At 40.8% G+C, this 267,000-nt stretch overlaps 6 protein-coding genes across 22 annotated transcripts; 4 read left to right on the plus strand and 2 right to left on the minus strand.

The window, feature by feature from the left end:
* Positions 1–67,734: 67,734 nt before the first annotated feature.
* On the plus strand, positions 67,735–105,039 carry RANBP3L (RAN binding protein 3 like). 2 transcript variants are annotated; one of them, XM_065662939.1, is made up of 15 exons: positions 67,735–68,190; positions 76,860–76,918; positions 77,183–77,219; positions 78,045–78,122; positions 79,212–79,286; positions 80,441–80,515; positions 81,145–81,269; positions 81,672–81,775; positions 88,497–88,581; positions 89,640–89,739; positions 90,186–90,316; positions 91,331–91,451; positions 92,051–92,193; positions 92,872–93,058; positions 102,483–105,039. In XM_065662939.1, the coding sequence occupies exons 1-15, from the start codon at positions 67,947–67,949 to the stop codon at positions 102,524–102,526; spliced, it is 1,608 nt and encodes a 535-aa protein (XP_065519011.1). In that variant the 5' UTR covers positions 67,735–67,946; the 3' UTR covers positions 102,527–105,039. The 2 variants fall into 2 exon arrangements, with proteins under 2 accessions (XP_065519011.1, XP_065519012.1); XM_065662940.1 differs by lacking the exon at positions 102,483–105,039 and adding an exon at positions 98,184–98,239.
* Positions 105,040–108,580: 3,541 nt separating this feature from the next.
* Positions 108,581–136,458, plus strand: NADK2 (NAD kinase 2, mitochondrial). 3 transcript variants are annotated; one of them, XM_065663618.1, is made up of 12 exons: positions 108,581–109,019; positions 117,966–118,054; positions 118,146–118,234; positions 120,842–120,923; positions 122,258–122,341; positions 124,756–124,892; positions 125,919–125,997; positions 128,293–128,436; positions 130,560–130,615; positions 130,700–130,753; positions 131,198–131,321; positions 133,602–136,458. In XM_065663618.1, exons 1-12 carry the CDS (start codon positions 108,723–108,725, stop codon positions 133,738–133,740), a joined length of 1,374 nt encoding a protein of 457 aa, XP_065519690.1. In that variant the 5' UTR covers positions 108,581–108,722; the 3' UTR covers positions 133,741–136,458. The 3 variants fall into 3 exon arrangements, with proteins under 3 accessions (XP_065519690.1, XP_065519692.1, XP_065519691.1); XM_065663619.1 differs by having other exon boundaries at positions 108,582–109,019; positions 128,341–128,436; XM_065663620.1 differs by lacking the exon at positions 130,700–130,753.
* Positions 136,459–136,991: 533 nt separating this feature from the next.
* Positions 136,992–149,522, minus strand: SKP2 (S-phase kinase associated protein 2). 6 transcript variants are annotated; one of them, XM_065663627.1, is made up of 10 exons: positions 149,104–149,522; positions 148,364–148,617; positions 146,721–146,832; positions 146,306–146,449; positions 145,571–145,705; positions 143,935–144,033; positions 142,247–142,374; positions 141,151–141,202; positions 140,356–140,463; positions 136,992–139,176 (listed from the first exon to the last, which is right to left on the minus strand). In XM_065663627.1, exons 1-10 carry the CDS (start codon positions 149,277–149,279, stop codon positions 138,963–138,965), a joined length of 1,422 nt encoding a protein of 473 aa, XP_065519699.1. In that variant the 5' UTR covers positions 149,280–149,522; the 3' UTR covers positions 136,992–138,962. The 6 variants fall into 6 exon arrangements, with proteins under 6 accessions (XP_065519699.1, XP_065519698.1, XP_065519696.1 ...); XM_065663626.1 differs by having other exon boundaries at positions 148,364–148,584; positions 149,272–149,377; XM_065663624.1 differs by having other exon boundaries at positions 149,272–149,377.
* A 58-nt stretch (positions 149,523–149,580) lies between these two features.
* Positions 149,581–189,745, plus strand: LMBRD2 (LMBR1 domain containing 2). Of its 5 annotated transcripts, none has more exons than XM_065663615.1 (19): positions 149,581–149,819; positions 157,124–157,187; positions 157,295–157,524; positions 157,984–158,063; positions 159,959–160,054; positions 161,337–161,504; positions 162,425–162,635; positions 165,426–165,500; positions 165,826–165,939; positions 167,097–167,280; positions 172,266–172,447; positions 173,221–173,354; positions 173,842–173,947; positions 174,663–174,760; positions 176,478–176,581; positions 177,447–177,493; positions 179,298–179,400; positions 181,464–181,593; positions 183,663–189,745. In XM_065663615.1, the coding sequence occupies exons 3-19, from the start codon at positions 157,351–157,353 to the stop codon at positions 183,721–183,723; spliced, it is 2,067 nt and encodes a 688-aa protein (XP_065519687.1). In that variant the 5' UTR covers positions 149,581–149,819; positions 157,124–157,187; positions 157,295–157,350; the 3' UTR covers positions 183,724–189,745. The 5 variants fall into 5 exon arrangements, with proteins under 5 accessions (XP_065519687.1, XP_065519688.1, XP_065519686.1 ...); XM_065663616.1 differs by having other exon boundaries at positions 149,581–149,770; XM_065663614.1 differs by lacking the exon at positions 157,124–157,187.
* Positions 189,746–206,961: 17,216 nt separating this feature from the next.
* On the plus strand, positions 206,962–223,132 carry CAPSL (calcyphosine like). Of its 4 annotated transcripts, none has more exons than XM_065663387.1 (6): positions 206,962–207,129; positions 208,546–208,579; positions 212,067–212,203; positions 213,825–214,002; positions 214,887–215,096; positions 222,863–223,132. In XM_065663387.1, exons 3-6 carry the CDS (start codon positions 212,067–212,069, stop codon positions 223,064–223,066), a joined length of 729 nt encoding a protein of 242 aa, XP_065519459.1. In that variant the 5' UTR covers positions 206,962–207,129; positions 208,546–208,579; the 3' UTR covers positions 223,067–223,132. The 4 variants fall into 4 exon arrangements, with proteins under 4 accessions (XP_065519459.1, XP_065519458.1, XP_065519460.1 ...); XM_065663388.1 differs by lacking the exons at positions 208,546–208,579; positions 222,863–223,132 and adding exons at positions 217,315–217,455; positions 219,162–219,335 and having other exon boundaries at positions 206,964–207,129; XM_065663386.1 differs by lacking the exon at positions 208,546–208,579 and having other exon boundaries at positions 222,863–223,130.
* Positions 223,133–224,024: 892 nt separating this feature from the next.
* IL7R (interleukin 7 receptor) lies at positions 224,025–245,195 on the minus strand. Of its 2 annotated transcripts, XM_065662859.1 has the most exons (8): positions 244,988–245,195; positions 237,566–237,704; positions 234,547–234,701; positions 232,761–232,915; positions 231,545–231,722; positions 230,594–230,684; positions 228,668–228,743; positions 224,025–227,198 (listed from the first exon to the last, which is right to left on the minus strand). In XM_065662859.1, the coding sequence occupies exons 1-8, from the start codon at positions 245,076–245,078 to the stop codon at positions 226,695–226,697; spliced, it is 1,389 nt and encodes a 462-aa protein (XP_065518931.1). In that variant the 5' UTR covers positions 245,079–245,195; the 3' UTR covers positions 224,025–226,694. The 2 variants fall into 2 exon arrangements, with proteins under 2 accessions (XP_065518931.1, XP_065518932.1); XM_065662860.1 differs by lacking the exon at positions 237,566–237,704 and having other exon boundaries at positions 244,988–245,059.
* Between the last annotated feature and the right edge of the window lie 21,805 nt (positions 245,196–267,000).

The following is a 267,000-nucleotide window of genomic DNA, read 5'->3' on the forward strand; positions in this document are numbered from 1 at the left end:
AATTGGATTCAGTCTACTTATGTCTCTTCTGCTGGCAATTTACAAAAGATTTTTGCAGATCCTGGAATAAGGGGGAGTGGTGTCTACTTTCCTCCTACAGATTTTGCTATGGACTACTGCAAGCTGTCTGCAGATTAAGAAGTTCTGTGCATGTATGAAATCTATAATTCCCCATCTTTTCCTGAGTTATAGGAAACTGTGCAGTTAGTTGTTGTTAAATAAGATTCATATTCAACAGGTTAGCTGTTCAGTTTCAAGCTGTAAACAACTTCGGCCAAGCACCTGTGTAAGATTTCTTCCCTCTAAGGCAGGTCTGTGACTAAGCCTAGGACTTGAAAAGCTCAAGGGGAATTACCATTTTCATCTGGCTCTTCCTAGAAGATAGGCTGAGTGTTCAAATGCATTGGTAATTTCTTGGTCTGAATGACCAAAGGAATGGAAGGGCTTTTTTGGTTACTAGTCTCATAACTTAAGCATAGATTCTCTGTATGACATCTCCTCAAGACTTCTACATTTCACCATTAATATTTGCCATGCAGTTTTGAACACCCTGAAAATCCCCTTAAAAAACAAACCCTGTTCATGATGCAGCTTTGGTGTGTTCTGGTTTTAGTATAAGTTGGACCAAGCATAAGACAGTAGTAGAGGGTGAGTATGTGGGAACTCACTGGGTGCAGGCTCTGTTCTTCAATGTTTGTTCTGTTCTTATATGCTTCCCTAAGGATCCTCTTTTTGGCCACTACTGGAAACAAAACATTGTGCTAGGGTGATCTTCAGTCTGACCCAGTACAGCCATTATTATATTCTAACAATGAATTTGCATTAGAGGACATAGCTATTTTACAGCTGTCTTGTGAACGGCTAAGGAAATTGTCCAATGTATATATACAGTTTTCGGTTTCTGTTTCCTCACCATTTTGAATATTTGGGAAAACATTCATTCAGTGGTTAATATTCACTAAGACTTCACCCCTTGCTTCAGGGTTCTTCATTAGATTATAGTGTTTTGTTACTTGTGCATATTTCCTTTCACTGTCAATTTCCTTTTTTTTTTCAGATCTCATGTCCCTGCGGTTCTCAAAGTCTTAGATGTCAGTTTTTAAAACTACTATGAACATCCTAGTTCTTCGCTGTTCTTCATGTTAGACACATCTGTCAGGTCATAACTATTAAATGCTATCAACTTCTTTGGTTGATTGGTAACTTCTTTCTGCATGTTAAGTGGCTGTGTCCTTTTCAGCCATTTGTGCATGAAGGTTTGTAGTACATTGTTAAGGCTGCAGTTCTTTTCCTGTAACCATGCTTAGAATCATGAGGGATAAAAAAAGAAAACAAGGCATACTTTTAATTAATGTTTGAAATGTACTCTTACTCTGCTTCTTCTTCTGAAGAGGTAAAATGACAAATCATAGAAGCTGTGACTTTGGTATCTGCATAACATGATTAGCAATGACTACACACTGTAATTTTATTCACACATAAATTGTTTCAGTTGAGGGATGTGTGTGAAAATGCAGGAAATGCCATTACTAGAACTCAATTACTAGAACCTATGTTCTCAAAGAATCTTGAACACATATTTCCTTTCCTTCTTTTTCTTGTGTCTGAAGTTTTCCTCTGGCAACATGAAAAACAGGTTATTTTGCATTTATTAGCACTTGGATGTCTATGAAGACTCCTAACAGTAAGTAGGCAATGTGCTGAATGCCTTAAAACCTGGAGAAACATTTTTAAGGCTAACTAATGTTGCATATTAAGTTGCAAAACCAAAGGAAAGTGGAAAAAAAACAGGATGTTATTTTATACTCACTATCCATGGATTTATATATCGAAACTAAAGAAAAAGCCCAAAGAACAGGGCGGTAAGGTCATAGCACAGTGCAAAGTCAATTCATTTTATAAAGGGAGCTTTGTTCTTTACAGAATTAACTGCATATACATTAAAAAATCTCTTTTCTAGTTCCCACAGATACCTCATTTACCTTCTGATGAATAGTAGGATGCTTTACTCAGATATCTTTACTGACTCTATGAAGACCAAAATACTCAAAAATAAACATTTCATGTGCTCTTGTTTCACATTTGTCTTTTATGTGTGATGTAAGTGCAAAATAAAAATTAAAAAAAACCCCACAATCACTGGGCAGACTTAATGTGACCAACATCTTCCAATGACAAGGAAAATGCTCAAATCACATGACTGGTATGTTAAAGGTAAAACTACCAGACCCTATTTACACTCTTTTATGTTGTTAGGAGAAAACAGTGATCCATGTGGCAGTACTCAAATGCATGACTTCGATTTTTGCTGTTAACAGCAAATCCAACATCTACATCGAACAGTTGCAACTGCTCTAGCAGTTAAGTCCAGCCTGTGTCCACTTCGCTCTCTGCGTTTCCTGCCCTCACCTCACCTTTCTGAGCCCCACTGCACTTTTCATTGTTTTGCCTTATATCTCAGTGAATGTGGAGATACTGCTGAAATCTAATGTGAATGCAGCTTTCCCCCTCCCCATAATGTTAATGTAAGACAGTTTAGCTTCCTGACCCAGACCACTTAAATGTCAAAAAAGCACCATTGCTAATGTAAGAGAAGGAGTAGAAATATACCAACAAGAACAGGAGAGAGAGCTATCCTGCCCATTAGCAGTATTCAACTTTTAAAAGCACATAACCGTACCATTATACCATATCCTTAAGCTGCAGTTTCTTGATTTCATTAAGCCTTTGCTCAAGCTGCTGCCCAAAGTCTTATTTGCCAGAATGAATTCTAGCCAAGCTAAACAGTTGGCCAGTTTTAGGGACTGATCTGGTTGTGAATTAACTTTGTGGCATCAGTAACAAAATTTCAAGATTTCAGCTAAATCACCTCCTTGATTTGAATGTGGTTCCCCAAGCAAATGCATAAGTGCCTTGTATTTTTACTTTGAGGCAGTGAAGCATTAAGCATCTTGGTGCCAAACACTTTTTTTTTTTTTTTATCTCACCTAATGAATGAGATTAGAGGACAGGTCAAGGAAGATTACAGAAAGTATTCCAAAGCTCTAGTTACTCATTTATTGGGGAACAGCAGTGGAGAAAAGGAATTGAATATTTCTGTGTTTTATATTACTTTTGTCTATAAAGAAGCTCAGGTAATTTCTATCATGTCAGATCACACCTGACACCACTTAAAGATGTTTTTCAAAAAATAATTCTTGAAATAAACCTATGGTTTGGAACAATGCCAACTGATACCAGTATGTGGCATCATTTGATACAATACAGTAATTACATATCATATATAACACCTCCAGCATACTCTGAATTTCCTTACTCAATATATTATTTTCTCAACTAGGTTTTGGTTGGTTTGTTTGCTAACAGCATATTATAAAGGCATACGGAGTCAGACATAAATCCTCAGTTTAGACTCCTTTTTACAAAGATACTAATATAAAAATTACCTTATATTCACAATGCTTTGGAAAAAAAAAAAAAAAAAGGGTGAATTCTATATAATTAACTTGCACCTGTATGGTATGTAAATTAAGCATTCTGAAAACCTATGGATAGAGAGCTGGATTTTCCCTTGGAAAGATCTCTTTTTGATATGAAGATGAAAGATTTGCCATTGTATTTGCCAAAGATATTTAGTGATATGAAACTATATAGATATAACAGCTGTTCAAAGGCAGAAGGTGGAGAATAACAACTGTCTTTTCTGTCTGCCTCTTACACTGCCTTGGAGTCTATGCTGCCCCAGGTACTTTCCCAGCTTCAAGTTATTGTTTTGCCCTCTGATGTGCAGTCTTCCTGAGGTAAATGTCAAATATTATCTAACAACATGTCCTTTTATGCTATGAGAGCTTCTAAAAAGTGGAAAGTACCTGGCAATATGCTGAAAAGACACAAGCTTTCCTCTGAGAATGCCAGAGTGAATGTGTTTAGTGGTGGTGGTTATTCTACTAATGCATCTAGGAGGTGTGTGAGTAGTAAGCTTTTATTTAAGAAAAGTGATGGAACATAAAGCATCTAAAGAATCCGAATGAGTTAGCTATGAATGAGGCACAATGTGCAAGCTCAGAAGAACAGTTAGAAATAACTTTAAAAGATGAGATGCAGGAGAGAGATTTTTTTGCCTAAATGATCTCCTTTTACAAAAGAAGGTGTCAGGATAGGAGAGTCTGGGCATGGATGCACATAAGTTAACCATAGGGATGCTCCCTAGTACTAAAAGCTGAGAACGGTGCTTATTCCTCAAACATGGCAGATATACAAGGACAGACAGAAGACTTAGTGGAGATTGCATGACTCTGTGCCCCCCACACCTCCAGCTGAGTTCCACAGAGCACAACAGGCACAGGAGTCATTCTAGATGATAAGCTTGCCCCACAAAGGACCTCAATTTTTGGTGTCCGAGCAACAGACACAACCTGCTAAGAACTACTGATATTTTAGATCAGAATTGTCTTTTCTACCCTTTGAGCTGGAGTTTAATTTGAAACTTAAATTTTAAATTGAAACTTAGAACTTACAAATATGGTAATGCAGGTAACTATTTTATGAACAAAAATAACATATACATATTGTTTAAAGCTTCTGGGTCTGAGCACAGTAGTGATGAAGTATTGCTGTAACAGATTTGGGTTCCACGTCTTTTATCTTCAGCTTTAAGACACCATGACGTCTCTAATACAGCATTTCTGAACTATGAGGTGATGCATGTAATCCATGTTTGCCACTGCTTGGAACATCCATAAAATGCTACTGTGCTTTTGATGTCAACTGCAGTCCAAGCCTGTATGCACTCAGCCAAGCGTCTGATACTTCACTCTTCCTTTATCTGTCTCAGTCTTTCCTCTGCAAAATGCATGCCTGGATCACTGGAGTGCTTGTACAGGAGTTTTATGAAATTAAATACACCAAGAATTTTCTGGTGTGTACTTGCATGATACATGTAACTTGTAAAAAAAGTAATGCTGACTGATTTTAACCTAAGGTCTATTAAGTTTCTTCAGTCAGCAATATAGTGAGAGTTGAAAAGTGCTCTGCAGAAGTGGAAAACTTAAGCTTACGAAATAAATTCAAGACAGTCTGATTCTTCCTGCTAGCTTTTTGCTCCACAATCAGTCCTATGCCTTAAGTCACTGAGTGAGAAAGGGGGACAGAATCTGTTCCTGCAGCACATGAGCTGAAGATAAAAATGCTTTATCTTCCTGCAGTTTATTGCAAAATGTGTTTTCTTCTAACTTCCCTTCCCTTCCCTTTTCTCCTGGCAGTTTATCAAGAGTTGCCATAGCAGTCATTGTTGCTATAGTAGTTGTAAACAAATTAATTATGTGACCAAAAGTTGGAAGTGGTAGAAGAGCCCTGTGGGCAGTTCCTTTCACTACCAAAGAGTGCAGGAAGCTTATTTTTAAAACAAATGAGTACTTCCCATTCTTAAGTGGCATATAAAAATGAACAGAGGTTCCCTGGGGCACTGGGAGTAGCAGGATTCAGTTACAGGTGATGGGCTTCATTTTATGGCAATGTATATTAAAAAGTGCAGCCATTGTATAAAAAAACAACACTTTATGCTGTTGCATTTTTTTGGAATTACCATTCAGGCCTGTTTGTGATGTGCCAGCACAAAGAAAAATACTAGATATTATACCCTCCTTCATAATTTCACTCTTCATTTTCACTGTGTTACATGGTAGCATAGGACCATACGGTTCAATGAATGATTCTTCCATTTTTTCCTCCTCCTAGGGACTCTGAAGTTCACATCCAGGGGCTGCAATTTTTATCAGTATGAAAACCAAGTGAAAAGGTCTATCATTTTCTTGAGAATTTATCTGCATTTTGGTTTTAACATACCATGCGGCATAATTGCCTAGTAGCCTTCAGTATGAAACAACCAGTGTTCAGCTGCGTCTGAAAAAAAAAAAAATAAAAATGATGGTGGGCCACAACTGTACCTGAAAACTTTCAGTCATAAAATGAATCCTCCTGCAGCATTCAACTTGCTCGATTGGAAGACAGCTGTGTAACTGCTCAGTGAAATAGAAGAGACGTCTGAACAGGCATCTTAATTCCTCTTTCTGTATTCTTGTGTTCACTTTACCATCAAAATGCAGACAAGTATGTCTGCACGGCACTGTATTTTAAAAGGAACAACAAATCATTATAGTACGACAGAACAAGAGCTACCACTTTTAGAATTAAACTTCCTTGAAAACAGAGAAGCTGACCCTATCTTTTCCACTAATCTGAATATTAATATGAAGTGCTAGTCCTACATATAGAGATTGGTTCTGTTCCAGTTTTCCTCCTGCTGTGGAAATGAAAACCTTACGTAAAAAAATTACTTAAAAAATCAATCATAAAGCTAACACTGCATGGAAATTTGCAGAATACTGCTATGAAATTACAGTTGAAAAAGAACATAAATGGAAGACATGCTCCGAATTGCTAATACTAATGGTTTTATAAAGAGAAATCTGGAAGATTCAAATATAAGCAACACCTCCCACATGTCTTTTTCTACCTGAGAGATTTTGGAACCTTAATAAATTTAATTTGAAACCAAGATCTCAGAAAAAACGCCCAGGCACTTAAAAGAGAAACTGCAAGGGTAAAAGCATTTCCTAGCATGAAACTGTCATAGTTCTATAAAAATAATTTCAAAATAAGTAAAACCAAAGTAACTTGCATTTTTCTAACTTTGTTAGTCTAATAAAGACCAATTTCCTTTTCTTATATACTTTGCTTGCCCATTTTTGCATCCATTTATATCCACGGTTTTAAGGCCTCCTGCAAGAATTTAAAGTTCTGAAAAAACTTTTCCATCAGAGAAGTGCCCAAAACCCATACGTGTGATGTACTTACACCTAATTTAACACATAAAAATGCAATCTCCCAACTACTTCAATAGCTAATGGCCAGTAGCTGTAAATTACTGATTTTGTATCGCTGAAGGACACAAACTCTGCTAACACTTGTCACTATTGTTCATTTACTAAAATGTTAGTGCAGCAAAGTTTACTGGAGGACATCCCCGCCCTTCTGCTGGTATTTGTTGCACTTCAGAGCACATACGGAAGTTACATACCTGTCTAATTTTCCTATCTGATTCTGCCTACCTTTTGTAAGTTTTCAGTCATGTTTAGAAGCTGTAGGCAACCCAGCATCAGTGGTTAAATTTCTGCAGTGATTTTATATAATGTGTGGGTCTGCCAAAGGGCAGCTTTCACCAGTAAGTCGCTGTGTTCTGTATAGGTTTGTTTCCATCTTTTACTATCAGTCTGCTAGTAAGCTAGATGGCAGGGACATACTGTATTTCTGGGAAGCCTAGCATGAAGTAAATGCCACAAAATATGCAGCACAAAATATATTGAAGGTCGTTTTGATGTCTGTCATGAAGGACTCCACGGTACTGCCACTAATCTTGAGTGGGGAATGTGCTGACCAGCTGTACTCAAGGGGTGGTGGTGCATAGCTCCTTTTCCAGTTGGCAACCTGTCACAAGTGGGGTAACTGTACTGGGCCCAACACTATTTGAAATTCAACATCTTCAGAAGTGATGTGGAAGATGGGATCAAGTGTACCCTGCTGAAGTTTGTCGGCATTACCAAACTGAGTGGGCAAGTGGACACTTTAGAAGGTAGAGCCTGCAGGGAGACCTAGATAGGCTGGGAAAGTGGGCTAACAAGAATCTTCTAAAGTTCAGCAGGGACAAGTATAAGGTGTTACACCTGGGTAAACACACTCCAAGACTGAAGCACAGGCTGGGATCTACTCAGCCAGGGAGCAGCTCTGTGGATATGGACCTCAAGGTCCTGCTGGACAACAAGATCAACAGGAGTAAATAATGTGATGCAGCTGCAGCAAAGAAAGCCAACAGGATAATGGGCTACACCAACAAGGGCATCACCAACAGAAATAAAGAAGTCATCATCCCCCTCTACTCATCACTTGTGAGGCCACACCTGGATTATTGTGATCAGTTTTAGTCGCAAATACACAAAACAGATGTGGACAGGCTGGAAAGTGTTGAGAGAAAGGCCACAAAGATGACCAAATGACTGGGCAGCCTGTGGTACGAGGAAAGGCTGAGAGAGCTGGGCTTGTTCAGCACTGGGAAAAGAAAGCTCAGGGAGACCTTACCACCATGATCCAGTATTTAAAGGGTGGATACAAACAGGATGGAGACTCCCTTTTTATAATAAGTCACATGGAAAAGATAAGGGTAACAGGTACAAGTTACTCCTGGGGAGAATCCAATTAGACACAACAGGAAAGTTTTTCACAATGAGAACAATCAGCCACTGGAATAATCTCTACAGGGAAGTGGTGGACTCCTCAATGCTGGACACTTTAAAGATTCAGCTGGACAGGGTGCTGGGGCATACTGTCTCTGTCATGCTTTGCATAGAAAGATTGGACCAGATGATGCTTGAGGTCCATTCCAACCAGGTGTTCTGTGATTCTATGATACTGTCTGCTTGGACGGGCACTTGAAATATATTTTTGCTTTGCTTACCAGAAAAATTCTGCAGAAAAAAAAAAAGGAAAAAGAAGAAGGCAGCTAACGAGAAAATTCATGTCACTTTAACTTTTCCCCAGTATATGTCCCAGAATATTCTTGAAGCTTGCCCAAATCATTTCTGTAGAATAGATATGTATCCACAAGTGATTCAATGTCAGTTTGTGTACCAGCCAATAATAAAAATAATTCTAGTAGAGAAGTATCAGCAGCATCTTGAAAATCAGTTTGAAATCCATAATTTTATGAATAACTGAGCAATTAAAATCAACAAAAAAAATCTGTTAGAATAATTCACAGATAATTCTTAGCAGGAGATGCTGGAATTGCATTGTGGTTTTTTGCTATAGGTTCTTCACCTACACAGTCAGAAATATTGCCTTCTCAAATTCAAAAAATTCCTGCTGATCTGTTGACTCCTTCTAATTCCTTCTAATTCCTAAATTCCTTCTAATCTGAACTGTTAATCAAAAGCATCTCATGAAATAAACCTAACTGCAATCCCAATCTGCAATTAAATATGAATCTGGAATCTTTACAGTTTCCCATTTAACTTAGACAGAGTTTATACGCATTCAGAAAAAAAGTATGGTCAGCAAATTTACAGTATGGTACAAAAAATGCTTAAGATCAAGGGTAGTGGTTTTGACATCTTTAAAGACATGGAACTGAGGAAACTTAGTGATTGAATTGCAGTACAGTGATTTATATTTTGGTTTCAGATGTGATCCTGAGGCAGCATACCTGCATAGTAGCCAACTATTTAAAACCTGTAAAAGCCATAGTCGAGTCTTCACAGAATTTACAGTTTCCAGTTCCAGTAAAGGTTATGGGTTGGTTTCAGTTTTACTCACCAGATTGCTAGGCTACACTTTCATCTGCATTGTCCATGGATTAGTGCCAGCCTGGTGGAAAGAATTATGCAAAAGAATGTACTGCAAATTGCTTATGACGCTAGTGATAACTCCATTTCTTTTGTCCAAACATGTAAAAGCAATATACCAAAGCAAAACCCCCCAAATTCCTAGGAATATGTATTACGGAAGATGTTCACAACTTGAAGAATGGCAATATAAATAAATATAAATTACCATTTATATGGAGAGATACTGCAGTTTTGCTTTATATTCTGCTGTAAAGGTCAGTATTGCTCATTTCACTGCTACAGCATGTAGTATTTTACTCTATAGAGCAAAAGATTAAAACATTGTTCTAGCAAAATGCAGGTTGTCTTAAATAAAGAGGTTTGATATCTGAACAAGGGAAAAAGAAATTGAGAGTTTTCCTGGAATATTGTAACTACAGTTAAGGCTGTATCTATGGGAAGGCAGCATGTATGTGGAAATCTGGAAACTTCTGTTGTGCCTTAGTTTTCAATTCTTAGGCAAATAGTGACATCAGAGGACACATAAATGTTTATGTGCATTGCATGTATTATCCAGATTATTGTAAACATTTTCCTAAGGTTTCTAATTTTCAGGCATGTCTCTTCAGACTGTCAAATGCCCTTCATCACACATCCAGAATCCTGTCTCCTCTTTGACAGGATTCTGCCTAATAGAAGAATGCTCCTGTAAACTCGTTTGTCAAATCCTCACTTATTGTATAGCTGTTTTGACAGGGTATGATGTGAGATGACATATTAAAGTAAACATATATTTACATTTAACTTTATTTCCGTAGAGTGACGAAACCAGCAAAACTTCTGTATGCAATCTAACCTCCCAAAACACAGATTTAAGTCCATACTACTAAATCAATGATAATAAAAACAATAGCTAGTTATCATTTACTGCCTTCCCCTCTGCAGATTTGAAAATATTTCACAAAGCCCCTCAGTATATTTTGTTCATTTTACAGCTGAAGAAACCAAAGTAAAGGGAAGAGAAAGGACCTGGCATTGATTATTTCTCAGCATTTCTTTATGTTCTCTAGCCCAAGTGGCTTCATTTATTTTATATCACAAAGACTGCTTTTGCTGTGTGAATGGAAGAACAAGTTTCGGCTTAACAAACAATCACAAACAGTATTTACACAGAGGGAAAAATTATTGAAATAAGTCATTCCCCTTTTAAAATTACAACTTAAGTAGAAAGTAACAGGGAGTGCATGCTTACAGTGCTGGTAAGCTAACTTCAGTGGTAAACTGAGTAAAAATTTAGATGTATTGATAGGGCAGTGAATGGGCGGGACTGAAACAGATGTCTCTAGAGAGCTCAGGCACTTCACTCCATTCTGCTTCCCTTCTAAACTGTATTTATCCAAGTTACACTTAAAATATTTTGGAAATCTCTGAACTAATAATGAACAGAAGTTAAATGCCATGACAGCAAATATTCTGAATATGTGTTCTAACTAAAATGAAAAAAAAATAGATTTTTGCTAAATAAAGATGGTTTGTTTGAGTTGCAGCTATTTAAACAGAATAACCAAAGAACAACCCAGATGCAGAAGAGACTGGATACCAGTGGCACTTTTAGCACCTGCAGTTGTTGCAACCCAGACCTTAGTGGACTTTTTTCAACAACTCTTCTTGAAATGTTCCCTCTGAGAAAAGACACTCCTACAGAATTTCAGAGTTCTAGTGATACAGGACAACACTGGAACAGGTTGCCCTGTTGTGGGCGTCCAGAAGTTGTGGATGCCCCATCCCTGGAAGTGTTCAAGGCCAGGCTGGATGGGGCTTTGAGTAACATGGTCTAGTGGAAGGTGTCCCCACCTATGGCAGGGGGCTAGGAACTAGATGATCTTTAACATCTCTTCAAACCCAAACCATTCTGTGATTTTATGAAATAAACTGAGTATTTTCATTGCTTTTAAAATATAATGCTTTTACACATCTGTAAGCAGATGTGTGATTCCCACTGAAATCTATCAGTGTTGGCTGGGTAAACTAGACAGTAAATTTTCCATTGTAAAAATGTTGTTATGCAACGTGAATCTTATTATTTCTTTCTAAGATATGGACCAACCCCAACCACGTAAATCACTTGGGGCATACATATGGGTCTTACTAATATAAATAGGAGCCAGATGCTTTCCAGTTATACCTATTTCATACCACTTTCAAATATGCTATGGATATACCATATTACAGACCTAGCTATATTGCTGGGCATGAAAAAGGAGATGTGAAAGATTATCCTTCAATAAATGACTGGTAAGAACGAGAAGTTCAAAAGTCTATTTACAGATTCAGGAAAACATACTTTCTGTTCGTCTGACTCCTTAAACTAAATAGCTTTCCATGAAAAGGCCCTTCAACCTGTTCAGCAGTAAAATGCCGAACTCAATGGAAAGGAGTGACTCCTACTAAAGTTTAGCGCTTGTGCATTGTCCCTTTTGCTGACCACCACAGAGCAAAATTTAAACACTGAGAGCAATAAACAGGCAGTATAGAGAAGTCAGGGGCTGGTATCATATTCAGAAGTGTTATGTTCTGATCCTGAATATTTAAAAAAACTACTATGTATTTTTTTATACACCATGTAGTTCAAAAACATTTTTATAGATAATTTAAGAGAGCTGTTTCATTGGTTTTCAAAAGGACTGAGTGTCTACAGTTACCACTCAAACAAACCAATGAGATAGAGACTCAGCATCAGGTTCTCATTATAAATATCTCAACCTTTCTGTGCCTTATCCTTTAACAAAGGAAATATGAGAAGTCTCCCTCACCTCAGCTCACAAATTTTGAAATGCACTTACTTCTCCTCCAATGGGAAGTGCCACATAAACATGTATTATTCTAGATTATAAAACCAGAAATATCTTCAACGTAACTTAGACATATGAATTATTAGCAAGTAATACACACACTATATGAACTACCTCGAAGGTTTTCAGAGTGAAGGCAAGAAACACAGAACAGGTAATGTGAGAACACTGATAAAATACAAACGTGTATGTGTATCTGCCAGAGTGATCATCTAACCTTTCTTTCCCAAATCTGTAGAACAGCCTGACAAAGGGTACAACTCTTGATACATGATCTACAGATACAATATATTACCTTTAAAATGTAGCATTCATAAAATAAATGCATTTTTCAATCTTAGCAGCTTGAAACACTGCATCCCTGTTCCAGGATTATTTTTTTTTTTCTTCATTTCTGTTTACACACAACACACTTTAAGCATATAAGAAAGAATCACAGGTTGGTGTTTATAACTCAGTTCAGCTCTAGATACTGATAAGAGAAGGACTGTGCACAAAGCAGAGCTAAACCCCTATCACATGACAGTATCAATCTTCTAAAGACAAATAACCAGGAATCTGGAAAACTTAAAAGTTTCAGTACTCTGATTACATTTGTCAGTTTAGAAATAATGATGGTTTAATTCTTCTCTCCTTGAAAGTGGAGTAGCAGCAAGAATGATTAACAACCTTTTTCAAGCCTGACGCTGATTTTCCAGCAACGCAGTTTAAAGCGTCATTGTGCAGCTGCTCAACCCTTTCTCACTGTAGAAAACGCTGCAGGTGTTATACAGACTAACCAAATCCTATGTCGGTCTCTAATCTAAACAGGTCTCACAAATTATCCTAATAGGTTCAAAAGCTGTATGTCATAGCTAGGAAAAAGTGTTCCTGCTGTTGCTACCACATTAGCATCTCAGCTTGTAGTAGTTTCTCTGTGCTAGATACTATCTTACATACTGTCTCAGAAAATGTTATAGCACACTAGATGCTGGTGCCAACTGAAAGAAATACGAAATCAAGACTTTCCCTCATATGAATAGTGAAAATATTTACAGCACTTTCTTAAGAGTATGGTATTACCTTTGTGTCTCTGCCAAGGTTAAAATGAAAAAAAAAGAAAACCCATCCTGGTTACTATCTACTGATGTAACACTATCATTTTTTCCCCACTCTTCATGGAATCCTGCATGGCATTAAACAGCTAATCATGCCTCTTCACAGTGCGAGGGGATGAGGAGGGAGGTCTACATTTCAGCAGTGGGTATGTTAATTTAAGTAAATTACAGAGATCCCAATGCGTCTGAGGAGGATTTCAGTTATGGGAATTAAGAGGCAGAGTACATCTGAGCTTATATATTCCCTAGATAATTTTAAATCTACTGCTTATCATATACTAAAACCCATCAAATGTTTACAGATTTCAACCCAGGATTAATCTCTTAAGAATTTCATTAAAGCATCTTTCTAAAGTATTTTGTAATGAAATTACAATTTTGTAAGTGGTACTTGCAACCAGGATTTTGTTTTTATGATGTGAATTTGAGATAAAATTTGGGTTTAGCCTTTTTTTTTCCCCCTTGGCATTAATTTTTATGTTTAGATTTTAATTTTGTTCATTCTTTAATTCCAAGCACTTTATTGAGTTATTCATTTTGCCAGCTATTACGTGACTGGCAACAGGAGGACCATATTCCACAGGATGGGAAACAACTGTTTTGACATTCTGATAGCAAAAGGGCTCAAGCTTGCTTGGCAAGGTGGAGTACAGAGCAAATAACTACCCACATATAACCAAGAGTTGACTGTATGGCTGCCGTGGTTCTCACTACATTTTTATGACCTTGCAGTCCTGTAACATTAGAAATTATACTCTCACCATGGGCAACTGCACATCTGGTAAACATGCGAGAAATACAAAACCTCCATATCTTTAAGAAGAAAAATGAAGGCAGGCCCTGGAAGAGTAGGCATGCAGTCTTGCATTCTGTAGAGTAGATCTTATTTCTGAGTTATATGCCAACCCCTGTTATTTTTTCTAGGTCGAGATGACCCTCAGTTTTCACTGAAAAATGGTCTTCTTGTGGGAGCACAGGATAGAAATGAGAGGTAGAATGTCTGCTTCCAACTCTGGAAGGGTGCTTAGTATCACCCAGGATAAGTTACTCATAATCTTTAAACCCGAGAGCTTTTTCATCTACAAAAATGGGCTAATATGAGACATACCTTTCTAGATGTTTAAAATGCTCTGAGCTCCAGGGAATGAACCTAACTCTTATTACTTCACAGCGTCTTTCAGCAAGACAGATCACAAGGTACTTGGCAAGCCATTTAGTTTAAATTCACACGCCAAGTGGAGACTACTTCTTGGAAGACATGGACTAGTCTGAATCAGAGTAACATTCAGATCTGCAGTCAGCTATGGGGGACTCCATGCTCCCTGCCAGGACTCAGCTCTGTCCCATGGCCACCTGGATAAGATACACTTTAAACTACAAACTGAAGCCATGTGGTGACTTTTGACAAATAACAGGTTTTCCAAAATGGAATCTGTTGGAACACTTGGGCCTGTTTTTGCAGGAAGTGCTAAGAGAGGAGATTCTCACATGCCCTAGACTTCATCATGCAATGACACAGCTGCACCTGCAATTAATTATTGCAACTTTTAAAAACTTCTTCTTATACCACCATCTCTTATCTTGTACATACTATAAAGCTTTCTTGAGAAAATAATAATACGCGTAAGCCATTAACGTAACAAAAATACCACAAGGTAATTTTCTGTGAGAAAGCATGAAAGCTCTGAGCATAAATCTAATTATCTGATAAAATAGTCTTTAAAGAAATGTACTTCATGGAAGTGCGTATTTAGAGTACAAAGTGCCGTTTAATTTTGTACTAGCAATTTACAATATAAGTAGCAACAAAATAGCCGTTGTTAAGGCCATCAATAAATTAAAACTAGGAGACAATGGTGACTTGTGCTTAGTATGCAGGTCATATAAACGCCAACTGCAGAGCCCTGCATTAGGATTCTGGACACCTGCTCTAGTGGTCAATAAAGAGCAGAGCTGAACGTTGGGCTTCAGCCGTACACTTCTAGTAGTTAATCCTCTTTGTAATGGTCGATTTACATGTTAGAAAATCTAAAAGACAGGAAGTACAGTGTCTGGCTTTGAGTTTTGGTCCAAATGCTTTCTGTTCACCTTCCTATGGCAGTAATAGCCATTTACTACCGTCTAATTTGTAGCTTGCTTTGAAAGATTTCCTTCAGCTACAAAGTAATATAGCAGTTGACAAGCATGAATACAGTTCAGACTGTTTGTATGCTGTACTTCCTACAGCTGAAAGTAAGGCTGTTTGTAATGTACAATTAAACACTTAGAATTACGTAAAGAGTGGAGCAGCATTAGTGAACGTGACTCAAATACGGGGAAAAATGTTCAGGAGTAACAGCTTTAATGCAGTTACTCTGGTCTTCAAATTGTGGTAAATATTAATAAAACAGCTGAAAAAACTGGAAATGTAATGGTCAGTCACCACGGGCCAGGAAATGGGCAGTTATTCGCTGAGAAAACCTAAACCCATGACTGTACCCTCCGTGTAACACAGAGTCCACACTCCTAACATGAAGCCTGTCAGCAGGTCACAAACGACATCGCCCTCCATAGGCCACTTCACACGCCCAACCCAACCCTCGGCCCTTGACAGGCCCTTCCTGCCGTCTGGAGAACCTTCCGGAACGGCAGGCTGCGAACGCGCAGCAGCCAATCAGCAGGCCATGCAGGAATTTGAGCCAATCAGAACCAGCCATTCTGCATCTTGTCTACAGTTGCCGGGTAGGCTCAGGAGGGGCACTGGGAGGCTTCCGGAGCACCTGAGGGGTTATGGTGGTAGGGGGACCTTGCAGTTCCGTGCAAGTTGTGTCCATCGGCGGGCGGGAGCACTGTGCTGCCCTTCCTGGGCTTTCCTTCTGCATCATACTGTATCTAGCTGAAGCTGCGGTGGTGTCCATGTAGTCTCCACGATGTCAGTTGAGTCTCAAACAGCAGTTTGTTCTCAGGCTGGAAGACTCGCTCTCTTTCAGTGGTCTCTTATTTTCTCCGCTGATGTTTTCTACCCCTCTGAATCTGTTACTTTGCAAGTTACTTTGGCTGGGCAAGCAGTTTGATTTCTTTGATCAGCTGGAGCTGTGTTCGTGTCATGTATTTTTTGTGAATTTTATTTCTTCGAACACAAATGTGCAGACGGGATTCTGCTTTTAGTTCATTAGTGGAAAAATTAAATGCATTATGTTGGCTGTTGAATGGTTGCTAGGAAGTGTATCTTTGATCTAGGGAGGTTTCAGACTTCACTCAAGCTGTAAGTTACGTTGCTGCCACCTGGGCAGTCAAAATGCAGAAACACGGATATGTGCCGTTCTTTGACTGGTAGCTAAAACAAGAGTGATACATCATCCAAATACAAAACCTGAGGAATTACTTGGATTTATCTGCAAACAAGGCCACTCTGGTTTCCCCAGTTAGGAAAGGAATGTTTGCCAGTAACTTTTCAGTTATAAATGCTGCTAACCTGATACAGACTCCAACTTCCCTTGTTGTTCCTCAGTGGTGCTGAGCTTTGCCATGAGAGGTATTTACTGGGCAGATGGAGGATAACGACTGAGTGTCCTTTCAGTATCTAGAGGCTAAGTTGTTTATAGATCACTGTCTGAGGGTTTGGGTACTTGCGTCTTGTACAAGATTTATGAAAGGGAAGGGGAGGACAAAAGTATGTGTATGCATTAAAAGTATTGAAAGAGCAGGGGGTTGGTGGAAACACACATACTGTGATGTAAGCAGGGAATGGAAGAAATTTTTTTCTGTATGCTAGTTGGAAAGACAGTCTTGGGTTTCTGAGCAAGGAATTGCATGATGTAGTTCGATCTTCCCACATTCACCAAAATTAGACTTCCTATAAGTTGTCTTTAAAAAAATGGAAAAAAAATTAAATTAAAACCTAGCAATGCTCAAAGTATCTAATTATTTTTTCTTCTCCCCCCTGCCCCGGTAGGCATTCAGTCTGGCCGCAATGGTGTTTTCTCTGTTAATAGTAGTACATGTGAGTATGTCTGTTACTTTCACAGGAAAAATACTGGACTAGCTTAGATGACATTTTTTGATAAAGTTCATGCTTTTGATCGAATATTTCATAGATACAGGTTTTGTTTTGTAACTAGAAGAATCTGGTTTAGCCATATAGTGCTGGCTACTTTTCAGAACCAGTCCCTGCTGCTGTTGATCTTTATTAGCTTTTTTCATTCGTCATGCATTTGTTTAGAGATATGCAGAGCTAAAGTAATGTAGAAAAAGTTGTAACAGCAGTTTGGTATATTTGGAGATTTTTTTGCCATCTCTTTCTGGTTTGGACTGCATTTATTACATTTATTGTTTCTTACAGGTGAATTCTTACAGCTGCAGAAGAAATTATTCCTTAAAATTTTTCCAAAGAAAATGAATTTTAATGTGTCAATTTTCAGATCAGCTTAACCAGGACTTAAAGTGATCAAATGGACAGAGGTGGGGAAGGTTTAGAAAATAAACTCTCATCTGAAAAAGTAACCTTAGGTGAAACTTGCCCAACCCAAGAAGTAATTTCAAAGCAAAATACAGATTTTTAAAAGCGTATTTCCTATTTCTCTTGCTGTTTTGAAATGCCTCTCCCACATTTAGCTGAGAAAAGTTGAACACCTGTCAGAAAGGGGTAGCATTTTATTTTAGCCAACAGGAAATTCTGATCCATCCAAAATGGTGTCTTTTCTATTTGCCAGTGAACCAAAGGATCAGTTGTTCACTTGATTGCAAAGGTTGACTTTATGCAATGCTGGTGTAAAGCTCTGCTGTAAAGGAAAAAAAATCCAGGGGTGAAACTATTTGGCAAAGTTTTGCAAAATCAGTCAGTATTGGCCTTACTTTACATCTACTCGTGATCCAAAGCTTCAGAGATCAGTGAGTGGAATTGTTCTTTTATTGCTATTAAAAATAATTACTCTCTAGTTTCTATAATTATTTTTATAGTTGCTGTAAACTCAAATTATAAGGATGAACAAACCTTACTAGCAACACAGTCAGAAGAGAGGTAACCTTTCGCATAGCTAGGTTGGTTTTCCAGATCATGCCAAAGGTCAGCTAAAAAAATGGAGGAAGGTCTGTTTTTAAGGAGGTCTAAATATAAAGCTCTTGCTGTCCTAGTATGCCATGTAAATTGCTTTAAGCTGTATTTCTGTAGTATTAGAACAAGCCTTTTGACTACCTGCACTATAACCTTTTACAGTTTTCAGAGTAATGAAATCTTTTTAGTTCATGGACTGCATTAGTTATGACTTGGAATAATGCCATTACCCAACATTCTTATATTTCAAGCCCTTCGTAATTTTGTAGTTATGAAAACTTCCTGTTTGTCTGCGCAGGTGTAGTATTGCCTCGTTAGAAATGGTATTAATCTTAATTTCTTTGTATTTGACAGTTTCTTGAAACATCATGGTTTTTTAGGTGTTTAGTTTTTTGAATTTGTCTGGATGCGCTTCTTAGACTAATTCCTGTGGAATTTTCTCCTATCAGATAATTGAGACCCACTTCCTTAGACTTGCAAGAAGTAGGCTGTAACTTGTATAAGCTTGCAGGAAAACTCACAACCCTGCAGCTGTTATGTATACAACTGTAATTATAGGTAGGGCTTGTAGCCTTTTCCATTATGAAAGTTGACTGACATTTTTATTAAGAATCTACCTTTGGTTGCATGTAGCATTGTCAAGCTTTTGCTCACATTTCAGGCTGAATGTGTGTTATAAATTGAATGTTTGGAGGAATGTGTTTGTATTTAATGCTTTTATTCAGGTGGAGAAAGCCTTTTCTCTTTCAAATTAAAAAAATACATGTATCAAGCTTTTCTTTGAAAAGCTTGCTATTTCTTTACTATGGTATTTGCAATTTGGGAGAGCATGCTTATAGCTATTCCCTTGGAGCTTCACCCACATACACCAAGTTATACTGTGAATTTTTTCACTTGGAATATGTCCCAAGATTTATTAAGAGTTCAGCACCTTAATCTGAAGATTGATGGAGTTGTCCTCTCTCAGTTCTTGATGCTGGCCAGCCTGTACACGTCACTCTGAAAACACGGCTGTGCATGCTGTGTGGTAGCTAAGGTACAGAACCTCTCCCAGCATAGTTGCTGCTAGCTGAGTTCAGGCAAGCAAATACTGGGAGCAGCAGGGTCTGTCATGAGCTCAGTTGTGCAGGCAGTGCAGGGGCAGGAGAATACCTGGCTGGAGTGCAGCGGAGACAAGGACTTGAACTATGGTTGTATGGGGGGAGCTGGGTCAACACCTGTGAGGGACAGATGAGTAAGGGGAATGGACTACTGAACTGGGCTGGGGGGGAGGCAGAGGGAGTGTGGAGACACATGCACACACACACACACACACACACAAACGGCACAACATAGTGGTCAGGGAACGATAAGAAATGAGGCTGGAAAATGCAGAGGTAGACAGATACAAGGTTTAGGTGGCTGTTCTTTACAACGGTGAGCAAACAAAAATGGAGATCATCTTTGCCACGTCCCTTAATCCCCACTACCTTCCTGCTCTTTCCCCCTTCTGCATAGGGTACATTATTCTGTATCTTGCCTTGTCACTGATAACACTACTCTTAGCTGCCGTAATGCACTGTGCTCAGCAGAAACCTGACCAACTTGAGGAATATTGGCAGACAAAAGTGAAAGTGAGGCATGCAACAAGGGCCAATTCCAGCATGAAGTAAGTGGAAGGAGGATGTAGCCCACAGCACAGAAGGAAGGTGAAAAAAGTGTAGTCGTTGAGAAAGTACCCCTTACTGGCAGCAGTTTGTTCAGTGTATTTCACTTATTATTTAGTGAATCAGCTGATTTTATGGGTAATGTCAAAGGGAAGAAATCAAGATTTATCTGACAAGATGGATTTGACTGCAACAAAACAGCAAGTGACAGGGTCTAAAACGGCAGTAGGAGTTGACTGATACTTAGCAATTAAGTAAAGTGAATGATAAACCTAGAGAGTGAATTTGCTTACTTTTTGGTTTTATCACTGTATACTTAGGGACCATAAGTCAAAACATAGAGAAAAGGAATAGAGGAGAACAAAAGATAAAACCCAGTCAATTTGTGGTAGACTGGGTAGGCAAGGGGAGTGGGATTGAAATTAAGGTATCAGCATATCTTTAGAACTGTTCCCTTCCCCCCTCCCCCGCCCCCCCCCCCCCCAGCATGGATCCAGTATAGTTTGATTAACAATTTGGGCATACTCATGAGTGTCAATATGTGACACATTTTCCACAGCATTAAGTTAGCACCCTTTAGCATAATGCAGTATGCAGAAAACAGGAGATGTGAAAAAGAATGTATTGAAAACATTAACTTGTATCCAGGTTTTCTGTGTTTCAGTGTTCTCCTAACAAGTATCTGTGCGTCTGGCTAAGTAGTAGTTTGTCTTGGTACCTCTCAGGGCCTTCTGAAGGACAGCAGCTGCTGATGATGTGAGTTACCCCTTTAGCACAGTTGCTGTGCCATAAGTCTAAAATTCTTGTTGTCTTGGTTTAAGAACAAGCAAGAACAAACTAAAAAAAAAAAAAGGAGAAGAAAGGGAAAACCTATTATAAAAGCTGGGGGCTTTTTGTTGTTTTTTATTTGCTTTGAGGGAAAGTGGGAAATAGTGCACACCTCAGAGTAATTGCCTACAATTAGTATCTACTCCATCACTTTATTGTATCTGTAAAGTGGTACATCTCCCCTTCATTTCATGAGTGTCTTAAAAGATTAGCAAGAGAGAGCAACTTAGATAATATATTAATAAATGCCAGAGAAAAACACACAAGGAAAGTAAGGCAGGACTTTATAAATGTGCTAAATTCCTGGGACTGCTACTGTGAGCAACGTTCCCATTACTTGGGCATAAGCAATTCAAAAATTACTAGGTTTTTAGCCATATCATTGCACACTCACAGCTTGTTTCTTGCCTGTTTCCTCACTTGGCTGTATTGCTATTTTTCTTTATTCTTCATTAGGCGCATGCTGCATTTATACTTCGTGTGTATAGGACTGTGTTTACACTTGTTTCTGTGTGTTTGTATAGAAGGTATATAATCATGTATGTGTGAGAGATGCTGAATCACTTCCATATTGGATTAGTTTTATTTTTCCTGAATAGAAGTTTTGTTATTTAGGTTTGCTCTTCTGTTTTGTCAGTGTCCCACTCCTTTGTTTTCTTTCTGCCTTTGATATTTGGGTTTCTTGCAAAATATGCTATCCCAGGTGGGTCTCTTCTCTGTAGGTGAGGGGATCTTGCTCCCTCCTATATGAGTCTGGGTGGCGCATTTAAGCTTCAGTATACTAGCTCTGTAGTACAGGGATTGCATTCTATTCTCGCTTTGGACACAAATAGCCACATTGCCATTTTTCAGTAAAATCACTAATAAAGATGTGCATTAGAAAGTAATGGGATGAGTATATTGTAAAGGAAAATGCACAATTAATGAGATACTTGTTTTCTGATCAGTTATTGGCACTATTTGACAAATACACATATTCAGGTATATATTTATGCAAATATTGCACAGATCAGATTGGCAGAACTTCTGTTGTCTAAATAAAGAGGTTATTTGATTATATTACTTCAGTCTCATGTTAATATTGGACAGAAAGTACACATCAGTAACCAAAATCCCCTCAAAAATGAACTTGAAACTCTGGTATTTATTCTTCATGGTTTATATGAGCATTTTTCACTGTCCAGTGTTGTAGAAGTCAAGTGCTTTCATTACTATAGCAACCACAGGAATGTGATACTGTACATATGGAACATCTTTTAAGAAACTACACAGTACCATGGGAACTGAGCTGTCGACTCTTGGGGGCAGCAAATGCTTGCAATGAAAGCAGTTTAAATACACCATTCAGACAAATGATGAAAGTCTTAACACTAGTATGCAAGACAAAGACAGGATCTGTGCTACTGTAGGACCCTTCAGTTATTTCCTCTTATGGCTTATGGTGGTGTTCAAGTTTCAGGGATGCTAATCAGGAGATGGAACAATGCGCTCCTTTTGCACTGGAAAATGTTTTCTAAACCCACCAGTAATCCAGGCATTGTGACTATATTCCTTTCACAATACTTAACCTTTCTAAAGCTTCTAGTAATCTTCTGTTTCCCATGTTATGCTCTTTAATTTACTTTTATTAAACATCCTTGATTTGGGCAGTGTCTAACATTTATTGCAGGTAACTGTACACCTGCAGATGCATCTTAGCTTTACTCCAATTACTATGTAGATGAATGGAGTAAATAACTTCAGAGGTCTCTTTAGAAAAAGGTGAGTATGTAAGCCATGCGTTTGGGAACTTTCCAGATCTTTTTATTTAGGATTAATTTGTAATTTCTCCTATCTTTATTTGTAGCTATTTTTCTACTTTATTCTCAGTTGTGCACAAGTACATTGCTAGGATGACGCCACAAGAAGCAAATAAAATAAATCAACACTTCTCTTAAGACAGAAGACTTTTTTGCTTAGAAGTTATGTAGACAGGCTCTCATGTTCCCATAGCAAGTTAGGTTTGACATGTGGAATTACAGTAGAAGCAACAACTAGCTGGACACCTATGGTACTGCCACAAACTGATTTAAGCGTCCGAGACATATAATCTGCATTTTTGCAGATCAGGGTTTGAGAGTAGTGTAACTTAACACAGCTAAGGCAACATTGCCTGTCTGAGTGGAACAAAAGATTAACATACTGCAGTGCAGTTTCCTTCTGCTAAGGTGCACCTAATCACATCAGTCATTCCTGAATAGGAAGGATCACCACATCAGAATATAAGAATGACCATCTGCACCACACCAAAAGTGTCCATCAGACTCTTGTCTCTAGCAGTGGTCATAAATGGAAGGCTGGAGAATGGAAAAGGCAAGCAAATGTTACATTTACCAACACTCAGTTCTTTTCAGCTCAGAGACTTGCTATGCTTATTACAGTGGTACAAGTACAGTTGAAAAGAAGCACTTATATGTGAGAATTCTGTTGATAAAATGAAGTGTTTCTTTTCCTCAAAAATGTGCTTAGTGGGTAAAGTAAGACTTGTGTCCTAAAGCAATAGTGTGTGTATTCATTCACCAAAATAGGAAAAATGCTAAATAATAGTACAACTCAAGTTTATATCCTTACTCAGACTTTACAAACACCAGAGAGGTCTTTACAAACACCAGAGCGACCTTTACAAACAAATGAAGTTATCTTTTTGGAGTGAAAAGCTGGTGTCACTGAATCGGTTGATTTCACAGGAACATTGTTTTCGCCTCAAAAAACTGTTCCCTACCTTTTTAGCTGAATTACTTACATTGTCTCCTTTCATTGTCAGCTTTATCATCTGGTGTTTTGTAAGACCTTTTGAACCATGTGGCCCAGAAATGTAACACTGCAGCATCCTAGTTGTTTGTAAATAAATATTACATCATTATTTAATTCCTCTAACGTCCTGAAGGTAGATTAGGGAGTGTCCATCCTCAGGGGACTGCCTGCATTGATGCTGAGACAGGAGATAGGAGTCCTGCAGGGTCACTTTGAGGACAGAAACATGACCAGCACACTGCAAGTGGTACTGTTACTGTGATCCTCCTGGATTAAACTTCAGATTCCTGCTATTCTCTTAAATTACCCTTGACTAGAAATCGCTACAGCTTTTTTCTCATGTCTGAGGGAGGAGAGCAAGATCCTACTTAGTAGCAGGTAGGTGATTTTACCTTTTCCTTAGGCAAATCAGTAAATGTGTCCTTAAAAAAATCAATTGAGCATACAGTAACTGCCATCCCATTTGCACCAAATGCAAATTAGAGACCCCCAGAACAAGGAAGAGAGAAAAACCCTTCATTTGGTTGCAAGATGTAGCATTGCCAGGGTACTTGCAAGTGATTCACCAGGAGAGAACAGCCCTCTGAGAAAGGAAGCACATTGAAATGAGAAGAAAAGACAGTAAAATCCCTCACAAAAAAATGTGAACACTGCATTACCCAGATCACTGCATCATAAAAGCACTGCTGGTCTAAATTGAAAAAAAACATTATGCTGTATGCAGTCACAATTTAAGTGTCACCACAGAAATTTAGCTGCCTACTTGCTACCTACAGAACAAATTTATGTTAGGGATACATCCTTATTTTTAAAATTACAAATGATACTTCTCTCTATTTCAGTAGTACTGTAACTCCCAAAATGGCACAAAGTTTCTCTACTGTTTTTGCCAATCGGAAGAAATTGTGCATGTCTGTCTGTGCCTGTGTCTGTGTTAGTAACATAATTGTTACTAATAAATTTACCTCACATTTATGTTCAAACTGTATAAAATCATCTTTTCCAGTATTCAAGAGTTTTTCCTAACTTCACGTGTCTTGGGCCATAGTTTCTTGTAGCAGTGGTAGCTTACCTGTTGCCAAAATGACACTAGAAGAAGCTAGCTTTTTCTCAATACTACAAGAACTTAAAAACTGTCTGAATCAGGAACATGCCACTAATTCTTCAGTGACTGATTTTTGCATCCTTAGTCAAGTTTTCATAGCTATGTCCTAAATACGGAACTACCGCATCTCACTCCTTAGCTTGTTACGTAGGTGTTGTCTGTAAGTATTTAAAGCCCCTTGTCCTCAAGAACACAGTATGCACTCATGTGGTAAATAGGGCTCTATTATGCTTTAGTAACTATACAATTGCACTCATGTACGTGCCCTTAAATGTGCTCTTGCAGTTATATGTTGTGAAAAGCTGAATTTTTACAATCTGCTGGTGACAGCTGAAAAAGTAGTAGCTTATATACTATTTGAAATCTCAAAATCTTCTGTAGCACCTGGTTGGGTATCTGTTAACTAACCATTCAAAATGTAGTAGCAGAGGAGATCTGAGAATCTCAGCTTCTTATGAGGACAGTAAATTGAGTACAATAAAAAAAAAATAACTCTTCTGAACAGCTTCCAAATCCGTTTGAAATTCTAGGATTGGCATTTCAGGGAGGAAAGACATTAGTCTGAATGGGCAAAACAGTGTGTGAGTTACTTTGTATCAACTCTCTTGCTGACTTCCTGAAATATGAACCCTTTCTGACTATAGGATTTTGAAGCAGTAGTGAATCTCTTTCTTTTCAAAACCTCTTTCTCTGTATCCACTGTGTAGCATATCAATGACTGTGTCTTTTTTAGCCCAGCTGTTCAGGAAACTAAACCAGCTCTCATGGTTGAAAGTGATGTTTCTTGGATCTGGATTTCTCTCTCATTCCCATGTCAGGAAAAAAGACCATAACACCACCAAGAACTGTTCTTGAAAAGAGATTTGAGGAGATTTGCACACTGAGATACAAAATGGGAGGCACAGCCTTCAACCATGACATGGTTTGCCTTGCAGAGGTGAGCTACTTGACTAGGTGTTCCATTTGAGCTGTTTTAATGCCTTGTAAAACAACTTGAGAAGAAGTAAAGAAAAATACATGGTAAAAGCAGCTCATCTGGTACTTCTAAAGTGCTTTATATTTGCATGATATCTGATTACTCAGTGTCTTTGGTCAGTGGATAAACTTGATTTCAAAAAGCTGTGAATTGAGGTAGCCACAAATTTTCCATTATCACATTCCAGAGTAAAATTTTAAGCATAAGGGTTTTCATAGTTGGTCTGCTGTGAATTTTCCCAATTTTTTGCTTCTGTTTTAGATGCACCAGCTTTTTTTTGAAAGCAGGTCTTGCAGAGTGATCAGGAAATCAACAGTCTTATTTTTTTCAGAGACATTTCAAGAGAGCTTTCCAAGTATGTGTAAGAGTGGTTACTGTAGGTAAAAGCTGATATTTTAGAGTCTGCTGTATAGGGGAATATGAAAGGAAGCTGGAAAGATTACTAAGTTTTGGGTGATGTGTTGCCTTAAAATGAAAGTGAAGAAGCATTAAATAAATATTAATCTGAGAGCAGTATTCATGTGTGTATTACACTTTCCTTCAGCTGAGGAACGTGACCATTGAGTTGGTGCCAACTATGAAGATAAAAGTGGTATATAGTATGATATTTTCATTATGGGAATGAAAGCATGAACACTGCTCTAGACAAACTTTAGTTTCTCTGCTACAACACTTTTAATGTCTAATGGGAAAAATAGGAATGTGTCTTAAGATTTGGGAATTATAGTGCATAGGGTCAGCTGATAGCACTTGCATGCACTTACAGAGAAAAACATTCTCTTTACAGTAATGTTTATATTCATGGTTATTATCACATTTCAGTCTTCTTTTGGTTGTTTTATTTAGTTTCTGCTTTCTAGCTGTCTGAATATCCTGGTGCTCTGTTAAGTTTGCCCAGTGGATCTAAGTGAAGAGCAATGCCCCAAACTGGATACAGTATCCTGCATGCCCTGCGCTTTTATCAGTGGTAATTGGACTAGACAGTTTACTTCACTTGTTCCAAGGTAGATGGGCTATTTATGTAACTCAGTCTAAGCTTTGCTGCTTCTGGAACAGCAAGCCAGTCCTGGGCCATGTGCAGCTTTTGATTTACCCCTGCTTCCTCCTTAGCCAGCTGTTCTGTGTGCAGTATTTGTACAGGTGATTGGTTACTGCTTCTGCTTTCACATAGTAATTTTATTCATGCCTGCTGAGCTTTATGCAGATCATGTCATCACTCAATACTTACTTCTATTTTGACACCTAAACATAAATAGGTATACTCTGGGTATGATTTTCCAACAAATTATGCATCCACTCTGTGTTAGGAAAGTCAAGACATAGCTTCCATAAGTTGTTCATGAGGCTGTCACTTGGGATAGTTATCCTTGCTCTTCTTAATAATATAATTATTACTTACATATTTCTTTCTTGTTACTCTTAGTTTACCTTCTAATTACAGCTGTTTGTACCTTGGCCTGAGTTCTGTGTCCTCTGAAAAATACTTCCCTAGCACTCTAACCTAATTTCCACTTTCTCTGTGTTCTCTTCCTGTGTTTAGGGCTAATAACAAGCTCATGACTTAGCCAGATTGGTCTCTTTCTACCTTTTCCATCCTTCCTCTGCATTGGGCCAGCTTGTACTTGTTTGTCAATACCATTTCTTTGAGGAACTGCCAGGTCTCCTTAACTCCTTTTCCCTATGAACTTGCCTCCCATAAATTCTTAACTAGTGTTTCCCTGAGTTTGTTGGAATCTACCATCCTGAAGTGTGTTGTTTTTATTTTCCCTTCCTCTCTTTTTTTCACCACTCTTCGCTGTTACTCTTGTAAGAGATTTCTCTGTGTAAGTAGTTCTGATACTCTAGGGAAGCACTTGATGTTTAAAAGTGCACAAAATTACATCCAGCATCCAAGATTTGGCAAAGAACACTCACAGTTCTCTTAGAGCACTGCATGATCACTTCAGTTTTGTTTGCTGAGACCATGTCATGGGAAGGCATTTAATACATCTTCTAGTGTTTTTTATTTCTGTTTACAAGGTTACAGCCAGCACCATGTGACAAGCCAGCTCTCTGTGGATGACTGCAAACAATAGTTTGAGAACTACTGATTTAGAGTACAGCAGTTGCTCTATTGGAACAAGTCCTTGGTCCATTCAAAACAAGGTGGGAAAAAAACCCTTAATGATTTAAGAAGCAGTGCACTCATGTGAAAATCACACAGGATAAAAGTTCAAGAAAGAATTATAGGGAAAGCATAATTGCAGAAAATATTCTGAAGATTGACTCAGTCCTTAAAATGCAAGCACTTCATTTTCCAGTCTGATCCAAGTTTTATTGTCAAAAGAAACTTAACATTCCCAATGACAGCACTTTAGACAGCATTATTAGGGTAGGCAGGCCTTCTTTTCTCAGCTTTCAAACTTAATTTAGAATTAGCTTTGGTTATTTTTATACATGACTTCATGAACTTCACTGAAAATCCTTTTCTCTTCAAAGTCTCCTGCATCAAATCTTTTGTTTATTTTTAAAACAATAAGCCATTCTGTCTGTGCTCTTTGTAATTTTGGAAAAACCTGAAACTTTTCCTGTCCTTAACTAGTCCTTTCTCTCTTTTTTATTTTTATTTATTTATTTTTATTTTTATTTATCTTTGTTACCTCTTTATTTTTGTTACCTCTGAAGAAAATACGTATTAGGTTGGAGAATAAACGTGTTCTTCAATATGCAGTACTTTTCAGTACTGAAGTATTGTATAAAAGATGATGCACACACAACAATGAACTTTTAAAAGCATATGTTGACAGAGCTTCATAAGTATGAGGCTTTCTTTATAATTCCTGTAACTCTTTTGCAGTGACAGCCTTTTCTCAAAGACTCTTTCCGTTATTTTGTATGTAGTAAGAAAGTCTTAGTAGCAACTCTTCAGTGCAGTCCTTAACATTTTGGGGTGGTAGTGGGAATAATAAGAAGTAATGAAGTGATTAATTAAGAGGATTACATTAGTTAATGCATGCAGAGTGCTTGAAGATCAGAAATAATTGTTAAGATTACTAGGCAAATGTAGTGTTACCAGGAGTTAAAAGTCAGTCAAAATTCATAGAATCATTGAATAGTTAGGCTTGGAAAGGACCTTAAGATTATCTAGTTGCAACCCTCCTGCCATGGGCAGGGACACCTCACACTAAACCATGTCACCCAAGGCTCTGTCCCGGCTGGCATTGAACACTGCAAGTATGAAGCATTCACAGCTTCTTTGGGCAACCCATTCCAGTGTGTCACCACCCTTACAGTAAAGCAGGTCTTATATCCACTCCTTACATCCAATCTAAACTTCCCCTGTTTAGCTTGTTACCCCTTGACCTGTCACTACAGTCCTTAATGAAGAATCCCTCCCCAGCATCCTTATAGGCCCCCTTCAGATACTGGAAGGCTACTGTGAGTTCTCCACGCAGCCTTCTCTTCTCCAGGCTGAACAGCCCCAACTTTCTCAGCCTGTCTTCATATGGGAGGTGCTCCAGTCCCCTGATCATCCTCGTGGCCTTCCTCTGGACTTGTTCCAACAGTTCCATGTCCTTTTTATGTTGAGGACACCAGAACTGCGCACAATACTCCAAATGAGGTCTCACAAGAACAGCACTGAGGGGCAGGATCACCTCCTTCGACCTGCTGGTCATGCTCCTTTTGATGCAGCCTAGGATACAGTTGGCTTTCTGGGCTACAGGCGCACACTGCCAGCTCATGTTCGTTTTCTCACTGACCAGCACCCCCAAGTCCTTCTCCACAGGGCTGCTCTGAATCTCTTCTCTGCCCAACCTGTAGCTGTGCCTGGGATTGCTCTGACCCAGGTGTAGGACCTTGCACTTGGCATGGTTAAACTTCATAAGGTTCTTCATAAACTTCATCAGCCCACCTCACAAGCGTGTCAAGGTCCTTCTGGATGGCATTTGTCCAGCATATCAACAGAATCACACAGCTTGGTGTCATCGGCAAACCTGTTGAGGGTTCACTCAATCCCACTGTCCATGTCACTGACAAAGATGTTGAGCAAGCCCAGTCCCAACACCAATCCCTGAGGGATACCACTCGTTACTGGGTCTCCAGCTGGACATGGAGCCATTCACTACAACTCTTTGTGTGCGGCCGTCCAGCCAGTCCTTTATCCACCGAGTGGTCCATCCATCAAATTGATGTCTCTCCAATTTAGAGACAAGGATGTTGTGTGGGACAGTGTCAAACGCTTTGCACAGGGTCAGGTAGATGACATCAACTGCTCTACCCCTGTCCATCAGTTCTGTAGGCCCATCATAGAAGGCCACCAAATTGGTCAGGCAGGACTTCCCCTTAGTGAAGCCATGCTGGCTGTCACCAAGCACCTTGTTATTTTTCATGTGCCTTAGCATGCCTTCCAGGAATATCTGCTCCAGGATTTTGCCAGGCACAGAGGTGAGACTGACTGGTCTGTAGTTCCCTGTGTCATCCATTTTCCCCTTCTTGAAAATGGGGCTTACATTTCCCTTTTCCAGTTGTTGGGAGCTTCACCTGACTGCCATGATTTTTCAAATATGATGGCCAGTGGCTTAACAACTCCATTTGCCAGCTCCTTCAGGATCCGTAGATGGATTTCATCAGGTCCCATGGACTTGTGTATGTTCAGGTTCTTAAGAGGGTCTCAAACCAGATCCTCTCCTACAGTGGGCCTAAGGTCTTCATTCTCACATTCCCTGTGTCTGCCTTTCAAGACTGTGTGGTGTGGTCAGAGCATTTGCCAGTGAAGACCAAGGCAAAGAATTCATTGAGAACCTCAGCCTCCTCCAAATCGAAGGTAGCCAGTTCTCCCGATAGCTTCTGGAGACAGCCCACACTGTCCCTAATCTGTCTTTTATTCGCTATAGAATCCCTTCCTGTTATCTTTCACATCCCTAGCCAAGTTTAATTCTAACTGGGCCTTAGCTATCCTAACCTGGTCCCTAGCTTCCCGGACAACATCCCTGTATTCTTCCATGGCCGCCTGTCCTTGCTTCCACCCTTTATAAGCCTCTTTTTTCCTTTGAATTTTCCTCAGGAGCTCCTTATCCATCCAAGGAGGTCTCCTGGCCCTGCTGCTGCACTTCCTTCCATTTGGGACGCAACACTCCTGAGCTTGTAGTAGGTGATCCTTGAATATCAGCCAACAGTCTTGGCCCCCCGTGCCCTCTTGGGCTATATCCCATGGAACCTTACCAAGCAGGTTCCTGAAGAGGCCAAAGTCTGCTCTCTTGAAGTCCAGGGCAGTGAGCTTGCTGCACGCTCTTCTCACTGTCCTGAGGATCTTGAATTCATCCATCTAATGATCACTACAACCAAGGCTGCCCTGGAGCATCACATTTCCAACCAGCCCTTCCATGTTGGTGAGCACGAGGTCAAGCACAGCACCTCTCCTTGCCGCCTCCTCTGTTACTTGCAGAAGGAAGCTGTCTTCTTACACAATCGAGGAGCCTCCCGGATGGCTTGTACCAGGCTGTACCGTCGCTCCAACAGATACTAGGGTGGTTGAAGGCCCCCGTGAGGATAAGGGCCTGTGAGAGTGAGGCTGATCCTATTTGTCTGTTGAGAGCTTCATCCACAGAGTCTTCTTGATCAGGTGGTCTGTAACAGATGCCCACAGTAATGTCCCCTATAGCTGTTCTCCCTTTAACCCTGACCCACAAACTCTTCGTTAACTGATCACCTGTCCCCAGACAGAGTTCCATACTCTCCATCCTATCACTAACATAAATAGCAAGTGGCCTTCCCCATCTGCTGGGCCTGTCTTTTCTGAAGATCCTGTAACCTTCCATTCCAACAGTCCAGTCATAGGAGCCAACCCACCATGTTTCTGTGATACCTGTTGTATCACAACCCCATAGATATGCACACATCTCTAATTCCTCTTGTTTGTTCCCCATACTATGGGTGTTTGTATAAAGGCAAATATATATAGGGACAAATCATATAAAACTCCATTTAAACATATGAATTAGGTGTTTGGCAAACAGAGGAAGTTTAGATTAAAGAAGAAGTTCTTTACTGTGAGGGTGGTGAGGCATTGGAATGGGTTGCCCAGGGGAGCTGTGAATGCTCCATCCCTGGTGGTGTTCAAGGCCAGGTTGGACAGAGCCTTGGGTGACATGGTTTAGTGTGAGGTGTCCCTGCCCATGGCAGGGGTTTGGAACTAGGTGATCTTAAGGTCCTTTCTGACTCTTTAACTATTCTATGATTCTATGAAACTGGGATGCAGAACTGTCCAATCCAGGGTAGTCTGTATGTAGCTACATCCAGTAGCTGCTGCATGTGTGTATACCACTGTCAAGGCTCTCAGAACTACTGACAGAAGAATCCTGCAGAATATTTAAAGTTAAAGAAAGGACAGGATGTGTATTAGTGCTTTAAGTTATTTTGTCTACTGGTATACATTAGGATAGAAAAGACCTGATTTTGTAGAATACTGTATTTAATATACAAGGGAAGTTGGGATTTTGGTTTAGCAAGCAGTCTGTGTAGTTTGGTTTTTTGGGGGGTTTTTGGGGGTTTTTTTGCAAAAATTTTGCAAATTTGCAAAAAAATTTTGCAAAAATCAAGGTCTGTCGTTCACAACTTTCCTTAGGAAGGACTGCAGTATGTCCCCACATGTGAGGCAGCAAGTTGTCAGCTCTATGTGGGCTGAGTAACTCCACATCCAGTATACACACACGTTTGCTCTTGTTGTATTTAACAATTCTGCAACAGCCATCCAACAATGCCTCATGCCAGCCTCTTGGCCACGGATTTCAGCTATACTGGCAGAGGCTGAGTATAAGCTTCCATTAGAGCATTTCACTGAAAAGTGCATTTCTGCCAGTTCAGGTTTTAAAGAGGAACAAATGCTACAGTCCTGTTATATTGGTAGATCAAGTAACTGTGAGGAAAGAGTGACCAGGCCACATACTGGGAAGCTCTGTGGAAGAAATGCTTACAGTCTGTTATTCAAGGACGTCCAGGTGGAATGGGCAGGATGAGAGGCAGTGCCACTACATCCTTGCCAGGGATACTGGAGTGACTCCATGGAACAAGAAGTATATAAGTGAATGCTGGACTTAGTGAAGCCTGGTTTCTTGTATGCACTGGATGAGCAGCTGTTTAAGTGAATCATGCTGAGGTTATGCTTTCAGCTCAGCCCTTATAAGACACCAGAAAATGAGAGAAAAATACTGGAAACGTATTTGCTGTGTGAAAAGGTTCAGTTGACCCTTGTATTGTCTGAGATGCTGGAAAGCCTGACAGGAGAATCCTTGGCTCACAAATACTTGGATAAAGAAAGTGTGATCTTTTATAAGCCTTTTTTCCTCAAGAAGTCAGGCAAAAAAATTTGGAACAGCTGTTGAGACTGGCTCCTTCTGTAGGGAGCCTCATGTCATTCTTTCAAGGAGGACAAACACTGCACCACTGCAACTACGCAAGATAGGTGTTTCTAAGCTCCATAGAGAACAGGTGAAAGAAAAGAACCTCCCAACAAGGAAGGGCAAGGTCTCGGTAGATGCAGTTCACATGTTAAGTCATTTAAGCTCTACCAAAAGAGGTAGAGTTGATTTTGCAAACAAAGTGAAGATAACTCTGGTAAGATGTGATTTTCCTTTCTCATGCAGCATATTCCTTTTGTACTTCACCTTCTACCAAACCAGGTTAGAAAATAACTCCCTGCATTGCTCATGCATATACAACAAATAATATAGGGCTGGAAGTGCTGTTTATTTTGCAGACACTCTGAGATTCTCTTTTATTTTTTAAGCTTTTGATTAATTCAGGTTCACAGAATAATTGTCACATCATGGAGCAAAAGAAGCAGGCAAACATTACCCTGCCAAGACTGCAGAGTTGTCTGCTTGATTCATGACAAAGTTACCATCCTGTCTATAAACTCAACTTAATGGTCTTACTCAGCAAAGAATTTGAACAAGACACTGAGGTCTGTAGTGAATGCTGCATGCTTATGGAGCAAGATCCAGGCATAAGTCTTAAACTGTGGTGACTGCAGCACTGCCATGCGTCATGCCATTTTAGATACCACAATAGTTTGCTTCTGGAGAAGCTGGGCTCTGGGCTAGCAGTGAATCTCTGTAGGCACAGACATAACAAAGAGCAACTACTATCTCATGTGCCTTTTTAGTCATGTGCTTCAAACCAGTGAATGAGACCATTTATTTAAGGAAGTCTAAGCAAAGTTTCAGACCAAGACAGGTTATTTTCAAGACCTTACAGGCAACTGGTAGCAGGACAGGATGCAATCCTCACACCTCCAAATCAGCTTTCTAAATAGAACTTCTGAAATTCTAAATGTTAGATACCAAAGCCTCTAAAATAATTTTTGTGTTCCTGTGGGGTAAAAGATATTGTGTAAATGGAAATGTTGTTTAAAAGAAATGTTGTTTCTTTGTAGATCCTTATTACAGTCACACACCTCACAGTTTAATTTCAAAGAACCCCTTCTAAGCTAATTTTTGAGAATGTATATTTGTCTTCACTTTTTGGCTTTAAAAAACATTCTCTTAGTCCAGAGTAGTAAAAATGAGTTATTGAAACTGCAGCTTCTCATCAGGTGTTTACTAATGCAAATATAAATAATCCATTCTTACAACACCTTACAATTCTGTTCTTGTAGAAAAACTATAAATTATTTCTCATTGTTTTGTGCATTGACTAGTACTTGACAAGACTAAAAAAGTATTTCAGTGAATGCCCAGTTTAAAAAACTTGGAGAATTCATCTCATGTGAAAGAAAGATACTGTTTCCTTATCTTGACAGTTCATTTAATCTTTTCAAAATGAAAAACAATAATAATGAATTATTGTTTTATTTTCTGTTCTACCGTGTGGGAAACTTGCCTGAAATTGGACGACTCTGTTGTGTTTAGTGGCACATAAGCACCATCTTCTGGAAAAAACTAGTATTTCTCAGTGATTATAGGCATAGAGGACATCCCATTTGCTTATTACTGAAAGTCTGCATTTGAATTTATTACTGTATGATATTGTCAGGTTTTATACTTTAGCAAGATGAATAGCTTAAAGAAATATCTCAATAGTATTAATCATTGTTTAGTAACTATTATTACCTAATTACATTTTAACTCACAAAGTAAAAATAGCATTATTTTAATGCCAGTAAGCCTCATTAATGACCAGGTGTCCACTGCATGAATTATTGTTAAAAATCTAACAATATAAAACAAGTGACAGTAGTTACTATCGCACAAGTACAAGGAGACATTGAGATACTGTTGGTCTGTATGATGAGCAAAGTACAAACTGAATTACCATGTTTTTTATATAGCCTAGTGAAGACTAGAGTGTGATTTTATAAGCATCAAGGGTATTTCAGGAGAAGGTAGTTGATGGAATACTGAAGCAGTATCTCAGTAAAAACAGGAAAGAGTAGCTAGAGCCGTGAGCCCAAAAGAGTCTTGGAGAAGGATAAAGAGTACAATGGCTTGTATTTTCTAGAGAAGAAGAAAAAAATGTCAATGAAAAACTGCCCAGAAGATTGTTTCTGATTCAAAATAACAAGCTGGAAAAGGTTTTCTTCTTCATACATATGAGCAAGACAACATACCATCTGTCAAAGGTAAAAAAACCCTAATAAAAATGTGATAATAAAGCTTGAAGAATTTTGCTATGCAAGTGAATAGGGATCTTTGTATCTCAGAAAAGAATAAGCATCAATCAAGTATAGCCTCAGTGTGAGACTGTGGAACCTTCTTGAACAAAGTGTGATAGTCTGGAGCAATGCCTAAGATACACACTAATTCAGGTGTGCTGAACTTGCCACCAGCCAGGGCCTAGGGAGACAGGAATGAATGGGCTTTTCAACCTGTTCTGTGGTTCCGTCCCAGGGAAGGAGCGAAACAACTGTGCATTGTATTGCTCCAGCTGGTACTTCTGTGTGCAGATGGCAATTGCTTATGGGAGAAGGCTGTACTGGGCCTGATTTCTAGATGATAAGGGAAGCAATTTCATGAACAGAAGAAGCTGCTATTTCTGTACCACCAAATAACCAACAGGGGGAAAAAGAAATGAGCTGTATTAGTTATGAAGACTATTGGGTAAAGGCAGGCCCATGCGTTCCTGTAATTCATTTTCTGAGAAGCATCTGTCACAGGGCAAGAAAAAATAATAAACTGATAATTATTAATATCATAAAAATGCTATGCTTTGTATGTCATGTCTTTGAACACTGGGAAGACAAAACAGACTTCAGAAATTTCAACAAACGTCTGTACAACAGGGAGTAGTTTTTAAAGGCACCAGCCATGAGAGAACTGGGTAACTTGTCAGACTTCAGATTATAATGATAGACAGCATTTTATTAGAAAGCTTTCAGTTTATTTTTTCAGATTTTCTCACAGAAAGCAGTTTTTTCAGTTAATGTTTTGCAGGTGGTAACAATTCTACAGCCTTTGAAAAAAACATATCAGAGAAAGTAGACCCTCTTTTCCAAGTGTTCCAGTAGGGAAACATGACAGAAAGCCTCTGCATCAGGTCAGAGTGCAAACGAATCAATCATTGGAATTTTCTGTACATTGTCACAGTATGCTTTATTAATATACAAGCCTGTTTTGAGGAATTTATGACATGAACTAAATGATTGAATCATTGAATAGTTGAGGTTGGAAAGGACCTCTAGAAGTTGCCTAGTCCTACCTCCCTGCTCAGAGGGTAGCTAGAGCAGGCTGCCCGGGGCAGGGTCCATTTGGGATTTGAATATTGCTAAGGATGGAGACTCTGTAACTTCTCTGGGTTGTTCTGGTGTCCAATCACCCTTACAATAGAAGGTTTATTTTCTGTTTAAAGAGCATTTATTGTATTTCAGTTTCTTCCTATTGGGTCTTGTCCTGTCAGTAGGCACATATCTGACTCCATCTACTTTAGTCTGTCATCACCACCCCCTGATAATTAGACCCATTGATAACAGCCCCCTGAGTTTCTCTTCTCCAACTGGGCTGAACAGTCCCAGCTCTCTCAGCCTGTCGTTGCGTTCAGACAGTCTAGTCTGTTAGTTGTCTTCATGGCTCCTCAGTGGACTAACTGCAGTAGTGGTACCCTTTACCTGCTGCTTTATTTTTTCCTTATGACAATTTATTCCTTACCGCATGGCTAACCAAATACTACCAATTGTGTTAGAGAATGGAAATATGTTCCTCTGTCTCCTACTAACAGAACTAAAGCCAGGCATAAGATTAAATTTTTCAAGTTTGATAGTTACCTATTTCGCTTCAAAATTTGATTAAGAGCTCATTTGGTCTGTTTATGTCCTGATTGTGTGTCTTGGGTGTAATTGTTGCATAATTCTAATTTCTTTAAGGCTAAATTACAGGCATGTTGTGTCTTACTTTGCGCTTCTTCACATACAGATGTATGTCACCTGGAATGACAAGTTATGTCAGGGACACATGAGACCACAAAAGGAACACCACCACTCTTTGTGTACCATTTTGATTTCTTCCCCAGAAGCATGATCTTTTTTTCATTCAGTGATGGCAGCTTCATGGGATTTTGTATACTTTTGAACCCTGCTTTGATTATAGTAAGTTTTCTGGTTTTTAGGCTTCATTTAAACTGTAAGCTGACAAACCAGGTTTCATTAGTGCTGTCCTTGATTTAACAATACTAAGGATGGATAAGGTCTGACTCTTCATCATTAATGAATAGACTATTTATCGGTTTAATATTGTTTTCATTGGCCATCAGTGGCTTCAGTATATCTGCATAAATGGCATTGAAAGTCATAGAACCATAGAATGGTTTGGGTTAGAAGGGGCCTTAAGATCATCTCATTCCAGCCCCCTGCCATGGGCAGGGACACCTTCCACTAGACCAGGTTGCACAAAGCCCTGTCCAGCTGGACTTGAAAACTGCCAGAGATGGAGCAGCCACAACATCTCTGTTGAGCAAGCTGTGCCAGTGGCTCACCACCCTCACAGGAAAGAACTTCTTCTTAATATTTGATATAAATCTGTTCTCTTTCACTTTAAAGCAATTCTCCTTTGTCCTGTCACTGCTTGCTCTTATAAAAGCCATGTAAAAGTAATTTGGATTGAAATTTGAACAAGTTGTTTAAGTGCGTATCCAGGAGCTTTTTGTTAGATACCAGATCTAGGATATAACATAAAACATTTCTCACCATACCATTAGATCTTTAAAATCTAAAAATAATGAGATTTTTAGCTCCATTTAACATATTAGGCATCTTTATGTAACATAGGGCATGACTAATGTCTATAACATAATTCCACAAGAAATAGTATCTCCCTTTCAAACACATTTTAAAGCCTTATGCACTTGATATTACCAGACTGCCTGAGTTACTGCTTCAGCTGTCACAGTCCATGCTGCTTCTATGACCAAACTGGATTTTTATCCAGATAGTACCTTCTAGTTGTAGACTTTGGTTCTCTATATTTTTGCAGAATAAAGATATTCTCTCCAGTTTTGCAACATTAGTAATGGTTGGGCCTGAGTTCCACACCTTGCTTTAGCCAAGGTGGAACATCTGTGCTGGAAGATAAAAGGTCTATGGCATAGTAGATTTGAAACCTGTGAATCCTGTCTCAAGTTAGTGTTCTAAAGATACCAGCTGTTGTGAAGCATGGTTATAGCTGTAGTTCCGTGTTCAATTAGAAGGCTGTCTGAAAGTTCAGGTATTCTTGACCTGATTTCTGGCAATTTGCAGAATTGTTTTGACAAGTTTGACAGTTAGTTTCAGCTGTGTTTAAAGTTACTGCGTGAATTTCATTTTTTAGAAATATTTTCAGATTTTTTTTTTCCAAATTCTGTAAAGGTAGATGTAAAAATAGTTACAATACATTTGGGCCAAGTTAAAAATTTCCTGTGGAACAGAGTTTCTGAGCTCAATGTGGCTTTGGCTAAATGATCTCTGTATTCTATAAAGATGAGTTCATAAAACAGCAAAATAAAATCTAGGTAGGAACTGGCTGAAACAGATAGTAACCAAACTTTATTTTTTCTTTATATCCTGTCCTGAAAATAGTTGATTGTCATAAAAATAATTAGAATTCCTTTTTATGTGTGCATAGTAATGTGTACAATAACAACAGTTTCACACTTACCATAATAACTTTGTAGCACAGTTCCTTACAGTTGCAAATCTGAAGAGATGTCCAAACCAAAGCAGTGCATATCAACCACTGTTTCCCTTCCTGAAGGATAGCTGTGACACATAAACTTTGTAAATCAATAATAGAAAACTTAGAATTTAAGATAGGCAATAATGGATTGGTGATTGATCTTAAGGAGGGGTGCAGCTGTCTTTGGAACAGATGTTGATTAATTCGCAGCAGGCTTACTACAGACTGCCAGCAAATGTATTTAAAATGCCTTATTTCATTTCAGAACACTTTTATTCAAAACACGTCCCAAGATACGAAAAGCCACAAAAAATATAATTCTGAAGTTGGAGACACTTGTTATTTATTTATCATAAGTTATTAAACATGGAAGGAATTCTGACATTGATGAAGAAACCAAAAGGAAATGTTGCATGTATTACTTCTTTCTGCTTGACTTATCTCCCTAAAAAAAGCAAAAAACGTTTTCATTGACAAACACAGAAATCTCAAATTTAAGGAATATTGAATAGCTTCATAAGAAAAAATCAAACCTTATTTTTTAAAGCAAGCCATGTTGCCTGCTTCTGTTTTGTAATTTGTCTAAAATTATTAAAATGTATAATTACATATATACTGAGAGCTAATTGGAGATGCATGTATGATTAAAGCTATTTTTGTTTTTCCTCTTTCATCTTGAGACATGAGCTTCACTCATATTGATGTTCATTCTGCAAACTGCATGATGACATGTATGAAAATCTGAAAGTATTACTTTTGTATTGTACTAGATCAGTCAATACTTGAGCCCGGAATCCTGTCCTTGCCAATGTCCAAAAGTAGCTGCTTAGGGAAGAGTTCGCAAGCAAGGCAGGAACACAGTGGTGTTTCCTTTAATGTGTCCTTCTAGCTTCAGGCAATATGTGACTTATGAATGGAATTTATAAATGTGTCTTTGTGTTTATAGGCTTTTACTTGACCTTTTCTTCTTCCATTATTTTGTCTAATTGCTATTTAAATTCCATTTATACTGTTTATGTTCAGAGAATCCTGTAGCAGTCATAATTTAATTATTCACTGTATGGAAAATCTTGTCTTTGTAAAGACTTCTGCCTGATAATTTAATTTGATCTCTTCATTATTTTTTCTTTTTAATACAAGAAAAATTGAGCAGTCATTTGTGTCAATTTTCCATGCACCACCCATAATTTCATAGCCCTTAATCATACCCCTCTTCTTTTAGCTGTCATTTTGCCAAGTTGCGTCACCTATTTAATCTCTAATTCTGTGGTAGCTGTCTCATCTGTGTTGAAAGTGCCAAAGTTGTCTAGTTCTATTATGGCATTTACAGGTGGAGAAACAAGAACATCAGTTTGCATAATGGTCACTATATTCATAAATTGCACAATTTTGTTATACAAGCTGCCCTATTGCCATTTGGCCATTCAGCATGGAATCAAAATCAGTGTAATACCATTTTATTTTTTTTTCATAGGTGCAAGATCTTGGTTTTCAAACAGCTTTTGAAAGCATCCTAGCAGTAACAAGAAACAATTTACAGCAGTAACATGAAACAATTTACAGAAGTAGTTGAACTTTTGAATTTTATGCCACATGTTTATGTGGCCTGTGACCCCACCAGGCTAATTTCTTGGATTCTCAATCCTTTAGACAGATTTTCCTAAATCTAAGTACCTAAACATTATGTGAAATGAAATACTACAAATAGAAAACCAAATTTTCAAAAAATACAAGTGTATTAACATTTGGTAGTCTCAGCCTACTTCATAATTTACACTCTGATCTGTAATGACACTTTAATTCATGTTTCCTCTCAGAATAGTTCTGTATACACGCCTGTAAAGCTGGTTAGACATAGAAGCCACCAAAGATAATTATTAACCATTACTAACCATAAAGTGATACAGACAGCTCAGATGGGAGTCTTAAAATGAATCACTCAGCATTCATTTGACTGTGCTATTGCTGATACTATTGGTAAAATCCTTTTGTTGCAAGATGAATAGTGCTAGATTAATATTAAAAGTTTTCTAAATCTCTCTCCTTTGCATGTTTTACACTATTAGCATATCTTAGGGAATTCTCAGTATGTGACAAATAGAATAGAATAGTTCAGATTGGAAGGGACCTACAATGATCATCTAGTCCAATGGCCTCACCACTTAAGGGCTGACCAAAAGTTAAAGCGTGTTGTTAAGGGCATTGTCCATATGTCTCTTAAACACTGACAGGCTTGAGGCATCAACCACATCTCTAAGAAGCCAGATCCAGTATTTGACCTCCCTCTTGGAAAAAAAAAGCTTCCTAGTGTCCAGTTTAAACCTCCCCTGGTGCAACTTTGAACTATTCCCTTATATCCTGTTGCTGGGTACCAGGGAGCAGGGCTCAGCACCTCCCTCTCCACTTCCCCTCCTCAAGAAGCTGTAGGAGATCAAGGAGGTCACCTATCAGCCTCCTTCTCTCCAAACTAGGCAAGCCCAGAGGCCTCTGCCACTCCTCACAGGACCTTCCTTCCAGCCTTGTCACCAGCTCTGTTACCTCCTCTGGACATGTTCAAGGACCTTTACATCCTTCTTAAATGGTGGGTCCCAGCACTGCCCACAGTGCTCCAGGTGAGGCTGCATCAATGCTGAATACAGTGGGAGAATCACCCCTGCTGACCGGCTGGTGATGCTGTGTCAGATGTACCCCAGGATGGGGTTTGCCCTCTTTGGGCACGCTGCTCATTCAACACAGAGCCTGCTGCCGAACAGCACCCCCAGATCCCTTCCTGCACGGCTGCTCTCCAGCCGCTCCTCTTCCAGTCTATACTTGTGGCTGGCATTAGTCAGTCGTATGTGCAGAATCTTGTAGACTTGCTAAATTTCACTGCATTAATGGTTGCCCAATGCTCAATCTATGTAGATCTCTCTGCAAGGCCTCCCGTCCCTTGAGAGAGTAAGCAACACTTGCAATCTTCAGCAAACATGCTAATGGTGCATTTGACTTCTGCATCCACATCAGTGATAGGTATATTGAACAGAACTGACCCTTCAGTGATAGGTATATTAAACAGAACTGACCCTTAGAACTGAAGCCTGAGGATCACCACTGGTGACAGGTCACCAGTCAGATGTAGCCCCATTCACTACAATCCTTTGAGCTCTGCTGTTCGGCCACTTACGTTAAAAATGTCTTGGTTTCACAGTTTTTACGTGTTGATAGCAGGTTATTGTTAAATGTGGTGTTGTATGCTTAGTGTCAGGAACATTTATTTATTAAGCTAGGACATCCCAAAGGTTTGTCTCATCTCAGAGTCTGCCTCCTACTGTCACTCCCAAGCAGTTGCTTAGGAAAGACCCAATGAGAGAAAGCATAACTTGCCTAGGCATCGTCTGTCTAAATGTTTTCTGAGTCAAAAGCTGCAGAGCTTCACCACTCCCTATTGGATTCATTGCATTTTGTAAATTTTCTTTTGAATTCCTTAAAATATGGACCGCCACAATACATTACAGCAAGAAATACCTCAGTGAATTACATCTGAAATACCTCAGCGAAGCTGAAAATATACCTTCTCTTGCTATTACCAAATCTGCTGATGGGTGATATCATTGGTGCCCTCTAGTGTTTAAAGGGAGATAATTAAGCCAGGTCATAGACTACCCTGCCAATGTGAGTGTCATATTGGATCTTGCCAAAGCAAGTGAGGAAATCAGAGGCATCGAGATTGGTGACAGCCTGGGCTGAGTGATCATGCTCTAGTGGAGTGTGCAGTCCTGAGGGACATGGGAGAGACAAAAGAGCAAAATCTGGACCCTGAATTTTAGGAAAGCAATCTTCCAGCTGTTGAAGGAGCTAGTCAACAGAACCCTGTGGGAAACTGACTTCAGAACGGGCAAAGCTGACAGATCTTCAGGGGTGCATACAGCACACGAGCTCTTGATCCCCACGTATAAGAATCGGGAAAGGAAGGCAAGGGACTGGCAGGGCTGAGTCAAGCCTTGACGGTCAAACTCAAGGGCAGGAAGGAGATGCACAGGCAGTGGAAGCAGGGACAGGTCTCCTAAGAAAGAGTATAGGGATGCAGCCTGCTTGTGACATGATGGGATCAAGAAGGCCAAAGCACGGTTGGAGCAGCACTGGACAAGGGATGCAAAGAGTAATAAGAAGGACTTCTGCAGGCATGTGAACCAGAAAAGGAAGATAAAAGAAAGTGAACCCCCCTTGATGAGCACACCTGGCAAACTGATAATAACGGATGAGGAGAAGGCTGAGAAAACCAACAGTGGTTTTGCCTGAGTCTTCACTGGCAGCCTCTCCTCCCACATCTCTTGAGTGGATGGACCTCAAGGCAGAGACAAGGGATGCAAAGTCCCTACCAATATAATGGGAAATGGACTTGGGGGTGTTGGTTGATGAGAAACTTAACATGAGCCAGCAGTGTGCACTTGCAACCCAGAAACCAACTGTATCAAGGGCTGCATCAAAAGGAGCGTGACCAGCAGGTCGAAGGAGGTGATCCTGCCCCTCTACTCTGCTCTCGTGAGACCTCATTTGGAGTATTGTGTGCAGTTCTGGTGTCCTCAACATAAAAAGGAAATGGAGCTCTCTGGAGGAGGGCCACGAGGATGATCAGGGGACTGGAGCACCTCCCGTATGAAAATAGGCTGAGGAAGTTGGGGCTGTTCAGCCTGGAGAAGAGAAGGCTGCTTAAGACCTCGTAGCAGCTTTCCAGTACCTGAAAGGGGCCTACAAAAACGCTGGAGAGGGACTCTTCATCAGAGACTGTAGTGAGAGGACAAGGGGTAATGGTTTCAAATTCAGACAGGGGGAAGTTTAGGTTAGATATAAGGACGAGGTTCTTCACTGTGAGGGTGGTGAGGCACTGGAATGGGCTGCCCAAGGAAGATGTGAATGTTCCATCCCTGTCAGTGTTAAGGCCAGGTTAGACGGAGCCTTGGGTGACAAGGATTATTGTGTGGTGTCCCGGTTCATGGCAGGGGGGTTTGAACTAGATGATCTTAAGGTCTTTTCCAACCATAATTATTCTGTTATTTTATTCTATGATTCTAAGATGAGATTCAAAATCTCATGAGGAAACTGGATGTACACAAGTCTGAGACCTGATAAGATGCATGCCAGAGTCCTGAGGGAACTGGCAGCTGTATTTGCCAAGCCATTATCCACCACATCTGAAAAGTGATGACAGTCAGCTGAAGTCCATGGAAATTGAGAAACAGGGGATGTTGCACCCATGTTTTATAAAGAGTAGAAAGTAGGTCCATGTGAACAAGTCCTTTAATTTACTGAATAATAATTATACCAACAACAATAACATTAACAATAATAGGGCCAGATCACAGATCTGTTGGGGACTGGCCCGAGTCCCAGCTGCCAGCCTGTGTGTTGTCCAGCCTCTGAGGCCCCCTCCCAGTGTCACTGACGGCAGGGTGGCTGCATGGGGGGCTTTGTGGTGTCCCGGTTGCCTGAACCAGACAGGGCGGGTAAAATCCTCCAGTGGCTCTGGGGTCGGGCACTGAGAGTTGCAGTGAAGAACTCCCTTAGCACGGCCTCAGCTCCAGCAACAGCCTTGCTCAACACTCCAACCTCACGGATTCAGCTGGAGTGCGGGCACAGCCGATGGCTGAGACATGGCCCCCTCCTATAAGCCATGAGGGGCACGAGGTCGCAATGCGTCATTCAGGGACATCGTGTTCCGTTGCTTGGAGTGCCACAGTCCATCCTTTGGTGACATCAGAACCTGTCACTCAGTAACACCAGTGTGCATCGCTTGGTTGGGTGTTCACACATGCGGCTGGCATCACTGCAACACCCCTGTGTGCCAGTCTCCCATCTCTTTTTTGTGCCTGGCATCAGACTTGACTAGATTCCTCCCTGATTCCTGAGGTAACTGGTTGCTGTAGTTGCTGAACCACTAGCTATCACATTTCAAAAGTCACACAGTCAGGTGAAGTCCCTGGAGATTTGGTAAAGGGAAGCATTGCTCTCATTTTTACAAATGGTATAAAGGAGGTTCCTGGTAGCTGCTGACCTCTCAGCAACACCTCTGTGGCTAAGCAGATCATGGAATAGATCCTCCTAGAACAGAAGTTTTGCCAAGGCACATGCAGGACAGGGAGGTGATTCAAAACAGCCAGCTTGCTTCACCAGGAGCAAATCCTACCTGATCAAAGTAGTAGCCTTCTCTGAAGGGGCGACTTCATCAGTGTACATGAGAAAAGCTACAGTTGTCATCTAACTGGACTTCTGTAAGGCCTTTAACGTCATCCTCCACAACATTTTCCTCTCTAAATTGGAGATACCTGGATGTGATGGTTGGATGGTTGTGTCCATAGAGTAGCAGTCACAGCTCAATGTCTGGATGGAGATGAGTGACACATGTCACTCAGAGGTCTGTACTGGGACCAGTACTGTTTAGTAACTTCATCAATGACAGTGTAATTGAGTGCACCCTCAGCAAGTCTGCAGGTGACACCAAGCTGAGTGGTGTGTTGACGTGCCCAGAGTATGGGATGACATTCAGAGGGACCTGGGCAGGCTTGAGAAGTAGGCCCATGCGAGCATCATGAGGTTCAGCAAGGCCAATGCAAGATCCTACATCTGGGTCAGGGCAATCCCAAGCACAAACAGGCTGGGTGGAGAATGGATTGAGAGGAGCCCTAAGGAGAAGACTTGGGGTTGTTGGTTTACCAGAAACGGAACATGAGCTGGCAGTGTGTACTTGCAGCCCAGAAACCAACAATATGCTGGGCTGCATCAGAAGAACCATGGCAAACAGGTTCAGTAAAGTGATTCTGTTTCTCTGCTCTGATGAGACCCCACCTGTAGTACTGCATTCAGCTCTGGGGCTCTTAACATAAGAAGGACATAGATCTGTTGGAGCAAGCCCAGAGGAGGGCCACAAAGATGATCAGAGGGCTGGAGCATGTCTCCTCTGAGGACAGGCTGAGAGAAGTTGGGGTTGTTCAGCCTGGAGAAGAGAAGGCTCTGGGGAAATCTTAGGGCAGCTTCCACTGCCAAAAGGGGGCTTATAAGAAAGAATGGGACAGACTTTTTAGCATGGCCTGTTGTGACAGAACAGGGAGTAACGGTTTTAAACAAAAAGAGGGTAGATACAGACTACATAGAAGAAACTTTTACAATGAGAGTGGTGAAGCACTGGAACAGGTTGCCCAAGAGGTGGTAGGTACCCCATCCCTGGAAACATTCAAGGTCAGTTTGGTCAGAACTCTGAGCAGCCTCATCTAGTTCAAGATGTTCCTGGTTATTGCGGGGGATTTGACTAGATGGCCTTTAAAGTGTCCCTTCCACCCCAAACCATTCTATGATTCTGTTTTCTATTTACTTTCAGTCAAATCATGGTTGAGTCTCCTCTGAGATATTTCTCTTTTACAATGAATAGTCGTAGTCTGCTCAGCTCTGCTTCATGTGGAAACTATCTCCTGCCATCTTTGTCAGTCATTTCTTTTCATCTTTTCTGTTTCTAGAATATTCTCTTTAGCACTGAAAAAGAAACTGTGAGCAGTATTCAGGATTCATTAATAAAACAGATTTATAAAGAGGCATAACCATCTATGTTTTCTTTACAGCTTTCCTAGTAATTAAGAGCATTGTGTAATGTTCTGATTCCCACTGAATTAATGCTTTCAGACATTGACTAAGATTTTATTCCCCGAGTGACAAAAGCTCAAGTAAGCCCATTTTTGTACACATACTTAGTGACTTCTTTTCCTGTTAACCCTTCCCTATCTTGCGGTTGTCCTTTCACCACCCGAACATGCACTTTTGTGGGTCCTTCACAGACAGCTTTGCTCAACTGTTCTGAGTAACAGTGCTGCTCATGTTGCCACTTCACTGTGCAAGAGTTCTTCCAAATCACTAACAAATAAACTGGACACGTCAGATTTCAGTACTGAGTACGTCTAGCTAATTTCTTTCCAAGTATTCCTAACTTTCCTCTCGTATCCTCTACCCAGTTACTAGTTTTGAAGCAGAGGAATTGCTGTTTTAGAGAGAACAACAGTTCTTGTCCACAGATCTTACGTTTTTTTCCCATGTATATAATTAAGTGCTGGCTGTACAGAATTAAAAAAAAAAGGCAAACAGTTACATTCAACAATAAAAAAAGATGACTGAGTCTGTGGGTGACAAAGGCTGGAGAATACTGGTGTACAATGTGTCAGTATGAGAAAACTATGCAACATTCTAAAATATGATCATGCAGTTTGTTCTTAGGCAAAATTCCCTTGGGTTTTAGTGGATCTCTGTGCATTGTGACCCCAGAAAACTCAGGGAGACCAAAACCAAAAACTGGACAGAAGGTTGAAAGGAGAAATAATGTCACACAGCATTCCAATGTGTTTATGAAGGGACCACACACACACACCCCTTACCATGGGTATGCCTCATTCTTCTGCCAATAAAGCACGCAGTGGAAATTTCCACTGCAGGTTACAGCACATTTCCACCCTTTAACCCTACACATACTGAAGTTTTGCAATTCTTTATGGTAGTTGAAATGTATAACCTTTACTACTAAAGATAACTAATCTGCTTTTTTTTTCTTTTAACATAATCTAATCTAATCTTTCTTGTTTAATCCAAAAAATGTTCTAGTGAGAAATATGTAGAAACATGTATGGCAAATATGAATATTTTTATATTTTAATATTTAATATTTGTTAATGTGTAATAAGGTGTTTGCTTTATTCATAGCAAATTATTTCCATTATAACCATGCTGATCAGCAGAACATTTTGAGAACAGAAGCCAGCTCCATTGCTGCAGTTGGTGGGCAAACAGATGCTAGTACTGCCACCTAAATGCATGCCCATAAGCCTAAATAATAAATGATAAATTTCTTATCTTAAAAGGGTTGTTATTTAAAACAGATAGAATTAAAAGAACATAGTAGATAAGTACAGAAGAGGTAAAGACAGGTAATCAGGAAGAGAAAAGAACAGAAAGAATTCTAGGAAAATGAGAAAGACGAGAATAGAAGAACTAGAAATTAAAATGGTAAGGAAAATAAGGAGGTCCAGGAGTTGTTAAAAAGTAATAAAAAATGATATATAGGTTGGACGTGCAAGACAAGGGAAAAGGAAGGAGTACTTGTTTTCAAGCTACCGTGGACAGAATGATAAAACATCCCATGATTCCTACACATTTGTTTGGGATTTTTTCCCCCTGTTTTGCTAGGAAAACTTCTGGGCCAGATAAACTCATGTCATACCCCATTCTGAGGAGCTTTCATGTGATGGTTTTGACTGCACTGTGACTTCCCTTGCTGCCTTCCTTTACAATGCTGCATGAACACAAAACATGGTAAGGGAGAAAGGAGAAGATAGCAAGGGTGGTAGTGCAGGCAGGGCCTTACTGTTCCCAGACGAGTTTTTTCCTGCAAGTCTTAGATAGCAGGGTTAATTCAGTTCAGATCTGAGGTATGACTAACAAACATTTGTAAGATGCCTGTTCCACAGAAGTAACTAATTTGTCTTCATCTGGACACTAGTGGTAGTATTACATACATCTCTGTCCAGTGTTACACATTCAGTGCTTCGTATTTGAGAACATCTGCAGTTTTGCTGGAGGTATGCTCGCAATTTTGATTGATCTTTGTAAACCTTCCACATTTCAGCTTTTCTGTTTTTGTGCAAACTCAGACTGATATTCTTCCCAGTCTCACGTTTTTAAGCCATTCATTGCTGATTCTACTCCTTTAGCATACCTTTTCTCTACCATTCGCAGTTGCATACCTTTAGAGTAAACCTCAGTTACACTGTGCATTACATACTGCAACATCTTCAGCTGATCCTTTAAAAATGCTGTCAGTGAAAGCCGTGTTCCTGTCCTTCTATTTGACCGTGGTCTTCCCATATTTGCAAACTGTCCATTGGCTGTCTCATTAGATTCAAGATTCTTGTCCTTCATAACTTTTTATAATTAATATTTTTTTCTGGCATGCAGAGATTGCACTATTTCCTCATGTCAGGAACAACTTTGAAGCACAAGGATGATTTTCATTAGATGGTTTGATTTATAGGTTATAAGATGAGAAGGTGCCCATTTTGGTAATGTAGTTTGTCTTACGATGCATGCTGTTAGAGTATATCCATTTTAGTAAGTGACCCCATTCTGTACCAGTGACCCATCTCTGCCATTGCTTACCAGTCCTCCAGACTGTGTCATCTACAGGTTTTAGCAATGATAATGTAACCTTTTCTTCCATGTAAACTGATAATAGCAGTAAACAGTTATCAGGGAAAGGAATTCTCCATATTAAACATCCCATTGTTCAAATGAAACAGTTCTTAACCTTTGCAATACTCCTATTTTTCTGTTCGTCAAAATGCTGTGCAGTACACAGTCAGCTGTTATAGAGAGATATCAGAAAGAGTACTCCAGTCTTGGAGTCTTAGCCAAAAAAAGGCCAGTTGGATTTTCACACTGTATTTTCATAATGTTTCTGTTGACGGACCATTCTGTATTAAGTTGTATCACTGATTGACTGTTATAATCTGTCTCAAGCTGATAGATACGAAATTATCTGGACTGCTTACCTTTTAAGTACATGTTCTACATAAGCTTTTTTTACAGTTTTCTGGAATTTCTCCAAGTGTTCCAACAGTTACAGAAAATCAGCAGTCACTCTTCAGGTAACTCTGAACTCTCCAGCACTGTAAAACTTTTAAATGCAAATTACATTGACCTGCTGATACAATTTTTTGTTTCCTTAGTATTTGTATGATATCCTTGCTTAGTTTTCACATGGAAGTCATATAATTATGTTCCTGGAGTATGTAATAATATGCTTTTTTACTCTGCAGATACAGACCAGAAATAAGTAATAACTGTATGCTGCCTTTTACTAACATTCTACCATACCTCTGTGGCCATACTCTATATGCAATATTAGGAACCTATTCATTACTCCTCATGTATGAAAAATCTCGTTATTATCCTTACCCTTATGGACGGTACTTTTCTCCTTAAAGCTTCTTTACCAGTTACCTGAAGTTTCCAGATTTTAATTTATTTTTCCTGCTGACAATTTCCTACTTCTTCCATTCACATATATATTTTTATGTATAGATACAGATGTACATACAGATCTTTGCTGCTGTCATTTTTATCTGAAAATGTCTTTGTTTTCCAGATTTATCTTGATAGCCTTAAAATCTTTTCTACTTCCATTCACATTTTTCTCCCAGGCAGCTGATTCACTGAATTTTAACACTATAAAATTAGCCTGTGAAAAAATGCTGATAGATGTATAAATACATGCATGTGTATTAGTAGCTTCACTTTTCTTCTGTTCACCTGTGAAAATCTGATAAAATCAGCATTCCTTGCACTTAGCTACTGATACTTTTTGTTTAAATGGCCAGGTCTTCTTTATTTGTGCACACTGCCCGTATTAGATTTACAAAATTGTTACTGATAATTATTGTTACTAATAATTAGTGTTATCACTATTTCATCAGTGATAATTAGAAATTAAAAAGTTGGAAAAATAAACATGGATAAATTCTGTTCACACTAGGAGTGGGTATACCCCATTACCTGCATTTATACTTCATTATGGTTTTTATATGTTTCTCAGGTTGAAGTCACCTGTGATAATACATCTTTCTAGCCTTCACATTACAGTCTAGTTCTTACAATGATGAACATCATGTTCACTGGTGTGATAGGTATCAAGCCCTACACAGTATACTTCTTTCTTTATCCTTTAGGACATCGATTTGTAAGCATTCAAGAACTTTTCTCCTAACTTCTCAGTGACTTGGAAACACATAATGTCATTTTTTTACATAGACTGAGACTCTCTTTCCATTTTTTGCCCTCTCGGGTCTTCCTAAATAGTTGAGACTGAGTGTGAAGTGGAAAGTTACAGGTATGCCTGAGAGTAAACCTTCCAAATTACAGGCTGAGGTCAGGCAAACTGTGAGCAGTATCCTAACAGTTCTTTCAAATGAGAGCAAACAAAGCTTCAGACCTTGTAAAATATTTAAAGCTGTGTGAAACTCAGCAGTTTTTGTTGGCAAGAGTTCTGACTTTGTTCTGGCTGCAGTTTGCATAACGTTTGCATGTACTGAGAATTCAAACAAAAATGTAAGAGGAAACTCAGCTAAAAGCATCATAGTTCTGATAGAAACCTCAAAGCAAATATTCTTGATGACTTTCACTAAAAATCCGGTTGCGGCATGAAAATTATTCACACCTTGATCTGGGTTTTCCCTCTCACAGACGTAAGGCCAGAATTGAAGTGGTGAGGAAAACAGATGAATCCTATTGAATTGCATTAATTTAAAAATTTTGAGAGCTCTAAAAAATAGTGTTGGCATTTCCTTTGAAAACTGGGGCTCCCCAGTCACCCTCACAGTATCATTGTGGAGATTCTTCAGTCTCATACTAGCTCTTGGTTTCATCTGTAGGAAACATACATAGCATTAAATTTTTCTAAGAGTGAATTCATCTGGCTGTGCAACAGAATAGAGAAGGGATTACCAGCTTCCTTCCTGGATGTACTAAATCCTCAGTACATCAGCTTTAAATTGGTGAAGAGGTTAAGTTGGAGTACGTGTCCAGATTTCAGTCCAGAGTGTTTCATTTATTACAGTAAACATGGAAGAGATAAGATCACTGAATTCAGAAATCTCTGAAAAAAATTAATTTCAGCTTTTTGTCAGCTCTTGGAACATTATAAGGCTCTTTGTCATATGCTTTCTAGCATTTCCAAATACAAATTGACACCTGCTGGGGATGAAACAATATGAAAGTCTGTAGGCACATACCGCATACAGCTGCTTCTTTATACATATACAAATCCACATTATTCAGAGTCAAGCTTCTTTAGGTTCATAAACCAGAGCCTTAAAAAGGCAGTATGTTTCAGAATGTCAGAATAATCATAATCACCTTCATGATGACAGGTGTAGGAGCAATACAAAATACCTATCCTGTCTGCTCCAATTGATGTTACAGTCAAAAGTGACACTGACTTCAGTGGGAGCATAATATATATTTTCAAACTAAAAAATTAGTATATTATCTTTGCATCTTTCAGCACAACTTTCCACTGCTCAGACTTTTTATAACATGTTCCTCTCAATGCAGTTGGGGCAATTATCAGAATGTTCTCTTCTTCCCCTTCCAGCAGCAGAAGGAAACTTTTTAAGGCATGCAAGTAGCAGTCACAAAGTGGTTGTGGTGCCTTTCAACCCAGGGCGGAAGTCTCTGGGTGTGGAGCGGGATAGCAATCTCTTTCGGGTTTTGTAATTAAATTGTTGTTAAGGCTGATCAGAAAAGCTCCAATGTGGCAATATAGTAGGAAAATGTCCCCTGCAATGTAGCAGATATATTGTTCACTACTCAGAATGATTTCATGTGAATTAGTAAAATGTCCATAAATTAGTGATTAAAACAGCGTTCCACTTCTAAATCACTGCACCTTCAACTTCCTGAAGGAAAATTGCATGGGAAAGCCAGGATGTTTTTCATACAAGAGCATGCTACTTCTTAATGTCAAGTCAGAGATGTATGACGCTGTGTTTCAGTGAAGCCCAGAAATATTTGTCCTTTATGGAGACTGTTAACATTGAAATAAACCAGTTAAAAATGCAGTCAGTTCCTGTGCTCACTCACAATTTCCCTGCTCAGTTTACATCCTCTAACTGATCTGGACTTTGTCTGTAAATTTGAAAGGATGTATGTGGAAGTTAGAACAACACCTGGTTAAATGAATACTGTGGAAACCCATCATTTTGTACAGAGAGAAGTTTACAGTTGTCTGGCAGCTTGTTACTTGATTTTTTAAATATTTTCAGATTTTAAGAGACAAGATTATGGTGAGATGAACAAGGAAAATCAGATGAAGTAAATGCTTATAATTAGTAAGGCTGTTAAGAATCCTGCAGTAATTAGGAGAGAATCTAGTATTTTTAAGGCTTTAAATCACTTATGAAGGAAATGTTCTACACCTGGTATCTAACTTTATAATTTTTAAGCCTTTCAAAACAAAATTGATAATTACGGATGGATGTATTTTATTGTATATATTAAAATTATATATAATTCATTACCTCATTGGAATGTTTATATTGATAGATTCATCTTTTAATGGAACAAAAGAATGAAAAAGTGACAGAAGCAGAAGTTTTTTATAAATAGATATTATGTTCAATAAAAACTTCCTTCTTGCAAAGGAATTTAAAAGGCATATCTTCTCAACATGTTAATTAAAACAAAATGAAGTAGAATTACTAATTACATGCAATTGTATAAAGATAGTGAACCAAAAGCTGTTTAAAAAGTTTTAAGTCATCAGGAAAAAACTTCACACAAGCATTGTAAAACTCTTGTAATATTTGCATCATTTTCAGGTGAAAAATCTGTAAACTGGCACAATATTCAGTGTGCCAGATTTTCAGAAAATATGGCTTCATATGGAGGTGCTAAATTAAAAAGTATTTACTTAAAAACTGATTCTGTTTCATTATTTATTATTTATTTTTGTTGCTTCTTACTTTACATTTATTAGAAATTGTCCTTACAGATATCAGGTGATGGTTGTCTTGTGAATATTGGCTGTATATTGTCTGAGCTTTAAAGGACAAAGGCAATTAAAAAAAACCATGTTTTTTACAATGTCATATTGAGATTTCAGTGTTTATAATTACTGTAGAAAGTTTCTCCCTTCCCTTCTCCATAAGTAAGTGTGCAGCTGATCTTCATCACTTTCCTCTTGCTTCTGGCATCATCTCCCAGTCAGATCTGTTGCCCCCCTTCGTTGTGTGCTCAGTTCTGCCCTCTCACTGTACCTATCTGTGGTTCAGGAGTTCTAAAAAACATGAATAATCTTGAAGTTTTTTGCTTCCCCCGTTGTAATTCTCTGTTCTGATGCTCACTTACCTCAGACTTCTCTAGTCAGGGGCTCTTGGTTACATTGCCGTTGTCTTCTGTTTGTTTCATTACCTACATTGTGATGGTTGTCCAAATGCTGGGTTTTTTTTCTCCTTTCCAGTCCTTCAGTCTATCCAAAAAACACCTTACCCCATCTAGAGTATCCAAGTCCTTTCTCTTCTCCTGATATCAGAGGATGGTTTGTTTTCCATACCACTTAGCTGATTTAAGCTGTTTTTCAAATTCAAAGTCATCTTTCTGCTCACTTATGTACAGTATACAACTTGTATAAGTAAGTACAGGTGGAATCAATCCAAGCAGTTAATCTGATATTCTTCATCAGAGTTAGGAAAGAAGCTGACTTTCACCTAGGCAGGGATCAAACTGTTCAAATCTCATTTCAGTCTAAGTGAGACTTTAAGTCAAATACTCAAAACAACTAACTATAGAGCTGTTATTTTAAATTGTGTAGACAATTACTTCACAACTGTTGTTGGAGTCAATAGTGTGTTTTGAAATTTGTGTAAAGGACAAACTGTACAAAAAAGAAACCTGAACGTAGTTTTTGACAGCTGACAGTGTTAGTCATGGGCTGAAGCTTAAACTTCTAATATAGGTATACTGGAAATGGAGAAACCTATTTCAGGATTGAAAGATTGAAGATTATCTGCTTCTCTAGAGATCTTTATGAATATTTTACCAGGAAAAAAATTCACCAACAATCAAAACCTGGCAGTTAAGCTTTTTTATTTGTGTTAAAGATTATTAATATATAGTAGTACTTCTGACAATTGATGTTTCTTTGTAGTGTATCTTGCACATTTTGACCTGGAAAAGTCAGACATAATTGTACTTCAGAGTCAAAGCAAGTTCCTGAACATGTGCATTAAACACAGAAAAGAGTTAAACTGAATCAAAAAAGTAATATCTAAAGCTAATATAGTTGAAGCCCCATAAAAGCATTATATGTTTATGGTGAACTACATTTTATATAAAGGGAGGATGGATCCAGAAGTGATGCTGTTCCAGAAGTATCATCTGGGCTGAAAGAAAGCCCTTATTATTATGGGAATCCAGTAGGGCCTCACATTCTCAGGCAGGTTTTAAGCTATTATTTGTGATTTTAAGAGATGGCACTTCCAAACTGGACTGACTTACGTACCAACGTACTTCTGGTGCAAAAACTGCATTCAAGAGTGAATACTTCACCGTAGCAGTCTGAATATTCATATGATTTTTTTAAACCCATTTAAAATGGATCTAATTAAATATCAGACAGGAAATATCCAACTTAATAAATACAGCTTTACTTTTAAATTTTAAACATTAAACACAACAGGCTGTAGAAGCACACAAAAATATAAAATATATAATAATATAGAAAAACAATTGTGGCATTAGATTTTTAGCAAGGAAATTTTTGGAAAATTTTTCTTAACTTTTCCATGTGAATGTGATGATGTAAATTTTTCCCTATTTCATATTCTTCCATGTTTAAGGGGATGATGTAGGTCTTGAATCTTGTCTTCTTTCTATCCTTTACTTTCAGATCCCCTCATGAAAGAACTTAGGTGGATTGAAGCAATGGAATGAAACGCCTTTAAAAAGTGTTGAAATAAAATCAAACTCCTGAAAAAAACAAAGTAGAAAAAAATGCACCTAACAGTTACACATAAAGAAGACATTTAGCAAAGAAGTATGCATATGTATCTTTGAACTTTCTACATATGTTAATTTCTCTGGTTGTAATAAACATGAAACTCAGTTTCTAGCTGGACAAATGGATGTGACTTCAGTAATTTCTAGAGGAATTCTCCTGTCAATATACAGCACATGTGAGGTATGAAAACTTGAAAAAGTAGCTGGATCAAAAAAACCCTGCAAACCATTAATCTCTGTCTTGCACATTGTAGCAGAAAATGAGTAGTACTCCAAAGAAATTTTGTTTTAAAATTCTCAGCTAATACTGTGGATTTGAAAAAAGAAATTAGCTTTCTACCCAGTTACTCAGGATCTCACGTTTTGCTATTCTATGAAGCCTTTTAATCAGTCAGAGATGTTACCTTTTTTCCCCTTGTGCCATTATTCTCTATATTGCTCTTAGCAATAAACCCTGTTACAATTTAGTCACAAATGTCAACAGAAGATTAGAGGTTCCTGAGCCACCTTTTAAAGCTTAAATTGATGCAGAAATCTGACATTATAATGTCAATTACTCAATATCATCCTAGATTTTCAGCAAAGAACTTCAGCATATGCTTAGGTCTTATTCACATAAATGAAATTTAATAGTGAGCTTATGCTGTGTGTATAGATACATATGTGTTTAAAAGGTTTGTCAAATAAGGAGGATTTGTTGAACTAGAACTAAATCACCATTCTTTTCTAGTGTTGTCCAAGTTTTCTTGAAATTATATTTGTTCTGACTTACATTTTAAAAATTATATTTAGGATGGGTAATTATTTTTTCTAGCAGTCTGCTAACAACAAGAATTAAAATCTGATATCTTTATTTGCACTGAATAGTATCTTTAGTGTTTGATAGTGTTTAGTTTTGATATGTAAAATAAAAATTCTGGCTAGGCTAGAAATATTTTTGTATGGTTTAAAACTGCTGCATACTTATCCAAATGCATTCTATGATTGTTTTTCAAGAAAACAAGTACAACTTAGGCAAAGTTATATGTAATATAAACCCGTTGCATACAGAGTAAATATTTCTTTTTATTAGATAAAAAATGGGAATGCCCATAAAAGCATAAATATTTGGCAACTGAACTGCAGTAATCTAGTAATGGAGACTAGTTTTATCTTTAATTTATGTGATCTGCGGCATTTAATGAGGGCATGGATACCTTGTTTAGAGCTATTACTTTTGATAATGTCAACAGATCATAAGTTACATATTTGAGGGTGAGAAGGGGAGTAAGCCTCATATATTTGCTCCTATAAGATGCCCTGTGTTTAGTATTATTTGTTAGAAAAATTTTTGATCCCGTATACCCTAAACCTGGATGTAAAAGAGAGAATACAGCCCAAATAAATGAGAAAAATATTTTAATTCCACAATGAGATTATATTTTTAATTCAAAATATTAGAAACTACACTTTTAACTTATCAAACTACATTTTTATATTGTGTAAATAAAATGCATGTATAAATAAAATATTTTCATCAAGTTTACATTTGACTACATGGCAGATGTGCTGATTATTCTGAACTTGTATGGAAAAAAACTTCATAAAGTTGATATGCAGCCAAAATATGCATGGAGACAAGTAAATTGCCAATTGTAACATTTTTTGCCAGCAGCTTCCTTAGTCAAGCAAATCAAGTACCATTCTATCAGCACTAAAATCAGACAGTTTGAGACTCTGCTGCCATGTTAAAACTTTCCCTAAGCAAAGACATTGTAGTGGAAAATCCCCAGCTCAGATGTGGGGATAGAGAAAAAGTAATCATTTACCTGTCACCATGTGTACCTGTAACCAGCACCAGCTTTCCAGGTACTCCAGCTCCCTGTAACAGAATTCAAGTGTGGAAAAGGATCAGAAATATGTGAAACAAATTAGAAATTAGACTGTTTTTCAGCTCACATTTACAGCATAACATTGTAGCTCTCAACAAACTAGGCTTTGTTAATTTTTGTGCAAGGAGGGAAATCATAAGGTTACGGTGCTTTCACCTTTCATTCCTCTCTGTGATGCAGTCTTTGGGCTATCTGAAACAGTTGAGACATAGAGAAAAAACTTTCGGACAAATATCACAGGGTAAGGTCAGGGCATGGCTGACCTCTGTGGTACATTACTTGGCTACGTAGTCTAAATACTTGAAAGACCCATATGCCACATAGATACCTGCCCCATGTTCGCAAATGTGTAGTTTCCACCTGGTGAGGTACCTCAGGTCTGTTGGTCTCTGTGCTCTACTACAATAGACTCTATTGAACAAAAGGAGATCCTCAGGGGAAAATGTTTCATACCATCATGGTCTCCATTGTTTCCAGAATTAAATCCCAGTATATGTTTTCGTCAGTGACATTTTGCCTCACTGCAGAGTTTAGTGTCCCTCCCTCATATTCATTCAGCCAGAAATCCTAACTCTCAACTCAGGTTGGCTGTTTTTGTGGTGTGAACTGGCTAAGAGCTCAAGCCAGCACCTAGCTAATGACCAGTGAATTTGAGTGTTTTTTTCCAGACTGGAAGCCTGCAGTTGTTCCACATTTCCATTGACAGTGTATGTATGGCATAACAGTTTTGAAGTGGGCTGTCTAGATGGCTTTTTAACTCAGGCCTGTTTAAAAAAGAATGCTTTCATCTGGCAAAATATAAAGTTAAAAGTCTAGCAGTGGGAATATATGCATTTGCAGAGAGTGGGGAAATGTATTGTGAACAGCTGTTAACTGGGAGGGCTAGAGGTCGTACAGGGTGCACTTGAAATGTGTTAAAGCAGTGCCTTCCATGTGCAGAGGATGTTGAAAGGCAGCTGCAGGTCTGCCTCTGCTTAAATTTTCTTTGTATGAAAATGGAGCATATAGAAGGTAGAGAGTGGGAAGAAAGGCATTTAAAGAACAAGGCAACCATCAGGCACAGTCAACATGGGTTCACAGAGGGAAAAGTCCTGTTTGACTAGTTTGATACCCTTCTACAATAAGGTCACCTGCTTAGTCGATGAAAGAAAAGCAGTAGGTGTAGTTCATCTGGATTTTAGTAAGGCTTTTGATACTGTCCCTCACAGCGTCCTTTTGGTTAAGTTGCCCAACTATTGCCTGGGCAGCTGAGTTCCTCAGGGCTCAATTCTAGAGCCAGTTCTATCCAATATTTTACCAATCTGGATGCAGGAGTTGAGTACATCAGTAACAGGTTTGCTAATGACCCACTCATTGAGACGTCCTTGCTTTCTGCAGCTTCCTGAGGAGGGGAAATCAAGAGGGAGGCGCTGAGCTCTGCTCCCTGCTACCCAGTGACAGGACATAAGGGAATGGCTCAAAGCTGCACCAAGGGAGGTTTAGACTGGACACTAGGAAGCATTTCTTTACTAAGAGGGAGGTCAAACACTGGGACAAGCTTCCTAGAGAGGTGATTGATGCCCCAAGCCTGTCAGTGTTTAAGAGGCATTTGGTCAATGCCCTTAACAACATGCTTTAAGGTCAGCCCTTAAGTGGTCAGGCAGTTGGACTAGATGATCACTGCAGGTCCCCTCCAACTGAACTATTTATCCTGTCCTATCCTATCCTATGAAAAAGTATGGGGGCCACAGTGATTTTCCAGCTTTTATCAAGACAGGACATCAGTATGCAGCCAGAACATACACATGGCAACTCAAGAGCTGTGAAATGCTCTTAGTAGCATGACATAAATGCAACAGAACTTCTCAGGAAACAGATTGTAAACTTGCAGGTTGTTTTACAAGACACTGTAAAACGAGCTAATAGGTGTTACAGCCTAAAGAAGTAATTTTATTTCTTTACAAAATATGGATGACCAAGCACTGGATAGTACATATTATTTCCTACTGCATTATTTTATATATTCATAGCGCATGAAGAAGGTGGTGTTTGGCATAGGCAGTCTTAAGTGATTACTGCCCCTTACTCTGTAGTTGTTAGACTGCATGTAGAATACTGCATTCAGTTTGGGGCCCCACAATATAAGAAAGATGCTGATAAACTGGAGCAAGTTCAGCACAACGCTTACAAGTGCCTGGAGCCTTGCCCTTTGATGAGGGGCTGAGGGAACTGGGCTTGTTCAGCCTGGAGAAACAGCGTCAAGGGGATCTTGTAGCAGCCTTACAAAACCTTAGAGGAGCTTATTAAGAAGATGGAAACAGACTCTTTTCTGAGGTGCACAGCAAGAGAACAAAACAGAGTGGTCATAAATTGAAAGAGGGAAGATCTTACTGAACATAAAGAAAAAAGAACAAGTTGTCCAAAGAAGTTTTGGAATCTCTATTCACAGAGGGTTTTCAAGACTCCACTGAATAAACGCCTGAGCTATCTGGTCTGATCCCAGTAATTCCAGCATCCCCCCTGATTTGAGCAGGGCTGGACTAAATGATTCCCTGAGGTCCTATCTAATCTGAATCATTCTGTTATTCCATGATTTTGATGTGTAATTTTTGACACAGGAAAAAAAAGAAATTAAGAAATCCAAGCCAATGATCTAAAATCTGAGAAAAACCCAAACTGGTATTGACACATGTATATAGTTCCAGTTTTTTAGTGCAAAATATGTTCTATAAATAGATGCCTCTATTGCTTTCACAAAGAAGTACACAGGAAGCACTGCACATACATATTCACACAGATGTACATCTGTTGAAGATGTACTCTTTTAATAAAGTACTTTCCCCAAATCTTATCTAGTACTAATAGTAATAATACGCTTTATTTTTACAATGTCTTCCATTTGTGGACTTCAAAGTATTTGGGGGATACTATAACAAATAGAGTTAATTCTGAACTGGCTGGTGTCTTTCAGTCTTTAATAAGTTTGATTTGGCAGCTCTGGGGATAAAAAATGAATGCATATGTCCTAAATGAGCAGCATGCCTGGGAAGTCAGTTAATTTTCCTGAGCTGTTGGTTGGTAGAAGACCACATGGCCCCAGACTGTTAAAAATACCCTAGTTTTGCACTGCATGTTTGCTCTGGAATACTATATGGAAACTTACGTAGCAATTTACTGCCAAATACATCCCTCTCTATTTTCAACAGTCTTCACCAATCTTTGTACCTCCTCCTAATCCCTTGTCAGGCAGCTGCGCTGAATGCAGCAGGGCTCAGTGCCTTTTCCTTTTTTGCTTTTCCTTCTGTGTGATTCTGTCAAAGTTAAGAGCTAGATCTCACTTACCAGCCCTGAGGCTGCTGTAAACACCCAGCCAGTACCTCTCTTTATGTAAGCAGTGACTAGAGGTGGCAGGCACATGAGCTCCATCACCATTTTCATGTCTCCTTCCCATTCCCATTCCCTAGCTCTAGCTGTCTTTGCCTTTGGGGCAGGTGAAAAGAGAACATGCTGTGAGTACTCTCAGCATAACAGGCATGTACTCAGTTACCTCACTGAGCTCCCCTTTGTTCAGCTGCTTTACTGAACAGACAGGCCAGAAATTCTGGCACACAGGCCCCTCTCAACTACAACACTGGAACTGGTCTGAGAAAAGAAGGGGTTAAAAATCAACAAAATGCACTGCTGCATTAGGCCAGACTGAGACTGTAAATTCTCTGTTAGGGGAAATTAGTAAAGGACAATGACTAAAGTACTAAGAAAACTGCTTTTTAATAATTTATTGCTTGAAACTAGATGTCAGCTGTTACGGAAATCTCATATCCATTCTTCTGTTGCTAGCTGTGAGAACAGAAATGTCGCAGCTGCAGGTGCCATTATAGACAGTATCTATTCAGGGTGGGGGCAAGGCGACCGATAGTGCGGTAAGAATGATACCCCCTCCTAAAACTGTAGTAAGTGGAGACTGCTCAGAGCATGGGGTAGGTGCCTTTTGGTCAAGTGATTAATACATCTGAAAATTAACATGAATGTATTATGCTTGCTTTATTCATGTTAAACAAGGAAATCTCAGAGGGTATCTTTGGAGAAGTAGGAGTCATGTGAGGGTACCATGCTGAAATCCACAAAATCTGTGCTATCCTTGGCCGTTCTGTTTAATGAGAGAAACAGCTCTGCAGGGGAGAGTGCCAGACTTGCCAATGACAGCAGGACACATGCGGGCATTTTCAGGACTTTGACTGAATGCTAATTGCAAACACTTGGTTTTGTTTGTTACAACTGAGTGTTCAAAAAAAAAAATTCAGCCGTATAATTAGATTATAATGTCTTTGGTCTACAATACATAGTTACTTTGTCTATAAAAGGACTTTGCACCATTTGGAAGCTTGAAGAAATGAGGAATTTATCTTGTGACTTAGCTAAGACTGTAACACAGCTCACTTCTCTGCTTTTCACTTTTACCTCTCTTAATCCAAACTGAATTTCATGATGATGTGATAAAAAACTACTTATGGAGAAGCTACCTGTTGGTTAACTTAAATTTTCATAGATGAATTGTCAAAAGAGCAGGATATGTGCGCTTTACGGTTTACAAACAGATTATTTTCCCTTTTATTTACTTTTAGTTGACAGTTTCAGATGACGTTCTGCACTCATGGTGTATTAAAGATTTTATTATTTGAATGAGTTCTACAAGAAAATTGAATACAGTGTTAACACAATGATATGAGAAGGGAGATGCTGGGTTAGACCACAGTATCCTGTCTTCAGCACTGGCCAGGAATGGATGCTGAAGCTGAGGACAAGTCGATATGATGCTTCCCCATAATACTCTCTGCTTTGTCAGCAGTTGTATTTAGGGACATTTAATGATCCCAAAGATTTCTATTAAATTTGTCATAGGGAGTCATAGGGATTAATTTCAAACATCTATATCTGTTGACTGTCAGCCAGTGCAGATGGTTTCACTACAGACTTTCTGTTGCTGCCAAGGCTGGTGCTTTCTGCAGGCTGACCTCAGTGTGCTCAACAGTCACACAGCTGAGGCATAAAATATGTAAGTTTTATTTCAAAGGCATCCATAGATAGTAATAATTCATAACACAGATTAAGAATCATGTGTTCTTTGTGACCATCCAAACCCACTGATTTTGGAACAACTTCCACCACTGACACAAAATTGGCTGCAGGTTCCATGTCAGTCCAATAGGCAATGCCAGAGAAGGTGTAGCAGTGATGCGCTGCCTCCTTTTCTCTACCTCTGCTATTACATTTGGCAGGTAGAAGGACCCTGGCCCTCAGCAATATTTTTTCTGACAAAAATAAGTAGAAGAAATAAAGCATTCTTCTGCTATGGTGAAATGAGACATTCAGAATCAGAGTGTGAAACAAACAGGGAGATAGATAACGGCTGCATTTTCAAACAAAATGTATGTGTTTGAAAGACTTGGCCAAATCGAGTATTACTTAGTAAAGAAGAAAAGCTACGGTATGAGGAAAAATTAGTTACAACTCTTCACATTGTGAAAAGCATCAAAGCATAATTCACATCAAAACAATGGAAACAATTCACAAATAAAACCAACATGAAACTGAAATACTCAGAGCTTGTTTAGCTTGTTTTGGGAGGAACTGGAATATTTCTCATCACATTAGTTCTTATAATTTTATGGTTGCATGTTTGTAATTTTTGTGATTCTAAGAAAGAAACTTAAAACATTAAATTTGTTGGGCATTTTTTTAAACTACTACAGAGTTTGTGATATTTTACATTTTGAAATAAGCTGGGCTTTTGGGGTCACTACCTGGAGATATATAAACCAAAATTCTGACAATGAAATGTAATGCTATGTAAATCTTGCCTCTTGTGCAGTTTTACAACATTTCAAACTCACCTAAGTTCAACTAATGCATTCTAATATTTGCAATTGTTTTGAACAAGTGAGGGCCAAAAGTTCAGCCAAGCTGCAGCAAGGCATAATTTCTAAATTAAGCTGGTGAAATGGAAGTTAGAAAAATGTCTGTAAATTCAGCCACTAAATTGTTCAGCTTTTTCAGAACTAAATATAAAAAATTAATGTGATCCAACATATAGCATATATAAAGAAAACATTCTCTCGACTTGGAATGGGAATCTGAGACCATGATCCACCTCATCCAAGTTTTCCAAATGTTCTCGTATACTAGGGCTTTAGATGACAGATCAAGCTCATGTTTGATATAAACAATCACATTTAATGTCACACATGTCTAAACTCAGACTTCCATTTTACTTGGCACAGTCAGTGTTTAAATACACTTTTACAGTATTTTACATGGGGTTTACAATAATAAGTTGCAGTGGGGAAGGTTGATTACATGCTGATCGCAAGAGAACTGAAAACAAGCCTAAGAGGAACAGAATGTTCAGAGCTTTCGGTTAGTGTCAGTACCACTCCTGCAAATTGTTGCTGTCCTCTCATGACCTTGATAGATCTTTGAATGTGAAGGGTATCAGTCCCCTATTTTAAAAGTAAAAATAGTTTTCCACACTATTTTTTTAAAAGACAATAATTTTGATGTCAAATTACAAGGTCCTAATTGTAAACAACTGCAACTCAAGCTCAATTCAGAAGCTTGATCAAAACTAGGAAAGATGCCCTTAAAATAACTGCACTGAAGGTAAATTAGTTGACCAGTCTTTACCAGAATTGATCTTCTAAAACTGGACCGTAGAATTAAGATTTTCAATTCCACCAAGTTAGCAATTCAACATGTAACACCTTTCTTTTTAAGCTGTGTTAGCCACATCAGACAAGAACAGAAAGTGCTCAGCATCTTCTGACTTGCAAATGGGCTATTGATTTATGTCTTTACTCACCACATTATTCAGATTTTTCACCAGAAGCGTAAGAATCTTGATCCAGTAGTAGACAGTGTACACAGTAAGTTTATATAGTACAGTATGCATATATGCAAAACACAACTAAAACCTCTAAGTACCTAGAAATCTGTAGATCACTGTGTATGAATACATAAAAGAAAATGTATTATCAGACTTACAGAATGGTTTAGGTTGGAAAAGTCCTTAAAGCTCATCCAGTTCCAACCCCCTGCCACAGGCACGGACACATTCCACTAGATCAGGTTGCTCAAAGCCCCGTCCAACCTGGCCTTGCACTGCCAGGGATGGAGCAGCCACAGCTTCTCTGGGAAACCTGTGCATGTCTCATCACCCTCACAGTGCAGAATTTCTTCCTAATGTCTAACCTAAATCTTCCCTCTTTCAGCTGAAAACCATTCCCCCTTGTCCTATCCCTACAGGCCCTTGTCCTATCCCTACAGGCCCTTGTAAAATGTCCCTCTCTTGATGTCCTGTAGCCCCACTTTAGGTATTGGAAGGCTGTTACAAGGTCTCCCTAGAGAGGAGACCTTCTCTTCTCCAGCCTGAACTAGCCCAACTCTCTCATGATGATCATAGAGCTCATGCTCTCTGATCATCTTTGTGGCATTCCTCTAAGACTCACTTCATGGCCCCCCCCTCTTATGCTGGGGCCCCAGAGCTGGGTGCAGTACTGCAGGTGGAGTCTCACAAAAGCAGAGCAGTGGTGCAGAATCACCTCCCTCGATCTGCTTGTTACACTTCTTTTGATGCAGCCCAGCAAATGGCTGGTTTCTGGGCTATGGGTGCACGCTGAAGCTGGCTCATGCTGAGCTTCTCGTCTACCAACACCCCAAAGTCCTTCTCCTCAGGGCTGCTCTCAATCCAGTCTCCTCCCAGCCTGTAATTGTGCTCTGGCTTGCCCTAACCCAGCTGTAGGACCATGTGCTTAGTCTTGTGAAACGTCATGAGGTTCTCACTGGCCCACCTCTCAAGGGTATCAAGGTCCCTCTGGGTAGCCTCCCTTCTCTCCAGTGTCAGCCACACCACACAGCTTGGTGTCATCGGCAAACTTGCTGAGGGCACATCAACCCCACTGTCCATGTTGCTGACAAAGTTGTTAAATCATGCAGATCCCAATACTGACCCCTGAAAAACACCAGTTGTCACTGATCTCCAGTTGGACATCAAGCCTTTGACCACAACTCTTCGAGAGTGACCATCCGTCCAGTTGGATGTCATGTGGGACAGTGTCAAATGCTTTTTACAAGCCCTGGCAGACAACATTAGTTGGTCTTCCCTTACCCACCAGTGCTGCAACCCTTCTGCAGAAGGCCACTAAATTTATCAGGCATGATTTTCTCTTAATGAAGCCATGATTGCTGTCACCAAACAGATGTTTTCAAGTCTAAAGTTAGCCCACAACTAGATATTCTTGGGATCAGACCACATGTTAACATGACTCAAAGTTACCTAAGAAACAGGGAAAGGAAGTAGAAAGAAATCATTAGTTTTATTGAGCAGAGATGAAAAACAGACTTCATATTAAGGCCTCCAATGTAGATGAATTGGAAAGGGGCCAACAATCCAGCTGCAGCATTTGCAAATTAATTATTTAAGTCATTACATTGAGAGAAGGAATTAAAGAAGTTGAGAAGTCTTACACTCTACTGAATGAATACTCACTAAAACGGCAAATACTATAACTAATGACATAATACTATGGCAAATCACAGTCTTGCAGAAAAAAAAGGAAAAAAATCCTTTATAAATACATGTTATGGGATTCTAAATTAACTCTCTGGTAATGTCAAAAATGGAATTGGGCATTACCCCAGCCAGTGGGCAATATGACTGAAAATGACTGAGGTTTTAGGAAATACGTGGAAGAGAATGAAAACCAATTCTGAAGAAATCAGGCATAGCTCTGGGCCACTGCATTCCCCACAATCTTGACTGTGGGCTTCCTCAGTCCAAAGAAGGCTGTTCTGGAATTTGAGGCTCAAGAGCTTCAACAAAGCAGGAGCAATTCTCAGGGGAATAATGAATGAAAAGTTTTGAACAGTTTGCCTCAGAAGATTAAGAGAATATGCGATAAAACAATGAAATGGTGTTCGGCAGTCTGAATAGGACTGTTGCCCGTACCAGTAACAAGACATTATTCAACTTTAACAGAAAATTTGCAAAATCACAAATGGCAAACAGTTCTTCATGTAGTAGTGACCGTGGAACTTGCTGACATAATGTACCCATGAAGTCAAGGGTTTAGAAAGGTTTAGACAGAGGCTGCACATTTAATTGGAGTTCACAAAAATACCTGGTACTAACAGTTAAGGCTGAGGGTACCACACTTTGAATACCATGTTCAGTTTTGGGCCATCACTACAAGAAAGACATTCAGATGTTGCAGCATGTCCAGAGAAGGGCAACAAAGCTGGTCTAAAGAACAAGCTTTACAGTGAATGGCTGAGGGAACTGGGGTTGTTTAGCCTGAAGATAAGGAGGCTCAGGGGAGACCATATCGCTGTCTACAGCTACCTGAAAGGAGGTTCTTCTTCCCAGTAACAAGTGATAGGATAAGAGGTAATGGCCTCAAGCTGCACTATGGGAGGTTTAGATAGGATATTAGGAAAAAGTCATCCATGGTAAAGGTTGTCAAGCACTGGAACAGGCTGCCCAGCGCAGTGGTGAATTTGCCATCCCTCGAGGTGTTTAAAGATGTGTAGATGTGGCACTTAGGGACATGGTGGACTTGGCAGTGTTAACTGTTGGACTCAATGATCTTAAGGGCCTTTTCCAACCAAAATGATTTTATGGTCCTTCTGTAGCAGGGGGAAAACAGCACACTTCACGGTTTATGCTACAACTGACTGGGGCTCTAATGAGTGAAAATTGCTGCCTCCTCTTGGACTTTTTGCACCTTTTTTTTCTGTGAAAACATCTGATATTGGCCGTGTGAAGAAACTAGATTAGACTAGACATATGGTTCTGATGAAGTTTTAATAAAATCCCACCCTTTTGTCATGAACTGTTAGGGTTAGAGGCACTTTAGCGCCAGGCCTGCAATGTAATGGCCTGCCATTGCTCCCACTTGAACTGAGGAATTTAGGACTGTCATAATGTAAGTGAACAGCAGGAGGCACGGGCTGGGCCGTACAAACTCGCGGCTCAGTGCATCTGGAAGGACGGGATGTTAACACCTTTTTCTTTCTTTTTTTTTTTTTTTTGCTGACACTGCGTTTGTTTCATGTCAGCTCGGGAATGATGTTAGCGTTCGGCTGCCTCCCTTTTGTCTGTTTGGTCTGCTTTGGAAAACAAAAAGCCCGAAGAATCAGCACCGAGCCCAGTATCAAAGGAGATCCCTGCCAAGCGAAATGTACATTTCCCTCAGAGGGGAAGGCCCCGGTCCCTCATGGAGAAACCCCGGTCAGGGAGCAGCACACTGGGGCCAAGGGGCTGTCCCTCCAGGACCGCCCGTCAGAGGCCACGGCCCCCGCTGCCGGCGCCCGCGGCGTGGCCCCTCGGCCCCGCCGCGCTCCCTCGGGCGGTAACACCGCTCCCGCCCCCTGATGTCAGTCCGCGGGCTCCGCGAGTCCCCTCCCCGCGGCCGCCCCGGCTGGGGCTCGCCCGGCGCTGCCAGCGCAGCCCCGGCGGCACGGCCCGGCGCGGCCTCAGCCACCCTCCGGCGGCGGCTGAGCGGGGCCGCTCGAGGCGGGGCCCGGGCCTGGGCGCGGGGGCTGAGGGGGCGGCGAGTAAGGCTAAATCCGGCTCTAGCCCCAGCTACGGCCGTTATACCTGCACACATGATTGCGCATCTATACAGATAAAGGTGCTTCTAAGGAGCCATCCCACAATGAGAAATCAGCCGGTTCCCGCCCGCAAAGGGAGTGTTGTACGCACAGACCCGCCGCACGCCTCTGCCGGCTGTGACTTCGCGGTCGAATCCAGGCAGGGCGCGAAGGCAGACCCTGACTTCTCCAAAAGAAGAGACCTGCCCCGTAACCCCTGGGCTCTGCGCCAAGCTGCACCCCGACAAGGACAGCCCGGCCCCAGGCTCTGCGCCGGCGAGATGGAGCGCAAGGGGGAGTGCTGTACAGGTAGGTTTTGGGGGCGAGTATCTTACACGTGTCCTGCCTCTTTGCAAGGAGGTTTCTGGGGAAGGGGATAAACACAAAGAGTGTGCCCGGTTGGTGACAGCATTGGCTGGCTGCTGCTTCTTTATTGCAAGTTTTTAGTGGTAATCTATCAGGAATATCCAGTTTGTATTTTAGTTGAGGAAAAGACACTACCAGATAGTGTATGTTTGGGGTTTTACTTGTAGAGCACCCCAAGGTGGTCTGTCTGTGTTTCAGAGAGTGTTAACTCCTCTGCCCTTCAAACTTCCTGCAGCTTTCCAAACTGCTGACAAGGGGTGGGAGCAGCACTCACTTTCTCGGCCGTACCTGGGATCAGTGCTCCCTTTCCTGGCCATTCCTGCTCTGTACACATGGGCGCTGAAAGCAGTCTAGCTCCTCAGAGAGGTGCCTGATGAGAGAGGTGGACAGCAAGATCCTTTATCATCTTGGTAGTGATGAGGAACAGGAATTGAGAATTACATGAATTTGCAATAGCAACATTTTGAAAGAGGATGTAAAAAGAAACAAATGCTAATTTTAAAGACATTTTGCAGATGATGCCATTATTTACCACACAGGTTGATGAATGAACCCGAAACAGCAGGAGTATGTATGTGCTTTCAAGGTCTAAACTTGATGCTGTGGCTGATACAGCTTAATTAGCTTGGGCTAATTTACCAGTTAACCAGCCTTTCAGTTTGTGCTTAGTGTTGAGCACCCATAATCCCATTTATTTACATGCCTAAAATTTAAGGATGTTGGAGTGTTGTTGGATCACAGTTCAGTTTCTGCACAAAAATCCTGAGTGTTACTTCTATGCTACTTTATAGGGATTTATTAAATTTTGCGTTGGTACAGTGCCCTGAAAAGGGAAAAGCTTTATATGCCCGTGAGTTCTGTTGCCCTTGCATTGGGTGTTGGGTATTACAAGCTTTTACAATAGATTAAAAATGCTGAGCACTGCAGTGTTGGAAGTTTCAGTGTTTATAAAACAATTTTTGGTTACATACTTTGGCACAGTCCCACTAGTCTAGTGACACAGTTACTTCTGGCATTGCTTCACTGCTAGAATTACATTGTAGTGATGAGACTCCCCAAAATATTTCCTTCACTTTCATGTTTAAAATAAAGCCAGCTGGGTTTCATTTCTGTTAGAAATGCTGTGATAGGTTTTTTTTGTTGTTGTTTCAATACTTGTTTATGTGTTACCCATATAAAGACAAGGGCTGTGCTCTGCACAGATGAATAGATGTGACATGCTGTATTTATAAATGCTTTTGCAGCCTGTCAGCTGAGTTTCCATATCTGAAAAAAAAAGTGTATTAATTTATAAATCTCATATGGCATGCTCTAAACCCACAGTGGGAGCCATGTAGATGGAATTGCTCGGGTAAAAGAATCCTTTCCACACTGGTGGAAAAACTGTATTTGGAATCTATAGCATTGAGAAGAGTAATTGATGCCTTGAAAAGTTAGGGCCTGATTCTGCACAACTGTGCCTGGATGAAGAATCCTTGCTGTCATAACTGGTGTCACTGATGACAGTGAAATTATTTATGTGGGTTATGAACTATATATAAAACAAAGAATGTGCAAGATAGGAGTCTTAACCCAGGTTCTCAGCTGCTCAGCACTTCTACAGACCTCTTACTGAGGATCAGCAGTGCAAAATATTAGAAGCTTTTTCTGTACATCTTAAAGTTGGTCAATTTTATTAAGTTGGGTGCCTAAAGTACTGTTCTGGGACATCCTCATTTTGCTTGAGTCATTTTACTTAAGTTTTGGCAGAGGAAAGCCTGGCTTATATCAGGAGGTCACTGGGGACCTGAGATGTTGGCTGGCAGCCTCACTGCTCTCTTGCTTGACTGTGAACTGCCTCTACTTCATGTTGCAAAGTTCAGTGAGTATTTATAAAACAGAAACCATGGTTCTACTGCAGGTTTAGCAAATCCTGTTCTAAGCCAGGAGGGTTTTACTGGTTTTTTTGCTTCCTTATAGATGAAAATGGTCCATCTCTGGAAATACTGACAGCTGTATTCTTGTATCAAAAGCCAGAAATAATATTTAAACATGAGGCCGAGCTTGGATAGCAAAGTATTTTTGTTAATTTACTGTGTTTTTTCACTATTTCTATTTCTCTTCTTACTGCAGTTTTATTGTCTGAAATGTAAGTAGTTTTGTATGGTTTTGCAGCATAACAAAAATTGGTTTTATTCCTACATAATTAAACTCTGATGCTCTTTGAGGTAACATGTTAATGGACAGATCTTCAGCTAGCATATTCAGAATGATTCCTTTTTATTTTAATAGAACTATCCGAATTTCTGGATCCATGTCTTCCACTTACGTGGTAGTTCATTGGTGCTTTCTTTTTCTTCATGTACACTGCCACAAAATTCCAGGTACAATATTTTGTCTTAGTGTGGTGTTTTTGGTTTTTTTTTTTTTGTAAGTAATAGCTGTAAACAACATATATTCATAAATGGCAGAGGCAAAGCTCTCCTTTTTTTTCTCAGTATTTCAGTAATGCAAAACTACCTGTGGGGATGTAGCAACTAAAGTAACAGTAAATCTACTTCTCAGCATCTTCCCCAGTTACATGTTCCCATTAAGCTAATTTGCATGTGAAATAAACAAAATGGCAATGTTTGTTATGTGCAAGATTTTGTTGTTATTACTTAACTTTATTTGGGTTGAGTTCTATGACCTGTGAAACAACAATTGTAATTTGTAAGAAACAACAATTGTAAGTTGTAATATCAAAATGCAGAAGTGTTTCTGCAAATTATAGCAGTAATATATAACGCTAGTGAAATTCATGCTATAGCACATCAAAGTGACCCAGAATAGGGGTTGTGGTTAGTTCATCACACCTTGTTTCTGCCGCTCCTTCTTCTTCAGGGGAGGACGCCTCATACTCTTCCCCTGCTGCAGTGTGGGGTCCTTCCCTCAGGAGACAGTATTCCATGGACGTCTCCAGTGTGAGTCCTTCCCACAAACTGCTCCAGTGTGGGTCCCTTCCATGGGGTGCATCCTTCAGGAACAGGCTGCTCCAATGTGGGCCCCCCTTGAGGTCACAGGTCCCACACCCAACCTGCTCCAGTGCGGTCTCCTCTTTCCATGGGGCCACAGCTGCTGCTAGCAGCCTGCTCCAGCAGAGGCTGCCCAGAGGGTCACAGCCTTCTTCGGGCATCCCCCTGCTCCACCATGGAGCAACGTGGGCTGCAGGTGGAGAACTGCTTCACCATGGACCTCTATGGGCTGCAGGGGCACAGCCTGCCTCACCATGGTCTACACTATGGGCTGCAGGGGAATCTCTGCTCTGGCGCCTGGAGCGCCTCCTGCCCTCCTTCTGCTCTGACTTTGGTGAATGCAGAGCTGTTTCTCTCACATATTCCCACGCCTCTCTCCAGCTGCAATTGCTGTTTTTAGGGTTTTTTTGGTGTCACACCCCCCCCCACACACCTTTATAAACATGTTCTCCCAGAGGTGCTACCACTGTCGCTCATAGGCTCGGTCTTGGCCAGTGGCATGTCCATCTTGGAGCTGGCTGGTGCTGGCTCTGTTGGATGTAGGGGAAGCTTCTGGCACCTTCTCACAGAAGCCACACCTCTAGCCCCTCACTACCAGAACCTTGCCATGCAAACCCAGTACAACTGTGGAAAGTAAAAATTGTCGTTTCTGTGTTAGAATTAAGTTTTCTGATGAGGTGCAAATGGGATTGCTACAAAACCCCAAAACGTACAAGTTGATATTTTAATATAAGGAATTTTGAGAAAAATGTGTTTTTTACAACAGATTTTGTTATCAGGGTTACATCTTTTCACTTATGTACTACTGGGTGGGGGGTTTTTTCCATGTTTGTGTGAAGGGTCCAGTTTTCTAGGTAAGCCAATTTGAAAAAACTGACTGCAGGATTGGTAGTTACTTGTGAAGAGCTATACAAATAATACACGAAGTTGTTGGAATAGTAGAAGCTCAGGCAAGATCCATTGGGTTGGCATTAGGCCTTCAAAGAAATTCTCAGTATGCGATTGTTGAAAGAAACAACAGACATGAGAGTGCTGCCACCTCACTGTTCAACAGCACTCAATTGAAAAGTAGAATAAAACACACCTATTGCCAGCTCTGTGGTGAAATATTTGAAAACACAGTTTTTCATATGGCTTTCAGTTAAGCCTAATTTTAAATCTAGTACAAAGCCGAAAGGAGAACACCATGTAACATGTTTAACTTTTATAATGTACTAGGTTAATTTACTGGAAAAGTATTTACAGCTTTCCTCAACACTGAGTGGCTAGTTCCTGAGCAAGGTATTGTCAAGCCACTGAACAGGAATTAGAAGATCTGGGTGATGTTGCATACCTCTGACACCACAGAGAGCCTAATTCCATAAATATCCACTCAGTTTTGTGATTGGCTAAAGGGGATCACTAACCAATGAAAGTGATCTGAACAGGACACAAATTTTAATGAGAAAATTTGTTTCTGTAATTCCTTTCTATGATGGAACCCATTGCTAAGACTGGAGGAAAAAAATATGATTCATGTAAAAAAACTGTAATTGCTGTCAAATTCTGGTGCCTGCATTTTAGCACTTTAATGCATATATAAAGTCAGTTTGATTCTTAGATTTGATGCACATCCAGAACTTTCACTGGAGCCAGTCACCCTGAGTGATACAAAACCTCCTACTGTTATTTTTTACAGATGTAGGTTCCTAACTTTAGGTGCAAAAATGTTAAAGTATTTGGCATGAATAGCAATTAAAATGTTTTCAGACTTCTGGCAAGTTTGGTAATAGTGAAGATGCAATGGAATTTATTTGCTGTTGAATCTGAAAATGCAAAAATTAACTGTGTAAAATTCAGAATTAAAAAAAAAACTTGTTGAGATCACAGATTCCTATATTAACTTCTTAAAGATTTGAGGGGGTTTTGCTTCGCTCTATGAGTAATAGAGCCACAGCACTGTCAGCCACATTTGGCACAGGACTTCAGGCATAAGACTGCTTGAAAATCTGGAGGGAGATTTGGGCTCATACTCTCTCTACTGTGTCCTTAGCCCTCAGAGATTAAAGATCATTTACGTTTCCTCTGGGCAACATGGAGCAATAATACTAATAGGAACCCTAAAATTTTCAAAACCACCAGTGTTCTGCTTATTTTTTAATGTTTGTGAAGCTTGTACGACTTTAAAAAAAGCAATAGCCATGAAGAGTGGGATATCACAGCAAAGGCTGAAGGACCCATGCACCTCATGGACAGTCCTGGCTTTTGGGACACCAACAGAGCTGGTAAAAACCATTTTATTCACTCTGGCTTGTCATTCGGGCTAGTGCTTTCTGTGCTTAGGCAGCAGCAAGCAATTGCTTTTCCCAAAACCCATCTCTTATTTTCTTTCAGAAAGAGCTTTGTAAATGCAGTTTGCATCTGGCGTACGAACAACTGTAACTTACCAGTAGCCTGCATATACGGTGCTAGGCAGAGTGGTGAGGCAGGGATGCCTGCTCCGGGTGAGCAGAGCAGGCAGCAGGCCTGAGACCCAGGTGCCTTCCATGTTGTGGTTTGGTTGCACTTCTGCACAGGATAGGAGGCTGTGCAGATAAGGTCTCAAACAAGGGGACTGAACCTTTCTCATGTGTCTTCTGGGCAAGGGCTTATTTTGAACTCCAGATGCAGCAGACTTTAGGCAAAGACCTTTCTAACTCAGCAGCTTCAGAGGGAACTGTAGCATGGAAAAGCCCAATCTGTGGTGATTATTCATGGTCAGGCAGGCAGGTTCTGAGCCTGGAGTCTTGGCTGAGGCTGGTGAATTATTCCAGTCCCTGCAGCCCAACGCAGCCCATTTGGCAGGTTTTTCTGGTAACTTTTCCAACAGCCTCTTTCATCCACAAGTACCAAGCTGCTGAGGGCTGGAGCAGCCCAGTCCTAACCAGGAACTAGCCAGCCTGTGTCTGTCTGTGTCCTGTTGGCAGTGAGCAGGAGGGGTGGCTTCAGCACCCAGCCTTGGCTACTGCTGCCCCTTCCCTGGGACAGACAGGCTCTGCCTGGGTGCCCCCTGCTTTTCCCTGTGCACAACCATCCACCCTGGCAGCCACAGCCTTAGTGCAGAAACCAAAGGAGAGAAATGCAAAGTTGCTCGTCAGTGTTAAAATCAGCGCATAAACATGACTGTGGTAACTCCTTGATGGCCTTGTTCCACTCACAAGTAATTCTGAATTGCGTTTTCTGCAGGGATCAGCTGCAGATATTTTGTTGAATAGCTGAGAAGTTTAAAATGTAATTGGAAATTGGCACACAGGAAACATAATATATTAACACAAATATATTTGTAAAACTCTGTTATGAATGGGCTGATTGAGGAGTGAAGGTCTTGCTAATGAGCTGCATGGAATACTTTTCAGGAGTTACAAAAAGGGTTTCATGATTTGTGTAGAAGCAATAGATAACCATAACAACTATAAATAACCATGGCACCATCAATGACCTCTTGTAATCTAGAGACAGCTTTGGCTCAAAAGCAGTTGATGTGATATATCTTTTATATTTACTGCAATATCAAAATACTCATCTTTTTAAGGTACCGTTATGCCCTAGCTTTACATCTTTCTGTTGGTAATCAGCCAGTTATATATTTTTTTCATCAACTTTTGGGGTTTAAACTATTATTGGAATTTTGTTGTTTAAATTGTAGCAAACTTTCCTAATTCTGTCAAATTCCCTACAGCCTTTCAGCTCCAGCAAAAGTTAACTGTATGATAGAAAGTCAGTTCCTTTTTCACAGCAATTCAGTCATTGCTAATTCCTGCTTTGGAGCAGTAAATGTACCTCTAAAAGTATTGCTAACTTCTGAGTTTGGAGAGGTACTGTGGAGACCATGAAGCTTTCTGTAGTCATGCTTTAATTCTTGTATTTTTCCTTCATTCAATAAGAATACAAGTCGGTGGTGGTTTTCTTTTTTGGTTTTTTTGGGGGTTTTTATTTTTGGGAGACAGGAAAAAGAAACCCATTATATTGAATAAATCACACTGCAGTGAAATGCTATTGTTTATGTGTGCCAGTTCCCCCTAGTGAATAGAAGTGGAATTGCTCCATCTCATGCCATGCCATGGACCCCAGCTTCAACCGGATTATGGAAACTTTCTTCAATTTTCAGTGACAGAGAAGTATCTTTCTTTGCAGTTAAACCATGTGAACTTTTTTCTGCTTTTTCTATTGAGGACAAACCAGACCTTCATTGCAAAGCATGCCAGGTTTGCTAAATTCAGTCCTTTGCCACACATAATGCCCAAGTAAATACACGATTACTTCAACAACAGCAAAACTACTGCTGTCTGTATATCACTGTGATTGAGAAATGCTTCATTCTCCTGTTTACATAAGTGCAGTATTTATTTTAACAATATTTGCCTTTTTCTTGATTGTTTCATATATATTTATTTAGTAACTTTAACTCCTCCATGATAGGTTTATGTTTATTTTATCAAGCCTTTATGTAATTGATACCAGTGCTAAAGTGGTTTGGTCATAAATAGCTGTGCAAACCAAGATAAAAATGTCGATCCATATATTTTCACTTAGATGGTTTGTTACCTGAGATGGTAACAGGAAGCCAGTGTTATAAAAATGGTGTGCACATGATATATGCTCTGTCAAATGTCAGTTAACAAGATATCAAATGTGGGATTTCTCTGGCGAAAAGCCACTCATATAGCTCAGTAGTCACCCTAGTCTGCCCTTATCACCCATGGAGATCAAGCTAGCATGAGGTGAATACTCTATGTAGTAGTCTAAAAAAATCTATTTGTATCTGCTTCTTTGCTTTTTAATTGTGTCATTTATTGGTGTAATGAATGTGTCATTAATTGCTGGTATTGGTGAAAACAACTTCTTTTACACTGACAACCAAGGTTGTCCATTATAGTTGTACAGGCTTGTGAAGGTCACATTCTTAGCAAAGTAAGTTTTCCAAAGAAGCAGTGTAAGATGTAGAAGTAGTGAACCCTAAATCAGCATAAAATCTGATGTCAGGAAACTGTGTGCTGAAATATGTTTCATAAAAAACCCCACAAACAAAACATGGATCCAAAGCTGGTTTTAGTCATAGCTAAGAAATGCAAAAGTATCCCTGAAGATAGGATTTGTTCTGTAGAACTTGGTATGTTAATATATCATGCTCACACTTTTTAACTGACATGAGGCATTCACCTACCTGAAGCCTAAAGGATGGGAAGTATAAATGCATCTGAGAGGCTGAATGTAACACATTTCCTTGCTTTCCTTTTGGGATAATTTTGCATTTCATGTCCTTGCACTTTTCTGAGAACTAAAGCTGCAGGTCACCCCTATTCTTAGAGGATAGCAGACATTGTTTATAAAGGTTAAAAGTACTTTTTTTTTCTTTTTAACTAAAAGTAGTGTAAAAAACATGAGGCCAGATCCTGTGGCATCTAGTTAGGCAAAAATCACATTGGGATTTGAAGACTGTAGCTTTTCTTGTGTTTATGGACTGTGCTGTACATCACTGCAAGTTTATATTTTCGTCCTTTGTAACAAAAGGATAAAGTCCTGTTTGTTTTTGCTCAGCACTTAGAGAACTGTGGTTGAGAAATGCTATTACAGAATTGCTAACAATGATCTCTTTTCCAGAGAGATTGGTGCTTGCCCAGCCGACATTTGTTTTTGGAAGGAAGGACTGTCCTTTGAAGGTAAAAACCATTTTTTTTTCATAATTGATAAAAAATGCTGAGAAATGAGTATTCTATAGACAACGATCCTCGCAGTAATAAAAGATTTTAGCCTAGGTTAAGACTTGTAATAAATGGTTTCAGAATGGAGTAAGGAAGAGTCAAAATTAGAAACAAGACTGCTTTTAATGCATATACGCTGGATTGATATACTTTGTGTCCTGGTCTAGAAAATGGCTGTTCTGTTCTCCTTGACCCTTCCACACTTATTTTTGTTTTTTCCAGCGGCCTGCAGAAGACCCAGTTTGCAAAGCTGAAAATGGTAATAACCACCTTATTGAAACAGTATAGTACACTGGGTTATTCATAGGTCTGACTGTGGCTGGTGAAATGTGTGTTTGGACCCTTACGTTGTATGAGCAAGGACAAATCCCTGCTAGTAGATGAAGACTATGTGGGTTCTAGAGCCATCTACTACGTCCCAATATACATGGTTAGATATAAGGAAGAAGTTTTTTTACTGTGAGGGTGGTGAGGCACTGGAAAGGGTTGCCTAAGGAAGCTGTGAATGCTTCGTCCCTGGCAATGTTCCAGGCCAGGCTGAACAGAGTCTTGAGTGACATGGTTTAGCATGTGGTGTCAGTGCCCATGGCGGGGGGGTTGGAATTTGATGATCTTTCCGACCCTAACTGTTCTATGATTCTATGGTTCTATGTCCCTGTCTTACCTCAAGAATTCTTCCATTTTAACCCTTATCGTTACAAGAAAGCCAAACTCCAGAAGCCCTGAAAAGTGGCCAGGTATATTAATTCAGCTGTATAAGCTCCTAGATGCCCTTTTCTAATTGTTTAGGCTACATTATAATGTAACTTCTCATTCCTATGTCTTCTGAGCCTATGGGCTACGAGCTGATTCTGAGTGCTTGATTTAGGTTCCCTGAACTTAAGAAAAAAGAAAAGTCCCTGGGGCTTTGTGCCTGGTGTTGACAGATTCCAAAGCCCTCTTGCTCTTAGGTACTGCCTTAAAGCTGTTCCTATAAGTCATTCCTAGAATTTAGTGTGTTCAGGTTTTAATTCTGTATCATAACATTATGCTGAAATCTCCTGCCAATCTGTCCCTGCAGAACATTGTATTTATTTTTCTCTAGATTTCATTAGTTGTTCCAGAAAACGCGCAAGGTCATCATCTTTTACTCACCAGAAGTCTGACTCTCAGTTTAACACAGGTATGATGTTTAGCTTCAGTCATGTTCTAATTACTGTAGTTTGTTCTAATTACTGTAGTTTGTATTCTCATCTGGTAAAGAAGGTAAGTAATTTTACTGTCAAAGAAGCATTTCTGTACTGTAGAATACCGCAAGTCATGAAAACTTAAAACACTGATGCTAATTTTCTGGTAATTTCAAATAAATTCCCTTTTAAATAAAAATATATTAATTTTCTGTGCTTACATATTACATAAAGGAGTGAAAAACCTGTATATTTTATATTGTATCTTTGGATTACTAACACAGTCAAGGGAGGAGGAGGGCTGGAAAGAAATGAGATTTCCTGGTTTATGGAAGAAATCAGTGTTCCCTAGGCAACTCCTGAAAATGTGAAGCAGTTTCCAGAAGGGCCTCTCCTTCCATCCACCCAACAGCTGACCTGAAAGGCCTTTTAAGGACTGTGTATTACTTCTGTATGAAATGCACACAGGTCATTGAGGCTACTAAGCAGAAGGACTCATTTGGTATTTACACTGTTTATTTAACATATGGATGGAACCAGAAAGTTATTTCTGAATTTAGGCATTAATATGTGTACACTGTGTTTTGTTTTATCTAGTCCTGTGACACATCTGATTGTAAGTACAAAAATTTAAGATAAGTTAAGTCTGGTGTACTCTGAAAATTATACCAAGATTGTAAATAAAAAATCACAGATATGGTAGAAGTTTTAGGGTATGCCTATACCAGAAAATAAAACAGGGTGCAGGAGGAAACATGAGTGTTTACCTCTTGGTTGTCCACACTGCTTAACTGATAGCTCACTTCCGGGTTCTGTTTTTAACCTCTCCAACTGGTGGTCTCCAACTGTTAGAGGGTGGACTAGCCATGAACAGAGTGCCTGGGCCAGGCTGTGCCACTTGGCCTCAGGGACCTCTCCAATTCTGCAGTATGCACACAGCCTAACAGTCCACTTCAGAAAGCTGGTAGCTAGCAGTAATGATTTATTCTACTGCCAGTGACGGCATAATATCAAATTGGCTAACCTTACAATTAATATATTTATTTCTCCAGACAAATGATAATTTCAGTCTCTCACCCTTTCAGATCCAACTTGCACTCAGAAAAGAGGGAGATCGTGTTCCTTCACCATACTTCCTACCTTTCCTCCCTCCCATCCAGGTAATTAAAAATAAAAAAAAAGTAAAAAAAATAAACTAACTAACTAACTAACTAAATAAATAAACCAGGTAAAATAATGAGCCGTACAGAAGTGCTTTTTCTGCAGGACAGAGTTGAAATGCATTGTACCAGGCTGGTATTTTGACAGGAGAAAGAAATGCAAGTTTCACAAAAGGGACTGGCAGTTCAATAGAATAAATGTTTTTTCATTTGGTGTTAAGGAATCTCGCAGTGTTAGGGAGGAATCTTTGAATAATTTGCAAATATGCATTTATACAGTGTACAAATTCAAGTACAAATTATACTTGAAAAATACAGAATGGAGTTGAAGTAATTACATGAGTTAGTTTGCTTGCAACTTGATAGTGATGGTTCCTATAGGAATATAATTTTCTGTCCTAGGAGCCTGTCTTCTACCTAGCCAGTAACCCTGGGAGTATTCTCCTACTTAACAGGAATAATGGAGTGCTCTTGAATCCTTGTTTCTTGCCAGAGACAGGTGCTTGACAGACAGTGACATAAAGAATTTCTAAATAATCTTAAGGGGACACAACATTGTTATAGGAACAAACCATAATCTTTCTGCAATGAAAAAGTAGTAATTGTATGTGGAGTATTAGTTCTGTTGTTTTACAGGACATGGTACATGATTACCATCACTTTCTGGCTGGTGTTTGGTATCTTTATTAAAACAGTGAAAGTACCAGTAGTGCACTGCCATCATTACAGCAAATTATGAAAGCCTTTTTACCAGAACAGGGCAGTACACTTATTTATTCCCATGTTCTTGAGCCTCATGTACACAACTAAAAAATGGCTAAAATTGGACCAGATAGGATGGCGATTTCAATGGATTTTGCAAACCAGCAACATCTGGTTTTCAAAGCTGAAGAAGGATTTTATGAGTTTAAAACATCCATTAGTATCCAAAAGATTTCTGTCTCTGACATAGCCAGAAAATCCATGGTGCTTTCAGTGCTGAAGTATACCCACCTGTAAAATGAAGACAGTAACAGTTATCTCAGTGATTGTGTTTAGATGGATGGAATATTGCTCAGGTACTACCAAAATAGGGAGGGGTTTTACAGAAACATGAACTATTAATAGAAGTTTATTGTTACTCTTTATTAAAGTTTAAATTCTTTGTTCTGTAGTAAAGAAGAATAACATATTCATGACCTCCACTCTTCTTCAAAGAAACACTGATCTGATCAGCAGTACAGAACAAGGTAACCATCATTGCAGTATTTTTTCACTGTAGTTCCACAAAGACATTCTTAACAGATATAAAAAACCATAAAAATGACAACTTTTCTCTCTATGGGGTTCAGAAGTTACTTGTTTGACAGCATAGATACCCTGTAAGCTCTGTTATGAGCTTCTGCTCTGACCAGTTAATTACTGAGTAGACTGAACATAACTTTGAATAATGAAATTCCACATTTCTACCTGAATAACTGCTCTCCAGGAGAAGGCAATAAAGAACTCTCTTGGCATCTGCAGGTGCAGGGCTAAATTTGAAGTATCAGAAGACAGATCTAACACAGAGCAGTAAATATAAATGTAAAGAAATATTTAAATAAATAAAGTACAACTTATAAATACAAGTAAGTATATTTATGTATATAACAAAATACCTTTTATTCTGATAGAATAAAGGGGTTGCTGTCACTTCAGAGTTGCGTATTTTAGACAGGATTGCAATTTTACAAATTTTCAGAATATGTAGCAAGTAAACAACAATAAATGTTATTTAAATATGCTTTGATTCTTTTAGTTAAAGAGGCAAAACACATAGGTATGAATTAAGTGTGAAAAAAAGTCTTTGTTTAAATATTTTGTCTTCGTGTTTTGCAAGGATCCTTGTCACAAAGTCAGTTGCAGAATGTCATTAGACCTGCCATTTTACAACCCCCACAAGCCCTGACCTGTCCTGGAAGTCCTGTAGTATCTCTTGTGACTGAGAAGGAAGCACTTATTAAGGTAAAAAGTAATTATTCCACTGCATAATTTTCAAGAAAGTTCCTGTATCGATTGCAGTGGAATTGCTGGATCACTGACGTGGTGTGAACTGTTAAACTCATTCTCACTGTGTTTGAAAAAAACATCTCTTCTCTGTGGGCTGTCTCGACTTTCAGATACCAGAGTTCTGTGGGCAAATCAGCTTTGGGGGTCTTTTGGATTTTGTTTATTTAGAACATAGTATTTTAGCATTTTGATTAAGGGTACTGGCTTAGTACACAGCTGGAGGCAGCTCTGCCAACTACCACATGTATATACATACGAACATCATGTACACCTCAGTAACTGTGGACTTCTAGCAGATATGTTTATAGCAGAAAATAACCTTGGTCTAATTAATTCATGTAGTTTTATTATTCCTAGGTATCTGAAGACAGCTCCTACTCTTCAGATGAGAATTCAGGAAGTTCTGAAACAGCAGCAGGATCATCTATTACTGTGAACCTTTCTAGCTCTACAACAACACCGTAAGCTTTTATTTATTATATTTCTACACCATTTCATCACTTGGTCTATGGCATGCCTTTTCTGTCCAAAGTATCTAACATGGTACTAAGCCCATGAAATCTACACCCACACAGTGCTCACCAGTGCTTGTGTGTGGTGTCAGGATTTGTAGGTGCTGACATGAGCTCCATAAGCCGTAAGAAATGGACTCTGCCAGGAGTTAATCTCTGGGATAATTTGTTTCTCACTAGCAACCTCGATGCCAGAAACTATTTTCGTCTGCCATCTCGTGCAGCTTTGGTGGTTTAAAATCTGTTATGGTTTTGAATGTTTACAGTCATATTTTTGTCCTTTTGGAGAACTCCCTTCTGACTGTGTAGCTGCTGCATCTCATAAACAGATGCAGAGAGACTCAGGAATTAGCACAATATATTGGACATACTAGGAGATAGGAGATTAGGACATAGCAGACGTGAAGAAAACCATACAGGACTGATTTGGAAGACAAGGTGAATGCTAAACCTGATGCTCTGCTTGTGCCCACACCAGACTGTCTGGCATGAAGCAGCTTGCTAGAGTGATTGTGGTAGGGTGCAGTCTTTGTGCAGACATGGGTTCACCAGCATGGACTTCAGAATTTCTGCATGAGGAAGCTGACTTCCTTGGACTTGCCTCTGTATATGACTGAAAGAGCTTATACTAGTGCAAAAGTGGGCCATTACCTCTTGCTGGAGACCTGCTTATGAGAATGTTATGTCTGTGGTTAGCCAGCTTAGTGTTGGCAGGTTATTGTGTGGATATTAATACTGCTTGCTGATGGTTGACAAGGGTTGCTTACCTGTAAATTGTGAGCATCAGGAATATACCTGATGCATCAGTTATGATGAGGGAATGACATTTCAAAACTGCTAGGGCCACATATAACACATTTGCCATTCTCACAAGAGAACACATTAACTGCGGAGGAGTCTGCTTCAGCCTTCTTCATCTATGGTCTATCTTCTGCACCCACCATTTAGGATTCACAGTGCTGGGGTTCTGAGGAGGTAAGGGATTTTTAGATTCATAACTTGGATTCTTCAGAATATTAGAGGGCAGATGCTCACTGTGATTTCAGAAGAGCCAGCCTGTCCTTCTCTATCACAACTAATGCTGTAATGATGCCTTGTGAGAATAACATGGAGCCACAAACATGCTGGATTTTTAGCTGATTCAGAATGATGGCAATGCACATTGAAAAAGTGAGGGAAGATGGTACTGACCGCAGAATCAATTGGTATCAACACTTCAAGTCTATTTACCATCTCTCACTTGTATAATGTCTAGGAAAAGATAGCTGAGAGGCTTTTTGCTGTGGAGTAGATGGACAGAGACGTGCAATTCAGTGTTCTGGTGTCAACAAGTTACAAGACTTTAAAGTGCTTATGGTATTTCTTTTCCTTTAAAAGATATTGCTAATCTGGAATTGTGGTAAATGCTGGTTTATTTGAGAGGCTGAAATCTAATTTAAATGCAAGTAGGTGCTTATGGCTCTGTTGGGATTGCAGGGGGGTCGTCTTCTACAGATCAGATTCTTCTGATCTGTACTAAGTGCCTGAGGCTTTAAAATACTTAAGTAAAATATTTTTGGCATAGACGTTTTCTTACAGATAACCTGACAGCAAGTATTCAAACACACAACTTTGCTAAATTCCATGTACCTGCTAAATAGTATTGAACATTGCAGCCAGACCTGCTTATTGCTAAGAAAAGAACTTTTAGGTGTGCTTTTAATTATTAATCAAGGTGTAACTATTGATGTTTGTTTACAAAATAAAATGCAGAGAGACTCAACAGCAAGATTGCTGCTGCATGCAAATGTCGCTCTTACTTTCCTTCCTCTTCCACGTCTTCTCCTCTATGTGATACAGTTCTACAGAGAGATGAATGGAAGTGGTTTGTTATGCCTCTGCAGTTGCTGCAGCTGTTTGTGTCCCAGGAAACCACCAGTAGTTCCATTTCCTGAACAGACTGTAGTAAACCGAAAATGAGAAATTTGCCGTTTCTTGATTCTGATTAAAAGCAAGGAGTTTGTGTTGTAAGTGACAGAAATGTAATGCTGTGAAAGTGCAGGCTTCTGGCCATGTATTCAGCTTTGCACAAGGATTTGCTTGGAAAACTGCAAGGGTTCAAGGCCAGCATTGGACCTAGGAGCTACTCAGACCCTTCTGGACACTCTGAGAAGGACAGTACGTGTCTCCCTTTCCTTAGAACCTTTCCGGTATCTTACACAAATTTCTCCTACTCCCATTCTTCCTTGTTAGTGGTCATTCCCTGAATTCAGTGCCTCTGTTTTTCATCTCCATGGCAATGTCATCACTCGCACATTTTGTTCTTACCCTGCAGCAACACAAGGGTATTGAGGTTTTAGTAACATTCTAAGGCTGGCACTTCCAGTTAGCCCTCTTAAAAGAAAGATCCTGCACTGATTACTTTTTTTTTACATTTCTGAAAATACTAAATCCATTTCCCATGTTACTCATTTCAAAAAAGGTTCTAGTTCCTGGTTTTTATCTCTTCTGGATTGTTGTCCTTACTGAGGTGCTACTGGAGTGGCCTAGATGTAGCAGATGAAATTTTAGGATGGAAAACAATCACAGTTCTCTGATAAGAAAGTCATTAGTTTAAACACACATTTCCTGTCCATAGCCCCAGACACGTATGGAAGTCTTCAAGATTGAAAAGAGACGGATTCTCTGATTTCTCTTTCTTATTTGTTCTTAGTTTTAGCAACACATCAAGCATGATAATGTTAAGGAATATTTTTTTTCCTTATGTGTAAAATGGACATACCTTGTACTTGGAAAATCCTTCATCCTCTATGAAGAGGTGTAGTTGTGAACACAGAAACTAAGTTTTAGAATCAATCATCAAAAGTTCTGGCTACAAACCCAGCTTATTAGTAGGAGCATGTTCTGCATGACATATGTGCTGGTAAGCCTTCCGAAGGGTGATAAATGATATGGAAGAGCAGGTAAGTGGTGCTGAATTATGCAGTTTGTGACAAAACATCAAATCAGCCTCCTGCCAAGTCATCCTTCTGGAAACAGAAATAGACAAGAACTTAGATGGTTTTGCCTTTGCCAGCAAGAGATGCATTAATTAAGCTCTATAGAAAGTACGAACAACCTCTAAGCCTTTTGTTAAAGAAAAAAAAACCAAACCAGCAGCAGGAACAACTTCCAGACAGAGAAGTTTACGTTCTAGTGATTTTCATGAAAAATAGGTCCTGTTAATTTAAGTGGCTGTGTAATTAACAGGTCAGATCACAGCTGTACTTAGAACATTCTTGAATATAATCCACAATTAATAACTTTCTACAAGTTGTGACTGTCACTATTTAAAAACTCATTCACCACCTCTTAAAATCTCCTGAGGAGTAAGAGGCTAACTGAGAGTAATTAAACTCAGGGTGGAAATGCAAAAAAACACTTAATGCTTTTTATCCAGGAAGGAAAAAGGGACAGAAGTGAAGCGGGACAAGTGTTGTTTTAATGTAGTTTTTGCCAAAACCAGTCACACTCCAGATCCTAAATGTGAAATGATTTATCTAGTATATGATTTTTTCTCCCCAAATCGTATCCCTGAGCTTAATTGGCCAGTAGCAAAAGATTGCAAGTATTTAGTTTTCTTCACTTCTCATTTTAAGGGTATTTATGGAACAGGTGATTGAAAAGTGGAAGGAAGGTGTTTCTTTTCTGTTTCGGTTGTACCTCATCATAAATCGTCTGCTGTCATGCTTTCACATTTTTGCACTATTTAAGTGAATTGAAATTGTGTGCACTAGAATACACTGCCTGACTGGCTTTCCAAGATGTTAGGTGGATGACCAAGGATGACCTGTAGGGCTCTGGGAAGTACAGTCCTCTGAAGGGTACCAGAGCTGCATCAACATGAAGGGATAACTGTTAATAACTCATTAAAGTTTCTGGAGTAAGACACTTCCCTGAGGAGGAGGAAGAGGTGGCATGTTGTTTGCCTATTTCTTTGCTTTTAAGGAACATCCTCAATAATCTTCATTAAATACAGTGTGATACTCTATGTTCCTTTTTCTGAAATGTTATATGGAGAATATCCTCAGATTTTACAATCGTAGAATCATAGAATAGTTTGGGTTGGAAAGGACCTTAAGATCATCTAGTTCAACCCCCCCTGCCATGGCAGGGACACCTCACACTAAACCATCCCACACAAGGCTCTGTCCAACCTGGCCTTGAACACTGCCAGGGATGGAGCATTCACAACTTCCCTGGGCAACCCATTGCAGTGCCTCACCACCCTTACAGTAAAGAATTTCCTCCTTATATCCAGTCTAAACTTCCCCTGTATAAGTTTTAACCCATTACCCCTTGTCCTATCATTACAGTCCCTAATGAAGAGCCCATCCCCAGCATCCCTATAGCCCTCCTTCAGATACTGGAAGGCTGCTATGAGCTCCCCACGCAGCCTTCTCTTCTCCAGGGTGAACAGCCCCAACTTTCTCAGCCTATGTTCATACGGGAGGTGCTCCAGTCCCCTGATCATCCTCGTGGCCTCCTCTGGACTTGTTCCAGCAGTTCCATGTCCTTTTTATGTTGAGGACACCAGAACTGCACACAATACTCCAGGTGAGGTCTCACAAGAGCAGAGTAGAGGGGCAGGATCACCTCCTTTGACCTGCTGGTCACACTCCTTTTGATGCAGCCCAGGATTCGGTTGGCTTTCTGGGCTGCGAGCGCACACTGAAGCGGGCTCATGTTCATTTTCTCATTGACCAGCACCCCCAAGTCCTTCTCCACAGGGCTGCTCTGAATCTCTTCTCTGCCCAACCTGTAGCTGAGCCTGGGATTGCTCCGACCCAGGTGTAGGTGTCTGGCTAGGGATGTTAAGGATACAAGAAGGGATTCTATAAGTACGTAGCAAATAAAAGACAGACTAGGGACAACGTAGGCCCCCTCCTTGACTGCGTGGAAGAGAACTTCCTTCTGCAAGTGACAGACAAGCTGACAAGGAGAGGTGCCATGCTTGACCTCGTGCTCACCAACAGGGAAGGGCTGGTTGGAAATGTGATGCTCCAGGGCAGCCTTGGTTGTAGCGATCATGAGATGGTCGAGTCTGAGATCCTCAGGACAGTGAGAAGAGAGTGCAGCAAGCTCACTGCCCTGGACTTCAAAAGAGCAGACTTTGGCTTCTTCAGGAGCCTGCTTAGTAAGGTTCCATGGGATATAGCCCTGGAGGGCAGGGGGACTCAATACTGTTGGTTGATATTCAAGGATCACCTGCTGCAAGCTCAGGAGTGCTGCATCCTGACTAGAAAGAAGTGCAGCAGCAGGGCCAGGAGACCTCCTTGGATGGATAAGGAGCTGCTGAGGAAATTTAGCGGGGAAAAAAGTAACTTAAAAGATGGGAACAAGGATAGGCAGCCTGGGTAGAGTACAGGGATGTTGTCTGGGAAGCTAGGGACCAGGTTAGGAAAGCTAAGGCCCAGTTAGAATTAAACTTGACCAGGGATGTGAAAGATAACAGGAAGGGATTCTATAGGTACATTGCAAATAAAAGACAAACTAGGGACAATGTGGGCCCTCTCCGGAAGCTCTCGGGAGAACTGGCTACCCTGGAGTTGGAGAAGGCTGAGGTTCTCAATGAATTCTTTGCCTTGGTCTTCACTGGCAAATGCTCTGACCACACCACCCACGTCTTGGAAGGCAGACACAGGGACTATGAGAATGAAGACCTTGGGGCCACTGTAGGAGAGGATCTGGTTCGAGACCATCTTAAGAACCTGAATATGCACAAGTCCATGGGACCTGATGAAATCCATTCACAGGTCCTGAAGGAGCTGGCGAATGAAGTTGCTAAGCCACTGGCCATCGTATTTGAAAAATCATGGCAGTCAGGTGAAGTTCCCGACGCCTGGAAAAAGGGAAATATAACCCCCATTTTCAAGAAGGGGAAAATGGAAGACCTGGGGAATTACAGACCAGTCCGTCCTGCCATGAAGGAATCCTGTAAGGTTAGCATCAGCCCACCTCACAAGCGTGTCAAGGTCCCTCTGGATGGCATTCCTTCCCTCCAGCGTATCAACCGGACCACACAGCTTGGTGTCATCGGCAAACTTGCTGAGGGTGCACTCTATCCCACTGTCCATGTCGCTGACAAAGATGTTGAACAAGACCAGTTCCAACACTGATCCCTGAGGAACACCACTCATTACTGGTCTCCAGCTGGACATTGAGCCATTGACCACAACTCTTTGAGTGCGTCCATCCAGCCAGTTCTTTATGCACTGAGAGTTCCATCCATCAAATTGATGTCTCTCCAATTTAGAGACAAGGATGTGGTGTGGGACAGTGTCAAACGCTTTGCACAAGTCCAGGTAGATGACATCAACTGCTCTAACCCTGTCCATCAGTTCCATAGCCTCATAGAAGGCCGGATTTCCCCTTAGTGAAGCCATGCTGGCTGTCACCAAGCACCTTGTTGTTTTTCATGTGCCTTAGCATGCCTTCCAGGAGAATGTGCTCCAAGATTTTGCCCGGCACAGAGGTGAGACTGACGGGTCTGAAGAATTTGTTGAAGAACTAAATTTCTGATTATTTAAGTGGTCATTTTTTGTTTGTCTTTAATGCAAGGTGTGCTAAGGCAAATGCATGAACTTATTTACACATTTTACAAATTTTTAAACACTTCTATATCACATTCTTACATTATTTTTTTCCACAGAATTCAATTGTTTGAAGACAGAAATGTACAAATGATCAGCAATTCTGATTTTGTGTTTGGAGAAAACATGGTTGAGAGAGTTTTGGTAAGATCTGTAATTGCTGGCAGATGTTTTATGAAGGTTAATGTATTTATGAGTATAATTATTTTCAGATAGCAATTCTTTTTAGCTTCTCATGTTCTTTTAGAGATGTGGGTAATTATGATTCAAATGACTGTTGAGGAGAAAGTCTCTAAATATTTCCTGTAGGAGGGTTAGGCATCCATATCTTCCCCATCCAAGTATATCTTCCCCATCCAAGTACTCTAACTACTAGCTCATACTAGTATGCGCTTTTTCTCTTTTGCCCATTTTTTGATCTGAAAAAGTTGGGTTTTCCACTTAAAGTGAGACAGCCGCAAGATAAAAGAATGTGGTCCCCATCACTCTAATGGTTTTCATTGTAACCATTAAGAGGTGGGAGAAATAAGTATGCTGGATAGTGTCTATGTTGAACTAAATTGTGCATGCTGTGAGACAGCTTAATGGATCGAGTCCTGAAGGAAATTTGGACAAAAAGGTAGCTGACAAGCTGAGGAGGACTGCACCACTCAAAATGGAACTGATACTCATTTTCTAGAAGGAGAATGAAAACCGTATGCATATCTGCCAGTGAAAAAGCTTGGCCACCATAGGTCTGGGTTATGACTTATGACCAGGATTTAGCTACAAGGTAGGTGTTGAGCCACTGAGCATTGTAGGGAACCAGAAGCATTTCCTTAGACATGCCTAAGAAATTTTATGTGCAAAAACTGAAGGTCATGGAAATTTTTAATTCCTCTGCTTTGAAGTTTGCATGTTTAAACTATTCTTCTAGGGCTTAAGTGGTTAAACCAGAAATTAGCTGGTACATAAATATCTAAATCCTTCAGTGGATTTAAATCTTAATCCAGGATCCATACAAAGAGGTCATTCTTCTCAGTGGAAAAATTATATACTCATGATAATAAAATTACTTCCAGTAGAGACTGAAGTTGTATCATCTGGGTCAGTTTTTACTCTGAAGATACTGCAATTGCTGAATGATTCAGTGTTCTGTTTGGTATGAAGTAACATTGCCATTTTATTTAAATTGGAATTCTTATTTCCCCGGGGTTTTTTAGAGTCCTGAGAAGCATCCCAAGGCGTATAACAAAGCCAGTTCATACAAAGGGGAAATAACATCCACGCACATAGAACCTTGTCACATCAGTCCACAAACAAGTAAGCAAACAAGTACAGTTAGCTTTATTATTATATTTCACTGCATTTTAGAGGATATAAAATAAGTGCTGGTAAATAATTTTAATCTACTCTCAAGTTGCCAGGTCAATAGCATGCTTGCAGTCTGTGCCAAAACCTGTGTTCAGAAAGCAGCTACAGTTTGGTTTATGACATTTAAACTGGACTAACTTAAGGATGAATCATCTAAATTACTCAGGAAAGGTTAGGGTTTTACAGATTGTTACTATTTATTACAGATTGTTATTGTTTATTATTTCAAAATGCAGTGAACTTTGCAAATGCCTTTTGGACTGCATTTTTAACTACGATTTTAAGCTGCTTGTTTTTTGTGACTGCTCAGGTAGATAAATTAGACACAACTGAAGTGACAGGCCATCAGGTATGCTAGTTTTATTGTCCTGGATTTCCTTTCTTTTTCCCTACAGAAACATCTCTGTTGAAGAATGCAACACTAATTGAATCAGCAGCTGCTTGTATTTCCAAGCCAGTGGAGAAAATTCTATTAGATAAAATTGAAGTTATAACTGGAGAAGAAGCAGAACACAATGTATTACAGGTGTGTATTTCATAAAGACTAGATGGTGAGCAGTTTTGTTGTTGAAAAGAACGTTGAGATCCATTACAGATCGCAGCAAGCCGTAAATAACTTCCGTTTATATTCTGAATTTTCACTTTTTAAAGATACGCCTCTGCTAACCAATTATTCTGTAAGTTGATATTTTCTTTTTCGAATTATATCTGTTCATTTTGTAGTCCTTTTCAGTGACTGCTTCAGGATTTCATTCTGCAGTTGCATTTTATAAGCAACTATACAGCAGTAACTAAACCCTCAAAATTGAAAATAATTTGGGTAAAGACTTTTTTATCACCAGAGTATCCTGGTTAAACCATGACACAAAGTAATTAGTTTTATAGTTCATCTAAAATATTAGTTATTTTTCTGGCCCAGCATGACACACTTTACTACTCTTCACCTTAAAAACATAATGTTCTTAGGAAACAGCAATGACATATGATTTTAAAAATCTTAACATCGAACATTGCATTATTTTATCATAGAATCATAGAGTGGTTTGGGTTGGAAAGGACCTTAAGATCATGTAGTTCCAACACCTCTGCCATGGGCAGGGAAATTTTATCGTTGATTAAATCTTCTGTCTTGTCAGAACATGGAAGTTTTACTCCCTTTCTAGTAGTACTCTCTTAGTAGTGGTACTGGTATCCTGGTCTCTATAATGTTTCTAATAGGTGGGGGAATAAGACTATAGAACAGTTGCAACAAATTCAGCTGTGTTAGTGGGTATCACAGATGAAGAGTTAAGACAGATGAAATAATCGAAAAAGTAAACTGGGATTCATGCTGAATGTTTTCCATGACTAGCAGAATGTTTAGCACAGATCTGGGAGTCATTTTATTTCAAGTAATTGTGGTGATCTACCTATGTTTCTGTCTTTGTATACATGCATATGGACATGTTAAAAGCTGTATTAAAAGTTTTAAAAACATAAAGTTTTAGAACCAATAAAATTGACATTGGCTGGCAATTTTCACCATGTATTTCTTTTTCAGATCAACTGCAAGCTCTTTAAATTTAATAAGCTTTCTTTAACTTGGATTGAAAGAGGCAGAGGCTCCCTGAGGCTTAATGACACTTCTAGCAATAAACATGGAATGCTGCAGTCAAGGCTAAGTAGGAATTAAATACCAAAATTACACATACACACAAAACAGTAAATAACTTGTACTGTTGCTGGCCAGAATAAGTTTATTTCAGAATATTAACACCGAGCAGCCAGCTTTATTTAAGTCAAGTTGCTGAGAATCTTTTTAACATTGCCTTATAGAAGTTAGCTGTATTACAGACTAAGACATTGGAAATTTTTCACTCAGTTTGTACACTCATGCTTACATATGTTATTAGCTTCTGTGTATTTTTACTGCAGTGTATCATAAGCTCAGTCAACAGCCTGACAGTTTGCTCTTTGTTGATTCTGCTTTTGCAGGAGCTCCGTTTCAAGTCACTTCTGGAATGCTGTTTTTACTGTGCTGTCATTTTTTTGTACTGCATTGCATAGTTTCAGCAGATTATTTGCTTTGTATGTACTGAAAGAAGCTAACATCTTTGGGTATTTAAAAATAATAAAAAAAAATAAAAATCACCATGTCAGGCTTTAGACCAAATTAAAAATATTTATGAAAATATTAGTTGTATATAAGTGCTAGAGAAAATTGCTGCAGTAAAAATGGAGATTTCTCCAACAACTTATCATATAAACCTTTTTATTTTAGTTATGCGAAATCAAGGCAGTTTGAAACTTATTCTCAACACCCGACTCTGGGAGCAAATGGTTATAAAAAGAGCAAACAGAAAGAACCTGTGCTTCACTGCAACAGCCCAAGAGGACCACTCTGTTCAAGTATTTCTAATTCAGGTAAGCAAGAGGTAAAAGTGCCACACACATACACATTTCTTTTAGGATTCTGAAGACCTATCTGAGGCTTTGCTTTTAGCAAATGGCCTTCTGTGCTCTGTTGTGCTGTGCTTAGCTTAGCTGTTACATAGCTTTTATTATGAAATGAGCTATCCCTTGGTATTAAAAAAAAAGAAGGTGTGAAGATGGAACAGACATTTCCAGACTGTGGTTCACATACCATTAATGGAATGGATATCAGTGCCCAATTTAATGATGCTCATGTGCTCAACAACAGCAGCAGAATTCATGGTATCCTTAAATTTTATAATCACAAATATTTTTCTTTATAGTTAGGTTTTAAAATTCTTATTTATTCTGCAAAACAAAGTGCAAGTTTATTCTTACTTCTAGAAACATATTCAGGAAACGGAGGCATTCTTCAGGGGAAATAATTTTCAAGCTTTCTCTTGTAACTATAGAGAAAATAATCAACAGCTGCATATTGCAAAACACAACCAAAGTTGACATTATTTGTATTTAATTTTATTTTCTTAAGCGTGAATCTTAAATTGATTGTTTTGATTTAAAAGGACAAAATACAGCTCTTTCATTACTTTTGAAAATTTCTCAGTCTGCTTCTCTGAAAAAATGAGATTTTTTTACTGGTTTGGACTGTGTGCCTTTTATGTTCTGCAGGCAAGCTCAAAAGACATTGGATACCTGTATGCAGCAATTCATCACCGCCTTGTGGCACTGCGAAGCTTTGCTGAGCCAGAGCCAGATGCTTATCAAATAGACACAGAGTCAGAAATTGCCTTTCAGCCATTTACAAGTGATGATGAAGATGATGAAAAAATAACTCAAGTGAGCAGCAGTGCATCTGGTAAGCAGAATTTTTTCCCAGGAACACTGTAATCCTTTCAGGATATTTTCTTGTGAGCAATGAAAATTGGTTTGGTTTGGTTTGGTTTGATTTGGTTTTTTTCATGCTGAATGTAACTTTCATCTGTTACAGATACCCCTTTTCAGGTAGAAGAGGGTAATTCCTTTTCGTATTTTGACTTACTACTGTTAAAATGCGAAGCTTTGCCAGATCAGTTATCCACACATCTTTACAGCAGTGCAATACTCTTAAAGGATGAGGGTTAAGAAATTTCAATATTGTTAAGCTTTACTTAAAGTATCCTAGAGGACTGGATTCTTCAATATATTTCAGGAGAAATTACTAGAGGTATTGAGATATTGGTTGTTCCTTGAGTAAGTGAAAGCTGAGACCATTCACAACATCACTAACGGCTTGAAGCATAATAAGTTTACTAAAGTATTTATTATTAAGGTCCTTTCCAACCCTAACTATTCTATGATTCTGTTATTCTATTATGCAATGGTTAACTTCATTTAAAAAACAGGTTCTTAATCAGCTGGAACAACTACCTCACTAGGAAATTTGAAAGTCAAGATTTACACACCGGTTTTGTAAGCTTTCTTCAACATAATAAAAATGTAGGTTCCTCAAGTGGAAAATTGCGACTAAAACAAGAGATAAGGGGCAAGCTGCTAACTTCATCCTTCTCTAGAAGCTGTTAATACAGCTCACAAGGCTTGGGGCACATTTGCAGAAAGCAAGGCAGAAACATCTGTCAGACTTAAAAGCTCCTCTATCTTAACAAAGGACATTTCTGAGGCAGATTGACTTGCTTGTGCCAGGCTGCCACAGTGAATACAGGAGCTGCCTATTATGCTTGATTTTGTAATAGAAGGACTACAGCAGGCATGTTTGAGTTGTTGCTCATAGCATTAGTTTCCCTCTGCAAGTGAGAAACATACTGTCCTAGTATCATAAATCCTTCCTTTTAACAACTCTTCAACAAGAATCAAGTCATGTACAAGTAATAGCTACAAGTAACTGTTTCCTTAAGTAAACAAGTGATTTCTTTTTCCTCCACAGGCAAGTAGGTTGCAGTTTACAGTGCTTGTTCTCATTATTAGTTGTTGTTTAGCTCCATTTCAGTAGCATCCACTGCTCTAAACAAAGAACAATGGTCTTTTACAACATTTTCTCACAAATACCTTTTTCCAGTTTAGGAAATGAGAAAATTGCCAGTGCTGAGAACTCACTGGATTGCTCCCAGAAAATCAAACATTACCTTTGTAATTCCTAAATAGTGTCTGTTGACTTTATGAAGAGTTTCTGGTAACTTGAAAACTGAATAGAGCTTGATATCTTTCCAGAACTAGTGAAGATAAAAACTTTTTCGTTTTTTTAGAGAGGGAAAAAAAAAGGGGGTGGGGAAAGGGGGAAAGGTGATTTCAAAGCAGTGTAGGAGCACATATTTGCAAGTTAAAATATTTATTTTGATTTGCAGAGACTCTGATACAAATATTCAGATGGCAGCGAGCAAACAGATTCTGAGATAGGAGTGTCAGATGCTGTTTGATCTTGACCTTTTAGTTTGAGCATCTGTCCTTCATTTATGTCCATTACTGACAGCAGCTGTAACAATCTCTTTCAAGTGTGTTTTCGATGACTTCTCACATTTCCTGCTTATCTTAATCTTGTCGGTTATTCTCAGAGCCAGAAGGTTGTAATTTTACATACATTTCAGTTACTCATATCCAACTCTCACCCGCAGACATTAACATCTTACACATGCTTGTCCCTGGAACTCCAATTTCCAAAACAGGAAGGAAAATAAACCCAAGGTTTATTTACACAGGTTTTGAACAGGGTGAAGTCAATTTTAAATACCAGCACAGAAACATCCACTTGGATGCAAGAGATCAAATACTGTTTCATTTTCATGCTTCAATTTTCATTGAAGGATGTGTGTGAATAAGTCATCTTCTTTTTATCAATGTAACTCAGTTTCAGAGATTTCTTCTCCTTAACACTACATAGATGCTAAGAAGTGTAAATTCTCAGTGACTTACACTTGTTTCATTACAAGAAATACAAGATACTATGTCTGCCTTTTCTTTCATTCCATTCTGTTTTGTATAAAAAAAAAAAAAGCGCTCTTTCTTTTGTTAATATCATAAATTTCCTTCTTGTTAAACTGAACTAACACAGTCATAGATTCATAGAATAGTTAGGATTGGAAAGGACCTTAGGATCATCTAGTTCCAACCCCCCTGCCAGGGTCAGGGACACCTCACACTAAACCATGTCACCCAAGGCTCCGTCCTACCTGGCCTTGAACACCGCCAGGGATGGAGCATTCACAACTTCCCTGGGCAACCGATTCCAGTGACTCACCACCCTCACAGTAAAAAACTTCCTCCTTATATCCAGTCTAAACTTCCCCTGCTTAAGTTTTAACCCGTTACCCCTTGTCCTATCACTACAGTCCCTAGTGAACAGTCCAACCCCAGCATCCCTATAGCCCCCCTTCAGATAATGGAAGGCTGCTATGAGGTCCCCACGCAGCCTTCTCTTCTCCAGGCTGAACAGCCCCAACTTCCTCAGCCTGTCTTCATACGGGAGGTGCTCCAGTCCCCTGATCATCCTCGTGGGCCTCCTCTGGACTTGTTCCAACAGTTCCATGTCCTTTTTATGTTGAGGACACCAGAACTGCACACAATACTCCAGTTGGGGTCTCCTTCTCTGCAGGGCTGCTCTGAATCTCTTTGCCCACCCTGTACGTGTGCCTGGTATTGCTCCAACCCAGATGTAGGACCTTGCACTTGGCATGGTTGAACTTCATGAGGTTGGCATCAGCCCACCTCACAAGCGTGTCAAGGTCCCTCTGGATGGCATTCCTTCCCTCCAGCGTATCAACCAAACCACACAGATTGGTGTCATTGGCAAATTTGCTGAGGGCACACTCAATCCCACTGTCCTTGTCACTGACAATGGTGTTGAACAAGACCAGTCCCAACACCGATCCCTGAGGGACACCACTCGTTACCGGTCTCCAGCTGGACATTGAGCCATTGACCACAACTCTTTGAGTGTGGCCATCCAGCCAGTTCTTATCTACTGAGTGGTCCATCTATCAAATTGATGTCTCTCCAATTTAGAGACAAGGATATCGTGTGGGACAGTGTTGAACACTTCACACAAGTCCAGCTAGATGACATCAACTGCTCTAACCCTGTCCATCAGTTCTGTAGCCCCATCATAGAAGGCCACCAAATTGGTCACCCCTTAGTGAAGCCATGCTGGCTGTCACCAAGCACCTTGTTGTTTTTCATGTGCCTTAGCATGCCTTCCAGGAGAATGTGCTCCAAGATTTTGCGAGGCACAGAGGTGAGACTGACTGGTCTGTAGTTCCCTGGGTCACCATTTTCCCCTTCTTGAAAATGGGGGTTATATTTCCCTTTTTCCAGGCGTCGGGAACTTCACCTGACTGCCATGATCTTTCAAATATGATAGACAGTGGTTAACAACTTCATTTGCCAGCTCCTTCAGGATCCGCAGATGGATTTCGTCAGGTCCCATGGACCTGTGTATGTTCAGGTTCCTAAGATGGTCTCGAACCAGATCCTCTCCTACAGTGGCCCCAAGGTCTTCATTCTCACAGTCCCTGTGTCTGCCTTCCAAGACTTGGGTGGTGTGGTCAGAGCATTTGCCAGTGAAGACCAAGGCAAAGAATTCATTGAGAACCTCAGCCTTCTCCAACTCCAGGGTAGCCAGTTCTCCCAAGAGCTTCCGGAGAGGGCCCACACTGTCCCTAGTCTGTCTTTTATTTGCAATGTACCTATAGAATCCCTTCCTGTTACCTTTCACATCCCTAGCCAAGTTTAATTCTAACTGGGCCTTAGCTTTCCTAACCTGGTCCCTAGCTTCCCAGACAACATCCCTGTATTCTTCCCAGGCTGCCTATCCTTGTTCCCATCTTTTATAAGTTACTTTTTTTCCCACTAAGTTTCCTCAGCAGCTCCTTATCCATCCAAGGAGGTCTCCTGGCCCTGCTGCTGCACTTCTTTCTAGTCAGGATGCAGCACTCCTGAGCTTGCAGCAGGTGATCCTTGAATATCAACCAACAGTATTGAGTCCCCCTGCCCTCCAGGGCTATGTCCCATGGAACCTTACTAAGTAGGTTTCTGAAGAGGCCAAAATCTGCTCTCTTCAAGTCCATGGCAGTGAGCTTGCTGCATTCTCTTCTCACTGTCCTGACAATGTCAGACTCGACCATCTCATGATCGCTACAACCAAGGCTGCCCTGGAGCATCATATTTCCAACCAGCCCTTCCCTGTTGGTGAGCACGAGGTCAAGCATGGCACCTCTCCTTGTCAGCTTGTCTGTTACTTGCAGAAAGAAGTTTTCTTCCATGCAATCAAGGAACCTCCTGGATTGTTTGTGCTGGGCCGTACCATCCCTCCAAATGATATCAGAGTTATTGAAGTCCCCCATGAGGACAAGGGCCTGTGAACGTGAGGCTGTTCCTATCTGTCTATAGAGCGCTTCATCCAGAGAGTCCTCTTGATCAGGAGGTCTGTAACAGATCCCCACAGTAATGTCCCCTGTAGCTGTTCTCCCTTTAAGTCTGACCCACTGACTCTCTGTTAACTGATCACCTGTCCTCAGACCGAGTTCCATATTTTCCAGCCTATCCCTAACATAAATAGCAACTGGCCCTCCCTGTCTGCTGGGCCTGTCTTTTCTAAAGAGCCTGTAACCTTCCATTATAGATTCATAGAATCATAGAATAGTTAGGATAGGAAAGGACCTTAAGATCATCAACTTCAAACCCCCCTGCCATGGGCAGGGACACCTCACACTAAACCATGCCACCCAAGGCTCTGTCCTACCTGGCCTTAACACCGCCAGGGATGGAGCATTCACAGCTTCCATGGGCAACCCATTCCAGTGCCTCACCATCCTCACAGTAAAGAACTTCTTCCTTATATCCAATCTAAACTTCCCCTGTTTAAGTTTGAACCTGTTACCCCTTGTCCTATCATTACAGTCCCTAATGAAGAGTCCATCTCCAGCATCCTTGTAGGCCCCCTTCAGATACTGGAAGGTTGCTATGAAGTCTCCACTCAGCCTTCTCTTCTCCAGGGTGAAGAGCCCCAACTTCCTCAGCCTATCTTCATACGGGAGGTGCTCCAGTCCCCTGATCATCCTCGTGGCCCTCCTCTGGACTTGTTCCAACAGTTCCATGTCCTTTTTATGTTAAGGACACCAGAACTGCACACAATACTCCAGGTGAGGTCTCACAAGAGCAGAGTAGAGGGGCAGGATCACCTCCTTCGACCTGGTGGTCACGCTCCTTTTGATGCAGCCCAGGATACGGTTGGCTTTCTGGGCTGCAAGTGCACACTGCTGGCTCATGTTCATTTTCTCATCGACCAACACCCCCAAGTCCTTCTCTGCAGGGCTGCTCTGAATCTCTTCTCTGCCCAACCTGTAGCTGTGCCTGGGATTGCTCTGACCCAAGTGTAGGACCTTGCAGTTGGCATGGTTGAACTTCATAAGGTTGGCATCAGCCCACCTCATAAGTGTGTCAAGGTCCCTCTGGATGGCATCCCTTCCCTCCAGCGTATTAACTGAACCACACAGCTTGGTGTCATTGGCAAACTTGCTGAGGGTGCACTCAATCCCACTGTCTGTGTCACTGACAAAGATGTTGAACAAGACAGGTCCCAACACCGATCCCTGAGGGACACCACTCATTACTGGTCTCCAGCCAGACACTCCAGTTATAGGAGCCATCCCGCCATGTTTCTGTGATACCTATTATATCATATCCCGATAGATGTGCACACATCTGTAATTCCTCGTTTGTTCCCCATACTATGGGCGTTTGTTTAGAGGCATCTGAGCCGAGCTTCAGATAAAGCTGGCTCATTGTCTGGAGCGGCTGGAATATCTCTGCATTGCTCAGAGCATTTATTATAGGTAGTGGCAACTGATGGGGTTTGTTGGGATAGAATGATGCCACCCTCCCCCAACACATCTAGTTTAAAGCTTTCTTGACCAGCCTGGCAAGCCTTCTACCAAAACTGCTGCTTCCATTCGTTGTCATACCAGCTCCACCAGCCTCTAGTAGACCTGTCCTCCCAAATCGAGTTCCCTAGATTATGCTGTGCATTTCATAGCAGTGTAACAGACATGAAAAATTACGTAAGAATTATCTTTAGTGCTAGAGGCTGAAGAAAAAAGCAAATATGGTATATACAATAAGTGAAGCATTACAAACATTAAAGAGATCCTATATGTTTGCAAGACATTTTGGTAAGATTTTTTACACAGACGTCTTCACTATAGCATGCACAGGATGTTAGTCCTGTATATGGACAGTATAGAAGGTAGTAGAGATACTTCTGCCATTTTACAAATTCACTATAGATATTTATTCCCTTAAATTTTTAATTGAATTGCTTTACTTTGAAGTAGATTATTAATTTCACAAAGTCCACAGAGAGTAAGTTGCTGTACCTGGTATTTTTATCAGATCATATTTTACCAGTTACAGCTTGGGTATTTTCACCCAGAAATGGCTCTGTAAATCTGAGTGGCGAGAAATAGAACAGTTCATCTTCAAAGCGATTTTGAGAGTGGGTGGGATGCATAACTCTTTGTGAAGTTGTCCTGGGTTCACATGTGTAACAGTTATTTTTCTCCTTCTTAGTAGGAGGACATATTTATCTTTTCCCACTGACTACAAAGTGAGCTAACAAGATTAATCTAGACTTGACAGCAAACTTCTAGGCAGACCAAAGTAAAACAAATCTCTTTTTCGTCCTTTCATTGCTAATTCATTTCTCTAAGTATTGTAGTATATTTGCCTGCAGTTATCTTTGTAGTATCTAGCTGAAGACAGATCTGCAGAATTCTTTTTTATGCATACGAAAATTGTTCTCACTAAATACTTTAACAAAAAAGCCCAATGAAAAATGCTTGTATGACAGCATGCCCATGATGGGACCAAGAGTGCTCCTTTCTGAGGGAAATGCCACTGGCCTCAGCTGCATGACTCCTTTCATTTTAATTTCCTTGGACTTACAAAGTTTACATTCTTTGCTGTGTGGTAGATCTGCTTCAACATGCAGAACAAAGAATTACACTTAGCCAGGCTTATAGAATAGCCAAGAAGCATGGTCTTCTGGCAGGCAATGAGCTGTACCCGACCCCTGTGGATGAAGAGGACCTCGCACCCTATGGGTCTGTGTCTGTGCATGTTCTGCAATGACTAACCTGTCAAACTACTGCCACTACCTCCTCCTGCTTTGCTAACAGATCTGAACCATTGATTTGGGCTTTCCTATATGGTGGCAGACCTGTGTCGGGTATCTGTGCAGACACAAGTTCTGACTCCCTGTTTTTTAAGCACCTTGACTATAGCCGCTTACAAATTCAGCACATGGGAGTACTGAGTTGCACTGCTAATAAGCATAACTTCCACATACGGTTATTGGATATGAAGTTCTTTAATGCAGACACTGTGTAGGGTGCCCATCTCTTTCCACTGGCAGCACAAATAAAGTACCTATGCCAGCCTCAAAAAATCATCCTGACAGAACATGGATCTAGAGCCCTAACGCCTAAGTTTGCCATTAGTAGCAGCTGATAAGAAGTCACTACTTAGACCCATAAGTGACCAAGATGTCTCTGAAAATGTTACTCCTTGCTTCTGACACTTCTGAGAGATCTTCTATGTTTTGTTCACAGCCATAAGGAGATTCTGTCCTTGCTCCAAAGGAATGCATTTTATTTACATTTAGAGATAAGTCCACCATGGTGATCAGAAATAGTAGAAAGTCTTTGAAGTGCTGTAACCCCGTTAGCATTTAGAAAGAACTGTTACTCCTTGAGAGACACAAGGCATTTCTTTCACAGCGGAGTACGAAATGCCAGTCTTAGTAGAATAGCATGGGGCTGTAAGTAGTATGGTTCCCTTTCCTGATTTTGCAAGAATTTGTTAATTTGTATCCCTGAGGGGAAACAGAAGCTGGAAGAGTATGTGTGAGGGACAAGGATGACAGTGTCACCAGGCAAAGAAATGTTTTATGCATTATGCCTTATACTGCACCTCATCAATGACTCTTTTAAACCCTCTCCTAACTTCATCCTGGTAGAGGGATCTTCTCTTTTGATTGTGATGTCCTCTGTTTCCTGGCACAGAATTTTCTTTCAGAAGCTATTAGGGTGAATTCAAAGACGCTGCAGTCTAGAATTTGTTAAGTCCCAAGAGGTGTCTCCATACATAGCCATAGACCTAGAGAGAAGACTAAACTGTGCGAAGACATAGTGTGTCCCATATGAGGCCACCAAGAATTGCATGAATTTTGGAGACTACAGGTGTTGAGAACCAGACAGTGTATCACAGAAGTGCAACTTTTGTTTCATTGTAGAGACCTCTTCTAGTCCACTATAGGTGTACCTCCTGTGTTTGGCCGCATTAGGGCTTTCATCTGTTGGTGTATACCAAGATTTAAAATGTTACAAGAGGTTTTTTTAAGTAAAAAACTTTGAAAGTTCTTAAAGCAACTACTGTTCAGCAACACCACAGGAACTCCTGAAACGCTGCTATTTTTGTTTGATGTTTCTTGTTGAATAAATTCTTCTCAACCATTAAGGATTCCACTTCATAATTCTAACACATATCTGATAGGGATTAAAACTGAGGAAAACTTAAGAATTAATTCTTTGTTGGAGTCCAAGTTTCTGTATGCTTTCCAGCAGATACCAGTAACTTCTAAAGCACAGAAGAAAAGAACTCTCTGACTGGCTTTAAATGCTGCCATATCAGAAAAGAGACAGGGGGAAATAAAATCTAATATTCTGACAACTGCAAGGTCTTTCATTTCACCTGCTAGGAGTTTAAAACCATTAGTAAGTATTTAGTGGTGGCCAGATGGTAGCAGCAATTTTTAAACAGATACTGTGTTAGTCTATTTTGTATCAGGCATTAGTCAGCTGTATCTGCTTTCTGCAGATGAGTCAAATCGCAGAGATTACGCACAAAGCCACCCCTGCATAATTTATCATGGCCAATGAGTTGTTTGAAGATAGGTAGTATTTCTCAGTTTACTGAGCATATATTACCAAGTGTTCAGACAGTGTTCCCCTTATAAAGTGAGACTGTTTGCATCCCAGACACATTGTCTGACCTAAGACATCTGAATCCTTAGTCTTTATGCGCTTGTCTTTATTGACATGGGGAGTCACAGGCTTCATTCACTATTTGCATGCTCAAATATTTGTGAATAATCCTGTGTTATCTAGTTAGATATTTACCTAAACCAGGAACTGATCATATCCAAACTTTAACCTTCTGCTTCAGTATTATGAAATTCCAGATTGTTTCAACGTAATAGGCTCAAATAAGCAATATTGTTTAAAACTCTTTTTCAGATCATACTAGATGGAACCACAGGCAGTCAGTAGCCTGCTCATGACACCTACCAGAATTTACAACAGCATAGTTGAGAACTCATCTTCCCAAAATGTCTAAACTGACTCATTGAGGATGGAATCAGGTCCTGGAGGAATGAAAACAGATGCATTTTGCTTATGACTTTTAATCAGAGATTAATTTTAGGGACAGCTTAAGTTTAATACATTGAGAAAGAACTTGAGATGCACTTTTGGGGATTCTAATCAGCTGGCTTTGCACTGAGATGAGAATAACAGAATGGTTTCCAGTATTGAAGAACTGTTAGAAAGGCTTCAGATTTTAGAATTAAATCTATTCAAATGCATTATTAAACTAAGGAATTACATAGAGAATAAAAGATTTATTCATCATATTGATGGATAAAACCACATAACCATAAACTAATAATACATGTGAAGAGATTTTCATCTTTATTTAAGAGATGCAGTTTAAGAGCTTTAAACTGGGCTTCTCTGCAGACATTTATTAAAAACCGAGTGGTAGTGTTCAGCATCCTGCCTGTAGTACATGAAGCAGAACTGTGAGTGGCAGTTTAGCATGGCCAAGGTCTGTAGAAACCAGGTCTATAGAAACTAGGGATTTTTTTTCAGTTTGTTTTGAAAATATCTGGAGTTGTATACTGGTTTTAGGATTTTCTTACAGGGCAGAGAACCACGGTCTGCCTTTACAGCAGTAAACACCAACAGAATTCACCACAAAGAACTGCAAGCCAGGTCTAGGGCTTTAAAAACTATAAAAGTGTACCTGTGTGTGCTCATGAGCACCTTTTCAGTTGCACTGAAAAGCAATTGCACTGTTAATTGGCTTTTTAATACTCACAAATAAATGCATGCACAGCATAGCTGGATATCTGCATAAAATGTTTGCTCAAACATGTGAGACTACCTGAGATTACTTCTGCTTTAGCGGTAGCTATCCCAAAACAGTGTCATTCCTTGAAGTACATGAATGTTATACATCCTGATGTGTGCAATAATCCAAACAGTGCCGAAGACCTGCTCACTCTGTAAAAGGGATTGCGCAAATTACTGCCTAACCATTCTCATGAGGAATTAGTAAAATTAATTCTCTCTAATGCCACCTGTGAATTAAGACTTTCCAGATCATTCATAAGCCTGTGCACAGTACGGATGCACACACCATTTATGCTGTGTTGTCTATTCATTCTGTCAAAACATAAAGAAAACATGTCTGTAATAATTCTGCTGCCATTCTCTGCTGTCTTGTGTGCTGTTGGTTACCAAATATTGTCATCCTCAGAGCTCAAACAGTGTTCTGAAATATCTGAAGGCCTATTAATTAAGGTAATTGTAACAATTTATCATTCTTAAAAGCAGCATCACACCTGAAGAGTCAAATTACAATGTAGTTCTCCCATCTGAACATATGTATGAAGTTGGGAGACCTAACAGCTTCTTCATAATTTCTCCATGCCCTGTCAAGTGTCCAGATGAAGCTGAACTAGCATTTTAGGTTACGCTGAATCCTAAACAGCCTGCTGAAACTAGCACTTGTCTCACACTGATTTAGCATCTGGATAACAGTAAGGTGAAGTGGGACTGGAATTTTGCCTTTAGGAAAAGAGGAGTGCTTCACAACAGAGCACCTGTGTCAGACAGCAGAGCACTGGGATTCCCTTTGACTCTTCAGTTTGCCAATAACAAAAATGTGCTTTCCATAACTAGCTGTCCAGTGTGTCTCTTCTATCAGCCGCACTCCTGACCACAACAGTATTTGCATTGCTGATCTTCATATTTCATTGCTGCAACTCAGGAACAAAGCTCCACATTATAAAAATTTCATCAGTTGTAAAAGCACAGCAGCCATATGTATTTAGCAACAGGTCATGGTGATAACTTTGCCCTAGAGTTCAGCTGGCTATGCACGGAATGCAGACTTTGATTTCAAAGTCTGTTCTGATAATCAAAGCCTTCCGTGAAACAGGATTTAAGCACCTGAGTGTCATGATATTCCTCTAAATTCTACTACAGCTGTAAAATCTTTGGCAAACGGAGTGTTCAAGGGCAGGCACAACAGAACTTTTGCAGACACAGGACTTAAACTTTGTCACTTGCTCTCACAGCATAAGGAACAAGGCTTATGATTGTTCACAATAAACTATTCTGATCTGCCTCTTTCCCATGTTGTTACATATGCACAAGTATACAAACACACACACTAATGTGGACACACACATTCACTAACATGAAGCTATGTTTCCTGAAGCTGAGAAGAAAAAGAGATATTTAACTATTCTAAAGAGTTTGGATACTGCGGTAATAGAGGACATACAAACATACAAACACACGTGTTTCTTATATGAATTTTTACTCTTGAGAGCCTAATTATTTATTCTGTTTAGACTCACTGCATTAAAATTCATTGTTTCTCAAGGCAGAAGGTATGCTAATATGTGATATATTAACTCAGTTTTGAAAATGTAAAGTTTGTCATCTTAGGACATCTGGAGCAACAATTTCTATGCCTGAACAATAAACAATTTTCTTACAGCTAGTTGTGTTATTTTGTGTCTCTGTTAGAGTCTTCCACAGACAGTTCCTTCCATGCTGCAGAATTTCAAGCCTGCTTTCCTAAGGAAATGAGATTTAAACCATTGTGTACCTCATCCACCAGTGTGTCAGACCCACTTCCAGCACACTGTTCAGTTTCAGAAAAATCAGACGGGAGGTAGAAAGCTCAGATACAACTGAAGTTCTTCAAGGAAAATGGCAGTTACTGAGTGACAGAACTCAAGAGGAAGGTATCCTTTGAGGAAAAAGCTTCAGGGTAAGCTTGGTGTGAGCTTGGTATTTCCTGTGAGGCTTGTGGGGCGGAGTGGCTCATTCCTGTTTCAGAACAAGCTGCAGCATTTTCTAGGAGGGAGGAGAAAGAAACCATAGAGGGACGTACAGCTGAGATTACTATTGCTGTGGCCTGTAGAGGGTTGTATGGATGTGACCCAAATCCACATAGATGTCACACATTTTGCTGCTTGTGGAGCAATGTGTTCTTCTATGTTCTTTTCAGATGTTATCTCAAAATCTGAGAATGCAGTGCTCTGAAAGGTTACAGTAATGGTCTGTTTACCTCCTCCTCTGTGAACACAGCTAACACTGGAAGCATTATCATTTTCAACACAAAGACAGAACTATCATTTTCAGGTACCAGTAGTACTTAGGGGCATATAAAGGAGGTTTAAGGAATGCCAATGGTTGGATTAGTTAGCTATATTAACTTGTTATTAATTAAATTATCACAGAAAGGCACTACAGACTTCAATAAGGAGTAGAAATGAACACTTGTCTTAGATTGTAGGTGCACTGGGAGTAATATATATATTCTTTGGGATGAAAGAGGGCTACATTTGGTACAGTCGTGCATTGCCAGTTCTGCAGCTAGTATAATGACTTAGGTATAATTTAGCATAACATAGAAATTTTTGCAGTTACATTGTTTTATAACACAGATTATTTCACATTTACTTCATAGTTGTTTTTTTTTTTTTTAAAGTCCACTATATAACTTGAAGAATGTAGAGCTAAGAATGCCCATTTTTCTATGGATTTGTGTGTTGAAATTTACCTCATGTATTCTAACTCCTTGGTGTCTAATAGGCAATACTGAGGTGTCTGTTTCCATGAGGAATTTTGAAGTATTCCAGGTCCAAAATAAAGTTGGCTGTTGTCAGCCAAGGGTTTAAAAAGTTATTACAGTGGGAATTCACCCCTGCTCTACACTTATATCCTAGAAGAGTACCAGAGTAAAATGCCTGTGCTTATTAATTTAATTCTATATTAACAAATCTGCCCTTTAATGCACTTGTGTATGTTGCTCTGAAGTCACTGAAGATGGGGCATGAAGCATGTCATATGTCACAAACTGTGAACATGTCTCAAAGTAAGTCGAGTGTCATCTGACATGTGTCTTGTTCCTGTGTACATGTTCAAATCAAAAGATACAGGAAGGGAGAAATTAAGTAGTGTCTATCAAACATTTTGTAAGTAGATTCATTTACAAAGTAAGACTTCTTTCTGAGAACCCCGGATGAATCACTTCACACTCCATGCCTCAGGTCTGCTTCCAGCACATTAGAATGTCATTTACTGTTTTGAATTTACATTTTAGAATATATATTTAATACGTTATGCTTATAATGCTTGCTGTGGTCATTAATTCAGAAGATCTTGCATAGCCTCAGAGTAGAATACTGCTGCTCCACATCCAAGCTTGCCTTAGTGGTTGATGCTGATTTGTTTTTCAAAGAAAGATCAAACCAGTTGAAAGAGGCAATACATGAAGCACAGAATACTAAAGGAGCAGATATAACGTCAAATAAGCTATAAAACATTCATAACAGCTGTAAATTTTCAAAACCTCTTATATCCCTTTCGTCTCCAGGAACTTGTATTACCTACTGTTTTGTGCAATCCAAAAGTTAATTGTTATACAGAATGAGGCATTTTCTGATTAGCAAGGGAATTAGTTGTGTTTAATTACTCCTCTGGTAATCTGGTTTATGGTGGTTTCCTTCAAGGCTAAGCTAATCAGTAGATAGAAAATCCTCCTACCCGTCAGTGAAGACCAGGTGGAATTCTTATACAAGAGTAGGGAAGGGCTGGAAGGCTTCAGCTACTCTCATTTCATAAGACTCTTAGCAAAGCACTGTAGAAGGGTGCTGCACTGACAGGTAAAAGCCGCTGCTCCAATCCCTGCCCACAGAGACAGGCCGAGACTTCCCGAAGGGAAAGCACAGGCACAGGGTGAGTAATGAGACAAACATGTGTAAACAGGCTTTCAGTGCAGCAGTGCTGTCTCTCTGGAAGCCAGTGCCTGAGAAGGCACTTATTATTAATGATGTAAAAACCCCACATTAAAAAGTAATCTAGATCGATTATTTATTTGGTGGGTTTTTTACCCGGGCTTGCCAAACACACTCACATGTCCTCACAGTGCTGCTGCACAGGTCTCTCCCAGAAGAAATGCTTTCATAATATTGCCTTTTACTGTGCTTCCTCAGACATTGCCATCAATACAGTAAGGCCAGAATAGTCACAAATAAAGAAATGGGCTTCTCAAACGACATGTTTCTCTTAGTAATTTTAAAACACAAAACCTGTTGTGTTTTTCTAACTTTCAAAGGCCTTTTCCTCAGAGTATTGCTCTCTACAACTACCTGAAAGGAGGCTGTAGTGAGGCGAGGGTCAGTCTCTTCTCCCAAGTAACATGATGGGACAAGAGGCAACAGCCTCACACTGCTCCAAGGAGGGTTTAGATTTGGTATTAGAAAAATTTTCTTCACAGAGAGGGTGCTCAGGCATTGGAGCAGGCTGCCCAGGGCAGTGGTGGAACCGCCATCCCTGGAAGTGTTCAGAAACCATGTAGATGAGGTCCTCAGTGACGTGGTTTAGCTATGGACTTGGCAGTGCTGGGGCCAAGGCTGCACTTGACCTTAAAGGCCTTTTCCAACCTGTGATTTGAGACAAGTTCTGTGATTCAGTCCGATTTAAGCCAGGTTCCCAGGGAGACACCGTACTGAGGCCCACCTCAGTGTTCCCCTTGTCTCCCCATCAGCTAGAACAGAGGACGACATCTGCCTTCAACGTGCGCACACTGCCAGCGTACCAGAAAGCCGAGTGCAGGGCGGACGGGCGCAGCCGGCATCCCCCCGTGTCGGTGGAGCCGAGGCATCCCCTGCGGGGGCCCGGCCCCTCCGCAGCTCTGGTGGCGCCAGACGCGAAAGCCGCACACCGGCCTACGTGCGCCGGGCCCCGTCCCGCCCGCCGGACGCCGAGAAAGGGGAGGAGGGGGGAAGGGGTTAGGGGGGAGTAACAGCAGCGTGTCCGGCGCATGCGCAGTTCTGAGCGCCGGGAGAAGCCGGCGAGCGGCAGAGCCCCAGGCGCGCGCTGCGCCCGGCCCCTGCCTCCGGCCGGCGCGGCTCCCGCGGAAGCGCGCATGAGCTCTGGGCGCCCCGCCGCCCCGGCCCCGCCCCGGCCCCGCCCCGGCGGAGGGGCGGCGGGTGTTCTGGCGGCGCTCTTCGCTATTGGTGGAGGCGGCGCCTGCGCAGTGGGGGGGTGGGGCCGCTCTGTGCGGCCGTGCCATGTGTGCTGAGCGCTGCCCGGGCGCGGAAGCTGCCTCAGAGCGGGGCGGCCGGCGCCGGGTAGCGCTGTGCCCTCCCGGGCGGGCGGTGAGCCGGGACCATGTCCTCCGCGCGGCGCTTCTTCTGCGGCCACTTCTGCCTCGCCGGCCGCGCGGCTGCTCGCCGCTGCCTGTCCGCCCTGCCGGCGCTGCCGCTGCTCGGCGGCACTCGCCGCCGCCTCCTCGCCCTCCGCGGGCTGAGTCCTGCCCGCGGCTCCGCGGCGGCAGGGCAGGGGGTGGCGGCGGGCGGCGGGTTCCGTCCGTCGCGGGTGGCGGTGGTGGTGAAAACGACGCGGTACGAGTTCGAGCAGCAGCGGTACCGCTACGCTGGGCTCTCCGAGGAGGACCTCAAGCAGCTGGTGAGCGGCGGAAGGGGGCGGCGGTCCCGGTCTGCCCTGGCGCTGCCGCCGGCGGGGCCCCCGTTACGGGGCGGCCCGCCTCTGGGCTGGGTTGTCCCGAGCGGGCCTGGGCCCTCTCCCGGCCTTGTTTGGGGGCCAGGGCTGGTGAGATGGGTCGCGGCAGGGCGGCGGTCCTGCTTCCTGCCCAGGCCCCAGAGGACGACCTGAGCTGGCGAGGGGAGCGGTGCAAGCAGCACCGTTTAACTGCCCTTCGTTCATCTGTTGCAAGCTACCGGGGGATTTGTGTAGTAAGTGTGCTTGGGTTTTATCCTCGGAGTGATTCCAGCAGCCTTCAGAAGGCTCCAGGGTTTTCTTTCTAGTATTTTAGAGACGTGCATTCTGAGGAAAGCACCATGTTGTGAAAATCCACTGTGAGACTTGGAGTCATTTCCTTCTCCTTTGCACCCCATCCTTGCATCGCTTCCTCACTTCATCCTTAAGATATTTGTCTAATAACTTTTCTAGTTAAACAGATCTCTCATTCACATCCATCTTGTCTTGATACAGTTTTTAGAAAAGCCTTTTTCTTTGGTCGTTAGGAAGCACTCAGTACAAAACCAAGTGACTGTTCCATTAATGAAGGCATACAAAGGACAGAGTTGATAAGCACACCCAGTTTTCATAGCTTCATCTCCACCAAGCTCAGTTATACCATCCTCCATATACCCTATGACTGTACTTCCAGTGCTCATCTGTCACTGGTATCTGCTTGACTTACTTTGGTTGCCAGCAGTCTCTGCAGGCAGGTCATGAGCTCATATTATTGTCTTTATTCTGAGTAAGACCATTAGTTTGGGTCTGTCTAGTCTGTGGTCTCTTACAACTGTAAATGTTTTAGACCTCTTTCATTTGCAACGTTAGGATTAAGCTTTCAAATGTTTGTAACTTATGTAACAGAGACAACAGCTTTTATTGTGTAGCTTTGATTTGTAAAGCACTAGAATAAAAAGTACAGTATCTAAAGCAAGGTAGTTCTCACATTTTTCTGCATACTTAAGTTGATCATCCACATTCTATGGAATTCCTGTCCAAACATTTTTACACGATTTGGAAAGCTCTCTAGTCAAATTCCCTGTGGGCACCAAGTTTAATGTGGACACATCAGCCTGTATTCTTATTCTTATCTACATACAGGTTCCTGTTGCTGATATGTCCCTGTGCTTCCGTTCATATGGCAGCTATGGAAGAGCAATAACCCTCTCACAGTTCATCTTTCTAAGCCTGCTTTTCTGTCCTCATTTGAGCTTGAGGAAGCATTTCTTGCTCTTAAATACAGGGAATCAGTTCTCAGTGCACAGAGAAAACCAACTAAAATGAAATGGCGTTTGGTCACCTTTCCCTAACTCTTTGTGTACAGGCAGGTCTGGGACAGTGAATCAGTTAGTGAGCTGTGTCGTTAGTGCTGTATGTCCCTAGAGGTGCCTCCAACTGAATGCAGTGATAGCTGCTGTTTCTCTTCTCACAAGAATGCACATTTTGCATTATTGGCAACATCTAGAAGTCTGAAGACGCATTTAAAGTAACTGAATGCACAGTGCCTAATTGTAGTAGTTGCAGAAACACTCTATATAGAGTTTGTCCTTTAGGAGAGACTTGCAGGTATACTTCTCCATAATTGGAAGAATTCTAGAATGTTTATTCTAGGACTGGTGCTTCTTTAAATCTAGTTTTCCCCTGAAAATACCTCAATGTGAGGAATCACAGCAATAAAACTCATAGCAATGCTAGGTAGACAAAGCCTAACTTGCCTAAGTACATGTCTAGCAATATTAAGTTAGGCTGCTGCCATATGGGTGGGAATACAAAGATTTGTGGAAGAGCACCCTGTAAAGCTCTTCCAGAATTGTGTTTTTGAAATAGGAAATGAGAGAGTGAAGGAATCCTCTTTACTGCCTGTTTCTTTTTTAGCTGACCTGTGTTTACATTCTGCTGGGACTCCATCTGACATTTTTTTCCCCCTCAGGCTTTCTGTGCTGACAGCAGCCTCAATAACTATTGGGTGAAGGTTCGGGAGACTCTTACGCTCTCTCTTGTGGACAGAGATCACTCCCGAGCAGAGCGATTGCTCAAAAGTGTCCTTCCCCCTCTGTGCCAGTCCTTTGCAGGCAGCTTGGGAACATGGCAAGGAGAGTGATGCATTCTACCTCCTGAGGTTAGCAGCACTCTGTGCTCCCTGTGTCCCTGTTTCTCCTGGGGAGACTTAAGAAGCTAGTTCCAAGGCTGCTGGCCTCTGAGAAATGAGGTCAGATGCTGCCCTTGGACGTGCAGCAAGTCCCTGTTGCTGCTACCCTGGGCAATGCCCAGTTTATCCTGAAGGTTTGTGAGTTAAAGTGGTTGTGAGTCTTGGCATTTGGGCTCAGTCACCCGAATGGCTGCACAGAGGGCAGGGTGGAAGTCAAGGCTCATGTGAAAGCCTGCTGTTGGGATAGTGGCAAAGAATGAAAGCCAAGGGCACAGGAAAGGCCTGGCTCACCTTGCTGTTAGCTAACTCAGTTTGGTTAGGTATTTAGGGAAGATGAACAATTTAGCTATCCAAACATACTTGAGATACAGATTTAATTACCTTTGAAAATGTCAGATGAAAAGTTACGTGGTTTTTGGTCTTAATTGAAGGAAAATGATTCAGTTTGGACCACAGCTGATACTCTGTTGTGGCTGGTTTGTGTCTATTTGGAGTGGGGAGGGAGAGTGAGGAATTGAAGGTTTGGAACAAATTTTGGTTCTTTTGAACCACTGCAAAAAAGCTGGCAGGGTTGGTCATCTTAGAAATGTGAATTCGTATAGCTTTCTTGAAAACTGGTATCTGGATGGAGAAAAGGTAACCTGTTAACAGGATATTGCCTCCTCTGAAAAGGGTCCAGCGTGAACTCATCTTCAGTATAGGGCACCTACAACATACTGAGCGTGGCTGATCAGGAAGGATTGCCTCTCAGCAAGCTGGAGAGCTTCAGTTGGAGCTGGCATGTCCTTGTGTACCAAAATAAGACCAAAGAACTGTGGAGCTTGTTCCTTCTATGTTGTTTTTCTGTCATAAGAGGAGTCTGGAAAATGATGGAAACAAATCAATGGGTTGTAGTAATTCCTTTTTCCATGACTTTTTTTTTTTTTTTTTTTAGCCCACCGTTCCAATATACTCAGCTATACTTAGCAAAGAGATACAAAAGTAGGACATTTCAGTGTGCATGAATTAAACTTCATAGATTATCTCATCAAGCATCCGATACTTTATACAGCTGAAAAAGGCTGCTTTTTGGAAGTGACTTTAGTATTGGTTTTATGTACTTAAAGAGGTGTGATTTATGACATCAGGTTTTGGTGCCCTGCTGAATTAATGAGAACTGAGGGTTGCACTGGGTTTTAGAAACCTGCTAGAGCAGAGTTACTGCTCTGTTTATAGTTAACACAGCAATTTTCTCTGCATTTGCCTTTGAATTACAACTTTGTGGTTAAAATGGCAATAATACTTTAATGTGGTAGATGAAGAATGAGAAAACAGTTTATGGCATTTTTACTTTTGTTCATACATAGATAAAGCTCTTGCCCCCAAGCAGCATTTCTGTAAAGCTTCAGGAACATAATATTGCCATTTTTGTTTACCAAGTGAAGAAATTATTGATGTCGGCTACTACAGAAGGAGTGGCATACAAAATGCTACAATATGCAAAACACTCCATAATCATTACTCTATAGCAGATATTAAGGCAGTATTTGAAAGGCTGCTCTAATGAAAATGAAGGGTCTAAGTTGCTGAAGAAAATGATGAGGAAAGTATAAGGAAAAAGATTTTTCTAGTTAAAGCATCCCACTGGGCCCCTACAGAACAAGGGGTGACATAGCAAACTGGTAGAAGCCTGGCAGATGTCTGGGGGCAGTAATGGGAACAGTTCTGAGCAACTGAGAGCTCCTGCTTAGTACATCAGTCTACAGTAGACAGGTAAAGTGTTAGTCAGGTAACACCAGCCTTCTTAGCTTGGTTTTACAGTAGGTAGACCTACTGCATTGGTTAACCTATCACTTTTTTATAAGCAAGCAATTAATGGCCTGTATGGTACAACCGGATGCATTTAATGTTTCTAGTGCAAAGGCAGGTAGAACACACTTCCTGTTTTACGAAGTTTGAGAAGTTTAAATCAAGCCTCTTCTGTGAAAGCATAGAATGGTTTGGATTAGAAGGAACCTGAAAGATCATCTAGCCCTGTCATGGACAGGGACACCATCCACTAGACCAGGTTGTTCAAACCCCCATACAACCTGGCTTTGAACACTGCTGGGGATGGGGCAGCTACAGCTTCTCTGGGCAACCTGTGCCAGTGTCTCAGCACTCTCATAGTGAAGAACTTCTTCCTAATATCTAACCTAATAAATCTATTCTCATTTTAAATCCATTGCCCCCTGTCCTATCACTACACTATCTGATAGAGAGTTCCTCCCCATCTTTCTTGTAGACCCCCTTTAGGTACTGGAGGGCTTTTACAAGGTCTCCCCAGAGCCTTCTTCAGGTTGAACAAGCCCAGCTCTCTCAGCCTGTCTTCACAGGAGAGGTGCTCCAGCAAAGCTGTATCTAGTTCAAAATTTAACACTTTTGGAAAAAAACATTTTTCCGTATTCCTGTTGAAATAAATGTTTGTTTCTTTTAAAACTGAGAGCACTAACTTCTCTGTACTTGAGATATGTGGTTAATATAGAGTGACAGGTTTTGAAAATACAGGATTTTTAATAATGCTGTACACTGCTTAGAAATGGTTAAATGATTGTAGTTGTCATAGTATTTTCCATTGCTGGTTTAAAATTCAAAATTCTGTGTTTAGCTGTTGCTCTCTAAATCCATTTGGTGGTTCTTCCTGTAGATATTGGATAGATGGGAAAGCAGTGATGTGCTCTTGTTTTCCTGCATGTGCGGGCAAGTTCATTGTGGAAATTTGTGAAAGTAATCATTTCTAGATCAATGCTTTTTATTTCACTCTGGACAACGTCCACGTTGCTGTTTTGAGAGAGCGTAGTGTTTTATCCTAATGCTTAAGTTAGCAATGTCAGTGAGACTTGACTACAACTAAATCAAGGATCATAATTCGCATAACGTGGACAACAGTGGGTGTTTGGATATTAGAATCATAGAATCACAGAATAGTTAAGGTTGGAAAGGGCCTCAAGATCATCTAGTTCCAACCCCCCTGCCATGGGCAGGGACACCTCACACTAAATCATCCCACCCAAGGCTTCATCCAACCTGGCCTTGAACACTGCCGGGGTTGGAGCACTCACAACCTCCCTGGGCAACCGATTCCAGTGCCTCACCACCATAACAGGAAAGAATATCCTCTTTATATCCAATCTAAACCTCCCCTGTTTAAGTTTTAACCCGTTACCCCTCGTCCTGTCACTACAGTCCCTAATGAAGAGTCCCTCCCCAGCATCCTTATAGGCCCCCTTCAGATACTGGAAGGCTGCTATGAGGTCTTGCTTGGTTTCAGGTTGCTTCTGTGTTTGTGGTTAGATGCCATGTCCTTATTGCACAGCGTTGTTCCTGGAGGGCCAGCATTACTTGGGGGCAGCAGACTCGTGAGTTCAAACCCAGTGGGGTGAGACTTGCCAGAGGTGAGGGCCGAGACTCCAGAGGCGGGCGGTCAAGTCAATGTGTTTTGCCTCAATGACTGTTAAAGGAGCTCTGTGAGAAACAACTCTTTCACTAAAGAAGAATTCAGGCCAGAAGATACAAGAAGAGATTGTGTTGGGCATTCAGTCTAGATCTTTTCTCCTTCAGGCTCCTAAGGAAAAAATAACTCTCATCACAGAACATGTTCTGCTCACCTGAGTGTGTTTTCCAATGCAGGTTCTTCTGGCAGCCTGCTTTGCATTTAATTTCTGATGTGAGGTTTAAGACCGCTACTAAAGCTGTGCCTGAATGTGTTTTTGGCCAGTTTGTCTGTTTTCATATGCTATGCACTTTTAGCTAGAATAGCTCTTGTGTATGTATTCATGCATTTGATTTTACAGTCTTGCATGCTGTTGAGGTCAGATTGATAGGCCTAAGGTTGTACTTGTTTCTTCTCAGTCTCCATGAATACTTCTGCTTTTGTTTGCTTGTGCTAATGCTACCCATAGCTGACTACCCTTGTGCTGTGATGTGACATTTCCTGTACGTTTTATTCCTAGTTTTTCCTGTTCTAGGAGCCTCAGCAAATGAGACTCCATAGCTAATGCTGTGTTTCCTGTGTGTTTATAGACAGATAGCCAGTAACTTCTATTCATCATTACTTTCAGTTTCCTTTCTAGTCAAGAAGAAATCACATAACCTGCAGTGCAGGGCTCCAGACCTATGTGTGGTCCTTCACGTAGGCTTTTACAGCTTCAACACTGAGAAATGCCAGGTACTCCAGTTTGAAGATTCAGAGCTCTGTAGGAATATAATTTTTATTTTCTAGCCCTCGTCTTGAAAGTCAGTCTGCAGTCTGGCAACTTCTGGAAGAAAAGGCCCAAAAGCCTGCGAGAGATTCATTACACTGCCTTTGCTGTGAGATAAAAGATCTCTTTGACCAAGTTGAAAGATAGCATGCTGACAAATTAGCCAAACAAATGAGCTACATAAAATTGCAAGACAGGGTTTGCAGTTTTTGTTGTGTGTGAAATAGCCTGTGGAAGTAGCAACTTGACAAACGTATGCTGCAGCAGCAGTTTGCATGTCAGGTGCTTATGTTTCATTCACAGCAGATAGTTCTAGAGAAAGCTTGAATGGGAGCCCTGATTTTAGTAACATGGTTGGTTTTTTGAGAGTATTTGCTGTGGGTTTCTTGTTCTTTCTGGAGGCAAAGCAAGGTCAATTTGTGCTTTGTGCAACTGAAAATCCTTCTTCTCGCAAATTAAATCTGTGGTGCTCAGCAGCAGATGTTGCCTGTGGGATGTGAATACCTTCTTTTCTCCTCTCCACTTTTTCCTTTCTGCCCCAGATGGATCATGAGAGGGTGACAGCAGACCTAGCAACAGGTAGTGCTGTAACTGGTCATAGCCTTGTGGTCTCTTTCCCTCCCCCCAGCAGCACAGCAGCACCATTCAAGTTCCCAGTGCAACACTATGGGCTGTGGCAGAGCAAGAGGTGTATCGACATGTGCAAACATTGTAGAAACAAACAGTTTAAGTGTGTGAGGCAATTAATGCAACATAACACCCCATACCTTAGTAAACCAGTATTGAAAAGCTTAGTAAAGATGACCTGAAAGCTTTGTCTGGATGTTTTTTTATCACCCGCATGTTTATCTGTATGACCAAGGACAGCTGACAGCTGCTCCACTGCCTGCCTGTAGTGCTGTTGGTGGCATCCAGGCAAAGTCTGTGAGCCCTTCTGTTGGAGATGGTTTCTTGGTTCCAACTGTGATACCACCTGAAGATTTTGTTCTGCAAGTTAATCTTGCAGATTCTGCTGGGCAGAACAGTAACACAACTCCAGAATGGCCAATTCCATTCTTTACTGCAGTTTCTTCAGCACTGAGTCTGTCTTTGTGCTTAGCTCATGGTTGGATTTCTTGACATCAGAGGGTGTCAAATAACGAAAGATTGCATTTGTTGGGTTGCAGTTAACTGTAATTGTCATATCCTGCCAGTCTTCTACCCTTTGCTGTGGAGTTCTGTGTTGCATGTCTATGGAAATGGGGTTAGATGAGGCTGTGTGGCACCACTTTTCTTTTGGAAGGGTAAGCAACTTGGAGTAAAGGCACTTGAAAAAATTGCTGGAAGTGCCTATTCAAAGTTTCTGGCACAGATGAATTTCTCTACACAAACACTAGGAGAAGTTTAGTTTCTGTGACCGTAAATTGATTTTAACGGGTTGGAGAAAAGAAGGCAATGACTGTAGAAAATTCAGGTTAGAAGGAGCCTTGGGAGGTCATCTAATCTAGTCTGCTGCTTAAAGCAGGTTCACTTCTGTTATGAATATATGTTTAACTCCTTTTGCTTCACATCCTTTTCACCCTCTTTCTTCTTGCTTGATCTCCATGCAAACACATATTTGGCAGTCCCAGCCCCAGATGAGCACGCTGAGGTGAAGAATGAGTGCATATAGATGGTGGCCGAATTACTTGCACAAACACCTGCTACAAAAAAAAAAAAAATCTAATCTTCAGCCATCAGTCTCCTCTGCCTCCTCATAAGAGTCTATGTATGTGAACTGCAAAATACTTCCATGGTCTAACAAGTGTGTCAGGATTAAGTATTTAAATTCTCTGGATTCCAAGAAGAACAAGATTAGGAAGCAACTGCTAAATACAGTTTGTCTTGTTACTGATGAGAGTTTGCTTAAAAAACCTGGTCTGTGATCCAAGGGACAGAGTCCAATATAGTCTGATAGATTGTCCTTAAGGTTTTTTTTGACATGGGGGAAATGTCACCTTTGTCAGTCCTTGGCAGTCTTCTGTTTTAGCTCAAATACAATTTGAAGGCTAATGCTCTACATCAAAGATTCTTGTTTTCATAATTATCATTCCTGTTGCTTTTTCTGTTGTTCTCTTTCTTTGTAGCAAAATACTTGTAATTCTTAAAATAATTAGGTAACTATCTGCATGCTTTTAACACATGACAGGAGTATAGTTAGTATAAATATTTATGTACATTTACTTACTCATAGATTTTACTTAGCAGATTCAGGGAAAGCGAAGTGTCTGAAGTGGTGTAATAGCATACTTGTTTTTAATGGCTCTACACAATTATACAAGGCCTGTGATTCTTGGGTGCTGTGGCCATGTAACTCATTTAATGAACTAGTCAATGTAAGCTGGCTGGTATGTATGTAGAGATGTAATTAATAGAATGCTTATAAAATGCATGTCTGCTGAAATGGAATACATCCTTTTTATTGCTTCTTCTCAAGAGCACTTACTATAGTGATTAAGGTCTACAAAACCAATTTGTGTCTTACAGCTTGCCTTGAAGGGATCTAACTATGCTGGTCTGCTGGAGCGGCATCGCATTCATACAAAAAATGTGGAGCATCTTGTAGACAGTTTACGGTAAGAATGAGAATTTCAGACATGGTACAGCTATCCATGGATTGTGTAAAATAACAAAAGGAAGGACTCAGACATTTTCTACACTTTGCAGAAACGAGAGGATAGAAGTTCGCCTTGTTAAACGTCGAGAATATAATGAAGAGACAGTTCGGTGGGCAGATGCGGTTATATCAGCAGGAGGTATGACTTTATGAAAAGAAAGCATTCATTTCAGTATACATAACATATGTAATCTATTTTCACAGATACATTTTCCAAAAATATTTTGCAGTGTGTGAAGCATCTGAGATACGCACATTTTGAAATCTAATTGCTTATCTAATTGTCAGGAAATGTGACAAAACGCGATTGTTAGAATCATAGAATAGTTAGGGTTGGAAAGGACCTTAAGATCATCTAGTTCCAGCACCCATGCCATGGGCAGGAGCATTCCACACTAAACCATACCACCCAAGGCTTTGTCCAACCTGGCCTTGAGCACCTCCAGGGATGGAGCATTCACAGCTTCCATGGGCAACCCATTCCAGTGCCTCACCACCCTTACAGTAAAGAATTTCTTTCTTATATCCAATCTAAACTTCCCCTGTTTAAGTTTTAACCCGTTACCCCTTTTCTGTCACGACAGTCCCTGATGAAGTGTCCCTCCCCAGCATCCTTACAGGTCCCCTTAAGGTACTGGAAGGCTGCTATGAGGTCTCCACACAGCCAGGCTGAACAGCCCCAACTTTCTCAGCCTATCTTCATACAGGAGGTGCTCCAGTCACCTGATCATCCTCGTGGCCCTCCTCTGGACTTGTTCCAGCAGTTCCATGTCCTTTTTATGTTGAGGACACCAGAACTGCACACAATACTCCAGGTGAGGTCTCATGAGAGCAGAGTAGAGGGGCAGGATCACCTCCTTCGACCTGCTGGTCACGCTCCTTTAGATGCAGCCCAGGATTCGGTTGGCTTTCTGGGCTGTGAGCACACACTGAAGGCGGCTCATGTTCATTTTCTCATCAGGCAACACCCCCAAGTCCTTCTCTGCAGGGCTGCTCTGAATCTCTTCTTTGCCCAACCTGTAGCTGTGCCTGGGATTGCTCCAACCCAGATGTAGGGCCTTGCACTTGTCGTGGTTGAACTTCATAAGGTTGGCATCAGCCCACCTTACAAGTGTGTCAGGGTCTCTCTGGATGGCATCCCTTCCCTCCAGCCTATCAACCAGACCACACAGCTTGGTGTCATCGGCAAACTTGCTGAGGGTGCACTCAATCCCACTGTCCATGTCAGCGATGAAGACGTTAAACAAGACTGGTCCCAACACCAAACCCTTAGGGACATCACTTGTTACTGGTCTCCAGCTGGACATTGAGCCCTTGACCGCAACTCTTTGTGTGTGGCCATCCAGCCAGTTCTTTATCCACCAAGTGGTCCACCTATCAAATTGATGTCTCTCCAATTTAGAGACAAGGATGTTGTGTGGGACAGTGGCAAACACTTTGCACAAGTCCAGGTAGATGAAATCAACTGCTCTACCTCTGTCCATCAGATGGTTGTGACCATCCTCTCTAACTGTAGGGTGTAAAATTGTAGCACTAGGAAGTGAATCCCAGCACATTGCCACTTTGGAAATGTTTGTTTTGTGTATGACAATATAAACTGTGTGATTTACTATAGTTTTCAACCAAAGAGGTTAAAATACTTGCTGTCATCCAATTATAACCCTACTCTTTGGGTTGTGGAGACTAACATACTACCTTTTCCTTCTCTTGGCTCAAACTGTCTTTCTTGCTTTTACGCTTAATTCTGGTGGCTGGAGTATCTAATTGGGTGGTAGAGGTAAAAGTATGCAACTACTGAGCAGCCTGATTAGAGCTTTTTCAATGAACCAACAGAGCAACTAACGTGTTTATTTTTAATGTTGTTTTGCAGTAGTTCATTCAGTGTTATTTTTGTGATTTGCTGCAAAAAATGCCCAGTGTGTTGCTGGGCTCTGACATAATGTTCTGTCTTTTGTGGCAGTTAGACTTGATCACTGCTCTGCCTTTTTCTCCTCCCTGCTGGGTCCACTTTGCCCTTTGCTACTGGTTACCATGCAAAACAGATAGGAAAGGGTATGTGTGCATACCTGAAGCATCGTAATATGCTCCTGTATATTTCAAAGAACTCCTCTAAGATGGAGATTGAAGTGCCAATGTGACTGGCAACATTTGTCATGGTTGTGAAACAAGCAGTCTTCAGAGCTTGCATCTTGGTGCAAAAACTAATTCAGGTTAGTTGTCCTTGTGTTTACAGACACAAGTTTTATCCAAGACTTCTTTTCCAAGGGTGCCTGTTTGGGTTCAAATAAGACCTTTAAATTGTGCCTTCTAGAAGAACAACTGAAATAGAACTAAGTCCTTGGTTTTATGTGATTCACAGTAAAATTTGGTATTGTTTCCTGTGTTCCATGTCTTTGATTAGCAATACTTTCTAAATTTATTAAATCTCTTACCAGCTGATAAACATACAAAAATTTCCATAGATCTCTTTTCAAACTTGCTTCTGCCAAATTCAGCTGCCCGGGCATGTGTAGCTGTTAAATAAGTTGTACATTTTCCAGTCACATTTGCCATCTTGAATTCAGTTGTGACTGTTCTACTTTCAAAGTACCAGTAGTTTTCTGTTCTGTTTTATTTTTGTGCAGATTACCTGATCAATTTTGGAGAAAAAGGCACACAGTGGTAATATTGCAGTACACCCGAGACTATTTTCTTTGTGATTCTAGAATGTGAAGTGAATCTAACTTTAGTTTTGCTTTATCTGTAGGTGATGGTACAATGTTGTTGGCTGCCAGTAAGGTCTTTGATAAATCCAAACCCGTTATTGGAGTAAATACTGATCCTGAAAGGTAAAAGCACATTTGGGAAAACAGTGCTTTGTTTAATATCAGGCAAAACATGCCTATGTTTTATGATGCATGGAGACATGCTTGTAGCACTTGGCAGCATAAATAGCTGTTCCAGTGGATTGCAGATATCAAGTGAGCCTGTTGTTTTAATAGAAAAGTTTCCACAACGAGTTATGCCATGTCATCTGAGAGGAAATTAAGTAGTATTGAATAAGCATGACTGTGTTAAACTGCCACACTTGTTTCCCCACAGCAGTGTAACAGCACTTGCGCCTAGTTAACTTGTATTACTAACCAGATATTTGAGACTAGGTGTGGCAGTATAGAAGAGAGACGGGAAAAGGAATAGAACAAAACAAACCAAATGTGGTTCCTGAACACACAGAAACCTGGCTTCTTTGTCCAGAAGGTGAATTCTGTTGGAAATCCAGTAGGGCTTCAGATTAAAAAGTTTGTTTTGGTTTCTTCTTGTAAACAATGTCATACCTCAGAGAATGCAGTCTCTTCAGCCAGTTAATGGCATTTAGTTGTCCTATTATAAACTCCACACAAGTTGCATCCACCTAGCCGTAAGACTGATTTGGGCAGGTGGATGCAGTGTATTAGTACTGCCTGGTTGATATGATCTTCAAATGGATGCAAGTAAAACTCAGAATTTACTGAATTTCTGTCTGCTGAAATTTTCAGATTTAGGTTTCTGCTTTTGATGTTGCCAGTTAATTTAACCTTAGGTGATAAGAGTGGTGGACAAAAGTTTAAATTCCTTCCATACTCTTTTCCTCTTCCAAACTTTTCAAATGCAGTAGATACATATTTTTACAGTGTCAAGCCTGAATAGCAGGGTTCAAATAACAAACGCCTGCAAGTTATCAAGTGTCACTCATGAAAGGGGAGTAGTATTTTGTCTTCTGGCTTTGATGTGAGATTTTTTTTGATCTTAGGAATGTTGCTTACCTGTCTTGTGTCACTAACTTTTGTGTAAATGGAGGAAAGTTTCTTCCTAACTTACAAGGTTTATTAAGCTTGAATTCCTTGCCAGAACTACGATGATAGGAACTATACTAGTACCTACCTATTTCTGCAGGATTACTAGTTGAACAACTATGTTTCAGGGGAAATGTGGGAGAAATATGCTGTGTCACATGCATAGACCCTGGGCGCTGAAAGAGGTTGTATTGTTGCTGCTGTGCTATTTCTGTGAAAATAGTATAGTTTCATAAAGGTCCAAGTGTACCTTTGCTTTATGTTACAGAAAGAGATGTTTATTTTGTTTTTTAAAGGAACCAAACCTTAATAGATACCCTATCATTTTCATTGTCCTTTTTTGCTGCCAGATCGGAAGGTCACCTATGCTTGCCTGTGAGATACACACACTCATTTCCTGAAGCACTACAGAAGCTTTATCGTGGTGAGTTCAGGTAGGATTCGCTGATCTTTGGTTTTCCAAAACACATTATGATCGGAAAATACTTAATGATTATGAATTCCTAAGGAGCAGATAATGCTTAGTAAAATCTTTATGCCTTAAATTGTAAATTTTGTGTAGATGTTTACCATGCTGAAAAGAGGGTGTGTGTTTGAGTGAGATTGGAATACAAAGGATAAAATTGACTGGCAGTTACACCAAAAGACTTTTGTCATGACCTTCACTAATTGATTTTCTTTTCTGACTTAGCAAATTTGTAAATGAGGAGCTGCATTCTTGTAAATGGTATATTGGTTTACATACTTTAAGACTCGAAAGCATATGTAATACAGTGATGGGCCATACTAATAGAAGCTAATGAAGCCTATATTTAGGAAATGGGCAGTGTTGCATTTGGGTTTTTGGTGATTAAGGTAGAGTGGCTTGAATTTTGTTGACAGATCAAGTATAAGGCAAAGCTTTTTTTTATGCTGAAGATAGCTTGATGTTTTCAGTACAAGATGTTCTTAAAAGAATCTCACTGGAATTAAGAAATAACCTGAATTTTAAAGGACAAACTAAGGAAGAGGTTTTTATTAACTGTTTAAAGAGATATTGTTCTGTGGTATATTAACATTCCAGAATACTTTTGTGACTGCAAACCATCAAACAGAAATAAGTAATTCATGTGGAATGTGTTGCAGTTGGGTTTTGTTTATACTTCTAGCACATTCAATTTGTATCTTGAAGCGTAACTGTATTTATGCCATAGATAAATTCTGAAATGAGGTGAATACAGTAATCAGGATCAATTTTAAATAACTGAAGGAGTTTCAGTATGTATTGTTAAATGAAAAGGTACTTTCAACTTGCATATTCAGAGACTTAGAAAACAGGGGCTTTTAACACTCTATCATGCTAAGCTATGTAGGTAAAGCTGGTCCTGGTAATGCAGGTAGGCTCCCTTGATAATCTAGGCAGTTCCAATGTTTTGTTGGATGCCATTTTATATTTTTGTTACTAACACTCCTGTTGCTCCTCATAATGGAGCTGAAGCCTCACTAGAATGAAACATAAAGGATCTCCCTGGTTATTCTTCCAGAATAACAGTAACTGATGTTTGTGAGCAGGGACCTGACTGTTTCACTTGGCAGTTCTCAGATTTATATGGCCCTAAGGAAACTTTAACATATGTGGATAACTGGATTAGCCCGTCTGGAAGAGCTTCTGATGGCTCGGAGTTATGTAAGGACAGTGAGATGGCAGAGACTGGAGAAGGGAATTGTCTTTTCATCTTATCCTTGAGGTGTCAGTGCAACAGTATGTGTAAGCAGTTACCTTGTAGTCACATGAAACAGCCAACATTACTGAGTTGCAGATTTATAAAGGACAAGCTATGTTTTTTTGTTTTGATGGTCAGTGGTGTAACAGGATGTCAGAGTACGGGTATTATAGGAGTACAGTCTTATTTTCTAATCTTTTGAAGGTTTTGTCATGTTCTATTATGAGTATTGTAAGGAGGATAGCATAATGATACTCATCACATGCATGTCTAAAACCATACTCTGAATCTAAGGGCAGATAGGTAGTTATACTAAGGATGTGTTGAATAAGGCAATACGAGGGTGGCAATGATGAAAAATGAGTAATCTAGTCATATAAAGCACAAGTCTTCCTTGTTGTAATTTTAGGAAACCTGTATACTGTCATCCAGCTGTCAACATGTGAACTGGGAAAAGATGTGCTCATAACACTTCCTTGTGATTTGCTTTCTTAATCAAAACTAGTGTTCTGTTTTGTTTTATATAATCTCTAAATTGTCAGAGGAAAAAATTAATTGATCCTTCCTCTAGAAGAAATAGGAAATCTGAATTGTTGTATGTTAAGGAAGAATATCTTTCATATCATTAGCTTTCTTAATTTGAATTCCTCTTAAGTTCCAAGGCTAGGAGAGATTCTTAAAATATGAGGATACTTGTGGCCCTTATGTATGAAGGGGTGGACAGAGTTGCTTTTCTGAATATGTACAAAACCAAACAGAAGATGGTAAAAATACATCATTTATTGCTGCATAAATTTCTGAGAGTTTGTTGTTCTCAAAATCACTGCATCAGTCATGAATTCATAAATTAGGATCACATGTCTAAAAAAGATGAGTTATGTATAATGCTTGTAGACTACTTTTGGCCAGTGTCCTCTTATTCTACACATACAAAAACATGAGCTAGCAAATTGGTAAGTGTAGCATATTTACATTTTAGTATGATTGTTTCCTGAATCTAGAAATTGTAGTGGAAGCTATAGAACTTGAAATATGACTTTGAGTATATTTAACTTTAAAGTGCTCTGCTCTGAGAGTGAAGACTCTGTTCCTAGTGTTGCAACAAATATTTCATCTACTGACACCAATTTCTTCCCCTCTCTAAGGTGGCAATGGCGGCAAAGAATCCGACTGTATCTTGAAGGAACTGGTATTAACCCAATCCCTGTAGATTTACATGAACAACAGCTCAGCCAAGAGCAACACAGCAGGGCTCACATAAATGAAAGATTCCAGGATCAAAGTAGGTTAAAATCTGACAAGGATATAATAATTTTGCTATGATAACTTGGAATGGGAGATCAAATATTTCAACTCTTACAAATATTTAAGTCTCATTGCTCTAGTCAAGAGACAGAGACAGCTTTTGTTAGCTGAAGATCCAGATTAAGGATTTTTAGAGGGGAGTATTTTTGTTAATCTAAGTTTATTCTGGACTAAACTCTTAGAACCAGTTTTCAGTCTTAATAGTTAATTTAGAGGTGTTTTTATGTAATATTACCTGCTGGCAGAATACCTGAGGGGTTTTTTTTAAAATGCTGTCTCTTGGGGTTACTATAGACACTACATGAACTTTTTACCATGAATTTAGCTGCTCCACACTTAAAGTGTGTCAGTGTACCTGCACACAGGCTCTTAACGCGTGCTACATTTGATAGGTTACTTTGCAATTGAAAAAGCTGGCCACAGACTGTCAGAAAGCAAGTGAGAAATTAGAAGTCATAATTAGAAGTGAGGATTCTCCCTGGCTAAATCTTCAGTCATCAGACACCTTTGACAGTTTTCTTTGTCATGGATTGAAGATGCATGATTCTGTCCTTAACCTGTGTCTAGCACTTTCTCACTGGGAGGTCCTTTGTCAACATGAACAATTTGTTAATCCCCCTTAATTACCCTGTGGTATAAAGTCTCATTCCTTGAACTTTATCAGAAATGTCTGTTAAGTCACTGTCAGTGAATTTAACAAGGCTGAGTCACTGGCAGAAGACTTCAGTCTGTCTGGTTACCCTGAGTTTTCAAGGAAAGTAATGTCAGAACATAAGTGTTGTCGTCTTATTGACCTTGGTTTGAATACGTGTAGTCTCCAGTAAAGGACAAGGGCCAGCTGCAGACTAAATCAGTGAAAAATTGAGTCCTTGGAGAGGATGGAACACTATGTCTAGAGTACAAACACAGGCAGCAGAATGTGTCCTTCAGTGAGTTGTGAATTGGTTTTGAATATTTGAGTTTTAGAGCCATGATTCAAAACTGTTACATTTTATATCTGCAGGATCTGACATTTCTGGTCCACATCTTTTACCAGTGAGAGCCCTCAATGAAGTCTTCATTGGGGAATCTCTTTCATCCAGGTATGTTTAATTATTTGTTGTTGCAGTAAGGCACAGTTGACTTAATTTATTTTTACAACATAGCAATGAACAATCAATGATGTCTTTGCTGTCGAATTTCAGTTCTAGCCCATAAATGTATTGTTGGTGATTACAAAGTGTATTTTCAGAGATGTAAGTGCAGTGATGTTAATTTGTGGTTTTCTACCTTGCTGTCTGGCCATTCTTTCATCTTTCCCTATTCCTGGCTATTTGCTTCATTGGTTTACTCCTTTCCTGCTTTGTTCTTAGGAAACCAAATGCTTTCACTTACTATCTTTACAGTGGATTGGAGATTTAGTTATCTGTGCTTAAACTGCCTCATAACATCTCTTGTTAAGTATCTTTTCATAAGCTTTTAGCATGACCAAGCAGAAATAGTTTTTAATATGAGCAGGTACTCCTTTCCCTGCCTCTCTGTCATTAGAGCAAAGGCATCAGCCTGCTTTTGTGAGAAGCTCTGTTATCACAGGAAAACACTTATTTCATTGTTTTAAGAAATTAGTTTGTATCAAATCCTGGTACTGCATGTCAAGGATAGCTTTGGCTGTCCTTTCTGTCCTGAAGATCAGTGCATTTCTGCCAGTAACAAGAAAGCTGTGGACAATATGGCTCTGCAGGAAAGGAGTTAAAACATGATCCTTGCTCAGGATTTGGCCAAACTTACTTGTATCTTCTATCTCTTTCCCCTTTATTCTGCATCTTTAAAAACCAAAGGAACTGAAGTTGCTTAGAGTAACATCTTGTTGTTTGTGCAGTGCCTGGAACACTGTGACTGCTGCTGGAAATAATATAAATATTCCATGAGTGCTTTATCTTCTATCTGGACTGCAGCCTCAGACGAGCAGAAGGAATTATTCTCAGAGATAGAAACTTTGCTCTGTACTAAGTTAAACCTAATTTTATCAAGTTTTTTTAAAGTTTCTTTAGCACACAGTGAGAGAGGAACACAGAGCTGCTTCCCAACACTTTGTAATAGCCGTTTTCTGAGTGTCACAGATATATTGTGTTCTTTGGTTCCAGTATATTTAAGAAGCATTTAGGAACACAGTGCGTGCAGGAGCAAACCTCAGTAAGAGGACCTTGCACCTGAAGATTAAATAATGATGTCACTCAGATGACTTTTCTGTAAGGCATGAGTCTGCTATATATTAAGACAAAATAACTGTAGGTGCTTCTTCCAAGGTCTTATTCTGCATGTTAGTTAAGCAAACAAGGAAACTGAAGGAAATGGAGGGGGGAAAAAACAAACTGAAGTTTCATACCCAGCTTGCAAAAATTATCTTAAACAGAATTAAGCTGTGCACCTGAATTCTTAAATTGCTTCCAGTTCTTTCATCTTCCCATGTTCTCAAGAGCAACTACACAAAGTCTCCTCGGTTACTAAGAATCTAAACTGTGACACCAAATATTCAAGGGGTGTATTTCCTAGTTGATCCAGACTTAAATATTCATCATATAAAACAGCTCATTTACCCTCTTCTACTAAGGTGAAACTCAGAAATGCTGAACACAAGGAATGTAATGTTTTTCTAAGATGATATCTTAATCTGAAGACTACATCATACTGTTTGAATTAGGCACTTATGAACATCAACAGCTTTAGTTCATAAATGTACTCCTGGATGTTCTGAAGCGTTCAGAGAGACTGGTCTCTCTACGCCTAACATTAGAAATCTGCTGATAATAAAAGTAATACCTTGCAGAATTATGATTATGCCCCAAGACTTACATCTGAGTTTTATGAAGAATTTGCCCTAGGGAGAAATGTAAGCCTTCTGAGTGTTGTAAAACTAAAACTGTTCATGAAGAATCACAGTGGATTTTTAATTATTAAAGTGATCAAGAATTCAGCTTGAAGTCATGTTATTACTTGATGATGACGGAGTACCTTATTTAGTGTTCCCTAGTGTAATTTTATGAGACCAAATCACAGCATAAACACAGGTTTTCAGTAGTTCAACAATTACGCAAGGAAGTTAACGTATTTGTAGTTTCATTTGTAAGTCCAGCAAACCCTGCTTGTATATGAAGCTATTCCCAAATGAATCACAGAGGTTTTTGTGTCTAATTTAATAGGTAAAGTGGCTGTAGAAAAACTGCCACTGTTCATGTGGAAAATCACTTTTGTCTGTTATAAAAAATGCCATAAAACAGTAAATCAAAAGTGGCTGCCAAATGGGAAGCACTGCAAAGACTTTGAAATTGTCCAAATTTGAAACTAGCTGCTCTAAATTTTTATGTCCCTGATAAGGCTGTGTGTTCTGTCTTATTCAGGGAGAACTTTAAATCCTGCAAACCCAGTTTTAAATTCTCGCTTCATAGGGCCTCCTATTATGAGATATCAGTTGATGATGGTCCTTGGGAAAAACAGAAGAGTTCGGGACTTAATGTGTGTACTGGAACAGGATCGAAAGCATGGTAAGTACATGTTGCTGCTTTGATATAAAACATCACTTCAGATAAGCCAGATAGACCTATTTTGTTTAAGATTTTGTCCATCCTGTGGCTCTCCTGAGCTATAACTGAGTTAGTGCTTATATTCAATATTCAAATATTCTCACTGCTGGTATGGTCCAAAGCTGTTTCTGGGGTATGAAAAGAGCAGAGCACCCCTCACTTGTCCGTATGGGAAGAGTTGAAAGGGTGAGGAGCTGAGGCATTGAGATAGAAGTTTACCTTAGGTGTAATTTTGGTGGAAGAGGTTGCATGCTTCTTGAGGTGAATGGTTGGGGTGGCAAGGGAAGGAGATTCTGCTCTTGCAGAGCGTATTGGGGGGATCTCTGGACTGCTGTTGTTGGATAAAATTAAAATGCTTAGATGAAGTAGCATGGAAAACTTCTAAAAACCTAACCTCCAACAAGAATGGGAAAAACTGTACTTGGAAACAGATTTAAGTGTTCTCTGGCACATCTGCTGTCCATTCTCCTTCCAAGCCTCTTGCCTGTTTGAAATTTAATTAAAATGGCACAGTCTCTTTGCCAAAGTTTTCCCCTTAAACAAAGACAGCATACCTAAGCAGATCTGTGCTAGCTTAATCAGAGGGCTAAATTAAACAAGCTACGGTACTGCTTATAATTCTAAATCAGTTTAGTTTTGAGATGTCAGAGACCTGTACAGTGAGAGCCTCTTTCATCTGGAAGTCTGATTGTGCTTATAGTTTAAAGTTGTACAACAAATCTTGGATTTATGAGGCAGGCTAAGATGAGCTGAAACTGAAGCTTTTAATGAAATTCAAAAATGAATAGTCATGTTGTAACCATGGTTACTGGGTTTTACTCTTCATTGTAATTCAGAATTTTGTATTCAGTCAGCATAACATAGTCCTGGAGGCTGCCAAGGATGAAATTGGCAGACTGCTAGAGTAACTTTCCTAGTGTTCAGTACCTTGGGACTGTACAGTCTTAGTTCAATGCTGCTCCACATTTCATTTGCTCATACACTCCCTACTGAGCAATGCCAGAACCAGGGACCAAACTCCAGGGTTGCCCATCTCTACTCCTGTAATTAGTGTATACTGCTGGGTGTCTCTAAACTGCGGCCCAGCCTCAGTGGAGTGATCTTCCTTAGCCAGTGTTTTAAGGGGTCTCCTGGGATTTCAGGCTTCAGACTGAAATGCATCTAAATATCCAAGTGCTTCCTTCAGCTGCCAAAACTTGCATGAAAGGATATCTAGTTGAGAGACGGAACAGTGTCAAGCTGTGCATCTCAGTTTCTTGCTAGCATCTGCTCAGGCTTGCAGGTGGGCAGTAAGTGTAAGAGAAAGTCTTGGACAACTACCCTCAGCAGTTCTATAGTCTATTAGATGCACAGTGTTTGTCTGTTGCAGTCTGAAGTGCTTTAGTGCCATGACGGAAGTATTTTTAACCTGTATTGAGACCTGGGCACCTGAGATGTGCAACGTAAAGCTATACAGAAGCTGTGATTACCTAATCCCAGTTGAGCTTGGGTGCAGGAGGGAGACTTTTGTTGGAGTTCAGACTTGGTCCAGACTGAAGTTTTATGCTGACTTGCTTTGCATCCAAATGTGGCAAATGCAAAAATGCCTGATCTGACAGTTCGTTTTCTCTATACACAGATTCTTGTGAGATTAAAGCCCACACCTTAGGATATAGAAAAAGAGGCAAAATATTTGTAAAGAAGTGTTGGGTCTCATAAATAAGAACTAACAGAAAGTATTAATTAGCAAGAGGTGGATAGAAGGGATAAGAACACACAAAGTCTGTAAAACTGTCATGCAGTGTGTTTTTCAATGCAGACTTAAATCAGCAATTATTTGGGTTTTAAGGCAGGAGGATTATTGGTGAGAATACTACATCCTGTGTGTCATGCTGCTTTTTCCTGAAGAGTTACTTAACAGTTAATTAAGGTTTACAAAGCCACAGGTAGATGTAAAACCAAGAGTCAATTTAAAGCTTTATTTATTTATGTATTTATTTTATTTCTTCCTGATGTTGAATATAGTTCTTTATGCAAGATTTTTTGCTTTGGTTTTCTCCCCAGTTGTACTGTTCAGTAAACAAGACCTATGATTCTCTGTCTAGGTCCTATAATATTAACAAGATAGCACAACAAGCTGTTGAAGAGATCCTTAATATCGGTGAGTGAACAGTATGGCATTACTCGCCAAGTTTATATAAAAATAAACACGTACCTAATTGGGTCTCTTTCTTTTGCTTAACAGCAAAAAAGCAAGGAAGTTTGAATATGCCATTGAACACAGAACTAGTACAGAAAGGTTAGTGAAAAAGGCAAGATTTCTTTAAGGTATTTTAACTTTGACTAGTTGATTTTGTTTGTACTCTTAATACTGCTTTCAGTATTTAGTACTCTTGCAATATTAGCCTTTCTTGCAAACATTATTTAGGCACATTTAGTGAAAAATATCTGACTCAATATGAAAGAACTTACTTAGACTTTCATATATATTGATCTTCAGGAGAATTTCTGTTCTAAGATTAGAGACACATATTTAATCACCTGAAGAGAGCTGTTGAGTGTCATGCAATAGAATTAAAAAGAATTTTCTGTAAAATTTTTTATTTGCAGGTAAAGGCTGTAAACATCTGTTGAGACTCAGTATTCCATCTTGTAAGGGAAACTGCTCTTTCCTGGAGGATTGTGTCTCTGAGAATAACTGATATTTTCAGGAAAAACTAATGCATGATTTCTCTATTTACAGTCACAAATGATTACAATGAGTCCTTGGTCTACAGTCCAGAAGAACCAAAGATGTTTTTCAGTATTCGAGAACCTATTGCAAATAGAGTTTTCTCAAGTAGCCAGCAGCGTGGCTTCTCTTCAAAGTAAGTGTTGGCTGTAGCAATCACTGAAAAGGCTTCATTCTGTGTATTTGTCAAAGTAGGAGTAACCTGGGAGTTTCCCTTGAAGTGTTTCAACATCCAGTTTGTGTTGTGTTTTGAGGGACTTGATTACTGTTCTTAAAACAACAGGAAGAAAATGTTGGCAGGTTATGTTATGCCTTTTTAATGTTCAATCCATGCACAATATTACAGAATAAAATAATCTCACTGTGCCAACTTTTGGGTGAGTGCCATTTCCCTCAGTATGACACACAGGCATTGAGAAGCTGGAGTGAATTCAGGAAAGGGCCAGTGAAATGATGAGGGGACAAAACACATGATCTATAAAGGAGAGGCCTGGATGAGACCAGACTAAGCAGAATGGATCCAGTTGCTGCCTTCAGCTACCAGTTGATGGTTACAGGGGAGACCGAGTTAAACTCTTTCCAGAGCAAAATAGGAGGCAACAGCTATGATTTCACAGGATGAAATATTCTGATTTAGAAAAAAGGAAAAATATTTCAGAGTGAGAATTGTCAAGCAGTGGAACAGGTTGCCCAAAAGATTGTGCTATCACCGTCCTTGGAGATACTCAAAACTTGCTTTGGCAAGCCCCTAAGCCATCTAGTCTGTCTTTGACCTCATCAATGTTTACAAATATGTAAAGGGTAGGTGTCAGGATGATGGAGCTAGGCTTTTTTCAGTGATATCCAGTGATAGGACAAGGGGCAATGGGTGTAAACTGGAGCATAGGAAGTTCCACGTTAACATCAGGAAGAACTTCTTTACTGTAAGAGTGACAGAGCACTGGAACAGGTTGCCCAGGGGGGTTGTGGAGTCTCCTACACTGGAGATATTCAAGGCCCGCCTGGACAAGTTCCTGTGTGATGTACTGTAGGTTACCCTGCTCTTGCAGGGGGGTTGGACTAGATGATCTTTTGAGGTCCCTTCCAACCCTTGGGATTCTGTGATTCTGTGATTCTGTGAAGTAAGGGCTGCTTTGAGTGGAAAGATGGACTGTATGCCCTTCCAAACTAAATAATTTGGTAATTTAGTCATTTTAACTTATGTCTGAATACTTGTGGGGCATATCTTCCCATTTTTCCTTTTCTGAATAGAATTTGCTGCCTGTTATAGTTGATCGTTAGCTCTTGATACTACCCATCTCCCCATTGTTGTTCTTTATCTTTTTTGACATAGTAGCTGCCCAGAGTGAAATGGAGGAGTGGAACAGGCCTCCAGGTTCTTCTGCAGTGTTCAGACTAGGCTGTGTTTTAGTGATGCACATGCCAGTTAAGCTTTGACACTGTGGCTGTGCTTCCAAGTTTTTCATATTTGTGAAAGAGGTGTCTTCCTGAAAATTTAAGTTACTGGCTAACTGTTGATTAAATCTGGGAGATCACAATATTGTCTAGACCAAGGCCCAAGTCAAAAACAGTCAAGCACATCCATGTAGTAAGATTGCACTCTTGCAGCTGCTCTGGCATAATGACTATTGGTTCGTATCTAGCAAATTTGGAGAAATTTTACTTTACTTGCTTTCTACATATATGAAAAGACAAATTACAATGGTTAATTTTCCTTTTAAACGTAAGAGAAGATGCTGCGTAGCTTTATTCTGTCTTGTCCAACTTTGAAATAGCTGTCTTATAATTGATTAGGCTGAAGATATAGTAGTCGAGCTCTAATATTGACAGTAAAATGCTGTTTATGGTGTTGCCTATATATGATGTTGCCTGCCAAGCATTCTGACTTCCAACTTTGTGTTTGAAATTACTTTCCCTTCTCTCTGGGAATGATTCATGTAACAAAAATAGACTATATTAATATCCAAAATTATTTGAATCTTAAGCATTGAAACTGCGTGTTCCACTTCAATGAATTTATGGTTCTAATGTTGAAACTTTCCTGTAGAAGATTAAGTAAACAACTATTAAATGGCATCATCAGTAGCTTTATTTAAAACATACACCTAAACTGCAGCTTTCACAATATCAAGTGTTATGTTACAGGCTGTCCTGAATCTCTTAGAGCAATAGTCTCCATTTGAACAAGTTCTGCAGTCCTCTCGGGACTCTTTGCTAAGTCTGTACAAAGTACTGATAGGCTGGGGGATTGTGGTGCTAGTACCATGATAAATTCTTAAGTATCCTCCCATATGGTTAAGCATTTACTGACCCATGCTTGTCCAAGAACCAGTCTTACTGTTCAGATAAGTGCTTCTGTGAAATATTTCTTTTTTTTAACCTATTTTGTGAAAACTTATTTTTTGTGTTTTTGCAGGGTCTGTGTCCGTTCCCGCTGTTGGGATGCATGTATGGTTATAGATGGAGGAACATCTTTTGAGTTCAATGATGGGGCGATAGCTTCAATAGTGATTGATACAGAGGATGCACTGTGCACTGTTCTGCTGGAAGAATGAAGGACACTAGTGTCTTCTGCTGAAACAACTTTGCATCTGGAGAGGGAACTCCTGGGGATAGACAGCACATCATAATGCTGCATTATGTTGGAAGTTGACCTTTCTGGATGCTAGAGTATTTGGAGGAAGTTTGAGATGCTTTTCATTCCTTTGGGTTGGGGAAACATTAGCCTGATTTTTAACTATTTTTGCATCTGGTGTGAAAGAAATGTATCTGAAGTCACACCACTAACCTCAGTGAAAGCTGACATTGTCACTTGTAAGGCAAACATGAAAGAATATACTTTGAAACACAGGTAGATGGGTTCAAGTATTAAGTCAGTAGCATTAAGTATCCAGATATACATTTTTTTTTTAGTAACAGTCTGGGACTGATGTAACTAAACACCTTCATACATATACTTTTATAGAAAAGTTGACTGTCAATCTAGCAATTTGATGCAAGGATATATAGATTTTGGTAAATCCTGATGTTGATGTTATAGAAATGGAAATACAGACTTTTTGTATACTTTTCAAAAATTTTACAACTTTGTAGTTTCTTACAACTTGTGACACTTTTTTTTTTCTCTTCCAATATTTTTTCTACTTTGTAGATTCACATCAGAAATAAAAATCAGGTTTAATCACATTTTGAATAAGGTAGCTCTTTTCTTTTGGCTAGAGAGGGAACTGAACCTAAGGGCTTTATTAAGCCCTTTCATAAAAGTACATAAACTATAAGAAATATCTTGAAGTAAGATATATTCCTTCACTGAATGGATTAGCTGGCTAGTGGGTGTTCAGTCACAGTGTGTTCAGTAGTGTATGTAGGTGGCTATAATTAAAAAGGATATTTGGCCTTATTAAGTTGAATGGTTTGGAACTGAAGAAGAATGAGATGTGCTGGGTGCTAGTAGTTGGAGCACAAGCTCGTACGTATATGTACCTGGTTTTCCAGGTATGGGTTTTTAAATTCCCCAGAAAGTTTAAATTTCCAGACCTATGCGGAATTTTAGTGATACTTAATTGGCAACAAGTTAATTTCAATTTTATATGCCTCTGATCATGAGATAGGTAAGCAGGTTGGCAATAGTGAAAAAGCTCAAATAGAAGAGGAAGTGGCTTTAGATAATGTTTTAGAGAAACTGTGAACTATGACTGCCTTTGAACATCTGTGCTGATAACTGCATAGATAAGGGGGGCAGAATTTGATGAAATGAAGATTCCTACACAGGAACTCTTCTGCTACATGACTTGAAATAAATTTATTTGTCCTGTCTGCTACCAATCTAGTTCCAAAAGTGAGTTTTCTAACTACTTTTGAATGAAGAGACTTCTGTAACAGATGTTCTCAGGGCTAATGGAAATGTTCTCCAGTGTGGCCAGTATTTGTTGCCGAACAAAATGTAAACTGATCTCTATAGGTAAAGAAATTGGATAGATTTTTTTTTTTCCTTCTACTGTTTTAAGCATTTTTATTCACTCTAAACCAGAATTTAAAGAAAATTGATTTGACCAGACCATTCAATTTTAGGAAAATGTGATACTGATGGAGCTTTTTGAGTAAGCTATCACTGTTTTTGTATGTTTCACCTTTTAAGTGTGCTACAGATTGAGTTATTTACACTATCTGCTTGATTTATCACAATTGCAGACCAGAAGGGGAAAATCAAAAGTAGCCAAATAACTTTCATAACTTTGTAAGTTCAGGATCTATCAGAATAAAGCTCTTGATGCCTAAAATTATTTGCAGAACTGGTCTAAATGTAAAGATGCAAAAGACTAAATCTTTTAGAAAGTTGTCTACACAGAGACTAGGGTGTTTCAGTTATTCCTAATCCATCTGTAACCATTTAAGGATGGCTTTTATGCCTGTTTCATACACTAGTCAATATACTGGTAAGATTCAACACCCCCTTCCAATGACATTGTGTTGAAAGTCATAAATTAATGACTTTTGTGACCAATTTATGACTTTCTAGGACTTTACCAGTGTTTTAGATCAGAGGTTTAGGTACTGAAAGTGTACTGAAATATCTGCATAGACAAATTCATGGCAGAGACCTTGTTTAGAGATATTTGTGTGCTTTAATGTATTAATGGAGACTGATTAGTCTGATCAAGGTGTGTATGTTCAGACTTAATGATGCCTGTCATTCCTTGTTACAAATGCTGAGACTAAAAGACAATGTTTTCAGACCCTGCAAACTCAAAGTATGATCTGTTTAGGGCTTAGTAAGAGATTTCAGAGTAAGACTCCTAATTTACTTAGCAAAATGCAAACCTGACCTACTCATGAGTGGCCTCTACTGGTTTTGGCTATGTTTAATTGCACTTCTGTTGAAGCATTTACTGGTGAATGCTTGATTTAAGTAACCACGATGATTCAGAGATCTATAATAGATAAAACAGTAAGCAGCTACCTTTTTAATTAAAGAATTGTAGAATCCTTTCTAAGGTTTCTTTATTACAAAGAATTTGCAGTACAGACACCTTACCTGGTAGACAGTATTCTGGGACAGGACTGAGTATTGGTTTAACACTGATTTAATCTGCCTGGACTGGCAGTGAATTCTACACCTTTTCTACCTGCAGAATCAGATACATGGTCTTTTCATTTAGTGCCAGTCCATGATGTGTTCTGCTAAACTAGACCTGTCATTCTTTGCTTTTTTTTTTTTTAAAAAGTGATGTTTATGCATTATGTAATAAAAAAATAAAAACATCATAGATACATGAAGTTGTCCTGTTCCTTATTTCAACTTTCAGAAGTGTTTCAAGTGTTAAGCTGCTTTTCATTTATTGTGCAGTTGTAAATAACTGTTTCTAAGCCTTTATGCTTTAGTAAAACACAAACTTAACTGTAGCAGCTTTTGGTAGGCATTGCTTAGAGCTACCGCATAACTTTTTTCACTTAGGAAAAGGGCAGTGGTGTACCTCACCCAGAGGGCTTCCATTGCATGTTTGCCACAACTGCCATCATAACCCATAGCCCTGCAATAGAAATGTTTTGTCCTCTTCCAACACTGAACCTCATACTCAAAATAACCAGCAAGTTCAGGACTGTTGCTTCTAGATAAAGGCCGTACTACTATCTCAACTCTGTACAGGGTTTTAAAGCACAGCCTATTAAATTCAAAATACACTGGTGATAATGTCCTGTCCTCTAAAGCATGATTTTCCCTAAAAATTTCCCTGTTTTTAACCCATGACAAAGTTGGTGGCAAGTTATGGATGGAAGAACATTTTCCTTCACTTTGTACAACATATCAATTCTTCAGATCTTTATTAAATGCAAAACAAGTTGTATGGAGTTACATGATACATAGGAAAAAGAATTTACACTAGTGCTGAGCTGCAGAGATTTACTTTTGAAGTAATTCATTTCAGGCATAAACTTAAGGCTGCAAACTGTGAATCAACACAATATCCAATATGCAACCTCCCACTGCTTCTCCACTCCAGTTTTCACAAGGCATATTGCCCACTAACTCCTCTGTGAGGGGCACAAACCCAGTAGTGAGTTAAGCGACAACATGGTCTAGTGTAAAGCTCAGGGCAGGAGTGTTGGATCTACACAATTTTAACATGCCTTCCAGATATAACCATTCTGTGATTCGAAGTGTCACCAACAGTGTTAAAGCTTTGTAAAAACCAAACCAGAGTAGATTAACAAGATAATGATGTATTTGCTGTATTATAGAAAGGAAAGTTAAATTCTAGTACTCATACAATCTTTCCACAGTAATCAATCTGTTCTGTACTACCAGGTATTTATTCCTGAGCACTTCTCTTCAGATTGAGATGGGAAACACTAGAAACTACGCAACAACCCCACAGTAATGCTGTAGGCTCACTTTAAATATCCATGAATACATACCATCTGCTTGATTGCTGCATTCATGGAAACAACAGCAGCATCTTCATGTCCTACACAGGGTGCAAGTTTTTACCCCAGGACTTCTCAACTAACACATCTGCTGGAACATTCCATGCTTATACACAAGGACCATCATAATAGACATATGCAGAAGTTCATGATCATATTCTTAGCTTGGTTTTGGACAACTACTCATCTTTTCATAGGACTTCAAAAAAACACAAAACCCAACACCAGCCAGTACTGATTAGTGTTACAGATACAAGAGAAGTGATACTACAAACATAAGCTAAAAAAAAAAAAACATTAAACAAAAAAAAAAAAAAATTATGTTTCTTAATATCACCAAAGCATCTACTCCTTTCAGCACTCACTGCAGTCTGAGGTTTTGGTCCAAGATCTAGAATCATTTGAGTCCTCCTCCTGCAAGATTCCTGACAGTTTATGAGTTGCAGTTGGAAGACCCTATTCTTTAAATGAAGTAGGAGAATATTTTTTATGAGTTTTTAAATCAAGCTCATAGAAGTTTGATCAAGGTCACAGAAGCTTCAATATTTCAGAACCTTACTGCATCAGAAAACAGCAGCACACCATGAAAGAACTGATAACCAGCATCTACATTTACAGATGCTTGTTCTGAATGAGTTTTTCAAAGTGTATTTTGCTAACAATATTAGAACAGGTATTATCTTTACGCTCTGCTCAAGAAAAACTTCATTGGCCCCTTTATACTACTTTTTCACTTCTGCATTACTTAGCTGCTTTTCAGTGAACAGCCATTCTCATATTTTCTGTTTTCAGGCTTGGTAAATTCAAATTCAGTACTCTGTCTCTCACAAACAGTGGGTAGCTTCTCATCTTAGTACATATCTTGTTCAACTGAGCATTTAAATGGGTTGAACGCCATAATTCACTTTGACATCCACAAACTCATATGAAAACAATTCCTTAATAAGCCTTATTAAAACATCTAGCACCCCTACAAGCCATTTCAAGAGCTGTAGAACTGGTAGAGTTAACCAGAAGCACCTCTAAGCACCAAAAGCTGCATCAGAACATGCAACAGTCACTACAGGCTGGCACTGTTTGATTACAATAGTTGTTTCACAGTACTTTTGAAAAAAATATCCCCAGTTACAGAAAAAAATAGTAAGTCCACAATCGCTCCCACATTATCAGGTTTCTAAAGGCTTTAAGTAAAAAAATACTGTGATAATGTTTACAAAACTACATTAAGGCACAAGACCAAGTCAGAATGCGTTTTACCATAATACTATCACCAAAAGTGCTCCAGCATTCTGATTCTTAAGGAGCTTCACTACACACAGTATGTTCATTGCATCCAGTGCATTGTACATGATCATAAGCCACTAAAATTTCTCAGTGCCAGTTTGCATTTGATGCCCCAAATCTCATGGCTCCTTTTCCTACCAACAGTTGGCCTTGCGATACTTGTAAAGTATGAAGAATTGATCTCTATATCAGGAAGAGATTCCTTGAGGACATCCAGGGAGCCAGCAGTCACGATTCCAAATACCTGAAGACTCTTTAATGTTGGAATTCCACCAAGTTCCCTAGAAAAGAGGGAAAAAAACCAACCAAAAAACAACACAAAACCATAAAATTAATAATGAACCTGATTTTTTTTTCAGTTTGTACCCAAACTAGATAATTGCATTTCTACAATTAACTACTTAAGTTAAATTCCTTTTCCTTCTTTTTAAAAGCACGTTTAATTGAAACTAGTTCTCTGCATGGATAATTCTGGAAATGGGCTGAATAAATTGTTTCTTGCTGCTCTCTCTCTCACATAGAGTGAAAAAGAACTGTTTCCTCCCTTTTGACTTCCTTGAACTTTAGAACAAGTGTAAGGAATTGCTCCAGATGAAGTTGCACAATGTGGCTCAGAGGACACAAGCCCCTATGTACTATCAGTCTGCAGTCTGTGATCATGTTTTGGTGAATAGCCAGCCCTGGCTTCTCGATTGCCCAGTCATCACATGAACTGTGTATCTATAAGCAAGTAACTGGACAAAACTGAAAGGCAGAGACACACAAGCTATCACCATGACAGCACACTACAGAAAAGGCTCTTGAGCTTCCCATTTTGATAGTCCTGTTCCTTTCACAACCTTTTACTTGGTGTTGATCATTTCCTTAGCATTGACATCCTTCTTGAAAGGGTTAAGATAGATAGCTGCTATACTAATAAAAGGCAAAAAAAACCCAAAAAGAATCACACCTCACAAGCAAGTGAATTTAAGCTGTGTTTCAGTTGCAGCCAATAACTGATACAAGCACAGAAAAGGCAAAGGAATGTAAAGAGGCTGTCTAGTCAGCAAGTACTGTTAACAGCTTTTCCAAAGAACTATACTCTCCTTGCTGTGCACCTGAAACCCTAATACTGACACCAATACTGGCCACTGGCAGGACTGGTACCTGTAGCTGTACCTCATGGTAACGAGTACCAGTAGTACACTTCCATTAGGGGAAGACATGATGCATGCACTGAACAGCAAGTTCCATGAGTACACATCACAGAGGGATTATTGCAGATGCTTTTGGTTCTAGTCCGGACTCTCAAAGGTATGTGCTGCAGCAGTCGGGTTATTTTATCTCAGCTCCTTATTCCCAGTTCCTCACACCAGTTAAGTTTTTCAAAACAGTGCTTGCTATTCTAAGCCTCAAATAAAGCAAGTTTAAATTAACTTATCCTCTGAGTAGTAAATCAAAACCATTTAGAGATTACTTACACTAAGTCAGCAGGGGATATCTGATAACATCGGCTAAGACACAGATGTTGTAGACAGCTGAGTTTATGGAAATACTGGAAACACTCAGGGTTTAACATCACACTGTCACTGTACACAAGAGCACATGAAAGGTTAAGTATAAAGGAGCAGTAAATCTGCCATTTCAAAAACTCCAGCTAAGAAACTTAATGAATATAAGCTTTTTATACCACTGAAGTATTTTTTTTTGCTCAACATGAATAACCCATATCTAGTGTGTGTGTTGTGGGGGAGTGATTCAATATTCACTGAAGCATAAGTTTCTCTGCAGGCAGATATTCTGCAGCAGAACTCATGCCATAAAAAGGCATACAAAATCACATACCAAGATTTCAAGATATATGAACTGACTAGGTCAAAACCAAAATACACCTTCCCCTCCGCCCCTGGCTCTATGGCCAAGTAACAAATTTATATTGGAGCTGAACTAAACCCTCTCTAGGATGCTTGACTCACAAACTGCATGCACCTAAATGCTTTCTTCCACTCTACCTATTGGCTACAATGACTTACTATCTAACAAATCCTGTACAGAACATTTATGCTGAGGTAAGAAGGAAATGTTCAAGTGAGTTACCTGCTCCAGATTAGGCCATGCCAGAAAACAAATCTTTGGTAGGTTTAGCATAGAAAGTATTTACTGGTTGTGCAATCCTACACAGTCATGCATTATTGCTATATAATTACTGCACTACAATAGAATCGGCAATTCCCTGAACCATACGATTTAAGGACAAGCTGCAAAGGCCTTCTTACCTTAGATCTAAATGGACAAGTAAAGGACATCTTTCCACCAGTGTCTGAACATCTGAAAACAGGACACTCAGAGTCAGTCCATCTTTCACTAACAAGATGAACATGCTTTATACAGTCTACTCACTTCCATAAGTGTTCATTTATACCTTCTCTTACTGGAGCCCCACAGCTGAAACACAACTTGTTAAAAAGATATGCACTTGAGACTTACAGCATCCAGGCTGCCTATCAAGATACCTTATAGGCATTTTTTTTAAATCCTCGGCAAAACTGACCCATCAAGTCAGAAGAAAATTCCTAAAAGCCACTTGTGCCAGCAACTTAGGAAAAGGATAATTCAAATGATATGGCTCTAGAAATCTAAGACATAGTAATGGTGAGAGGCCTGAAATTCTTGCACATAGAAAAAAAAAATCCTGCCTCTGTTTACCTACCTGCATGTCGGCCAATGTCCTATTCCCACATCTGCGCATTGAGAAAGTTAATTTCTTTTTATCACCTAACCCATTTCACCTTTTATCTATACTTTTGTCAATTTTGTTGTGCTCTCTCCCAAGATCTAGATTTCTCTGTATTTTATACAACCCTGCAAATTTACCCAACTTTTCCTCCTAGAACTATTATCAAGTAAATATATTGATTGCTGAGATTATTTGCCTTCTAAATTAACTGGTAGGCCATCATATCAGTAGTAACTATGACTGCTCCCTTTTGGAAGATGTCATCAGCAGCCACAATAGCAGAATTCTTAAGAAGACTCCAAGTACATTATCTGGAAAGCTAATTCACAGTGGAACATGGGATCCAGTGTATTCTGATTCCATGCCTTACTTTGGAAGTAAGGGCTACACCTTTCACTTGAAGATAAAACGAGCTTTCACCTGACTGTTTTTAAACTCAGAAGACACATCAACCCACCCGTCATGGCTAAGCCAGAGACATGAGTAAGATTGTCTGACAGGAAGTACATCGAGCTACACAAACTCAGTGTGTTAGTGCATGATTTTTCTGTATTCACAGAGGATGACATCCAGAAGAAAACAAAGCCTCCTGATTTGTATTATAAAATGGTACAAGAGTTTGCCGTGCTATTTACCTTGCATTTGTAGATTCTGTCTGTATCCACTTAAGTTTAATTGGGTTACTTTTGAAGTAACATGATTGACTGCTGCTTTGACATGGGCATCTGTGAAGTTACACCAGGACAAGTTCAGCTCATCCAACCTACACACAAATGAACAAAGAGTCATTTGTAGGAAAGACTGACACAACATCTGAGTCCTGATATTATCTACTACACTTGATACTTTTAATGCAAAAACTTGTAACACACCTACTACCAACTGCACTCTATCTGTGACTACAAATTTTACTATGATAATAATTAATCACTGCAGCAGGTTGCCCAGCAAGGCTGTGGAGTCTGTCTTTGGACGTTTTCAAAATCCAGCCAGAGAAAGTCGTGACCAGTGCTGGATTTAGACCCTGCTGTGGCAAGGGGTTAAAAATAACTTCCCAAGGCTACTTCCAGCTGTAATGACTCAATAATACCTTAGGAAGAAAATGGTTCTTTCCAGGGACCGCCATGGGGAGACACTGTCTTTTCAACTTGCTTCTCCGTTTGCAACCTGAATCTGTTACTACTGAACAGATGTTCACATTGAGAGGTAAAAAGGCTATCCATTATTAGCACTGGTCAGATGACCAGTTAATCCTCATTAGCATAAAATACTTCACATTTTTATACAAGCATTAGCCACATTGTGACCTTAACTCTCTTTACATGCTCCATTACCTATAGCCTATCACCATTTGGGGCTGGGACAAAGTGTTTTGTTTTGTGTACAGGTGCTGTAGATTTAACCAGAGGACAAAGACACCATGGACAGCAGAAGCAGAGCATGTAGCTGCAGTCTCTATGTAAATGGAAAAAAAAAACAACCCAAAGCAACAGTTAAACTGCCACTAGCATTCCTCAGATCAGGTTTGCCATCTGCTATCCACTGTGCACTGTATGGACTGCCATTCTCTAAAGAGCTCATGATCCGGGCAATAGAAAGCATTATCTACCTATGAGAGGCAGGGAATGATTAAGGCTTTGTCTGCCCACTCACTTGGACTTGCATTAAAAATGTGCTTCGCAGAAATAAAAATTAAGTAGATTGTCCAGCATCTCACGGAAGTCAGCAGAAAGATCAGGGTACAAATCCCAGACAGACGGGGCTTAGCTCAGTGATTTCCTGCCAGTGGATGGTTTAATCACTGGCATCGTCTATCTGAGCACAGTGCTTCGTAAAGTGAAAGGTTACTGAAGCATCAGGAATGGAAAAGCACGATGTTTTCTGCCATTCACATTGCACTCTTGATTGCAAAGGGAGCTCTGCGACTCCACTTTTCAGCTTCAAAACACGCTTTCGCTTTGTGAGGATCACGTACTGCTTTTGTCAAGAGAATTGAATTTACATGATATCAAAGGAACATAAATGGTGTTTACTCAACAAGTAGACTTCCTTTGAGGATGATTAAAGAAATTAATGAAAAACTGCTGAAGTACATCTTTTCTATTAAAGAATAAATTGCTTGATGGAAAGAAGCTATCTGATTATTCAGCTAATAATCAACTGCTAGGCATTTAGGAAGAGAAGCCAGCTCATAGAAAAAAAAAGGAAAAGAAAAAGATCTTAAAGATAAGTACAATTGGGATGCATATGGAAAGAATTAAAAAGAATCATTTTTCTCAGGAAGAACAGTAAACAGGAATAGCAAAAACTATTTTTGTCTTACATAGAACAGCTGCTCAACATCATCTCCAAGGGTTCTACAGCAAACCCTGAGCACCCCGAGAGATTTAGTCGCACCAAACTGGGATTCTGAGCAATATTTCTGTAGTGAAGAAAAAAGGTGACAGAATTTTAATATTGGAACACTGCTTGCACTGTTAGGAAGTGTGATTATTTTTAAGGACTAAAATCCCAGTCACAGAATTATTCATTAAATATGCGGCACTGCATCTTTAGTAACCTGACCAACCTGAGAGTCACTAAACATCAACTCTAGCTGCTGCATCACAGCACAACTTTGAGAGGGGTACTTGCTTATTTACCTTACATTCCTGACAGGTCTGCATATTTATAACCGCTACATTTAAAAGGAAACAGTTTCTTTTCACCTTCCCCTATTGTGTAACATTAAACACACACCATGGCTTACTACAGATGACTATACCTCTACAAAAGACAAAGCAATCATCCCATTTCTGAAGCCACCCTGTGCAAGATGAAGATTATTTGAGAACAAAACATGTCCAAACAGCATGCCCCCCTGAATACATTTGTCTGCAAGATTACAACAGACATGCAATTGGCAAAACCTGGAAAATCTCTTACATCCAGTATCTAGATTTCACAGAATCAGAGAATGGTTTGGGTTAGAAAGGACCTTTAGATCATCTAGCTCCAACCCCCTGCCATGGTGACGGTCACCTCACACTACAGCATACCACCCAAGGCTCTGTCCAGTCTGGCCTTGAATACTGCCAGGGATAAGGCAATAAAATTCTAACCCTAGTTAGTACCCATTTTCAGGCACTTTTTATCTGGTATCAAAACCAGAATGATATTGGTTTATTTGTGCTCTGGGAATTTGTTTGTTCTGTTTGGGTTTTGTATGTTTGGGTTTTTTTGCATGTTTGGTTGGTTTGGTTTGTGGGTTTGCTTTTTATTTTCTTCTCTGGAGCAAGAAAGGCATCAGAAAGCTCAAGAGTAGAAAACTGGACACCCAAAGTTTCTGCCATCTGAGCTATGGTCCCTGGCACCTCCAGAATCACCTGCTGTGATTGAACAGAAGGTTTACTGCATGCCCATTAGTGTCATTCCAGTTTAACCAAGCAACAGTTAATCTCCTTGACAGGCTCTGTCATTTTTCAGACACTCACAAGTGAAGTTCAATGAAAAAGTGAGAACCAGTGCAGAAGTACAATGAGCACCTGGTGGGAGAACTGCTGAGACCCCTTAAAACAGAAAAGAACCTGCATGCCAAACACCAAGTTCTCCTGGGAGCACAGAAATGGGGAAATGATAGTAGCTCTGCTGTACAGCTTGGCTATGGGAACAGCCAATGGACACGTAAACCCTAGAGAGATGAGCAGGCTTCTTCCTGCTTTGGGGAATGAAAAAAGAAGCCCAACACCAAGAAACACTCTTCCAGAGGAGTATTTGCTCCTCACTTCATCTCTTGGACAAAAGAAAGGAACAAGGCAGCTCATCTACCCTGCCAGCTAACCCTGTCAGATATCTAAATATGGCAATTTAAAAAGGCTCCCACAACGAACAACTCTCAACTGCATTCTTTTGCTAAACTGCACGAAACGATAGCACTGAAAGGGAGGTATTCACTGAATATTCCCAAACTTATCACTCACTTGATGATGTCATCAGAAAGCACTAGCCCCTCCAAGCTGAGGTTCTGCAGCTTTTCACACAGACTAAGAATACTCTGGAGAGTTGCAACAGACATTGTGCAGTTCGACAAATCCATACATTGAAGTTTGAGAGGTCTAAAAAAAAAAAAAAAAAGGAAAAAAAGGAGAAAAAACAGGTTACAAAAACTGCATTAAAACCTGCCCCTCAAATCCCCCAGTCAGTAAATATATCCCCTACAATAAAGCTGTGCAAAGCCTGCAGAAAAGAATACTCTTGTATTCAGCTGCACATTGAACATACTAACATACTAATAAGCTCACTGGGCCTACTGTTAAGCTACCACACAAAACTGGAGACCTCTTAACTTCAAGACATTTACAGGATTCATCATAACACCTGAAAGTCTACCCTGCTGGAGTTAAATAATTTTTTTGAGTGTTCCATGTAAAAATGCTGGAGATACTAACAATTCTTGGTTCTACAAGATACAAACTATATTGAACAATGGTTGCTTGATACTTTCAAATAAATCACAGTAACTAAGGTTTAAACAACTGACAGGTAAATGCAGATCCTCTTACTTCAACACATGTCTAACTATTGATCAGCTCTTTCACACTCCAGAGACAGCACAAATACTATTACTGGTGGAGACCATAAAACCAAAAATACAGAGAAACTGTGAACATTAGAGACAATGTTAAAGGATCCATAACATGCACAAAAAGCCTTACTTGCTTGTTTTGAACAAAGGGTTCCCAATACAAGATCGTGGGCATCGGAACACAGTAACACCTGCAGGCAGCAACTGTCCAAGCACTCCTGGCAGCAAAATTTTACCAGCCAGATCGAGAGTCTGCCAGAGAGATTCATCAAACCTAAGGCACAGAATATTACTTGTTAGTGAGGTAGAAAGGCTCAGAACTATGAGTACAACTACTGAAAGTTTTCAGTGTCACGAAAGACTGAGAAAGCTATTTAACAGAACTTACTGTTGAAATATGCAAGCCATCTTTTGATTATACATACATATAACCCATATATAGTATAAACTGAATTATATATGAACAAACAAGGCAGGAACCAGATCATTTAACAGTCTTTGGAAGCAAAGATTCTTAGTACTACAAGATGAGAAGTAATACTTACAAAAGACGATGCCACCTCTTGCAAACAGTGGAAACTCTTATCAAGTCACTCAGGGGCAAATATGCAAAGATAGCCAAAAGCAATTCATCTGGAAGTATATCCCAAGAAGCACCTTTAGGGAAAGGGCAAACATGTTCTAGTTAAAACTCGTTCATTTTTGCCTGCTGATCAGACAGACTGTTAGAAAGCACCCCTGCATCTCTAAGCCATTCGACATCAGCCTGCTACTCATCCCCCTTTCATGTCTTTGTTGTAGGAAGATATCTACGTAGGCACAACTGGCAAATGCAAAGCTTTCCATAACACCAACCTAGTATACATACTAAAGGTATGGAAAGACAAATTCCATGGGAAAAATTACAATAACCTTTGCTCATATACTCATTTTGGAAACAAGAGCATCTCAGTTACTTCCTATGTATTCTAAGGCTTGTATGGCCTTTCTTTCCCCCATTCTCTTCTGAAATGCCCATCCTTCCTATGCATGTCAGGCTCCCAGAAGGGAGCCCAAAGCGAGCTATGCTTTTGCACGGCACCTGGGGGAAAGCAGGTACTGCGGACTGCTCCTTAAATTATGCACACTAACAACCACCCCCCAAATTATCTGAAAAGATGTGGTGCAATCTCAACTTCTCATGAGTAGATACAGAGTTCCAGAAGGTATTGCCATTCACATTCTGATTGATAGGTTCAAGAACAGCTGCCTATGAGCCAAAAATCTGTCTTGTTTAGAAGTAGGGTCATCTGACAGCATTCTGTCATGGTTTAAGCCCAGCCAGTAACTCAGAACCACACAGATGTTTGCTCATACACCCCCTTCTTTTCTCCCCCTCCAGGTGGGATGGGGAGGAGAACTGAAAGAATGTAAACCCCACAGGTTGAGGTAAGAACAGTCCAGTAACTAAAATATAGATCTACTACTGCTAATAGTAATAATGATAGGGAAATAACAAAGGGAGAGAATATAAAACTAAAAAGGGAAAAAAAAAATAAACAGAAGTGATGCACAACACAATTGTTCAGCATCTGCAGACCGATGCCTAGCCTGACCCAAGCAGCAATCTGGGCCTTCCAGGTTAACTCCCCTCAGTTTACATGCTGGGCACAATGTGCTGTAGTATGGAATACCCCTTTGGCCAGTTCGGTTCAGGTGTCCTGTCTCAGCTTCTTGCACCCCCCCTCACTGGCAGAGCACAAGAGATTGAAAAGTCCTTGATCAGGGTAAGTGCTACTGAGCAAGGACTAAACCTTCAGTGTGTTATCAGCACTGTTCTCAGACAAAAGCCCAAACACCGCACTGCACTAGATACTAAGAAGGAGAAAAATAATATTTACAGCTAAACCAAGGACACGGTTCATATCATGGTTTAGCCAGGTCTGGAGAGAGCTGTAATTTTCTTTTGCATTCTGCAGTTGCTGCAGACTGAAAACCTTTCAATACCAGAGAAAGGAGCCCAGTATCCTATAACCCTTTTTAGTGCCCCAGGTCTTCAGGTTACAGCCCCGCTCTTTCTCTGCCAATCCCTTTCCTACACCCTTTGCTGTATCTTCCCTGTAGCTCTCTGGCAGGGTCTTTGGCACTGCTTGCAGCTCAGCTCCAAAAGGAGGCTGAGGCACGCCGTGGCATACCAGGGTAACGGTACCTGAATCGCAGAACAGCCGAGGCCGGCGCACAATGACAAACTCCCTCGCCTTCATCTTCTGCCGTTTGTGAGAACAGGATGATGCCCCCAGCGCATCTTGCACAGTATTTCCATGGTCCAGCTTCTCCTTCTTAAGGACAGCCACTCCCATGCCAGAGAGAAGCTCCGAGGTCCTGCTGTTGTCGCAGTCCAAGCCCCACAAGAAGCTGGTGGACATGTTGCTGCTGGCAGATGGGATCTCCTTGAGGTGTTTTCTACAGAGACAGCAAAACCCACAGGCTCTGAAGGCACCGCGTACGCACAGAACCGTTTCACGGTCACACTGAAACCACATCCCTAACACGGCGAGTGCTGGGTCCGCTGAGCACACTCACGCCAACCCGCCAGGGATCAAGCAAACGCGGTTCCCGGGTCAGGTCCGCGGGCGAGCAGGAGACTGGTGAAAGAAGACGGCAGAGGAGATGCGCTACGACTCATTCCCCCCCCCCCGCCTACCTCTCCCCCGAACCGCGCTGCGGAAACCCAGCGCAGCCGGAGGCACTGGAGGAAGGGCCCGGGACGGAGGGGCCGTGGAGCGGGGGTACTCGGCTCTGCTCCATCCCGCCAGCGCTACACGGGCAGCGAGAGCGCCGCCGCCCCCGCGGGCTCCACGGCGGCGGGAGCAGCGGGAGGGGGGCGCCCCGGGAGACCCGCGAGCACGGCCCCGTGAACGGCTCGCGCGCACGCACCGCGGCACTCACACATTAGCTCCCGCCGCGACCGTCCGGGACGAACGCGATGCTCCGCGACCCGCGAACGCTCCCGAAGCCGAGCTCCCCGGAACCCGCGCATCCCGCGCGCCAGCGGGCACAGAGCGGCCCGCTCCCCCGCAGTCCCCCGGCGCCCGAGGCCGCACGCACCCGGGGCACCTGAACATCCCGGCGGCTGCTGGCGGACAGACGCGAGTGCCGCTCTCCGCCGCGCAACGCTCCACCGTCCCGCGCCGCGCCGTTATAACCCCGCGCGCGCGCGCGCACGGGCCTCCCGGGGCCGGCCGGAAGCTGGTGGCTCTCCGCCGCAAAGTCTGCCGGGAGCTGTAGTTCACATCGGTCAGCCTTGCCCCCTCCCGCCCGCGCACACACACACACACACACACATACACGCCGCCACCGCGGACGGGTCGTTCCCACAGTGCCTTGCGCCCGTCTCCGGGGCGGGGGGGGGGATGCCGACGTCAGTGCCGCTGAGGAACGGCGGTGGGGTGTCGAGGGGCAGGTGTGGCGGCCATGGTTGCTCTGACATTCAAAGAGCCGGGAGCGGCCGCCGCTTTCTGCATCTGAGCCGGCGCGTCGAGGCCGGCGGCAACCGGGATGGAGGGCGGCGGCGCCCCGCGGGGCCGCGGCTGCTGATCAGGGCGCTCTGGCTGTGGTGAGGGAGCGGCGCGGCCGGGGGTGCCGCCGCGCCGAGTCACGGCGGGGTGAGGGCCTGCGTGGGGCCGGGCGCGGCGTTGTGGGCAGGGTGAGGGGCAGCCGTGTCTCCCCCTCGGCTGGGAGCTTCACCCGGTTCCGGGGCGGGGAGACCCTGTGCTAGCCGACGGTGTCTTTGACGAGGAAGCGGCGGCGAGGGGACACTGCGGGGACTGCGATGAGGAGGGGAGGAACTGGCGTGTTGGTCCTTCTGCTCTTAGTCCCTGATTTATTTTTTATTCCTTCCTTCCTTTAGGGACCTCGAGCTCGTAGGTTTACAACACGAATGTTGGTGGTTGTTAGGTGTCTGTCGACTTTAGTTCTGTGCGCCTGACAGGCCAGTGAGCGCACAGTGATCGGCTTTAATGGCTGTAATGTGCAGTGGCTGTTCCTGGTTTGTAAGACCGGAATCTCGCTGACAGTGACATTTTACTGTGAAAGGTTTTCCTGTGCTTCTGGAAGGTCTTCACTGTGAAGGCCTGATATCGAGGGACTATCAGTTTATTTTGGTCTGTTCACACCGCGTTTCAGATTCATGTCAGGGTGTCTTAACGAGTTCTTCATTCCTTCTCTCCAAACTGCTTGTTTTGAAATTGATGGGGTTGGAAAACATTCTGAACACACCTACAACTCCGCTCTTAGTCAGCCGCTTGCTGGTAGATGCTGTCCTTTGTTTACTGCGTAACGATGGAGAGACCTGCCTGTAAAACTGGAGATGGTAATGGCATACATGGCACATCGTATGCAGCTGTCAAATCAGATATTGATGGTAGTGTGGCTCAAATTAGCATTCATATAATCTTAAGAAAGAGTTTGTGGTAAGTGTTTCCAGTGTTAACTGAAGTAATGGAACAATTGTTTAAGGGTTATATACGTGGATAGTCAAATGAAAGAGCAGTGGTTTTTTTTCAGTAAAAAAAAAAAAAAAAAATTATTGTATTACCCTGTTCACCAGCCCCTTTTTTCTTTGTTAATCTTTTCACTTTTTTCGGTTAGAAGAATTGGCTTCTTTCGGAAAGAAGAATTGGCTGAAAAGAATAAAATCCTGTTAATTTTTAAAAAGCTCCTAATTACTAAATAGTCCGAGTTTGCCTTGGTGCAATGTTAGGATTGTAGTCATGTGGTTGACCACATCACTAACGCCTGTTCTGTGTTACTCTGGCAGCCCAGGTTGCAATTTCTGTTATTTTTTTTTTAGATTCTTACTGCAACTGTACAGCTTTTGTATCTGATTCTCTTTGAGTTCCTCCAAGCAAGTTGGTTTCATCGGCATGTTATTTCCAGAGTACTCCCCTGCCCTCTAGGAAAACATCAGCATCTGTGGTAGTTAATATCCTTTATTAGAGGACATGGCAACACCATGTAACACTAATAATCTTTGCATGGTTTTGTACCAGTGGTCCCTGCTTGCTTTTGAACGCAAAAATCTCCATGGTTCTTGTTTAAGTGTTTGTCTTTTATTTACTGCTTCTGTGGAGAACCTGGTGTCCCTCTGAATTGGAGATTACTGCTATTTTGAATGGAGTCAATGCAGCATTTTATGATTTTTTTTCTTGTTTCACTAGCTATTGATACACAATTAAAATTAATCAGTTTAAAACCTTCGTTGCAATGTAGTTGAAATTACAGGTACTAATAAAATGTCAATCAGTACGTAGACTGTTGCTTCACAGAAGAGCAAAGCTATGCAAATTATGCTTTCTTATTAGTTTCTCCCAAATAGTGCAATCAGAGAACTTGTCAGTTTTCTCAGGCAGCTTATGGCTATTTTCTTTCTTTAGATGGTTTCCTTAATGTGCTGAGGTTAAGCAGCTCTTCGTCTGTTATCTGCTTATAAATGCTTACTACTTCCCCAAGCTGCAAGAGTCAATGTACAATAAGGAAGTAAAAAAAAACCAAAACTCAAACCAACCCCACCCTTCTCAAAACCTGAAACCAGGCAAAAAAAGAAACCCCAACAACACAAAGCAGACTTGGATATGAAAATTGCTGAAGGGATTATTTTAATTGTTGCTTAACCTCTTGTTCTTCTCTCTTTAAGATTTTTAAAATGTGTCTTTAGCCCGTTTTGTTGTTTAAAGGTGTAAGTGTCAAGAACTCTTTTAGTCTGGGGCAGTTCTATCAGTCCAAAAGGTTTAATCAGGTCTGTAAAGTGAAGTGTTACTTTAGAATTCTTAACAGCATAGTTTTGCAAAGTAGGGCAGGCTTCAGTACCCTATCCAGGTCCTGAACCTTCAGAATCTATTGCAGATTGTGGCATCTTATTTTTCTTTTGCCGAGTGAATGTGCTAGAAAAAGCTCAGTAGGCACTAGCAGGTTATTGCCTGACACAAAAGGAGAAGGTCATTGTTGAACTAGGCATTGATATTTTATTGGACATGGCAGCTTTCACTTTGTACTTGCTGCTGAGTTGTGAACTCAGCTTGAGGTGGGAGATGCTGTCGCACAGATGTTTTTTTGGTATGCTGTGGCTCTCGCTCTATTTTGTCCATTACTGTCTTTGATGTCTCATAGTTTGGTAACTTTCCTGGTGACAGTTTGAGGTGGGTTTTTTTTTTTTTTCAGATGTAATTATGGTGTTTAAAATACAGAGCAAGGCAAGGAGATCTCTAGCTGCTTTGTTCTTCTAGTGTTTCAACTGAAACATCCAGGTTTTCTAAAAATCTTAACTTTTCTGAATCTGATGTTTACCTGAGAATACTTCAAGAACAATGAAAAAAGGCTTTAGTATTCTAGAAATGGCTGAGGTACCAAAGGTGGGAGAACCAAAAACACTGTGGCTGTCTTTATTACTAATTTTGAAGGACAGGGAGAATTAGCGATGACAGGCTAGTCTGCTTCCTTTTGAATTCCTGAAGAAAAATCTGGAACTAAAGCTATTTGTAAGCATCCAGAATATAGTAGTTGAGTAAAGGACAGCATCAGTTTGTTAAGGACAAATTCTTGAAGTAATCTAACTTATTTCTACTGTAGGTAAGAGGGTCAGTTGATGTCTTACATTTGGTCTGTGATAGGACATTTTAATCTGTTTCTCAGGATGTTTCTGTTGGGGAAGAATGGTGGAAACAGCTACTGTTGTGAGTAAGGTCAGTCTCTTGTCAACTACTCTTCATGATATTTGCAAAGAGTTTTCATAATGAAATAACGTGACCGTGATATCTTAAAAAGGCGTAAAGCTTGAAGGAATTTCAGACCTTTTTGAGTGTGGTAGTGGAAACCGAAATGCCTTGAAGATTCAGAAGCCTGCAGGAGAGGAAAGGGTACAAATCAGTACAGTTTTGTGCCTGCTCTTAAGTTAGTCTTTCTGATTAACTACAGAAATACTGGATAGAGAACAGTGTGATGTTTCTTAAAGGGAAATAATTTGGAGGGCATAATAAGCTGAGTACATGAAGGGAATATCACTCAGGTTGTACTTACATTGATACATTTCAGTAAGGCTCCTGAAGCAATGTTTACCCTCAGTTCAGGCCTTCTCAGACACTAGCTGGGATGCTGCCTGGGTTCCAGCTCATTGTAGGAGTGGGTGAACTGAGGAGAGTATCCAGAGCAGCAATGAGAAATCTGCAGAAAGTGTGATAATAGACTGACTGGGAAGGATTGAAGCAGCAGTTACAATTAGTGTGCAAAATGAATAATCTGGTGGTAAAATGCTTTCCTGCAAAGTTTGGAAAGAATAAAACTGTGGTACAGTCTGATCTCAGATTTCTGATAGCAGGGTACTGGAGACCACTTTAGTGAGACCAGGGTCCCTTCTTCACAGATATTCTCTACTCTGTTTAGCTGTTCTTTAAGAATATAATATAGGAATGTCTTTGTTGTTAAATTTCATGCTCTATATGAAAGCTCTAAGAAAGTGTGGCTCTTTTATTTTCTGCTGCTTCATTTATTAACTTGAGTATTTCTGTAACAGGCTGATTAGTTAGCTCATTTGTAATGTAGATGGTTGTGAGAGTGGTTAGTCTTGATGTTGGCATGGTAATTCAATATTGTTGATAGTTTGGAGTCTCCAAGGCAATTAAGTGTGAGCTGAGCTTGCAAAGAGTTATTGACAAGGTTTGGACTCTAGAGGATTTAATGTCAGAATTTTGAAATGTATGTCCTATATTTGGGTTATCAAATTTCTGTTAGTACGGTTAAAAACTTTCTGATTTTGTATGTGTCTGAAACACAGCAAGGAAGTCCTAAGCCTACAAAAGAGTTTTGCTTTTTGTTGGTTAAGTTGCACTTCAGTGCCGGTGTTTCAGCTTTTGATCTCATATTAATCTGTAGCTGCCTTATTCTCCAGAAACAGAGTATGCTGATATTCTCCCCTCAGAATGAGGAGTTTTGTAACTTTTTGCCATTGCTTGATAGGAGCATGTTTTAAGCAGCTGAAGGTTGTGCAGTATGAGAGAACTCTTCTCAAGTACTTCGTTGCTTTCAGAACATTCTTTAGGGGATCAGGAATTTTAGCCAGCTGATACTAGGATGCCATGTGCTAATAGCAAGAAGCCTGCCTAAATAAAACAAAGGAAGAGAACTATGGGAGAGAAACTTCCCTTTCTTTGAGGTACCAACCAAGTTCAGAGGCAAATACTGCTTGCTACAGGAAGGCATGGCTTTATAGCCTGCAGTAATATATATTAAGGTCTAATTCTGGTAGCATGGATCCCAGATATGTCTGTTCCAGTAGGCAGGATTGAGTTCACAATAAGAGCTCCTCTCAAGTATTCCGTTTATCACCTTGGGGATTTTTTTCCATTTAAGCTCTGTGTGTGGAGAACTAGTTTTAAGTGGTTTGTATCTAAAAATTTTGAAATGTAATTTTGAAAATGTGTATTTATTATTTCCAAACAACTCTTACTTGTCATCAGTTGCAGTCTGGAAAAAAAATTAGGCCTTTCATTTTGTATTTTGAGATTGAAATAAGAACTCAAGAAGACAAAAATGTAATTTACAAGTGCAAAGTTGCTTTTGTCTTTGAAAGTGAGCTAAGTTTTGGTGGAACTCAATTCCCATCTCTATTTTTTAGCATATTCATTATCTTTTTATGATCCTTTTGTAAGTTCCCTCATAGTAGTAACAGTATAGCATATTGCACAAAAGCTTTTCACTTTCTGTTTTGATAGCATCTTTTTAGGAGTGACTATAGTAAAAAATTGAATAGGTGTGACTAATGGAGATTATGCTTGTGAGGGTTTAAACCCAGAACTCAGAACCATGCAGCCACTCCCTCACTTCCCCATTTCTTCCTTCCCCCCGCTCCTGAAGGGATGGGAAGGAGAATTGAAGGAATGTGACTCCCATAGGTTGAGATAAGAGCAGTCCAGTAACTACGGTGTAACACGAAACTGCTACTGTTACCACCAATAATAATAGTAATGATAAAGGAAATAACAAGGGAAGAGAATACAACCACTCACCACCCACCAACCACTGACCAGCCCAGCCTGAGCAGCGATGTGGGCCTTCTGGGTAACTCCCCACAGTTTCTGTACTGGGCATGACTTGCTGTGGTATGGAATACCTCTTTGGCTAGTTTGGGTCAGGGGTCCTGTCTCTGCTTCCTCCCGGCTTCCCTTCCTCCCTGGCAGAGCATGAGACTCAGAAAGTCCTTGGTCAGATTAAACATTACTTAGCAACAACTAAAAACATTGGTGTTGTCAGTGTTGTTCACAGGCTGAAAAGCAAAAACACAGCACTGTACCAGCTACTAAGATGGAGAAAAGTGGCTGCTACTGCTGAACCCAGGGCAATGCTGTATAATTTTTTTGTTTACATAGTATAAGGTGTGGCTGTAATGGGCACCTACATATGTCAGATAGCACTGCCTTCATAAAGTCAATATATAGTATTTATTTTCCATTTGTTTTTGTTGGAATTTGCTATGATAGTATAAATATAAGAGACTGCTTTCTGAGGAAGCAACAATGGTATAACAGAATAGACAAGGAATTGCGTAGAATATGTGATTGAGAAATAGGTTAGCTATCCCGGATTTACAAATGATTTAGCCAAAATTTGGAACAGGCAGATAGCATGGGGGTACTTTGACCTAACAGAAATGCTATTTATTCAATAAACATGTTAGATAGAAGATAAAAAGGGCATGCGTCTTTGATAAGAAACAGGAAGGTAACTCAAGCTATTTTTGGAATATGGGGTGCTTTGTGTATAGCAGCTGATATGGGGTAAACAGACTGCTCTTACTATTCTGACATTAAATGTGAAAGTAGCAAAATTGGAGAGAAAAAAAAATTGTCCTGTGTGTCCTTAAAGAAGTATTAGCATCACAAACTTTGGAATTTTGTAGTGGAAGTAAGACACATCTCACTGCTGAGTGCCCTCATCTGTAGCAGATCTGCTTAAGCAGTATACTGAGAGCTTAGTAGAAGAATAAGTTTATTTAAACGAATTCTGAAGGGATTTAAAAGTCAACTGAGGAAATCTTTTAGCAGTAGCATTTTTTTTTAAAAATCTGTCAACTTCCAATGAATAGTGAAAGCACTGAAAATACAGCAGTGGGGAAGCCATAGCAAAACATATCCTATTTTCATTAAATCAAACCAGCTATGATGGTAATCCTGATGGAGAAACAAGTCAGTCTGACTAGAGTAATAAACTTCTGTTTTATTTATTTGTAATGTGTGAAGTGCTGTGGTAAAAAGATACTTATTAAAAGGGTCAGAAGCAGTTTAGTTGGCAATATGACAAGTCAGTGAAATTTTCTCTGATAGATTTGTGCAGCTTACTGGCGCTTTGCATAATAGCACTGGTATGAAGTTTGTAGATGCTTCTAACCATCCTGGATGTAACACAGAGTAACTAAACCCAGAACTATAAGCAAGCCGACAATGTATTATGGCCAGATTAGTAACAAATTAATTGAAACCTTTGTTTCTATGAAAAACACCAGTAGGCAGGTGAATTAGCTATATGAGATTTGAAACCTAAAAGAGGTACATCACAAGTAGACACAACATGTACTGTACTGTACTTCTATGCCCTCTTAAGTCTGAGTACAGGATTTAAATGCATAGTTAAGGAATGGTCCATTAATAAACTTGCTCATTAGCTTGGCAGAAATATTTAATTTAAACATGTAACCCTTTGTCCAAATTTGTTGATTTCTTCTAAAAGAAAAATAAAATCAGAATAGATGTATGTGTGTATTTATTTATTACTTGACTTAAGCATTATGCTTATAATCTTATTTGAGGACAGAGATTTGGCTTCTGGATCTATTGTATGTCAGGTAGATGAATGAGAGATGAGATGAATATGTTGCTGGAAATTACAAAATTGGAATGACATGATATTTTGATTTCTGCAGAGAACTTTAGAACACCTTGCTAAAAATCTCATTCTTCATCTGATCAGAACTCTTGTCATGCGAAGTAAGAAAAATCTAGTTACTTGTTAACAAATGTCTGTTAAACAACTCTTTTCTGCATAAATATCTTCCAGAGATTTTAATATAATTAAATGTCTTTTTGTCTTACAGTTCTGGTCTGCCTTTTTAGGTGAGCTGCACTGTGCAGCTGTGGTGACCACTCAATAATGAGTGGGGCAGCGTTGGGCCTTGAGATAGTATTTGTCTTCTTTCTGGCCTTATTCCTACTTCATCGGTATGGAGACTTCAAGAAGCAGCATAGGCTGGTGATCATAGCAACATTATTGGCTTGGTATCTCTGCTTTCTTATTGTATTTATACTGCCTTTGGATGTCAGTACGGTAAGAGAGTTGTGAGATTTCCTGCTTAGTTGTGTAAAATATGTATTTTTTTTTTAAATAATAATTTCTTAAACAGCAAATAAGTTTTAAATAATAATTTCTTAAACAGCAAATAAGTTTTCCATGAAGTATCCTACTGAAATAAACACTTGTTACCTTTTTGCATGACAGCACCTGTGCTTTAAACTAATATTACTTTCTGTTGATCTCATCAGATAAAAAATATATTTCAGATGTTTTAAAAGTTCATTATTTATTAAAAAATAAATTATCTCTTTAGGTAACATAAAAACACTTCCAGTGTTTTTACTTGTCCTGCAGATTGCATGTTATTTTGAGGGTTTATTAGTATATATGCTCCAAATGTAGTACTGAAAATGTCTTTTAAAGTGGGTCTTATTATTTTTAAATAAATGTTATACATTTTTGATCACTGATGTAAAATTAATTGTCTTTTAGACTATTTATAATCGGTGCAAACTTGCTGTTAATTCCAGCCCTGCAGAAAGTAATGGCTCTTACGTTTCTCTTGCTCCAAGGTATGTGCTATATGTTGTCTTCATTAGATAATTTTTCAAGAAGTATTTTATGATTTTCTTCTTTTAAATGATAGGAGTGTACTGTGATTTTAAATCTAATAAATAAGGGTTATCTGTGTGATATCACACCTGAAGATTGTAATCATACAGGAAGGTGAGGGAAGAGGTGAAAAAAATGCATCTGCGTCTATTGGTAGAATTATGCAGTTGTTCTAACTGATTACCTAAATATTATTATTTATGTTTTTTTAGTCATGATAGATTTCTTCTAGCTTGTTGTTAAGGCAATAGAACTAAGCTTTTCAAGCAGTCTTGGTTATCTGTGAGGACAGGCCTTGGTGAATGCTTCTCTTTCCTCCAGAGTCTTAAAGACTTTAGACCTGAAAATCTAATTTTACGCCTTATGAATGAAATTGGTAGACTTGTCTTATATGTAAGCAGTTTATCTAATTGTTTATTATAATTGTGTATATATATATATATATTAGATAATTAGAATTATCTGAAATTTACTGCATTCTACCAGAGTAATGATAGTCTGCTTGCTGTCTTCTGGCAGGAAGGAAGTAACCTCTAAAACATGATGAATGTAGGCCAATGGGGGCTCTTTCCATGGGTGCTCATTCTTTAGCTGCCATTGGCTCTTTCCATATGTTGTAGATGTAGATGTATGCAGTGTAGTTATCTGTAAGACAATTAGAGCATTTGAGATGTCAGTTGATCCATCCATGCAAAGTATTGCCAGTTCTGTTGCACCACAGCAGAGGCTATCTGGTTGTTGTATATTTGTGGAAGAACAGTAAAATGCCAGATTTAGTGACACAACTTTGTACCCTTTATTTAAGACTATGGAGTCTGCAATAATTAAGCATACTTAGGTAAATACACAATTTGAAAACTATTCAATAGCATTTCTATTTACTTATAGTTTCAGAACATGCTGGTGGATGTTGTATTACAGTATATGACTTGAGTATTTCAAATAGCAATATCAGTGTAAGTAATAAGTGAGCAGATACTGTGTTGATTCATGTCGGATCTTAAAATTTTAGGTGAAACCTGTAGTCACACTATCATTCTATGGTAATTTGATAGTTTTGAAACTATTTAGGCTGTGTACATAAAAACCCACAGCTCAAGCTTAACTAGTTCAACCATGGAAAACACCAATTATTTCTCAATAGGTAATTTTATTAAATTGACTGTGTTGCCCCTTGACTCACCATTGCTTTATTACCCAGGCAGGTGTGGGAATAAAAATGAAGTGCCTTAGAGAGTAGACATGCACTTTGGGTTTTGCTCTTTCATTTTTTTTTTCACTGAAAAGGTTGTTGTGGCTTTTTTGGTCTTCTGAAGCAAGCACTGCCTGTCAGAAAAGTATTGGCTCAACAAATCATGGTTGCTAAAAGCCTGATTAAGAAATAACTAATACACTTTTTTTTTCTTTTTTAATTGCTAATGCTCTTGGTAGTAGAGCTAGGTAATGGGGCCCCTAGATACTGCATAGGAACCTGCTGCACTAACTAAAGTTGAGTAGTCTTCTGTCTAAGGAGTTGGTTTTTCTTTGCATGAAGAAAACATTTACTGCCCAAAAAGAAAAAATTATAAGCTTATATTGCCTAATTGTTTGTCTCTGTAGACTGTGAGCTACTGGCTTTTTTCTCTAAGAAAGCTGCATTGTCCACGTACGTTATGTGTGGTGAGGAGAGCAGTAAACACTTTAAAGTAGTGATTCAGTTTATTCTGAGATGATTGTTGGTTGACTATGTACTCAAATATTTGTGTATTACTTCTATGCTATTTTCAAAGACCTTTCTAGATAGAGGAATTTATAGAAAATGTATTTTATACTTTTGGCCCTAAAACTAACAAGAAGTTTCTGTACACTGTTACAGCAAGCAAAAATGTTTCAAACCATGGAGTTACATTCCTAATGGAATTATGCCAGTTTTCTGGCGTGTTGTGTATTGGACATCACAGTTTTTAACATGGTAAGTAAAGCAAAACATGACAAAGACTACAGTATATGTATAGTTTCGAAGTGCAACTTCTTAACAGTCATAATACACTTTTAAAGAATATATATCACTATTCCACAGACCTGTCTAGTCATGTATTATTTGCTAGCAGTGAAATTTATCTAGTAATGTCGTGGTTTAAACCGATCCACACAGCTTGTCCACTCATCCCCCTGCCGACCCTCCCCACTCTCGGAGGGATGGGGAGGAGAATCGGGAGAATGTAACTCCCACGGGTTGAGATAAGAACAGCCCAGTAACTAAGGTATAACACAAATCACTACTGCTACCACCAATGATAATATTCATAAGAGAAAATAACAAGAGAATATGATACGACATCCAAACGAGTTCAACCCCCCCGAAGAGAGAGCGTGACCTTCCGGGTAACTCCCAGTTACCTCCCTGGGCATGATGTGCTGTGGTATGGAATACCTCTTTGGCTAGTTTGGGTCAGGTGTCCTGTCTCTGCTTTCTCCCTGCCTCCACTCGTCCCCAGCAGAGCATGAGATTCACAAAGTCCTTGGCCAGAATAAACATTACTTCACAACAATTAAAAACAATCGGTGTTATCAGCTCTCTGCCCAGGCTGGAAGTCAAAACACAGAGCTTGCACCAGTTACTAAGAAGAAGCAAAACGGCTCCTGGTAAACCCAGGACAAGTAATTACTGTATTAAACTGAGCATACTTTTTCAGGTGGCAGCGATTTACTCTTGGTTCACTTCTTATAGTTGAAACTGAGCAATTTATACAGAGGTGTTTATGGGTAGACTGTCAGAAAAAAATGGGGTTTAGGCAACCAGACAGCAAAATAACTCAATTCATAAGTTGGTTGATTTTGGGGTAATATTGTAAATAATTTTGTTTAGCTGGACATACTCTATAAAGCTGTTGATATAGCTGCATCAAACAGGTTGTCTGTGCTTTTGGGTTAGACTGATGTGTGGTTTCAGATCAACCTACCATCAAATTATTATTTTTGTAGCTGAGTCAAGAATACCAGGGTTGGTTGGTAGTGAGTTTTCAATTAACACAGATTTTTCAAAGTAAAACTAACTATTGTTTTTATCTGCAGCTTGTTTAACGTTTGCTGTCAGACTAGTATATCTAGAACAAAACATTGAACTAGTCTTTAGCTTAAACACCCCTTTCTCAGTATCCAGCCACTGCTAACCTACTGTTTGGGTTTTTTCTTCTTTTTTTTTTTCTTTTTGGTTGACTGATGTAATTTGGTTTTGTTTGCTTTCCTCCTAGGATTCTGCTACCTTTCATGCAGTCTTATGCTAGATCAGGAGGGTTCTCCATTACTGGAAAGATTAAAACTGCATTGATTGAAAATGCAATCTATTATGGCACTTACTTGCTGATTTTTGGAGCATTTTTAATATATGTGGCTGTAAACCCAAACTTCAATTTACAATGGTAAGAATGATGTTGTAAGGACTGGCATGGGTTCTTACAAAATTGTCATAGGTAATCTCTTCCATATATGAAATGAGTGTTTTATAATAAGCAGTTTTAATTGATCTGATTTTTGCTAGGCAGTTGGGAAGTTTTGTTGGCTTTTTTTGTGAAAAGGGATTTTGTGAAAAGGCCTATTTATAGAAACCTATGTTTTGGTTTTCTGATTTTGGCATGTGTGGGAGAGGAGCCCCTTGCATTAGCAGGGGGATATTTTTTTTCTCCCTACAAATGCATTTACAAAGTTAGTGCAGAAACTTCATCAGTGGCGTCAGAATAACACCTTTCAAAAATCCTGTGTCAGTATTTCCTGTGTAGCGCTTCTGTCTACTGTGGATTCTCCTTAAAGGAGAAAAAATACTTGGTATTTATAACAGTGCTAATGGCATTCCATACTAGACACAATTGCCATTATGTAATGCCTCATTGCTTTCAACTTCCTCTTCTGAATACAAATCTTGCGTTCTGAGACTGTTGGCTATAGTGACTGCCATTGTAGTGTTTCAACCTTGCTTTCAGTAAGTTTGCTAATTTCATGTTGCTTTGTAAAGGAGCATACTCCTTGAGAAAAAATATTTTTGTTTTCCCTCCAGAGGAGGTAGAAACATGGGAGATACAGAAAAATTGTGTCAGCTTTAAATACGATCAAGTAGCAGACTTGCCCTAGGCAAGAATTACTGATGATACCAAGCCTGTTCCTTAAACTTGAAAGCCCTACTGGTGCATAGGTACTTCAGGGCTGCTTTCTTGGGGATGGGGTGGGAGGATGTTTTTTGTTTGGGTGTTTTTTTTTGGGGTTTTTTTTTTTTGGGGTGGGGTGGGTGTTTGGGTTTTGTTGGGGTTTTTTTGTTTTGTTTTTGCAATATTTTTTTTTTCCTTAGGAACCAACTTCAGACTATTGGGATAGCTGCTGCAAACACATGGGGTCTCTTTCTTCTTGTGTTGCTTTTGGGTTACGGTTTGGTGGAAATTCCCCGTTCTCACTGGAATGGGGCCAAGAGAGGTTATCTGCTCATGAAGACCTATTTCAAAGCTGCTAAACTGATGACTGAAAAAGCAGATGCAGAGGAGAATTTAGAGGATATTATGGAGGTAAGTAACTAGCTTTCACTATGAAATAAGTGAAGGCTGCTGTTAATCACCTCTGAATTTCCTGGTATTGGGCACTTTTGGCACAATGTTCAAGCGTGGACTTGAAAACATGGAGTACATATGTTTCAGTAATGTTCATGCAAATTGTGTATGTCTGCTTTCATGTTCCCCTCCCTGTATATTTCTGGAATCTTGAGAAGAGTTTACAAATTCAATTTGCTGGACCACGCTGTGTGCCTTTGAGAAGAGAATGTGTAGAATGTTGGGTTTTTTTCAATCAGTTTCTTTTGAGACTATGTTTATTGTTATTTGTGAGTGACCCATAGGATCTAATGCAATTCAAGAACAGAATGGAAATACAACCCATTTGAGTAGCTGTTCCCTGTTCTACTGCTGTGGTACCGTGGCTTGGAAATAATACTACTGAAGAGTTTTAGGGTAGGGTGGTAACTCTGATATATCAACATAAAATAATAGCAGAATCTTCATTCTTTAGTAATAGAAGAAATCTCTATAAATATCTGGATGGGGCATAACTCCAAAGCTTACTAGAAAATGAACAAGAAAAACTTGGTTTACAAGGATAGCACTTTGAATAGAATGGAACACATTATTTCATTTGGAAGAGACCTACAGTGATCATCTAGTCCGACTGCCTGGCTGCTTCTGGGCTGAACAAAAGTTAAGATTATCATCCAAAACCTGCAGAGGGAGGTAGGGATCTCTGCTTCTGGGTATCCAGCAATAGGACGCATTGGAATGGTTCAAAGCTGTGTCTGGGGAGTTTCAAACTGGACAGTAGGAAGCATTTCTTTACTGAGAGGGTCGTCAAACCCTAGAACAGGCTTCCTAGAGAGGTGGTTTACGTTCCAAGCCTGTCAAGTGTTTAAAAAGCATTTTGAGAGTCCTCTTAATAAAAGGCTTAGCTTTTGGTCAGCTTTGAAGTGGTCAGGCAGTTGGGACTAGATGATTCTAGGACCCTTCCAACTGAAAATGTTCTGATCTTTCTCATTAAACACAACATACTCTGTGCCTTGAGGGCTCTTCTGTGGCTTAAAACCCCAGCATTTTGATGGTGGCACCAGTTCTGGAGCCAGGTGTTGACATTATTGGCTCACCTGTTTTTTCCCAAGTCTCCCCCCATTAGTGGGAGAATTGAGGGAAAGGCTGCCTGTGCTCCTCAGTTTTTTAGCATTCTTGCCAGGGCTGTGAAATCTCTTTCAATCAACCTCAGGCTTTTTGTTGTGACATCCTTAGTGCCCCTATGAAACAGCAGGAATGGATTGCAGTCTAAAGGTTGTACCTGTCAGTCTTGTGGTGATGACCCTGATTTGGGCTCAGGGAGGCAGCAAACTTCCCTGAAAAGAGGGTCTTGTACTAGACTGCTGTCTTGTGCTAGATTGTCCTTTAAGTCAGGTATGGTAACTGACAGATTCTGAGGTTATGTCATATACAACATAAAATATATTGTATTGTTAACATATGATAAAACCTTGTTTCAATGTTTCACACTTTTTTTTTCCCAACTTCTTTTTCTTTCTGTCTAGAAACAATTGCACTATAGATTGCACTGTACCTTAGAAATTCTGGCTAATATTTCATTTTCAACCTTCACAGGAACACTGAACTATGTGAAAATACGTACAGATTTTTAAGAATGTTGGTGATGACTCTGAGAACTTGGTTGTTAATAGTATGAACTGCTGCTGCATCAAATAAATCACAAGATTTTAGCTGTCACTCAGTTTAATTCAGGCTTTTGGTTTTTTCCTTTATCAGGGATTATGAAAATGCAAGAAACTGTAGTGCTGGATGATGCTTCGAATTCATTTTTTTTTTATGCTTTTTCCAGTCCAGTGCTCTACTTGATAGGGCTGAATATGTTAGGATTGACTCTTAGAGATATTCTTGAGGGATTTTGCTTGTTTTTTATAATCCCACTACATAATGAAAAATCTTTTGTCACAGACTGATAAGATCTCTTGTGAGATGCAGAGGGAATCCAGATTTACTGAGAGGCATCTGTTAAAACAGGTTTTTATATGTGGAAGGACTGTCTATATCCATTTAGCCTCCTTTGGCACACTAAACAAATACAGGTCTTTTGTCTGCTTACTCATCCTATTTGACAGTATCTCTAAGCCTTTCCAATTGTTTCTGTCCTCTAGACTCTAGAACTTTGTTGTTGTTGTTGTTTTGGTTTGGTTTGGCTTTTAAAGTGTCATTTTTAACAACAAGAGACCATCAAAACATTATCTCTAGATTGCCGATAGGATGAAGAATAAAATCTGTTTCTCACTAAGGCTGATAAACTGCCAGAACCAGATCTGGTACAACTTTTTTTAGCTGTTAGATAGCATCTTTTTATTAATGATAAATGCCAAATGGTTGCAGAAGTAAGCTATGAGGAAGATATAAAATGAAGAAGTGTAAAATTATATTCATCAAGCTCCTTAATGTGGTAAAATGAAACTAAACCAGGCAAGATAAACTCCTCCTCTTTACCTACAACTAAAACAAGAAAGTATTTTCCATTTCAGCAACTAGTCCTCTACACATTCACAGAGTATTGTTTGCACACTCGCATAGGTTTATGTATATATATTCTTTATAAATACTTCAGTTATCTTTTATTAGATGTCTAGTAAAGCTATGGCTTTTAGGAAGCTCTGTTGTTTTTAAGCTCTGATGGTTATCCTTTCCATTGGAAGCACTGGAACTCTGATCCTGTAAAATGTTTTAATCTATTTAGCAAAATGAAACACATCTGTATTTGTTTTTCTTCAACAGGAAGTTCGTAAAGTAAGTGAGAGTATCAAGTATAACCACCCTTTGAGAAAATGTGTTGATACAATACTGAAAAAGGTAACAAATTTCTCATCTTCAGTGTAATTGTTCAATTGGGAGGGGGTGTTCCTGCACCTGGTGAATACTTGGTCATTATTTTCTTTTCCCCTAACATAAAATCTGTAATTGGCATCTTGTTAGTTTCTAACTGGAATTTAAATTTAAATTCTTTGTAAAATGCTCTCTTTTGATGTATTTTGACATATGCAGTATTGAAACAGAAAAATGTACACTTTAAGTGAGCCTTTCAGTTGCATGAAATGCACCAAACATTTACTCATAATTAACAAAGAGCACTTGCTATTCCTTCATCTTCCAGTTAATTTTCACTTGTCTTTCCCAGTGTCCTACTGAGTACCAGGAAAGAATGGGTAGGAATATGGATGATTATGAAGATTTTGATGAAAGACAGAACAGTTATCCAACTGAAAAAAGTTTGGTCAAACTTCACAAGCAGGTATATTAATAAATGAGAGAATGCCTCACTTATGCTAGCGTAATAAGAATAAATGCTAGTCAAACAAAAATTTTCAGTGCGCTTTACCTGAATTGCTGAGTACAGTGGGGTTTGAGCTTAACAAAAACTTTTCTCAGTGAAAGAAAGCACAGAAGTTTAATATCTCTAGTGATGTCCAGATCAAATTTCTGCATGTATAAAAAATGTTCTCACTCTGTTATATCTTGCCATTGTTTTAACTGCGGGTAAGCCTTGTAATGATTGATTGACAGTACATTCTAAAAAAGAAATTGTAGTAAAAGATTGATACTCACTAAGATGCAGAAAATAAAATGGTATGTTGGGAAAAGTAGACTGTCATTGCTACAGATGGATTGTGATGAAAGTGTTACCATAAAAGTTGGTTAGAGGAACTTTCTAAGACTCAATTGGAGTTTTAGAAAGCGGGCATTCTTTATTGCAGTGCTGGGCTCACGTGCAAATCATTTTGCAAAGGTGAGTGCACCCGTTACTTGCCAGTAGCAGCTATATATTTAGCATATTCATGCATATTTACAGTTTCCAGGAAATAATTATAATATTTTCATCCTAATTAAGCATGGTCTTTGTTGCTTGGTGGGGGTCTCTGGTGATCACTGATAAGTCTTCCTCACTGTGTTTATTGAATGACCTTAGTGCTTGTGCACACTCACAAGGTCCTACTGCTGAGTTAGCAGTTGGTATGTCTTTGCTTCTGTTTTGTTTCACTCTTGCTCCACCTTGGGCGCCACTCTGCTATCTTGAAGGCTAGCATCCTTGGTCTTATTTACTGCCTCCTTAGTTGTTATCAGTCCTGTGATGTTCCTTCCCCCATGAGCTGAACATTCCTTTCTGTCTACATGTTAGTAAGTTAGAACAGTTTTGTCTGTTCTACTCTGTTAAAGGCACACACAGTATTGTTAGTTTAAGCCTACAAAAGAACTTTAAAACACAGGAATCATGTAGGTAGTCCTTTTATGATTTATGTATTTAGATAATTAATTACTGGCTTTTCTTAATATAGAGAAGTAATCTTTGCAATCCTGCGAAACAGACATCTGTAAGGGATTTTGCAAGGCTTTTCTTTTATTTCTTGAAACAAGTGTGTCGTAACCAAAATTTCCTGGAATTTATTGTAGGTAATCTATTCAGTACAGAGACATCGTCGTACACAGGTCCAGTGGCAAATTCTTTTAGAACAAGCGTTTTACCTAGAAGATGTGGCAAAAAATGAAACCAGTGCAACTCGACAGTTTGTTCATACCTTTCATTCCCAGGAACCAGAGAATAAAATCATTCAGTATTTCTACACACCAACTGTTGGTAAGTGCTATAATACAGATTTTGGATATGCAAAGGAGTAACTGGTACTGTTCCATAAGAAGAATCTAATTTTTTTTTATGTAAAAGGGTCAGTTACAGTAGAGGGAAACAAATGTGCATATTAATGCATTTCTGTAATGGAATAGACATCAGTTACTGATCATAGAATAGTTAGGGTTGGAAAGGACCGTAAGACCATCAAGTTCCAACCACCCTGCAATGGGCAGGGACACCTCACACTAAACCATATAATCCAAGGCTCTGTCAAACCTGGCCTTGGACACCGCCAGGGATGGAGCATTCACAGCTTCCTTGGGCAACCCATTCCAGTGCCTCAGCATCCTCACAGTAAAGAACTTCCTGCTTATATCCAGTCTAAATTTCCCCTGTTTAAGTTTTAACTTATTAGCTCTTGTCCTATCACTACAGTCCCTAATGAAGAGTTCCTCCCCAGCATCCTTATAGGCCCCCTTCAGATACTAGAAGGCTGCTCTGAGGTCCCCATGCAGCCTTCTCTTCTCCAGGCTGAACAACCCCAACTTTCTCAACCTGTCTTCATACAGGAGGTGCTCCAGTCCCCTGATTATCCTTGTGGCTTCCTCTGGACTTGCTCCAACAGTTCCATGCCCTTTTTTATGTTGAGGACACCAGAACTGTACACAGTACTCCAAGTGAGGTCTCAGGAGAGCAGAGTAGAGGGGCAGGATCACCTCCTTCGACCTGCTGGTCACACTCCTTTTGATGCAGCCCAAGATACAGTTGGCTTTCTGGGCTGCAAGCGCACACTGAAGCCGGCTCATGTTAATTTGCTCATCAACCAACACCCCCAAGTCCTTCTCCGCAGGGCCGCTCTGAATCTCTTCTTTACCCAATCTGTAGCTGTGCCTGGGATTGCTCCGACCCAGGTGTAGGACCTTGCACTTGGCATGGTTGAACTTCATAAGGCTGGCATCAGCCCACCTTACAAGCGTGTCAGGGTCCCTCTGGATGGCATCCCTTCCCTCCAGCATATCAACCGGACCACACAGCTTGGTGTAATCGGCAAACTTGCTGAGGGCGCACTCAATCCCACTGTCCATGTCAGTGACGAAGATGTTGAACAAGAGCAGTCCCAACACCGATCCCTGAGGGACACCACTCGTTACCGGTCTCCAGCTGGACATCGAGCCATTGACCACAACTCTTTGTGTGCGGCCATCCAGCCAGTTCTTTATCCACCGAGTGGTCCATCCATCAAATTGATATCTCTCCAATTTAGAGAGAAGGATGTGCTGTGGGACAGTGTCAAACGCTTTGCCCAAGTCCAGGTAGATGACATCAGCTGCTTTCCCTTGTCCATCAGTTCTGTAGCCCCACCATAGAAGGCCGCCAGATTGGTCAGGCACGATTTCCCCTTAGTGAAGCCATGCTGGCTGTCACCAAGCACCTTGTTGTTTTTCATGTGCCTTAGCATGCCTTCCAGGAGAATGTGCTCCAAGATTTTACCGGACACAGAGGTGAGACTGACTGGTCTGTGATTCCCCGGGTCTTCCATTTTCCCCTTCTTGAAAATGGGGGTTATATTTCCCTTTTTCCAGTCGTCGGGAACTTCACCTGACTGCCATGATTTTTCAAATATGATGGACAGTGGCTTAGCACCTTCATTCGCCAGCTCCTTCAGGACCCGCGGATGGATTCCATCAGGTCCCACGGACTTGTGCGCGTTCAGATTTTTAAGATGGTCTCAAACCAGATCCTCTCCTACAGTGGGCCCAAGGTCTTCATTCTCACAGTCCCTGCGTCTACCTTCTAAGACCTGGGTGGCACAGTCAGAGCCTTTGCCAGTGAAGACCGAGGCAAAGAAGTCATTCAGAACCTCAGCCTTCTCCAAATCCTGTGTAGCCAGTTCTCCTGAAAGCTTCCTCAGGGGGCCTATGTTGTCCCTAGTCTGTTTTTTGTTTGCTACATACCTGTAGAATCCCTTCCTGTTACCATTAACATCCCTGGCTAGGTTTAATTCTAACTGTCATGCAGGACAGCGTCGAACACTTCGCACAAGTCCAGGTAGGTGACATCTACTGCTCTACCCCTGTCCATCAGTTTTGTAGCCCCATCATAGAAGGCCACCAAATTGGTCAGGCAGGGTTACCCCTTAGTGAAGCCATCCTGGCTGTCACCAAGCACCTTGTTTTTCACGTGTCTTAGCATGCCTTCCTGGAGAATCTGCTCCAAGATTTTGGCAGGCACAGAGGTGAGACTGACTGGTCTATAATTCCCTGTGTCATCCATTTTCCCCTTCTTGAAAATGGGGGTTATATTTCCCCCTTTCCAGTCATTGGGTAATTCGCCTGACTGCCATGATTTTTTAAATGTGATAGACAGTGGTTAGCAACTTCATTTGCCAGCTCCTTCAGGATCCACATATGGATTTTGTCAAGTACCATGGACTTGTGCGCATTCAGGTTCTTAAGATGGTCTCAAACCAGATCCTCTCCTACAGTGGGCCTAAGGTCTTCATTCTCACAGTCCCTGCGTCTGCCTTCCAGGACGATGGTGCGGTCAGAGCATTTGCCAGTGAAAACTGAGGCAAAGAAGTCATTGAGAACCTCAGCCTTCTCCAAATCCAGGGTAGGCAGTTCTGCAGATAGCTTCTGGAGAGGGCCCACGTTGTTCCTAGTCTGTCTTTTATTCTCAGTGTACCTATAGAATCCCTTCCAGTTATCTTTCACATCCCTGGTCAAGTTTAATTCTAACTGTACCTTAGCTTTCCTAACCTGGTCCCTAGCTTTCTGGACAGCATCCGTGTATTCTTCCCAGGCCGCCTGTCCTTGCTTCCACCCTTTATAAGCCTCTTTTTTCCTTTGAATTTTCCTCAGCAGCTCTCTATCCATCCAAGGAGGTCTCCTGGCCCTCCTGCTGCACTTCCTTCTAGTTGGGACGCAACACTCCTGAGCTTGTAGCAGGTGATCCCGGAATATCAGACAACAGTCTTGGGCCCCCCTGCCCTCCAGGGCTATATCCCATGGAACCTTACTAAGCAGGTTCCTGAAGAGGCCAAAGTTTGCTCTCGAGTCGAGGGCAGTGAACTTGCTGCATGCTCTTCTCACTGTCCTGAGGATCTCGACCATCTCATGATCGCTCCAGCCAAGGCTGCCCTGGAGTGTCACAATTACAACAAGCCCTTCCCTTTCGGTGAGCACAAGGTTAAGCATGGCTTCTCTCCTCGTAGGCTCCTCTATTGCAGAAGGAAGTTGTCTTCCACACTACCAAGGAACCTTCTGGATTGCTTATGCTGTGCCATACTGTCCCTCTAACAGATATCAGGGTGGTTCAACTCCCCCATGAGGACAAGGACCTGTGAGCATGAGGCTGCTCTTATCTGTCTATAGAGCTCTTCATTCATAGAATCCTCTTGATCAGGCGGTCTGTAACGAATCCCCACAGTAATGTCCCCCGTAGCTGTTCTTCCTCTGACCCTGACCCACAAACTCTCTGTTGACTGCTCACCTGTCCCCAGACAGAGTTCCATACTCTCCAGCTTATCCGTAACATAAATAGCAACTGGCCCTCCCTGTCTCCTGGGCCTGTCTATTCTAAAGATCCTGTAACCTTCCATTTCAACACTGCAGTCATAGGAGCCATCCCACCATGTTTCTGTAATACCAGTGGTATCAAATTCTCATTGACATGCACACATCTCCAATTTCTCTTGTTTGTTCCCTGTACTACAGGCGTTTCTATAGAGGCATCTGAGCTGAGCTCCAAATGAGGCCAGCTCATTGGCTGGAGCTGCTGAAATATCTCTACCTTGCTCCAAGCATTTATTATAGGTGGTGGCAACTGACTGGGTCTGTTGAGATTGAATGATGTCCCCATCCCCCAACACATCTAGTTTAAAGCATCCTTGACCAGTCTGGCAAGCCTCCTACCAAAACAGCTCTTCCCCTTCCTCAGACCAGCTCCACCAGCCTCCAGTAGACCTGGCCTCCTAAATTGAGTCCCATGTTCTAAATACCCAAACCCTTGACTATGGCACCATTGTTCTAACCATTTATTAACCCGGCAAATCCACCTAGCCTTTTTAAGGTCCTCCTGTTTATCATGGAGAATTGATGAAAAGACTGTCTGAGCTCCAGAGTCCCTAACGACCTCTCCCAGGGCTCTGTAGTCCTTAATGTTCTCCAGACTACTGCTATCTGTATCTCTAGCACCCACATGGACTACTAGAAGTAATAGTCAGTGGGACTTACTAGACCAGGCAACCTCTCTGCAACATAAATATTGTTTATATATTTATGTATACATATATATATATGTAAAAAGAATATAAACGTAAAAGCAGTTGCATGTTGTAATAGCAAACTTTGAAGCCTTGGAAGAAAGAAAACAAATTATTAAGTTAGCAACTGAAATTACTGGATCACAGATACCTTCTGCATTTGTGGAATATTACCGAGATGTCACCACTCTTCCAGTAAAGCAAAGAGAAAAAACATTTTCTGTCTGTCATGTACCGAACATAAGGAGATGTAGCTGCCTGTTCATCTTTTCGGAAAGTGCCTTTTCTCAGTCATGTTTTAACTTCTAATTTGTTGTGCAGTAGCAATGGGTTATTTCCCGGGTAGGAAAGTATCGTTTTAAAGCCTAAGCTTTGTTTCCGAGAGAGTAACAGATGAACAAACAAAAAAGTGGATGACTTGTGGTATCTGTGCCAAACATGAAGAGTTCTGTTCTGCACACCCCACTTTCCCCAGTCCATTTGCAAAATTTGCCTCCCAGATTCCACCCTGTTTTCTCCGGTTTTGCGCATGGTTATTTAGGGCTGAGCCAGATCTCTAGGCTTTGGAAGACCACTAAAATTAAGTGTGTGACCCCATAGATTCTGGTCTTCATTTTAAAGGCCTGTGTCCAAGAAGTTCATGACATTTTTTGTGGGGGAGTTCAGTTTCTGGTTGTGTAATTTTCATTAACCCTTTCCGGTTGTATGTGTGTTGTTTTTTTTCCAGAGTGGTACTGGGAATGCCTTCTACGACCATGGTTTTACAGGGTGCTTGCTGTTGTTCTGGCCACATTCTCTGTCATTGTTGTGTGGTCAGAGTGCACCTTTTTCAGCACAAAACCAGTTTTATCACTGTTTGCAGTTTTCATACAGCTGGCAGAAAAGACATATAATTATATATACATAGAGGTAAGTTTGAAATAGTCACTTAATAAAAATCTTTCAGGTAATTTGTTACCACAACATTAGACCAGATTTATTTTAAAGTAAACCTCTAAATAATCTGTCAACTCTCAGAAGGTCTCTAAAACATGTAACACCAAACATTGTTTCTGTGGAGTGAGTCAGTCTTTTGCCACTTTCTTAAAACTCTCTGGTGCAGGACGAGGGTGTGACCCAGTTGAGCTCAATGTCATGTGTGGAGTAATCTGTGAAACCTTAACTTGAAGCTTTGTGTTTAATCAGCCATGTGTGACCTGTCTTTCCTAACCAGGAATTTGCTGCTGACCAGAAATACAGCCTCACGTGTAGCTAGCATACAGATGTACAAATTTATCAGTAAAGGAACTGAGCTGAAAAATTCCAGTATACTAACAAAAGAGGTTGAATTGAAAGCACTCATTTTTATCCCTTTTTGTGGGAAGAAGTGCCAAATTAGTTGTAGTAATTATCAAAGTAATTACAGCAATTTCATTTACATAACCAGAGGTAGAATTAATGTTGCTAGGGTCAGTTGTCGTTACATGAAATGCAGGATGTTGCAAGTATAATTCTTGATTTAAATTGGTGAAAAAAAAACTCCTGAAGTTTCTTAGAGCAGGTGAAAGCTGGTGTTATTGTCCCATATCAAAATAAAAAATTAGACTGCAGTCAACCTATTTCCTGCACAGACTATGTGCTGAATGCATTAAAGCCTTTAGTAGAGTTCTACGTTCAAGTGACTTTTATATTTTTTTTCCCAGATGGCCTGTTTTCTTACCATCTTTTTCTTAAGTATCTGTGTTTACTCTACTGTCTTCAGGATCCGTGTATTTAACTATTATTACTTAGCTTCACATCATCAGACAGATGCATACAGTCTCCTTTTCAGTGGCATGTGAGTATGTGGCATATATTTTGCAGATTTTTCTGTCAGATACTTAATTGAAGGTGTCCATGAAAGTTTAATTTATATTCTTTCATTTATAAACATATAGGTATAAATCCTAATGATCTATACATCATTATTCTGTGAAATATCAAGTTATAATTTGTGAATATCATTAGTCCAATAAATTGTTTTAAATACTGTTGCTTCTTGTAGTGACAGGACAAGGGGTAACAGGTTAAAACTTAAACAGGGGAAGTTTAGATTGGATATAAGGAGGAAATTCTTCCCTGTTAGGGTGGTGAGGCACTGGAATCGGTTGCCCAGGGGGGTTGTGAGTGCTCCATCCCTGGCAGTGTTCAAGGCCAGGTTGGATGAAGCCTTGTGTGGGATGGTTTAGTGTGAAGTGTCCCTGCCTATGGCAGCGGGGTTGAAACTAGATGATCTTGAGGTCCTTTCCAATCCTAACGATTCTATGATTCTTGTATTTGTGCAGGTTATTTTGCCGTCTTACTCCACCATTATGCTTGAACTTTTTGGGCTTGACCCACATGGATGCAACAATCTCTCACAAAAATACTCAGCCAACTGCTTATACATCTGTAAGTACAGAAAATGTGTGTTTGAGCCATCTGTATGATTTGGAAAATAGGCACAATATTTTAAAATATTTCTTATATTAGGATTCAGATGTTAAAATATTTTCATTACTATTACCCAGGTAGACATAGTTCAGTAATGATTGCTAGGAGTCATCAATAGTTCAATTTTTCTGTTTAGGTCTCTTTATCCTAAGAAAGTAAAGTGTTATTGTGAAGAGTTCAGACTGTTCTTCACTTCTTCAGAGCTTTAGCTTCCTCTGGTTCTAGCATATGGGGCATTTTTATAGACTAGGAGCGAACCTAACTTGCCACTAAAAAACAGTGAGTTTGGGATAACTGAACCATAGTTTCCGGAGGACAGCAGGTTACATCTCACATCTTTGTTGTTAGCAAGTGGATTCTTAGTGTTGCCCAGAGATTCCTTTCACAACAGATGAAAAAAGATCCACCAGATTTGAACTGATTCTGAATTAGGTAAGATCAAGCATCTTGGAAACCTCGAAGTGGGTACACTGCTAGAGGCAGCCTTTATATCTGCTTATTCTGGGTCAAGTGTCTGAAGCAGATCTGTGATAATGATACTGACTGATTTTCAGTAAGTGTAAAGGATTGTGTGTTTGTGTGTTGTGGACTGAAAACAGTAATATGGGACAATCTTTATGGATATATGTAGAAAATACTTGATTATAGCTTGTTCTTGGAATTTTTTTTCCAGATAATGGGATCCATGAGAGTGCTGTCCTTCATTGCAGATGGATTTTATATATATTACCCAATGCTTGTTGTCATTCTCTGTATTGCCACATACTTCAGGTAAGTGATATGCAAGATAGATCCTCTGTGTTTCTTTGCATTAATAATATTAGTTTCAGTGATCAGTGAGATATACTCTTCTCCTTTTCCAGCAGTTACGAAATAATAACAAAAATGCAAAACCTAAACCAATACCTAGCTATTTATATATGTGAAATGTACACACTTCAAGAATATTTATTGTATTAACTCATAACTGAGTTGTGGGGGCTTTTTCCCCATTAAACTTCATTTCTAGATTTTAAGGTCAGATCTGTTCAAACTTTGGAGCCTGCGGACATTTAGATTCTGCTTTTGAGATTAAAATTACCATGAGGAAACTATGTTTTCAGCAAGGTTTTCTAATATATTAAGAAGCATTAGTTGAAACTGTAGTTAATAAACTTTCTAATTGATACAGCGATTTTCTGATCCATACCAGACTTCAGTTTGAAAATATAGTGGTTTAAATTATTTGATCTTGTTTCCCTAAGGCACAATTTCTTGGTAGCTGTAAGGGTAGTTACAGAAAATACTGTTATATGTATTATGTTATACGTTTGCTTTATCCTTACATTTCAAAATGTTTGCTTTTGGGCTCTGTAATGGTTCAGATACTTTAGGTTTGCCCAGCTATGTTTATGTTCGCTTCCTTAATTTTGCATGACTCATGTAGATTGTAGTAAAATGCCTTGATCTGTCCATAAAAACCTATGTGCATCCATATATAATAAAACAAGGATCCTGTCCTTATTTTTGCGTGCTTACTTTTAGGTTAGGGTACAAAAATGGTGGTGGAGGGGAAAAAAAAACCCAACAAGCAAAAAAGCCCCCCAAAAAACAGTGAAGCCAACAAGAAGAAAATAATTTGTGTGACTTGTTGTCCATGACCCTGGGTCTTAAATGCCATAGTGAAAAGGAAGAGAAGAAACTGAGGAGAGGAGCTTGCTTTGCGAGGACTTTAATGCCCTCTAATAATTAAGATGCATGCAAAACACTAAGTAAAATCTATCAAGGAAAGCTGTTTAATGCAGCAGTCTTAAAGTTCAGATAGTATAGGAAAAAAAAGCTTTTCAGCATAAATATACAATGAAGCCAACTTCGAACATGATATTGATGCACCAGTTTGGAGAAAAACAACAACAAAACCAGCAGTTGTGTTCTCAAGTGTGAAGTTGAAAAGGTGAAAGTGGTTTAATGCTGTCTAATTCAAGGACTAGGTTAAAAAAATGGAGGAAGCTTTTTATCTGACTGCTGCCTAATGTGTATTCAGCCAGCATCCCTGCAGTGTAAGAATATGCCACATTTCTCCCAAGTGAAACCTGAGATGAAGGTGGCTTTCCTGTTACTACTATTTCAAAACCACAGATATCTTAATAGGCAGAATTTTTGCAGTAATTGTCTTCTGGCAAAGAAGAGTCAATGAGATATCATGGGTATAAATTTTGTTATATCTGAGAACATTTCAAGCAATTGTCTTATCTTAAATCACTACTCTCAAGACTATAGACAGTGTTATTCCTCAGTTTGAATAGGAGTATTCTGTCACTTTCAGTTGGATATAGGAGCATGTCGCTGTTGTGAGTTTTCTGATTTCTCGGTTTAATAATGTGTCTTCTATATTGCCTTATTACTTGAATTGTCCATAAATTTCCAAGTAATTTGTTTTACATTTTGCATTGTAATATCTCTATTCATTGTAAGTTAACAAACAAAATTGCTTCTCCTGCTTTACCAGTTTAGGAACTCGTTGTTTGAATCTTTTGGGATTTCAGCAGTTCATGGGGGATAACGAAATGACCTCTGATTTGATTGATGAAGGGAAAGAGCTAATCAGAAGAGGTAAGTTGGGTCATCTATCCTAGTATTCCTACAAAGTACACTGTGTTGTTACATGAAACGTACCTGAAATGTTGCACAAACTCATTTTAATCTTGCTTTGTGTATTATGTTGATTGAGCTGCCCAAACTTTGTCGTCTCCTTTACAGTTTTTTGCTGCTTCACCTAACTGTGTTTTATCACAGAAAGCGTGTTGTTCTGTAGAGCTGTAATTATCTGCTGGTTTTGAAAGCTTTTTATTTTTTAATGTGATTCTTATTGAAAGTGTTTTGTGAAAGTTGTTAAAAGCTATGTTTAGAAATTAAAATCTTTGGTTACAGTTTTATATTCTGAAATAATTTTATACTTCTTTCACAGTTTACAAAAAAACCCTAGATTTTCTTAGAGTAGGTTTCTTTGTGGATTTGGGTTTGGTTTGGTTTGGTTTTTTCTTTTGAGAGAGATGCATGTCTCTCCTTCCCTTAAACAAGAGGTTACTATTCTTTGATGCTGGGATGTTACATTTACAGCTGAATAGTAGGTACAGACTCAAACTCTTTGGGCCTCACAGAACTTCAGCAAGATTTTAATTAGATAATGCTCCAGTTTGTTCTTAACATAATACTTTTTCCAACTACTTTTTTTTTTGTTAGCTAGTATCCACATGTCATGTGTTGACCCAAGATACCGTCACGATTAATTAATTCTAAAAGGAAACTCATAATGATAGACAAGCAGCTTTGTCTTTTGTTTTCATTTAATTGTTTGAGCTATTTATAAGTAAGAATCTTAGCAAGTTAACTTTGGGTTTTCACAGTTTGTTAAAAAATATTGGTAATGATTTTTCTTGTATGGAGCTCAGCTGGTTCTTTTTTTTTTCTTATATAGAGAAAAGAAAACGTCAAAGGCAGGAAGAAGGTGAAAACAGAAGAAGGGTATGAAATCGTTTTAGCTAATTACAATATTAATATACTGCAATATCTGATAGGATTTGCCATTGCTATTTAATTCAACATGTTTTATTTCACAAAAATGTAAGTCCCCAGTAATTGATGGAATCAGGTTAATCTTGGAGAGTACTCTTGGCTAGGAATGGAGGGGAATAATTTACATTTTAGTTCTAAAGGATAAGAGAGAGACTCTGATCACACTACTTGAACACTTTTGTTACTCACTGTGCTGTGAGAGCAGTGTATGTCAATAGGTATAATAAGCATTAAAAACAATCCTGATTTCTGAAATGGCTTATTATCAGTCTCTTATGTTGATACTGCTCTGCTTGAAAAAACTGCTGTTGCACTGTCATCATGTTCACTTAAATAGGGACTGTATACTCCTCCGAAATGAACCTGTTGTTTTGTGTGCCCTTTGGAAAGTAATTGACACAGATTTTTGTTTGTTTGCTTGTTTCCAGAGGAGGGAATCACATTTAAGACAAAATTAATGCTTTTATCACTGAGTAACAAACAGAATGTTTGATTCAAGTCAGACTTTCAGTGCATACTGAATAGAAAAATCTGTGAAGGCAGTCAATCTGCGTAAAAATAATTCAGACAGCTTCATTTTAAGGAGCGTCAGTTAACTATGGCTTTAGTTTTCCATTTGTTTATAACATTTGGAATTTCGTATAGAAAGTCATGAAGAGGTAAATCAAAAGATGCATGTAAAAAATGAACGGACTAAAGGCAGGGAAAAAGTGTTATCTGCAGAAAGGTAGGATAATATTGGACTAAAACGTCTTGGCTTTTCAAGCTCAGGAGTACTTTTAATTCTGGATGACAGCCAGTACAACCAGAACAGACAGGCCTTTCTTCTGATCCTCTTCCCATCTCATAATTTTAGAACTTGAACTTACTGTTAAATGAAATAGTAGCAAAGGCATGCTGCGTTTAGTATACACTGAAATGATCTGACATTAAGAAACAATTTTGGTTCAACAGCAAACTCAGTTTCAGATGTTACCTGTTTTTTGAGTTTACATTAAATACTGTAGTGCTTTAATTCTTGAAACTCTTCAGGCTTTTGAGACTATTATCTTGGATCATGATTAAATGTTTGATCCTTCTGCAGCTTAGAACTAACATGGCATAAATTAGTACAAGTGACTTTGAGTACAGAGTTCCTGCCAGCCCATAATCTGGGATCTAGATATGAAACTGGAAAATTTTCTGGAAAAGTTGCTTTGGACGAAAAGTTTCTGTTGAGACATGAAGTTGTTTCCTAATAAAAGTATGAGATGTCTTGTTCTTTAATATTTCGTTACACTTGATGCTAAAATGTTTTCATGCTAAAATATGACAGAATGGAAACACAACAGAACAGCAAGCTAAGTAAACACGGCTTGTCCAAATATTTTTGTGCTGCTTCTATTCTTCCATTCTACCACTAGATGGAAGTAGAACTTTAAAAAGCAGCCTTCCCACCATAATTTCGAGCAGTGTAGTGAGCTTTGAATGCAGATTTAATATGCAATTTGTTTTCTGCAAGATTTTTTTCTGAAGAGCTATTACAGAAATTGGTTTAGTGAAGGGATATCTCAAGTTTAAAATACATACCAAAATTCTCGCTGTTAAAGATACTGAACAGGAACACTTTTAAAGTGTTGCTTTCATAGTCTGATGTTACTGACCAGTTAGCTCTACATTGCAGATCCGGAATATATCTTGATCCTCCATAGGCTTTTGTTGTGTTGCTTTTTCCTCACCACTTACATTTCTTCATTTTATCTTTTTTTTCCAGGAGTGGAAAGAGCGATACGGAAATAGAGATGATTCCACTAGAAACAGAGCTGTCCACACAGATCAAAAAGAATCCAGCTTCTCAGAGGCCAATGCCAATAGACGTAAGCCTTATGGGGTTTGTGGGGAGTTTGGTTTATTATTCTAATGTCTTGCCTGCACCACGCTGGCTGTGTGAGTAGCTTCAAATACATTCCTTTTTGTCTTAGTTGATGTGCTGATATATTCCTTTCTTCGGCACAGTGCCATCTTGCCCATTAAAGCCACCTGGAAAGAGTACTGTGTTTCTTCCCATCTTCTGTACTCCCTCTACTTGAGGTTGGAGATTCTGGCTAATTTCAACAACTTGGTCTTCTTATGGGACATATAATGGCTGCAATGAGAGTAGCAGTTGTCAACAAAGAGGTTATATTTAGGGTATATCTTGAAGTTTGCAATTTTAAATTTACCTCTTGTAGTTGCGAATTAACTCTTCAGAAGGGAATAATTAAATTATCAGATAGATGGCCAATGAATGTAAAATCATTAACATATCACATGAGTGTATACGTATTCATTTAATAATGTCTGTTAGCACAAAACTTTTTTGTGGATGCTCCGTACTTCCAGTTTATTTGTCACAGTCTTAATTTTTTTTATGTATTTTATGTGCTTTTGTAAGCTAATGACAAATAAGAAATGAAATTAAAAAAAAGAAGGGAAAAGGTGGAGGAGAAAGCAAGCTCTGAACATGCTTTTGAGACAACTCTGGTAGATGTCTCCTCCTCTTTACATTGCAAACTCATATTTTCAGTGGTAGCCTAATTGTGAGATTATATTAAATTATTAGCATATTCTATACTTTAATGTAACTAAAGGAATATGAATTTCAATCTGAAACAAGCTGCAGGTACTGGCCTAATGAAAGTGTCAGAGTGAACTGCAAAACCACTGTATTTCATTAGTTCATAAGATTGCCTCTTTAAAAACAAACAAAACCAAAAAAAAAAATCACAACCCTTCAGCCGTCTTAATTAAAGTGGGAGGTTGGGAAGATGAATGGTTGAATGTTCATCCATCTAATTTAAAAGTAAAGTTTGCATATAACTTTTTTTTTCATTCTTATAGAATCATAGAATAGCTAAGGTTGGAAAAGACCTTAAGATCATCTAGTTACAGCCCCCCTGCCATCAGCAGGGACACCTCATACTAAACCATGTCACCCAAGGCTCTGTCCAAATGGGCCTTGAACGCCGCCAGGGATGGAGCATTCACAACTTCCCTGGGCAACCCATTCCAGTGCCTCACCACCCTCACAGTAAAGAACTTCCTCCTTACATCCAATCTAAACTTCCTCTGTTGAAGTTTTAACCCGTTACCCCTTGTCCTATCACTACAGTCCCTAATGAAGAGTCCCTCCCCAGCATCCTTACAGGCTGCCCTCAAATACTATGGGCTATGACCTCTCCACGCAGCCTTCTCTTCTCCAGGCTGAACAGCCCCAACTTTCTCAGCCTGTCTTCATACAGGAGGTGCTCCAGTCCCCTGATCATCCTCGTGGCCCTCCTCTGGACTTGTTCCAACAGTTCCATGTCCTTTTTATGTTGAGGACACCAGAACTGCACACAATACTCCAGGTGAGGTCTCACAAGAGCAGAGTAGAGGGGCAGGATCACCTCCTTCGACCTGCTGGTCACGCTCCTTTTGATGCAGCCCAGGATGCGGTTGGCTTTCTGGACTGCGAGCGCATACTGAAGCCGGCTCATGTTAATTTGCTCATCAACCAACACCCCCAAGTCCTTCTCTGCAGGGCTGCTCTGAATCTCTTCTTTGCCCAACCTGTAGCTGTGCCTGGGATTGCTCCAGCCCAGGTGTAGGACCTTGCACTTGGTATGGTTTAACTTCATAAAGTTGGCATCAGCCCATTCTTTGCAAAGTAGATCTGATCTTACTTGAGGGGCAAAATGATAATTGTAGTTTCCATGGACATATGAAAATGAATTTGAATACAATGAATTTGAGCATGTAGTTGGTTAGTTTAATATCTAATCTACTCTAAATCATCATAGCTAAACTTTGGATGATTTAGTAGCAATTTATTATTATGGTATTTAAAGTTTGATGACTTCACATTATCCGAGGTGTTCATAGAGCAAATGAGTGTCTTTTCTTCCTTTTACCTATTCAGCTCTCTCAAAGTATACCCGATCAAATGGTAGGACTGAAAGAGATAGAATAGAACTTCTTCAGGATGCAGAACCTTTGGATTTTAATGCAGACTCAATTAATGATGACCCTCTTGAATCGGACTCTGGAAGGTGAGGAATCTTCTGTCTTATTTACAATGTATTCTGACTTATGACACCTGTATCTGATGATTTCCTAGTAGGTTTTGTAAACAAAAATTACCACTTTACCTAGCTCTTTTCCCTTCTTCCTTCTCCCCCATGATACAGTAATTGTTTTAAAACCAGTTGAAACCTGAAAGTTTTTCATTTTTTTTAAGAAATGTCTCAGTAGAATTTGAGTTAAATATAATTTTATATGTTCGCATAATCTAAAAAAGATTGCATATATGCATATACTGCATATAAAAACAGAAACCTGAAGAGTGACCTGCATGATATAAGGTTTTCTCTAATTTCCTAGAAGACTTGACAAAGTTCATTTGATTTCCATGTATAAAAAACACCATAAAGGGCTGCAAGAAAGAAAACTGAATATTGCAAGACCAGTAGTTTCAGTAGCACACCTGGGGATCAGATCTTGGAATGACTGGAGTAAATTAAATCTGAAATTACTGAACAAAAAGTTCCCAGCTGAACAGTGTAGCTCTGTCTGTACTAGAGAATTCTGTGACTCAGTGGTGGTGGCTGCAACAGCAAATTTCCTTAGTCATGCCATAGAGTATTTTTCATGACTGCTAAGCTCTGCTCGTATTTAAGAAACAAATAATACCTTTTATGGGTGCTTTTTATCTAGGTAGTTATGATGTAGAATAATTTAATGATAAATAATTTTAAATTCCTATATAAAAGTTATAGTTTACATTATTTTTTAGCTAAAACTAGCATGCTCAGTCCAATTAAAAAAATCATGAATGATTTCAGTTAACTCATATTTATAATGTCAAAAAATAAATGCCATAATCACGCTATTGAATGACAATGCCAGTTTTTCAGATCATGTCAGCGGTGTTAGTTTACATCAACAACTAACCTGTCTAGTCCAGTGTCACCACATTTCAAAAGCTGGTTCTTTTTAAGCACAAAAATTCTAAGAAGATCTAGCCTAACATTTTTGTCAGTTGTTGATTTCTGTACAGTGTGAAAGGGGTAATAGTCTACAAAAATAAGAATATACGTATATAATTCTTTTGGAGCAAATACTTTTCCGGTACTGTATCTGAAGTCTTCTGGCGCCTATGCAGATTTTGCAGGGTGGAATATTCTGAACTTGTTTTTTCTTAAGAAAATCTGGAGCCACAGAGCTTAGTTGAGTTCTTTTTTAGTAACCTGCATTGATTTCATAGAGGTAATAAATCAAGAACAATTGTATATGACATTTCAATTCACTGAAAAATAGCTCATTATAGTAACATTGATTTTTTTTTTTTTTTTTTTTTTCAAACTGTAACTTCTGTGATAGTTACAAGTGTTCTAGGACAGTAAGAGCATCAGGTTCTGGCACAAAGTCTATTCAGGTTTTGGGAAGTACTGCAGAGGAAGTACATTGTGCTTTGACTGAAACTTGTATGTGCTTTTAAAATGCTTTTAAAATAGATTTGACCAACAGTTTGTGAGGCTTTTTTCCCACTAAGAGTACAGCTATTTGTTCTCATTATCTTTGAAACTCTGTTTCTCTTAGGAATACCCCCGAGATGTACTGTTAACCACCCAAACTGCTTTTGGATGCTGTTGTTTGGTTTGGGGTTTTTGTGTTTGGAGTTTTACTGTTGGTTGGTTGGGTTTTTCCTTTGTTTGGGTTTTGGTGATTTTGGGGGGGGTTTGTTTTGGGGGGTTTTGTAGGTTTTGTAGGGTTTTAGTTTTTTGTTTTGTTTGTTTTGGGGGTTTGTTGGTTTGGTTTGGTTTGTTTTTTTAGGAAAAAGTTCTATTCAACAAAAACATTCAACTTCTTTTCTTTGTATGAGGAAACAAAGTTCTTTAAGACTCCCAGTGTTCATATCACTGCTTTTTTTGGTCACATGAGATCTAATTTAATGACTGCCTATGAGATTCTCATGGAAACAGTAATTCAGTAGAGCTTCAGCTCATGTAATTCATTGAGAATGAAGGAGTAAGAGTTCAGTGAGAGTAAACATGATTTCTTGGATCTTTATTTTTCTATTTCCCTTGATACTTTTTCATCTTTAAAATTGATTCTGCAGGTACCAGCCTGGTGGAAGATACCTCTCAATGTCTCGGAGCAAAATATTTGATGATGTCTAAACTCCTCAAAGCTAACGAAAATTCAGTGGAAATCTATTCCCTGCTCATTGCTTGGAAAATACTGTATTTATGATATATCACTGAACCAGAGAAGATAATATTTCTTTAAAAAATGAATATGAAGGAACAACTATTTTGGAAATGCACCTGTATATGACAAGAATATGCTTCTTCTATTGTAGATATTGTTGTCCATCAGTGTGGGCTTTTGTGTCATGACCAAAAGGAGAAAAATACTAATTAAGTTAATAGAGTGTAACTTCATAAATACACCTGGGGCTCAACTTGCTTTGACATTTTAAGTTTTAGGAAAAGGATTTTTTTGGAAGGAATCTTTTTGTATTTTAACAGATGCTGTGAGAGCATTTTAATGCATCCAAAGTGCAGTTTTGTCAATTACTATAATAAACACTTTCTATATTTTTTCTATTATAACTTAATGCCTAGTCCAAAGTCTACTGAATGAATTAAGGCTTGTTTTGATTTCAGTGGTCTTTGAATAATAGAATCAACTAGGTTGGAAAAGACCTATTAAGATCATCAAGTCCAACCATTACCCAGGACTGCCAAGACCGCCACTATACTGTGTCACTGAGGGCCTCATGTATGTGGTTTTTGAACACTTCAGCTTTCCTGGGAAGCCTGTTCCAACGGCTGATTACCTGCGCTGCGAAGAATTTTTTCCTAGTATCCAATCTAAACCTCCCCTGGTGCAGCTTGAGACCATTTCCTCTTGTCCTGCCTCTTGGTACTTGGGAGAAGAGACTGACTCCCACCTCACTACAACCTCCTTTCAGGTAGCTGTAGAGAGGGATAAGATACCCCCTGAGCCTTCTCTTCTCCAGACTAAACCCCCGCAGTTCCCTCAGCTGTTCCTCATCAGACTTGTTCTCCAGACCCTTCACCAGCTCTGTTGCTCTTCTCTGGACCTGCTCCACCACCTCAATGTCTCTCTTGTAGTGAAGGGCCCAGAACTGAACACAGGATTCGAGGTACAGCCTTGTCAGTGCTTAGTTCAGGGATATGATTGGTGCCCTGGGCCTGCTGGCCACACTATTGCTGATACAGACCAGCATGATGTTGGCCTTCTTGGCTGCCTGGGCATAAGCTTGCTCATGTTCAGCCGGCCATTAGTCAGCACCCCCAGGTCACATATCAGACCATGTTTAAGCAGAAAGGTTGAATGGCAGGCTGTCTTCACAAAGTCATAAACTACATGTTACAGTATTTAAAGGGTGGCTGCAAAGAAGATGGAGATTCCCTTTCTACATGGAGTCACATGGAAAAGATGAAGGTTAGTGGGCACAGGTTACTCTTGGGGAGAAAAAAGAATTTCACAGTGAGAACAGTCACTGGAGTAACCTCCCCAGGGAAGTGGTGGATTCCCTGGCATGGAACACATTTAAGATTTAGCCAGACAGGATGCTGGGACCTTGTCTAGACTGTTTTGCCAGGAAAGGTGGGACCAGATGATCCTTGCAGTCCCTTCCAATCTGGTATTTTCTGATTCTATGGAATTTGGTGGCATAAATTTTGAAGCAAGCTGTATTGGTCAAGAAAGGCTATATTTTTTCTTCTCCAACATTATATGCAGATAAATAATTCTAGCATGTGTAAATATTTGAAATCGACTGACCATAGTTTCACTGTCATATGAGCATATGTGCAATAGCAGGAATACCTTATTAAAGATGTAAATCTGATTTAAGATTTTTGCAGTTGTAATGGTTGAAAATCTTGGCACACTAGCATTTTTGTAACTGTAAAAGAAATATAATGTGAAAATGGATTTAAATGCTGAAACTATAATTTGCACACAGCTCGGGCACGGCTTCAAATTGTAGCGTATTCCTTTGAAAGAAGGGAAATACATAGCATGACCGGATGATGATAAACACTTTTAATGTCCCAAATACCCTGGTTGCATTATGTATCTGTTTTTGAGGTGCCTGTATTTTGCAGTAACTTGTTGCAAAAAGAACAATGCTTATTCATTTGAATGCCATTCAAAAATGCCAATTACCAACAGTGTAAAAAAACTTCAGATGAATTTCATTGATGTAGATATATTTTTAAAGTGTAGTTAGTAGAAAGAATTCTCAACCGTAATCATAAGGTAAAAGATGTGGTCAAATTCATTATATCTTTGGAAATCTGCTTTATTTAAATTGTTGTATTACTGCAGTTTGTCTTCGGTCTTTACCACTTGGGGATTTTCTTACATTCTTATTGCAAAGTTGTGTTGAAAACTGAAAGAAAATATGTTTTTATTATAAGTTCTTTATCATGCTTAAAAAACAGACATCCCTTAAAACAGTTAGGAATGAGTTCTTGTGAAAATAATTTTTTTATGAATGAGGTGTTCTACTGATTTTTTAAAAGTAGTCTTTGTTTCTGAAGTAATTGTTAATGGGGATCTAACTACCTCTTGTGATTTAGTAGATCATGTATTCTAACAGTAGTGGTATGTGTAATATATTGTTCTGCCTGTTTTAAAACATTTAATTGTTATTATGAAGGAGAAAAAATACTCTATTTGTATAGAAATACTTAATAAATTAGCAGACATGAAGTAATCGTCAGTTCCTTTTTTAGGTGAATACACTGAATGACAGCCACGTCCACATGTATTCAAGGGCATACAATTTACAGATTACCTGTAAGAGGACACTTTCTTAGTTTTGGTATTTTTTATACTGTAAAAGCTTGATCAAAATCTTACGGTGGTATCAGGGACTTGTAGTTAAGAAAACGAGATTCTTTTTATTCAGCTTGCTCTTTAGCAATTTTATGTTAGCACCTTATTTAATTTAATTTAGATCTATTCTGAATTCAGCCTTATATGAAGGGGATTGTATATATTCATGGACTTTCATCCACATGAATGTTCTTAGACTTGATATTTCTATTTTTAAAACTTGTGTCTCATTTAATTGCCAAAAAGTTTATTTGTAAAAAAAATCTTTGGATTAAATAAGGTTCAGGTTCTTTGTTTAACTCTTAAAAATGTCACTACAAAGGGATCTAATTCAGTGCTAATTGAAAAATTATAGAAGGAGTGTTTGTTATTCTGAGTTGTTGTGAAGTATTCTTACCTAGCCCCTGCTGACTTCAGAGAATTGGATCAGGCTTTCTTGAGCCTGGTTTGTTTGGGGTTTTTGTCCCCTCTCAGAAATCAGTGGGATGGCTGCAAACAGAATTTTCGGTGGAAACTTGATATGGATTTTATACATGAAAGCTAACTAGTCCTCCGTGTAAGCCCTCTGTGCAGTTTTCATTGGGATACGGTAATTTAGGGAGTTGACTGTGCAGTGGGATTTCAGTTGCTAACAGAAAGGCTGGGTTTATTGAGGTGGGAATCCAGTGACTTTTTTTTGATGTTGCAGTGGAGTTACCAACGGCTGCTTTGAGCTCTGAAAGTCTCTCAAGAGTTCTCTGGATTGTGCTTCGAGATTTCTGATGTAATGTGCTCCCTGGGTATACTGGGTGTTTAAGTAAGGAGTTGATAGTTGCTGACCAGCAGTTACTCTTGCCCTAATTATATGAAATTTTTAGGCAAAGTAATCTGAAGTGTGTTTACAAAATTAGTTGAGTTCCTATGAGTAAATTAGGAAGACTTCCAAAAAAGAAATAGAGAGTACAACTATAAAAGAACACTGTAGAAATCAGGGATATGCCTGCACAGCATTTGCTGTGTGCTTGGGCTACTTTTAAACTAGTTTGGTTACTGCTAGTACAAATAATGCAGAATTTGGGGGCTGTGTGCAACTTGATGGGGTTCTGAGCAACCTGATCTTGCTGAAAATGTCCCTGCCCATGGTTCGAACTAGACAATCTTTAAAGGTCCCTTCTAACCCAAACACTTCTATGATTCTGTGATGATTCCCAGCCAGACTGTGGCAACTCTTGACAAATTCTTCGCTACTACAGCTCTAATCCTAACAGCACCACAACTAAAAAAATTAAAACTAGCTTTGGTATGTTTAAGCAGTGAATATACTGTAGGCTAATAGTGCTCTTGCATTGCATTTGATGTTCCAGATTAGATGATTTAAAATGTAACTGCCTTGCAAACTGTACTTTAGGGAACTAAACATGTTGGCATATATATTATGTCAGTATATAGTTGTGTTTATTTGCAGCTAAGGAATGTCACATCCTCTATTTATTATTTCTCTTTTTGAATTATTGAGCAGTTAGGGTGTACTTACATTTCATCACAGTTCATTTGTGAGCACCAAAACCAACACAAAACACCAAAAAGCCCCCTGAAGTTTAGTGCAAGTGTTTGAATATTTTCATGTCAAAGATTTAAACCAGTGAAAAGAATCCATGTGAGTTGTAATGAACTTTGAAAAGTGGGAACGAAAACAGTAGATACTTTAATACTGGGTCAGTGTTGAATTTTGTAAAAAGTATAGATAGCAAAATTCTCTAGGCAAATTTACTGCTCCTACTGAATTTGTAGTTATTTCAGGCATTTAAACATACTAATATCTGTATTGGGAAATGAGTCCTGTGCACTCTTCTTAAGAAAGGTACATCCCTTAGCTGTGAACTGGGTCTTTTTGTGAGGGAAAGTGAAGGATATGCAAATTCTAGTCTGTGCTAATAGTGACACTTTGGGCAACCTGTAATATATTTTATTATTTAGGTATGATAGCATGTTAAGAAACAACAAACTTTATACTGCTGTAACTTACACTACTGGAAAAAGCATGGTATATAATCTGCCTTTATTTTGCAATCAAGCACTTGTAAAATAGTCATTAACAGTATTAGTGGAAGTGACAGAAAGCTGCTAGCTTTTCAGTATTTATTCTTGCTATTTTAAAACATAACCATGACAATAATTTTTATATATGAAGTATTTAAAAAGTGATTATTCTGATTTTCTGTAATTATCATGGTTTATATTTTACTAAATTCATCTTCAAATACTTTAAATATTACAGGAAAAATACAATATTTTCTTCAAATTTTCATTGTCACTGTAATTACTTGCAATCTGGGGGACATTTACAATACAAATAGAGATCACTTTATGAAGGAAAACTTATTATGGGGCTTCTTAAAGAAATCAGACCTATAATTACAGACAAATATGTATATCTTAATTACTAAAAAAAAAATACTACTTAGGGTATATATTGTCTCCAGCAATTTTTCTTTAAAATTCAGAAAATTATTACATTTTCTTTCAGAGCAATTTATTTATGAATCTTGTAAACTTCCTGAAACTTTTACATTCCTCTTCCCTAATAGCCTCTGCAGGAATATGTACTGCTTTATGGCAGTTCTGTAATACTAGCTGTGCCTCAAATTAAGTAGTCTAATCTGAAGCTGAGACACTCCTACACCATTTGATTACATTTACAGAAACTCAGCATTGCTAGCAAAAAAGCACCTTGAACTAGATCCCTTTCTAATACATTAAATGCTGTCATTGACTATATTGATTATATTTGGCATCTTCCATTTCAGTCATACGGTAAGCCCAATCAGGTTTAGTCTTTGTTCTATTAAAATGCACTGGAATGTCTTCCTCAGCTTGCTTTTGTGTATGTGTGTTTTAGTTGTAATTGGCAGGCAATAATGATATGGAACTTCAGTTATTTCTTAAGGATAATGTTATATTTGACATATTCCTGTGAATTATAAGTTTCAGAGTGACAGCTTAGTTACCACTGTAGAAACTTAAGGGTTTTTTTTATGGAAATAGCTTATATTTCTGTAGGGGTGTCTGGAAGATAAGGGAGTTCCTTTGTAAATATAGGTTTAGTGATAGAAGATACCCATTCTCCAGTGTGTGTTAATATAGACTGTAGGAGTGCAGCTTATGGATAGACTATCTTCATTTGCCTTATGATACACGTATGTATGCGTAACACCTTGTTTTGAAATTCAAATTATGTATTTTTTCTCTGTAGTCTTCTAAATTATGGTTGTACTGGATACATTTTTGCAATGTGTGTTAAAATACCTAGTCAAAGAGTTGGCATGAAATAAATAATTTCTGCAATACGGTTTCCCTGTTGTATTTTAGATATTCATACTTCTCTGAAGTGTTTTTAATGGCGATCTTTTAAAGAGAAACTTGACCCATTTCTTTTTTCCAGGTAGTAGTTAAGCTTACTTTGAAGATAATCCAGCCTTGGTTTAGTTGTCTTTTTGCATCTTCTTTACAGCAGATTAAAAAGGGAAATAGAGAGGAACCTTGCATACCTGGACATGTCACTGTTAGAGTCTGGGGCAGAGAACTGGACCTACTTTTCAGGCTGGTATCTTTACCGATAGCTTGCCCCAGCTGCAGAAACTCAAAGAGCTTGTGTAAATGCAGGGATACAGAGAAGTGCAGAAAAGGCTAGCTGAAGATGTAAGCTTCCTGCGGTGCCGGGAGGAAGCATGTGAGGACTTTGTATGCTCCTGGGGCTGATTGGGCACTTGGTATTTTCATGAAGCATAAGGTGGGATGGAAGTAAAGGCTCCTACACCTCTCCCTCTTTTCCATAAGCAGTCAAACCAGGTCAAACCAGGTCATAATTCCTTCTAGACATTCTTGGCCATTGGTGAGGATAGAGACAAGATTTTCCACTACAGGCACAGTGAAGGTGGAGTTAACTCCTTTCACTGCCTGCATATTTAGCAGTTTTGTATAACGTACCTTACAAAAAAAAAAAAAAGCAAGAAGAGAGAATTTTTTTTAATTGAAATACTTCTCTTTTCGGCTACAGTGACGAGGCAGGTTTATAGGGTAGGGTTTTTTTTTTTTTTCCTTTTCATTAAGTGTATTTTTTCTTGCGTGGTAAAGAAGTATCTTCTGGTATCATAAATCAAAAAACAATTCATTGGCTTAGCACCTCGTAATAAATATTTATAACAACTACTACTAGCTGATTCATGTATTTCATTATTTATTCTCTCCTATGGTTGATCTACAACTGCTCTTTTAAGACAGTTGCAGGGTAACATCTTTCTTACACAGTCAATACTAGTCTGTGCCACCACTGCACTAGGAATATCTTGGCACAGCTAGTAAAGTCCCCTTCTGGGACTGTTGCATCTCTCTGCTTTGCTGGAATACCGGGTGTTTTTTCTGCATCTTTTTCTTAGGCATTTCTAATATACATGAGTTCAGAATAATTACTAAATGATGCATGCAGATGCTAAAGATCAGTAGCAGAATGTTCAGTGTACTATACTGAGCCATTGGTCATAATCCAGTGGACAGCATTTTCTCGGTGGGGGAAGAGATAGGAGTAGCAGAATGTGTATGAAGGAACAGAGGGCCCTGAAGAGAAGGGCTTGGAGGTGTTGGTTGATGAGAAGCTCAACATGACCTGGCAGTGTGTGCTCACAGCCCAGAAAGACAACTGTACCCTGGGCTGCATCAAAAGTACCATGACCAGCCGGTCGAGGGTGGCGATTCTCCCCCTCTACTCTGCTCTGATGACATCTCACCTGCAGTACTGGAGTCCCCAGCGTACAAAGGACATGGACTTGTTGGAGTGAGGACTTTGGAGAGTTGGAACATGAAGGCAATCAGAGGGCTGGAGCACCTTTCCTATAAGGACAGGCTGAGAGAGCATCCTGGAGGAAATAAGGCTCTGGGGAGACCTTGTAGCAGCCTTCCAGTACCTAAACAGGGAATGCAACAAAGATTAGAAAGACACTTTACTAAGGCCTGCAGCAATAGAACAGGGAAGTGGTTTTAAACTAAAAAGAGTATAGATTTAGCCTAGATATAAGGAAAGCAGTTTTTACAGTGAAGGAGCTGGAACACTGGAGCAGGTTCCCCAGAGAGGTGGTAGATGCCTCATCCCTGGAAGTGTTCAAAACCAGGTTGGACGAGCCTCTGATCAACCAGGTCTATTGGAAGATGTCCCTGCCCATAGCAGGGGGGTTGGAACTTTATAACCTTTAATGGTCCCTTCCAAACCAAAACATTCTATAGCTCTATGATTTTATGAATGATCACCTGTGCACGTTTTTATTTTTACTCCAAAGATGATTTGGATATTGAAGTGAATCACTCTCAGTGTAGCTAACCATCTGCACTCCTCCAGACTTACTGTGCTAAGTAGCTACGGTATGCCTATATAGTTCAGAGGATGGTAGTTGTCCTTCATTAAATACTGACTTTCCATTACTCATTGTCAGTTTTTTATTTGCTCAGAGAGCAGTATAAATTCTGTTGTTTAATTGTCATGTTGCTAATGAACATACCTTGCCTGCTCAGTAAATTTTAAGTCTTCTGAAATAGCATTTGACAGACTGAATTACCAGAGCTGTGAATTAACCTTGCTCTGCCCTTCTCGCTTCACCTCTGCCTGCACAGTGGCATGGTGTGCCTGCCAGTATATTGCTTGTTCATTCTAGTCTCTGCTCTGTATACCGTGATAAGGATCTTAATGCTTTCGGTTCATAAGCATCCAGTCTCTTGCATCATCTCGTTGTGTGTTAAGTCATTGCGCACCATTGCCTTCAGGTTTTTGTTGGTTTTGAGAACTCTTTCAGGAAGCCAAAGCCAAAGTCAGGGCCCAACTTGGACAGAAGACACTATTTTTTCTTCCCTCCTTGGGGAATATGGTCTGAGCTGAGATTAAGTTTATAAATAAGGTCAAGTATTTGAGTAGTTTAGGAATGTGGGTTATGCACAAAGACAAGAAAAGGTCTCAGGTTCCTTCCTCAGAAACAGCTTATCTGGTTGAAGGTGTGTGTTCTGAGTCACTCAGTCAACATCACGGCAAAGGTGCAGCTGTGGCAGTGCCTAGATGTGCTCTGTGGAAATCTGCTAGAGCCTTTGAAATCCAAGTGAATTCTTAGAGCTAAACAATCCACTGACAAACAAAATAATTTCCGAAGCTTAGGGAAGGACATCTATTCTAAGTAAACTTTACAAAGGCCGGATGCTTGTGGGAATTTTCTTGTTTGTTCTGTGTTCCTCTTTTTCCCCAGGGACTGTCTGCTGCCATAAGTACTAGTACTCCTGTAAAAACATGCTTTTTGGAAGATGCTGCTGGTTTTAAATCTCTGGGAACTGAGAAGAAGATGCAAAAGCAGTATACTACTCTGATACGTTTCAGTGAGCCAGCACCAGCTTTGAAGCCCAGGTTTCACAAATCACTAGCAAATCTATCAGAAGAGGCTGGCACTTGTGAAGGCCAGCGTGACACAGCGTATCAGCTCCTTAAGTGGTGGCTTGCATGTGTCACACGACGTGTGGAAAGGAATGAGCAAAGTGAACCCAGGGCAGAGAGATGGGATGGGACAGAGGAAGTGGGTTGAGAGGCAAAGCGTGGGAGAGTGTTTGAGTGGTGGTGGCAGGGAAGGTGTGGGCTCTGCCTGCTTCTGGGCTAAGTTTACACCTACTGCTAATCACAGCCTCACCTCAGATTTTCTGTAGGAAATCTGATAGCAACGCGCTGACGCCTGGCCACTGAAGTCTAAGAATGCCTAGCTTTGACTGCAGAGCAGCGATAAAAGCCTGTGTTTGGCTCACTACTGTGCAAACACCCTGTAGCTTCTGCTTCTCATTTCATGTATCTAACCCAAGCACAACTCATGGCTTGAAATATAGAGTACCCTGAAGAAGGAAAAGGAGAGAGTGAGCTGGGGGAGAGATTAAGAGCATGGGTAAGTGTGGTACAATTCAGAGTCCCAAAGTAAGTTACTTATAATGTGTTATTGTCCCTCAGAGATGGGTCAATGGTGTGTTGGGAAGACACAGACAGCTGGAGTCAGGTTTTCTGGACTGAAGTGCAAAACACCTTTACAAATCACCAGAAAATTGTCAGCTCTCTGATAAATATTGCAGAGACTGTAGCTGCAGGCTTGAATGCTGATGGGTTGTAAACTGATAGCCAAGCTGGTGCAGAACAAATGGACTGGGGTGTAGGTGGGGAGGAAGAGCCTGTCCCAAGTACCCACAGAGGCAGGAGCCCCCTGCTAAAGTGGGCAACAGAATGAGCTTCAATGCTTGTCCCCCTCTTGTTAGTTCTGAGTGATACGGAACAAATTTAGGGCTATAAATAGATAAAACCTCATAAAGACTTTCAGAAATCAGATGGATTTGTTTCTTATTAAGCAGACATCTCTCGAAATGCTGCAGCAACATAATCAGATTTTAGTCACCATTTACTAGGAACAATAATTACTCTCAGCCCTTAGGAATTAAAAGCTGATTCTACTCTTGCTGAAATTAAGACCGCTGTTACAAGGAGTTAACAGACCATGTCTTACATAGCTACTTCTCTGGGAACTGTTGCAGAGATTGTCTGAATGCACTAGTATATTTGAACAAAGATCAAATATGAAACCAGTCTTCAGGTTAGCTATTTGTTCTAGCTATTAGAGTCCATAGCTAGTTGATCCTCCTGCAAGATCAGAGTTGTAAAGCTCACAGTGTGGTAATCTCAGCTCATCAACCACACGGCAAGGTGACAATTCCATTTACTCTGGGGTAGACAGGTCAAACCAGAATTCCTCCAGAAGAGCAAGTTCAGCAACAAGGTTGAGAGTATCTGACACAACTGAGCTTTTGATTTTTCACTATGAAGTCTTTTAGCACTTGTGGAGAACAACAAAACATGACGGTCTGTGGTGGAAAGGTTCTTCGGTTCTGACAGTATCAGTATTGGAGTCAAGCAGTTGTGTCCTTGGGTGCTTACACTCTTAAGGTATTTTGGATCTGAGCTGTGACACCAGAAGAACCAGGTATCAGGAACCTGTGCTGTAACACATTGTCTCTTCCCAGGAAATTTCTCTGCTGGTAAAGTCCCTCGGCTAGAGAGTTCGCAAATGTAAATGCTTTGTAAGTAGACTTTGCAGAGGAAACCGTGTACCACCAATGAGTGCCTTCGGTGCATTCCCTGATCTCTGAGTTAAACATTAAGGACTGTTACCATACCCACACCACCCACAAAGGATTTCTGACCCTGGTGGCCAGGGATGTCCTAACCAAAAATCCCAAACCTGGATTAAAAACGTCACACCACCTAAATAAGAGATGTGTTGTCTTTTTTGCTTTCTTTTGTTTACACATGCCTCAGTTTGGATAACAGCCTTACACTGCAGTGTGGGTGATAGACAACTACACTGTCATGCCTAGAAATGCTTTGTATTTTATTCAAAGCGCAAGATCCACCAGGGAAATCTCTGGACTTGAAAGTGCAGGCCTCAATTCTATAAATGTGTTTATCTACAGCCTGCTTTATCTTGTAGCATTAGCTTTGCCTAGCAATAACGTGGTAAAGAAAGAATTGTATGTGCATGGGGAAGGGAGAGGAAACTTCCACTGAATGTCTTCTGCAGCATTACTTCATTATTTAAAGCCTAGTATTTAAGAAGCCACTGTCTGGGACTGTGAGGAATGCTGATGTGCTTTGCAAATAATCCAAGCTGCGTAAGGAACTGTGCACAGAAATTAACAGACTGTGCACCTGCTCTTCTCAAACCGGTCAGTGTTGCTGGCAAAACCTGTTTGACATTCATCAGAGCAGTCCTGGCCACCAGGGTGGTGGTAGGTGCTCATACCTTGGTAGTTGTTGCACTACTCCTACTTAACCCACATGATCTTCTCAGTGACATTTTTAACATACTGCCTTTTGATCAACCTTCTCTTAAAAAATGAGGAATAAGTTGCCCTATTCGCAGGCCAAAAGTCAAAACACAGCGCTGCACCAGCTACCAAGAAGGAGAAAAAATGACTGCTACTGCTGAACCCGGGACAGAAGCTTTTTCACAGCTCTGGGGCAAAAGGAGGCAAAGAGTTCACAATTTATTCTAATGTGGATACCAGTTGTGACACTAACAGTCACAGAGCAGGTAGATGTCAGCCACCAAACGTCTCAGAAAGATGCCCTGGCCAGGGGTCTCTGTGTCCTCATCCTCCACGTTTACCGCCTTTGTCCCTAGCTAAGCATCAGGCACCGATTGGTGCCATGTAATGACAAATTCTCCAGCATAAGCTTGGAGCCCCAGATTTTCCAGATGCACAGGGCTCTCTGTTTTTATTTAGCTAGAGGAGGTCTGGTACCTTACAGGCAACCGTGCCCTGGGGTGATAGTGCAGTGAGGAGTGTTTGCTTGACCTCTGGGGGAAAACATTGCTGAAAGCGGCCAAAGCAGTCTCAGGACTCTGCTCCCACCTTCCTCCTTGATGCAACATGCCATGCTGGTGACAGTAGGACAGGGCTGTCCAGGTCAGGCAGAGCAGGCAGGGGACAATGCCAGGTGATGTCAGAGGAAGAGCTGGCCTTGCATGCTGGAGATGCCACTCAGCAGAGCCTCTTCATGGACAAAGATGCTACAGTGAGTAACACATCAGGGATTGTGGTGTAGCACTGCAGCCCCTGTCCTCGGCAGAGGGAACCAGCATTGAACTAAACACACCATTGCTAGAGCTTACATAATATGTACAGTAGTAGTACAATTAGGATTCACATTATTGTGATATTCTATTTTAATAAATATTGTGTTAAGTTTTGTTGACACTGTGTGAGCTGGTTTTTTTTTTTTTTTGGCTTGGTTTTGCTTTGGTTTGGTTTGGGTTTTTTTTTGCTTGGCATCATCAAAACAAACATCTTCAGTGACATCCAGCTCAGACGGTTTGTATTAAGGATCATGGTTCTTACAAAAACTTGTGTGGGTTCTTCCATCAGAAGATAGCGACTTCCTCCTATAGAAAATAAATATGCCAGATTATGCAATTTATGTGTAGATAATGCAAACAAATTCTTGTTAGCACTATCTGGCCTCAAAAGGAGGAACAGTATATCAGAAACACAGCAGTAGTTGCAGTCTAGTTGTTTGTTTGTGTGACTGAACTACATTTTTCAGTAGCATAGATCCATTTGAAACAGTCAGACCAACTTGGATTTAAAAAGGAAGCTTTCAGGAAGAAGTGGTTCACAAACACTTAAATGCTGACTTGTGCCAGTATCCTAGACTTGATTCTGTGAAAATTACAGCTTCCTGATTGCTGCTAGTGGTATGTACTATGCATGGTCCCTGTCGATGTCAACGCCCATAACATAGATACAGAGTGAAACACAAGAGTGAGAACATTAGCTGGTGTAAACGGTCATGGCCCAGGTGAATAACTTCAGGGGGAATCATGGATACAGAGCATTTCATCTCTACTGCCTCAGGCCTAACTGCACATTAGGTGTCGCATTTCTAAAATTGGCAGTAACTTTGCTAGGGAGTGAAACTACAACCTGACTAGTGGAGAAGGTCTCAGAACAAAGCAGGGTTTGTAATACACTGTAACTTGGCCGGTGGAGCTGGAAAAGTTTTGGGGATCTTGCTACCGCTTCTGCAGTATTTGCTGTACCTACTTTTCTGCATTTCCCTGCCTGTCCTCCCTAGCACATGGCTGAAGAACTGTGCTACTATGCAATGCTTCCTGGTCCCTTCCCACACAAGCCTCACAGATGTCTGCTGCAGTGTGCAAGCCCAGGAGCTAAGGTCTGTTCCTTCAGGCAGCACTCCCACCTAACCTGCAGCTAGACAAGAGCACCTGGGTCATGGAAGAAAAGCTTGCGTGAGCATAGGGAGAGTTAACAGAGTTTTTTTTGTTTCCAAGAAGTTGTTGAAAGAGAGATCAGGCAGAAGGAGAGCAAAGCTTGCTGCTGTGAAGGAAAGAACATGTCACAGCTGGGTCATATTTCCTCACAAGCTGCACAAGAGGATCTTTGCTTCAAGATCTGAATGGCCAATGCCAAATTTCTGGGCATAAGCAACGCATGCTATCACAGCTATTTACATTCAGTCTTCATTAAATGCTCAACAGGTATCAAGGGTCAAGTGGGCGATGCACATTGACATCAATACCCTACAGCCAGTACAGAGAGAGACATCACCTGGCTGACTTCCCAGCTAAGGAAAAAAACACCATCCCATTGTAAGGGAAATACTTGGAAATGGCAAAGCTATCTGACTACTGGGACAGACCTCAAATCTGTGATGTGAAAATAACCACACACAACATAACAGTCAAACTTCCTGTTAATATTTGCCGCTGGCAACATGTGTGGCATACCTCAGAAAGAGCAGGAGGGATCTTACAGAGTGCCTTTGGGCCCCTTGCTAGGAGCTGAGTTTGAAGAGGCCCTCATGGTTATCTTTCCTCCCTTCTGTTACGCTCAAGGTCTTGTTTATGGGCAAAAAGGAAACACCTTACTTACAAGTAAAGCCAAGAATTTTTATTTAAATATGAAGAGTCTAGCTAATCCAAATCTAATTGTTGCAGAAAAAAAAACAAAGAATAGTAATGTAATTAAAATGCTTCAGTAAGGGTAAAAGTGTCAGTAATAACATGAATAATGGAATTAAAATGATAACACACTTCTAGTTTTTATCCATTTTCTTGGGATTATGCTCTCCCTTCTGTTGTTTCTTTGGATCTTAAAAGTCAGCATCTTCAGCCTGCTGGATGATTTAACATTATAAATCTTCAGCTTCTGGTGTCCTTTGTTGGGGATATTATCACCCTGATGTTCTAGTACCTACTTATGTTCACACCTTTTTTGTTACTGCTCTGTAGCTCCATGTAACAGCTGAATTTACTGTATGTGGGGTATTTCATGTATGCTAAAAGCTATTTCTTTGTCTTCTTTGCTACCCTTAAACCCAGGTTTGTCCAGCTCCTGGTCTGCATTTCTCTAACTGAACATTGACGAGGAGCTGTGGGTTTTCCAATGCCAAGCCAGCTTGTATAATTTCATGCCTGTACTGCTCTATACTGCATGATGCGCCTCCAATTCTCAAGGCCCCTGCAATTGTACCAGTCTGGTCTTTCTAACCCTGTATTGTCATAAACTTCTCATTATGCATAAAATTACTGCCTATTACTGCCATCTGTATAAAACTGCATTATACAAAGATAAAATTAAAACAAATTACTGTAGGCAGCTGGTCAGTTAGGGGAATTGCTGTCAAGGGAAAGAATAAAACCAAGCTACAGGCAGATCAAGAAAGGTTCAGACAAAACAAGCCCAGGAAGCCCTCTTCCTGAAGCTCTGCAAACTCACTGCAGAGCTGGTCGCCTGCTGTCAGCAGTGGCAACACCATGTTACATGGCTACACTGCTGCACTTCCCAGCATTTCTTGCCTGTCTTTCAGGGAACAAGGCATGCTATCACATTTTATGATACATATCCAGAGCAAGACCATACATCTGTAATTGAGTGTTCACTGGTGGAACAGATCATGCAGATTTTGGAAGTTTTAGAGATCAGTAGCTTTGAGAGGAGCAGCAAAGCAACAGCTCTTGGTTTTGTTTGGTTTTATTCTCCCATATCATCCTGCTCTGAATTAAGTTTTTGGTGCATGCATATTTCAGGACCTTTCCCACCACTATGATGCCACTGAAGTCAAAAGATTTGAATCATTTGTGTCAAAGGCATGAAAAAATCTTGCTTGTAAGATAATCTCTCAGCACTGTGATATTTTTCATTTTGGTGGCTTGTAATACACAGGGGGTAGTAAGCAGATGGAACTTTTTTACAGGCACTCCTTCATGCGAATTCTTTTGAAAAAGGGCTTTCAAGTATTATCTATTTGGCTCAATCCTTTAATGTCATTGTAACAGAAAGAGACAGACCAGTATAGAAAGACATTCTGAATTCCATTTCCAAACCTGCTGCGTGGGAGAAAGGAAACCTGTAAGATTGAGATCATGATTTCAGCTACTGAAGGGAATTATCTCTGTTTCATTCCATGTGAAGAAGCACGTAAAAATCCCCAGAATTTTAAAACTGGAGTAGGTGTTTGGTTTTAATTTTGCATATCAAAAGCCACAGGGGAAAGAGAAACATCTTTGTGCTTCATTGTTTCAGCAATGGCTGGCTGGCAATCTGCAGCCAGATCCATGCAGAGCCAAAGCACTCTGGGCTTATCAGACATTATCATTTACCTGAAACTGCATTGCAGGAAGCTTTTCCATCAGAAATTTTGAATGTGTTTTGTCTTAATTTACAGTGAAATTAATCACCTGGGTCAGAGCAATCCCAGGCTCAGCTACAGGTTGGGCAGAGAACAGGTTCAGAGCAGCCCTGCAGAGAAGGACTTGGGGGTGTTGCTCGATGAGAAAATTAAAATGAGCCAGCTTCAGTGTGGGCTTGGGGCTGCATCAAAAGGAGCGTGACCAGCAGGTCGAAGGAGGTGATCCTGCCCCTCTACTCTGCTCTTGTGAGACCTCACCTGGAGCATTGTGTGCAGTTCTGGTGTCCTCAACATAAAAAGGACATGGAACTGCTGGAACAAGTCCAGAGGAGGCCACGAGGATGATCAGGGGACTGGAGCACCTCCCGTATGAAGACAGGCTGAGAAAGTTGGGGCTGTTCAGCCTGGAGAAGAGAAGGCTGCGTGGAGACCTCATAGCAGCCTTCCAGTATCTGAAATTGGGCTATAGGGATGCTGGGGAGGGTCTCTTCATTAGTGACTGTAGTGATAGGAGAAGGGGTAATGGGTTAAAACTTAAACAGGGGAAGTTTAGATTGGATATAAGGGAGAAGTTCTTTACTGTGAGGGTGGTGAGGTACTGGAATGGATTGCCCAAGGAAGCTGTGAGTGCTCCATCCCTGGCGGTGTCCAAGGCCAGGTTTGACAGAGCCTTGCATGACATGGTTTAGGTGTGGTGTCCCTTTCCATAGCAGGGGGTTTGAACTTGATGATCTTAAGGTCCTTTCCAACCCTGACTATTCTATGATTCTAAAAATGAAACACATAACTGCTTTTGGAATGAAAAGTCCATGATACTTTTCTCCTCACCTTCTACCCATCACGTTCAAGAAAAAGAGTCATAAGGATGTGATTCTGCTGATATCAAATTAACTCCGAGCTCTAAGGGCTTGCATCATCTGAGCCTGTTATTTAGGTCTCACTGATATCTGCAAAACACCTGCTTTGCTGTCAAACTCCAGAGAAAGTGAAGTTTGCCAATTTCTGCCATTTGGCATTTGCGAAGCCACAGAAGTTCACAAGCTCTAGCTGGAGTCTCCTTTCTCAGTGCTCTGCTTCCTCCAGTAATGAAAAGCATGTCCAGATTGGATGCTGGAGGATGATACTGGAAAAAAAACAATCCAAAAGCCGAACTCTAGGAAGCCAGGAGATAATGGAGAAGGAACCTGTCTTCATCTTTATCCATACACATGCTCTGTTAGAGCTGTGGGCTCAGATCAGAACTCCAGGCTGTGACAGCAGATCCCCCATATCTCTCTGCTGAGCGTTATGAATGTCTGTGAGAGCCTCACTCCCTTGATAGCTTAAGGAGAAATGGACATCAAACTCCCTTGGGCTTGCCTTGTGGATGCCAAAGGTACCTACATGTTTCCACTGTTCAGCGATGGAATACGTGCACTTAGTTTAAGAGGGACACTTTCCCAGGGACATAAAATTTAAGGACTTATGAAAGTGGGCTAGCTGCTACAGAGATTTAATTGCACCAAGGCTGAAAAGCAGCATCCTCACAAAAGCTGTCTCTGATGACCTATCCTGGAATTACGATCCTGGAAGTCTGACTCCTACACCAGGCTTACAGGAAGAAACTAGTATAGGAGAGTTGTGTTTTAAGCCCAGCCAGCAGCTCAGAACCATGCTAAAAAGAAGTTACATCCAAAGAATGTAACTCCCACGGGCTGAGATAAGAACAGTCCAGTAACTAAGGTATAACACAAATCACTGCTGCTACCACCAATGATAATGATGATAAGGGAAATAACAAGGGAAGAGAATACAGCCACTCACCACCCTCCAACTGATATCCAGCCCAACCTGAGCAGCAATCTGGGCCTCCTGGGTAACTGCTGCCAATTTATATAGTGGGCATGACGTGTTGTGTTATGGAATACCCCTTTGGCTAGTTTGGGTCAGGGGTCCTCTTCTCTGCTTCCTCCTGGCTTCCCGTGCCCCTCCTCACTGTCAGAGCATTAGACTGAGAAAGTCCTTACTCAGCAACAACTAAAAACGTCAGTGTTACCAGCGTTGTTTCCAGGCTGCAAGTCAAAAACACAGCACTGCACCAGCTACCAAGGAGGAGAAAAATAACTGCTACTGCTGAACCCAGGACAAGGAGGAGTGTGTTTAGACTCTTAATTCCTTCTGTTCTTCTTGTTCATCTGCGTCTGTGCTCTGCAGACACTTGAGTTGTTTGCCAGCAGTGCTGCTTTCAGATGCAAAGTGTTAGGGCCACCCCATGTCTCTCTTTCTCTTCAGGCTTTGGTCACGAGTCCCAGCGAATCTGGTTAAAGCCCTGTTCACAATGTTGGCAAGCCCATTGGCAGAGACAGTCTTGCTGGACTTTGCCAACCACATCACTTCTTGCCCTGCAGTCATCAGCCAGCAGAGAGGATGCCCCAGAATCTGAACAGCTGCTTGCAGCACCAGATGTGACCTGCAGAATATGACATCTCAGTGCTTGTAATTGTGAGATGTGAGATGCATTAATGGGTTCAAAGAGGGGCTAGGAAAACTCGTGGAGAATAACTCTATACGTGCAACTTCCAGCTCAGGAAGCTGGGAAATGGCTGCTTGCTGGAGGGCAGAGCAGGAAGAACTCTACAGGCAACCCCAGTGGGGGCTCCTGGCCACTGTGGGTATAAAAACACTGGACCAGCAGGCCTTTGAGATGATCCAAACAGGTTTTTTTTTTACTTCAAATGTTCTTACAATGCTGTAATTCTATGGGAGGGACAGCTATAGGGTAGTTCAGTTGCCTACCTGGAACCTTTAGGCATTCTGCCATCCCTTCAGCTCCTCTCCAAGGAGAGCACACATAAGTCCTGTGTTGCTCTATGCAGACACCTGGGGTGCCCTTGGAGGCTAAAATGGCCTTAAGTACATATGTTTGGGCTCTCACTGTTTCTGGGAGCAGGTTAGAATTGTCAGGGGCCCTCTTTGAACTGCAGTACTTTTGAAGGAGTTGAATATTCATGTTCTGGTGGTCAGAGACACAAGGTTTTGGGCACTGCAGTATTAGGAAAGGGTAAATGCCAGTACTTGGCATTAATCTGTTTTGTGATCTGGCCCTGGGTCTTTAGTCTGCTGACTCATCCCTGCATGAGTCTGCTCTTCACAGCCAGAGAATTGAGATCTTCACTGAGAAAGCAGCAGCTCATATGCCAAGGTGGCATCATCTCAGGGCTCAACACGTGCAGAAGAGCCAGACAGTAGCTAATCCTCTGCGCAGCAAAGGACTTCTGAAGTGGGCAGGCCGTGGAGGGAAGGGAATGTGGGACATCACTGAGCAGTCTAGGCTGATGGTGTATCTATCACCAGCACTTTGAAGAGCAGAGCAGATGAGCAGATAGCTTTGGGGTAGGCAGGCCTGTGCCGAAGCATGGTGCCATGCTGAGTATGCCATGGTAGGGGAAAGCTGATGCACATACCACCAGCAAGTTTCTGGACCAGACAGCCCCTGGTAATTTGGAGAGGAAGCTCATGAAAATAGCAACAAAAGATATCTGTTGTTTGTGGCTATCTTAGAAATGGTACCACACAGAGTTAAGCAATAGCTGCACTCAGACAGATCCACGGGCTGGCAAGCAAAGCATTCTGCTCCCTGGCAATGAGTATAGCTTCTCCGTGCAGCCTCCACCTACTCCTGCCACTAATACTTTGCCCATGTCCTGGAAAAGCGAGCCTCTGCCCTCTCCTGTACAACTACTGACATTGGTTCCCTACCACCTTTACCCCTTCCTGCCTAACGGCGTGATCCTGTATACCTGCAAAAATCTTCATTTCAGAGGACTGGAAGAGATGTAAAAACTGATAAAGACATGACGCTCTGCCATGTGCAGGTGCCAAGAGCAGAGCCTTCACAGCCGCTCTTCTTTCCCCAGCCTGCTCCAGCACTTGACAACTGCCTTTAGGGAGGCCGCTCTGAGGAGCAGCTGACTGGAACTTTCTCTTCTCTGGTTTTGGCTCCCTTCTCTTTGTTCTTTTCACTGGGGACAGATTGTTCTGTGTTTTGTCACAGCAAACTGCAGGCTGCTTTCCTGTTCCTCCTTACTCCTCCCCTCCTCAATGACCAAGCACAGGTTTTCAGCATCAGAAGGTATTTGATCCTATTAAATGCTGATCCACTTAAATGTTTTCTTATCTGGAGGAAAGAGAGAGGGTTTCTCTTGCATAGAAGCTTCTCATGCATACAGGTTTTTCCACTTTGCCTGAAATCTTTAAAAACTTGAAGTTTCATTATTTCAAGGCACAGGATAAAAATAATTGAATCTTGGGAAACACTGTTTGCTAAACTTCTTAAAAAGCTGAAGAATCCAGTGTCTTAATTTTCCATTCTTCAACTGGAAAGAGATTTGTGGTAGATTCTCAAGAAGAAAAACAAAAATTAATCAAAATAGTTACCCATTTTTCTGGAACACTTTTGGTCTAAAATCAGTTTAAAAAACTTGTCAAGCCATATATGCCTATAACAGCAGACATAGTGTTACAATTTAATCTGTTTATGCTTTCCCAGAGTGAGGAGGAAAGCTAGGACAAGGTAAAGGTAAGGAATGTTGAAGATGTGCAGCCGGGCAGAGCAATCCCTCTATTGCAGCTGGCACCATGCACTCCCCGGGCTGGAAAGGCTCCTCATGTGGAGGGATGAGCTGAGGGTCACTGCTGTGGGGCCAGACCCATGAGGAACAGGGCTCAGGGCTGTCCCCAGCATGTAGGTTGGATGTGACTCTTTGGCAGGAGTTCTGTGGCAAAGGCATGGTCTGCATAAGCCAGACCCAGGGAACAGTCATGAGCACAATTAATTTCAGCTAGATAACAAGAAACCACACAAGGAGACGGTATTTTGGATGTAAAAGCATCTTATTTGGGCTGGGAGTTCAGTTTAATTGGATTGTAGCTTGGTTTAAAATCAGAACACTTTTCTGTTGACTAATTTGCTTACCATGGGGGTTTCATTTTTTGGTGTACGTGAAACTTTAGTTTCAATGGCAGGACAAAGCCCAAAGGTTTATCCTCTAAAATTAGTCTACTTTGTATAGTGTTTTGATACTTCATGTTTGCTTTTGTTATTTATTTTTTTTTTACCTGCTAATTTGGTTGTTCTGAAAACTAAACACTATGCTGATTCCCCTGCCAAGTACAAGCGGATGTGTTCATACCTGCGCTTCTCTCTGCTGAAGAACTTGGCAGCGAAGGTCACTGGTAGCACATACAGAAACAATGCTAGTGCATGTGAACTTTGGCAAAATACCCAGCGGCTTCTCTCTTTGCTTTAAGACACTTCCTATAATGCACACAAGGCTTTTTTTCTACCTTCCCTCCTGCCTAACTCCAGCAAGAGATCTGTTTTTTTGGAAACCTAGATTGTCAAGATCTCAGTCTTTGTCATAAGTGTATAGATCGCATTAGAGATCATCAGTTGTTTTCTGATTAGATTCTGTTCAGTGCTGAACAACAAACTGAACAGACATTTCAGGCTGTCCACTGAACAAAACCAGACATTAAACAGGTAGGTATTCAGGGCTAGTTAGAAAATGATTAGGAAAATTCCAGAGTTCTGATGAAATCTTCTTTATTATACATTCTGAATTCACTGAGCCCTGCTTACAGCTTTGGGCACAGAAACAGAACAGGTACAATCAAGTAAACTTAATCACAGCCTGATGCAATCTAAGACACCTGAAAGCATGTTAATAATTGTTCAGATTTGTAACTCATTAACCAGCCCAGACACGACACAGTCCAGTTTTCAGACTGTGTGCAGGTAGACTGAACATCCACGTGTGTGTGCCCAGGCTCACTGGCAGAGGGCAGGTGAGGCAACAGAAGGCGGCCAAGTATCCAGATATTAGATTGACTTATTCTTTGCTTTTGAGAGCCCATCTTTGCCGTTCCCATCTACATGCACCCCTCTGAAAGTGAATGCAAATTTGGCACCTGAAGAATTGCTTTACTCGGGGGGATGCTGAATTTCAAGGACTGAGTTTTTGAATGAGAATTATTTCTGCAGTGTTCAGTCTCCGTTTTGCCTTTGCAGTGTGTGCCTACAGGCAGCAGGGGCTGCTCCTCCTGCACCAGCAGCCCCGGGCATACTCGGAGCCCCTTATCTCTTCTGTATTCTGGAGATCAGTTCACAGAACAACGATACCAGATGCGGAGATGTCGCATTGTCACAAAGTCAATATTTTTAAATCGCTGAATGATTAAATAAAGATTGTTTCCTGGTTGTGCATTAATGTACAGTCAGTTGCCAGATGAGAGATATAAAGCGCATACAAAGTCTTGCACAAGCTATGATTTAGTACCAGGAAGTACCTGTCGATGAGAGATAAGCAGCCTTTAAAGATGCCTGTGTTATTACTCTAGTAATTGCCTAAACCAACTTTCTGCTCTTGTCAGGAAACGATGCACTTACTCATTCTTGGCCAGAACTGAGTTCTCTCTCTTATTCCCCATATGCTCTGTGTACAAGCTGCCATTACCATCAGCCCTGATCCTGCGTGTTGAGCTTGCTTCTACCAGAGAGGGACAGGGAGCATAATACTGGCTGGTTTTCATCCCGAAGGAGTCTATCGGTACACTGGTTCCTTCTCTGGGTGTTACACTATGTCACTGACAATGTTTGTGACCTTCTGCAGAGTTGCTAATAGCTGTGTCTAGGCAGAGAGCAATTTTTCCTCATTGTATGGGCGTTTAACCTTTTCAGTTTTCTTCTTGCTGCAAATGAACACTATCTCAGCATCTCCCTAGAGGCTGTCACTGCCAGCAGAATGGCAATTAATGGCAAATTGGCATTCATTGCCAATTTCAAAATGGCAATTAATCAGCAAGAAAAAAAAAAAAAACAAATGCCGGCAACTTGTTTTTTGTGAAACACATTTGACAGGCTTTTACTTATTTTCTCTTATTTTGTTTTGAGTAATGGATTGACCCAGCAAATTTTTTATCATAGCATAGCCATGCCTAACACTGGCACTGCAATGCTGCATCCTCCTGCAGGCATTCTTGGGCGCCTCAGTGAGAGGTAACAGGAGATGCCTCCCACTCTTCCCTCCCAAACCCTTGAGGGCAGAGAGGAGAAGGAAAACAGAGATTTAAAAAAGGTTAAATGAAAGGACTCTGTCAGCCCAGCGACAATCACCCAGGGGAGCCACGTAATTGCAGGTTGGGCAAGCCACTGCCACCAGTGTCACCTTGGAGACCGGCTGGTAAACTCCAGGAGTCCCAAAAAAGGGGGGGGGCAAAGCAGCCGGGTGTGTAAACAAGTAAAACGAGATGGACAAGGAAGCTCTGCAGTGAGCCTGTGGCCCTGCATCCCTTCCACTTGCCACCTAGAGCCCTGCGAGAGTGTGGGAGCGGGGAGGCTGGTGGGGGACGGTGCAGTCCCAGCACCTCAAACACCTCCCACGTCCTGGGTGGAAACCCCGGGTGCAGGATAGCATTGCAGGTAAAGGATTTTCTCTCTTGCTTGCTAGCTCGCAGGGAGTTTCTCCGGTCAGTTGAGCCTGAGGTTCAGCAAAGATTAGAGGGTTTTTATATACACATATCTCTCTATACATGTATTTTGCAAAATATGAGTATATGTGTGCTATAAATATATATGCAAAATAGCAAAAGCAGTTATGCTTCACCTGCCAGAAGATGGGAGCCGTATGATGCTGGGGATGGTGGAGAGGCAGAGGGGTCTCTGGGGTCTGGAAAGCCGTATTTTTAAGGAGGTATTTAGGTGGTTGCCAAATACTCACATGGTTCTCATGCTTTTAAGAATTTGATGAAGTTATTAGGAATAAACCAAATGCATGCAATTGATTTAGGCCACTTAATCTATTCCCACATACTGGGATATCCTGCTCTGGGGTGGTGTGTATGTCCAAGACAGGGCTTTCTGACAGAGACTCTGTGGGTTTTTGCCTGCCACGCGGGTGTTTTTCAGGATTTTCACTGGAGCTCTTTGGGCTCAGCTCAAGGAAAACATGCAAACAAATGGGGCTGAGTTTATATTAAATCTGACTTGTGCCAGGTTTAAGCCTCAGGCTTAGAGGTGTGTAAAGGGATCTGATTGCTGATCAGTCTGATCTTCTGGAAAAACCCAACTCAGAATTTCAGGTTTTTTACTTGTTAAGAAGAAACGCAGTCATTTCTGTGAAGCCTTCACAACTCAACCTTGCCCATAGAAACAAACAATGCTAAGAATGTGGGTATTGTAATTCATTATAGCTCAGGTTATTACACAAAACAAAATGCTCTAGCATTCAGAATTAAATTAACCAGACCTTTTTTTATTTTACAATGGCACACGTTCCTCTTGGAAGAGATATATGAATTAAAAACATGCAAAATCATGGTTATGACCTTTTCTTTGTTTACTTATGGTTAGTAATGCACAACACATTTGTAAGGTATACAGAGAACTATTGTATTCAACAGATCCTGTCTGTATCTGTAATTACTTCACATTATCCAAAAAGGGCTGAAAGCAAAATGAGAGGAGAGGAGAGAAAAGAGTATGTGAATTGCTGTGATTCCTCCTGGCTCTGATTCAGAATCTTTTCTCTTATTACGCATTATTTCTTTAAACAGCCTGAAAGGCTGTTTATCTCTAGCTTAAACCAGAAGCCACCAGAAATAGGGAAGTGGTAGCCATGTTACCATGGACCAGGATCACATGCAGTAAGGTCTGTAAGTGTTTATTCAATTTATAGAAAGGATTCCCAGATGCATGCTACTGTGTGACACAGGAAGCCAGGTCATATTTTAGTGGCTTTAGTGTAACGTGTAAGTGCAGTCACTTTCTGAACAGACTCCAGTTGCTGAGTTTTATATAACAACATGGTGTTGGTGGTTTTGTTATTGTACATTATAGAGAATGAAGATTTGCAGAGTGGCATAAATACTTGGTATGTATAATATTTATTAGTGGTTTCAACCATATTCATTGGGAAAAATAGGAATATCACGCCCTACGGTGTTAGTGAGATGATTAGAGTGCTCTGTCCCACTTCATCAGGAACACTGAGAAAAAAATAGAAAAGGTCAGGAGCAACAGCAAAATCATCAAACATCTGGAAACTCATTTTGTAGCAAGAGTCCTAAGGTCTGTCTAGTTACCTAGCTAAAAAGGGTTTAAAAAGGACCTTAAAGTCTCTGTTTTCGGACAAACTTTAGTAGGCAGCTATGTAATGCAGTAAAAGAAAGTAAAGCAGCATCTAATGATGGGGATAATTCAGACTAGAAACAAAGAACGTATTTTGAAAAGAAAATCATTCAATACTGGAACAACTTAGCCTGGAGGTGGTGAGCTGTGAGCTAGGAATGCTTGTAGATGGAGAAAGAGACTTGTTGCTTACAGCAAAGACAACTGGGGACTGGCCAGTTTCAGTGGCTCCTGAGGTACAGGCGATCATAATCATGGAATCCCAGAAGTTTGGGTGGAAAGGGACATTAAGATCATCCAGTTCCAACCCCCTGCCACTGGCAGGAACACCTTCCATGAGACCAGGTTGTTCAGAGCCCCATCCAACCTGGCCTTGAACTCTGCTGGGGATGGGGCAGCCACAGCTTCTCTGGACAACCTCTTCCTCACAGTAAGGAATTTCTTCCTTATGTCTAATATAAATCTACCTTGTTTCTGTTTAAAAGCATTATGCCTTATCACTACATGCCCTTGTAAAAAGTCCCTCTCCAGCTTTCTTGTAGCCCCACTTTAGGTATTGGAAAGCTGCTACAAAGTCTCCCTGGACAGCAGATACCATATCAGATTATCCCTCCCTAGCTTCAATTCATGAACCTCGCTGCAATGACTCTTTGAAGAGCATTGCAGTATAGTGGAAGTGACTCCACTAAACTTGAGGCAAAGAGTTACTGCACTCTTTTCACGGTGTGTGTTCGGGTAGATTTTTGCAGCATGGAGTGGAGATGAATTATGTCATAATTTGTCTCAGTATTCACACATCTATACAAACACAACATAGTATAAGGGCATACTACAATGGTATGCATACATTATGCACTTTGTCTATGAATGCCTATACATTATATATACATCTGAAAGTTACAATACATAATTACGTAATGTAAATGTAGTTTGCACTGCGTTTATGTAACCTTACTGGATTCTATATTCTTGCCAGCTAAACATCTCCCTTTAAGGACATATCACTGTTTGCAGAAAACATTTTTGACTGCTGATCTCACATAGCTCTAAGGTCTTTATGGTCACTCGTTAATGAATTCCCAGAAGAACTTTGCTCGCTCTGGCTGGAGCAAAAATGAAATGGTCTCTTTTTTTACCACGCTGTATTTCTGCAATAAGCTTGTACTGAAACCATTCTGGGGCAGCAAAAACATTTTGTTTTCCTGTTTTTAAGAGCCCAGCTGGTGTTGTCTGAAGGGGTTGCAGAGCTCAGCCCATGTGACATTACTAGCTGCAATAGCCGGTGCTCTGTAGGCAGGAGTGGATTAGTTAGGATGAAACAGTCTCATTCCATGTTTCTCAGAAGTTTTCTCTGTTTCAATTTATACTTCCACACAATGACAGTGACATGCAATGACAACAAGATTGGAAGTGCAACATGTACTGACTATGCCTCACAGTGTGGCATTTCATGACATGGACTCAAGTTGATGAGGAGACTCAAATCCAGCTTTATTACAACCAAGCCCTTTTTGTCCCCCTGTTTGGTACTTTCCCAACCTGCACACACATACAACATTCAGTCCCATTGGCTCCAGGTGAATAGTCTGATCACAATGCTGCAGACCCTCTCACAACCCCCGCATCCTCTGACCTCCAACTGAGACTCCCGCCACAGCTACATCCTGGCCCATTCCCCCAAGCCTTGTTTTTGGACCTTCCCTGTTCTTCAATGCCCCAACTCCTCACCCCAGCTCTTGTCAAGCACCAAGGCCTCAGAGCTCATTCCCAAGCTCTTTTTCGTGCAGATCTTATCGCCTTCACTCCCCACATCACAGGGCCACCCATCTTCCTCATCTCCCCATCCCAGCACCTCCTCAGCAGAGCACCAAGTGCTCTCCAAGTCAAGAGCTCTTCTGTAACTCTGACCAGCCTTTCTGTGACTCATTTGTGCCCTGGTCCTGCGATGCTCTAAGGGCTGAAAAATATGTCGGAGGCCTCATGATACACAGCCAAGCTAAGGAATGGCAGTCCTGGCCCTGAGCATGTGGTCAGCAGCCAAGCTTCAATGTGCCTCTAAGATTTCATTAGGAGCATGGGCAGCCCCTGGTGCTCTTAGCAGAAAGCACAAATAATTCCTATGGGAGAAGGGGTGACTCTCTGACAGCCTGGGCTGCGGTATTTCACGACATGGACTCAAGCTGATGAGGAGACTCAAATCCAACTTTATTACAACCAAGCCATTTTTATCCCCGTTAGGTACTTTTCCAACCTGCACATACATACAACATTCAATCTCATTGGCTCCTGTAAATGTCCAGGTAAATAGTCCAATCACAATGCTGCAGACCCTCTCACAACCCCCGCATCATCAACTGAAACTCCCACCACAACTGCATCCTGGCCCATCCCGCCAAGGCTTGTTTTCGGACCTTCCCTATTCTTCAATGCCCCAACTCATCACCCTAGGGCTTTTCAGGCACCAAGGCCTCAGAGCTCATTCCCAAACTGTTTTTCATGCAAATGTTATTGCCTTCACTTACCACACTGGGCCTGCTGCTCTTGGTGGTGCTACTCCAAGTCCATGGGCTGTTTTCCCACTTTTTATTCCACTGTCTTCCTCTGGGGGAAGCTGGAAGGTTTATGTGACCGTTGCAGAGTCCTGAAATCCTGGGGTGTTACATGCTGTGCAAGTTTGGGGTATTAATTTGTCCTACAGTTGTGTTACAATAGTACAAGATGTCATCTGTACGTGAGGTCAGATCTTGAGGTGATCACTTTAGATCAGATGAGAGAAAGCACTACTCAAGAGAGCTGCAGCTACAATGGAACAAAAGCAAACAAATGGAGAAGGTCTTCACTCAGGACAATTTTTGCTCTTCACAGCAGTCACTCCAATCTGGCTAGGCTAAGGAGGCTTGGCAGGGCTGCTTCAGTGCATACACTAACTCTCAGCGTGCTTGTACACTGTAGGCAACAAATTCTCACTCACACTTTCATGTTTCCATTTGGGTTAATCACAGGGTAGTTGGCTGAGCTCTCCTTTCAGATCTGGTGGCCCAGACTGGCAATTACCTCTTCTGATAGAAGGGTATAAGGAAAAGACAATAGAGGGTCGAAATGAGTCCTCATGAAAGAGTTGCCAGTACCTTGCAAGTGAGGGATTTGGGATGCTCCGTATGCTAAGGCAGGTTTCAGCGCTCTGCCTTGTGCATGTGAATCCAATCCATATGAGTGCTTTTGTCTTCCAGATGCCAGGCACTGCGAGGCATGACCGAGAGATGGCAATCCAGGCCAAAAAGAACCTGTCCAAAACCACTGACCCTGTAGAAAGACTTCGACTGCAGTGTTTAGCAAGGGGATCTGCAGGCATCAAAGGACTTGGCAGGTGAGTCTAAGAACTCAAATCCATTATTTAGCATAACAGTTTTAGCAATAAGAGGCTCGAAGGCTAAGCAGTGATCAAAACTTGAGTTTCCTCACTCCTTTGCAAATGGCACCACTCACAGACCCTGAGCTTGGGGCTCCTGTGTTTTGGGAGACAGGACTGGGCTTACCTGTTGAAGGACTGAGAGAGGATCATAAATTCCTCAGAGGAAGGTGCTTCATTGACACCCAGAACAAATTCCTCCAGGGAGAGAGAGGGAACATGAAACACCTCCCTCTTTCTTTGGCGTTTTTATATAATTATCTGCATCAAAAGGAGCGTGACCAGCAGGTCAAAGGAGGTGATCCTGCCCCTCTGCTCTGCTCTCATGAGACCTCACCTGGAGTATTGTGTGCAGTTCTGGTGTCAACATAAAAGGGACATGGAACTGTTGGAACAAGTCCAGAGGAGGGCCACGAGGATGATCAGGGGACTGGAGCACCTCCCATATGAAGACAGGCTGAGGAAGTTGGGGCTGTTCAGCCTGGAGAAGAGAAGGCTGTGTAGAAACCTCATAGCAGCCTTTCAGTATCTGAAAGGGGGCTATAGGGATGCTGGGGAGGGACTCTTCATCAGGGACTGTAGTGACAGGACAAGGGGTAACGGGTTAAAACTTAAACAGGGGGAGTTTAGATTGGATGTAAGGAGGAAGTTCCCTGGTTTGCCCAGGGAAGTTGTGAATGTTCCATCCCTGGTGGTGTTCAAGGCCGGGTTAGAAAGAGCCTTGGGTGACATGGTTTAGTGTGAGGTGTCCTTGCCCATGGCAGGGGGTTTGAACTTGCTGATCTTATGGTTCTTTCCAACCCTAACTATTCTATGACTCTATGGTTTTATCTCAATACTGGGCATTTTGTGCTTCCTTTCCGTTGGGATGTGATTCCCTTGTGTGTAATGGTCTCTCAGGTGTCTCTCTTATGGGAAGCATCTCGATTCCTTCTGCAGTCACCCTGTGAGTATGGGCCAACCCACCCCTAGAAAAGGAGAGCTGCATCTCCTTGGAACCACTCCTGGGTTCAATAAACCACAGACAAAATGTTGGTGACAAGCTGAAAATTCATCTACATGCCTAGCATATGTATATGTTAGTATATATATGTATGTGAGCATATATGTAAAAGTTAGCATATATAATTTTTATATACTATATATATAATAGAAATATATATTCCTATAATAGGAAGACTCCTTCAGTTAAGGCAGCCTTCACCTCACTCTAACTTCAGCTGTGTAATATTCAGACTCTCAATATAAGCAGGTCATCTCTGCTGTCATTGTGCTATGTTTCTGGCTCTCTCTCCCCTACTTTTTTTTCTCTGGTGGGGCTTTGTTTCTCTGGAGGGGGTTTATTTTTCTGGTGGGGTTTTGTTTTGTTTTGGGCTTTTTTTTTTTTTTTTTGGTAGTTGTGTTTTTTTGTGGTTTTGTTTTGGGTTTTTATTTGTAGGTTGGTTTCTCTTTTCATCAGCAGACTGTGGGGAAAATGTTATCTCAGGAATGTTTCTCTGTCCACTGTCACTGTGCTAGACTGCTACAGCATCCTCCAAGTTTTCCTAAGCATTCTCCTCAATTTGCACATTTTCCACAGAGTGTTTAGAATTATGGATGATGACAACAGCAGGACCCTTGATTTCAAAGAGTTTGTGAAAGGATTAAATGATTATGCTGTGATGATAGACAAGGAAGAAGCACAAGAGATTTTCCGGATATTTGATAAAGATGGCAGTGGAACAATTGATTTTGATGAATTTCTTGTTACACTGAGAGTAAGTCTGGGAATTTATGTTTCTACTGCATCAAATGGAGAAAAGTGTTGATTTGTCATTAGCCAAGCACAAAGCACAGCAATTTGTTCACCTTAGTAACTGGCAAAGTCTATAGCTCTATTTAAAAAGTCAGTAACTCTTGAGAAGTTAAAATATTCTATTTCCATCCAAAAATGCTAAAGGAGAAAATAACCTTAAAGAACACCTCTGTGGATGTCAGAGCTCAGAAACCAACATCTCTGCAATTTATTGGAAATGCGTAAGGCTCCCCATAAATAGAAGAGTAGAACAGAACAGAACAGAAAAGAGCAGAGAAAAACAGAACAGAACAGAGCAGAGCACATTAGAACAGAAGAGTTGCAAATAAATGATTAATTTTTTAACTGATTGTTGCCATGATTTAGATACCTATATTCCTGTATTACAGTCTAGGTACCTGTGTGGTTCAGCCCATTAGTCTCACTTCTTTTTCTGTCATTTCTTTATAAAATTAACTAACCCAGTAGTGGTTTTCCCTAATCAACCACAGAGCGAATGGTTTTGGTTGGAGCCTCTTTGCTCTGCTGAAGTCTAAACAATTTAGAATGAAAGTAATCAGGTCTTAGAGTAATTTCTTGTTAGAAATATTAAAAATGGGTAGAAAAGTGATCTAGTTAGCATTTTCTCTCTTATTGTCCATTTGCTATCACATCAATAGACTCAATCACACTACTTTTCTGGTGATATATGTGGCCCTTCCTAGCTCATGGACAGTGTAAACTGTCTGCAGTTTGTTGTCCAAGTGTCCCGAGACAGATGTACTATTAACAATAGCAGTTACTTGAATTTGGAACTGGGAAAGTAGCTGGCAGAAATTAAATGATTCTGTTAATATTTCTTCACAGCCGCCCATGTCAAATGCAAGAAAAGAGATCATCATGCAGGCATTTAGGAAGTTAGATAAGACTGGAGATGGTGTTGTAACAATTGAAGACTTACGGGAGGTGTATAATGCAAAGCATCATCCCAAATACCAGAATGGAGACTGGACAGAAGATCAGGTTTTTAGGGCCTTTCTGGATAATTTTGATTCACCCTATGACAAAGATGGGAAGGTAAGTGAAAACGCCAAATGTCGAGCCATGAAATTACCATCTGACTCAGCATTTTACGTAAATCATTGAATGTGAGATGATTGCAGTACCAAACAGTCATTTGTGTCACATTTACAGAAGACTGTAAAACGGATGCCTAACCTCTGTGTAGGACTAACGATTAAGCATTCAGAGGCAAAGGGACTCTGCAGGAGGTACAAGAATAGACATGAGATTTCATTTACAGGCTTGTAGCCTTAGTGCTCTACTTTCACAGGTTACTTTATCTTCAGACTAACCCACATGACTTCTGATTTTAAGATCCACATAGGCTAGAGGATTTTTCACTTCTTAGCAGAATAAGTACCAGGATCCAGTTCAAAAGTAGGCTCTCTAATATGTGAAATATTTTACAGTTAACACTTCTCCAGTGTGTAATTACTGAGACAGTTTATTTGGAAATCAGTCCATAATAGAAACAGATTTATCCACAGAGAATTGGAGGGAGAGTGGGGTTGGAGGGGCTGCCAGCAGTCATGTCCTGGGCTTGTAGCCCTTCCTGCCCTCCACCTTGCCTCTCCAGGGCAGATATAAAACCTGGGCACCTTCTGTGATGGCCTTCTTATGCATCTGCTTTGTAACTGTCAAGCATGCTTTGTAACTGTCAAGCATGCTTTGTTTCCCCTTACTGTGTGTTTCCAAACTTCTTTGGTCTGAACTTACACATACCTAACCAACTCAGAGAAATTGTGGATCACTGCTGTTCACATGGTGATATTCTAGGTCCGGCGATGTTCATAATAACAAATTAGGTAAAGTTTCACCAGCACGTTGTGCAATGTATTTATCACTGCACTTCTGAGGTTGCACCTGAGTTTTCATGGCTCCACTACACTTAGTGACTCCTACCTGTCTAAAAGCTGGCTACTACAGTCAAATCCTCCACTGGCTTCAATTTCCAACGTTCTATTTGTAGGGAGGTGATGTTTTTTACTTCTCTTGGTCATGACTTTGCACTTGGTAGAGCTGAATTTCATCCCTTTTTCTGTTGTCTCATCCTCAGAAATATCAGTTGTGTGAGTTGTCCCCTTCCTTCTCTGCAGCAGCAGTGACAACTAGCAAACCTCAAGCACAATCTTCCTGCTTTTTGTGCTATAAGTGAACACATTAAATGGATCCCCAAAATGATCCTTCACAAGTTAAGTGCCTTGTGCCTCATACACTCTTCAGTGTTTGAGCTTATAGCAAAATTACTCTGAGCACTCACTTTTTGTTCAGCAATCCTGACGTTTGCCTATAAACTTACAGTTTCTTCTGAGAATCGGCTGTGACTTTTCTGTGTCTGAATCAGACGTCACTAACGACGCTGGTATGAGCTGAAAGCCTAAAATGTTTTTAGCAGAAATGCCTCAAGGCTAAGCCTCTGCTATGAAATTCCTCTTCACTGTGATCTTGATGGGCACCTCCGAAATAGGCAGGGTCAGTGAAACTTGTAATCAGTTCCTGATGGCAGGACAGTCTACAGTGTTCATTTCTCCCCATTGTGGCATTTCACTTAGCTCTCAAATGCACAATGCAGTAAGAGCAAATATTTTTCTATGTGATTCTTATTCAAAGCATGATGGTTCAAGAGTTAGGCCATCACAAAAGATATGCACTGTTTATTTCTGCTAATCTGATTCTTATTATATTTTTTTAAAGGTCATTTTAAAACTGATTCAACCTCAGAATGATGATGAAAGATGTTCAAAATATGTGGGTATTTGAAAGAATGTTTGCTTCTTTGAGTAAGACCTGTTTAGAGCAACAGCATTTTCTCTCTAGTGAATGGTTATAAAGCTTCTAGCTGTGTCTGAGTTGTATCAAAATCCCATTCACTTTTATTAATAATAATGCAAAGAACCAAAGTATAACATCCTTGAAAAAAACTACGCATTAGTACATTTGTTTTCTTGAGCAGCACCAATTTTAACTTCAGTTACTGTCAATGTTAGTTCAACTCGACACATTACATTTCCATCCAGGGGCTCTTGGAGGACAAGAGGTCTTATTTCTAGCAAACAGATGAACTTTAGCAATTTTTCAGTGGTTTCATTCTTTCTCTTGGATTCCTTTTCACTATTAACATGAAAGAGCAGATGTTAAGTTTCATTTAGAGTTCTTCTCAATGTGTGGTTTTGGCTTACAACATTAAAAAAAATAAAGGCTCATTTTCCTGTTTTAAATCCTTCTGCCTCAGGTCACAACAGAAGAATTCATGAACTACTATGCAGGAGTGAGCGCTTCTATAGACACAGATGTCTACTTCATCGTCATGATGAAGAATGCTTGGAAACTATGATCATAGGATTAAAGGAGCAAGACTTCACTTCCACCTTTTGTAGGTCCCCATGATTACATTTATGCACAACCTCAGGCTCATTTTCCGCAATAGCAGCTTCCAGTAACTGTGACAATTACAGACAATCTGCAGAAATAAATCCCAGATGCTTTGATAGGCTCAGCCTCAGGGGATCGGAGCATAATCAGGGAGCAGATCTGTCATCCAGCCACTCTGCAGATCTGTCCCTTTTTTCCCTGCATTTCTGACATGGCTTTTCTTTTCTGAGACTGTCTGCCCCTTTCTTCTCAGACATCTGCAGTAGGTCCTTGTGGCTCCTGAATATACCCTCCTCCAGTGTTAGATACAGCTCTGTTTGACAGAGGGGATAAGAGACAGAAATCAAAATATTCTGGAAGGGAGGTGGTCTGAGGCAGACTGTTACAAATGTGAGGAAACCTGTCCCAGGAGGGTCCCAGCCCTCTCACCTGCAGCACAGCAGCATCTCTTGGCTTCTTGGGTCTTGCTTGTGCGTTAGAGCAACCGCTCAGCTCACTGCTGGGAACATAGAATCATAGAATAGTTAGGGTGGGAAAGGTCCTTAAGATCATCAAATTCCAATCCCTGCCATGGGCAGGGATGCCTCACACTAGACCATGTCGCCCAAGGGTCTGTCCAGCCCAGCCTTGAACACTGCCAAGGGTGGAGCATTTACCACGTCTTTGGGCAACTTGTTGCAATGCCTCACCACCCTCACAGTAAAGAATTTCCTCCTTATATCTAACCTGAGCTTTCCCTGTTTAAGTTTGAACCCGCTACCCCTTGTCCTGTCACTACAGTCCCTGATGGAGAGACCCTCTCCAGTATCCCTACAGACCCCCTTCAGATACTGGAAGGCTGCTCTGAGGTCTCCACACAGCTTCTCTTCTCCAGGCTGAACAGCTCCAAATTTCTCAGCCTGTCTTCATATGCAAAAAATGTGAGTTCCCAGTACCAGGAGGCTGAAGGGAGAAACAAATCAATAAGAGAGGACACGGATGAGAATTAATGCAAAACACTCTTTAAAGCCCTGATTTCTCCCTGATTTACAGCTCTGCATACAGGCATCTTTTCTGTGTATGCCTGTTTCAAACCCCTGTAGGCTTGCTTATAGCTGTTCTCCCCACTTTGATTTCTTTCTTTTCGTGCTGTAAGATCATCTCACTAAGACTTCTCTTTAAAAGGCATTCGTGTGTTACAGTATTTAATTCTCACTGTTCCTGGAACATTTGCTGGTCTGAGAGCTGTTGTGTACTCACACCTACACCAAAAGCTGCTCACTACTTTTTGTTTTTATACTGGTTTATGACCAAGCCATGACATCAGGGAACTTTCTGGGGAAAAAAATTATCTGTAACTTTCTTGTCTTGACATCTTTCTGATGCTTCTCTTGCACCATGCTGCTCTCCCAGACTGAAATGCTGCTGCTGTAGCTAGGAGTAAATAGCTTGTGTATGGCAGCATTTGCTCCATTTCAAGCTGGCAACCAGCTGAAAGGAGTGTAGGCTTACAGGCTGGATTTTCAAAAGAGCTGGACTTGCGAAGTCTCAGTTCTTACTTGGCTTGGGTTGCTGACAATTCAAACACTGCAGTCCTGAGTGAGCGCTGCTTTGTTCCTGTGCAAACTCTGCTCTTATTGTCTAGCCATGATCTCAGTATGAGCAATCGCTGCTTGAAATTCCCTAGTAATGGCTGTGCAAACTCAACTGTTTTCTTCAATCTGCAAGCCTCCAGAAGCCTGCATACTGTCTGACATTGGAAGCTGCTGGAGTCTCTTCATGATTGTCATCGATCATAAGAAGAGCCTTTACTTACTGCGATGCTACTGATGCTGAATTGCCAACATACTTTCTATAAAAAAGCCCAGCCTCTATTAAATAGAGGCTGTATATGTCGTGGCAGCCTGAGTAGAATCCATTAATTTCTCATGTATTAATTGCCTCCACAGCAGGGTGTCATGTTATCTGTCTTCTGTGTTTCAAATAAAAACAAAATAATGTAAATAGACTGTGGGAATCACAAAATGAAAACACTATGCCCTTCTGACATGCTGCCTTGTGCCTTCAGACCCCACAACGATCTGTTGTGTTGATAATCAAGCACAGTGGAAGGTTCAACCTGTGTAACTGCAACTAGTTTTTCTTTTCAGTGCTAATGCTTTCTGGGTTTACTTAATCCCCCCCAAAAATTTACCTTTTCAGAAGGGAGGAGTGGTACTGGCAGCAACTGTGGTTTCTTAAAACCAGTGGAAGTTTGTCACCAGCCTCTGGGAGCCTATGACTGAGGGGAGCTCCGTGCTCAAGGATGAAACTTCTGCACTGAGCTTGGTTAAGAGGGTTTTGTGTGGGAGCCTGCAGGATGCAAGCAGGGAGAGCTCAAACCCCCTTATCCAGGTGGGAGGGCTCAATGTCTGCCCTACATGAGAACCGCAGATGATGTACCCCAGTGCCCTCAGAGAGGCTCCTTGTTCCTTGGGTCTGCCTACATGTGGGCCTCATTGCATGCTGGATACGTGGCTCAGCATCAGAAGGACATTTTTCACAACTTAGTGATTTCAGAATTTGCACAGAGCAGGTTTCCAAAGGCTGTTTTCAGATTCATTTGAAGTCAGTGGCAGTTCCCTGTCATTGCAGTGGGAACAATCTGAGTGAAAACTGGTAACTGCAGAAAAGGTAGAGGGCTTTCATTAAAAATAAACAATCTGGGAAATAATAATATGTGATTGCTTGTAATCAGATGCCATAGAACACAAATTGGAATCTGCACTGTAAGAAATGTCACTTGATTAATACTTGTGCAAATTCATGTAACAAACACACGCATTGCACTGGCTGCTAGCCAGAAAAGCTCTACTAGGAGATGTGCAGCCATAACGACACACTCACATGAGATGCAGTGGAAACACTTTCAGAGCTTAATGGCAAGTTAAAGGGATTTGAATCAGACAGGGAGGAATACCAGGGCTAACAACAGATGCCCCGGGCTGCCCTTTAGCACTTCATCATCCTTGTCTGCTGGGACTGCTGCACTGCGACCTGGGAAAGCAAAAAATGAAGCTCAAGTGCTCATGTTCAGCTGCAGGCTGCTGTGTGCTGGTTACAGACCCAGCAGATGCTGGAGATAAATGGTGGTGCAGGCTGTCCTGCCAGTGTGTGGTTGCAGAGCACACATGGCAGATGTGGGGAGGTAGGTGGCAATGCACGCGATCGTATCTGGTGCTAGCATCAAGATTTTCAGATCTTGGCTGGTGCTTCATTTTCAAAGCACTATTTCTTCTTTCTGATTGTGTAACAAATGCTAAACAGGATGGCACAAACCATGGGAGCATCTGAGTCTGCAAGGCTGCGGGCCAGTAGCAGGGGTAAAGACTGCTTGCACTTTGAGCCCCATCCTGCCCCATGGCACAGCACCTTGTTAGGGCTGAGAGCTGCCCGCCCCACTAGGCAGCACTGGAGCTTGCTCTAAAACTGCTGATGGAGCCCTGTGGTCCCTCATAGAGGGAAAAGGGTGTCTTACACCTCCCCTCGAACTCTGCCGCCACTCCCTACCTCCACCTGAGCTATCAGAGCATCTCTGTGACTCTGTCCATGCTGGAACAAGCAGAAGGCATATGATGGGGAGATGGGGCACAGCCTTTCCCTCTGGTGTGTTCCCCAGGGAAAGGCAACACTTCTGCAGCATCCTTTACTGCATTTTGGGTTAACGCCATGTGCTTTTTGTGGCTTCATGTTTTTGTCCTGGAAGGGAGATTTTTTGGCTTGATATGGTCCAAAACTGTTGTTTGACTCATGCTTTGTCCTGCAACATACATTTCTGGTTCAAGCAAGAGTGTTTTAATGCAAGTCCCTCACTGCATATGTACTTGAAATTAGACCACAAGGCATATTCAGTGACCTGATTCACTGGTCTCCTGGCAAAAAGCTGTCTTGGTAGAGGCAGATGGAAGTAGCTGAGGTTTTTGGAGATACACAGTGCTGTGTAAAAAACAACTTGCCTTTATGTAGCAGCTTTTACACAGTACTGCCTCAAGCCTCTGCAGCTGCATAGGCAGAGCAGAGCTTTGCCATTCCAGAGCTGGGCTTGTGGCTCCACTGTCACCAGCTGAGATTTTGGCTATTTTTGCCTCCCAGCTCCTGTTTTACACATTGGGAGCAGCGGTGGCAGTGGCAGACTCAGTTTTCCCTGGTAAAACAGCTAATGCTAAGAGCAACCTGCTGCTGCCGGCAGCTGCCCACTATGACTTTCATTATGACATGATTAAACCCCCTCCTGTTTCTTCAGAAATCCTTTCTCACAGCCAGCTCAGGAGGAAGGGGGGAGTGAGCAGAAAGCACGATTCCGAGTGGGCTGTACTAAATACCAAGTCCTCAGGTAGCTGAGAGCAGCTTCAGTAATTGAAACAGCCCCCCATACTGCTGGGTTTGAAGTGCCTGTGATTGCAAAGCGAGTGTTTTGGTTCTAGCACCTCTCCAGCTCTGACGACAGCAGAGGCTGCAGAAGGTGGGAGCACTGCAGGATGATAGAGCTTCAGCTCACTGGTTTGCAGTGGACCCCAGGTACAGCAAGCCCATCCCTGGAAACCTGGACCGAGGCTTCCTCCGTGCTTACAATGTTGGCATTGATCCCAACGGGAGCTGCAGCTGGAGAATAGGCATGGGATCCAGAGTTTGTTGAACATCTTGGCAAGTAGGAAAAATGATAATGAAAGGAATGCAATGTTTGTGGAAGTTAAATCAAGCCTGGTTTTCAGTGGAAAAGCAGAGCTTGTGGTAAAATGTGAGCAATGTTTATTTTCTTGAGCTAAACCCGTTCTTTCTCACTGAAGACATGATATTTTTGACAAAACCTGTGATATATTTATTTTTTACTTTCAACTTATACTTTATCATTAAAAATTTTCTGGGATTGTTTTGATTTTTTGTTGGGGTTTTTTTCTTGTTATTTTTTAGCTCGCATACATGTTCTGGGAAACAACAGCACATTGCTTTTAAGAAGCTCTGGCTTTGTGGCATAGATTTATTCCTTTAGACATTTCCATCAATCAGCTTTGTTTCATTTTCTATTTTTTTTTTTTTTTTGATGGTGCTAACGCTGGACTAACCTGATGTCATTGTGACATCTGAGTAATGCAGTTAATATTTACTAATAACTTTCCTCACATTCATTTTTCCAGGACATAAAAACAGCTCTGTTTCCTGATGCAAGAAGTTTAGTCCATTAACCTCAATGTTATTGGACCTAATGCCGTATGAGAGCTTCCTGCAGCAATGCTTCCTAATGTCAGATTAGAACAGTCTGACCAAAGAATCAGACTTCTCTGGAAGATGAAAAAGAATTATTTGCAAAATGTGAGCCTGTGTTACAGAAACATATTGCTGTGGGACATAGAGCCATCACACATTGTAAACACTGTTTTTCTCATTCTTAGGTTACAAAAGATGAATTTTTGAACTGCTGTGCAGTTAGTGCTTCTGTGGACAGTGATGCCTACTTCATTTTAATGATGAAGAAATCCTGGAAACTGACTTTTTCTTCCTTTAGCCCCAGCTTTTTTGGGACCAGAGAACATAAAGAAGTGAAACACTGTTTAGTTCATTGCAGGTTTGAGATTTTTGCTCACATTCCTGTCTGATCACTGTTCCCAGAGCTTAATGATGACAACAGCGGGTGTCTCAGGGTTGGACTCCTCTGACATATAGCTTCATTTAACACGTGGCGCTAGCAAGACAAGAAGCAGCCGCATTACTGAACTATGGAGCTGCTGGGTGGGAAAGGGGATGGCAGGATTGGTACAAATTAGCAATTGCATTTCCTGGCATCGTTAGTTGTTTTGTTGTGTGTCTGTACATTAGATTTGTTTTTCCAATGTCCTCTTAGGCACAGGAGTGCTAATTTAGGAGGCTTCATTATCACAATAATAAGGAACTGTTTGACCCTAAACTAATGCCTCACAGAGATGATAAACTTCCTTTATGTTATGTTTTAGCTGTTTTTAAAGGGTAGCTTCAGAAAATCACAACCAAAGAGATAACTAGCTCAAGCAAAAAACATATTGACAAAAACCTGCTGCTGTTACACCCCCCTCTTCCCCCCCCGCCCAGGGATGCAGCACTGTGATATCAGTGTGTAAATACAGGACTGTGAATCAATAAACACTTCTGTTAAGGAACCTGGAAGGGGATGAACTCCTACTCTGCAACAATACCCTGCCAGCATCGCCAGGTCCCTTGCTGCAAGAGGGGACGGCTTTATGGTCAGCTTGTTCCTGGCTGAAACTGCATCAAATTCAGCCACATGTCCCTGTGGCAGCAGGGGGACCAATCCTTCACACTTCACTTCATGGCACAGACTTCACTGCACATCACACGCATTTAACCATCCCTTTGCCCAGGCATGAAGTTCCCCTGCCTCCCTAGGGCTAGCTGGTCTACCTCCCCACTGACAAAGCATTTCCGTGTTCTTTATCAGCTCATCTAACGAATGTGCACAAAATGAGGTAAACAAACAGATAAATTCAGCAGGGGACAATTATCGCCTTGAGAGGTAATCAACATTTTTCAGCATCATTAAAATTAGACGGTGACTCAGTGTTATAACTGACAAAAGACTTATTTTATTTCACGGATTAGCGTCTGTGTGCTGCTAGGAGATGTTTGCATAGTGCAAATGAGCTGCGCATAGATAAGGGGGAGAAGTGCAGACAGGGGAGCAGTTGCGTTGTACCATAAGCACAAAAGAGGTGGCAAAGCCTGGTGGGTACATGCAGAGAGGAGACGGCAGCTCCAGGCATGGTGTCATAAAGCAGATACATACAAGCCAGGGTCACCACCCTCTTTTTGTGTGTGCAGCTGAGTATAGCATGAAAGGCAGAAAATCTGGAGCAGGAAGGTTATGTTGAATTAAAGAAAGTGCATGGAGCACGTGAAATCTGAGTGGACATCCCTGCGTGGATGTTGAGACAGATGGGAATTTGTGAACAGCTACGGGGTAACTGTCTTGTAGAATAAGGAAGCTACTTGGTCCTGACTCAGTGACGTGTTGTCAAGACATAGCTTTGGCTGTGTCTTCATGTATGTACTATGCATCCAAAAGCTGACCATGGACCTGAAGTGCTTGTGGTGCTTCTTGCTTTGGAGCATATTTGCGTTATCTTTTTTCCCCAAATGAAGCTACAAGTGGTTATATCTGTACACACCATCACATTTATGCTAATGGCTATAAAATTGCAACAAGCATGGCACATACTGTACAGGATTTTCTCTGATGTGCTTTTGCTTCTTCCTCTATCCCCTTTTTGTTTGTCACTATGTTACGGGAAGAAGAAATCTCTGCAGCACAATTTCTGTCTGCATCTACAATTGCACTGTGCAAGACAGCACAGTATGAGCATTACCAGCAGCTTTTTTAAAAAAAGATAAACAAACATTATGAAGCAAATGAATGTTCAGGGCTTTTCGCAACAATCAAGGTTCCATTCAGTGGGAAACAGCAGTAAAACCGGTTCTGTAAAATGTCGCTGGAACTCCTTGAGCCAAATGCTCATCCCCTTTGCACACAGGGACCATAAGGCTGTCCCTGTTTGAAGATTTCACTGGTGCTGGGTCAAAGCGGAGAAGGTGGAGTGCAGTCTTGGGAGTGCTGTTTTTCTCCAGCAGGCTACATCAAATACAGCTTTTCTGTAATAATCTCAGTGATTATTACCAGTCAGAACAAATTCGAGCAGCTCTGATGATGACAGAGGACTCTTTTACGCTTAGCCTCTGGGAATGTGAATACATTTCAGTAAAAGATAGTTTCAAGCAGCTGGAGGAACTGAGACTGCACAGTGAGGCGACAGTGAGGAGTCACCAACCCCAGAGTGCAGCAGAGCAGCTTGGATTTCCCATGGCCACACTGCTCGGCTGACATGCAGCCATGTGGCTGTAGCAGCCTTATTTCCAAGCATGTGCTCTGCAACGCGCAGCATCTCAGAGGGACTGTCAAGTGCCTCAGCCATCTCTGCATGGTAGTATGAGAGGAACCCATCAGAGCTGGGCACAGAGTCCAGGGAAAGGTGAGCAGGAAGGGACAGGATGCCTTCCACCATCATAATGCAAAATAAAAATAAAAATTAAAAGGATAATAAAATGCTCTCTCCAGGCAATTTACAAGGTACTTTAAAAAACTGTAAGTCTTCTGATCACTGGCAGGATCCATTCTTCCATCTTCCTAGGTCACTTTTGTATTGTTGCATGACACTACCTGGCCAAATTCAAAGTATTCTCATGCAGCCACATCCATTGGAAAAACCACTAGTAAACAAACATGGTCCACTCAGCCCTTCTGTCCTGGCAAGTACCCACATGCTGCACTAATGCTTGCACAGGAGCTGCAGAGAAGGACAACATCATGTATTTTACTGCCCAGATTTAGTTTACAGGGAGATGGGACTTTGCTTTTCATTGATTTTGTTTTGGTTTATTAGCTAAAAATTGCTAGTACATGAAATGCTGAAGATCTTTAATATAAAGCACTTGCAGAAGTACCTGTGGATCCTAAAACTGGCTCCAGGGCAGATCTTCAACAGTAAAAAGTAGTGGCTGTAGGGTTTTGTTTTGTTTTAATCTGTTTTGCTCAAGGAAAAAAAAAAAAACACCACCAAAAAACCTCTGAGAAAACAACTTCTAGAGTGAATCCATGTGTCCTTCTTCCTTGGGGCTCAGCAAACTGCCTTTACAATGACCAAGCTCCTAAAACCCCAGGCAACTAATGCTTGATAGCAATTTTCATTTACTGGTGTTTCACAAGCTCATGGACTTCCACTGACTGCAGAGGAGTTGTCCTTGACTTACCACTGTTTAAAAGAGATTGGATTCCATTTAGCTTGAATTTGTTGCCATATTTCTTGCTTAGATATTAATAAAACCTTAACTCTGCAACCAAGAGGTTAAGAGGAGTTCTTTATCTTTTACAAGACCTGCTGTGATCCTCAGCTAGGTCTGCAGTCATTGCTCTGGATTAATCAGATCTGAAGATTAAACTCAGGTTGAATTGAAACTTAATTTCTGCTCAGTGGAGATTGTTAATGGCATACTGAGAGCTGAAGTTGGGCCACTTATCACTGAAACATGGGAGAACCAACTTCCTTGCAGGTACCGTGAAGCACTGCAAGCAGTGCGCTGCAGAGGTTGGAACTCACAGGAAGCAGGAAAGCAATCCAGAAAGCTTCAGTATTCCACTTGTGTTAGAGAAAAAAAGATATGCTGTCATTCGTGTAAGGTTTACTGAACTTTGTAGAAGCTAGACATCGTGACATAGGCTTCCTCGTTGTTTGGTGGCCTCATTTCACTGTTAGGAAGCATATGGGACATGGTTTCACCATGAAGGGGCTGTGGTCCAGGCTGGCTGGAGGGATCTGGGGGAGGAGCAGAGGAAAGGCTGAAATCAGCATGGCACAGGGGCATCCTGTTGCTGTGGCACACCTCGTATGTGCTGGAGTCACCATCTCCTTCAGTGGTTGCAAACTGGCTGGTACCCAGGAGTCTGTGCAGGGCTTCAGCTGGCCAGATTTCTCCGTAAGTCACAGACAGGTTTAAGTTACTTTTGTCTGTCATTGCAGGGATCATCTTCAGGTCTGATCTGTTCCTAAATTTTTCTGGAAGGTTTGTCTCTGGAGCAGTTGGTGGCTGCAGAAAATTTTCCAGTTCAGCTTTTGCTCGAATGCCATCCACTTTATGGATATGAACGTAACCAAAGCTCTCTGGGTTAAAGCTTATATCAAAATTCTGCATGGCAAAGGGAACAGCATGGTCAGTTAACAGTGGGTATTAACCTAAAAGAAAAGGTACTTTGATATTTCATTTTATTTTAGTAGGGTATTTATTATTTCTTCAACTCTGAAGGTAACCTTGAGCAGGTCAAAAAACAGGTTAGCAAATAATAAAATATTGGGTGACTTAAAATCCTTTTCCATATTAACCTGTACTTAGCCACTGTCCTCCTACAAGCAGCACCACTGAAGAGTACTTTACACTGTATGCAATGTGGTGGGAACTGGGGTTTCAGAGGCTTTTCTGAGCTGCACTTCTATTTGCACACCTGCCATCTCACAGGAATGAGTGCCAACCCAGTCAGTTTCTTTCAGTTTTACCTTCCTAATTTAGCAGTGAAGGAAGTAAAAGTTTGCCACGACTTCCTGAAACATTAGGAATCCTGCACAAGGGAGCATGGGGGGTGGGAGAGTCATCTTAGTCCTCCTGCTAAATATTATTATATTTAAAAATTAATATAAAACACTAGCAGGACTACATGTGGATCCTAACTGGCTCCTGAGCAGAACATGCTAATAATGTACGAACTGGAGAGAACAGTGCTGATGAGTTTCTTAGTGAGAAAAAGATAATGCACTAGGCACATACTTTCAAGGTTACTGCCTCACCTTATGGTTTGTAGTATTTGTCCATCTGGCTTTTATCTGGCATGGCAGTTCATGTACTGTCATACATGTATATGAGCAACTCTGCTGGCTGTGTAAGGATACATGAGCATCACCATGGACATTTACAAAGGGTCCTCATCCAGTTCCACAAACAGTTTCATAGAATCACAGAAGTGTCTTGGTTGGAAAGGACCTCTGGAGTCTTACTGGTCCAACCTTTTGCCAGAAGCAGGACCTGGACTGGGTCATCCAGATCCTCAGATCCTTATCACCCTACTCTTGAACCCGTCCAGCAAAAGAGAACCTACCTTTTCTGTGGGCAACCTACACAAAGTTTAATTGTTCTTGTGGAGAAAGATTTCTTCTTTATATCCAGATGAAGTTTGCCTTGAAGCAACATATACCTGTTGCTTCTGGTCCTGTTACCATGCACTGTTGTGGCAAGAGGACCTCTACCATCTCCCTACCTACACTTTAGGTATTGGAAGGTTGTAATTATTAGTCCCCACCCTAAGCTGAGCTTCCTTTTTTCTATAAGCAAACTCAATTCCTTCATCGTTTCTTCATATATGAAGTTCTCCAGCCCTCTTTGACTTCACACAAGTCAAAGCTCAGGCACTAGTTGAATTGTGTGTTATTTCCCTACACCTGACTAGCATCTGCCTGTGCAAATATTGGCTCTCTTCAGTGAAATGTAGAAGTAATTTCAGAACGATGTCTCAGATCCTGCAGCAACTGCATGTACTACCTCCTGTGAGTGATAGGTTTGTTCGCAGTAGTCTATACTCCAGTGAAAACAACAATGGAAGTACATACATTTTTTGGCTTCTTGCATAGCTGCTCCAACGTTTTTTTATGATCAGGAATGTTTGGCCACACAGCAGGCTTGACCCTAAAGCATTAACAGTGAACAAAAAAGGTGTTCAACAGCAGCAGAAAAAGGATATGTTCATATTGCATCATTTGTATTAATTCTCACAAAGCCTTAGGGATGAGAGTAATTACCCAGAAAAACAACAGAGAAGTTTCAGAATAAAACGAAGACAGAAGAAGGAGGGTTATAAAGGTCACTCAATAGTCATTGTTCTCTTGAGTGAACAAATTGTCACAGCTAAAGAAAAAAACTTTACCAAGTACTGGAAAAGCAGCCTACTGCACTGGCAAAGAGCTCATTTGCATCTAGCTGTGTTAACAGTGTTTTTCATAGTGAAACCAATTTCTGAAAGTGAAAAAAGATGCTGTGGTTAAAGTGCGAATTTGCTGATATTTGCCTCTATGTGTTTACCTACTTCAAAGATCTGCATATTGTACCACTCCTTGGCTAGCTATCTGTGTTTCTGGTATCTGTATTGTAGTCTTGTCCCGCAGGTCTTATTTTTACTGCCTCAATTATCAAAGTTCTCATCTTGTGCTGCTGGAAACCCTCTGCTATGAAGCATCTAGAGAATATTGCCTGACTGACATTCAGTGTTGCAATGATGTATCTATAGGTGTAAATGAATATATTTTTTGGTGTTTTGTTTGTTTTTGTTTTTTTTTTAATGTGCCTTATATGTGGGTATATATGCACATGCATAAACCCTTATTCATTTTGAAAGGGGAATCTCTGTGTCCAGAATGTTCCACCCGTTTTTTTTAGCACTTCGACAGATCTTCCAGCAGAGTTAAAGAACTGCAGAAGCTCAGCAACACTAAAAAGCAAGATATAAGATATATATAAATCACAAGCCACATCTATCCTTGAAAATAAAACAGGACCAAGGGAGTGTTCCCTGACAGATAAGTCCAGTGTTTAAAATGCTTAATTATTAAAATAGTCCTTGGCATGGTTTGGTCAAGGCCAGCTAGCACATTTCCGGGCAATCCCCATGTGTAATTCAGGAGTTAGTACAAGCCAAGTGCTGTCCTCAAAAAGCAGCTTATATTCAGCCATCTCTGGATGTCAGTGGAGCTGAACGCCACAGACAAGCTGTTCTGAATGCCACCCAACAGCCCTGGGCTTTCTGTCTTGCAAGGGGTTCATTTCCTATGAACTTGGGAGTTCTTTCACTTCAGATTCTGGTTTCACAAGGTTATCCATGTATGTGTTCATTGTCTTTAGTTTGCCATTATCTGTTATATAGAAGCATATGCAGCCATGTATTTTAAAACATATTTACAGCTATTTACTGTTGTGTAGCTGATATATGAAGAAAACCCAAAACAAAGGACTGCCTGTGTAATGACTGTATCTCCAGTCCCACTTCTGCCATGGCTGCTTTGGTGGGGGATGTTTCACCATGTATCTGGCGAGGTGGCTGACACCACCAAGCCCTTGTGGGAGAGAGCTCTGTGATGTTGCTTCTGAAAGTGCTGCAGAGCAAGCACTCTGCTGACTCAGGCTATGAAAGGTAAAGAGGCAATCTCCCTGACAGACTGTTTCCACAACTCTTGGGACTTCATTAAAATCTGCAGGCAGATTGCTTTCTTTTCTGAATTCATGGTGACTTCAGCTCCCCAGCGGTCCCAGTGTTTCAAGACCAGAACTGAAGTATGCTAGAAGCAGCAGGTTATCTTCTGCCTGCCAACACCCTCTCTTGTACTGTCCACTTCTACTCTTTGGCTGCCTTTGTCTTAACATGGAAGTCGAGAGATGGAAAGAGCATACTCCTTAGTATAGCAAGAAAACAAGGAAAGTAATAAGACTGTCAGAACAGTATTGGCTTCCAATATTTTTTTCTGATAAAAGGGGACTTAGATTACCTGTTTTCCCAAAAAGTTACGATCAGGACAATCATGACAATGGACAGCATGAATCCCAGGATAGAAACTATAACCACGACCACACTGCTGTCTAAAGAAAAACAAAGAACATCAGCCAATACACATAAATGCCTCACCGTTAAGCAACAGTAACTTGTAATGTCTCTTCAGACAATAAATCAGGAATTAATGCCAAGCATTGCACCTGCGTCTCATTGGACTGTGTAGTGGTACATTTCTCCTGCGTTTCTGAAGGAGGAAAGAGTAGGCTGCCAGAGTATCAGCCCTTGGCTGAGCTCCAGGCTGCCTTCCCAGGTTGGATCAAAGCAGCTCAAAGTGCTATCACCTCCATTGTATTGAAGCCACCACTTGCCACATCCTTACAGCAGCACTGAAGTATCTAACACACATATTGGCAAGATGTCCCTGGGGACTGAAGGGACCCCAAGGACCAAGAGTATTATTCATGTTTATAAGTGCAATTATGAGATTTTATCCCTTATCATATTTGTGATTAAAGTGCCGTGTTCACACACAAGTCCAGGGCCTTGAAATGGGTTGTGTTTCACCATTCTTTGTGCCTTAACTAAAATTCTCAGTGCAAGCAGGCACTTCTTCCTGCATGCCAAGAGGCAGCAAACAGGAATGAATCAGACTTCACCTCTCTTTGCACCTCCCTCATGCCCTTATGGCCGCATTTCATCTGATCGTATTGCTTATGAGTGAGATTTAATTACACATGGAAAGAGTGAGCCCCAGGCAGACTGATACATCTGCTGTCTGGGTCATCTCCTCTGGGTTGCCCCGTGCCTGTGAGAGCTGAGCCCTGCAGTGGCCAAGGGCTAATCCCTCCCCATGCTCTCGACACTGCTGCTGCAGGGGCTGGCCAGGGAGCCAAGAGTCCCTAGCTCCCCTTTCTTCCAGATGGACCAAAGTGGTTTCTGCCCTTACAACTCCCTGCTGAGCGTTGCTCCCTTGTGGTTCTGAAGCTCTTCAAAGTGCTCCATTCGCTCCACGTTCCCTTAAAGTAGTCTCTGTTGGGCTGCGAACGTACTTTCACCTCATACGATGCATCATTTTCAAGGTTTTTCCCCAGTAATTTTACCTGAAGGTATGGTGACTCTATTGTCTAAACACACAAAAAAAAAATCCAATTATTTTTCTGGAAGACACAGGCAAAGCATCTAATCTTCAGCAAAATGTGCAAGATCAGGTGAATCCCTGCAATACTGTGCTGCTTGCTCTGTCTCTAGTTATTATACAGTTGGTCATGGAGACATCAGTGTAGCTTAACAGAGAGGTAGTCCGGACAGTATCAAGAGAAGAAATAAGCAGTGGGTAAAATCTCTTCGGAAAACAGCTGGAAGTATTAACTGTGCTTTGCTACTGCCAACGCTGCGGTGGGACACACATGCTTCTCTGGCAAGGCTCAGAAGAGAGAGGGGGAAAAGATACATTTGTACAGCATGAAAAGGCAGCTTCTAAAAGAGCAGATATAGGAAGGAATCTGAAAGAAGTGCAGCTCTTCATTTCAGTTTATTTGGTTGCCTGAATCCTTCTCTTTTTCTAGCTACAGTTCTCCTGTGTTCCCTCCATGAAAACCAGGTATAGTCCACACTTTCAAACATCTGGACTTGTGTTTGCTCAGCCGCTCTTGTGACAGGGGACACAGAGGTCCCAGCAGCCAGGCAGCTCAAACCAGACACAGATCACAGGGAGCTGCTGCCCTAAACATGGTCTGAGGGTGCGAGAGCTGCAGGGCTGCACATGAAGCTGGGAGAGGCTCAGTGGAAAAGGAACACAGAGAAGCTGTTGCTAAGTAAGGAAAGGGGTCATATGGTTTACTGAGTGATGAGCGCAGAAAATGACAGCAAAACCACAACAGCAAAGAGCAAGACATCCAAACCTTAGGGTGGTTTGTTACATTATGTCTTCTCTTCCCACTGAGAAACCTGAATGAATGGAACTTCATTAGATCAGAAAAGTGTCTGACAGACATGGGTGCTGCCAGTCTGGAATTGTTTTGGCTGATGGGTATTCCAAATGCCAAATATTGCACCTCTCCAAGTTTCCAGCTGAAATGCAGATTTTTTTACATGACACTGGTATTTCTGAAAATGTGTGATTTCAGAAATTAGTGTAAGCTCAACAATACTTCGTTACTTACCTGCCAAGTACCTTTTTCCTGACGGTAGGCTATTTGGTGTATTAATTTGTCACTCAAGTATTTCTTCCACGAGTGTGGTGTACTATAATGAATAAGATACTCATTTGCTTCCTTTTGGTATGTGATGTTTACATTGAATGGTACTTCAGGCTTAACTGCAAATGATAACAAGGATGTAACAGGAATAAAACAATGTTACTACGAAATAAAGAGGGTTTAAAATGTGTGTGTGGGGGGGAAAGTCCATTCAAGTTACAGCACCTGCATGGTGACCTGTCTTCAGCAAGCACTGTCCTGAGATGGGTGAGCCTCAGGCTGAGTGCCAGCTCATCCTTACACCTTAGTCCCGAAAGGGGCTTGCTTTTGACCTTCTGGATCATCAGTGTGACCAGCAGGGATAGTGTTTCCTAGGGATCTGGCGTTTAGTCTTGGGGTGCAATTCCTGAGCATGCCCACCCCTGTAGCACTGCCTGAAGACATGCAATTTAGGCCGCCTAGTCAGTGTCTGAGACAGAGATCGCCGGGCAGAACTCATCACTGCTCTGAGAGGAAGGCATTAGAGAGCAAACTGGGTATGGGTACAACTGCCTGTAGCTGTCAGGGCAGTGAGACAAACTATGACAGTGTCAGATGTAGAAAAGGGGCCTGTGGCCCTTACTATGCACCCACACCTGACCTGTCTGCAGGAGGCTGCGTCAGATGACCATCTGTGCACATACAAGTGGTATACACATGGTGAGTTTTGGACTTGACAGTCCAAAATGCATTCCTCAGGGCTCCCCAAGAGGTGCCTGAGCCGGATGTGCCTGAGGTCTGCAGGGATCTGTGTCTGTGTCACTGAGGCTTCGTGAATATGCCATGTAAAGTACATCAGCTGTCACAGGGAGAACCCACACCTCTCTCTTCTCAGGAAGACACATATAACCAGAAATTATGTCCACTCTGCAGCCCCCGTAAGTTTAATCCTTTAATGCAGAACCACAGTTTCCAGAGGAAAGACTGCCAGCGATAGCCCATAAACTGAGAGGTAATTATTACTAAGCTATCAGACGGGGGCAGAATGCTCCGTAAAAGAGGGATGTCACAGTGCCTACTGACAAAGGTAAAGCAATGTGGCACTAGAGCAGACCAGGGCTACCCTACATGGGCTTTTCTGCAGCTCCCAAATGAGACCAAATCCCAAGAGGGGTAAGTCCTAAGGAGACCCACTTTCCCAGAGTTCCCTATTTCTTGGCTCAGACAGGTCCCTATCATGGCTTTGACGAGCCCATTCATGGTCTCTCAGTGTCCCTTCTGTGCTGCAGGATGCCTGAGCACCTTGTTCAGACAACAGGCCTCACCAAGAAGCAAGGTGTGAAAAAGTGAGATCTTGCAGTTTTACTGTCCCTGTGCTGCTGAGCTCATGCTATACATGGGGCAGTCAGTCCTGAAACTGCACGTCCCCCAGTGAGACATGAACAAAATTTCCCTTCTTGAGAGTTCGTTCACACTCATGAGCAGCTGCTTCACCCATGTGCATTACTTAGCCTACGTCCAAGTCTGGGCAGAGTGTTACAATAAGCCAAAATTCAGCTGCATATTTTGACTGGAAGTTAATCATGTTTGGCTTTGGAGCAAGGGGAACACCACACTCCGCCTCACCCCAGTCGAAGTTCTGTGACTTGCTAGGACACTACTTTGTACCGACTCCGTGTTATCCAGATTGATGGTTAGGCTTTGTGCTGGGCTGTTTTTTATCCCGGTAACACCTATATCTTAAAAATGTCCAAAATGTTAAGTGTCTTACCAATGTCAGTTACCACCAGACTCCTGCAGACCCTTCTCTTCATTTCGGAGTCCATGCAAATGTATTTATTTGAGAGTATATCGGTGAATTGTAAGAAATACACATCTTCTTGTTTCTCCATGTTGAGGCACACATAATTGCTGTCTTCTTTGGTACTGTTGACCAAAGCAACACAACGTTAATTTCTTCTCAGTCTTACTATAACATAGTAAGGGATGAAACCTTGTTACTCATTTCACAATAGCTGAAATGAGATTCCATGTGAGCTAAGAAATAATGCCATGCAAAGAAGGGGTTTAAAAGGTTGATAGTGTTTTTCCTCGTGGTCTTTGAGCACAATAATCAAATTACATGAGTCACAGAACAAGTCCTGGAGCTCTCCAGGAAAATGCAGTTATGAAATTGGAGATGTAGGTGTTAAAAAACTTTGTAATTGTAAAAGTTTTCTTACTGCTGCTTTTGTTGAATACAGCGCAGTAGGTTTAGATGTTCACTGAAGATAAAGAGAAATTTGTTATTGACTGAAGTGGTAGCAAATACAGGGTCAACAGTCAGCCAGGCCATTAAGGACTCATATGTTATAGTTTCAGAGTCAGAATTACATCTGTGTGTTCCTCCATCTGTGTGATACCCATGTCTGAGGACTGTCACAAAATTTCAGTCAAAATCCAGAATGATTCTTGTGAAAATAGACAAATTCTAAGAAACTAAGTAGGAAAAAATTAGTAGCAATTAGACTAGCAAGATAAAAGAAATCCACATCTGATGCTGGTTGCTGTGGATCTTTCAGTATCAGGAAAAACAGGCAAAGGGCAAAGCACAAGTATACTAAAAAATCACAACCTGACCTTCTTCAGCTACGTGCATCAGTTTAAACATAAAGGTAGAAAAGAGTTTCAAGACCTTAACAAGACCTGGAGACAACTGATGTGTCTGGTAACTGCTGGGTTTCTGTATACTCATTCTAGTGTGGTTTTTGCATGTCTGTGTGTGTGAAGACAATTGCTTAATTTTTGCTTACACTAGATAAAGGCATTTTCCCTGCAGTGAAAAATTAGCCTTCTTGCCAAAGAATTTTCTGTGGAAAGGATCTGCTTCTTCAAAAGATGTTTTTACTTTCCACTTGGTAAAGCAAGGTTTAGGGTTTTTAAATATCGTTTAATTTAAAGAAAAAGTGTTCTCAGTTCATGCTAGGCTACATCCATAATTAGAGGTGTTCCAGAGCAACAAAGGCAAGATTGGGACTATTGGAGATGTTATAATGCCCTTTACAGACCCTTCCAGCTGTTTTCTTTCCTTATTAGGGAGCTATGTTCTGTTTCACTAAATTCCTCTTCTTTGCTGAACATGGTATTCAAACTTCATAAAACAGTCTTAAACAAAATTTTGTCTAGCTTTGCTGCTCCTATTTCTCAGAGTACGGCAACATAACACAGTTGTGCATGATGAAATCCATCTGCAGGTCCCGAAGGAGCTGGCAAATGAAGTTGCTAAGCCACTGGCCATCATATTTGAAAAATCATGGCAGTCAGGTGAAGTTCCCGACGACTGGAAAAAGGGAAATATAACCCCCATTTTCAAGAAGGGGAAAATGGAAGACCCGGGGAATTACAGACCAGTCAGTCTCACCTCTGTGCCTGGTAAAAACTTGGAGCACATTCTCCTGGAAGGCATGCTAAGACACATGAAAAACAACAAGGTGCTTGGTGACAGCCAGCATGGCTTCACTAAGGGGAAATCCTGCCTGACCAATTTGGTGGCCTTCTATAATGGGGCTACGGAACTGACAGACAGGGGTAGAGCAGTTGATGTCATCTACCTGGACTTGTGCAAAGTGTTCGACACTGTCCTACACAACATCCTTCTCTCTAAATTGGAGAGACATCAATTTGATAGGTGGACCACTCAGTGGATACAGAACTGGCTGGACGGCCGCACACAAAGAGTTGTGGTCAATGGCTCGATGTCCGGCTGGAGACCGGTAACGAGTGGCGTCCCTCAGGGGTCGGTGTTGGGACCGGCCTTGTTTAACATCTTCATCGTTGACATGGACAGTGGGATTGAGTGCGCCCTCAGCAAGTTTGCCGATGACACCAAGCTGTGTGGTTCAGTTGATATGCTGGAGGGAAGGGATGCCATCCAGAGGGACCTTGACACGCTTGTGAGGTGGGCTGATGCCAACCTCATGAAGTTCAACCATGCAAAGTGCAAGGTCCTACACCTGGGTCGGAGCAATCCCAGGCACAGCTACAGGTTGGGCAGAGAAGAGATTCAGAGCAGCCCTGCAGAGAAGGACTTGGGGGTGTTGGTTGATGGGAAAATGAACATGAGCCGGCTTCAGTGTGCGCTCGCAGCCCAGAAAGCCAACCGTATCCTGGGCTGCATCAAAAGGAGCGTGACCAGCAGGTCAAAGGAGGTGATCCTGCCCCTCTACTCTGCTCTTGTGAGACCTCACCTGGAGTATTGTGTGCAGTTCTGGTGCCCTCAACATAAAAAGGACATGGAACTGTTGGAACAAGTCCAGAGGAGACCACGAGGATGATCAGGGGACTGAAGCACCTCCCGTATGAAGACAGGCTGAGGAAGTTGGGGCTGTTCAGCCTGGAGAAGAGAAGGCTGTGTGGAGACCTCATAGCAGCCTTACAGTACCTGAAGGGGACCTACAAGGATGCTGGGGAGGGACTCTTCGTCCCTACTGTAGTGACAGGACAAGGGGTAATGGGTTAGAACTTAAACAGGGGAAGTTTAGATTGGATATAAGGAAGAAGTTCTTTACTGTGAGGGTGGTGAGGCACTGGAATGGTTTGCTCAGGCAAGTTGTGAATGCTCCATCCCTGGCGGTGTTCATGGCCAGGCTGGACAGAGCCTTGGGCAACATGGTCTAGTGTGAGGCACCCGTATCCACAGCAGGGGGTTGAAATTAGCTGATCTTAAGGTCCTTTCCAACCCTAACTATTCTATGATTCTGTATCATATAGTTTCCTAGAAATTCACCAAAGCATGAACTGACAGCACTTACCACAGGGCCAGGGTATAGTTAGTGTTGTAAGGAGTCAGCTCGGTAACATTGCAGGTCAGGCTGCTATAGGAATCCTTAAATTCCAGCTGGCTGAAGCATTCAATGTCTAAATTGTCTGGTTCATCATCTCCGAAAGTCCCTATAGAGAGATTAGCAGGCTGTTACAGAAGCAAATCCGTGAGTGTATTTGATTTGGAGCACCAGTGTATAGGGGTTGCTTCTTTATCTGATTGCCTGAAAGTAAGAGGATCAACCTACCTGTTTTATAAAAAAACAAAGAAAGCTTTTAAAAATGAAATTAAAAGTTACTTGGCCATTTCAAGGTTGCTTTTACTGCCTGCCAGTGAATCCCATTTACTTACCACACACAAAGGTGCACTCTTCATCATCAGTCTGCAAACTACAAAAATCCCACACTGTCACAGATTGCTAGGTCAGATGAGATACCCCATGTCTGTTCTTTTTCATTAACCATGGACAAAAAGGGGTGCTGATATTGACCTGGAAACCTCTGTGAAAGAGTCCCAGTACCAAATGCAAACCAGAGAAAATACACTGTCTGCTCTGCAGTTCAATTCCTCCTCAGTTTGAGCCAGTGAGAGGGGAATTCTTGTTTTAAAAGTTACGGACAAACTTTATACTGAGTGTCACGATTTAAACCCACCTGGTAACTCAGTACCTTGCAGCCACTCACTTACTCCCTAGGCAGGATGGGGAGGAGAATCGAAAGAATGTAAACCCCATGGATTGAGATAGGAACAGTTTAATAATTGTAAAATACAGTGATAATAGAGATGATGCCCATGTTAACAATACTGATAATACTAATATGAACGACAACAAAAAAAGATAAATGAAAGCTCAGAAAACAGAAGCTATGTGCAATATAATTGCTCTCCACCTGCTGACCTATACCCAGCCCCACCTGAGCAGGGGGTAACTCCCCCCAGTTTATGTATCGACTGGCATGATGTGCTGTGCTATTCAGGATATCTGTCCTGGCTGTGCTCCTTCTTGGCTTCCTGCACTCCTCCTCGCTGGCAGAGCATGAGAGACTGAAAAGTACCTGACCAGGGTAAGTGCTACTGCGCAACAACTAAAACATCGGCTAAAGCCAAAACACAGCACGGTGCCAGCGACTAGGAAGAAAATTAACTCTGTTACAGCTGAAAACAGGGCACCAACATATAAGCAGGACCTACTCTATCTGAAAATCGTCTCAGAACTTTCTCAAAGAGGTTTTACTCTTAGGAACCACAAACTGCTGCTATCCTTGGGCATGTTAATGGGTGCAAGACATGTTCACAATGTCCATTGAAAAGCAGCATATTCAAGTCAAGGACTGAAACACTCTGGAAAATAAATGGAGCAGAAACATGCACTGGGGGATATATTCTGCACAGTAACTGCTAGAAGTGTCTGGGGCTGATGCTCAAGGCTAACAAATAAACAATAAAGAAAAAGAGCAAGTGAAACACAGAAGTTGGAAAAGTATCTCTTATTCAGACTCCGTAGGCAGAGCTTTTATGCAGACTGCAGTGATCAATGTTTTACTTCATGTAGTAAATATTTATTCCTTCAAGAAAGTGACTCTTACTTCCAAAAAGACAGTGTTTTCTTTCTCTGCCTGTCCCTCCTCTCTTTTTGTGTCCCTAGCACATTTCTTTCATATATCCCAAGATTTTTTAAATAGCTAGAATAACAAAAATAAATAGCAATCTCTCATTTATTTTTTTTTAACAGAGTTTGGGAGAAGTATCTTAATGAAGTGTTTATAGGGTTTGGTTTATTTTTGTGGATATGAGAATTGGTCATATGAACAATGAGAACAAGAAAAGCAAGGGCTAGTTTCAACTGGAGTTATTTGTATAGGAATTTCAGCTTAAGAAACCCTGAAAACACATCAAACGCCTTGTAGCTCCAAAGCAGCAGACCCACAGCCGAGGATGCACTCTCAGCAGTTGCCATTGCTGTATCACCATCAGGACCAGCCGCGTCGAGAATGGCCAAAGGTGCCCAAGGAGCGTCCTCCTGCCCATGCTGTGAAGGGCTGGCCTTTCACTGGGTTACTGAGAAGACTGGAAAATGACATGGGTGGTTTTAGAAAAGCAAGAGTATTTGGTGTCATGATGCACGTTGAAGATGTCCCTGCTTATTGAAGGGAGGTTGGACTAGATTGTCTTTGAAGGTCCCTTCCAACTCAAACTCTTCTATGATTCTAAGTCCCATTTTGATTGTATTGCAAAGTTTTCTGAAATGTCACAAATTTGGGCTCAGGAGGGAAAGCTCAGACTTTCTGCCAGAACACGTGGCTTCCTGCAATTTGCTTTTGTGACTAATAACATAATCATCGTTTGACTAAGAGCAAATGTCTCAAGTCCTACACTTAGCAGGTATGAGGTCAGGGAACCAAAGACTGATGCTTTCGAGAGGAGTCCTCTCTGTCAGAAACTACCAATTCAGCCTCATTTCATGAAATCTCACCCACTGTAGCTGAGCTGGTCATGGATTCACAGCAGGGAGAAAGCAGGAGATTTATTTTTATTGCTTTAAAATGTAAGTCAAGAGCATCACTCCACATGGTTGCTGTCAGCAGTGGTTCCTCTTGACCTTGGAGCTCAGGTGCATGTGGAGTTGGGCTTTGAGTAAGAGGAGAAATTCATAAGTCAGTCAGGAATGCAGAGGAAAACACAAAAGCAGCGCAGGCAGGGGCTAGGACAGGTGCTGCTGCCACCAGCAGCTGTGGTGGGCAGCAGGAAGGAGGGGAGCGTCTGATGCTGCACTGATACAGCGCGCACAGGCAAAGCTCTCCCCCAGACTAAGATTTAGTGGCCATTTGCCAGCATGAGCAACTGGTGCAGAGGAGCAATTACTGGTCTTGCCTTCTCACTGCAGTTCTGGTGGGTCTGTCCCCAAGGGACCCCAGCTCTCCCTGAAGGGCAACAGAATGCAGCATCTTCCAACAGTGCCACTGTTTTGGGGGGATAATGTGTGCAGCACAGATATGGACAAAGCAGGTGCTGTACAAAGCCTCTCTATTTGAATGTTGCATTCAAAAGAGAGGCACAGAAGTCAACAAAACTCAAGAACAAGCCCTGCAGCAGTTTCACACAGGTGAGAGTCTTGACCAGCACAGCCCTGAGCCATCTGGGCAGAAATAAAAGAACAGAAATGTATATTACATACAGTACATATTTGTGGGTGAAAGTGTGTGCATATACATATACATATATTCAAAATGCAGGCAATAACAAGTAAGCTGACATGAGTATGCATAAAAATAAAAAACCCCACATATTTTATATACATAAATACACTCAAATCTCACATGCACAGGTATGACACGTTTTATGCCTCTCTAAGACTTTTGTTGTGACTACCAGGAGACTGGCATATTTATACTCATAGCTACCTCGCGGCAACGTTAAACTTATGAGTTAGGATGACTGATCTTCCTCTACATAAGAGAGAAAAATTGCTTGGTGCTGCCTGTAAATGCAAAGTACATATTCCAGATATTGCATAAACACACACACTGATGATCATAGTATTAATAAATGGCATATAAAAAGAAACTCTTTCAGCTGTCCACTACTGCTTCATTGAAAAATGGCAGAAATCAGAACCGTAGAATCATAGAATGGTTTGGGTTGGAAAGGACCTTAAGATCATCTAGTTCCAACCCCCTGCCATGGGTAAGGATGCCTCACACTAAACGATGTTGCCCAAGGCTCTGTCCACACTGTCAGGGATGAGGCATTTACCACTTCTTCGGGTAACCTGTTCCAGTGCCTCACCACCCTCGCAGTAAAGAACTTCTCTATGAGAATGACTGTAAAATGAAAAAGAAAAAGGTTTTGTCTTGCAGTTCAAACAGCCGCTTACGGCTGGTTTAACCAGCATAGTACACCCTTGGTGCTGCACTGAAAGGAAAGCTTACTTTACCTCTTTGACACTGAACTTTCACATTGTGATTACGTGGTTCCTTATTCAAGGAAATAACAGCCTAACAATAAAATATGTGATAATTAACCCTTGTGAATAGTATTAAGTAAGCAATTCGAAATGCTTTTTCTGGTATGTTTCCTCTGAGGGCAGGCCACAATATTTTTGTCTGATGTAAATACGCATATAGTCTTGGTGCAGTTGCACTTCTTCCCTGAACTTCACCATGCTTGAATGTGTTTGCTATGTAAACTGTTTTGCAGTATGACTCACACTACTAAGGATATTTTTCACAATTAAAATCTACAGGATTATATTTTTTTCCTTGAGAAGCCCAGACCAGGCAGAGCCCTGAGACTGGCTGGGCTGAAATCAGGGCAGGGCTTGAGAGGGGTGATTCACAGAATCACAGAATCACAGAATCCCAAGGGTTGGAAGGGACCTCAAAAGATCATCTAGTCCAACCCCCCTGCAAGAGCAGGGTAACCTACAGTACATCACACAGGAACTTGTCCAGGCGGGCCTTGAATATCTCCAGTGTAGGAGACTCCACAACCCCCCTGGGCAACCTGTTCCAGTGCTCTGTCACTCTTACAGTAAAGAAGTTCTTCCTGATGTTAACGTGGAACTTCCTATGCTCCAGTTTACACCCATTGCCCCTTGTCCTATCACTGGATATCACTGAAAAAAGCCTAGCTCCATCATCCTGACACCTACCCTTTACATATTTGTAAACATTGATGAGGTCACCCCTCAGTCTCCTCTTCTCCAAGCTAAAGAGACCCAGCTCCCTCAGCCTCTCCTCATAAGGGAGATGTTCCACTCCCTTAATCATCTTTGTGGCTCTGCGCTGGACTCCTTCAAGCAATTCCCTGTCCTTCTTGAACAGAGGGGCCCAGAACTGGACGCAATATTCCAGATGCGGCCTCACCAAGGCTGAGTAGAGGGGGAGGAGAACCTCTCTTGACCTACTAACCACTCCCTTTCTAATGCACCCTAAGATGCCATTTGCCTTCTTGGCCACAAGAGCACATTGCTGGCTCATGGTCATCCTCCTATCCACTAGGACCCCCAGGTCCCTTTCCCCTTCACTACTTTCCAGCAGGTCAGCCCCCAACCTGTACTGGTACACGGGGTTGTTCTTCCCCAGATGCAAGACTCTACACTTGCCCTTGTTAAATTTCATCAAGTTTCTCCCCGCCCAACTCTCCAGCCTGTCCAGGTCTCGCTGAATGGCAGCACAGTCCTCTGGTGTGTCAGCCACTCCTCCCAGTTTTGTGTCATCAGCAAACTTGCTGAGGGTGCACTCAGTTCCCTCATCCAGGTCATTCTAGGAAGAGAAATCTCCTCTCATAGCTACAGCCATGGAAGGTGCTTTGCAGAAATGGTTGTCTCTTTGGTCTGGATAACACAAGTCAGGATATTTCAAATCACAGCAGGAATCTCGTGAGCCTTTACCAAAAGAAGAATGTTAGCACAGGCTATGGACATGGTTCAGCTTTAAGCCCTGAAGCCACTGGGAATAACAGCAATGCGTGAAACCAAAGGCACTGCTAAGCACCTGCAGCACTAGTGATGGAATTTCCAAAGTCAGGGAAGTGACTGTCTCCATGAACAAAGTAATGCAAAATATTTAGTGCTGATCTGGTGCGAGAAGAACTCATTTCAATCACAACAGTTTTGATGAGTGTTGGACAAGCCATACAAATCTGTGTAGGAAGACCACTGAAGTCAGCTGTCCTGCCCACGAGACCCCACAGTAGGATGCCTCCTTCGCCTTCTGCCCATGCCCATCTGCACCTCCACCTCCATGGCTGCACCTCCGTAGCTCTGCTTGTAGCTCTCTTAAGGCTTTGGGGATCTCCATCTCATCTGCTGGGCTGGGAGCAGGTGCTCAGAAAAGAGGAGGAGAAGAAGGCAAGTGCTGCGATGAGCTTTCACCTCATATGTCCGTAAGAGGGGGGAGCTCATGCCTGCATCAGCAGGCGGCACTTTGCCAGGAGACAGTGTGAGTCAGAGAGGCAGAGAGTGAAAGCCAAACATCCATAAAGGGTGATTTTACCCTGGATTGTTTAATTTGTCATCCAAACCCATGAGGCTCATAAAGAAATCATAAAAGCTTCTAATTGTTTAGTGGGGATTTTCCAAATCTGTTTTTCTTTAATTCTAAGCAAATTATGGCTTACTGGAAGCTAGTGACAAAACAAGGAAAGGTCTGATCATATTGGGTTTTGAGAAGCCCTGACGATTTCAGTGACACCAACAATAAATCACTAGTATTTATCATTCACCACCATAGCTGCTTGCCAGAGCTGGCTCTAAACAGCTGCAGACTATATAAATAAAAAGCAAACAGGAAAAACAAGGTTGTTAGATGCAGTTCTGAGCCACTCCATTTTATTCTGGCTAAAAACTTATGCGTATCCTATCTAAGAAAATATATGCATGTTTGTACATATGTGTACATACACATGTGTTATAATACATAGCGTACATGGGAAAATGAGATTCCCTGTCTGTGAGGCAGCGTAGGAACACAGACACTATCTTCCTAAAAAACAAAATCCCAACATTTCTTTTGCTACTGAAACTATCAGTAACTGAGAGACTGCCAAAGTCCTTCAGATGCAGTGCAATAAGCTCTGTCACTATTGTTTGGTTTGTATGAGACAATTAAGAGTTTAACAGATCTGTGACTTCATATACAAATCCAATTTTTTATGTCCCTTTTGAGAAAAGGAACAGCAGACTGAAGTAGTGGGTTTATTGCTTCTCTTTCTGTTTTGATGCAGTTAAATAATTTTTGCTTCTCTGAGATAATGAAATCTGCAATAAGCCCAAATTTAAAGTGTTGAATTAATTTATAATTAAGGTATGAATGCTCTTAGCGATGGGCTGTGAGAACCCACTGGTTGGGTTGCTGCTTCAGCCGTATTACAAGGGAGACTGGGACTATCCGCCAGTTATACCTAATGCAGCTGCTTAAAGAAAAAGGGGAAAGGTTTAGCTTTTGAAATGGAATAGTTTGGGCCGAGTTTGGGGTACATTAAAACATTTTCTTTGGAGGAAACTAAACTGCCATGAGACGTGAAGCCAGAACCTCACCCTTCTCTGATGAGAGACCAGTGTGAGCATGGACTCTAGAAGAGTGAAGCAGGTACCTGTTCACAGACATAATTCCTCACATGAGCACTACATACAATAAGAAAGGATTAACAGGTCTGACCTTGCATACCCTCTGCATACAGCTAAGGCCTTAATTTCATATGAATATAGATGTTACAAGGACAGCAAACTCAGGAATTAAATTAAATAGATACTCTCCAGCTCCACATCTGCCCCAGGTACGAGCACTAAAAGCAAGAGTCTGAATGCTGAAACACTAGCACATTTAGTCAAGCAGATGCATTTTTGATCTATTAACTCAGGTTTTCCAGGATCATACACAAGTGGAAAGATGAAGATGAAATGACTCACCATCACCATCTGCTGAAGTGCAACCACTTTCCCCGAAAGTGGTGTGAAGAAGCAGGACAAAAATGCTCAACACTGTACTTGTCTGTGTCATCCTGAGCACGCTGCATGTGTGCAGTATATGTGTGTGAGAAATCTGGGCTTGGTTACTTTATACTAGATGCAGAACAAGCCCATTGCCTGATAAAAGAGACCTCAGTCAAGGGGAAATGTAAACATGCCGACAAGGATGACTAGTGGCAGAGCAGGAAGCCACAGGAGCTTCATACTGAAGATATCTGAAGAGCTTTTACTTTGAAAGATGCTTTCCCCTTCAAAACTAAGGACCTTCTGTGGCAGGCTCATTGACTCATTGGGCAAAGTCTGACCAAGTCCAGTGGGTGCGGAGCATGTTTCATGGACACTGCTCCTGGCTTGGCTAGTGGGACTTTTCCTGCTGATTTTCCTGAGAGCATGGTTTAGTCCTCTCATCCACTTTCCTCTCAATGGAGGTAAGCAGGTCCATTGGAGAAAAATTTTCCAGATATGAAACAGTAAGAGTGATTGTTGTTTGTTATTCTTTAAATGTTGGCATCCAAAGGAGAGTGGCCAGAAGGTCAAGGGAGGTGATTCTGCTGCTCTAATCTACTTTAATTAGACCCCTCTTGCAGTCCTACATACAGTTCTGGAGCCCTCAACCCGGGAAAGATATGGACCTGTTGGAGAGGGTCCAGAGGAGGACCACAAAAATTATCAGAGAGATAAAAGTACGTCTGCTATGAGGAAACGATGAGATAGTTGGGGTTGTTCAACCCAGAGAAGAGAAGGCTCTGGGGAGACTTTCTTGTGGCCTTCCAACATATAAAGGGCATTTATAAGATGGAGAGATGTGTTTTACCATGGCCTGTAGTGACAGAATAAGGGGCAATAGTTTCAGACTGAAAGAGGGTAGATTTAGGTTGGACATAGAGAAGAAGTTTTTGATGATGGGGGTAGTGAGGCACTGGCACAGGTTGCCCAGTGAAGCTGTGGCTGCCCCATCCCTGGAAGTGTTCAAGCCCAGTCTGGATGGGGCTTTGAGCAACCTGCTCTAGTGGAAGGTGCCCCTGCCCACACAGGGAGGTTGGAACTAGATGCTTCAGAGGTCCCTTTCAACCCAAACCATGATGTGATTCTGTGAAGTCCCACATAAGCTATGCTGACCTAGAAAAGCTGATTTAAAAGATTAATTCTGCAAAACCTAGCTCCTCAGAACAGAGCAGTTACATCTCACGTGTTTTCAAGCTTTGGACAAAACAGAGGCAGAATGTGGAGGATAAAAAGAGGTGTTAAATATTTCCTTCACACACTGTCTATGGCTGTATACACCAACGCACGCTAGAGCGTGATGCAGGGCTATGTACACAGCTGACTGATGTGGCTAGCTACAAGTGAGCTGAAGACCTGAAAGGGAAGAGCAAGCTCTGGCACAACCCTGTCTGCACGAAAAAAGCTTTTTGTCAGAGACATAAAGGAAACTAAGGGCAAAGTTGGTAAAAATGCCCAAGAAAACAGAAAAAAATATGACACTATAATAATAAGACTCACTATGGAAGCCACAACAGCTTTTAATTTGCAAGGAAGTAATTTAAACTGCTCCAGTGCCAAAACGATGAAAGCTCAGCTGTAGAGTCTAGAAAACTGTCTTTCTTGTCAGGACATCAGAGACTGTCCTCCAGTGTCACTTGCTGCCCTGAGTAGGGAGCAGCAGGCTCCCCTGCCCTGTTTCAATGGGAAGAAATGACCCTCTTTCTGCAAGAACTCAGCACGGGCAACTGAAGGAGGGTATCTCCCACACGTGTGTTGAGTCCCTCCTTGTGCTAGGAACCTGAGGCTCCCCACCAAAGTGTTCCCTGAAGGTGCACTAAGCCTAGATAGACATAGAAAAAATAGGTTTGGATTCACTGGTAAATATGTAGGCATTTACAGTGAATGTCAGAGCTTTTCATTGTTTGCTCTCATCTAGCCAGCTGAGAGCATGAATCATTTCATCTTAACAAAGACATTCAAAAGATGCAATCTAAACCCCTGAATATATTCCTCTCTCTCCACTGAGTTTAGGAAGAGACCTATGTGAGGTGGGGTCTATATGTCTGCTACAATACCTCTTACATGCAAACTGGAGAGGGAACTGCGAGGCCACAGTGACCACCCATGCAAAGCAGAGCAGGAAATGGACATAGACCTCTGAGGGTGGAAGCACCATAGCCTGACTGACCCTCAATAAAGAGGGGGACTTGACTTTCAGAAGTATTTGGGTCACTGCCCCATTTAGATGATATACCTTCAGTAAACACCCTCTTTCAGAGGGCTGAGACAGCTCGTGGGACTTTGGAAGTCCTCATGTCTCCTCCCTCCATTTTCCTACGATTAAGACAAGTTCATTGAAGGCAAACTTGAATCAATGAGATTGGGTCCTGGTGACTTCACATCTCTAAGGCCTCCCCATGGCTTGCTTTAGCAAAAGGATTTGAGCACCTGGCTTAATAATATTGTATCAGTCTAGAAACACTCGGGCTATTTTCTACCTCATTTTCAGCCATAAATATCAGTAAAGGAGGGTTCTCCTTTGCAAATTGATTGCTATCTGGAAATGCTACCTTCTGACTTTAAATTTGTCTTGTTTATAATTGAGTGGGCTATCACTTTGATCTTTTTTTTTTTTCTTTTTTCCTGTTTCAGCTGTAGCAAACTAAAAGTAAAAGACTTTTCAGACATAATATTTTGGTTGAACCTGAACAATCTTGTTATCGGAGCTATGCTGCTCAGGGGATTTCCATGTTGTCATAGCTGCATTTTGTCTGGGTGGGGAAACAAGGGACCACAATGAAAAGAAAAAAAAATCTAGAATAGAGAAAAACCCTGAACCAAAAGTACATTTTGTTTTACTTCTGGGTCTCTGTTCTGAAGCTGTTTGATTTCTAAAAGATACTTGAGTCCGCCTATCTCACCTTATTGCCTTTCTCTAATGCCCTGGAGATAGGAAAGCAAATTTGTGAGTCTAAATCTTAGGGCAGCTGAGTACCCAGGAGAAGCTGAAACAAGACTGGATTACTTTTTGTTTGCAATAAATTTATGCTTTTTCTGCCTCCTAATTCAGAGTTCCTCAGAAAAAGGGAATAAAAAACATTTAAAACAGATAAGAGTTTTTATGGTCCAGTGAAAACCTGCCTGTGCTTTCTTGGCCTGCCAGCCCTCTCTGGGTCCCAGCACTTAGCTTCTGAGTCACCCTTTTTGGCCTTCAACAGCAGATTACGACTACTATGACTGAGGAAAGCAATTTTTTCTGTGCCCTATGGCTCACAAGTATGTGCTGTCCTTGAGGTATATCAGCTCCTCAGCACTTCCTGCTCCACACGATCCCATGCCTTCTTCCGTCACCATTTTTGTTGCAGCTATTAAAAGTGACTAACCAACCACACTTCTTGTGTTTTATGAGCTCTGTTGGTGTGTTCTGGTCAGAAACTGCAGGTAAAACCGTGGCCCAGCTTGGGACTATGAAGGAACTTTTCTCATGTTGAGATTTGGCAGGAGCTGTTGGGCTTCTGTGGCATGGGGTTTCCTTGGTTTCTTGGGATATCAATAAATTATCACAGAACGAGGGTGGCGGTCCTTTTGCCTGACCTAACCTGACCCACCCTGCCCTACTCCTCAAACATGTGGCGAGCTGGAAGAAAGGATGGCACAATTTCCCATCCCATCTCATGTGCCATGGATGCTGATTCAAGATGGCTTTTTAACACCTATTAAGGTCCATCCTCTTTCAATATAATTAATTTGGGCGTAACTTTAACATGCATCTGAATCTCACTACATTAAAGCTTCAAGAAAAGAATACCCTAAACATCCTTTTAAAAAAACTTCCCATAGGATGTTTCTTTAGGTTATTGCCAGAAAGACAAACTGTGGGATTTGTGCAGCTCTGAAACAGAGTTTCTGAAGCTCAGTAAACAGTTGAAATTGAGCTGTTAATACCCATATTTGTAAGTTGCAGATCTGTGCATAAGACTAAACTATATGGTTATCATCATGGTTAGTATTACTTTTATTGTTGTTGTTAGCAAAGAGTTTGGTGAATGCAACTAATGAACCAGAACTCATTGGAACATCTGTTACTCATATACTCAAACAGACTTAATTCTTAGATTTTTATCTTTTTTACCAGATATGCTGGGAAGCAGAAATCTTCTGGCTAACTTCAGCTGTGAGAAGGATGACTTCTACACAAAAAAAAAGGATTCAGAATGTTCTTTTTTGATGCTTCCTGACATTTGTCACTCTGACCTTCTCTGAAAACTTGGTTCCATACCAGAATGTATCTTCTGGGTTTTTTTGGACCAGCAGCATATTAATGAGGAGACCTGTTATATTGAGGGAAAAATACAGGAAAATTAGGAAAACATTGCTGAGTGCAGGGTAAAGCAGGAGGGACTTTGGTCAGGCATTCAAATATTATGAGATCAGAACCCAAAGCTACAGGACAGGCTAAAACTGCATTGGTTTTGTTTTATTTTTTCCTAAGTAACGCAGCAACAACAGTAACAAGAAGAGTCATATTAAGAGTCATATATAAAACGTGTGTGGGTTTATTATTTGCTTGCTAGTTTCTAAGCCTTCAGGGTGCTCAGGATAATATTTTCAGCTATTCTCTACAATATCCTGAGTTAAAGCATAGTTCAAGAAACAAAAGCTTATATTGTTTGTGTTATTTTTATTCTTTAGGTCTTAGAGAAACATTAACTACTGCAAGACATATTACTCACTTATGAGATCTAGCAGGAGAGCACCTGCCATGAGCCTACTGCATTTACTCAACAACATTTTTTCAAACACAATGATGGGCCAAACCCCTGCCATATCGGCGACAATTAATTTTGTGAATGTATTTTAATTCTGCAAAATACTCCAATCTTCAACTTTTAAATTAGATATGTTTGGATTTTCTTTCTTTTTAATGAGTTTGGTTTTAGAATTTCCTTTAGTTTAAAAATGTGAATTACTAAAATATGATTTGGTTTCAGCTCAATACATTCTTTAAGACTCTGCTCATGACAGCTGTGGCTGCACTTTGATATTTTGTGTTCCCACATGCAGACCCAAATACAGAAAAGAAAAGCCAAGGGAACATAGGAGGCTCCATTCCAATGTATGGCTAGTCCATGACAGAGACCTGGACTCTTCTGTAGGTCTCAGATGAAAAGCAAGCATAGACCTCAGCAAACAGGACAAAGGGAATGAGTGAACAGAGACAACATGACAACATGTCACCATAAAATGGAACAGATGGGCAGAAACTATCTTGAGAGAATTGAGGGTGAGAAAGGGTGAGAAAGAGTGAGAGGAACCTGACATAGTCATTGTAACCCTTGCATGTCCTGTGGCTGTGGGGCTCCTCCACTGTCTGGTAAGTAGGACTGAGTGAGGAAGGAAGGGAGGAAAGGTGCTGGCATGAGGGTGGCAGCACTCCCTTACTTCTCCCCTTTCCTCCCACTTGAGCAGGTACAGGATGCATATCTGCTTTGGGCATGTACTTGTACATACAGTACAGTATGCCAGTACTGCCAGTTCTTTCGGTAATAGCTGCTGGAGTTATGGAAGTGGGCAAAAGTGGAAGCTGAAACTCCATGGAAAAAAAGCCAGTGTTGAGTACAGGTGGTGTGGCAAAGCCAGGGTGTCTGTGGCACCAAGGGAATTGAGGTAAGCTGGGATAGGAAAGACCTTGGCTGCTGTGCTGAGTGCCCTGCCAAGGCGCTGACCCTCCCAGTGTTTGTCCCCTCATGACTATTCTGTGGGTTCTGTGCTGCAGCCCTTCAACACCAACACCCCTGCGAGTGGATAGAGCCTCCAGGGAGAGGCAGGTCTTCAAGAGATGGGATTTTAGGATGATGATGGGCTTCTAAACCAAGGTATGTGCTGTTCAGGGGGATGGGAAGTGGACTAGATTAGCAACTGGGCTGGATCAGGCTGCTGAAGGAAGCCCTGAATATCTGCATAGATTTCCTTTGCTTCTCCTTGCACATCTCAGTACATAGTGGTCTTCCAGTGGTTTAACAAACAGCACTGAAAAGTCTTCTAGAGACATGCTGACTGTTAGCCGTAGGGATAACAGAATTTGTTGACTAAAATTAGTGTGGTTGAATGTATCTTCATAAGTAATGCTGAACTCATTAAATGTTTTTAAAAAACATGCTTAAACAAATGAGAACTAGGTAAACATTAGATAACAAAAGGTCACAAAAAAGACTAATAAGTATTTAAAAATCTTTTAAAATATCTTTCTTGGTATGAAACCTATTTAGAAGTAGAGGAACTGAGAAAAAAAAACCCACAAGAAAATGAAAAAACATTGTAAACAGACATTTTCAAAGGTAACAAGAAGATACATTATTCCTGTGATTTTCTTTTGCACAGATTTTGTGTACTGAGATGTTTATCCATTCAGAATTAATTACATCCATATCATAGGAATTAAATGGGAGTAATGTTTACATTGAGACACTTCATGCCAGTAAAGCAAAGGAAAATATGTGTTATTAACCTGAAAGATTATCCTCCACTTAAAGTATAAATATAGGGGTGGGAAAATCTCTATAGCAGGGAAAATACACATTTCCTTCCCATTCATTATGCCTAATTAAGCAGGAGAAAAAGAAATATGCAGATAGGACACTAATTGCAGAAGGACATGTGCAAGCTGTGATGGGATCCCAGCTGGCAGAGCTGGCATGCAAGTTTGTTTTCACCTTGTCATTACAGTGAGCATTTAAAAACCATCTAGAGTTGGTTTCACATGTTTCACATTTGGAAATGGAGAAACTCCATCAGATTTCAAATATTGTCCAGTGAAACAAGGACCCATTCTCCAGGCTTGCTCTCAGCCCAGCTACTAGTGGTGTTCCCCAGGGCTTGGTACTGGGCCACTGCTGTTTGTATCTTCATTGACAATCTGGATGACAGTATCAAGTGCACCCTCAGTAAATTTGCAGATGACACCAAGTTAGGTGGGAGCATTGATCTGCTGGAGGGTAGGAGGATTCTGCAGAGGGATCTGGACAGGCTGGATCCATGGGCTGTAGACAAAGGGGTGAGGTTCAACAAGGCAAAGTTCTGTCACTACTGTCACTGCAGTGACAAAAATGTCACTACAAGAGGGACATTGAGGTGCTGGAGTGGGTCCGGAGAAGGGCAATGGAGCTGGTGCAGGGTCTGGAGCAGAAGTGTGATGGGGAATGGCTGAGGGACCTGGTGGGTTTAGTCTGGAAAAGAGAAGGCTCAGTGGGGACCTCATTGCTCTCTACAACAGCCTGAAAGGAGGTTGTAGTGAGGTGGGGGTTGGTCTCTTTTCCCAAGAACAGGTCTGCCCAGGAAAGTGAAGGCATCACTATCCCTGGAAGTGTTCAAAAACTGCGGAGGTGAGGCCCTCACTGCCATGGCTTAGTGGTTGCTTTGGCAGTCCTGAGGTAGTGGTTGGACTTGATGATCTTAAAGGACTTTTCCAACCTGACTGATTCTATGATTCCATGGTTCTAGCAACAACAGGCTCCATTCTTCCCTCCACTTCCTTCAGAAAGTCTCTTTTTTTTCTTTTTTCCTGAAAAAAAAAAATAAATCTATAAATGTCTGCTGCTGTCTCCTTTCACTGTCTATGTTCCTGTTGCAAAGTCCCCTTTACTGGCTTGCTCCCTTTCCTGCCATCCCTCTCTGCTCCTAATGCTCCATGTTTCTCTTTGGTCACGTGTGGCTGCTCTGGGCAGAGCTGCTCTTCCCCTCCGGGTCCCCCAGGGGAAGATGCCACAACCATCACTGCAAGGCAAACATGCAGTGCTTCACCCTGCTTCTGCCAGGATAGAGCACAAACAACATTGTTCAGCCACAGAAATAAAACAGTGAGCTACCCAGGTAACATAGACCTGCTGGTCACCTCCTTCACCTCAGGGGAAAGATTCTTACCTCTTTCATGTTTTTTCTTTAATTTTTAAATGGCTCCTTATCTGTGCTGATCAAAGCAGGTTAAACCCACACATTCAACAGGATTGGCCTTTCTTCTGCTAGAGGATTAAGTTGGTGCGTGTTAATAACGTAAAAAAAAGAAAGGTGTCATAGAACTGAAATCTAGGCCATGGCGACTGCTCAGTGGACAGCTTTGGGTGTGGGGTCCAGCAGGTCTATAAGGAAGAGCAGAAGACTGTTTGCCATATCATTATTGTTATTATTGTTATTATTATTATTGTTATTATTATTGTTGTTGTTTCTCTTACCATTGCTATTAGTATTACTTTCCACTTAGCAATTCCTTTTGAGGGATTGCTCTGTCACTGTAGTGTCTAATGTGCAGCAGCAGGACTAACGAGCCTTTCCAGTTTCCCTTTCCTTTATACTGAGGCATATCAGCAAAACAACCAAAGACTTCAGGGAATTTCATCATAGCAATTATGTAATGGGAGGTGAGCTTAGGCTGTCTTCATGTCAGCCTGCCCCTATGGTGTATCATCACTATGGTTCACCCCTAGATCCTGATGAGGTACCTCTAGACCATCCTGCACTGTGCACTGTGATTGTAACATGAGGATTTATGAGACAAAACAGACTGTCATGACGTGGTCTGCCCTGAAGCACACACTGTCCGAAAAATATCACTGCCTCATCTCTGTATCGGTCTTATTTGTGATGCCTGAGTTATTATATTTGGTCTTCTCAAGACTTACAGTGGAGGATGAAATATTGCACCCCTGAAATTAGCTGTCAGTTTGTATGTGTAAATTTGTGTAAATCCCACTTACAGTGAGCAGATCTTGTCTGCTTTTAGTTACAAAAATGAATTATCATAAATCTTTTCATATATAGATAATTGTAGTCAACCATGAAATTATAATTTTAACATGTTTTTGAATAAGTAAGCTAAATCTAGGGCTTTACTTCTCATTCAATTAGACAGATCTTCCTGACAGCAAATTTTCCGTCAGCTTTTTCCAGAAGTACTTAGAACCAGACACAGCACTCTTTTAAGGGTCTCACTAATCGCTGTGCACTGGGATATTATCGTTGCAGTTCTCTGCATTCTTTTGCTTATAAATTCTGGATCACAACAGTTGTTGCATCTGTAGTTGTTGCATCAACTGTTATCACCTGCTGTATTACACGGCCACAGACTTAACCTAACTTCATTTGGGAGCCATTACTTCCCTTAGCTCAGACTTTTATACAATAAAATAGATGAAAGAGTGAAAACAACAACCAGATGCTATACAAAAGCTGACTTCTGGGAATGAGAGGCTGCTGTTGAGTGTACCCATTCTTGTCAGGTCTTCTTGGGACTCTGATTGCTTAATTTCATAAGGCTGTTACTTGCCTTGCTCACATGCTTTTCTTACAAGCTTCCGCCCACCTCCTAACTGCTTGGTCTGCATAGCTGGGCTTCCCACCATGGGCTGAACGAGGTAAGTTTCATTATGGAATACATACCCAGAGTGATTCTGATGAACAGTGAAAGCATCATAGTTCTTTTCAATTTCAGCACTATGTTTTAAGAGAGATGTATCATACATGGAGGCAGAAGAACAACACTGAACAGAGGGGTGGAAATAACAGTACATGGGGAGAGGTGAAAAGACAGCTCTTGGCATCTGCAGGGGCAGCACAAATGGGACAAAGTGGCCTGCAGTGGGAGGGCTCATCCATCTGGTGCTCTTCTGAATGCCCAGCATGGTGCTTGTGGAGAAGTTTTCCAGGATCTGTGCAATGCCAGCATCACATGAACAGGAGATGGTGTCTGAGAGAAGGAAGACAAAAAACCTGACTGGTTTTTGGGTAGGCACATAGGCATGGTGCAAGACACACTACCCTGAAGTGATGCCTTCTTCAGAATAGACCAAGAAGGAGCGTTTTATTTGCTACCAATATCACTGAACAATATAAATTCCACTGGCAAAAGCTCCATGCAGTCAGCAGAGGCGCATGTGCTGCAGGAGGAGATGGCTGCCTGCAGACCCTCAGAGAGGCCAGACAGTTCTTCCTTCCCAGCTCCTGCAGCAGCTCGGTCTTGCACAGCATTGGCAGATTCTACTAGTACACAACGCTGATTTCTCTCCACTAACACGCGTGCAGAAGAGCTGGGTATATGCTTGCTCTGTCTACCATATGTATGGATGAACATCATGTACTACTGTACTGTCACAAGAACCTGTGACAAAGCCTTATAAGAAAGTGAAGCAATGCTGGTGAAAAACAGTAACATGGATTGTTTACAAGTTTTGAGCTGCCCAAACTTTCAGTGACCTTTCAGTGACCTCTGCTTGAGATGGAGTTTGTAACAAAACATGGAAACAGGCATACCTCCCCTGCTTTCTCTTTTCAAGGCAAACACTTCAAGCCTAACCCCCATACAGCTGAAGTGTAACTGCCATGAGAGCTATTGCATCAAGGTGTTTGTGTTCGCAACTAGAAGGTTCTGTAAACCTGCACCAAATCACCTCTGCTTTGAAAAGAACAAAAGAAAAGAAGAAAAAAAAAGAAAAAGCCAGGGAGGGAAATAAGAATTTGAATATCGAGCAGCCAAAGAGAAAAAACAAACCACAACAGACAGCAGCTGCTGAAAGGCACATTTGTAGCAACCTGAGATTCAGCTAGGAAAGTTGTCAATAAAATGCTAAGTGCAAGTACAAAAGAAAACAAAAGGATGGCTCTGACCACAGACTTCTGGATAAGGTGGTGATTTTCTTAGTGTCCACTATTTCTTCCTGTGATAAAACAGAAAGGAAACTCATTAAATGCTTGCTTCTTTCCTCAAGGAGACAGCAGTGAAAACCACGGGAGAGTTGATGGTCTGGACTGTCTGCTCTCCGCTTGCCACAACACAGCTGTCTAGAGGAGCCAAGCCCAGTGAGGGAAGCCATCCACAACTGGCCATAGAAGGAGAGAAGGTTCCTGCTCCTGTGAGGAGCAGGACTGAAGTGAGACATAAGGGACACTGAGATAATTGGCCCTTCCACACAACTAGCATTGCAGACTGGGTTAAGACTTGCCAGAAGGCATGTATGTCTGAGTCCCTCACAGCTTGCAATCTGCCCTAGTAAGTTCATTACCATGCTATAAATGAAGCACAACATCAGCCTTCAAGTATTCACCATCCCTCGTTCCCAGAAACTGGAAACATGTTCTACATGACTAGACTTCCACTTGGGCAAACTGAGATCATCTTTAGCATTTGCATTCCCTTCCTTCAATGATTCCATTTCAGGAATGTTTCATGTTTTTTCAAGTCTCAAACCCAGTAGATTTTACTAAACTTTCCTCCACAGACTCAGCCACTTTCAAAGGAAAGCCAGGAGAAATTTTAACTGCTGGCTGCTATAACCGCTGTCCATAGTATTTTCTGCAGGATAACATTCGCAAGGCTTTTGCTCTGGAAAATTTTCCTTCCATTTTACAGCCCTTTTGCCTAACTATGGGGCTTCATGGGGCAGTTTTACTGATTGCTGTGAATTGTCACTCAGCAGTCAAGGGAAAATGTATATATAACATTTTGGAGAAATGCTCAGATTTGGGAGTGGTTTTATGTTGACTCATGAAGGACTTGACTCTGCATGAGTACTGATTTCCTTCTATGAAGACGTCAGAAGAGAACTGCCAACAGACAGAAACAAACATACTTTTCAATTGCTAGCATTGCTAAGAGCAGTTTTGACGGCATGCAGAAGTTGCAGTCATCTCCCCTTCTCAGGGCAGGTTGGCTTTGGCTGCACAGGTTCCCTGTATCTGTTGCAGCTGCCTTCAGCCCCACAGCAAAGAGGATGTAGACATGATCACAAACGTGCTTTGTAAAAGCAAATTGGAATCAAGCTATTTACAGCTATTAATAACAAACCCACAAAACCTTTAGTTTTTAAAATAAGTAAATATTAGCTTCATGACACAAGGGGGAAACTCACTCTGCAATATCAGCTATGAATCCTGACAGCATCCTTATCCTTTAACAGTCTTTTTTGCTCACTCGTCTGTCAAATTCAAATACCTGAAAAGGATCAGAAATTTGGAAGAAGAATTGAACGCTAACCACTGTTGGTGACAAAGCAAATTGGAAAGATCACCAGCATTTTAACAGAACTGTATGGCTTGGAGCACTTTGTAGTTCTACCCCTACTGGAGACTTCATGAAGGCAACCTTGACAGTAATTAGTAGCTGAATTAATGAATATGCATTTCCAGTGAAGTCATGGTAGCTGGCAAACTGAGTTTGGAAGTGTCAAGATTTTAACTAACCACAATGTTACATCATGAACCATGATGTACTTTGAAAGTAATAATAACAATAACAAAACCTCACATTTTTGCTCCTTTCTGAAACCACAGAAATGCTGTCCCAAAATAACTTGTTAATCTTAAGAAATTCTGATTTGCGTTTTCATGTCAGCTTCACTTTATTTTCTTTTAAGTGGTTCACTCATGTAAAATCTTGATGTGAACTCTGGATTTAGCTAAGAAGCTGAGAGCAACAACAAGAGATGTAACATGGGAAATGCACTGTGAATCAGAGCAGGACACAGGCATGTTCTCTCTGTGCCATAAATATGCAGCTTTGGGTCCTGTATGGGTATGCTGAATCTGTCCCCGGCACCTCTGCTGTTTAACAGTAGTTTGTACTGTCACAGAAGCAGTACTTTTACAAACACATGAAGAATCTTGAAGTTTCCTGACAATCGACTCATTTGCACATGCACATAAGAAAATGATGTTCAGATAGGAAGTCATCAAAATACTGTTTTCCTGTTTACATAGCAGAGCCAATGCTTACAGCTTGAAAAGTTTATTACAGTCCTGATTTCTACTAAAATATTCTTACTAATATAAAAATTACCAACAATTCATATGCACTGAGCACCTAAGATTTTCAGTTCCAAGGTAAGAATACTCAGCTCGTGAAAGAGAAGGTTTCAACAATGGCTGGCAACAGAGAATATGACATCACGGGGACTTTTAAGAGTCCCCATGAAGAGTTAAACCGCTTTAACTAGTTTGAACTGGTTATTTAATTGAGCTAGAAAGCCTCAGAACAGAAATTTTGGAAAGATAAGCAGATTTGATAACTGATTTATTGCTAGCCATCACGGCCCATAAATGTTGCTTCCTACACTCAGAGGCAGTGAGCGGGGGGGCTTCCTGCACAAGTAGGATTTTGTCAGACACCAGTGAGGCAAAGACAGATCCCAGCAGCTGTTCCATTTAAGTTCATCCCTTTCTTCATGTATTAACGAAGGGTCGTAGGAATAACATTTTTTTATATACCATTCAAAAATTGCTTTTTAATTTAGTTGTTATGTGAATGTGAAAGGACAATCATTATTAAGATATGAACTATAATACCTGTTGCTCATTTCCCTCCCATTTGATCACTGCAGGTAAGAAAGAATGTTATAGTTATTTGCATTATTTATGCAAATTCCAAAAACTGAGGGACTAATACACAAACTGAAAATTCTTAATCCAAAATCTAAATCAAGTTTATGAATCACAGTTACATTACCATGTCTTTGGATAAGTCTGAGAATGCCTGGCAAAGACAACAGGGGCTGAGTTTCTTTTTAATTATTTGAAAATAATATTTTCAGTAACCACGTATAGGGATGGATTTGACAACTCTGTTGATGACGTTTGTCATGCCATTTACTCTGTCTGAAAGCCTTTCATCTGCTGTAAAGCTGCAAAAACCTAGTGTCTTCAAATCAGCTGTGAGAATTTACTACATCTGAAAAGACAGCCTGTGACAGTTACTTCAGATGACAAGCCCCAGCTGATTACGTTAACTAAAGCTCATCTCTTCACTCAAGTTTCCCACCTTTGAAGAGATACAGCAATTCATGTTACCACGTTTTGTTCCATGTCTTCATATAAACTCATTACCTAATAGACTGGGATTTTGTGTAAAAATAAACAAATGTTCTGGAAAAAAAAAAAAGGAAATAAAATTGATCAGTGTAGATTTTTTATTTACCGTAAAGATGTAGTAGTGGTTCATTTAGGTGTGGGTGTGACGTGACACTTTGCCTGTGGTTTATGTGCTAGAACTGTTTTATCTAATGAGCCACTAGCACGTAGGCAACCTGTTGCTGGTTGTACGTGTTGGGAATGAATGATTGTGGTCTGCATGTTTCTCATATATCAGCACTCTACAGTTACTTAATCACATAAGAGAAATCTCTGCCTTTTGAAGAAGTTTCAGTTCTCAGGTGAAAACGGAATAATCTAATGCTTGGCAATATTCAAAGTCCTCCTTCCCTTCCCTTCCCTTCCCTTCCCTTCCCTTCCCTTCCCTTCCCTTCCCTTCCCTTCCCTTCCCTTCCCTTCCCTTCCCTTCCCTTCCCTTCCCTTCCCTTCCCTTCCCTTCCCTTCCCTTCCCTTCCCTCCCATCCCCTCCCCTCCCCTCTCCTCCTCTTTCCTTCTTGTGTGAGCTATGCTTACTGGGTATTCGGATTATAATGTATGTTCCTTTATTGATTACCAGCTCTCTAATAATAAAATACTACCAGAATAAGATTTAGTACCTCACAACCGCAGCTTAACTTCACTAATTCCCTATAAATACTTCTGATGCTGACACATACAAGTCTTTAAACATAAATACTGTACTGTGAGATCAGTGTCTTTAGCATTTCACTGCAGAAAACGTGGCATTCTTTACCTAAAGGTAAATTATTTAGTGTGCAAAAACTTTTATGTCTGCAATAGAAATTGACAAAAGTTTGAAAGCCTTCCCAGAAATTTGCCTGACCTCTGTACTGTGTATGCTACACTTGTCTGAGCTAAAAGCATTTTTGAGAGCCAGCTCCATTAGTACACCATCATAACAATGCTATCTTAAAATCTCTGGTACAATATTCTTCAAAATACTGTGCAACTTCTGTCAAACCAATCTAATTCAACTTGATATAATGTAAGACTTTGCAAACACATGTTATGTGAGATTGAGTTTGCATTTCTAAATATACAGCAGGTGCGTGACTTTGTTCAGTTCTGGTAACAAGAAAGAGTTCAGGCAACTGATTCAGGGCTTGGGAGCCCAAGTAGTGTTCTCATCCCTCCAGCCAGTCACAATCAATGACAGTGGTTACATCAGAAGAATCTCACTAATTCTTGGCTCCCTGACTGGTGTCAGTGTCAGAATTTTGGGATTTTGACCTTGGGTCAGTCTACATGGCACAAGGCCTGCTGGCAGCAGATGGGGTATGACTGTCCCAAAGAGGGAAAAGCATTCTAGCCCAGGAGCTAGCAGGTCTTATAGATAGGGCTTTAACCTAGGTTTAAAGGGGGAAGAGGATAACACCGGGCTTGCTAGAAATGAGCCACAGGGTAGTGTGCACTGTTGGAGTACAGATCCACAGGGCAACTTAAATGCATCTATGCCAATGCCAGCAGCATGTGCAACAAACAGGATGAGCTGGAAGCCATTGTGCAGCAATGAAATCGTGACATGATCACCATCATGGAAACATGGTGGAATGATTTGTATGATTGGAGCGCTGCAATGAGTGGCTACGGGCTCTTCGGAAGTGATAGGCAAGGAAAAAGAGGTGGTGAGGTTGCACTGTATGTCAGGGAGTGCATCGACTGCCTTGAACTCAACATTGTGAGTGGGAAGGCTGAATGTTTGCGGGTGAAGATCAGGGGGAAGGCCAACCAAGCAGATAGCCTAGTAAGATTCTGTTATAGACCACCCAGCCAGGATGAAGATACAAATGAAGTGTTCTTCAAACAACTGGGACAAGTTTCACCCTTTTCAAGCTTGCCCTTGTTCTTGTGGGCGACTTCAACCTACCAGATGTCTGCTGGAAGTGGAACAGCAGAGAAGAAACAATCCAGGAGGTTCTTGAAGGGTGTGGAAGATAACTTCCTGACCCAGCTGGTGAGTGAGCCAACTAGGGGACATGCCTGGCTATATTAGCTGTTCCAGAGAAGGACTGGTGGGTATAGTGATAACTGGAGGCTATCTTGGGCAAAGCGATCACAAAATGATTGAATTTTCAGTCCTTGGAGAAGTCAGGAAAAGGTCAGCAAAATCTCCACCTTGGACTTCCAAAGGGCTGAATTTGGCCTGTTTAGGCTGCTGGTTGGCAGAATTCCTTGGGAAACATTACTGAAGGACAAAGGAGTCCAGGAAGGCTGGACAAGCTTTAAGAATGAAATCTTCAAGAAGCAGGAGCAGGAGCAGGCAGTCCCTATGTGCTGAAAATCAAATCACTGGGGAAGAGACCAGCCTGGCTGAACAGGAAGATCGTGCTGGAACTCATGTAAAAGAAAAAGAAAACCCTTCATGGGTTCATGAAGGGCAGGTCCTACTTGACCAACCTGACCTCCTTCTACAGTAAGGTGACCCACCTGGTTCATGAGGGAAAGGCTGTGGACATTTTCTATTTGGATTTAAGTAAAGCATTTCACAGTGTCTCCCACAGCATTCTCATGAAGAAACTGGCTGCTTGTGGCCTGGATAGTAGGATTCCTCACTGGGTTCAAGACTGGCTGGATGGTTGAGCTCAAAGGGTGGTGGTGAATGGTGTCACGTCTAGTTGGGAACCAATCACTAGTGATGTCTCTCAGGGCTCGTTGCTAGGGCCAGTGCTGTTTAACATCTTTAGTGATGATCTGGATGAATAGATCAAGTGCACCTTCATTAAGTTTGTAGATGAGGGTAGGAAGGCTCTGCAGAAAGATCTGGACAGGCTGGATCCATGGGCTGTGGCCAGAGGGATGAGGTTCAACAAGGCAAAGTGCTGGGTCCTGCACTTGGGCCACAACAATCCTGTGCAATGATCCAGGCTTGGGGAAGAGTGGCTGGAAACTGCTCATGGAAAAGGACCTGAGGGTGCTGACTGATGGAGCTGAACATGAGCAGCTTGTGCCCAGGCAGCCAAGAAGCCAACAGCATTCTGGCCTGTACCAGCAATAGTGTGGCAGCAGGGCCAGGGCAGTGATCATCCCCCTGCACTGGGCACTGGTGAGGCTGCACCTCGAATCCTGTGTTCAGTTCTGGGCCCCTCACTACAAGAGAGACATAGAGGTGCTGGAGCGGGGCCAGAGAAGGGCAATGGAGCTGGTGCAGGGTCTGGAGCACAAGTGTGATGGGGAATGGCTGAGGGACCTGGTGGGGTTTTGTCTGGAGACAAGGAGGCTCAGGGGGGCCTTATTGCTCTCTACAACTACGTGAAAAGAAGTAAAAGAAGTTGTAGTGAGGTGGGGATCAGTCTCTTCTCCTAAGTAACAAGTGACAGAACGAGAGCAAATGGCCTCAAGCTGCACCACGGGAGGTTTAGATTGGATATTAGGAATAATTTCTTCACAGAGATGGGGATCAGGTATTAGAACAGGCTGCCCTGGGCAGTGGTGGAATCACTGTCCATGGAAGTGTTTAAAACCATGTAGATGAGACCCTTAACGGCATGGTTTAGGGGTGGACCTAGAAGTCCTGGGGTAATGTTTGGACTTGGTGATCTTAAAGGTCTTTTCCACACTAGCTGATTCTATGATTCTATGATCAACACTTGTCTGCAGATTAAAAAGGACAAATGAATAATGGAGACCTGAAAACCTGATTTCCAAGTCCTAAGTCCATTTAATAGCTTAGCCTATTCTCCTACCCTCTTTTGAGAAGGCTTAGAGTACTTTCATCCATATGTAAAACTAACACAGAGGTGAGCTTAGTGTTTTATTACTAAGCCTCCAAGATCATTGATATGACCAAGATCAGCTGTAATACCCACTGGCAATTAATTAAACTCCTTTTGCACACTAAATAGTTTTCCTTTGTGTAAAGAATGCCATGTTTTCTGCATTGAAGTGCCAAGAGTACTGATCTCATAGTGCAGTCATATTTATAAGCTGAAAGACTTGTATGTGTCAGCATCAAAGGCATTTGTAAGGAATTAACAAAGTTAAGCTGCAGCTGCAAGATACAAAATAACCTTACTCTAGCAGTACTGCATTAATAGAGAGATATTGGTCAATAAAGGGCCATACAGTACAACCTTAATACCCAAAACAATACACCCCCTAAATCTTACTCAAGTCCAAGAAGAGCATAGCTGGTGTCAATAGCACATTTTAAATAGAAGTGCATCCATATTCTGCAGTAACACGGGCTTACTATTTTTCTAAGAGGGCTTTAAGTTTTATACCTTTCAATATGCTTGTTTCTATTTGTCCTTTTCTACTTTTAAACACATCAGAAAGCTCTGTTAGCAATTTATTGAGGAGATAGAAGGTGGGAGAATTGTGAATATTTAAATAATACCTGATTTCTAGAAAGGCTTCAGAGAAGGTAAACTACAAAGTCTGTCCAAGTATATGGGATGCTTGATTCCAGAATATGAACTCACTAATATAGAGGAAAGTCTTGTATAGACATACGGGGAGAAACATCAGAACTTAATTTTTTTCTCTATAAATGAAAGATTAAATAGTTGTATCAAGCTTCCAAAAATAAAAGGCTTTTCATCTTAGAACACAAAGCGTAACTAAGTCCAGGCACTGGAGCATGAAGTTATAATTCAATCTGAAGAAGAGGTGCATATTTTTAAAAATGAGAGTAATTGTTAGAATAAATCGGTGTGAGATGTTCTGCACTCTTTCTCCCAGTCTCTTGCAATCATAAATGAACACTTTTTAAAAAACCATCAGGAAAAATTACTAGGCTTTTTGTTGGGAATTTTAGGATGAAGTTTCTTGCAATCTCCAAATGAAAACTTGTTGAAATCAGTAACAAATAGTCCACCGATTTTAGTAGAGACAAATGTTCACCATATGAATATAAATGCTCCAAAACAAACTGATGGTAGGAAACAATCTTTGATTTTATCTGAGTACCAGCTCTTTTTTTCTCTTTTTTTTTTTTTTTTTTGAGTTTGTCCTCATTTTGTTCCTTGCCGTACCATTGTTTTTGTTGTTTGTATGTTCAGATGTGGGTAGTGGTAGAGCAGAGGAAACCTGTTTCTTACTTCTAATTCATCTGTTTCTGAGAAGCCACCCTAGCCCTTCCTTTGCTCAGCTTTGGATCTTTTAAGGAGTCTTGTATTTTAACCATTTGGGTTTACAATTCAGCATGAGAAGAATGAAGTAACAGATATTTTTCTCTTTTTTCCTTAGCATCAGATTAGAGAAAGCTCAATAGTTTGCTTGGTGAAAAAATAAAACTTTGCTTTATTTTAGAGCTTATCAAGTAGCCTATGTAATTCACGTGAGAGTTGAAAATATGCCATATACTAAGATTGAGAAGGCTCATCTAATTCAGCAAATTTTAAAGTGGTAGTGGAGAAAAAAAGCCAAATAGACTGAGGTACTGAAGACATACTGCTTTTAAAGTAAAAACTAATTGTTTCTTAAAGTGTTAAGAAGAAAACCTGAAGACATTAATATTCATCCCAAAAAATAAGGAAAAACAGCTTCTGTGGATTCATTGAGACCCCACTGACATGGAACAAAGCTGAAATCTTCTATTTGCTGTTCCTTTTGCCAACAGAAAAATAGAAAATGTAAGAGACATTTAAAAAAAATATTTTCATCCCATAAGGATATATGCACGCTGAAGAATGTAGTATGAAGTTAAGTTGCTCTAGGTTTAGGCATGGCACTACAATTACCAGCGTCTGTTTATTTTAGCCAGACTCCAGGGCCTGAACTTGCTAAGCAACTTACTTGCAGCCAGCTTCAACACCTCTATATTACATTTCACTTGACAAAGAAAGATATCCTTACAGCAGAACCCTAACCACAAGGCCATCGTTCTTCCCTTTTAGGCTTCCTCTGACAAACAACGTCAATGACATGCCCAGTTTGAAAAACCACTGGTTTCATTGTGTCACTATTAATCATTATGAGGCCAAAAAGGAAAACACAATGCTAAATCAATTGCAACATGTACTATCTGAACTTCAGCTGACATGGTACTACAGAGTTTTGCTGTGTGTTTAATCTAGCCCTGAGGACACAGGACTTTGAATTCCAGGTGATTTCAGCACATTCAGGTTTTTAAATACTGGCAACAATGATTTGATTTTTGTATGTACTCTAATTTCTACTAACAAATTAAAAATGCTCAACAAACATCCTACACTGACATAATTAAATATTATTTTACTAGAAGTAGCTACATTTCCATAAGACCAACTGTGATCAAGAGCTGCTCCTAAACTTACCCTATGATAACTATAATATTTGTGAGGTTCTGGAGCAGATTGGATTATGAGTTCAACAGTCATAATGCTGTAAGGAAAAATAAAAAATCAAATCAAGCACAGATGTCATTTGCTAGAAAAGCAGCAATTGAAGGGTAATCAGGATGTAACGAAATGTCTTCAGACGAAAATGTACTCCTGCCTATAATTACTCAAGAGAAATTTTAGCGCTCTTTTTGTACAGATATATGTGTGTATGCGTACATATACACACATATTAGAAGCAAAGCAAAGACAAACCATTATGAGAAAAAGAGAGGAAAAAGGTCTTCGCATAAGTTGAACTATGAAGTCAGTGTGGGCACATTCTTTGTTACTGGTAGGTACTGCTGCTGCTTGTTAGTTAACAGGTATAATAGTCACATGCAAGACAAGTACAGGTTTTTCTCTAAGTACAGACAGCCACTTTTGTCACCTTAATGTAGCAAGGCCAAGAGCTAGAAACCTGTCAAGTCTTGAGGTACTAAGTCAAAGCTCTGCTATTCTAAAGTGTAAGGATGTCTAAGGACATTGCTGTTGAAGCCATGACAGTGAGAAATCTTGAACGTGAAATGACTACAGAAGATAAAGGAAATGAAATTCAAAGTGTTTCAGAGAATCTTTAAATGAAGAATAGAATATTCAAAGGTCAGGAAATTCCCTTTGCATTTACCTTTATAATATGAATGCTTCCAAACTAAATGAAGATAGTGATGCTTTATTTCTGTTTTCTTTGTTGAAATTCTATTGAACCAGTTTCTGTATACAAATGAATTGTAAAGTGCATAATGCATATATGGTAAAGTCCAGGGTGAAATCTAGCAGACATTTAAAAGTGACAGCGGAAGATGTCATTTCTGCTCAACAACAGTGCTACCAGGAGATAGCCAAAGTCATACCTTTTGACATCAATAATGACTGTTACTGAAAAGTTCACTTTTTCATTCCTCTCATCATGGTGCTCATAAGATAATCAAAGACACTGCATAGCATCCATTTTCATCTTCAGGAGAGCTAGTTATTAGAAGCCATTTACTTATGCTTGTGTTGCATTAATGAAGTCAATGATTTTGCATGGTACAACTGAAAATAATAAATTTAAGATCACAGAATAATTCAGGAAGAGAGCTGCAGATGTCGTCTATTTCAGCTTCTTGCTCATGCAGTGTATGCATGAGATCAATACAGTTTGCTCAGGGCTTTATGCAATCAAAAAAAACCCTCCCGTCTGTACAGCCCTGTTGGGTAACCCATTCCTCTTGCGGGAGTCTTCTCATGGGGAAAAATGTTTCTTTTACATCTGTTTAAAATGGTGCCTGTTGTTGCTTTTCCTTCTGCCATGCACCACAGTAAAGAATCTGACTCCATCTTTGTAACTGTCGTTGGTATTGTAAAATTAGCTAGATTCTCCAAAGCTTGCTCTTCTCCAGGATGAACAAGACCAGTTCCTTCAGTGTCTCCTCTCCTTGCTAGTGCCCAGGCCCCCAACCCTCTTGGTGGCCCTGCACTGAACCCACTGCCATTTGTCTTTGTGGCATTGGGAGGCCCCAAACTAGACACACATTCTAGACATAATGAGTGCTGACTGATGGAGGTTAATGACTTTTCTCAATCTACTAGCTATGTTCCTGCTAATACATGCCAAGCTGCTGTTGGTCTTTGCTGCTTTTGATTTGTGTTCATCTTGCTGTCTACTAATATCCCCAGGTCCTTTTCAACAGAGCTGCTTCCGAGCTGAAAACCCCCCAGTGTTTACCAGTGCAGGAGTTCACCTCTTCCAAAGGGGCAGCCTTTTGCACCTGT

This window comes from Lathamus discolor, chromosome Z, assembly GCF_037157495.1.
Source record: "Lathamus discolor isolate bLatDis1 chromosome Z, bLatDis1.hap1, whole genome shotgun sequence".
Lineage (NCBI taxonomy): Eukaryota > Metazoa > Chordata > Aves > Psittaciformes > Psittacidae > Lathamus > Lathamus discolor.

What these genes read in the sequence shown, in the direction of transcription:
- SKP2 (XM_065663627.1), bottom strand. Translation starts at nt 149,279, where the DNA reads ATGTTCAGGTGCCCCGGGTGCGTGCGGCCTCGGGCGCCGGGGGACTGC. An exon ending in GTCGCGGCGGGAGCTAATGT is followed by an intron (nt 148,618 to 149,103) that starts GTGAGTGCCGCG and finishes CTGTCTCTGTAG; the next exon opens with AAAACACCTCAAGGAGATCC. An exon ending in AAGAGGTGGCATCGTCTTTT is followed by an intron (nt 146,450 to 146,720) that starts GTAAGTATTACT and finishes TCTGTGCCTTAG; the next exon opens with GTTTGATGAATCTCTCTGGC.
- IL7R (XM_065662859.1), bottom strand. Translation starts at nt 245,078, where the DNA reads ATGACACAGACAAGTACAGTGTTGAGCATTTTTGTCCTGCTTCTTCAC. An exon ending in CACTTCAGCAGATGGTGATG is followed by an intron (nt 237,705 to 244,987) that starts GTGAGTCATTTC and finishes ATCTCTCTATAG; the next exon opens with GGACTTTCGGAGATGATGAA. An exon ending in AGGAAAAAGGTACTTGGCAG is followed by an intron (nt 231,723 to 232,760) that starts GTAAGTAACGAA and finishes TTGTGTGTTTAG; the next exon opens with ACAATAGAGTCACCATACCT.
- NADK2 (XM_065663618.1), top strand. Translation starts at nt 108,723, where the DNA reads ATGTCCTCCGCGCGGCGCTTCTTCTGCGGCCACTTCTGCCTCGCCGGC. An exon ending in AGGAGGACCTCAAGCAGCTG is followed by an intron (nt 109,020 to 117,965) that starts GTGAGCGGCGGA and finishes TGTGTCTTACAG; the next exon opens with CTTGCCTTGAAGGGATCTAA. An exon ending in TGAAAGATTCCAGGATCAAA is followed by an intron (nt 124,893 to 125,918) that starts GTAGGTTAAAAT and finishes TTATATCTGCAG; the next exon opens with GATCTGACATTTCTGGTCCA.
- CAPSL (XM_065663387.1), top strand. Translation starts at nt 212,067, where the DNA reads ATGCCAGGCACTGCGAGGCATGACCGAGAGATGGCAATCCAGGCCAAA. An exon ending in AATTTCTTGTTACACTGAGA is followed by an intron (nt 214,003 to 214,886) that starts GTAAGTCTGGGA and finishes ATTTCTTCACAG; the next exon opens with CCGCCCATGTCAAATGCAAG. An exon ending in CCTATGACAAAGATGGGAAG is followed by an intron (nt 215,097 to 222,862) that starts GTAAGTGAAAAC and finishes TCTCATTCTTAG; the next exon opens with GTTACAAAAGATGAATTTTT.
- RANBP3L (XM_065662939.1), top strand. Translation starts at nt 67,947, where the DNA reads ATGAGAAATCAGCCGGTTCCCGCCCGCAAAGGGAGTGTTGTACGCACA. An exon ending in AGAAGGAAGCACTTATTAAG is followed by an intron (nt 81,270 to 81,671) that starts GTAAAAAGTAAT and finishes TATTATTCCTAG; the next exon opens with GTATCTGAAGACAGCTCCTA. An exon ending in ACATGGTTGAGAGAGTTTTG is followed by an intron (nt 88,582 to 89,639) that starts GTAAGATCTGTA and finishes GGGGTTTTTTAG; the next exon opens with AGTCCTGAGAAGCATCCCAA.
- LMBRD2 (XM_065663615.1), top strand. Translation starts at nt 157,351, where the DNA reads ATGAGTGGGGCAGCGTTGGGCCTTGAGATAGTATTTGTCTTCTTTCTG. An exon ending in TTTCTACACACCAACTGTTG is followed by an intron (nt 167,281 to 172,265) that starts GTAAGTGCTATA and finishes TTTTTTTTCCAG; the next exon opens with AGTGGTACTGGGAATGCCTT. An exon ending in AGAGGCCAATGCCAATAGAC is followed by an intron (nt 179,401 to 181,463) that starts GTAAGCCTTATG and finishes TTACCTATTCAG; the next exon opens with CTCTCTCAAAGTATACCCGA.